General features: G+C 48.2%; 9 protein-coding genes and 2 long non-coding RNA genes across 69 annotated transcripts, besides 26 other annotated features; 6 read left to right on the plus strand and 5 right to left on the minus strand.

Annotated features, from left to right (window-relative positions):
• Positions 11,985–12,034: an enhancer, noted in NCBI's record as "active region_3850". NCBI's record gives its function as "activates an Ori minimal core promoter by ATAC-STARR-seq in GM12878 lymphoblastoid cells {active_cell/tissue: GM12878}" and the evidence as "EXISTENCE:reporter gene assay evidence [ECO:0000049][PMID:35858748]".
• LOC644215 (uncharacterized) lies at positions 12,134–19,444 on the minus strand. The gene is made up of 2 exons (NR_157582.1): positions 19,410–19,444; positions 12,134–12,882 (listed from the first exon to the last, which is right to left on the minus strand). It is a non-coding gene; the product is annotated as an uncharacterized LOC644215 (long non-coding RNA).
• Positions 16,279–16,573: a silencer, noted in NCBI's record as "tiled region #6385; HepG2 Repressive non-DNase unmatched - State 23:Low". NCBI's record gives its function as "represses a minimal TATA promoter and a strong SV40 promoter by Sharpr-MPRA in HepG2 cells {active_cell/tissue: HepG2}" and the evidence as "EXISTENCE:reporter gene assay evidence [ECO:0000049][PMID:27701403]".
• Positions 19,217–19,266: a silencer, noted in NCBI's record as "silent region_2677". NCBI's record gives its function as "represses an Ori minimal core promoter by ATAC-STARR-seq in GM12878 lymphoblastoid cells {active_cell/tissue: GM12878}" and the evidence as "EXISTENCE:reporter gene assay evidence [ECO:0000049][PMID:35858748]".
• A 133-nt stretch (positions 19,445–19,577) lies between the features above and the next one.
• On the plus strand, positions 19,578–26,831 carry PGAM1 (phosphoglycerate mutase 1). 2 transcript variants are annotated; one of them, NM_002629.4, is made up of 4 exons: positions 19,578–19,833; positions 23,766–24,040; positions 24,342–24,522; positions 25,742–26,831. In NM_002629.4, the coding sequence occupies exons 1-4, from the start codon at positions 19,695–19,697 to the stop codon at positions 25,909–25,911; spliced, it is 765 nt and encodes a 254-aa protein (NP_002620.1). In that variant the 5' UTR covers positions 19,578–19,694; the 3' UTR covers positions 25,912–26,831. The 2 variants fall into 2 exon arrangements, with proteins under 2 accessions (NP_002620.1, NP_001304008.1); NM_001317079.2 differs by lacking the exon at positions 19,578–19,833 and adding an exon at positions 21,205–21,315.
• Positions 20,529–20,751: a silencer, noted in NCBI's record as "fragment chr10:99186899-99187121 (GRCh37/hg19 assembly coordinates)". NCBI's record gives its function as "represses an EF-1alpha promoter that drives an FKBP-Casp9 reporter gene in an ReSE screen in phorbol 12-myristate 13-acetate-treated (for megakaryocytic differentiation) K562 erythroleukemia cells {active_cell/tissue: K562(+PMA)}" and the evidence as "EXISTENCE:reporter gene assay evidence [ECO:0000049][PMID:32094911]".
• Positions 26,832–29,295: 2,464 nt separating the features above from the next.
• On the minus strand, positions 29,296–39,393 carry EXOSC1 (exosome component 1). 9 transcript variants are annotated; one of them, NM_001318365.2, is made up of 9 exons: positions 39,342–39,393; positions 39,119–39,234; positions 38,840–38,993; positions 36,624–36,698; positions 34,558–34,646; positions 32,050–32,090; positions 31,087–31,137; positions 30,578–30,662; positions 29,296–29,938 (listed from the first exon to the last, which is right to left on the minus strand). In NM_001318365.2, exons 5-9 carry the CDS (start codon positions 34,601–34,603, stop codon positions 29,832–29,834), a joined length of 330 nt encoding a protein of 109 aa, NP_001305294.1. In that variant the 5' UTR covers positions 34,604–34,646; positions 36,624–36,698; positions 38,840–38,993; positions 39,119–39,234; positions 39,342–39,393; the 3' UTR covers positions 29,296–29,831. The 9 variants fall into 9 exon arrangements, 7 of the variants coding, with proteins under 7 accessions (NP_001305294.1, NP_057130.1, NP_001305295.1 ...); NM_016046.5 differs by lacking the exon at positions 38,840–38,993 and having other exon boundaries at positions 32,057–32,090; NM_001318366.2 differs by lacking the exon at positions 38,840–38,993.
• Positions 38,522–39,102: an enhancer, noted in NCBI's record as "H3K27ac hESC enhancer chr10:99204892-99205472 (GRCh37/hg19 assembly coordinates)". NCBI's record gives its function as "activates a minimal SCP1, AML or CMV promoter by ChIP-STARR-seq in primed H9 embryonic stem cells {active_cell/tissue: H9 hESC(primed)}" and the evidence as "EXISTENCE:reporter gene assay evidence [ECO:0000049][PMID:30033119]".
• Positions 39,103–39,682: an enhancer, noted in NCBI's record as "H3K27ac hESC enhancer chr10:99205473-99206052 (GRCh37/hg19 assembly coordinates)". NCBI's record gives its function as "activates a minimal SCP1, AML or CMV promoter by ChIP-STARR-seq in naive and primed H9 embryonic stem cells {active_cell/tissue: H9 hESC(naive and primed)}" and the evidence as "EXISTENCE:reporter gene assay evidence [ECO:0000049][PMID:30033119]".
• Positions 39,103–39,823: a biological region, named in NCBI's record as "H3K27ac hESC enhancer GRCh37_chr10:99205473-99206052".
• ZDHHC16 (zDHHC palmitoyltransferase 16) lies at positions 39,562–50,757 on the plus strand. 21 transcript variants are annotated; one of them, NM_198046.3, is made up of 12 exons: positions 39,562–39,740; positions 43,744–43,923; positions 45,058–45,305; positions 45,477–45,671; positions 45,802–45,890; positions 46,282–46,310; positions 46,917–47,050; positions 47,186–47,233; positions 48,101–48,186; positions 49,047–49,170; positions 49,361–49,431; positions 50,164–50,757. In NM_198046.3, the coding sequence occupies exons 3-12, from the start codon at positions 45,063–45,065 to the stop codon at positions 50,276–50,278; spliced, it is 1,134 nt and encodes a 377-aa protein (NP_932163.1). In that variant the 5' UTR covers positions 39,562–39,740; positions 43,744–43,923; positions 45,058–45,062; the 3' UTR covers positions 50,279–50,757. The 21 variants fall into 21 exon arrangements, 20 of the variants coding, with proteins under 20 accessions (NP_932163.1, NP_001274732.1, XP_016872255.1 ...); NM_001287803.2 differs by having other exon boundaries at positions 49,101–49,170; XM_017016766.2 differs by lacking the exon at positions 47,186–47,233.
• Positions 39,614–39,823: a silencer, noted in NCBI's record as "silent region_2678". NCBI's record gives its function as "represses an Ori minimal core promoter by ATAC-STARR-seq in GM12878 lymphoblastoid cells {active_cell/tissue: GM12878}" and the evidence as "EXISTENCE:reporter gene assay evidence [ECO:0000049][PMID:35858748]".
• Positions 50,758–51,710: 953 nt separating the features above from the next.
• Positions 51,711–92,181, minus strand: MMS19 (MMS19 cytosolic iron-sulfur assembly component). Of its 23 annotated transcripts, none has more exons than NM_001289405.2 (32): positions 92,083–92,181; positions 91,660–91,779; positions 77,490–77,538; positions 74,329–74,429; positions 71,691–71,776; positions 71,242–71,316; positions 70,734–70,803; positions 70,222–70,350; positions 70,070–70,131; positions 64,162–64,248; positions 63,516–63,590; positions 63,033–63,110; positions 62,353–62,491; positions 61,639–61,793; positions 60,892–60,970; positions 60,163–60,288; positions 59,891–59,972; positions 59,446–59,546; positions 59,192–59,341; positions 57,245–57,400; positions 55,970–56,069; positions 55,404–55,506; positions 55,215–55,283; positions 54,883–55,009; positions 54,294–54,394; positions 54,082–54,138; positions 53,433–53,619; positions 53,046–53,128; positions 52,749–52,913; positions 52,610–52,669; positions 52,187–52,287; positions 51,711–52,106 (listed from the first exon to the last, which is right to left on the minus strand). In NM_001289405.2, exons 2-32 carry the CDS (start codon positions 91,769–91,771, stop codon positions 52,079–52,081), a joined length of 3,093 nt encoding a protein of 1,030 aa, NP_001276334.1. In that variant the 5' UTR covers positions 91,772–91,779; positions 92,083–92,181; the 3' UTR covers positions 51,711–52,078. The 23 variants fall into 23 exon arrangements, with proteins under 23 accessions (NP_001276334.1, XP_016872005.1, NP_001338285.1 ...); XM_017016516.3 differs by lacking the exon at positions 92,083–92,181 and adding an exon at positions 73,628–73,744 and having other exon boundaries at positions 59,446–59,543; positions 91,660–91,809; NM_001351356.2 differs by lacking the exon at positions 92,083–92,181 and adding an exon at positions 73,628–73,744 and having other exon boundaries at positions 91,660–91,809.
• Positions 90,934–91,464: an enhancer, noted in NCBI's record as "NANOG-H3K27ac-H3K4me1 hESC enhancer chr10:99257304-99257834 (GRCh37/hg19 assembly coordinates)". NCBI's record gives its function as "activates a minimal SCP1, AML or CMV promoter by ChIP-STARR-seq in naive and primed H9 embryonic stem cells {active_cell/tissue: H9 hESC(naive and primed)}" and the evidence as "EXISTENCE:reporter gene assay evidence [ECO:0000049][PMID:30033119]".
• Positions 91,141–91,190: an enhancer, noted in NCBI's record as "active region_3851". NCBI's record gives its function as "activates an Ori minimal core promoter by ATAC-STARR-seq in GM12878 lymphoblastoid cells {active_cell/tissue: GM12878}" and the evidence as "EXISTENCE:reporter gene assay evidence [ECO:0000049][PMID:35858748]".
• Positions 91,551–91,720: an enhancer, noted in NCBI's record as "active region_3852". NCBI's record gives its function as "activates an Ori minimal core promoter by ATAC-STARR-seq in GM12878 lymphoblastoid cells {active_cell/tissue: GM12878}" and the evidence as "EXISTENCE:reporter gene assay evidence [ECO:0000049][PMID:35858748]".
• Positions 91,961–92,720: a silencer, noted in NCBI's record as "silent region_2679". NCBI's record gives its function as "represses an Ori minimal core promoter by ATAC-STARR-seq in GM12878 lymphoblastoid cells {active_cell/tissue: GM12878}" and the evidence as "EXISTENCE:reporter gene assay evidence [ECO:0000049][PMID:35858748]".
• Positions 92,311–164,593, plus strand: UBTD1 (ubiquitin domain containing 1). The gene is made up of 3 exons (NM_024954.5): positions 92,311–92,660; positions 161,301–161,528; positions 163,525–164,593. The coding sequence occupies exons 1-3, from the start codon at positions 92,591–92,593 to the stop codon at positions 163,908–163,910; spliced, it is 684 nt and encodes a 227-aa protein (NP_079230.1). The 5' UTR covers positions 92,311–92,590; the 3' UTR covers positions 163,911–164,593.
• Positions 92,731–92,930: a silencer, noted in NCBI's record as "silent region_2680". NCBI's record gives its function as "represses an Ori minimal core promoter by ATAC-STARR-seq in GM12878 lymphoblastoid cells {active_cell/tissue: GM12878}" and the evidence as "EXISTENCE:reporter gene assay evidence [ECO:0000049][PMID:35858748]".
• Positions 110,680–111,508: an enhancer, noted in NCBI's record as "H3K27ac-H3K4me1 hESC enhancer chr10:99277050-99277878 (GRCh37/hg19 assembly coordinates)". NCBI's record gives its function as "activates a minimal SCP1, AML or CMV promoter by ChIP-STARR-seq in primed H9 embryonic stem cells {active_cell/tissue: H9 hESC(primed)}" and the evidence as "EXISTENCE:reporter gene assay evidence [ECO:0000049][PMID:30033119]".
• Positions 135,025–135,637: an enhancer, noted in NCBI's record as "H3K27ac-H3K4me1 hESC enhancer chr10:99301395-99302007 (GRCh37/hg19 assembly coordinates)". NCBI's record gives its function as "activates a minimal SCP1, AML or CMV promoter by ChIP-STARR-seq in primed H9 embryonic stem cells {active_cell/tissue: H9 hESC(primed)}" and the evidence as "EXISTENCE:reporter gene assay evidence [ECO:0000049][PMID:30033119]".
• Positions 135,139–154,715, minus strand: LOC124902488 (uncharacterized). The gene is made up of 3 exons (XR_007062259.1): positions 154,448–154,715; positions 147,207–147,295; positions 135,139–137,077 (listed from the first exon to the last, which is right to left on the minus strand). It is a non-coding gene; the product is annotated as an uncharacterized LOC124902488 (long non-coding RNA).
• Positions 135,638–136,249: an enhancer, noted in NCBI's record as "H3K27ac-H3K4me1 hESC enhancer chr10:99302008-99302619 (GRCh37/hg19 assembly coordinates)". NCBI's record gives its function as "activates a minimal SCP1, AML or CMV promoter by ChIP-STARR-seq in naive H9 embryonic stem cells {active_cell/tissue: H9 hESC(naive)}" and the evidence as "EXISTENCE:reporter gene assay evidence [ECO:0000049][PMID:30033119]".
• Positions 144,769–145,269: an enhancer, noted in NCBI's record as "H3K27ac hESC enhancer chr10:99311139-99311639 (GRCh37/hg19 assembly coordinates)". NCBI's record gives its function as "activates a minimal SCP1, AML or CMV promoter by ChIP-STARR-seq in primed H9 embryonic stem cells {active_cell/tissue: H9 hESC(primed)}" and the evidence as "EXISTENCE:reporter gene assay evidence [ECO:0000049][PMID:30033119]".
• Positions 147,061–147,562: an enhancer, noted in NCBI's record as "NANOG hESC enhancer chr10:99313431-99313932 (GRCh37/hg19 assembly coordinates)". NCBI's record gives its function as "activates a minimal SCP1, AML or CMV promoter by ChIP-STARR-seq in primed H9 embryonic stem cells {active_cell/tissue: H9 hESC(primed)}" and the evidence as "EXISTENCE:reporter gene assay evidence [ECO:0000049][PMID:30033119]".
• Positions 147,112–147,191: a silencer, noted in NCBI's record as "silent region_2681". NCBI's record gives its function as "represses an Ori minimal core promoter by ATAC-STARR-seq in GM12878 lymphoblastoid cells {active_cell/tissue: GM12878}" and the evidence as "EXISTENCE:reporter gene assay evidence [ECO:0000049][PMID:35858748]".
• Positions 160,158–160,247: a silencer, noted in NCBI's record as "silent region_2682". NCBI's record gives its function as "represses an Ori minimal core promoter by ATAC-STARR-seq in GM12878 lymphoblastoid cells {active_cell/tissue: GM12878}" and the evidence as "EXISTENCE:reporter gene assay evidence [ECO:0000049][PMID:35858748]".
• Positions 165,828–177,271, plus strand: ANKRD2 (ankyrin repeat domain 2). 5 transcript variants are annotated; one of them, NM_001291218.2, is made up of 9 exons: positions 165,828–166,262; positions 171,187–171,288; positions 171,627–171,785; positions 171,885–171,992; positions 174,242–174,340; positions 174,703–174,801; positions 175,702–175,800; positions 175,991–176,089; positions 176,963–177,271. In NM_001291218.2, the coding sequence occupies exons 1-9, from the start codon at positions 165,837–165,839 to the stop codon at positions 177,110–177,112; spliced, it is 1,341 nt and encodes a 446-aa protein (NP_001278147.1). In that variant the 5' UTR covers positions 165,828–165,836; the 3' UTR covers positions 177,113–177,271. The 5 variants fall into 5 exon arrangements, with proteins under 5 accessions (NP_001278147.1, NP_065082.2, NP_001123453.1 ...); NM_020349.4 differs by having other exon boundaries at positions 165,890–166,262; NM_001346793.2 differs by having other exon boundaries at positions 166,166–166,262.
• Positions 168,119–168,413: a silencer, noted in NCBI's record as "tiled region #14301; K562 Repressive non-DNase unmatched - State 23:Low". NCBI's record gives its function as "represses a minimal TATA promoter and a strong SV40 promoter by Sharpr-MPRA in K562 cells {active_cell/tissue: K562}" and the evidence as "EXISTENCE:reporter gene assay evidence [ECO:0000049][PMID:27701403]".
• HOGA1 (4-hydroxy-2-oxoglutarate aldolase 1) lies at positions 177,776–206,189 on the plus strand. 2 transcript variants are annotated; one of them, NM_138413.4, is made up of 7 exons: positions 177,776–178,301; positions 192,162–192,290; positions 192,476–192,603; positions 193,067–193,201; positions 193,454–193,550; positions 195,244–195,377; positions 204,897–206,189. In NM_138413.4, exons 1-7 carry the CDS (start codon positions 178,091–178,093, stop codon positions 205,044–205,046), a joined length of 984 nt encoding a protein of 327 aa, NP_612422.2. In that variant the 5' UTR covers positions 177,776–178,090; the 3' UTR covers positions 205,047–206,189. The 2 variants fall into 2 exon arrangements, with proteins under 2 accessions (NP_612422.2, NP_001128142.1); NM_001134670.2 differs by lacking the exons at positions 192,162–192,290; positions 192,476–192,603; positions 193,067–193,201; positions 193,454–193,550.
• On the plus strand, positions 183,108–184,321 carry C10orf62 (chromosome 10 open reading frame 62). Its single transcript, NM_001009997.3, has one exon. The coding sequence runs from the start codon at positions 183,285–183,287 to the stop codon at positions 183,954–183,956; it is 672 nt and encodes a 223-aa protein (NP_001009997.2). The 5' UTR covers positions 183,108–183,284; the 3' UTR covers positions 183,957–184,321.
• Positions 189,659–189,953: an enhancer, noted in NCBI's record as "tiled region #10262; K562 Activating non-DNase unmatched - State 7:EnhWF". NCBI's record gives its function as "activates a minimal TATA promoter and a strong SV40 promoter by Sharpr-MPRA in K562 cells {active_cell/tissue: K562}" and the evidence as "EXISTENCE:reporter gene assay evidence [ECO:0000049][PMID:27701403]".
• Positions 200,179–200,680: an enhancer, noted in NCBI's record as "H3K4me1 hESC enhancer chr10:99366549-99367050 (GRCh37/hg19 assembly coordinates)". NCBI's record gives its function as "activates a minimal SCP1, AML or CMV promoter by ChIP-STARR-seq in primed H9 embryonic stem cells {active_cell/tissue: H9 hESC(primed)}" and the evidence as "EXISTENCE:reporter gene assay evidence [ECO:0000049][PMID:30033119]".
• Positions 200,681–201,180: an enhancer, noted in NCBI's record as "H3K4me1 hESC enhancer chr10:99367051-99367550 (GRCh37/hg19 assembly coordinates)". NCBI's record gives its function as "activates a minimal SCP1, AML or CMV promoter by ChIP-STARR-seq in primed H9 embryonic stem cells {active_cell/tissue: H9 hESC(primed)}" and the evidence as "EXISTENCE:reporter gene assay evidence [ECO:0000049][PMID:30033119]".
• Positions 205,713–205,932: an enhancer, noted in NCBI's record as "active region_3853". NCBI's record gives its function as "activates an Ori minimal core promoter by ATAC-STARR-seq in GM12878 lymphoblastoid cells {active_cell/tissue: GM12878}" and the evidence as "EXISTENCE:reporter gene assay evidence [ECO:0000049][PMID:35858748]".
• MORN4 (MORN repeat containing 4) lies at positions 207,942–227,543 on the minus strand. 3 transcript variants are annotated; one of them, NM_001098831.2, is made up of 5 exons: positions 227,392–227,543; positions 212,974–213,070; positions 210,595–210,709; positions 210,065–210,174; positions 207,942–209,798 (listed from the first exon to the last, which is right to left on the minus strand). In NM_001098831.2, exons 2-5 carry the CDS (start codon positions 213,038–213,040, stop codon positions 209,650–209,652), a joined length of 441 nt encoding a protein of 146 aa, NP_001092301.1. In that variant the 5' UTR covers positions 213,041–213,070; positions 227,392–227,543; the 3' UTR covers positions 207,942–209,649. The 3 variants fall into 3 exon arrangements, with proteins under 3 accessions (NP_001092301.1, XP_011537553.1, NP_849154.1); XM_011539251.4 differs by lacking the exon at positions 227,392–227,543 and adding an exon at positions 227,125–227,349; NM_178832.4 differs by lacking the exon at positions 227,392–227,543 and adding an exon at positions 226,734–226,887.
• Positions 227,151–227,240: an enhancer, noted in NCBI's record as "active region_3854". NCBI's record gives its function as "activates an Ori minimal core promoter by ATAC-STARR-seq in GM12878 lymphoblastoid cells {active_cell/tissue: GM12878}" and the evidence as "EXISTENCE:reporter gene assay evidence [ECO:0000049][PMID:35858748]".
• Positions 227,544–230,169: the final 2,626 nt, after the last annotated feature.

A 230,169-nucleotide genomic window follows, 5' to 3' on the forward strand; every position in this document is an offset into this window, starting at 1 on the left:
CGCGATCTTGACTCACTGCAACCTCCACCGCCTGGGTTCAAGCGATTCTCCTGCCTCAGGCTCCCAAGTAGCTGGGATTACAAGCATGTGCCACCACGCCCAGATGACTTTTTGTAATTTTAGTAGAGATGGGGTTTCATCATGTTGGCCAGGCTGTTCTCAAACTCCTGACCTCAAGTGATCCACCCACCTTGGCCTCCCAAAGTGCTGGGATTCCAGGTGTGAACCACTGTGCCTGGCTGAAAGTTGTGATAATAATTCTGAACCCACTGGGCTGCTGTGAGGATTCAGTATGAAACTGTGTATCTGTGGCTGGGCATGGTAGCTTACATCTGTAATCCCAGTACTTTGGGAGGCCGAGGCAGGTGGATCACCTGAGGTCAGGAGTTCGAGACCAGCCTGGCCAACATAGCGAAACCCCGTCTCTACTAAAAATACAAAAATTAACCAGGCGTTATGGTGCACGCCTGTAATCCCAGCTACTTGGGGGGCTGAGGCAGGAGAATCGTTTGAACCCGGGAGGCAGAGGTTGCAGTGAGCCAAAATCGTGCCACTGTACCCCAGCCTGGGCAACAGAGTGCGACTTCGTCTCAAAAATAAATAAATAAATAAATAAAAATAAAAGAAACTGTGTATCTGTGTCAAATTACGGACAACTCCAAAACATGTGTAGTATTGTGCTTTACAGAGGGGTCAGTGGTGCATCTTTGCCACCAGAGGGAGTGCTACCAACAACCTGTTAGGGCTAAAACCCTATAGAGAGCCTGCAATACCAACTAGTAGACTGGGATTTTGCAAATCAGATGCGGAGATGCAGAGGCCAAGGGTAGTGGCAGATGTCCCATCCTTTTCCTGGGCTACAGAAACCTGCTGGCCTCCAAACCGAGTCTGCGTCGTAACTGAATACAGCCCTGGCTAAATCGTCAGCCTGGTATGGGCATTGAGGGGCCCTAGGTCACCTGCTGGCCGTCCATCCTGAGGCATCTGCTCAGAGCCTCCTCCAGGAGGCGTGCTCTACCAGAAGAGAGGACGATAGGCATCCAAATGGCCTGAGCACAATCTCTTCCACCCGGTACCCCAGGGCTCACCTCTCCACCCCTGAATTCCAGCAGTAACTCCCACCCAGAGGCTCTAGCTGTATCCATGATCAGCCCCTCCACATATGGTTAATAAGGACCACCACATCTGTAGGATAGGTCCTGCAGTTAGACTCTCTGGGTTGGAATTCAAGTACCACCACTTGCTCTGTGACCTTGAACAACTCACCTTACTCTTCCCTGAGCCTCAGTTTTCCACATCTGTAAAATGGAGATGATAAGAATGCCTACCTGTCTGATTTATGGGAACTAAATAAGATAATGAATTTTAAGTGCTGAGCACGCTGCCTGGTACACAGTGAGCATGCAATAAATGTGAGCTATTATTATCATCTAAAAAAACTCTTCCTCAGTTCCAAAATACTTTTTCATTAATTCTCTAAGTGAGGAGGACAGAGCAGGTGTCCTCATTTCACAGATGGGGAAACATAGTTCTAAGGGGTTCAGTGACACCCCCAAGGTCACACAGTGAGCAGAAGCCAGGAGATCCAACGCTTAGCCCAGGATGAACCCCCTCCCCCCATAGCACTGCCCTTGTTTTTTTTGTTTTTTTCTGTTTTGAGACGGAGTTTCGCTCTTGTTGCCCAGGCTGGAGTACGATGGTGCAATCTCGGCTCACTGCAACCTCCACCTCCCGGGTTCAAGCGATTCTCCTGCCTCAGGCTTCCTGAGTAGTTGGGATTACAGGCATGTGCCACCAAGCCCGGCCAATTTTGTATTTTTAGTAGAGACAGAGTTTCTCCATGTTAGTCAGGCTGGTCTCGAACTCCCGACCTCAGGTGATCTGCCTGCCTTGGCCTCCCAAAGTGCTGAGATTATAGGCGTGAGCCATCGTGCCGGCCTGCACTGCTCTTAAAACTGTCTGCAAGGCTCCTGTGGAGGTAACAGAGCTGCCACACCCAAAGTTCTGTGGCCATGCGGAGCAGTAAAACCAGTTTTAGGTCAGCAAGTTGTAATCTGTTATGACACTGGGCAGGAAGAAAGGGAAATTGAGGCTTAGCCTCTTGCCTCAAACAAAGAGGAAGCAGAGGTCTGGGTGTTTAACCTAGAGCTCAAGGTCAGGGCATTTTGACCAACCCGTTGTTGTTGCAGCTGCTCCGGACGGTTTTCCTAACTGCTGGAGCTGTGTTGAAGCCCAGGCTTTGGACTTAGGAAGCCTGGGTTTGGAGCCACATCCCAGCTGCGTGAGCCGGGGCAGGCGGCTGAGCTCTGTGAGCCACAGTCTTCTCATCTGAAAATGGGGCTGCTGTTATGAGGCTAAAATGAGATAATGCATGTGAAATCCTTAGCCCAGTGCCTGGCACAGCACTGCTGCAGGGGTCAAGTGTCCCTCAGCTCCTGGGGCATTACAATTCCATTTGATGCTGGGTGTGGTGGCTCACGCCTGTAATCCCAACACTTTGGGAGGCCAAAGTGGGAGGATCGCTTGAGCCCAGAAGTTCAAGACCAGCCTGTGCATCATGGAGAAACCCCAACTCTACAAAAAACACAAAAATAGCCAGGCATGGTGATGTACGCCTACAGTCGCAGCTACTCGGGAGGCTGAGGTGCAGGAGGTCAAGTCCGCAGTGAGCCATGATTGTGCCACTGCACTCCAGCCTGGGTGACAGAGTGAGACCTTGTCTCAAAAAAAAAAAAAAAAAAAAAAAAAAAATCCAAAAGCCAAAAAGAGCTTGCTTTCTAGAATAACTCTTGGGGAAAGAGCCTGGTGTGCTGGAGAGGAAGCATGTCCCCTCCTAGGCTGAGGAAGACTGGAATCTGGGCATGGCAGGGGACTCTGCTCAATGGGGAGGACTGTTCTCTCTCCACTTACCCCAAAATTAAACCGTTCCCCATTTACCACTTCAAATTCTTCATTCTTCTCAGGGCCTCTATATCAGTAAGGAATTGTGTTCAGTTGCTATAAGAGACTGCTACAGTGGCTTAAACAGGCAAGGGTTAATTCTCTCACATTCAAGAAATGGAAATCAGGAGGTAATGGGCAGTCCAGGCTGCTATGGCAGTTCCACAGAATCTTCAGGATCCTGGGATCCCTCTCTTTTTCTGCTTCAACCTCCATAACGTATGACTTCCATTTTCACTGTCACCTTGTGCTCCACAGATGGGCTGCAGGAGCTCCAGCTGTCACACTCATGATCCAGGTGGAGGCCTAGTGTAGGAAGGAAAGGAGGAAGAGCCAAAAGGTGCACCTTCCAGCTAAGTCAGTTCCACTTGATTGACTAGAATTTAGTAATTTGGCCAAATTTAGCTGCAGAAGGGGCTGGGAAATTTAGTCTTTTAGTTGGGTAAGTTGCAGCTCACCCCCTGTGCCTATTGAGAGAAAGGAAGAATTGATATTGGGGAGGCAACTAGCAGCCTCTGGATCTCAGCTGGGTGTTAGGAGGACTGGTTCTAATTAATTTAACCCAGTTACATACTCAAAAGTTATTTCTTGATCACCTATTATGTGCAAGGTACTATGCTAAGCACACATATGAAAGTATTTAAAGAAGCTTATGGGCCGGGCACCTGACCAGCCTGACCAACATGGTGAAACCCCATCTCCACTAAAAATACAAAATAAGCTAGGCATAGTGGCATATGCCTGTAGTCCCAGCTACTTGGGAGGCTGAGGCAGGAGAATCACTTGAACCCGGGAGGCTGAGGTTGCAGTGAGTCGAGATCACGCCATTGCACTCCAGCCTGGGCAACAAGAGTGAAACTCCATCTAAAAAGACTCTTGGCCGGGTGCGGTGACTCATGCCTGTAATCCCAGCACTTTGGGAGGCTGAGGCGGGTGGATCACCTGAGGTCAGGAGTTCAAGACCAGCCTGGCCAACATGGTGAAACCCTGTATCTACTAAAAATACAAAAATTAGCTGGGCATGGTGGCGCACACCTGTAATCCCAGCTACACGGGAGGCTGAGGCAGGAGAATCATTTGAACCTGGGAGGCGGAGATGGTAATGAGCTGAGATTGTGCCACTGAACTTCGGCCTGGGCAACAGAGCAAAACTCCGTCTCAAAAAAAAAATAAATAAATAATAAAAGAAAAAGACTCTTGCTCTGCCTTAAGAAACCTACAGGGGATAGGGCTGGGCGCGGTGGCTCACACCTGTAATCCCAGCACTTTGGGAGGCTGAGGCGGGTGGATCACAAGGTCAGGAGATCAAGACCATCCTGACTAACATGGTGAAACTCTGTCTCTACTAAAAATACAAAAAATTAGCCTGGCGTGGTGGCGGGCACCTGTAGTCCCAGCTAGTCGGGAGGCTGAGGCAGGAGAATGGAGTGAACCTGGGAGGCGGAGCTTGCAGTGTGCCGAGATGGCACCACTGCACTCCAGCCTGGGCAACAGAGCGAGACTCCGTCAAAAAAAGAAAAAAAAAAAAGAAGCCTACAGGGGATAATTAGCCAGGCATGGTGGCACACGCCTGTAATCCCAGCTACTTGGGAGGCTGAGGCATGAGAATTGCTTGAACCTGGGAGGTGGAGGTTGCAGTGAGCCAAGATCGCGCCACTGCACTCCAGCCTGGGCAACAGCAAGATACTCTGTCTCAAAAAAAAAAAAAAAAAAAAAAAGAAAGTAACCTATGGGGGAATGGTGAAAAGACAAGCACAAAACTCTTCGGTTTTCTTATTTGTACATTGAAGATGTTGTACCCAGAGCTCTCTAAAGCCCCTGGTAACTTTATTGTTCACTGATGCTCAATTAATAGAATTGCATTTTGCTTCTCTGCCTCCCTCATCTGACCATCTGACTGTGAAACCCCTGATTACAGGAACCATGTCTGGTCTACTCTGGCGCCATCAGAGCCTACCACAGTGTGTGGCTCAATACATCTGCTTGCCAAGTGAACACATGACTTATGCAGAGCTCAGCAAGGGGCACAAGAGAGGTTCAGATAACGCTCTTAGGGTGTCTAAGAGGGGCTGTCCAAGGTATATCTTTTATGTCTGTCAACCAGACTGGAATGCAGTAGTCATGCAAGCTGGAATGCGATCACGGTTCACTGCAGCCTTGACCTCCTGAGCTCAAGCAATCCTCCCACTTTAGCCTCCCAAGTAGCTGGAACTACAGGCATATGCCACCATGCCCAGCTAATTTTTAAATTTTTTGCAGAGACAAGGTCTCCTTATGTTGCCCAGACTGGTCTCAATATTCTGGGCTCAAGCAATCCTCCTGCCTCAGCCTCCCAAAGTGTTGGGATTATAGGCGTGAGCTATCTTGCCTGGACAATAATTTTTGAAGGTTGCAATCAAGGAAAATAACAGAAATGTTGGTCCATCATTTATCCAACCACTATACCATCCTGCCAAGTAGATTGGGCATTGTGGCAGAGAAGAGGAGAGGAAAATAGCATTTAATGGATGTATCCTTTGTGTCAGGGGCTCTCTGTGGTAATAAGAACTATCATTTATTAGCCTCTATAGACCTGGCACTTCACATGTGTGATCCTACTGAGTCCTCGCAACCACTGTATAGGGTAGGTGCTATTATTATGCACATTTTATTTTATTATTATTATTTTTTATTTATTTTTGGGACTGAGTCTTGCTCTGTCGTCCAGGCTGGAGTGCAGTGGCATGATCTTGGCTCATTGCAACCTCCACCTCCCTGGTTCAAGCAATTCCCCTGCCTCAGCCTCCTGAGTAGCTGGGATCACAGGCACATGCCGCCACATCTGGCTAATTTTTTTGTATTTTTAGTAGAGATCGGGTTTCACCACGTTGGCCAGACTGGTCTCAAACTCCTGACCTCAGGCAATCTGCCTGCCTCGGTCTCCCAAAGTGCTAGGATTACAGGGGTGAGCCACCGCGCCTGGCCTATTATTATTTTTTCTTTTTTTCTTTTTTTAATTAGAGACAGGGTCTCACTATGTTATCCAGTCTGGTGTCTAACTCCTGGCCTCACATGATCCTCCTGCCTTCGCCTCCCAAAGTTCTGGGATTACAGTCACGGGCCACTGCACCTGGCCTATTATCCACATTTTAAAATGGGGAAACCAAAGCTAGGGAAAGATTCCCAATAGCATTAAGTGGGGAGTTATAATTGTAATTTACTCCTCTCCCAATTCCTGTTCTTTATAACCATTTGGTTACCAAGCAATGAAAGCAGCCTAGCTCTCACATCTAGAGTTCACAGGCTGGTTGGGGTGGCAGTAAACAATCCCTGTGGCAATCAGTGCCATCATCCAGGTATGGTCAGGAGCTATGGGAGTCCAGAGCCTGGCAGACTATAGTCATGTCTGAGAGGCGAGTCAGGGCCAATTTTCAGGTGAGGTGACGTTGGAGCTGAGTGCTACAGCATGAGCTAGAGTTGACCAGGAAGCTGAGGGTGGCTGTTCAGGCCAAGCAAGGCCACAGCAGCTACAAAGGCACAGGGGCAAGTAAGAACACGATGTGTTTGCTCTAGATGCAGGCAAGACCTGAGTCACTGATGTGTCGGAAACTGCTGCATCAGTACAGGAAAGAAACCATAAGGGTTGAAACTAAGAATGTGGCAGCGGGGGCAAAGAGGGAAGGACAGATTGGAGAAGGTATCGGGGAGGTAGAATGACACGTGAAGGCTAGCGGTTATGAGGGGTGAGCACGGTTGCCGTGTACAGTTGTGAAGTATGTGGACTGCTTAGTTTCCCAGATGAGGGGTCTGAAATCCAGTCTTCATTGGTGCCTTGTAGAGAAGAAGAGTTGGCCTTTTATTTTATTTTATTTTATTTTATTTATTTATTTTTTTTTAGGCGGAGTCTAGCTCTGTAGCCCAGGCTGGAGTGCAGTAGCACAGTTTCAACTCACTGCAGCCTCTGCCTCCCAGGCTCAAGCAATTCTCCTGCCTCAGCCTCCCAAGTAGCTGGGATTATAGGTGCCCGCCCCCACGCCCAGCTAATTTTAGTATTTTAGTAGAGACAGGGTTTCACTATGTTGGGCAGGCTGGTCTCCAACTCCTGACCTCAGGTGATCTGCCCACCTCGGCCTCTTAAAGTGCTGGGATTACAGGCGTGAGCCACCACGCCTGGAGTTGGCCTTTTTCTCATTCCCCAGTGACACCATAGAGGCATATGATGCGTACAGGTATACGAGGCTCAGAGGCATGGAGGCAATGACACCACAGAGGAAGTGAGAATCAATCGCTCCCAGGAAGGCAAGATTCCAGAATACGAGTGTGTCTAAAGAAAAGACCATCTCTCAACATCTGAACCAAAAAGCTGCATTTACTACAGTACTTACTTAAGGGAGGTGGAGCTGGGCCTGTTAGGTGCAATCCCTGTGAGTGGAGCAGGGCACTGATCTTATATAAGGTGCTAGGAGGTTGAAGATCAATGGTGGGCACATATCAAGGGAGGTAGTGTTTAGGGATTGGTTGGCCAACCAGTGTGGCTGTTACCGATTGGCTGGTGTCAGATGTCTGGTCACTGAGGAAAATTGTTCAGCTGAAGGGAGAGGAATTGTCTTTAAGTGGCTTAAAACTGGTTATGGTGGTGACTTGTTGCCATGGCAGCAGAACAGTCTTTCCTGTGGGTATGAGCTTTTTTTTCCCCCTCAAGTGACTGTAGCTCAAAACATTCACTCTCAGAGGTTGTTTTCTTTTATAAAGGACCATGTTGGCTCTGGGGAGGGAAGTTCACAGGCTGGCTAGGGTCAGAATACTTGCCTGGCCCAGGTATTCAAAGGTCCAGTTTGTCACCTCTCCAAGATCCTGTGGCTGAGGTGTTTCCAACACAGGGAATCAGGGAAGTTAGTTGCATTGTAAGGAACATACCTAATCAGAAATGGGACCTAGGGCTGGGTGCAGTGGCTCACACCTGTGATCCCAGCACTTTGGGAGGTCAAAGCAGGAGGATCCCCTGAACCTAGGAGCTTCAGACCAGCCTGGCCAACATAGTGAGACCCCATTTCTTAAAAAAATAAAAAAGCCCGGGCGCGGTGGCTCACGCCTGTAATCCAAGCACTTTGGGAGGCCGAGGCTGGTGGATCATCTGAGGTCAGGAGTTCGAGAGCAGCCTGACCAACATGGTGAAACCCTGTCTCTACTAAAAATACAAAAAATTAGCTGAGCATGATGGCGGGTGCCTATAATCCCAACTACTCGGGAGGCTGAGAAAGGAGAATCCTTTCAACCCGGGAGGCAGAGGTTGCAGTGAGCCGAGATCGTGCCACTGCACTCTAGCCTGGGTGTTACAGAGCAAGACTGTCTAAAAAAAAAAAAATTAGCGGGGTGTGATGGCACATGTTTGTAGTCTCAGCTACTTGGGAGACTGAGATGGGAGGATTGAGCTCAAGAGTTTGAGCTCAGGCTGCGGTGAGTCATGATCACACCACTGCACTCCCACCCACAAGACACAGTGAGACCTTATCTCAAAAAAAAAAAAAAAAAATCAGAAATGAGACCTAGGATCCCGGACTCCCAGTCACTTCTTCCGTAAAGGAGAAGATGAGGTGCTGGTGGGCAGTGTGGTGCAGCTGGCCAGACCTTACAGCCAGCTTTTGCCCCTGCCTTCTCCACAGAAGCCTCTCCTTGGTCTCTCCTTTATGTCTCTCCTTGGGCTTAGTGGGAACCACATGTGTTTGCCCAACCACAACCCTAAGAACCATCCCTGGAGCTGCCATGGGAGGTTCTGAGCTCTGTCAGGACTAGGGTAAAAGCAGACGGATGCTTTTCTGCAGCTCAGTGGCCACTTAGATCCACCAGAGCTACCCGCCCACTTCACTCCCATTGAGCAAAGGCTTCTGGTAGGTAGGCTCGGGTGGGTTTGTTTTTTAAAATAATTGTTTAAAACTTTTGGTCAGGTGCGGTGGCTCATGCCTATAATCCCAGTACTTTGAGAGGCCGAGGTGGGTGGATCAACTAAGGTCAGGAGTTCAAGACCAGCCTGGCCAACATGGTGAAACCCTGTCTCTACTAAAAATACAAAAATTAGCTAGGCATGGTGGCACAAATTTGTAATCCCAGCTACTCGGGAGGCTGAGGCAGGAGAATCACTTGAACCCAGGAGGTGGAGGTTGCAGTGAGCTGAGATCGTGACACCGTACTCCAGCCTGGGTGACAGAGTGAGACTCTGTCTCAATAAAATAAAATAAAAAATAAAGTGTACAATTCAGTGGTTTTTGGTATCTTCACAGATGTGTGCAACATCACCACAGTCAACTTTAAAACATTTTTTGGCACCTCAAAAAGAAACCCCACACCCTGTATTTATCACCCCCAACCCTGCCAGCCCCTGGCAATCACTAATCTACTTTCTGTCTCTATAGATTTGCCTATTCTGGACATTTCATATAAGTAAAATCATAAACCATGCAGTCTTTTGTAACTGGCTTCTTTGGCTCAGCATAATGTTTTCTTTTCTTTTTCTTTTTTTTTCTTTTTTGAGATGGAGTCTCGCACTCTCGCCCAGGCTGGAGTGCAGTGGCGTGATCTCGGCTCACTGCAAGCTCCGCCTCCCAGGTTCACGCCATTCTCCTGCCTCAGCCTCCCAAGTAGCTGGGACTACAGGCGCCCGCCACCACACCTGGCTAATTTTTGTATTTTTAGTAGAGAAAGGGTTTCACCATGTTAGCCAGGATGGACTCGATCTCCTGACCTTGTGATCCGCTCACCTCGGCCTCCCAAAGTGCTGGGATTACAGGCGTGAGCTACCGCGCCTGGCCTATCTTTTTCTTTTCTTTTTTTTTTTTTTTTAGAAACAGGGTCTCACTGTGTTGCCCAGACTGGTCTTGAACTCCTGGACTCAAGTGATCCACCTGCCTCAGCCTCCCAAAGTGCTAAGATTACAGGCATAAGCCACCATACCCAGGGAAGAGAGCTGATTGGCTGAGGGCCCCTCCTAGCATTCAGATGCTGTGCTGCCCATGGGCTGCATCCAGTCATGACTTAGCATCCCTGTATCAAGGATGTGAAGGCAGGCTGGTCCTGGGAGCCTGAGGACCCCTCTGAAGAAGGGTAACTTCGGCTGGAGTAGCCCCCAACAGGCTTGCTGAATTTTCCCCAGAATTGCATTTGCAATCTAAGACGACGCTGCCACCCACCAAACCTTCCTTCCTCCTTCCCTTACGCAGCATCACACCTGTGCTCCCAGCCCCATTTCCTGTCACAGACACTTCTAATATATTTCCTGCACATCCTGTCTTGGCAACTGCTTCTAGGAGATCCTGGACTGAAGGGGTGGGTTGCCTCTTCACACCTGTGGGTGTTTCTCGTTAGGTGGACTTGGAAAAGAAAGAGACACAGAGACAAAGTATAGAGAAAGAAATAAGGGGGCCCAGGGGACCAGCGTTCAGCATATGGAGGATCCCGCCGGCCTCTGAGTTCCCTTAGTATTTATTGATCATTCTTGGGTGTTTCTCGGAGAGGGGGACGTGGCAGGGTCATAGGATAATTGTGGAGAGGTCAGCAGACAAACACCTGAACAAAGGTCTCTGCATCATAGACAAGGTAAAGAATTAAGTGCTGTGGTTTAGATATGCATACACATAAACATCTCAATGCCTTAAAGAGCAGTATTGCTGCCCGCATGTCCCATCTCCAGCCCTAAGGCGGTTTCCCCCTAAGTAGATGGAACATACAATCAGGTTTTATACCGAGACATTCCATTGCCCAGGGACGGGAAGGAGACAGATGCCTTCCTCTTGTCTCAACTGCAAAGAGGCGTTCCTTCTTCTTACACTAATCCTCCTCAGCACAGACCCTTTACGGGTGTCGGGCTGGGGGACGGTCAGGTCTTTCCCTTCCCACGAGGCCATATTTCAGACTATCACATGGGGAGAAACCTTGGACAATACCTGGCTTTCCTAGGCAGAGGTCCCTGCAGCCTTCCGCAGTGTTTGTGTCCCTGGGTACTTGATTCATTTTTTTTTTTTTTTTTTGAGAGGGAGTTTTGCTCTGTCGCCCAGGCTGGAGTGCAATGACGTGATCTCTGCTCACTGCAAGCTCCGCCTCCCAGGTTCACGCCATTCTCCTGCCTCAGCCTCCCGAGTAGCTGGGACTACAGGCGTGCGCCACCTCGCCCGGCTAATTTTTTGTATTTTTAGTAGAGACGGGGTTTCACCGTGTTTGCCAGGATGGTCTTGATCTCCTGACCTCGTGATCTGCCTGCCTTGGCCTCCCAAAGTGCTGGGATTACAGGCGTGAGCCACCGTGCCTGGCCTGTCCCTGGGTACTTGAGATTAGGGAGTGGTGGTGACTCTTAACGAGCATGCTGCCTTCAAGCATCTGTTTAACAAAGCACATCTTGCACAGCCCTTAATCCATTTAACCCTGAGTTGACACAGCACATGTTTCAGAGAGCACGGGGTTGGGGGTAAGGTTACAGATTAACAGCATCTCAAGGCAGAAGAATTTTTCTTAGTACAAAACAAAATGGAGTCTCCTATGTCTACTTCTTTCTACACAGACACAGCAACAATCTGATCTCTCTTTCTTTTCCCCACACTGGACTAACACACTGCTAATCTCCCAACAATTCACTAAACTTGATGCAAATCAATCCCAAATAACTAAGTTTCTGCCAGCTTTTTTTTTTAAATTTTTTTAGAGACAGGGTCTCACTTTATTGCCCAGGCTGGAGTACAGTGGCTATTCACACGTGTGATCATAGCATATTGCAGCCTCAAACTCCTGGCCTCAAGCCATCCTCCTGCTTTAGCCTCCTGAGTAGCTGGGACTACAGGCACGTGCCTCCTGTGCCCAGGACGTCAGCTTGTTTTGAATGTACAATTTTGAGGTCAGGCTCAGTGGCTCACACAGTGCTTTGGAAGGCCAAGGCAGGAGGATCGCTTGAGGTCAGGAGTTTAAAACTGGCTTGTGCAACCCAGGGAGACCTTGTCTCAAAAAAAAAAATGTGATCCAAGATTAATATAGACTGAGAAATCAGTTTTATGTGAATGAAAGCAGAAGGGTCAAAATGTGCTTATTGCCCTGGTTTGAGCATTTTACCATTACAGTTTTCACACAGGGTCTAGTGGCAGAGGGCTTGACGCACACCAGGTGGTTTTGAGAGTGCCATAAATTTAAAAAAGAAAGAGGCTTGGACTAAAGCCTGGCCTTAGAAGTCTGACAATGCGGGCGGATCAGGGAAACCTGGGTGCTGTCAGGGAAGTTCTTTTTTTTTTTTTTTTTTGAGACGGAGTCTCGCTCTGTCACCCAGGCTGGAGTGCAGTGGCGCGATCTCGGCTCACTGCAAGCTCCGCCTCCTGGGTTCACGCCATTCTCCTGCCTCAGCCTCCTGAGTAGCTGGGACTACAGGCGCCCGCCACTACGCCTGGCTAATTTTTGTATTTTTAGTAGAGATGGGGTTTCACTGTGTTAGCCAGGATGGTCTCGATCTCCTGACCTCATGATCTGCCCGCCTCGGCCTCCCAAAGTGCTGGGATTACAGGCGTGAGCCACAGCGCCTGGCCTGGGAAGTCCTTGAGGAAGCCGCAGGCTGCCGGAGAGCCCTCCTCTTTCTTTTCCGGCAGCACCAGCTCCAGCTCTGTTTACCTGCAGATGGCGACTGCATTTCGGGCGGGGGCAGTCAAAGTCCCTGAAGCACTGCTTTCTCTCCTAGAACCTGAGTCTTGAGGCATCATCTGGGCTCATGCCCTCTCTGAAACATAAATCCTGTACTCCACAGACACCAGCTGAGCCGGGAGATCTGAACATCAGGCAATGAGTTTGCAAGATGGTTTAACAACTATGAACATGTGGTGTCCTCACAGGAATCCTGTGGGCTGAACAGCAGCCGCCCCTCCTTCCACCCAGCACAAAACTTGGTTTGCCCCGCTCACTCTAAATCTGGGCCTTCAATGAATGTTCAGTGGAGTTCTTCTGTGGAAAAAAATAAATGGGAAAGGAAGGCTGGAGAGGCCTTTATTAGCCTAAGGGGCAGTGGAGGGTAAAAGGGCTGTGACTCTTGGTTGGCTTCTTCTTTTTCTTTATTGTTTTTTGTTTTGTTTTGTTTTGTTTTTTCTGGTAGCTTCTTTATCTCAGTGTTTTTTCTTTTTCTTTTCTTTTTTTTTTGAGACAGGGTCTCACTCTGTCACCCAAACTGGAGTGCAGCAGTGCAATCATAACTTAGCGGGGCTCAAGCAATCCTCCCACCTCAGCCTCCCTAGTGGCTGGGACTACAGGTGTGCACCACCACACCCGGCTAATTTTTGTATCTTATTGTAGACACAGGTTTTCGCCACGTTGCCCAGGCTGGTCTCAAACTCCTGGGCTCAACTGATCCCCTTGCCAGGGCTTCTCAAAGTGCTGGGATCATAGGCATGAGCCGCCATGCCTAACCCTTATCTGAGTTTTTGTAACAGTTTGACCAACAAGCTTGTTGTTGGAAAGCTGTAAGAGTCCTGGAAATTTCCCTGGGGCCTGAGGAATCAAACACTGCTCTACAAGGGGAGGCTTTCTGTCCTGAGAGTTCAGGCTTTAGGGGCTGGCTGGAGGCCTCAGGCAGAGATGAAGGCCCAGTTATGATTTCCTTCACTGGAGTCCATCATTAATGAGCGCCTTGGCTGGGGGGATGCCTGCTAAGAGGGCATGGAGTACAGATCCTCCACTGACACCCCCACACTCCTAGCAGCAAGCAGGACTTAGTGGCCCCACTTACTCCCTACAGGGTAGGAAAAGACGGCAGTGCCCTGGTGAGGAGCTGTATAGGGGGTCCTTCAGGATGCTTGCTGGGAGGGGTGGGGAGGGCACAGGACGTGCTGGGACCCCACTGGGATCTAAGCCCCTCCCAGCTGATTTATTCTTAGGATCTGTAATGCTCGCCTGCATGTGCCCCGAACTTCAGAAGGCCCAAGAATCAACCCTGACAAATGTCTTTTTGTCCTGTATTCAGTAGAGATAAGATTAAAAAAAAAAATTAGTAGAGGGCAAAAAACAGTGGTTTACTCTCTTTACTGGCATTCAAGAAACTTCTTCGGTTTGATAGGCTTTAAGCTTCTTCCCAGATTCAAAATGCTGTGATTGGCACTAAATGGATCCCTATCTCTGCCCAGGAATTCCGGCTTCTGGCTGCAAAGCCTTTGGGGTCCTTGCAATGGGGCAGGTATAACTTCCCATATTCTCTTCCTCAATCTTCCTTTCCTGCCCCTCCCTCTCTATTTTTTTTTTTTTTTTTTTTTTTTTGAGACAAGGTCTCACACCGTAACCCAGGCTGAAGAGCAGTGGTGCAATCATGGCTCACTGCAGACTCAACCTCCTAGGCTCAAGCAATCCTCCCACCTCAGCCTCCCGAGTAGCTGGGACCACAGGCACATGCCACTACGTCCAGCTCATTTTTGTATTTGTTGCAGTGATGGGGATTTGCCATGTTGCCCAGGCTGGCCTTGAACTTCTGGGCTCAAGCCATCCTCTCACTTCAGCCTCTCAAAGTGCTGGGATTGTAGGCTTGAGCCACTGTGCCCTGCCTGCCTTTCTGTTCTGATGCAGGAAGCCCTGACTTTGGAGTCCTTCCCTGTGGATCACCTCTGATAAATCTAGTCTCTTGTTCATCTGCTCTTTTATTTATTAAAAAAACTTTTTAAAAAGACTAGTAAAGTGCAGTAGTGAGAAGGTGGGAAAGGGTAGAACAAGGAGCTCGATCTGTAACTGACTGTGAACAATCAGTTGAGATAACTCACTACCTTTGGACCAGCCTCATCTGCCCTTTTGAATGGTTCCTCTCAGTTTTTTCATCTGTAAAATGTGAATCGTGCGTGGCAGGAGGTGAGTGGGGATTTGTAGTGGAGAATTCTCAAGGTCTCTCCCAGCTCTGACACTTGGGGACTCAGGGAGTCTACCAAGGGCAAAGGCATCATCCTAAGTGCAGGTTCGTGTGTGGGGGTGTATGAAACAGTTAAGATGAAGTGCCCATCCTCAAGGAGTTTGCAGTTGAGTAGCTCAGTGGCATGCATAATAAATCTCAGGTAGGCCCGGTGTGGTGGCTCATGCCTGAAATCCCAGCACTTTGGGAGGCTGAGGTGGGTGGATCACGAGGTCAGGAGTTTGAGACCGGCCTGACCAACATGGTGAAACCCTGTTGCTACTAAAAATACAGAAATTAGCTGGGCGTGGTGTGGGCGCCTGTAATCCCAGCTACTTGGGAGGCAGAGGCAGAATGGTTTGAACCCAGGAGGCAGAGGTTGCAGTGAGCCGAGATCACGCCACTGCACTCCAGCCTGGGTGACAGGGCGAGACTCCATCTCAAAATAAATAAATAAATAAATAAATAAATAAATAAATAAATAAATAAATAAATCTCAGGTAGATATTCAGGAAGTGAGGCATTTCAGAGTTCATCAGAATTCCAAGGAGGTATAAGATTCCTTCTGGAGGCAGAGGGGTTTGGTGAAGGGAATAAAGTAGGGTTCCCAAGTTCCTTTCCAAGGCCAGTGGTGCAGATGCTTTTGGCTTCCCAACCAAAGAATCCCAGTTATTGCCCAACTCTGACCCCGGCAGGCAAGTCTTCCCCTACCAGGCAACCACACTCACACTTTCTGAATTGGTGCCTCATTAATTCTTTTTTTGCCTTCTTAATCACACTGCTAATAATACTTATTTTTATTTTTATTTTTATTTTGAGACTGAGTCTCACTGTTGTCGGCCCCGGCTGGAGGGCAATGGCGCAATCTTGGCTCACTGCAACCTCTGCCTCCCAGGTTCCAGCGATTCTCCTGCCTCAGCCTCGCAAGTAGCTGGGATTACAGGCGCCTGCCACCACGCCTGGCTAATTTTTGTATTTTTAGTAGAGACGGAGTTTCACCATGTTGGCCAGACTGGTCTCGAAATCCTGACCTCAGGTGATCCACTCACCTTGGCCTCCAAAAGTGCTGGGATTACAGGCATGAGCCACCATGCCCGGACAATAATATTTATTAATATAATATCACTAGCTGATAATACCACTGGCCAGGCGTAGTGGCTCACGCCTGTAATCCCTGTACTTTGGAAGGCCGAGGCGGGAGGATCACCTGAGCTCAGGAGTTCGAGACCAGCCTGGCCAACATGGTGAAACCCTGTCTCTACCAAAAATAGAAAGATTAGCCAGGCGTGGTGACAGGCACCTATAATCCCAGCTCCTCAGGAGGCTGTGGCAGGAGAATCGCTTGAACCCAGGAGGTGGAGGTTTCAGTGAGCTGAGATCATGCCATTGCCTTCCAGCCTGGGTGACAGAACAAGACTCCATCTCAAAAAAAAAAATATATATATATATATATATTATTATTAATAATATATTTAAAATTCATGACTAGTTGTTTCCATTCATCATCTCATCTATTTCTCATCTAAAGGCTTTGCTTAGGTGGGTATGAATATGATTACAGACAGGAAAACAGGATGAGAAGTTGAGTGACTCATGGCAGGCCCCAGAGCTAACCAGAAACAGGAATATTTGAACTTGAGTTTCCGAGAGCATCTTCTTCCTACTCACATTTCTTACTCATTGCAGAAATGAGAGAACCCAGTGAGGAGACGAGGTGACAAGGGCACAGAATCTTGAATGTCTTGAGAGCAGGAGGAGGAGAAGAAAACACGGTAGGAGTCAGGCTAGGAGTGTGGATTTGGGCCAAGGCAGGACAAAAAGCCAAGGTTAAGGCTGAAAAAGCTCTCCCTGGGAGTGCCTGAACAACAGATTAGGATGACTGGACAGCAGGAAAGATCAGAGGGAGAACCACCTATGAGACAGGCTCCTCAGCGAAACTCCCATGGGGTGACGCCTCTGGGGCTTGAACCACGAGCCCTTTGAGGGCATTCTAGCTTGGCAGCTCTGGGGTCCTGTGAGTTCTGGTGCAGCTTCTAGAGCTGCACCTCATCCCAGTCACCTCTCCAGTTACTAAATTCCATCTTCTCCCAGCTACAAAGGAGGGAAGCAGTGGAGTGCTGTGGTGACAGTGCAGACTAGGCCACTGGGTGGCCTGGGTTTGAGTCCCGGTTTCTCCTCCACTTCCTAGCCGTGACTTTGCACAACAATTCCTCTGGTCCCTGGTTTCCTCATCTGTGGAACGGAGCTATAATAGTTCTTACATAAGGATGGGCATGGTGGCTCACGCCTATAATCCCAGCACTTTGGGAGGCTGAGGCGGGCAGATCACCTAAGGTCCGGAGTTTGAGACCAGCCTGACCAACATGGAGAAACCCCGTGTCTACTAAAAATACAAAATTAGCCAGGCGTGGTGGCACATGCTTGTAATCCCAGCTCCTCGGGAGGCTGGGGCAGAAGAATTGCTTGAACCCAGGAGGCGGAGGTTGTGGTGAGCCAAGATTGCGCCATTGCTCTCCAGCCTGGGCAACCAGAGCGAAACTCCATCTCAAAAAAAAAAAAAAATTCTTACATAATATGAATTGCTGGGGTTGAAATTATACATTAAAAGGCTAGTTGCACTAAACCCTCACAAATAGGAGCTATTATGATTATGCAGCTGCAAACCTCTCGTGTTTTGGTTCACGTTGTTCCCAAAGTGCCTTTTCTCTGCCTCTCAAATCCTTCCCACACTTCAAAGTCAACAAATGCCAAAAATACAACAAAAATGTGGAGGCCATAGACAATAGTGGAGAAAGAGTATGGTCTTGGGAGCCAGCAGCCTGGGCTTGAATCCTGATTTCTGTCACCTTGGGCAAATTTCCTCATCTGCAAGTGGGAAAAGATAGAACCTGCCTCAGAGGGTCATTGTGGAGATACGAGGATTGAGTGAGTTAATATTTGCAAAGCACTCAGAACACTAACTGGCATGCAGTAGGTGCTTTACTGGTACATGATCGCCGCTCACTGCAACCTCTGCCTCTCAGGTTTAAGTGATTCTCCTGCCTCAGCCTCCTGATTACAGGCACACTCCACCATGCCCGGCTAATTTTTTTGTACTTTTAGTAGAGTGGAGGTTTCACCATGTTGGTCAGGCTGGTCTCGAACTCCTGACCTCAAATGATCCGCCAGTCTTGGCCTCCCAAAGTGCTGGGATTACAGGCGTGAGCCACCCAATGTTATTGTTGGCTACTAATACATGGGTCTTATTTGCCCTCTGCTTGCTTGAAGGACAGGAAACACATTCAACCCATCCTTGAGTCTAGTCCACTGCCTGGCTCATGTTTGGTGCTCATTAAAGTGTCTAGATTGAAATCAACCAGGAGATTGGCCTGCCACAGTGGCTCACACCTGTCATTCCAGTGTTGCTGTGAAGTTGCTGCAGGAGGACTGCTTGAGGCCAGGAGTTTGAGACCAGCCCGGTCAACATAGTGAGATCTGTCTCTACAGAAAAAAAAAAAAAAAAAAAAAAAATTAGCCAGGCCTGGTGGCATGCCTGTAGTCCCAGCTATTCAAGAGGCTGAAGCAGGAGGATCACTTGAGTCTAGGATTTCAAGGCTGCTGCAGTGAGCTATGATCATGCTACTGCACTCTGCTTTGGGAACAGGGGGAAACTCTGTTTAAAAAAGAAAAAGAAGGCCGGGCACTGTGGCTCACGCTGGTAATCCCAGCACTTTGGGAGGCCGAGGCCGGTGTATCACTTGTGGTCAGGAGTTCGATACCAGCCTGGACAACATGGTGAAACCCCGTCTCTACTAAAAGTACAAAAATCAGCCGGGCGTGGTGGCGGCTGCCTGTAATCCCAGCTACTCGGGAGGCTGAGGCAGCAGAATTGCTTAAACCCGGGAGGCGGAGGTTGCGGTGAGCCGAGATCGCACCACTGCACTCCAGTCTGGGAGATAGCTCCGTCTCAAAAAAAAAAAAAAAATTGTAATAATAAATTGCTGATTGGGGCTCGGAGAAGAACAGGCAGTGACTAGAACTCGCCCCTTCCTGAAATATTTGAAGGGTCCTAGCGTTTGCTTTCTTGTTGGAGGCCCAGAAAGCACTGACTTAACGTGTGTGAAAGATTGTAGACAGAGACGGGATAAAGAGCCCCGCGCTGGAAAAAGAGCAGGCTTTGGAACCAGCAGGGTCACGGGCAGTTTCCTTACGTGTAAACTAGGAGTAAAAAGATCAGTGTCCTGCTGAAATGAGAGAGTAATAGTAAAAACTACTATTTACCGAGCACTTCCAGGTACCCGGTATTTATGATCACATTTTACAGATGAGGCTGAGAGGTTTCCCGACCTGCCCAAAGACACAAAGCAAGTAGAATGTACGAGTGAAGACTCGAACACAGGTCCGTGAATCAATCTCTGCGTGGGGATGGGAGCGGTTCCAGTGATAAGGGCCACTTAATCTGGCCGAGCTGCTCCGGAGCAGCGCGGCAGCCAGCGAATTGGGGCCGCCCCCACAACCCGCCGCCCGCCGCCCGCCGCCCTCCGCCCTCCGCCCTCCGCCCTCCGCCCTCCGCCCTCCGCCCTCCGCCCTCCGCCCTCCGCCCTCCGCCCTCCGCCCTCCGCGTGCTTACGTGCGCTCCGTGACTGCGGCGACCGACGCGGGACTGGAGAGGGAGGACGCATGCGCTCTGCCGTGCCGAAGCGCGCCCCCTCCTGTCGGGGGCCGCAGCGCCAGGATGCAGCGCATGCGCACACCTGGAGGGCGGAGAGCGGTCCAGAGCGAGTGGAAAGATTTGGGCGAGAACTTGCGCGGGAGCCGGACTGAGCGGTGCGAGCGCGCAGGCGCGGCCGACGGGGCGGGCTGCTACTCCGGAATCTGCTAATCCCAGTCGGTGCCGCATCCCCAGCCCGCCGCCATGGCCGCCTACAAACTGGTGCTGATCCGGCACGGCGAGAGCGCATGGAACCTGGAGAACCGCTTCAGCGGCTGGTACGACGCCGACCTGAGCCCGGCGGGCCACGAGGAGGCGAAGCGCGGCGGGCAGGCGCTACGAGGTGCGGAGGGGCCGGGTGTGGGCTGCGAAGGGCCGGGTGTCCGGCCTCGGAGGCCGCCTGGCTGGCGTCTGCGCCCTCTCGGAGAGGGCCGGCACCTTGGGCAGCATCTCTCTTAACAGTTTAGTGTGTAGTTGAGAAGATGAGTGCAGAGGGTAGAGTCTACTTGTTCAAGGTCACGCCGTGGAGCATGAGGGGCTGTGCCAGGGGGAGGACCCAGGGCGGTCGCCCCGCAACCCTTTGCGCTCCCCACGACACCACTTCGCAGTTTTCCCTTTCTAGTCTGAACATTTAATATGTCGGGGACAGGCCGGGCGTGGTGGCTCACGCCTGTAATCCCAGCATGTGGGGAGGCCGAGGCGGGTGGATCACTTGCGGTCAGGATGTTCGAGACCAGCCTTATCAACGTGGTGAAACCCCGTCTCTATTGAAAATACAAAATTAGCCGGCCGTGGTGGCGCACGCCTGTAATCCCAGCTACTCGGGAGGCTGAAGCAGGAGAATCGCTTGAACCCGGGAGGCGGAGGTTGCAATGAGCCGAGATCGCGCCATTGCACTCCAGCCTGGGCAACAAGAGCGAAACTCTGTCCAGAAAAAAAAAATAATAATAATAAGTCGTGGACAGTTTGCCCTAATGGAACCATCTATGGCGGCCAGGTCTTTTTCAGGTTCCCTTAGCGCCAGAAGCGGTTGGTACAGTCTGGTGCTCCTGGAGGACGCCCTGTGCCTTAAAGCAGCTGTAACCAAGGCCTCTCAAGAGGCGGCTACGGATCCTAGCGGATCGACACGCCACACAGCCTCGTCCCCAGCAGTAGGTGGAGGCCCTGGGGGTGCCTAACAAGCCTCAGAACACCAAGAAATCCGCGTGGTTGTGCAGGTCTTTGCTGTTCAGTAGCATTCCACAAATAGTGTGTCCAAAACGCATCTGTAGATGTAACTTGAGTGAATGAATGAATGATTCGAGTTGCTCCTTCTACCCAATAAAGTAGATAAGATTTTATCTTTCTCATCTTTCCAAGGCCCCTTTATAGTTGGGAAAAGTGAGTATTTGGAAAGATGACTTGTCCAAGGTCATATCTGATTCCTAGTCCAGTGTCCTCGCCCTAGTCCTGGGTGAAGTAACAGGTAGGTGTGAGGAACTGGTAGGCTTTTGGCTAAGGACGCTGGGCAAAGGTGGAAGTGGCTGTGAGATAATGCTTGCCTATCCAGGCTTGCTCCCGCCCCAGTCTGCTCTTTGTGGTGTTGGAATGCTAATAAGGAAGCATTCCCTGCTGCCGGCACGGCCAAGAATCCCTGGACTGAAGAGGTGCTTCCGCTGATGATAGGGGCAGATCCTCCTTTGCTCCCTTCTAACCTCTGGACAAAGAAGCAGCCATTCACAAGGGTCATTGATGAGGCACAGGTATTTGGCCTCAGATTGCTCTCCTAGCTTCTTGCCTTCACTGTACCATCCTTCTCAAATGAAGCAAAACGCAGGACAGTCTGGTAAATGTAAACCTCTGCGGGGTGGGGTGGGCAGGGGAGTGATTGTTTGAGATGGCCTGGTGTGACCTCATCTTTTAGGAGAGGCTGGGAAATGGAAAGTGCTGGTAAAGGAGGCCATTTTCTTTAGCTCTGTGGCAGGAAGAACTGTATCAGTCCGTGGTAGTTTCCCAATGACTAGTCCACGTTAAACCATGTTGTCTCTGTTTGAGACTAATCAAATAGTTAAACTTGTAATCTCTGTAAAATAACAGATCCTATTTCAGTTTTAAAATAAATGTTAGCATTAAATTAAAAATTTAACAGTATAGAAAATTAAAAGATTTAACGGTTTAAAAGGTCGAATACATATATATAAATAATTCCTCAGTGCTTTAAGTGATAGGGTTTGTACAGCCTTGAATCTGATTTCTGGAGAAAGCTAGTGAGAACTGAGTTTCCCCATGCATCCTTACTGCTAAGAGAGGGATGGCCTGGGGGAGGATGGAGTCCACACCACACTGTCCACTCCTACCCCTGTGAGTGCCCCTGGCTATGTTTTAGTTTGATGGGCAAGTTAAAGGAAGAGGCTTTATTCTCTGATTCTTCAGGTTCTCTGTTAAGAATCCTAAGCGGAACTTCTTTTCTCCTTGAGGACCTATTTATGTGTCCAAAGTGAGCCGCCTCATTGCAAGTGGAAATAATTGCAGTGAAACAGCCTGAAGCTCCCCAGCTGAGGCTTGCACTGTGGGTATTCACTTCCGGGTGTCTCAGCCTTTTGTTGGGGAGCCATTCCTTTCCTTACAGTTAGGAAGGCGACAGTGAGTGAGTCTACTAGGACTTGTCTGGCGGCTCAGTGATGAGACCTGTTTTTTCTCTTGTGGGTGGTGTGAGTTTTCCTGGTGATTAGTTCTCCCCAGCCCTCACTCAGTAAGAATGAGTTCTTCTTGGCCTCATTCTCATTTGAATGACTGGCAGAAAAATTCACTTCATGTTTTATTAATTACTGTTGCTAACCCCAATATGAAGCAATATCCAGGCAAGTTTGTGCTGAATTTCTAAGAGGGCCTTCTAGCCTAATGGAGAAAAACAGGAATGTTTTCTTGGTCATCAAGGAAAGGGCTATCTCCCCATTATGGTGGGAGGGTGAATAATCTTTAATGAAACAAAATCAATAAGACTGATTCCTTTTTTTTTTTTTTTTTTTTTTTTTGCGTGCGACAGAGTCTCGCTCTATCGCCCAGACTGGAGTGCAGTGGCGCGATCTCAGCTCACTGCAAGCTCCGCCTCCCGGATTCACGCCATTCTCCTGCCTCAGCCTCCTGAGTAGCTGGGACTACAGGCGCCCGCCACCATGCCCGGCTAATTTTTTTGTATTTTTAGTAGAGACGGGGTTTCACCATGTTAGCCACGATGGTCTCAATCTCCTGACCTTGTGATCTGCCCACCTCGGCCTCCCAAAGTGCTGGGATTACAGACGTGAGCCACCGTGCCGGGCCAAGACTGATTTCTTGGAACCTATTCATTGGGCCAACATAACTCTTGCCACAATAACTACTGTGTATGGAAGACAGATTCATTGATGAATCAGATAGTGCACAGCACTGGGTCTTTCTTTAGTGAGTGGCTTCTCCTAAACTTGGTTTAACATTTAAGTAGGTATACTCTGAGGGTACTTGGTATTAGGCTGGAACTTTGTGACTACAGTAGAGAGAAACCATGGATTAGAGTTTGTGATGTGATTTCCATACTCCACAGTGAATACAATTTCATACAATGGACAAATACAATTGCAAACAAATACAAAAACAAAATAAAATTTCATACAACAAACTGAAGTTTTATCAGTACAGGAAGAGCTCTTCCTGTGTCCTGATTGGGATTTAAATCCTAATTTTCTTACTTCAGAGTTCTAGTAAAATATCTTTTATAAGTGACAATTCCCAGTCTGGGCAACATGGTGAAACCTTGTCTCTACTAAAAATACAAAAATTAGCTGGATATGGTGGCGTGCGCCTGTATCCTCAGCTTACTTGGGAGGCTGAGGAGAAGAATTGCTTGAACCCGGGAGGCGGAGGTTGCAGTGAGCCGAGACCACGCCACTGCACTCCAGCCTGGGTGACAGTGAGACTCCGTCTCAAAAAAAAAAAAAAAAAAAGAAAAGAAAAAGTGACAGTTCTAACTGAAATGCAAACATCAGGATCCTTGGGAATTAGGAAAATGGGGATAGCTAGAGATGGTGGTGAAAAGTTGGATTCTGGAGTCCCACAGCATGGGTTTTAATCTAGGTTTTAACCCACATAATAGCTGTGACCTTGGATAGAGTGCAAGGATAAACAAAACAGTTGGCCAAATATTTTCTTTTTTGGCCAAATATTGTCATTTGGACTACTTGTACAGGAGATTGATACTGAAGAACATTTTGGCTCAGAGTAGACCTGGTTAGCTTATCACTTTGAACTTCTGATTTCCAGATGCTGGCTATGAGTTTGACATCTGCTTCACCTCAGTGCAGAAGAGAGCGATCCGGACCCTCTGGACAGTGCTAGATGCCATTGATCAGATGTGGCTGCCAGTGGTGAGGACTTGGCGCCTCAATGAGCGGCACTATGGGGGTCTAACCGGTCTCAATAAAGCAGAAACTGCTGCAAAGCATGGTGAGGCCCAGGTGAAGATCTGGAGGCGCTCCTATGATGTCCCACCACCTCCGATGGAGCCCGACCATCCTTTCTACAGCAACATCAGTAAGGTATGGACAAACAGAGGTTTGGTCACTCCGCCCAGGATCAGGGGCTTTTAGTAGTGTCTGCCTAATCTCACTGAACTTACAATTCATGATAAAATAGTTAATTGTAATCCTTCCTTCTCCAGTGAATGACCTTCACTTACTAGAAGATATGGTTGATAGTTTACTATCTCCTTTTTTGTGTTTCCATAGTCAGATTTTATAAAACCCTGTGAATGTGAATGGGCCAAAATCGATACATCATGAAGTCTTTTAACAGATGTAACTCTTAATAAGTGGTGAACTTGGATTCTTTATTGCTTAGGATCGCAGGTATGCAGACCTCACAGAAGATCAGCTACCCTCCTGTGAGAGTCTGAAGGATACTATTGCCAGAGCTCTGCCCTTCTGGAATGAAGAAATAGTTCCCCAGATCAAGGAGGGGAAACGTGTACTGATTGCAGCCCATGGCAACAGCCTCCGGGGCATTGTCAAGCATCTGGAGGGTATGTATGTTTTTTCAGAGGCGCCCTCAAGGAAGGATAAAGCAGAACTGCCACAAATCAGGGACTTGGTAAAAAGGAGTCTAGGGAAGGGCTGGACATGTTAACAGCTTTAGAGATGGTCTAGATTGACTTCTAGTGAAAAAACACCCTCAACCCTTGTTTCTCAAAATGTGATCTGCAGAATAGTGACAGCTGGACCCCCTGGGAGCTTGTTATACATGCAGAACCTCAGGTCTCACTCCAGACCTGTTTCAGAATCGGCATCTATTCCCCAGGTGATTTGGATACACATTAAAGATTGAGAAGCTCACCTCTAGATTGGTATTGTCAAATGAAACTGCTAGTGAAAATCCTCCTTAGCTTGCCAAGCACAGTGGCTCATGCCTGTAATTGCAACATTTTGGGAGGCCAAGGCAGGAGGACCACTTGAGGCCAGGAGTTTGAGACAGCCTGGGCAACATAGTAAGACTGCATCTCTACAAAATTTTAAAAGGCCAAGCACAGTGGTTCATGCCTGTACTATCAGCACCTTGGGAGGCCAGGAGTTCAAAACCAGCCTGAGCAACAAAGCAAGACCTTGTCTGTACAAAAGAAAAATGAAAAATTAGCTTGATGTGGTGATGCTCATCTGTAGTCCCAGCTACTCAGGAGGCTGAGGCGGGAGATCGCTTGAGCCCAGCAGTTTGAGGTTATAGTGAGGTATGATTGTGCCACTACATTCTAGCCTGGGTGAGAGAGTAAGACCTTGTCTCTTAAAAAAAAAAAAAAGGAAAACAAATATATATAAAAGAAAAAATTCTCCTTAGTCACAACCAGGCACAACTTTACACATGAATCTCAATTTGCATCTTCATCCCCGAGGGCCTAGAGGCCCACGTGTGCTGATTTTTGGTTGGATGGGCTGTACAGGGTATTTGAGATGTGTAGTCTTGCTTCACTGTGGGCTTCTAGATCCCACTTTGGTAGAGATATCTGGCCATATACCTTGCTGTAGTTTGTTGGTGGTCTATCTTGTATACCTTTTCTTGCTTTTCAGTTTAATGGCTGAGAAATAAGTATGGTGGGGGCCATTCCCTGGGTTCAGAACTACTATAAAGATCAGAAAGGGTGTCTTATTTTAATTTCTGTCAAAGTCCTTTATCACCTGGAGGACAAAGTAAACCTGGAGGGGTGATGTGGATTTATGTCTTGTGTGGCTGATGATGGTGGATGTTTTCAGGTCTCTCTGAAGAGGCTATCATGGAGCTGAACCTGCCGACTGGTATTCCCATTGTCTATGAATTGGACAAGAACTTGAAGCCTATCAAGCCCATGCAGTTTCTGGGGGATGAAGAGACGGTGCGCAAAGCCATGGAAGCTGTGGCTGCCCAGGGCAAGGCCAAGAAGTGAAGGCCGGCGGGGAGGATACTGTCCCCAGGAGCACCCTCCCTGCCCGTCTTGTCCCTCTGCCCCTCCCACCTGCACATGTCACACTGACCACATCTGTAGACATCTTGAGTTGTAGCTGCAGACGGGGACCAGTGGCTCCCATTTTCATTTTAGCCATTTTGTCGCCTGCACCCACTCCCTTCATACAATCTAGTCAGAATAGCAGTTCTAGAGCACAGGTTCTCAGTCTAAGCTATGGAAAAGCTCCCCTTATCCAACAGAGTTTAAAAGTAGTGACTTGGGTTTTTGCGAGTGCTTTGTTTACTAAGGACTTTGGGGAGGAACCATGCTAAGCCATGACCAGTGAGGAGAAGCAACAGAGCCTGTCTGTCCCCATGAGCGGAGTCTGTCCTCTGCTCTTCTGCAGTCAGGTCACTGCCTACTGCCTGGGGGCTCTAGTCATTCCAGTGGAAGACGAATGTAACCTGCGTGGTGATGTGACAACTGTTTCCTCCCTGACCCCAGAGGATCTGGCTCTAGGTTGGGATCAATCCTGAATTTCGTTATGTGTTAATTTACTTTTATTAAAAAAGTATAGTATATATAATACAAAACAATAACCCTTCTGGGGTTTCTTGTGGCGGTTGAAATAGTCCCACATGTGGTCATCAGAAAATAAGCCATTCCTCATACCAATATAGGATCAGCTCCTTGACCTCTGAGGGGCAGGAGTGCTTCCTGGTGTGTGTATTAGAATCCCTTCCTGCCTTGTTTCATGGCAGTGAAATGCCTCTTGGTCCTGTCCAAGTGTATCTTTCACTGATTTCTGAATCATGTTCTAGTTGCTTGACCCTGCCACATGGGTCCAGTGTTCATCTGAGCATAACTGTACTAAATCCTTTTTCCATATCAGTATAATAAAGGAGTGATGTGCAATAGCTTCTTGTGTGATGTGGAAGACCTTATCTGAGGAAACTTTAGCATTTAACTTGAAATGTCTCTCACTGCCCTAGTCCTTGTGTGGCAGTTTGTTTTAGGACATCCAGTCACAACTTTACACGGTTGGTCAAAAAATGACGCATCTCCTTGGGGTTTTCACGTCAGCCTGGTGAGCTGAGGTGGTGGTGGGAGGCCCTCCTGGCCAAGCCCTCCATTCACGTTGCCCCCTGCAGCTCTTGCTTGGTGCTCCCCTGATTGGAAAGTCACATTCTGAACTCCATTATATCCTCTTTAGAGTAAGTAAAGTCTGCTTTTTGTTTTTTCTTTTTGAGACAGCCTCGCTCCGTCGCCCATGCTTGAGTGCAGTGGCATGATCTCAGCTCACTGCAGCCTCCCCCTCCTGTGTTCAAGCAAGCCTCCCACCTCAGCCTCCTGAGTAGCTGGGACCACAGGCATGTGCCACCATGCTTGCTTAATTTCTGTATTTTTAGTAGAGACGGGGTTTTGCCAAGTTGCCCAGGCTGGTCTCGAGCCAGTTTTGGCCTCCCAAAGTGCTGGGATTACAGGTGTGAGCCACCGTGCAGGCCTCAGAATTTTTTTTTTTAACTGTTTATTGTTACCAACTTGTAAGATGATCTCAAAAAGTGACTTAGTGCAGTGGAAAGGAGTATAATTACATTATAAACACAATTGCCTTCTCCTTTGAAAAGTTCACTGGACTACAAGAAATCCCATAAAGCTGGAGAAAGAACATTCCCTTTCCCTTCTGGTAGGAACAAGTAACACCCTCCATCTGTTGAGCTCCTAATGAAGCTCCTCTGTGCCACCCACTGGATGAGGGATATTACATATGTTAGCTCTCATCTTAACCCATGAAAGGGCTGGTAACTCCTGTTTACAGAAGAGGAAACAGTCCCAAAGAAACATGTAAAAAGCACCAAATATCACACCACTTGGTACTGGGGCTGGGATGGATATTGCTAGTGCAAACAAATGAAGGTTCTTACCCAAAGATTTAAATACTTTCAAGCATCTTGCTTTTCAAGTTTAGATTTTCATTTGACCTACACAATAACTTTGAGTAATTTCAGTCTCCAAGAGCCTGGTGGGATGTTATTTTCCTAACCTGTGCAGAATTCTAGATCAGAAGTTGGTAATTTTGGCCAGCACAGTGGTACACACCTGTAATCCCAGCACTTTGGGAAGCTGAGGAAGGAGGATCACTTGAGGCCAGGAATTCGAGACTGGCCTAGGCAACATAGCAAGACCTGGTCTCTACAAGAAAAATTAGCCAGGCATGGTGGTACATGCCTGTAGTCCCAGCTACTCAGGGGATTGATGGGGAATCACCTGAGCCCAGGAGTTTGAGGCTACAGTGAGCTATGACTGCACCACTGCACTCCATCCTGGGTGACATTTTGAGGCCCTGTCTCTTCAAAAATTGCATGTACAAAACAAAAAACCCAAGGCCAGGCATGGTGGCTGATGCCTATAAGCCCAGCACTTTGGGAGGCCAGCACTTTGGGAGGCCAAGGCAAGTGGATCACCTGAGGTCAGGAGTTCAAGACCAGCCTGGCCGACATGGTGAAACCTCATCTCTACCAAAGGTTAGCTGGGCGTGGTGGCGCATGCCTGTAGTCCCAGCTACTGGGAAGGTGTGGAGGCTGCAGTGAGTTGAGATCGCGCCACTGCACTCCAGCCTAGGTGACAGCGAGACTCTGTCTCAAAAAAAAACAAGAATAAAAACAAAAACCTGGATGTGGATCTACAATGATCTCAATCTCTAAAATTTTCAACTATAGAAACCCTAATATTCAAGGTTAGGAAGTAGAGGATAGAAACTAAGGTGGGCTGATTCTAAAGCTCACATTACGCACGGTCACTAAATACTGAAGACACAGGCTTCCTGAATAACATCTCAAGAAGTGACATCTCAGACTCATATTTCGTCGGCAACCTCTCCATGCTTAACTCTCATCCCTTCCTCATCCCCAAACTTACGCCTTCATTTCTGCTTCTGCATTTAGCCTGGGCTTGTCTCTCTGCCTTGAATATCTTCACTTACTTTTATGTTCTTTAATTTATTTTGATCTCACGTCACTAATCCTTTCCTGGCCACCTCATATGACAGTACTCTGTCCCACTTTTCAATTCAGATTTAACATTTCCTGGAGTACCCACTATATCAGTGATGTGTATCAAATACTTTTAGACATGTTATTTATTTATTTATTTTGAGACAGAGTCTCGCTCTGTTGTCCAGGCTGGAGTGCAGTGGTGCAATCTCGGTTCACTACAACCTCTGCCTCCAGGGTTCAAGCGATCTTCCTGCCTCAGCTTCCTGAGTAGTTGGGATTACAGGCATGTGCCACCACGCCCGGCTAATTTTTGTATTTTTAGTAGAGATGGGGTTTCACCATGTTGGCCAGGCTGGTCTCAAACTCCTGACTTCAACCCAACTCGGCCTCCCAAAGTGCTGGGATTTACAAACATGAGCCACCATGCCTGCCTCACATGCTATCTGTATCACCACGTGTCCTCAAATTTTCATTAAATCACAATGTACCTAAATGAAGGGGACGTATGTAAAGCACCTGACTCAGTGCCTAGCACAGTAAGTACTCAATAAGCAGAAGTACTGAAATGTCCTGACACCATTTAGATGTCTTTCTCTGCTTAAGACAACAGACTCTATAACATCCTTTTAGTAAAAAAGTTTTATCATAGCAAAAAATATGTATTTATAAGGACTGTCAGGAGGGATAGGCTATTTCCAATATCACAGTTTTGTTTGTTGGTGCCTTGAAAAGATAAGATTTATTACTCAAGAGAATGAAATCCACTGATAGGTTCACAGAAACATGTTCCATCTACAGCGTAAACTGGAAGATTTTTCTGGAAGTGGCTGTTGGCCGACGCCAGGTGTTTGAATAAAGACAGCAGCATCTTGGTGTTATACTCAGGAACAGCTTACCCCCTTCCATAGGGTAAAAAGTGGCTTCTTAGGTCTGCAAGAATTCGGGTTGTACTCGGGCTACTTTCCGGAATTCTTTAGTGTGGGTCTTAGGGCACTGCATCTCACACCAGCTGATGGGAACCATCTGGATACCTGGAAGGGAAAAGCTGGTGGTGGAGCCCAGACCCCAAAGATTTGCCTGCGACTCCTCTTTTATGCTGGGTATGAAGCTGAAGTGCCACCAAGCTTCCTACTGAACCTCAACTCATAAAGAAAAAACTTTGTTCATTCTACTGACTTATGAAGTGAGTCCCGTTTCCTTGGATTTATATAAGGAGAATCAGGCTGGGCGTGGTGGCTCACACCTGTAATCCCAGCACTTTGGGAGGCCAAGGCGGGCAGATCATTTGAGGCCAGGAGTTTGAGACCAGCCTGGCCAACATGGCGAAACCCTGTCTCTACTAAAAATACAAAAATTAGCTAGGTGTGGTGGCGTGTGTCTGTAATCCCAGCTACTTGGGTGACAAGAATTGCTTGAACCAAGGAGGTGGAGGCTGTGGTGAGTGGAGATGGCACCACTGCACTCCAGCCTCCTCGACAAAGTGAGACCCTGTCTCAAACAACCACCACCACCAGCACCAAGCAAAAAAGAAAAAAATAATCATTCTAATCTCAGAGGGAAATATCTATAGCCATACTGCTTCCCAGATAAGGGAAACCAGGAAAAACAATGGATTTATCCCAAACCATAGATCCAGGGAAAGTAAGGATGTGGAAACAAGGCCATCTCACCTGACTCACTGTGGGCTACCACCACTCCCAGCTCGTTCTCGGCGGTGGTTAGCAGGTAGTTGGACTGTGCATCACCTAAGGAGATCTAGTCACATAACACCGGTGAAGGAAAATGAGGAGTTAGAAGTCTTCCCCCACCTTAGCCACCTGAGTTGTTTTTCTACCTTTTTTTTTTTCTGAGATGGAGTCTTGCTCCGTTAACCAGGCTGGAGTGCGGTGGCGTGATATCAGTTCACAACCTCTGCCTCACAGGTTCAAGCGGTTCTCCTGCCTCAGCTTCCCGAATAGCTGGGATTACAGGCATGTGCCACCACGCCCAGCTAATTTTTGTATTTTTAGTAGAGACAGGGTTTCACCATGTTGTCCAGGCTGGTCTCGAACTCCTGACCTCAGGTGATCCACCCGCCCTGGCCTCCGAAAGTGCTGGGATTACAGGCATGAGCCACCACACCCGGCCTCCTTCTCTTCTTTTGACAAAGGACCAGAAGTCTGCTGGGAATAAAGGATACCACTTTGGCCAAGACAATGTCACCTGGGCGGAAACTCTTATAAATTTCAACCTGTAAAGAAAGAACAGGAATGTTAAGTGAAAGCTCTAGACTGGGTCTATATGAAACTGTGAACGCTTCTGGTAAAGCCAATCTACTTTCTAATCCTGGAGGGTAGAAATCATCATTACTCATGTCAAGTCAAGAACTTTTAATTGCTTCTACAGTATTATCATACAAATGAAAATTTTTTTTTTTTGAGATGGAGTCTCGCTCTGTCGCCCACACTGGAGTGCAGTGGTGCGATCTCGGCTCACTGCAACCTCTGCCTCCCGGGTTCAAGCGATTCTCCTGCCTCAGCCTCCTGAGTAGCTGGGATTATAGGTGCATGGCACGACACAGGCTAGTTTTTATATTTTTAGTAGAGACGGGGTTTCACCATGTTGGTCAGGCTGGTCTTGAACTCCTGACCTTGTGATCCGCCCACCTTGGCCTCCCAAAGAGCTGGGATTACAGGTGTGATCCACTGCACCCGGCCCTTTTTTCTTTTTTTTTAAGAGGTGGGATCCCACTGTGTCACCCAGGCTGGAGTGCAGTGATGCAATGGTAGCTCACTGCAGCCTTGGACTGCTGGACCAAGGGATCCTCCTGCCTCAGCCTCCCAAGTAGCTAGGACTACAGGTGCGTGCCACCACTTAACCTCAAACTCCTGGGCTCAAGCAATCCTCCAGCCACATCCTCTCAAGCAGCTGGGACTACAGGCATGAGCTACCATGCCTGGCCAATTTTTGAATTTTTAAAATTTTTGTAGAGACAGGGTCTCGCTATGTTGCCAGGGCTGGTCTTGAAGTCCTGGACTCAAGTGATCCTCCCGCCTCAGCCTCCCAAAGTACTGGGATTACGGGTGTGTGTGACCATGCCTGGCCTGAGATAATACTTTTAAGGGATTGAGATACGTAAAGCCATTAAAAAAAAAGAACCAACCAACAACCTTGTCTTTTTCAGTTGCTCGGACATCTTCCTTGCTATAAAAAAAGAATTAACAGAAAGATTAATTACCTGTGAGAAAGAATTTTTTTTTTTTTTTTTTTTGAGACAGAGTCTCCCTCTGTCACCCAGGCTGGAGTACAGTGGCGCAATTTTGCTCACTGCAACCTCCGCCTCCTGGGTTCAAGCAATTCTCGTGCCTCAGCCTCTCAAGCAGCTGGAATTACAGGCACGTCCGCCATGCCCAGCTAGTTTTTTGTATTTTTAGTAGAGATGGGGTTTCACCATGTTGGCCAGGCTGGTCTTGAACTCCTGACCTCAGGTGATCCACCCGCCTCAGCTTCCCAAAGTGCTGGGATTACAGGCATGAGTCACCTTGCCCAGCCTGTGAGAAAGAATTATTCTGTAGATTCCTAGTAAATAAAGAGCTACAAGAACAGACAGAACAAGTTGTAAATGGGACACAGCTGCTACCCAGAGGAGCAGGGTGGAGAAGCATCCTCAGACCACATGGAGAGGCAGTATCAATACCTCTGATTAGATAAAGGCAGATCGGATTTGGCAAGAAAGGATAAGGAATTTCGTTGCCTCAGGGCTTGAACAGAAGCACTATAGCAAGGGCCCCCAACTTCTGGTGGCCTGTGAGGAACCGGGCTGCATAGAAGGAAGTGAGTGGCAGGCAAGCTTCATCTGTATTTACAGCTGCTTCCCAATCGCATACATTACTGCCTGAGCTCCGCCTCCTGTCAGATCGAAGTGGGCATTAGATTCTCATAGAAGTATGAACCCTATTGTGAACTGCACATATGAGGGAGCTAGGCTGCCCACTCCTTATGAGAATCTAATGCCTGATGATCTGTCACTGTCTCCCATCACCCCCAGATGGGACCATCGAATTGCAGGGAAACAAACTCAGGGCTCCCGCTGATTCTATATTATGGTGAGCTGTATAATTATTTCATTATATATTACAGTGTAATAATAACAGAAATAAAGTGCACCATAAATGTAATGCACTTGAATCATTCTGCAACCACCCCCTCCATGGTCTGTGGAAAAACTGTCTTCCAAGAAACTGGTCCCTGGTGCCAAAAAGGTTGGGGACTGCTGCACTACAGAACCACATCAAATCCTGAGGCTGGAAAGGGCCTCAAAAGTTAGATTATCTGCCTGGCAAGAAATGTTTGTCCTTTCTCAAGGAAGCCACACGAAATCACCATCTCACCCACAAATCTTTTCAATGTTTTATAACCTCTGAGTTCAATCTATATTAAATTTTAAAGTGCTTCCTAAAATGCCTTCTACTTTTTTTTTTTTTTTTTTTGAGACGGAGTTTCACTCTTGTTGCCCAGGCTGGAGTACAATGGCACGATCTTGGCTCACCGCAAGCTCCGCCTCCCAGGTTCAAGTGATTCTCCTGCCTCAGCCTCCCTAGTAGCTGGGATTATAGGCATGTGCCACCACGCCTGGCTAATTTTGTATTTTTAGTAGAGACGGTGTTTCTCCATGTTGGTCAGGCTGGTCTCGAACTCCCGACCTCAGGTGATCCGCCCGCCTCGGCCTCCCAAAGTGCTGGGATTACAGGCATGAGCCACCACGCCCAGCCTGCCTTCTACTTTGGTTTGAGTCATCCTGACACTGCTAAACTTCAGCTTCACTCAATTCTTTTTGCTTTACCTTTTATTTATTTATTTGTTTTTTGAGACAGGGTCTCACTCTGTTGCCCAGGCTAGAGTGCAGTGGTGCAATCTCAGCTCACTGCAACCTCTGCCTCCTAGGCTCAAGTGATCTTCCTGCTTCAGCTCCACAAGTAGCTGGGAGTACAGGCACGCACCACCATGCCCAGCTAATTTTTTTTTTTTTTTTTTTTAAAGACAGAGTCTCGCTCTGTCCCCCAGGCTGGAGTGCAATGGCGCAATCTTGGCTCACTGCAACCTCTGCCTCCTGGGTTCAAGCGATTCTTTGGCTTCAGCCTCCTGAGCAGCTGGGATTACAGGCACACGCCAACATGTCCGGCTAGTTTTTGTATTTTTAGTAGAGACAGGGTTTCACCACACTGGCCAGGCTGGTCTCAAACCCCTGACTTTGTGATCCACCCACCTCAGCCTCCCAAAGTGATAGGATTACAGGTGTGAGCCACTGTGCCTGGCTAATTTTTGTATTTTTTACAGAGATGGGGTTTCACCATGTTGGCTAGGCTGGTCTCAAACTCCTGATCTCAAGAGATCCACCCGCCTCAGCTTCTCAAAGTGCTAGGATAACAGGCGTGAGCCACCGCGCCCAGCCTTTGCTTTACTTTTAAACCCTCTCGTTAATATTTTCCTTTTGTCCTAGATCATCCATGTATTTTTTGGATACTACTAGGGGAGAATCAAAGCACAAAGAAGAAAGAAAAACGGGCAAAAGAAAAATAGGAATTGTAACTGTTGCTCAAAATTCTGGTGTCCTAGTCTATCCTAATCTTATTCCAGTTGCTAAGGTATATGTGAAAAGGATACTTCTTACCGGATAGTTCCTCGAAAAGAGTTCTTAAGAGGCATGGACCCCACATACAGGATGTGTACTTTGGCAAAGCGTGAATTGATGCTAGAGACCTGCGGAATAGAGAAAAGATCAGCATCAGAGTATAAGCAGTTGTCAGCTCAAGGAGGCAGCAATAAACTGGGGATTACTAGGGCTTCAGTGCAAGCAACCCTACTAAGTAGAGAATTTAAGACAAATTAACTCCTACTTCTCTCTGCGTAAGTGACACATGTAAAGAGGAATAAGAGCCACTCTGGCCACCTGGTAGAGTTACTATGGGAAACAAAGGTGGTATGGGTTTTTTTTTTTTTTTTTTTTTGAGACGGAGTTTCACTCTTGTTGCCCAGGCTGGAGTGCAATGGCGCGATCTTGGCTCACCGCAACCTCCGCCTCCTGGGTTCAAATAATTCTCCTGCCTTAGCCTCCTGAATAGCTGGGATTACAGGCATGCACCACCATGCCCAGCTAATTTTGTATTTCTAGTAGAGACAGGGTTTCTCCATGTTGGTCAGGCTGGTCTCGAACTCCTGATCTCAGGTGATTCGCCTGCTTCAGCCTCCCAAAGTGCTGGGATTACAGGTGTAAGCCACTGCATCCGGCTGGGTTTTTTTTTTTTTTTTTAAATCTTTTCACAACTTGCCCTTCAGAGAGGTATAGACTTTTTAAAGTATAGATGGCTAACAATTAAAAAAAAAAAAAAAAAAGAGGCTGGACACAGTGGCTCATGCCTGTAATCCCAGCACTTTGGGAGGCTGAGGTGGGCGCATCACTTGAGGTCAGGAGTTCAGGACCAGCCTGGCCAACATGGTAAAACCCCACCTGTACTAAAAATACAAAAATTAGCCAGGCGTGGCAGCACATGCCTATAATCCCAGCTACTCGGGAGGCAGAGGCAGTAGAATTGCTTGAACCCAAGAGGCCAGAGGCTGCAGTGAGCCGAGATCGTGCCACTGCACTCCAGCCTGGGTGACAGAGCAAGGCCCTGTCTCAAAAAAAAAAAAACAGGAATGGCAAAAAATAAAGTCTTTTGCTTCTCTGCAGAAAAAGAACTCAGCTTCAGATGTTCAAAAATAGGCCTCCTAATCATCCTCTGGCATCCCTGTTTCCCAGACACAGGTAGAACTATGTATTCAGGGAATCAGCTCAGTGAAGGAACTATGCATGCCTGAACTTGGCTGCCTTGATTATTATCCTAGAAATCTGTAAGCCTGCACAGTCCAGTAAAACTTTCTGTGATGACAGAAAAGTCATGTGCTGACCAGTATAGCAACCACTAGCCACAAGTGGCTATTGAGTACTTGAAATGTGGCTAATGTGACTAAGGAAATCAATTTTATTTTTTTCTTGAGAGACAGAGTCTTGCCCTGTTACCCAAGCTGGAGTGATCATGGCTCACTGCAGCCTCAACCCCCTGGGCCCAAGCGATCTTCCTGCTTCAGCCTCCCAAGTAGTTGGGACCACAAGCATGTGCTACCATGCCTGGCTAATTTTTTATTCTTCTTCTTCTTTTTTTTTGAGACGGAGTCTCACTCTGTTGCCCAGGCTGGACTGCTGTGACGCAGGCTCACTGCAACCTCCACCTCCTGGGTTCAAGCACTTCTCCTGCCTCAGCCTCCCGAGTAGCTGGGATTACAGGCATGCACCACCACGCTAAGCTAATTTTTGTATTTTTGGTAGAGACAGGGTTTCACCATGTTGGCCATGATTGGCCAGGCTGGTCTTGAACTCCTGACCACAGGTGATCTGCCCACCTCGGCCTCCCAAAGTGCTGGGATTACAAGCATGAGCCACCATGCCCGGCAATTTTTGATTCTTTTTGTAGAGATGAGGTTTCACTATGTTTCCCAGGCTGGTCTTGAACTCTGGGCTGAAGCAATCCTCCTGCCTCGGCCTCTTAAAGTGCTAGAATTACCAGTGTGAGCCACTGTGCCCTGCCAGAAATAAATTTATGTAGCTTGTGGCTATCATACTGGACACTGCAGTTCTGGTATGGTCATGATTTCAGTATTGAATGGGCATTCTAAGCATGGAGGTCAGGACCAACTTACCTTACAGGTTACAATAGCTCCCACATCTGGCAGTAACTGGGACTCTGTTTCTCTCACTACAGACACCACTGGAAGCTACAGAGGGAACAACAAAAAACTGAAATGTCCTGACTAACCCTTGGGTCAAGGCATTTGTGGCTTGAGAGTAATATAGGAATGTCTTGGTATAAAGGTGAGAGTTGGAGTATGGATTCATTTATAGCCCAGAGCAGAAGGCCTTAGAAATTTTAGGAAATAGGAGGACCAGGAGGCTACAGAATGCTGCTAGAAGACATACATCTCTAAACTTCTTTTTTTGTTGTTGGAGACGGAGTCTTGCTCTGTCGCCTAGACTGGAGTGCAGTGGCACGATCTCGGCTCACTGCAAGGTCCACTTCCCGGGTTCACGCCATTCTCCTGCCTCAGCCTCCCGAGTAGCTGGGACTACAGGCACCCGCCACCATGCCCAGCTACTTTTTTTTGTAGTAAATCTCTAAACTTCTAATAAGTTTTTTGGTGATTCTCTCAGAATTTCTTGGTATACAACTATATTGCCTATAATCATTGACAATTTTACTTTTTTTGTTTTTTTTTGAAATGGAGTTTCACTCTTGTTGCCTAGGATGGAGTGCAAGGGTGCCATCTTGGTTCACTGCAACCTCCACCTCCTGGGTTCAAGTGATTCTCCTGCCTCAGCCTCCCGAGTAGCTGGGATTACAGAAGCCTGTCACCATGCTCGGGTAATTTTTTGTATTTTTAGTAGAGATGGGGTTTCACCATGTTGGCCAGGCTGGTCTCGAACTCCTGACCTCAGGTGATCCACCTGCCTTGGCTTCCCAAAGTGCTGGGATTACAGGTGTGAGCCACTGCGCCCTGCCGACAATTTACTCTTTCCTCCAAAGTTATACTGCTTCCTTCTGTTTCTTATTTTATTGCACAGGCTGAAATTTCCACAAAAATGTTACATAATAGCGGCTATGCTTGTTTTCTTCTATTTTAAGTGAATACTTGCAGAGTTTTCTCTTTGAGCATGGTATTGGCTGTTGGTATAAGACAGATATTTTGAGCCTCATCTTTTATCAATCTCTCCGTTGCTCACAATGCTTCAGCTCTCCTGGCCTTCTTTCAGTTTCCCCAACTTACTAAATTCTTCCCACTTTCAGATCTCTCTTCAACCTATTCTTTCTGCCAGAGCTGCACTCTCTCCACCCACCTGACTCTTACCTACTCTTTAGATGATTCAGCTTAAATGTCACTTCTGCTGACTAGGATGGGTTTGCCTGTTACATGTTCTCAAGGTGCCCTGTAATATTCTTTCAAAGCACCACCACATATGTAACCATATGCTCATTTGAGCATTTATTTGTTTACAATTTGTGTCTGTGTCCTTTGATAGCAGAAACCAAGTCAGCGCTGTGCCTGACACATGAAAATACTCAAGTGATATCTATGAAATGAACAAACTCAGGACTGTTAAGAACATTCCCAACAATGACTGAATAGAAAGCCCCTTGAATCAGACAGCTTAAGTTACTTACTCAAAGCAGAATCAAAGTCAAGTTAGCCAGAACGTAACTGTTCTAATTCTGAATCCTCTTTCTATTGTGCTCCTTCAAATATTGCTTATATGATCCTGAGCTAATCCTGGATCTATCTCTGAAACTAGAAAGGTAGGTATTACTCACACATTCAACATTTATTGAGGAGCTGCCTTGTGCTATATACGGATGGTATGGTGGTAGGGCCTGCTTTCACGGACTTAGATTTAAGCAGGGGAGAAGTCTAGTAGGAAACATATACCTGAGTGTCTCATCATATGCTGACATAGTGCTTGGAAGAAAAGGAACAGAGTTTTTTGTGAGTCTTTAACAAAACAAACAAAAACAAAACACCCCACAAAACTCCTTTCCTCAATTAGTGGGTCCAGAAGGACTTCTCTGAGGTGATAGTAGAGAAGCTATCTAAAGGAGGTAGGAATTAAATAGGCCTAGGAAGATAGAAGCGTTCCAGATAGATGGCATGTTACAAAGGCTCTGTAGCAGGAGAAAGCTTGGCGCATTACCGACACTGAAAGAAGCTAGTATGTTATAAAAAATTTTTAAAGGGCAAGCAGAGACTGTGATTATAACTTTTAAACACAGAAAAGACAGTATGACTAGATTGCGTCAGTGAGGTGGAGATAGTGGCGCTAGATAAAGTCGGAAAGGTAAGCAACATTCATACAGTATGCAACTCACTGCTGGGCTGAGCTGGGCTGGGATGGGATACTGAGTTCGCATCTGCTTTTGTCCCAACTTCCCTCCCCGAGGGTCAGCAGCACAACCAAGCGAGATCAACACAACTAGTGTGTGGTGGCTAAGTGCACCACAGCGGCGATACGGCTAGAAGAAACTAAGAGACCAACATTGTACCACTGAGGCACTAAAGACGCGTCCGCAGTGCCCATGCCTAAGGACTGGAACTCAAGGGCAGCCTAAGGGAAAAACAGAGGGGAGATGGCATGCCGCTTCCTTTACCGCGCCATTCTCGCTGCTCTTCATCAGACAGCCGGCAAGCGACGAAAAGATGTAGCCGTGGCGGGTGTAGGTGCCGCTGCCCGGGCTGCCCTCCTCCAAGTTACACAGACGTTCGCCTGCAGAAAAAATGCTGCATCGGTCACGGGCCCCCAGAAGCTGTAGGCCGTTTAGCCTTCTTGCTTCAGCCCCTATCCAGGACTCTGTACGGGAAGCGCTCACTTACCGGGGATGCAGTATCTCACAGGTGGCGCCATGATTGCCGCTGTCCCAAAACCAGGATGAAAACGAAGTCGATTTCTCATTGGCCAAACCCAGGCACAGTTCCGCAGTAAGACACGTGTCAATTGGTACTCTTTATCCTTGCGAGTAAACTCCATTTCCCAGGTTACCCCGGGACAAATCCGGGGGCGGAACTTCAGAGGTCCACGCTGGCGCCTGCGCGTGTGGTTGAGGATGGGCTGGCGGCGGGTCCGGGTCCGCTGCCTGGCGCTGCGGGCGGCGGGCCATGGTGGTTTGGATTGAGCCGGGCCCGGCCGGGGCGCCGAGTCGGAGGGGGTGGCAGTGAGCGGCGGCAGAGGCTACGGGGCTCGGTTTGGCTGACTGGGGAGTCGGCAGGCGGCAGGTAAGGGCGAAGCCTCGGCCCTTGCTCCCCATCCTAGTCCCTTTTTCTGGGTAGGGCACTGCCCTGGGGCCTTGTCTTGAGTGCGGGTTCCTGCTCTCTCCTCGCCCCGCCCTGCGGGGCCGTGCCCTCCTCAGCCCGAGCGCACCTTCCGAGCAATCGTTACGCTCAGAGCAGGAGGGAAGGAGGTCAAGCGACCCAACTCGTCTGTTTCACAGATATGGAACCTCAGATTCAGAGACAGGGTTTGACTTGTCCAAAATGATCAAGATAGTTAAGATAGAGCCCAAACTGGAACCCACGGTTTTTGACTTCCAGTCCATCGCAGTTTCACCTCGCGGCTGTCATTGAGAAATAAAACCTTTTCCCGGTTTTTTTGTTTTGTTTTTGAGGAGTCTCGCTCTGTCGCCAGGCTGGAGTGCAGTGGAGCGATCTCTGTTCACTGCAACCTCCGCCTCCCGGCATCAAGCGATTCTCCTGCCTCAGCCTCCCGCGCAGCTGGGACTTACAGGCGCGCGCCACCACGCCCAGCTAATTTTTGTAGTTTTAGTAGTGACGGGGTTTCACCATGTTAGCCAGGATGGTCTTGATCTCTTGATCCGCCCGCCTCGGCCTTCCAAAGTGCAGGGAGTACAGGCATGAGCCACTGCCTCCGGCCTTTTCCCGGTTTTTTAAACTGCAGCTTCCAGTCCTGCGGTCCGATCCTCTTCGCGGCCCCTCATCCCCACTTCAGTAAGCTTTCTCTGGTTGAAAAAGCCGAACTCTGGTTGTGTGGGCCCGTCATCAAAAGATAAGCAGCCCCAAAATAAAGTTGTTACTCTTTTTCTTCTCAGCGTGTTAGCCCAGAAGGGAGGTCTGCACATGAATAAAATGCTACTCTTTATTGATGTTGGGTATCTCCTACTTGAGATTGCAAACATCCTGAGAGCAGCGTCTTTGTCCAGATGACATTCGCCACGACTTTGATCTCAGTTCACCTGACTTCTGATGGCTTTGCCGTCTGTCCTTCCCTGTCCCCTCAGTCGACTTTCCCATTGGGAAACAGATGTGACTTAAAGCCATGGGAAGAGGGGAGTGTTGTGGCCAGCAATCTCCTCCAGTCTGGTGGCAGATGACCAGTATGGCCTGTGACTATTACTGAAGGATCAGAGTACTCGGGCTTGTGCTTGGGGTGGTAGTAAAGCTGCGCTTTGCTCTGTTTCCTCCCGTTCACTGAGATTAGCCCCTTCTCCCCTACACACATCTTTTTGAATTTTGCTTTACTTCTATTTCTTGAGATGAAAAGTCTGGGCCAGGTGCGGTGGCTCACGCCTGCAATCCCAGCACTTTGGGAGGCTGAGGCAAGCACATCACCTGAGGTCGGGAGTTTGAGACCAGCCTGACCAACATGGAGAAACCCGGTCTCTACTAAAAAAATACAAAATTAGCCAGGCGTGGTGGCACATGCCTGGAATCCCAGCCACTCAGGAGGCTGAGGCAGGAGAATTGCTTGAACCCAGGAGGCGGAGGTTGTGGTGAGCCCAGATTGTGCCATTGCACTCCAGCCTGGGCAACAAGAGTGAAACTCCATCTCAAAAAAAAAAAAAAAGAAAAGTCTGTGTGTTCAGTTGCGGCCCACTTACTACATATGTAATTTTCCTGGCATCCCATACCCCATTAGCTAATGGAGAGAGGCCCTAGCCTCAGACTTTGTTCACCCAAATCTGTATCTGTGCGTCTAGGAGCTTTCTGTTTACACGGTTGGGCTGATTTCTGGTTGGGCTTGTTTTCAAAAACGACTTCTAGCTCCTAAGTGCCATGATTTTAATAACAGTTTGTATTTCTCTCTTTATGAATCAGGAAGAATGATAACAGCAGACACTTATTTAGTGTTACCACATTGGCAGGAGTGTCCTTGCTGGTATTTGTAGGACAGATAGACATCTGGCCAGGCTTTCCACTTCTGCATCCCTCCAGGTCATTCATTCAACAAATATTTATTGAGTACTTCCATGAGCCGGGTATTGTGCTAAGTGCTTTATAAACATTTCATTTACACTTACCAAAGAAGTTTGCTCTTCATACCTGTGGGTTTCACATTGCTGATCCAATCCAACCATGGATTGGAAATATTTGGGGGCAGCTGGGCATGGTGGTTCGCTCACACCTGTAATCCCAGCACTTTGGGAGGCCAAGGCAGACAGATCACCTGAGGTCAGGAGTTCAAGACCAGCCTGGCCAACATTGCGAAACCCCGTCTCTACTAAAAATACAAACATTTGCTGGGCGAGGTGGCAGGTGCCTGTAATCCCAGCTACTTGGGAGGCTGAGGCAGGGAGAATTGCTTGAACCCAGAAGGCGGAGGTTGCAGTGAGCCGAGATCTTGCCACTGCACTACAGCCTGGGCAACAGAGCGAGACTTCATCTCAAAAACAAACAAAAAAAGTGTTTATGTGTAGCATTTACTTTGTATTAGGTATTATGAGTAATCTAGAAATGATTTAAAGTATATGGGAAGATACGTATAGGTTATATGCAAACACTATGCCATTTTATATCAGATTTGAGCATCCATGGATTTTGGTATCTGAAGGGAGGACTGGAACCAATCCCTCCGCAGATATGGGGGTTGACTGTATCTGTATAGTTACAGAATCATAAAAGGTTAGAGCTGGAAGGGACCTTAGCATTTAATCCTACTCCCTCACTGAATGTGAACACAAGGAGATTGAGTCCCAGTAGAGTTGAATGATTTGTCTGAGGTTACGGAACTGCTTAGGGACAGAATTGAACCCTAAAGAATTGGGTAAATCTGGTCTTTGAGGCAGACATTTCCTGCAGCGCTGAAGAATTTAGGACATGTTTAAGAATGATCTGAAAAGTGGAGAATAGAAGTTTTTTTTTTTTTTAAGACTAGAAGAGGTGTGAGGTAGTATATAATTCGAGTTTATTACAAACAAGGAGTGCATTGGATTTGCATGCCATTGCTACAAAAAGTATTTTGGCAAATAGGAAACTCTCCATGACCTATAGAAAGGGAATGAACAGCAGTGTGGACAGTCCAAAAGCCACCTAGATTTGTTGTGGGGTAATCTGTTTTGTCCCACTCTTACATTTGATTGTGGGTGTCTACTATTTTAAAAATTCATGCTACAAGCCAAATCATGCTTCCAAACAATAGGGGTGGAAGTTTGAGCGTGAGCTTTTAATTTTTTTTGAGGTGGAGTCTCACTCTGTCTCCCAGGCTGGAGTGCACTGGCGCGATCTTGGCTCACTGCAACCTCCACCTCCCGGGTTTCAGCGATTCTCCTGCCTCAGGCTCCCAAGTAGCAGGGATTACAGGCACGCGCCACCATGCCCAGCTATTTTTTTGCATTTCCAGTAGAGACAGTGTTTCACCACGTTGGCCAGGCTGGTCTCAAACTCCTGACCTCAAGTGATCCGCCTGCCTCGGCTTCCCAAAGTGTTGGGAGTACAGGCGTGAGCCACTGCGCCCGGCCTTTTTTTCTCTTTTCTACACTCCCCTTAATTCTTTTTTTTTTTTTTTTTTTTTGAGACGGAGTCTCGCTCTGTCGCCCAGGCCGGACTGCGGACTGCAGTGGCGCAATCTCGGCTCACTGCAAGCTCCGCTTCCCGGGTTCACGCCATTCTCCTGCCTCAGCCTCCCGAGTAGCTGGGACTACAGGCGCCCGCCACCGCGCCCGGCTAATTTTTTGTATTTTTAGTAGAGACGGGGTTTCACCTTGTTAGCCAGGATGGTCTCGATCTCCTGACCTCATGATCCACCCGCCTCGGCCTCCCAAAGTGCTGGGATTACAGGCGTGAGCCACCGTGCCCGGCCTCCCCTTAATTCTTTTAGCTTCCTAGGAGGTGGCAGGAATGGACAGTTTCTTTATCCTGGTGCTGAGCGTAGGTCCCTACTGAATTGTGCCTTCTCCTTCTCTGTGGACCTTGTCTGCTGAGTTTCTTTTCACCTTAGGGCTTACAGGGCTTGTGCAAGGAGGTAATTAAGTGTTTTCTTTGAAAGGTCTTTTGTGGGGATGAGCCAGGGTGCAAGGAGAGTACAATACTCCAGTTACCGAATTGAAACCATCCCTGCAGTGGAGCAGCCTCCTCCAGTTTCTGTTGGGTTTTGAGCTACCTGTTAAATAAGTCAGTGGGATTGTCAAGGACAAAGCCCTCCCTGGCTGCCTCAGGGCAAAATCAGGTAATTTTTTTTTCTGGTGAAAGTCTTTAATCTGCAGAACTGATGAAACTGTCATCGAAGGAATCTGTTAGCGCATCTGTGTCTTCTGTTCTGGTCATTGCCCAGGCAGCCGATCTCTTCCCATGGCTGTTGCATGAGGTAGAAACTGCATAGAGGAGATGGAGGCACTGGCAGAGGTGCCATAGAAGCAGTGAACTGGGAAGTCTGGTTGGGTATCTTGGGGCTAAGGCAGCAGCTGCAGAGAAGGTTCTTAAATGTCTAATTAGACTGGGGCAGTGGAGTCCATCAGAGAGGTCAGGACCCGAGGCCTTCATGAATCAACATGGAGGTCCCCTCCCATTGACTCCTTCCTGTGTTCTGCTCAGAATACCTGGAGTTGTCTTGGCTACCATTTCCTTGGGGTGGGGCTGGGAATGGAATTGGAGACAAAGCATTTTCTGTCATGCAAGGGGTAGCTGGCTGTCCTGACAGGAGACAGGGAATCTCCTGCTACCAGGTTGAGTTGGCTAGCCTGTGACATCAGCCCAGAGGGAGTAGGAAGAAGAGTATCTTTTGCCAAGACTTAAATAGCACCAGGAAATACCTCGGTACAGGATCCACATTCTGTGTACTCATTCTTCCATTGGCTGTTCTTTGGTGAGGAATAATCATCTGAAGGTAGGTTGATGCACTAGGGCAGTCAGGAAGCCCTGGCAATCTCTGCTACAGTGGCCATGCCCAGAGACACAGTGGACAGCTTTGTCCATGTTGGCCACACTCCACCCAAAAGTCTGTCTACACAGACAACTCCTAAGACTGCTTTGATTTGGAGTGGCCTTTCTCACCCCTTTCCTGTGGCCTGTTGCTTTAGGTGTGCATCACCTTGGATTTGCTATGCAACCATGTGGTGTAATTTAAGTACAATTTCTGCAGGCTCAGAACCATCAGTTTTACTCCCTTAATCTGGTTGGAACATTGGCACTGGTCAGTCCGTAGAAAAGTGAAGTAACCTTCCTACTTCTCACAGTTGGTGACTGGCCTAGCTGGGTCTTAGTCTTAGGTCTTTGCCCTCCAAGTGAGTACTCTAGGCCTTCCCACTAGCGGGGTAGGGAGGGAGGGCTCAGACTAGATCCTCACAATGGTGTGCTCTCGTAGGAACCATGCGAGGCCAGCGGAGCCTGCTGCTGGGCCCGGCCCGCCTCTGCCTCCGCCTCCTTCTGCTGCTGGGTTACAGGCGCCGCTGTCCACCTCTACTCCGGGGTCTAGTACAGCGCTGGCGCTACGGCAAGGTCTGCCTGCGCTCCCTGCTCTACAACTCCTTTGGGGGCAGTGACACCGCTGTTGATGCTGCCTTTGAGCCTGTCTACTGGCTGGTAGACAACGTGATCCGCTGGTTTGGAGTGGTGAGTGATGTCCAGGGAGCAGGAAAAGGGGTGTTGTGGGGAGCAGAGGGACATGTCTCTCACAGACCCAACCCAGGTTTTGGAGGCCGGCCCCCACCCCCAGGGAAACTCCGAGTCTCCTTTGGGCATAGCTCTTGCGCCATGTCTCCCTGACCTTGCTGGTGTTGGCAGGTGTTCGTGGTCCTGGTGATCGTGCTGACAGGCTCCATTGTAGCTATCGCCTACCTGTGTGTCCTGCCTCTCATCCTCCGAACCTACTCAGTGCCACGACTCTGCTGGCATTTCTTCTATAGCCACTGGAATCTGATCCTGATTGTCTTCCACTACTACCAGGCCATCACCACTCCGCCTGGGTACCCACCCCAGGTGGGTCCTCACAGGAGCACTGGGGGAAGTTGCTGGCTATGGGAGCTGGTCCCAGGAGTGGGGAGAGTATCTTGGTATAGTTTTGAGAGACAGAACTGGTGCTGCCACGTTATGCTCTCCCTTCACACAGGGCAGGAATGATATCGCCACCGTCTCCATCTGTAAGAAGTGCATTTACCCCAAGCCAGCCCGAACACACCACTGCAGCATCTGCAACAGGTGGGTCTTGGCTTTGCTCTCTGGGAATCCCAGCTGTGGTCCTTCTGTAGCCCTAGGGCAAAACCTAACCTTGAGTTTGCTAAGACATGGGTGAATCACCCATCGTGTCCCAGGTGATGTGCCCTCTTCTCCTGACACCTCATCCTTAGGATGGTCCTGTGAGTTAGGCATTATTACCACTTGTGAAAACCGAGGTTTGGAGAGATGAGTTACCTTGTCCAATATCTTATAGCCATTAAACTGCAGAGCTGGGTTTGAAGCAAGGCCTGGCTGTCTTCAAAGTCTGTGCCCTTTCCACCTCAGCAGGATGCTGGTCCTTGTAGGGAAGGATTGGCACTGACATCTCAAGAACTTTGGCCACCGTAACAGAGCCTGTGTCCCTTCCTCACAGGTGTGTGCTGAAGATGGATCACCACTGCCGTATCCTTTTGCTTTCTCTTCTGCCTGAGGCCTTCTTTAGCTCCAGAGCACTGTACAGGGTTAATGGCCACCATTTTAGCATCACCGTGCAGAGAACACTGGAGTTGAGGAGTTGTGGGGCCTGACCATCTCCTGGGAGAGCAGGAAGCTCACACTCTAGGACGGATCTTCTTGGAGCAGGGAATCTTTTAACACCTCTTTCTTTTCTAGACTCTCATGCTAACAGCTATTGGATGGAAAGAGATGTTTGGGCTTCTGTGGTTGTTTACTGTGTACGCCAGATAGAACCGTGGGTCTCCAGCTGCTGTTCCACACAGATGTTTGGCTAACTCCAGCTAGGCTGAAATATTGGCAGATTCATTTTACTGAAGGATTTCAGTTTCCGTGACTTCTTGGTGGGACCTGAATGCTCTGAAAAGCTTTGAGCATTTTCACCTCAACCTTGGGTGTGAACAGTCTTGTATTTTCTTGCCTTTGGAAAGTAGTTCTTAGTGACTGGAAGCCTGAGGCTTGGGTGATATTGTCAGGAACCAGGGATGAACCTGAGGGGCCTGGACACCGCCTGAAATTGTGTTTGATTCTAGTCCTTAATCATTTCCCAACCAGCCTGGCTAAACAATTGTGTGGGCCACTATAACCATCGGTACTTCTTCTCTTTCTGCTTTTTCATGACTCTGGGCTGTGTCTACTGCAGCTATGGAAGTTGGGACCTTTTCCGGGAGGCTTATGCTGCCATTGAGGTGAGCTCATCAGGAACAGGGCAGCTCAGTAGTGCAGAACTTCGGGATGTAGAACCTGTCCCTAAGGAATGGGGCTGGTAGCACCCCATCCTAGAGGCCTGAGAGTATAACCAGCACTGTTTTCCGTCCCCTTAGAAAATGAAACAGCTCGACAAGAACAAACTACAGGCGGTTGCCAACCAGGTGGGCTGTCCCCACCCCACTGCCTCCTGCTGCTCAGGCCTGGGGGTATAGAGTTGCTAAGGCATCTGGGGCCGACCTGCCCATGTAGTTGTAGAGGCTGCCGAGAGGCCACTCTAGACCAGATCAGGAGTGTTCAGGCAGGCTGGCTGTGGTGGGTAGACTAAGTGGCCTACAGGCAAGCTGGAAGTCCCTGGTATGTGACAGTTTTGGCTATCTATCCCGTCATCACCTCTCTTTGGGTCGAGCAAGCAATCTGCCTTGGTGATGGCCTGAGCAGCAAGGAGTCTATGTTAGTCTGTGTAATGGGGTTCCAGGGGACAGAGATCAGGCAGAGCCAGTCTGATCATCCCTTGCTCCTGGTCCATCTGCATCTGGATCATCCCTGCCCCCCCAGTACCTTTTAGGACTCCCTAATCTGCTGAGCCCATCTTGATTGTATTTCTGCTGCCCTTTCACAGTCCCTAGTGGAGCTCACAGTCCCTAGTGGTTTTCCCCACTCCAGTCAGTCCATTCTGGGTATGGTCTGGTCTCCTCTCTTGGGGATGCAGCTGTGCAGTGAAGGAGTTCTGGCTGGGGATTGGAGTGGCTTCCCCTGGAGCCCCATTTGTGTTGTCACTCTACAGGCCCAGGGTCAGCTTCTCCTGTGCTTCACCATCCTGTCCAGACCCTGCTCTGCTGCCCAGTGTTTGTCCATGTGGTGATGCCGCTGGGCTTGGTCCACCCATCTTGGCTGCTACCCTAACTCCTCTGTGGCTTTACCCTGTTTTCTCTGCCTGGATTTGGATCATTTCCTGCCTATAGGTGCTGGGGGCAGTTGCTGGAGACCCACAGAGCAAATGAGCCAGCTTTGCTGTTTTCTTTTTCTAGACTTATCACCAGACCCCACCACCCACCTTCTCCTTTCGAGAAAGGATGACTCACAAGAGTCTTGTCTACCTCTGGTTCCTGTGCAGGTATTTGTTTTTGATAGTTTTAAGGGAGGGGAAGCTTCAGAAAAAAAGTTTTTTAGGTGCCCACACGCAGGCAGAAACCCATTCCTAAGTGAACTGCCACTGCTCTAGTCTAACTTAGGTTGGCAGAGAGCCAGCACTTTCTTCAGCATTCAGGGCAGGGAGCACTGAGGATATTGGCATTGCTTATTACTAAGCACACAGATACAAGTATGTGCTTGATATGTAACCAAAGTAAGTTAAACTCCTTATTTAATCTTAGCACCTGTCTAAAGGCTGGGTGACTGTATTTATAGATGAGGAAAACTGAAAATTGGGGGCCAAGGGGCAGTGAAGTGAAGTGACTTGTTCTATGATACACAGCTAGTAGGAATATTAGCACTGGAATTTGAATTTCATGCCATCCCATTCCAACCCTGGGTGTTTACTACTTCCCACTATCTCCCAAGCATGGGTATTTTAGGAAATATAGAACATTTTCTCAGCAATACAGACTTATTTCTCTATTCTCCTTTCCACATACTCTCTTTTCCCTTAACAACAACAGAGATGGAGTCTTGCTATGTTGCCCAGGCTAGACTCAAATGATCTTCCTATCTCAGTCTCCTGAGTTGCTGGGACTACTAGGCATGAGCTACCATGCCTGGCTTCACATCATTTATTCTTAGGCCACTTTGATGCTTTTTCATTGATGCTCTTTATAGACATAGTGAAGTAAAAGTTTATCTAGGATATATGGTGGGAGGTGAGGAAGACTTAGGTAGAGAGGTTCCAAACCAGTTGTTACTGCTTAGCTCAATTTCAGACATACTTCCTCCAGCCCTCTCTAAACTACCCACCAGTCTTCGCCCCTCTTTTCTTAGTTCTGTGGCACTTGCCCTGGGTGCCCTAACTGTATGGCATGCTGTTCTCATCAGTCGAGGTGAGACTAGCATCGAAAGGCACATCAACAAGAAGGAGAGACGTCGGCTACAGGCCAAGGGCAGAGTGAGTAGGGTTGAAGGCTCGGGGTGGGTAGGTGGGTAACTGAACTTGCTCTCCTGTAAACAGAGGCCATGGGCAGGGCTGACTAGGGCAAGCATTGTAAAAGGCCAGAACTACTCTATCTGAGCTTTAGCTTAGCCAATTTAGTCTGAAAAATTAGAAGTTCAAAGAAACATGTTTTTCTTGGCTCCAGGTATTTAGGAATCCTTACAACTACGGCTGCTTGGACAACTGGAAGGTATTCCTGGGTGTGGATACAGGAAGGTAATGTAAGACACACAGACTAATGCTGTCCAACAGAACACTGTGATGAGAAAGATGTTCTATGCCTGTGAGCACTTGGAATATGGCTAGTGGCTACTGTGTTAGCACAGTTCTAGACTCTAGGAATAGAGATCATTGTCCATTTGAACCAGAAAGGCTTGAGGCCAATACTGTGTGGTTTTAAGTAACAGATGAGGCTTCAACGTGACTACAGTGGAATCCTAGGAAAGCTGTGCTCAGGAAGGGGCCTCTGGGTGTAGGATATGGTGGCCACCAGTCACCTCTCACTTGGAGAGCAGTGTCTAGAGTTCAAGCCAATAATTTGTGAGATTAAAATAATCTACTTGTCATAGAGGCCCTAAGACAGTAACTGGAGCTAGCTCTCTCAGCCCAAGACAAGGGGAAACAATTTTTCAAATGGCAGTTACTGAGGCGGTAACAATCAGATGAACAGACGTGCCTTCCCTCCTCCCTTTCCCATGTACATGACACTCCTATCACTGTGCTTACAGTGGACCTTTAGAAGTTTAGCTCGAAACCTTAAAAGGCCTTCAAAGGACCAAAAGGTACATTTGTTGGATAAAATTGGGTAGCAGAAATTAGAACTTTTGTTACTTTCATGATTGACACCGAGGTAGCTTCAGGATACCTTGATGTATGCTTGTTAAGGAATGATGATTGGGAAGGACCAAGAATTCTTGAACTCAGAGACATTTCTCTCTTCTCTTCTAGGCACTGGCTTACTCGGGTGCTCTTACCTTCTAGTCACTTGCCCCATGGGAATGGAATGAGCTGGGAGCCCCCTCCCTGGGTGACTGCTCACTCAGCCTCTGTGATGGCAGTGTGAGCTGGACTGTGTCAGCCACGACTCGAGCACTCATTCTGCTCCCTATGTTATTTCAAGGGCCTCCAAGGGCAGCTTTTCTCAGAATCCTTGATCAAAAAGAGCCAGTGGGCCTGCCTTAGGGTACCATGCAGGACAATTCAAGGACCAGCCTTTTTACCACTGCAGAAGAAAGACACAATGTGGAGAAATCTTAGGACTGACATCCCTTTACTCAGGCAAACAGAAGTTCCAACCCCAGACTAGGGGTCAGGCAGCTAGCTACCTACCTTGCCCAGTGCTGACCCGGACCTCCTCCAGGATACAGCACTGGAGTTGGCCACCACCTCTTCTACTTGCTGTCTGAAAAAACACCTGACTAGTACAGCTGAGATCTTGGCTTCTCAACAGGGCAAAGATACCAGGCCTGCTGCTGAGGTCACTGCCACTTCTCACATGCTGCTTAAGGGAGCACAAATAAAGGTATTCGATTTTTAAAGATATGTAGCTTCTCACTCTCTGCCTCACGATAGGGCAGGGAAGGGGAAAGTCAGGGTCAAGACCTAGTGAGTAGGTGTTCTGGTCATGCTTCCTACATTTTTTTTTTTTTTGGAGATGGAGTCTCACTCTGTCTCTCAGGCTGTAATGCAGTGGCGCGATCTTGACTCACTGCAACCTCCGCCTCCCAGTTTCAAGTGATTTTTTTTTTTTTTTTTTTTTGAGACGGAGTCTCGCTCTATATCACCCAGGCTGGAGTGCAGTGGTGTGATCTCGGCTCACTGCAAGCTCCGCCTCCCGGGTTCACGCCATTCTCCTGCCTCAGCCTCCCGAGTAGCTGGGACTACAGGCGCCCGCCACCACACCCGGCTAATTTTTGTATTTTTAGTAGAGACGGGGTTTCACTGTGTTAGCCAGGAGGTCTCGATGTCATGACCTTGTGATCCATCCGCCTCGGCCTCCCAAAGTGCTGGGATTACAAGCTTTACAGGCGTGAGCCACCGCGCCCGGCTCAAGTGATTCTTGTGTCTCAGCCTCCCAAGTAGCTGTGATTAAAGGCGTATGCCACCACACCTGGCTAATTTTTGTATTTTTAGTGGAGATGGGGTTTCACCATGTTGGCCAGTCTGGTCTTGAACTCCTGACCTCCACTGATCCATGCGCCTCGGCCTCCCAAAATGCTGGGATTACAGGCGTCAGCCACCATGCCCAGCTTAATTTTTTTTTTTTTTTAATTATTTGTAGAGATGGGTTCTTGCTATACTGCCAGGGCTAGTCTCAAACTCCTAGCCTCAAGTGATCCGCCTGCCTCAGCCTCCTGAAGTGTTGGGGTTACAGGCATGTGCTACTGTCCTGGTTACCCTGAAAAATTTTTGGCCAATCCCTGTCATTGTTATTCCAGTGATGCCTCTGGTTATATGAGGCATATGTGGGGTGGGGGAAATATCTGACAGCCCCATTACCAAAAGAAATCTTTATTCTTCAGCAGGTAGACAACATCTGCCAGCCCTGGTCCTCAGGGCCACACTCATATGCACTCACCCCTCAGCAGCATATCGCCCCTTTTCTGACATATAAATGCAAGAGACCCAGGACCCTAGATCTTTCTTCAAACGCAAGTGTCTCACACACACTTATTTTACAAATCCACTAGAAATATGGACTCTTATGTTCTTTGTACAGCCATGCAACAGAGGCCTAGCATTTGTGCTGTGTCTGTGGGAAAGGCAGTCAGAGACCAGTGGTTTCCCTGCTTTGGGGAAGATGGCTCAACAGTTAGTAATCCCAGGTTAGATTGTCAGAACAGTCTAGGCCAGGACTGAGGGCTCAGCTGCCAGGGCTCCCCAACAGAAACCTGTAGGCAAAAAGAAAGTTGGCAGCATTAGTGATGAGGCTCATCTTGGTCCCATCTCTCCCCACGACCTAGAAACTCACCACTCCCCTCTGGCTGACACTGCTTCCTTGCGCACCAGTCTCTTCTTGTCATCCAGGGGTTTGGCTAAGGCCCGAATCACCTGTGGTTTGTACGGCAGCAGCTGTGGAGTCAGAGGATATAATCAACCTTGCTCATCCAAGGCAACTGAAAGTACCGCTTTTTTGATTCTGTACAACTAATATTCTGAGGAAAGCAAAACATCTTTAGTGATTCCAAGGGATGTTAAGTGGCAGGATGGCCTTTCTGTTACCTTCTGGGCCCAAGGAAAAGAATCCTTGGGCCCAGAATTACAAGATCTGTACCTTGTAATTCAGATCTCAATTACACACCAGGGTGGCCAAGCCCACCTGACTAAGGCAAAAAGGTACTTATGTGTCTCTTGAGATGTTCCCAGGCCAGGGAAGGACACCTGAGGTACTTACCACAGGGGTGGGCAGGCGAGTGAGAGCATGCATGCACTGCAGTGCGGCGATCCGGACAGCCTGGAACACAACCACAAGGAGGTGAGAGCATGCCCAGGGAGAGATGCTGGTGCCTAAGAGTTGCTGGGGCTCAACGCACCATGGAAGGGCTAGAGCTGAGGTTCAGAAACTTGGTGACGAGGGTGTCCACGTGAAGACTCATGACTTGGGGTGCTTCCAGTAGAAGAGGCTGAAGGCAGCTGAGGGTGGAGAGCTGCACCACACAGTCAGGGCAGGACAGGGCCTCCAGCAGCAAGGAAAGAAGCTAAGGGGCAATGGGCAAGGTAGGGGATGGCCACATCATGAAGATCCTGGTTCTTGTTCCCTCCCCTTTCTAGCCCCATCTGGGGAAGAATAGCTTTGTCCTTTGCTTAGAAGCTCTGCCTGTGGGACTTACCGTGGGCAGCTCTGGCAAGAGTACAGGCTTGGGCAGCCTGTTAAGTACATGAGAAAGACCCTTCAAGTAGTTTGGCTTCACATCTGTAAAAAATGGAAAGGCTTAGGGGAGAAATTGGACTTAGATATATAGCTTGAGAAATCAATTCCAATCTGTGGTGAGGCTGAGACATCAGCCTACAAACGGGTGAAAGAGCCCTTCACGCTCAGAATAAGCAAGATACGCCCATGAAAGGAAGAAGTGGGACAAGAATCTAGAAGTTTAGTCTTCTAGGCACAGACCACAATATAGCTCTAAAGAAGCAAGCGGGCCCTAAATTATCTTAGGGAATGTGGCCAAGCAAAGGAGAGATGTGTATATGTGGGGACCTTCTTTCAGACTCCTCACCTTGGGGAGCAGCATGGAAGCCCTGGACCAAAGCAGGCACATTATCTGTGAAGAACCGCTGGCGGAACATGATCCGCACTTCGGCATGGCCAGCACGAGTCAGCACATCAGTGCAGTCAGACATGAGCAGAGAGAAGCCATCAGCTGCTGCTGGACCTAATTCTGGGTCACTCAGGAGGCCCATGAGCTGGAGAAAAAAGAGCCTTTGAGGTACATCAGGGAAGAAGAATCTTAAGTGCCAAAGATAAGGATGGGGCCGGGTGTGGTGGCTCATGCCTGTAATCCTAGCACTTTGGGAGGCCAAGGCAGGTGGACTGCTTGAGTCTAGGAGTCTGGGCAACATGGCCAAACCCAGTTCTTACAAAAAATACAAACATTAGTTGGGTGTGGTGGGGTGCCCCTGTAGTCCCAGCTACTTGCGAGGCTGAAGTGGGAGGATCACTTGAGCCTACGGAGGTTGAGGCTGGAGTGAGCTGTGATTGCACTACTGTACTCCAGCCTGGGTGACAGAGTAAGACCCTGTCTCCAAAAAGAAAAAAGAAAAGAAAACAAAAAACACACAGGGGAGGATGGAAGTCCTTGGGAGGAATAGGAGCAACCAGAAAGTTTGTTTAGGTCCTGGGTTCTTCTGTCTCCAGAAAGGACGTACCCGGGCTGTAAGGCAGGAGCTGAGAGGATGGTATCTGAGCACTAGGGCCTTTGTTACCTGTAATTGGAGACAGAGAGAGCAATTGGGGAATGACACTCAAACCCGAGAACCCTGAGACATAGATGTTTATGGTTTAGGGTCAAACAGGGACATTTTATTTAACCAGACATAATTGCCTCTCTGGCTAACCAGACTCCACTCCAACTCCTTACCCAGAGAAGAAGAGTGAAGGCCTGACTACGACAGGGCCCAGAGCCCAGGCCAGCCTCCACTTTGTCCACAGCTAGCTGTAGGAATTCATCCAGCTGCTGCCCTAAAAAGGAGAGAGGAAATGCTGACATAAAGGCTACACATTTTCCCTTTAGCAATGAAATGCAAATCACTTTAAGTGCAGAGCTCCCTGAGAAGCTGTTAGAAAGGGAAAATATCATTTTTGCCTGTGGACAAAATGATTGGACACCTGCATAAGAGCCTGGTATTCTCATAATACAGAGGTGCTGCCATTTGAAAAGAGAGGGTCATCTACTTCCAATAAAGAATTATCCACACTAGCCCCACTGTAGGGAGTAGGACGGCAGAACTAGACTCTTTGTGCTCCCTTCTCTTCTTAGGTACTATAAAGCTCTGCCCAACTGTGGTCTTGACGCTTTTCCCACGGGCAGTCCCAGGACAGTGCTTGAGCAGTTGAAGCCCTGTTAATGTTATTAGCAAGCTCCTTTTAAAAAGAGAATGAGTACTGAGCTATAAGATTTCATGGGTAGTTGATTCTGGGAGGCTCCTTACATAGTCTGATCTCAGTACCTGCAGGGTGCTTGTTGAGGAGTCCTGCAAAGCACTTGGCAGCAGCGGTGGAAGAAAAGGGGCAGCTGTGGCAGCAGCTCAGTTCCAAAAGCTCCCGCATGAGTTGGTTCAGCTGAGGGATTTCCACCTACAGAAAACCTGGCCATGTAATGGACCCAGAGAACACTTGAACTCCAAGAGAACCAGTACATAGTGGCAGCAGGGACCGGGACGGATGAGAACTAACTTCTCTGGTGGGGGAAGTAAAAGATCAGCTTAGCCTGTGGCAAATTTCAGCCCGGAGTCACCTTGTCAAGGTTAAATAACAGTACTTCCCAAATGTGCTCACTTACATTTCGAGGCAGGGAGCAGACAAAGGCCATAAGCAGTGCAATCAGCCGCCTCTGCCCTGAGGAGCCATCCTATAAAGGAAGGAGAGCCCGATCAAGCCTGCCAGCAATAAGCTTGTCTGCCCCTCTACCCATTCCAGATTAGCCCTAAAAAAAAACCAGCTTGAAGGATGTAAGTTCTAAGACTGTTACCTGGAATGGCTGGAATCTGCTCGGGAAGCTGTTTTCAGGCAGAAAGGACACGTTGCCATCCAAGAAGAGGGGCACAATGTGTGTCACACTCTGGGCAGCTAACCTGGGGGCAGAGTACTAGGTATGACCAAGGAGCTAGGATTCTAAAGCAGCCCTCTCCTCCACAGACGTGCTTTTCAACCTAGGGTTTGAATTAGGATCACCACGTCAATGGGACATGCCCTGATCATTCATGCATTGAACAAATATTAATTTGGCACATATGTGCCAGTAATCATTTCCATTCAGGTTCCCATCTGGGAAGTCAAGGTATATTTTAAAATGCTCTACAGGTAATTCTTAAGCACATCTGCGGCTAAGAACCACTGGCCCTGGCTTCCCACCCTCATAGTCCATGGTGCTAAGAGCCCCTTCCTTTTGTTTTGTCAACAAAACTTACAAGACGATTAACTGCACCACATTTACATATAGGTAAAAGGACAGCTGACAAGGCAGCTACCTGTTGCTTCTTCCTAAGAATGCTATCCTTCTCCCTGGGTTCAAGCCACATCCATGATTATACTTACTCAGGGCTCAGGTGGGTTGTAGCAGTGCCAATGACAGACACCATGGCAGCCAACACCTCATCCTCCAATAGTACTTTTCTCAGAACTGAGGGCTCCTTCTCTGCAAAACACACACACATGCACACAATCACAAGACCATGACGGGTTCAAGAAATGAATGATTGGGTTCTGTCAGCATCACTGACTCTGGGGCTTGACTCTAGCCACGACAGCAGTTCTTAATCTGGTCTCTGGTAGTGCTATAGTCCTGAGAATCAGGGCACCAGAAACAGGAGTGGTCTGACCTGGGGCCACAGAGCGCTCCTGAGAACTCTGCACAGTCTTTAGACTAGGCCAACAGTGGGAAAGAGGGATAGCTAAGATGAACATTCTTAACATAAGAAATAGAAATGTTGTCCCTGGTGTCCCTGGAGATGCAAGGAAAAAAAAATAGTAATGTTGGTCTCTGAAAAAATTAAAAACATAGATTTATCTTCATGGGTCCTTATTATTTATAGCAACTATCATACACTGAGTACTTCCTATGTGGCAGGTACTATACACTAACTTATTTAATCCTTACCAACTACCCTGTGAAACAGTTTTTTTTTTTTTTTTTTTTGAGACAGGAACAGGATCTCGCTCTGTCACCCAGGCTCGAGTGCAGAGGCACAATCATGCCTCACTGCAGCCTTGAACTCCTGGGCTCAGGTGATCCTCCCACCTCAGCCTCTTGAGCAGCTGGGACTATAGGTGTGCACCACTATGTCTGACTATTTGTAGAAACAGGGTCCCCTGTGTTGCCCAGGCTGGTCTCAAACTCCTGGACTCAAGTGATCCTCCCATCTTGGCCTCCTGAAGTGCTGGGATTACAGGTGTGAACCATGGCGCCAGCCTAGACGGTACTCTTTATCTCCATCTTACAAGTGAGGAAATTGAAGCGTGGAAAGGCTGAATATCTTCACCTAAGTTAGCAAGTGGTAGAGTTGAGGATAAAACCCAACCAGGTGGGCTTGACTCCAGAGTCCAATTCTAAGTAAACTAATCACATAGCACTTCATGGGGAAAAGGTGTGCATTCTTTTGAATGTTGCTAACACTAGTGGATTTTGGTTCCTGCCACTGGTCAGGGTGGCACCCTTTGCTATGAAGTGAAATCTCACTCTGAGGACAAAGGATTGAAAATAAACCTCTGATGGTACAAAATACAGTACCACCAATACCCAGAGGGTGGTGCTGTTCAACACCAGCAGAGGGCAAAGTTCCCAAAGGCCAGGAAGGAGAGGTGGAAAGTTACCTGGCATAGAGGCCTGCACAGCCAAGGCAAGCAGGCAAGGTATAGCTGTCTGGTGGAAATACCAGCAACTCTCAGGGTCCTGCTGACATTTTTCTGCCATCTGTCTGAGGCTCTGACAGACAGCAATAACGTCACTGGATTGTGCAACCATATTCCCTGTTGATGAGAAAGTGTTCTCTGTAAGGTTTGCTTAAAAGCACTTTCAGGTGTTTCCAATTACACAGCAGATGAGAGGAACAAAGAAGAGTGACTGAAGGGACCAAGAGTGCCTTATTAAAAAGCTGAGTCACTTTATTCTCCTGGCTGTTCTTTCTGATCTATTCAGACTTCATAGTTGAGACTTGCTCTGTCCCAGGCTCTGCAGCAGAAGCACTTGTATATATTCTCTCCTTATTTTTCATAACAACCTTAGAAGTATCATTTCCCTCACTCTATAGAGAAGGACATGGAGGCACAATGAAATACATGATCAGTGGCTTTTCCAGGGTCACAGGAAGTGCAAAGTCAGGAATCAAGCCCAAGTTATAATCCAAGTCTAGTATTCATTCTACTATGTAACAGCTGCTGGATCAACCACAGTGGGCCTGAATCTACCCACAGGGCAGGCTGCTGTCACTTTTGCATTGGAGCAGTGCTTCTCAAACTCAACAGTCTACGAGTTACCAGGGTACACTGTCAAAATGCAGATTCTGATCAGTGAGGGCCTGAGATTCTGCACTTCTAACAAGCTCCCAGATGTCACCCATGCTGCTGGTTAACAGACCATCTTTTGAGCACCACGGCCTTAGGGTGATGCCTCTCAATTCAGATCCCACATGAAAATTACCTAGGTAATTTTTTTTTTTTTTTTTGGAGACAGGGCTTCACTCCTGTTGCCCAGGTCAGGCTGGAGTGCAATGGAGCGATCTCGGCTTGCTCCAACCTCTGCCTCCCGGGCTCAAAGTGATTCTCCTGCCTTAGCCTCCCAAGTAGCTGGGACTACAGGTGCATGCCACTGCTCCTGGCTAATTTTTGTATTTTTTGTAGAGATGCGGTTTCGCCATGTTGCATCGGCTGGTTAGGTCTCAAACTCTTGAGCTCAAGTGATCCATCAGCCTTGGCCTCCCAAAGTGCTGGGATTACAGGCATGAGCCACCACACCCAGCCCGGCACTTTTTTTTTTCTTTTTTGAGATGGAGTTTCACCCTGTTTGCCCAGGTGTGAGTGCAATGGCATGATCTTGGCTCACTGCAACCTCCGCCTCCCAGGTTCAAACGATTATCCTGCCTCAGCCTCCTGAGTAGCTGGGATTACAGGCGCCTGCCACCATGACCAGATAATTTTTAGTAGAGACGGGATTGCACCATGTTGGTCAGGCTGGTCTCAAACTCCTGACCTTGTGATCCACCCGCCTCAGCCTCCCAAAGTGCTGGGATTATAGGCATGTGCCACTGCGCCCAACCCTTTTTTTCTTTTGAGATAGAGTTTCACTCTATTGCCCAGGCTGGCCAGGCTGGAGTACAGTGGCGCAATCTCAGCTCGCTGCAACCTCCGCCTTGTGGGTTCAAGAGATTCTCCTGCCTCAGCCTCCCCAGTAGCTGGGATTACAGGCGCATGCCACCATGCCCAGCTAATTTTTTGTATTTTTAGTAGAGACTGGGTTTCTCCATGTTGGCTAAGTTGGTCTCAAATTCCTGACCTCAAGTGATCTGCTGGCCTCGGCCTCCCAAAGTGCTGAGATTACAGGCAAGAGCAGCGGCCCTGGCCGGGTACTCTTAATAGTACTGTTGCCTAAGTCCCATCCCTCCTCAGAGACTGATTCAGTTGGACGCAGGCATCAGTATTTTTTTTTTCTTTTAAAAGAGTTGATTCTGTTACTCTTATGTATAGCTACAGCTAGAACCACTGCCTTAGAGACTACAGCTCCCTATTCAGCCCAGTCCGTTGGTGGTTATTCCTAGTAGTTACCTCTGTTCACTTGCCAGAGATGCTGCAGCAGCAGAGGCAGTGTCTCCTTGACGATGCTGGGATGTGTTGATACAGCTGACAAGGCTTGCAGACAGCACAGATGCCGGGAGCATTGGGTGGGCTCATCTCCGTTAGTCAAATTTGACTCCCCTGAAAGCAACCCATGAGACAAAGGTTTACTGTGTGATAGGAAGCACGAAGGCCCCAAAGCCTTGCTGGAAAGGGATGGGCCACAGAGGATTAGAGACACATACCTACACGCAGCTCCTCAGCGAGCTTGGGTACGAGGTGGCTGCTGAAGGCCACAGGGTAGAGAGCAGCCAGGGTTCCTGATGCTTCCAGTGCTGCCACCCTGCTGGAGGCGCAGAGCAGATAAGCATTGGCTGAGCCTGGGCTCACAGCTCTCTTGCCTACGTCTGATATTAGGCAGATTCAGGAGTGTGAGCTCCCAACGCCTCCTTGCTAAAGAGCAGAACTCAAGTACCTACACCACTGAGTTGGACAGGGCTTCTTAAAGCCTAAGAAGAGAGCAGTCCTACATCTCTCCAACTGGTTAGCAGCCAGAGTCTAACACAGAGCTCACCTCCCCTAAGGAGAGCCAAGGGTCAGAAGCACAGAGCCCTGGTCCTAGCTTGATCTTTTGCTGCCAATACAGAGGCAGGGAACAGCTTGCTCTATCTCATTGCTTTAAATTCTCACCAACTCTGGGAATCCTCCTTCAGGAAGCTCAGTCTGTACAGGTGACCCACTGCCAGCTCCAAGTCCTCATAAGATAGGAGATCTGTAGTTAGAAGGGAACATGAATCTCATCTTTCTTCCCCTGCAGCCATCACAACCCTTCTAAGCTCTTATTAGAAATCCCAAATCATCCAGAGTTGCAGTAAGAAGAGGATAGTAAGGCTGCTTTTCACCAAGGCAGTCTTACAAGAAAAGGACCAATATTTTCCTCTTCTCTTTCCCTTAAGATGTACCTGGCTGGGCACCCAAGACTGTCAGTGTACGGATGCCAACAAGCTGAAGCTGGGTGCTGGGGTCTGTTAGAGCCATGAATACCAGTGAGCACAGCTGGTCCTTGAAGCCATTCAGAGGCCTTTGATCTAGGGAAGAGACAGAGGCCAGGTTAGAAGGAAGCCACTGCATTCCATATCCCTGACTAAGCTGTGATACACAGCCAACCTGGGGTAGATTTTTTTTTTGAGACAAGGCCTCTGTTGCCCAGGCTGGAGTGCAGTGGCGTAATCTCGGATCACTGCAGCCTCTGCCTCCCAGGTTCAAGCCATTCTCCTGCCTCAGCCTCCCGAGTAGCTGGAATTACAGGCATGTGCCAACAGGCCTGGCTAATTTTTGTATTTTTAGTAGAGACAGGGTTTCACCATATTGGCCAGGCTGGTCTCGAACTCCTAACCTCAAGTTTTCCGCCTGCCTTAGCCTACCAAAGTGCTGGGATTATAGGTGTGAGCCACCATGCCCCGCCTCCTGGGGCAGATTTAAAGAGCTTAATCCATTGGGTATCCAGAAAGCACACTGAGAAAAATAAACAGATCTCATCCATCTCATCTGTTAAGTGTTCTCTTGTGCTACAACCTCAGAATAGGACCACTGTTCTAGACTACTTTTCCACAGCACTCTTTGCCCTGCTATCCTTTATAGGCTGAAGTGTTCAACAGTCCCCAGAGCACTGCAATGGAAGGCAACCTCACCTTTGTCTTCATAGCTCCATTTCTGCTGCAGCTTCAAGAAACCCAGGAGCATTTCAAGGATTGTCCGCCGCTGGCTGCTCTGTAACGTTTCAAGGGGTACTAGAGTCAAAGAATATTTTAAAGGATTTCAATCCTGCTACTCTGGATATAGGGAAAATTCTTTCTTTCTTCCAAGAGATGGGGGTTTTGCTATGCCACAGCCAGGCTGGAATACAGTAGCATGATTATAGCTCCCTGCAGCCCCGACCTCCTAGGTTCAAGTGATTCTCTCGCCTCAGCCTCTTGAGTAGCTGGGACTACAGATGCGTGCCACCTTATCCAGCTAATTTTTTTTTTTTTTTTTTGTAGAGATGTGGTCTTGTCTTGTTGCCCAAGCTGGTCTTTAAATCCTAGCCTCAAGTGATTGTCCTGCCTTGGTCTCCTAAAGTGCTGGGATTACAGGCATGAACCAGCATGTCCTGCTTGGCTAATTTAAAAAAAATTTTTTTTTTTTTAGAGATGGGATCTCACTTTGTTGCCCAGGCTGATCTTGAACTCCTGGCTTCAAGCTATCCTCCTGTCTTGGGAGAATGATCCTTTTATGTATGAGACAGGGAAAAAGTGAGTAAGGGAAGCAGCAGCAGCAGCTAATGGGAGCAAAACCCAAGGTCTACTATGTTGGCCCAAGCTAAAACTTAGCTCACTCTCTGAGAAAGGGAACCTAGCACACAGGTCCCATCATTTCCCCCAAAGATTCTGCTCCCTTACCTGACTGTGCTTGTGGAACTGTTCCAGCAGTAAAGGCAGTACATTGCTGGTGACAGAGTCACAGGCCCGGGCAGATGCACCTGCAGCTGCCTGCAACAGCTTGGCACTAGGCCACACCAGTTTCATGTCCGGTTCACACAGGTGGTGCCTGCAGTCTAGAGAAGCAGCACATCACAGAGCTGGGGAGGAGGCCAAATGGTGCCTGACTCCCCTACAGTCCACAGAGGTTGGAGACTGAGACCCATGACAGTTTGCAAGCAGTTAACACTCAAATTGTTTTCAATTCAAAGTAGGGCTATCGCCCCCAAATCACCAAATATGTTGGGACTAAACAATAAAGGTCACTGGCCCTTAAGGAATGTCATTTGTTTTTTTTTTAGAGATGGAGTTTTGCTCTCGTTGCCCAAGCTGGAGTGCAGTGGCGCAATCTCAGCTCACCGCAACCTCTGCCTTTTCAAGCGATTCTCCTGCCTCAGCCTCCCGAGTAGCTGGGATTACAGGCGTCCACCACCACGCCCGGCTAATTTTTGTATTTTTAGTAGAGACGAGGTTTCACCATGTTGGCCAGGCTGGTCTTTAACTCCTGACCTCAGGTGATCCACCCGCCTCGGCCTCCTAAAGTGCAGGGATTACAGGCGTGAGCCACCGCACCCAGGCAAGGAATGTCGTTTCTATTGTGCTCACTCCCCTTCCTGGCTGCCACGGCCCCATTACCCTGTAGAATGTTGCTAAGGAAGGAGTCAAGGAGGTCCTCAGCATCAGCCCTCAGCACAGAGCGAGACAAACACGCAGTCAGGGAGTGGAGGGCCGCCAGGCCCTCTGCCTCCACCCGCTCACTTGCCGTCTGGAACACCTGTCAGGGAGGGATCCCATGGCTACTGAGGTGAGCCTGCACCAGATGAGACCCCACCAATCCACTGCCTATTTCCTTGTTGGAGAGGGGAGTGAGAACCTCTAGGACACAGAAATGGAAATTAACACCCCAACTGAGTGTCTTCTCAATTGGTGTGTTCTTACCAAGTCCTTAGTCACACTCAGGACAGAGACACATACTTTCTGAGAAACAAAAAGCCAACTCTGAGCAGTGGCTCTGCTCACCTTTCTATTCACCATGGTGCCAAAGGCACCATGACCTGCACTCCTTGCCACAGAAGGACAAGAAGTGGGTAATGTGCAAAGGTGATCAGCTGCTCTTACCAAGCAGCTGACCGTCACATAGGGACTCTCTCTCTTGTCATTCAACTAGAATTATGTCCCCCTACTTGCCTCCTGAATAACCAGGCATTATATCTTGGCCCTGGGGATGACAGAGGGAAAAGGACAGGATGTATTATTTCCCCTCATGCCTGACAATTGAAAGTTAACAGTAGTGAGTTTATCTGAGTGACACTCACCTCTCTGCGGATAGAAGCCCAAAGGCTGGGGAGGAAGTCCTTCAGTTCCTTCTGTCCATACACAGCACAGCAAGCATTCTGCCAAGGAAACCGCTGCTATCAGTTATGTACACACTCAGACACCCTAGGATGTGCAGGTACCTCAGCATAATGGCACCTGAAGGAGCCCTGGTCTCAGCAGAAAAACCAGTTAAGATTTTTAACAGTCCTACTAAGGGAACAGAGAAGTAGGAGATAACCCTGGTTGATAAAATAGAAGCCTAAAGAGGGAGTCCTGGTCAGCCTTTCCTCAGTTACTATGGGATGGGGGATGGGACACGACGATATGCAGCTGGGGGCTTCAGGTCGACACAAAGGCCCAAATCCTGGGTATCCTCTTCTGAGGCCCATGAACTGTTCCTTGGCTATCCTAGAATCTATATCCTTTAGGACCCCTAACTTGTCAAAAGGTAGCTGGGTCCTGCAAGGAGAAAAATCACTCACCAGAGTCTGTAGAGAATCCAACTTGGCACTCAGAACCTCAGAATCCACTTTCTCAATCAACAGGGGCAGCAGAAACTGTGGGACAGAAGGAAGATCTTAAGCCTGAGATGGGTGGTGTGTCAGTCACATCAAGGTCAACCCTGTCCTTGCCATCAGTCCCTAAAAGCAGGTACTACATCAAGGAGCTGTACTCAAGTCAGGAGCTATGAATGTAAGCTAACCTTCCTGCCAAGCAGTGACCAGAGCCCCACTACCTCAAAAACAGGCAAGTTGACAAAGTTACAGGATTTTAAAAGACAGCACCATATAGGGATTGGGTTTATTTATTTTTTTGTGTAGCGGAGACGAGGTCTCCCTATGTTGCCCAGGCTGGATTTGAACTCCTGGGTTTAAGTGATCCTTTCCACTCAGACTCCTCCTGAGTAGCTGGAACTATAGGTGTGTGCCACTGAATCCAGCTCTGGATTATGAAGAGATGGTAAAGTTTTCTACATCGAAGGTCTGAAGATACCTGCCACACAAGACACTTGCAGGGTGTCATGCCCTAAAATGTATACCAGATATTTTTTTCTCCATGCTTTTACTGCTCTTTCTTCAGAGCCATCTATGGGCAGAGGCTATATACCCTAACCTTGGCTAGACCCACCTCAGCAAATCGTGGTGTAGAAGCCAGCACAGCGCGAAGACTCAGGATGAGGTCTTCTCTCTGGATACCATGGGGATCATTAGGTGGCTGGAAAAGGGAGAAGGGCTGTGGGTTTGTGTAACATTTCAGACCACCTTGAACACAGGCTCGAACCTGGTAACCCTGCAGAACAGGGTGATACTCATACCCAATCAGGGAAGATAGTAAGATAATGAGGCCCCAGCAAGAAGACTTGCTTGATCTTAGGTACTCCTTGGGAACTTTTGTCTTTAGGCATTTTAAAAAATCTGATTACACATTTTCTATCATTTCACCACTCAGAAATAAGCATGCTTAACTTTCTGGTGTATTCCTTTCTTCGCTGATATATATTGTTACTATGTGCTAGTATATACTGTTTCCATATAAAATATATATATACTTAAAAATCATTTTGTACATGTGGTTTTTAATTTTTTTCACTTAACATATTAAGAACATTTTTATGGTATTATTCTTTCATAGCATTAGTTTTAGTGGCTATGATTTCATTTTGTGGTTGTACCAGTTTATCTAGATAATTCCTTGTTGATGGACATTTCCATTTTTTTCACCCTTATAAAAAGCTGTAATTCTGAAAACAGAAAGCCTTGATGGTTTCTGTACCAAGACGACAGACTGAAAACATATATCAGGTTTTCCTTTTCCTCTTTGCAAACTCCACCAAAAACATAGTAAAAGAAGGGATTTACTATTATTATTATTATTTTTTTTTGAGACAGAGTCTCACTCTGTCACCCATGCTGGATTGCAGTGGCTTGATCCTAGCTCAGTGCAACCTCCACCTCCTAGGTTCAAGTGATTCTCATGTCTCAACCTCCCAAGTAGCTGGGGTTACAGGCGCACCAACACACCTGGCTAATTTTTATATATTTTTTGTAGACATGGGGTTTCATCATGTTGGCCAGGCTGGTCTGGAACTCCTGACCTCGAATGATCCACCCACCTCAGCCTCCCGAAGTGCTGGGATTACAGGCGTAAGCCACCGAACCTGGCCTGGTTTCTGTTTTCATGACTGGACTTTGATAGAAAAGATAAAACTGTGGAATTCTCTTATAAAGTAACAAAAAGACAGAGGTACAAAATAGAAAACAAAAGGTCAGAAAATCAGAGGTCCAACAGAAGATTAATGAGAGTTCCAAAATGAAGGAACAGAGAAAAGAGAGAGGAAGAAATCATCAATTAAAGAATTCAAGAAAAATTTACAGGACTAATGGACACGGGTTACCAGATTGACAGGGCCTACTAAGTACCCAACACAGTACATGAAATAGACCAATACTAAGGCACATCACTGTGAAGTTTCAATGTATCGGGGTGAACCAAACATCAGTTTATAGAGAGGAAGAAAAAAATGGTAAATACAAAAGTTTATGAAACAGAAGAAATTCAGACTTCTCCACAGCAAATGAAAACTAGATAACTAGGCTTATTTATTTATTTGAGATGGAGTTTTGCTCTTGTTACACAAGCTGGAGTGCAATGGCACGATCTTGGCTCACTGCAGCCTCTGCCTCCAGGATTCAAGCGATTCTCCTGCCTGTCTCCCGAGTGGCTGGGATTACAGGCTCACGCCACCATGCCCGGCTAATTTTTTTGTATTTTTAGTAGAAATGGGGTTTCACCATGTTAGCCAGGCTGGTCTTGAACTCCTGACCTCAGGTGATCCGCCTGCCTTGGCCTTTCGAAGTGTTGAGATTACAGGCATGAGCCACCACGCCCAGCCAATAACTAGATTTAAATGTAGCAATGCCTTCAAAATCTTAGGAGAAAATAATTTCCATTTTTTTTTTGTTTTTGTTTTTGGTTTTTTGGTGACTGAGTCTGGCTCTGTCTTCCAGGCTGGAGTGCAGAGGCATGATCTTGGCTCAATGCAACCTCTGCCTCCCCAGCCCAAGCCATCCTCCCACCTCCACCTCCCGAGTAGCAGGGGCTACAGACTCGACCACCACGCCCAGTTAATTTTTGTATTTCTTATAGACAAGGTTTTGCCATGGTGCCCGGGCTGGTCTTGAACTCCTGAGCTCAAGCAATCCACCTGCCTCAGCCTCCCAAAGTAGCGGGATTACAAGCGTCAGTTACTGCACCTGGCCTCTTTCTCAGGTGCAATCATAGTGCACTACAGCCTCAAACTCCTGGCCTCAAGTGATTGTTCTGCCTCAGCCTCACAAGTAGCTGGGACTGCAGACATGTGCAACTGCATCCAGCTAGAATTCTCTTTTTATTTATTTTTTTTTTTGAGATGGAGTTTTACTCTTGTTGCCTAAGCTGGAGTGCAATGGCGTGATCTCGGCTCACTGTAACCTCCGCCTCCCAGGTTCAAGCAATTCTCCTGCCTCAGCCTCCCAAGTAGCTGAGATTACAGGCGCCTGCTACCACGCCTAGCTAATTTTTGTATTTCTAGTAGAGACGGGATTCCACCATGTTGGTCAGGCTAGTCTCGAACTCCTGACCTCAAGTGATCCACCCGCCTCGGCCTCTTAAAGTGCTTAGATTACAGGTGTGAGCCACTGCGCCCGGCCTAGAATTTCTATTCTTGAATTACATGCCCATAATGTCAAAAATGAGAGACAAGATTGAAGGCATTTAAGGGTTACAAATCTAAAAAATTCTCACTTCTTCATACATTCTCTCAGGAAAATACTAAAGGAAGTACACCATCAAACTGAGGGGGTAAACCACAAAATGAGGAATATGTGAACTCAGGAAACAGGAGATCTGATCCAAGAAAAAGGATAAGGGAATCTAGGATGACGGTGAAGGAAGAACCAATATCTACTCTGCATTAGGAGTAAAAATCAACCTGTTGACATTGTTTGGCTAAGAATGGTTTTAACATTTTTAATGTTTGAAACAAACCAAAAGAATATCTTGTGACAAGTGAAAATTATATGAAATTCAAAGTTTAGTGTTGATAACAAAAGTTCTATTGGGATATAGCTACTGTAGCTGTTCCTGTGTCTAAGGCTGTTTTTGTGCAGTAACAGCAGAGTTGAGGAGACCATATGACCCACAAAGCTACTGTCTGGCCTTTTATAGAAAAAGTTGGCCAGGCATGGTGGCTTATGCCTGTAATCCCAACACTTTGGGAAGTCGAGGCAGGTGGATGGCTTGAGCCCAGGAATTCAAGACCAGCCTGGGCAACATGGCAAAATCCTGTCTCTATAGAAAAATACAACAATTAGTCGGGAGTAGTGTCATGTGCCTATGGTTCCAGCTACTCGGGAGGCAGGGGTGGGAGGATCACCAGAGTACCAGAGTCCAGAGAGGTGGAGGCTGCAGTGAGCTGTGATGGTGCCACTACACTCCAGCCTGCCTCAAAAAAAAAAAAAAAAAAGGGAAAGAAAAAGTTTGCCAACCTCTTCTTAGAGTGAGCATATAAGCATAGTGAAGAAACTGAACCTTAAGCTCATCAGATCCACTATGATGGCACACAATACTGATTTGTGGCTGGATATGTGGCTCACACGTGTAATCCCAGCACTTTGGGAGGCCGAGGCAGGTAGATCAGTTGAGGTGAGGAGTTCGAGACCAACCTGGACAACATGGCAAAACCCCATCTCTACTAAAAAATATAAAAAAAAAATTAGTCAGGCATGGTGGCACGTACTGTAATCCCAGCTATTCAGGTGGCTGAGGCACAACAATCACTCGAACCCCGGAGGCAGGGGTTGCAGTGAGCAAGGATTGTGTTACTGCACTCCAGCCTGGGCAACAGAGTGAGACCCTGTCTGAAAAACAAAACAAAACAGAACAGAACCAACAACAATAAAAACCCTGATTTGTAAGACAATAAAGAGTATTTGTAACTCAAATAGTTACACTAAAGCCAAGTGTCTCTGTTTTAATTAATATCTTGATAAGAGCTTTCTGCTTCTGATAGACTGCAGTGCAGAACAACATACAAAAATCTGCTTGAATGAGAGAAATCTTCCTAATATTATCTGTAAGTTTATTTTGCCTAGATTATCTCTGTGAAAATAAACAGCTGTGAACAGTGATTGTTTCTAATGGGAAAATGGACAGTAGCAGTAAAGGGGTATGAAAGAAGTTTAATTATCTACCCTTTAAATGCTGAATCATGCTCATTGTATAACCTTTCAAAAAAATGGATGAAATACTGTTCCTCTCCCCCAAATTATAAATGCACATATTCTTTGACCTAGCGATTTCTTTTAGGAATTTATTCTATCATTATATTCATATGTATGAAAGTTGTAGCACTGCTCATAACAGCAAAAGATTAGCAACAATCCACAGAGGACTAGTGAAATTATTCATTATTTCCGGCCAAAGGAATATTATGCAGCCATAAAGAATGAAAGAGCTAACTTATATACTGACGTGGAACACTCTCCAAGACATAGTGTTCAGTGAAAAAAGCAAAGTACAGGAGAAGTGTGTGTGTGTGTGTGTGTACATGCCCGCATGTGCACACATTGATTTTAGGGGGGTGGTGGTAAAAGCATTTGCTTACATATAGATGAAAAAGCTCTGTAAAGATACAAACATAACTGATAACTTGGTTGATTATGGAGAAAAAAAGATGGTAGGGAGATTTCTCACCCTTTTGGACTTTGAATCATGTGAATGAATTATCTTTTCAAAACCAACACAAAACACAAAATAAAACAAAGTAAAGGCTGGGCATGGTGGCCCACGCCTGTAATCCCAGCACTTTGGGAGGCCGAGGCAGTTGGATCACGAAGTCAGGGGTTCAATATCAGCCTGGTCAAGATGGTGAAACCCCATTTCTACTAAAAATACAAAAAAAATTAGCCGGGCATGGTGGCGGGCGCCTGTAATCCCAGCTACTTGGGAGGCCGAGGCAGAGAATTGCTTGAACCCAGGAGGCAGAGGTTGCAGTGAGTTGAGATCGCACCACTGCACTCCAGCCTGGGAGACAGAGCGAGACTCCATCTCAAAAAAGCAAAAACCAAACCAAAACAAACAAAAAAGAAACACACACACCAAAAAAACCAAAGTAAAAACAGAAGAATGTGGGAGCTAAACCAGGATCTTTCAAGATTTCAAGGGTATAGGGTTAGAATAAGAATTCTGATTATGAAAGAGATAAAAAGATTCATTTCAGGAGACAGGTGGTCCCCAGTAACATAATGTCAACTGAAATAAGCTGGTAAGAAATTCCCTACAGCAAAGATGGTGGTGTCATTATAAAGGCAGTGAGAGTCAATATGCTGTTTGGCATGCTGCAATAGAATGCCTTTTATTTCTTTCAAACCACTAATGCTTGCAGCACACACACCCACACGGTGATGAAACTCTTGAGTATTTGGCAGTAGAAGGGAACTCAACTGCAGAATGGGAGGAAGGCCCAAGAGGGTCAGAGCAAATACCTTCTGTACACTGTGCACAATTGTGCCTTCTTTGTTTTGTCACTTTGTTTCTATAGCCTGAGATGCCCTGTCCAACTCCAGAATCATATCTTCTGCATCCCTCACAAACCAGCTGAAATCCTATCTTAACTGTGAAGTCAGTTCCTGCCTACTCTAGCTCACACTGAACTTTTGTCTTCTCTGAACAGCTATAGTACTACTCATTTTCCTACCTAATCTCCTATTGTTACTTAAATGTTTCAGCCTTCAAGGGCAGGGACAGTGTTTTGCAATCCTGTAGCCTTCAGCACTAAATACAGTGTTAAGGAGCTTAAGAATTCCCCCCAATACATGCTGCTTTGAATCATTCCTCATATGTCAAATGCTTTTCCATTTCCTAGTTTATTAAAATATAAAATAATGAGGGCGGGGATGTCTATTTTGGTGACCTGTACCCTCAGTGCCCAGAACAGGGCTTGGCACATAGCAGACACTCAATAAATATATGATCAAACAATGAAGGTGCTACTTACAGGGGTAAAATCGATAGGGAAATAACAGGATGTCACTTCAAACAACTCCTCCACAAAGGGTCCTGTGGCAACAGAGAAAAAATGAGGTTGGTTTATCAGCTTCACTCATCTGATAAAGCTCCAATGAGCTAATCATGGCTACCACGATATACCCAGGCTATAGTCCCTGGAGATGAGGTCATGGACGATGCGGAAGGCCACCAGAAGATTACGGGGATCCTTTTCCCCATCCATCACCTGGATGAAGCCAAAGGTGAAGTCAGCTCCTAGGCTCTTTAGCTCTGGGAAGGAGAGAATAAGGTTACTATACTGTCCCACAGCACAGAAAGTGTGGGCTTTCTCCTAGCCTGTGTTCTCCCTCTGCTATCATTGCCTCCCCTTTCTCTTCAGGGCTGACCCTTTTTCCATTCCAAGAAAGTACTCAGTGAAGAGATGTGCAACAATATACACATTGCTGTGGAGGCAAGAATTTAAAACACTGGCTCAAACAAACTCTACCCTTTCTTTACTTCACTGGGAGGGAGCAGACCCCCTCTTTCCCTTTATCATTCTCTCTCAGGATACCAGCTCTTCTATATAACCCCAGGTAAAATGAGTCCTACTAATAGGGGAAAAAGTAGGATGTGCTTGCTTTTGACATTTCCCAGAAAGCTCTGTCTCTTACCTTCTTCCCGGGTTCGCATAAAATTGGTGATGATATTGTAGACTGTGTGTCGGTCCACCTGTGGCAGGGACTTGGGGGTGGGGGAGAAAGAAGTGAAGAAAATGCTCAAAGAATACCTCAGCTGACACAGCTAGTTCCTGCTTCATAATCTCTAAGTGAACAGTGCTCTTTATACCAGCATAAGATCAATCTAAGAGAAACTACAGAGAAAGGGTATGGATATTGACTCAGCAGCACAGCAGTGGTGCCAATAATTCAAACCTGCCTGACAGAGGGATGCCTTACTTTCTGTAGGTATAAGAGGACACAGGTCAGATCTAATGGCATGCACCCCTTTCCTTGTCCAATAACAAAGATGAGCATATAAACATACTGAAGAAGAGCATAAAAACATTCACAAGATCCAAAAGAATTCAGAACTTAGAAGGCAATAATTTTTGCTATTGAATCCCAGTTATGTCAAGGGGTAGAGACAGAGGAGAATACCAACATGACTGTTATCCCTCACCTGTACATGCACTTCCTGGAAGATGGCTTTAAGCACAGAAACAGCCAGCCCTGGGGGCAGGGCCACACACAGGCTCTGGGGGAGAGGAGAAGGTACGTGAATACCGAAGGAATTGCAGCATGGCCTCCAAGACACAACCCTACGACAGGCCTAATTAGCTACTGTAAGAATCACAGCATCCTGGTTGAGGAAGAAGCACTAATAGTGAGACTCTTTCTCAAGCTGATGAGTTCTCTGCAGCTCTTTCCAGATGGCTCTGGTTTCCAGTCCCCCAAAGTACACTTTTACTCTCTAGAGGGAAAACGGAAGTAGAGCTGGTAACACTAATTTAGTCCCACACTTGGGCACCTGCTCCTCAGCATGTGAACCATCACACCCAAAGCGCAAGGAGAGAACTAGACAAGGGCTCCCTTGAACAAAGTTATGTAATGAAATGAAGGAAAACTCACAAGTGCCTTCAAACCCTGCAGGACAGATGGGATCACAAGATGATGGTCCTTCAGCCGGTTCTCATAGAACAGTATCAGGTGTACCACTGCACAAACCAGATTCAGCCATTAGTTGACATAGGCACGAGAAGGGCCCAAGAGCTTTGTTCCTTCCCTAAGTCTATAACAGTTGTTTCTGTTTGGGTTCCACTACAAATTTTCTCTTTCACCAAGAGACATGTCCTGTGCCTTCCCATTTGAAGGTAGACACCTGATCAGTCGGGAAAATAGGGGAACATTTCTTAATATCCATTCTCATACAGGTCCACAGTAAAACCCATTCTCAGCCCAAAACTGCCTTTCTACAGAACTAGAGTTCACAAATTTTTTCCTAAAGGGTCAGACAGTAAATATAGGCTTACAGGGTATGGTCTCTATCCCAACTACTCAACTCTGCTGTTTTAACAAAAAAGTAGCATAGACAACAGGGAAATAAATGAGTGTAGCTATGTTCCAATAAAAGTTTATAAAAACAGGTGTATGATGTGTTTTTTTTAATGTGTGACATAAATTATTTTTTCTGTGTATCTATTTTTAAATTTATATAGATGATATTATACTAAACACAAATACCCACACACATATACCCCCAAACAGGCTGTAGGTTGGGCATGTGGTGCTTGCCTATAGGGAGGCTGAGGTGGGACGATCATTTAAGCCCAGAGGTTTAAGGCCACCCTGAGCAACACAGTGAGACCCTGTCTCCAAAAAACAAATAAAAGGGGTTCCCTCTCTTGGCTTTGGAGCCCTCCCTCCCTCTGCCTCTATACAGGGAAGATTCTTCCTTCTCCCTTCCTTCTTGCCCCTTCTTGCCTATTAAACTCTCCGCTACTTAAAACCACTTCATGTGTGTCGGTGTCGTTTTATCTAAACCAGCATGAGGACCAAGAACCCTGGTGTTCCTCCACTCATTGGAGCCGTATCATTTTGGTGTGTTGGCTGGGAAAGGAAATTCGTTCATCAGACTGAAGCAATCAAACTCCAAATGGTACTGTAAACTGAACCTCACATTGACACGCCATTCTTGTGAGGACCCTTAGATCAACCCCAGGAGGAGCCCTTGCTGCTGTTCCCCATTCGACGCCCCTTTTCAGTAGGAAGTAGCCAGGAGTCATCACCCCAAACCCCGTAACAGCAGTTAGTGTGGCATCTCTACAGGGGGGAATGTTGTAGGAGTTATTAAGAAATTATTACGTGCTGCATTTGCCCCTTGAGCCAGGTGGATGTTTACTGTGTGTTATATAACTTCCTGGCTCCTTCACTGAACATGCCTAGTCCAACATTTTTTCCCAATCAGTCACATCCTGGGATCCAGTGTATAAATCTAATATCATATGTCTTGTGCATAATTCTTCCAAAGGATCTTATTTTGTGAACTATATCAGTAGTGTACATTACCATATAATGTAAAAACATCTACATATAAACAATGCAACCAACTATCCAAGTGTTATACCAACTAAAACCCCCAATAAACCTTGAACAGTTAAGAAAAAAAAAAAAGAAAGAAATTATTTTAGGCAAATAGAGAGGAAAAGGGGTCCTTGGGAAGTTTTTGTTTTTAAAAGCATCTCCAGAAAAGTTTCCTGTAAAGCCCTGGCTCTTAGTGCCAGGCCGCAACCTTTGATATGCAAATGAAATCCATTAGAAACTGGGTCCACCCAAATATGGCGATTCCCATGGCGTTCCTGCCCTTTCCCCACCTTCCTGGCAACATGGCTGCCCCCATGTATCCCCACATGTGTAGAATATCATGGTGCCCTGCATTTGCATATTAAAAGGCTCGGGTAGGAGGGCCAGCTTTTTTGCCGGCTATGTGAATGACATGCCTAGTCAAACCAATCCCCCGAGCCCTATGCAAATCAGACACCGCCTCCTCCAGCTTCTGGATATATTACCTAGCTGGTATCTGTGGCAGGCGGAGTTCCCTCTCTTGGCTTTGGAGCCCCGCTCTGTCTCTGTACAGGGGAGCTTCTTCCTCCTCCCTTCCTTCTTGCCTATTAAACTCTCTGCTCCTTAAAACCAAAAAAACAAAAAAAACAAAACAAAAAAACCAGGCTATAGTTTGCCTACCCCTGCTATACAAGATAAATAAGTTGTTGTCCTTTTTCCCCCTCAGGACCTCAAAGCATGCCGATATTTCATTACTTTTCATCTTTACCTATGAAATACTGCTCTGTTCATTTTACGGAGTGGGAAAAATACACTGAAAAAACAGTCTAAGGCTACATTTGAAATCCATGTGTCTTTCTTTTTTGAGATGGAGTCCCGCTCTGTCATCCAGGCTGGAGTTCAGTGGCGTGATCTCGGCTCACTGCAACTTCCATCTCCTGGGTTCAAGCGATTCCTGCCTCAGCCACCCAAGTAGCTGCAGGCGCCCAACACCATGCCCAGCTAACGTTTTATATTGAAATCCATGTGTCTTGTGTCTCAATTCTAATCATCTCTGCCACATATACCAGTGAGGAATGAAGACCTTGAATTAGTAGTTCATAGATACTTTAAGCCCTCCCTCCCTGCCTGTAAAGTTGGCTTGAATAGACATGGGAGACCTGGGCTCAGCAATCCAGGAAGACATTCCTATTAGTGACACCAGTACCTTCCTTCTCCAGGAGCAAGGTGTGACAGTGGAGTAGCACCTGTGACAAAAGCTGGATTGCTCGTGCCCGAGTTCGGGGTTCTGGATTCTCTAGAGAGGACCTAGGGGAAAACAGGATAGAGAGAACCTGCAATTACCCAGTTCAAATGTTTGAAGAAATAAACATTTTACATTAGTCACACTCACCCCCTGGGCATGGAAGCAGAGCCAAGCCCTGTTAAGAGTAAAAACAGCCCAGGAAGGTGTTCCTGAGGTAACGGCATTACAGATACCAGTAAGGACAGAAGGCTTAAGAGCGATCCTCAGACTGAAGTGGCATCATTTAGAGGCACACGTGACACCAAGAGCCAACAGAGGTTTCTGCCTCCAGGTACCCCAGTTTGGCACCTAATAAGCACTGTGCTTACTCTTTCTCCCCAGTGGTATGATTGTGACATTCCTCTGAAATACAGCTTAGCAGCTACCCACAGGGTTTGAGAGATGATTGGCAGCTGCAGCTTCCACCAAAACAAGGAGAATACGTGTATTTCTGTAAATTAATGCTAAGGAAAAAAAATTGCTCAGAATCACCACCAAGTTCCTAGAGTAAAAGAAAACATGAAAAACCAAAACTTTATAACTGGAAGGTTACAAAGTAAGAGGGCCAGAATATAGCTTTAACTAGTTAACTAGGTAGGATTATTGATATAGGAGAAGCTGGACTGAAGCAACAAGGAAGTGACTTATCCTCAAAATTGCTCTACGGAGATTATACTGAAACATACTAGAAATAATCTAAGCAGCAACAAGCAGAAAGTGGAAGAGTTCTGGCCATGACAGTTGTATTGAACCTCAAGGGTAAGAGTGTATATAACTCAGAGTAAGGGGAAAAAAATAAGGTCACTCTTAACAGGATCCCCAGGATAAAAACCTGTAGAAAGGTTTCTACTCAGGAAGTAGAAAACTGTGCATTCAGGTTGGGTGTGGTGGCTCACACCTGTAATCCCAGAATTTTGGGAGACAGACGAGAGGATCACTTGAGCCCGGCAGTCGTGACCAGCCTGGGCAACATAGTGGGACCCTGTCTCTACAAAAAATACAAAAACTTAGCTGGGCATGGTGGCACAAGCCTGTAGTCCCAGCTACTTGGGAGGCTGAGGTGGGTGGATGGCTTGGGCCCAGGAGATCGAGGCTGCAGTGGGCCATGATCGCTCCACTGCACTCTAGCTCGATTAACAGAGTGAGACCCTGTCTCAAAGAAAAAGAAAAAAAGAAAATTATGCATTTGGAGCATTTAAAAATGGAACAAGGCACACAAATGCTCATAGCAGCATTATTAGGAATAGCCAAAAAGTGGAAACAATCCAGATGTCCGTCCACTGATAAATGATTAAATAATATGCATATCCATAAAACGGGAATATTATTCAGCAAGAAAAGAAATGCAGAACTGATGTGTGCTGCAACATGGATGAACCCCAAAAACATGCTAAGTGAAAGAAGCTGGCAACAAAGGTCACGTGTGTGATTCCATTTATATGACATTTCCAGAGTAGGCAAAGCCATAGAAGACAGAAAGTAGATTAGTGATTGCTGGGGGTTGGGAAGAAGAGGGAAGGGGAAATGACTGCTAATGGGCATGGGTTTCTTTCTGGAGTAATGAAAATGTCCTCAAAATGACTGTGCTGAGAATTGCACAAATCTGTAAATATACTTTTACAAGCCACAGAATTGTACATTTTAAAATGGTGAACTTTATGATATGTGAATCATACATCAATAAGGCTGTGTGTGTGTGTGTGTGTGTGTATATATATACACACACACACACACACACACACACACACATATATTTTTTGAGATGGACTCTCACTCTGTCACCCAGGCTGGAGTGCAGTGGCGTAATCTCAGCTCACTGCAAGCTCCGCCTCGCGGGTTCACCCCATCCTCCTACCTCAGCCTCCCAAGTAGCTGGAACTACAGGCGCCCGCCACCATGCCCGGCTAATTTTTTGTATTTTTAGTAGAGATGGGGTTTCACCGTGCTAGCCAGGATGGTCTCGATCTCCTGACCTCATGATCCGCCCACCTCGGCCTCCCAAACTGCTGGGATTACAGGCATGAGCCACCGCACCTGGCCTATATATATTTTTTGATGGGGGTCTCACTCTGTCACCTGGGTTGGAATGCAGTGGCATGACCTGTTTACCACAACCTCCACCTCCCAGACTCCAGTGATCCTCCCACCTCAGCCTTCCGGGTAGCTGGGACCACAGGCGCATGCCACCACGCCTAGCTAATTTTTTGTATTTTTGGTAGAGACAGGGTTTCACCTTGTTGCCCAGGCTGGTCTTAAACTCCTGAGCTCAGGCAATCCACCTTCTTCGGCCTCTCAAAGTGCTGGGATCACAGGTATGAGCCACTGCACCCAGCCAATACTGTATATATTTTTTTTAATGGACCAAGGCCACCACAATGTGAGCAGAAAGGTCAAATAGTCTGTTATGTGGGAGAAATGTGTAACAGTGACTTTGTTTTTTAATTTCCCCCAGTTTTCTAGTTTTCTGTTTTAGAAGACATGCTGTCACAATTAACAACTCTTACTAATAAGACTTGTCAATTTAAATGGTCTATACCAATTATGAAATACGAGGAAAGTAGGCATTAGACTACAAGCACGTACTTCCTCTAAGTGCTTAGAATCCCAAGCTGTAACACTGCTTTATCAGCTGTTTCCCAAAGCCTTTCCTCCTAGTAGGGATCTGCAGCAGGGTCAGCCTCCTGGGAACTCCCCACACAGGGCCCACAGCTTGTTCTGAGTCAGGTCTAGGCAGGCTAGCATCCCATGGAGGTAGGTGGGTCTACAGATGCACAAAGGAATCAACAACAGCTGATGGCCTTCAACCACGTACCTCATCCCAAAGCCATGGGCTGTGCCAGGAGTTGATGTGGCCTACAGGCTGTGTGCTCCCAAATACTAAAGAAGCCTCAGCCAGACAGCATGAAACTTTTTTCAGGAGAAACAATTCAAACATATAGGCTTAGACTGAGGTACTAATATGGAAGGGGGCTGCTGGGCTACAAGACAAATTCAGGCTCCAGGAAAGCAGCAATGCGCAAAAGTAACTTTTCAGAATACACAGTCAGGGTTGGAGAAGAACATTCTATAGCAGAGGCTCTTACCCAAGGGCTTCCACAACTTGTAACACTGTATAGTTGCCAGATTTCACATCTGCAGGAAATAAAATAAATAAATATGAAAAATAAAAAAAAAACCTACCAAAGGGTTGAATAACACTAATTATAATGTTTCCTGCCTGCCCTAGGCTTTGTACCTGGGGGCCCACTATATTTGCCAAGAGCCCTCCTAGATGAGAAGCAGCATTGCTGTAACACTTCAAATATGCAGCTTTGTATAAAAATTGAAAAGAAAATAAATATATCATTTGTGAATGACATGAGCGTATATCCTGAAAATCCAAGAGAAATAAAAAAATCACAAACAAAATAATTTGTTAAATTAGCTGGATACAAAATATTATGAAATTTAAAACCTTCATATATATACATATACACAATAGCCTGTAAAATGATATAAGGAAAAAGACCCTGTTTATAATAGCGAAAAAAGAAAAACCAAAAAAATACCTGGATATAAACTTTTTCACTCATTTTTAAAAATCATGGTAAAATACACTACATAAAAACTTTTGTTTTGGCCGGGTGTGGTGGCTCATGTCTGTAATCCCAGCACTTTGGGAGGCGAGGTGGGCAGATCACGAGGTCAGGAGATCGAGACCATCCTGGCTAACACGGTGAAACCCTGTCTCTATTAAAAATACAAAAAATTAGCCAGGCGTGGTGGCATGTGCCTGTGGTCCCAGCTACTCAGAAGGCTGAGGCAGGAGAATCACTTGAACCCTGGAGTGCAGTGGTATAATCACAGCCTCCCAGGCTCAGGTGATCCTCCCACCTCAGCCTCCCCAGTAGCTGGGACCAAAGGCATGTGCCACTACCCCTGGCTAAGTATTTTGTATTTCTTTGTAGAGATGGGTTTCACCATGTTGCTGGTCTTGAACTCATGGGCTCAAATGATCCTCCCATCTCAGTCTCCCAAAGTGCTGGGATTACAGATGTGAGCCACTGCGTGCGACCTAGACATAAACTTAATAAAAAATGTGAAAATCTGAATGATGAAAACTTTATTTTATTTATTTATTTATTTTTGAGATGGAGTTCGCCTTTGTCACCCAGGCTAGAGTGCAATGGTGTGATCTCGGCTTGCTGCAACCTCCACCTCCTGGGTTCAAGCGATTCTCCTGCCTCAGCCTCCCGAGTACCTGGAATTACAGGTGCCTGCCACCACGCCTGGCTAATTTTTGTATTTTCTTTTCTTTTTCTTCTTTTTTTGAGATGGAGTCTTGCTCTCGTTACCCAGGCTGGAGTGCAATGGTATGATCTTGGCTCACTGCAACCTCCGCCTCCCGGGTTCAAGCAATTCTTCTGCCTCAGTCTCCCAAGTAGCTGGGATTACAGGTGCCCACCACCACGCCTGGCTAATTTTTGTATTTTCAGTAGAGATGGGGTTTTGCCATGTTGGCCAGGCTGGTTTTGAACTCCTGACCTCGTGATCCGCCCGCCTTGGCCTCCCAAAGTGCTGGGATTACAGGCATGAGCCACTGCACCTGGCCCTAATTTTTGTATTTTTAGTAGAGATAGGGCTTTACAATGTTGGCCAGGCTGGTGTTGAACTCCTGACCTCAGGTGATCCACCCGCCTCTGCCTCCCAAATTGCTGGGATTACAGGCATAAGCCACCGCACCTAGACGATGAAAATTTTAAAGCACTAGTGAGATATCACTTCATACCTGCTAGGATGGCTATTATCAAAAAGACAAGAGATAACAAGTGCTGGTGAAGAGAGAGAGAAAAGGTAACCTTTGTACACTGTTGGTGGGAATGTAAATTAGTACAGCCATTATGGAAAACAGCATGGAGGTTTCTTAAAAAATTAAAAATAGAACTACTATATGACCCAACAATCCCACTACTAGGTACATATCCAAAGGAAATGAAATCAGTATCTGTAGAGATGTCTGTACTCCCATGTTCACTGCAGCATTATTCACAGTAGCCAAGATCTGGTAGCAACCTAAGTGTCAACAGATAAATCAATAAAGAAAATGTGACGTGTGTGTACACATATACAACAGAATACTATTCAGCTATAAGAAAGAAAGAAATCTTACCACTTGGTGTTTTTTGTTTGTTTGTTTTTTTCTGAGACAGGGTCTCTCTGTCACCCAGGCTGGAGTGCAGTGGTGTGATCCCAGCTCACTGCAACCTCCACTTCTCTGTTTCAAGCAATTCTCCTGTCTCAGCCACCCAAGTAGCTGGGATTACAGGCGCATGCCACCATGCCTGGCTAATTTTTATTTTTTAGTAGAGATGGGGTTTCGCCATGTTGGCCAGGCTGGTCTTGAACTACTGACCTCAGGTGATCCGCCCACTTCAACCTCTGAAAGTGCTGGGATTGCAGGCGTGAGCCACTGTGCCAGGCCAAAATCCTGCCACTTGGGACAACACAAATGAACCTGGGTGAACATCTTGCTAAGTGAAGTAAGCCAGAAGAGAAAGACAAATACAGTATCCTATGATCTCACTTATATGGAGAATCTAAAAAAGTTTAATTCACAAAAGCAGAGAGTAGAATGGTGGCTGCAAAGTACAGAAGAAAATGGGGAGAAATTGGTAAAAGCGTTTTTTAAAACAAGCACTAATGAAGATCTGAAAAGGAAACTTTATAGAAAGGCATCTCATATCTTTGAAAGACTCAAGATGACAAATTTCCCAAATCAATCTGTAATTTTAAGATAATCGCCATAAAAACACTAACAGAATACTTTTGGAAACTAGATAAGCTTATCCTGAAATTAAAGTGCCATATATATATATATATATATATATATATATATAAAATTAAGACAGGCAAGTTGTGAAAAGGAGTAATAGAAAATCAGGGAGAAGGTAGCCCTTCCAGATATTAAGAGATTATTATATGGTCACATTTTAAAAGTGTACACTTTCAACAAAAAAAAGAAAAATAAAAAGTATACACTTTTGAATATACTTGTAATTTTCCATAATAAAAATAAAAAACAACCAGTGCAGTTTCAATTCATATTCAAAGAAATCAGTGGTGCAAAAATAGAATGGAAAGTCCAGAGACACAAATACATATGAGAATATGATTTTTAAAATCCTATTTCAGTTAATGGGAAAAATAAAGACTATTCAATAGTGTTAGAATGATTGTCCTGGAACCAATTTGGAAAACAAACAAAAACATTGGCTTTAAATCTTTCACCAAAATATGTTTTTTAAATATGAGAAAATTTCTTTTTTTTTTTTTTTTTTGAGACAGAATCTCGCTCTTTCGCCCAGGCCAGAGTGCGGTGGCGCGATCTCGGCTCACTGCAAGCTCCGCCTCCCGGGTTCATGCCATTCTCCTGCCTCAGCCTCCTGAGTAGCTGGGACTACAGGCGCCCACCACCACACCCGGCTAATTTTTTTGTATTTTTAGTAGAGATGGGGTTTCACCGTGTTAGCCAGGATGGTCTCGATCTCCTGACCTCATGATCTGCTGGCCTTGGCCTCCCAAAGTGCTGGGATTACAGGCGTGAGCCACCGCGCCTGGCCTAAATATGAGAAAATTTCTAAGAACAAGATAACATTCAGAAGCCCTAAAAGATTGGTTTTAAAAAGTCAGATTTTCTACAAGGCAAAAATAATGATCATAGGACAAACTGGGAAAAAAAATTACAAGTCTTATAACAAAAGGCCAGTTTCCCGATATATAAAGAGTTCCCACAAATCAATGCAGAAAAGGGCAACAATTTAAAATGGGCAAAAACAGGCTGGGCACAGTGGCTCATGCCTGTAATCCCAACACTTTGGGAGGCCAAGGCAGGTAGATTGCTTGAGGCCAGGAGTTTGAGACCAGCCTAGCCAACATGGCAAAACATGTGTGTGGTGGCGCATGCCTGTAAATCCCAGCTACTCGGGAGGCTGAGGGACAAGAATCACTTGATTCCGGGAGGCAGAGGTTGCAGTGAGCCGAGATCGTGCCACTGCACTCCAGCCTGGGTGACAGAGTGACGATCTGTCTCAAAATAAATAAATAAATAAAATTAAAAAAACAAAATGGGCAAAAACAAAAAAATGAACAGGCATTCCACATAAAAGGAACTACAAGTATGTACGAAAAGGTGCTCAACCATATTTACAATAAAAGATGTAAATTAAACTACACAGAAACTTTTTAAGAAAATCTAACAGACTGGCAAAGACAAAAAACTTAGCAATATATTATGTTTGGTCATGATATTCAGAAACAGACATTCTTAAACATTGTAGGTAGGATTATAAACTGGTGCAACCCTATATTGAGGGCAATATAACATCTTTAGAATTCCAGGTACATATAGGCTTTAACCCAGGAAAGCTAGAAGTTTATCCTCTAGCTATCTAGTCATCTTTTGGTATATACATGAGAGACTGGCTCCAGGACCTCCTGAGGATACTAAAATCTGTGGATGCTCAAGACCCTTATATAAAATGGTAAGAGTATTTGCATACAAACTATGGACACTCTCCTGTATACTTTAAATCATCTCTAGATTACTCATAATACTTAATACAATCTAAGTGCTACGCAAATAGTTGTTACATTGTATTGTTTAGTGAATAATGACAGGAAAAAAGTCTATACATGTTTGGTACAGTTGCTATTTTTTCCCCCAAATACTTTTGACCTGCAGTTGCTTGAATCAAGGATGCAGAACACACAGATATGGAGGGCTAACTGTACTGTGAAAGTGCAAAATAATGCATGTATAACGTTATTCAATACAGCATTATTCGTAACAGTAAATGACTGCAAACAACACATGCCCATCAATAAGAAACCAGTTAAATGAATTATAGTACATCCATACAATGGAATTCTCTGTAGCTACTTTTATTTATTTTTTAATCTTTTTTATTTTTATTTTTTGAGACAGCATCCTGCTCTGTTGCCCAGGCTGGATTGTATTTTTAGTAGAGATGGGGCTTTTGCCATGTTGCCTATGGCTGGTCTCGAACTCCTGAGCTCAAGTGATCCGCCTGCCTTGGCCTCCCAAAGTGCTGAGATTACAGACATGAGCCAACACACCGGGCCTGTAGCTACTTTTAAAAAGACAAATGAAGAAAGACTGAAGCTACATATATACTGATAATGAGTCAAGATCTAAAATAACAGTGTGTATAAACAGTGTATATAATATGTGCGTAGCATTGTTTTTAAAGGGAGGGGGGATTGTTTTTATTTGCATTTATTTACATCTCTGGAAGATATAAAAGGAACTAATAACATTTGTTGCCTTCAGGGAGGGAAAATGCATAGTTAAGGGTTGAGAGGTAGACTATTGTTTTAAAAGAAATATTTCATTTTGGAATAATTTTACATTTATAGCAAAGTTGCAATGACAGTGCGGAGTTCCCGTATAGCCATCACTCGGTTTCTCTTAATGTTAACGTCTTACATGGCACACATCTGTGAAACTATGTACGAGTGTCAAAACTAAGAGATTAGGTTAGCACTGATACACACTATTAACTAAACTCTAGGCTTTATTCAGATTTCAATAGTTTCTCCACTAATGCCAAATTTCTGTTCCAGGATCCAATTAAGAATACCAAATTGCAGTTAGTCATCTTGAATTCTTAGTCTCTCCTGGTCTGTGAAAGTTTCTTAGTCTTTCCTTGTTTTTCATGACCTTGATAGTTTTAAAGAAGTACTTTATAGAAGGTTCCCCAATTTGCATTTGTTTGATGTTTCCCTCATGTTTAGACTGGGGTTATGGGTTTTAAAAAAGAATATCACAGAGGTGAAGTACCCTTCTCAACATATCATATCAGGGATATAAGATAGTAACATGGCTTCTCCATCACTGGCAATGTTAATGTTTATCACTTGGTTAAGGTATGTCTGCCAGGTCTCTGCACTATAGTTACTACTTTTCTCTTTCTGGTACTCTTTTATTTGTAAGGTATTCATTAAGTCCAGCTCACATTCAGTGGGGAGGGGAAGATTAAACTCCACCTCCTGGAGGGAGGAGTATCTACCTATATTATTTGGATTTTTTTTTTGAGGCAGGGTCTAGCTCTGTGCAGTAGTACAATCATGGCTCACTGCAGCCTCGACTTCCCAGGCTCAAGTGATCCTCTCACCTCAGCCTCCCGAGTAGCTGGGACTACAGGCATGCACCACCATGCCCGCCTAATTTTTGTATTTTTTTGTAGGGACAGGGTTTTGCCATGTTGCCCAGGCTGGTCTCAAATTCCTGGGCTCAAGTGATCCACCCACCTTGACCTCTCAAAGTGCTGGGACTACAGATGTGAGCCACTGCACCTGGCCTTTAAATGCAATTTTAGCAGCACAATAGTAACTCACATATATTGAAGAGAAGCATCTTAGAATGTATTTTCAAGGGAGAAACAGGGTAAAAGGCTAACAATCTTCATAAGGCTTTGGTTCACATTGAACACTTATAGCTAAATAAGGTGTGACAACCAGAGAATTACTTCCAGCAGCCTGTTCTGGGTTCCTAATCCACCTACCTCTAAATGCAGAACCTTAACTAGTCAGCTTGTGCCAATGCTGGAAAAAGTGAAAGAGAGGTCTGAAGAAATCCTAAACTTCCAGTTCTCCTAAAGTCTGTGGTCTCACAGCAACAGTTATGAGCTGACCTGGGCAGAGGCTCACTCTAGCACCACAGTAAGAAGTCGTCCAATGAGACTGAGGAAAATGAGAGCTCTAGTTAGGACTTATAGCTCGTGACTGGCACCAATTTAGACATCAGGCACTCTTAGCCCACTTGTGCCAGGATGTGGAAGGCCCAGCTGCTGCCCCAGCTCCTGAGAAAGAGCCAAGGGAAAAAATGAGCAGACTGTAAGGGTGGGGGAAGGGGTAGCAGCCAGACTAACAGGCCAAACAAACCAAGTTGGGTTCTATACCCAATTCCTTAATGGCAACACTTACATGAACTGAAACACCTATTTCTGGGTTACGAACCACAAAAGGGCATTGCAACATTTGGGAAGGTAGAAAAGGGTACTTTCTTGGAACAGCCTGGCTATAGTACAGAAAACTCTGCTGAAACAACCCATCTAAAAACTAATTTCAATAATGGGCACAGAAGGAGTTAATAATTGTACAGATGAAGCCATAGGGGACTAACAACTGTTAATAGCAAAGGATATCAATGAACTGAATCATTTTTCTTCAGCAATACCATCAAAACCCTCTGTGGATGTCAGGCTAGGGTCTATATTTGGAACGAAGGCTCTAAGACAAGAAGTGCCAAATAGGGCCCATTCAGTACCTTCTATTTTTTCATTTTTTTAAAAAAATTGAGGTAAAGGCCGGGCGTGGTGGCTCACGCCTATAATCCCAGCACTCTGGGAGGACGAGGTGGGTGGATCATGAGGTCAGGAGATCGAGACCAGTCTGGCCAATATGGTGAAACCCCATCTCTACCAAAAATTAAAAAATTAGCTGGGTGTAGTGGCATGCGCCTGTAGTCCCAGCTACTCAGGAGACTGAGGCAGAAGAATTGCTTGAACCTGGGAGGCAGAGGTTGCAGTGAGCCGAAATCACGCCTGGGCGATAGAGCGAGACTCCGTCTCAAAGAAAAAAAAAGAAAAATGCTTCTTTGGCATTCTGCATACATTAATATGAAAATGGCTGCTTTATAATTACAAATAAATAGCCATTTGCATGTGGTTCCTTGAATCCCAGTATGTGGGTGAACTCTCCTGGCAAAGCCCTTTAGTCTTCATATAGCTTTCACAAAATTCTTGAATTAATGCAGCACAAACATAAAAGTGACTATAAGGCCGGGCACGGTGGCTCATGCCAGTAATCCTAGTACTCTGGGAGGCCGAGGTGGGTGGATCACCTCAGGTCAGGAGTTTGAGACCAGTCTGGCCAACGTGGCAAAAACCTGTCTCTACTAACACAAAAACTAGCCGGGTGTGGTAGCGCATGCCTGTAATCCTAGCTACTCCGAAGGCTGAGGCAGGAGAATCACCTGAACCTGGGAGGCAGAGTTTGCAATGAGCTGAGATCATGCCATTGCACTCCAGCCTGGGCTACAGAGTGAAACTCAATCTAAAAAAAAAAAAAAAAAAAAGTATAAAAGTAGAAAAAATTAGAGAAAAATGAGGCCGGGCGCGGTGGTTCACGCCTGTAATCCCAGCACTTTGGGAGGCCGAGGCGGGCGGATCACGAGGTCAGGAGATTGAGACCATCCTGGTTAACACAGTGAAACCCTGTCTCTACTAAAAAAAAATACAAAAATATTAGCTGGGCGTGGTGGCGGGCGCCTGTAGTCCCAGCTACTTGGGAGGCTGAGGTAGGAGAATGGTGTGATCCCAGGAGGCAGAGCTTGCAGTGAGTGGAGACGGAGCCACTGCACTCCCACCTGGGCGACTGAGTGAGACTCTGTCTCAAAAAAAAAAGAAAAGAAAAGAAAGAAAAAATTAGAGAAAAATGAGATAATAAAGCTATTACAAGACCGTAAAAAAAAGTAAGGAAGATGGTGGCCAGGCATGGTGGCTCACACCTGTAATCCTTGCACTTTGGGAGGCCGAGGCAGGTGGATTACTTGAGGTTAGGAGTTTGAGACCAGCCTGGCCAACATGATGAAACCCTGTTTCTACTAAAAAAAAAAAAAAATAGAAAAATTAGCTGTCCATGATGGCATGGGCCTGTAATCCTAGCTGTTTCGGAGGCTGAGGCAGAAGAGTCATTTGAACCCAGGAGGCTAAAGTTGCAGTGAGCCAAGATCGCGCCACTGCACACCAGCCTGGGCAACAGAGCAAGACTTCATCTCCCAAAAAAAAAAAAAAAAAAGCCATATGTTCGTTTTCATTCAACATTTACTGAATATTATAAATAGGGTACCATGTTAGGGCTTAAGATAGAAATATGGGCAGGGAGTTTTGGGGAAGTCCATAGTCTGTTGGAGCAGAAAGACAAACATTCATTCATTTATTCATTTTTGAGACAGAGTCTTGCTCTGTCACCCAGGCTGGAGTGCAGTGGTGCCATCTTTGGCTCAATGTAACCTCTCCCTCCAGGGTTCAAGTGATTCTCCTACCTCAGCCTCCCAAGTGGCTGCGACTACAGGCACACCACCATGCTGGGCTGATTTTTAAAGATTTTTGTAGAGACAAGGTCTCACTATACTGTACAGGCTGGTTTCGAATTCTTGGGCCCAAGCAATCCTCCCACCTCAGCCTCCCAAAGTGCTGGGATTACAGGCATGAACCACCATGCCTAGCCCAGAAAGACATTTAAAACAATCACAGTAGGCTGAGGCTAGAGGATCGCTAGAGGTCAGGAGTTGGAGACCACCTTGGGCAACAAAACAAGGCCCTGTTCGCTACAAAAAAATTAGCCAGGTGTGGTGGCACGGGCCTGTAGTCTCAGCTACTCTGGAGGCTGAGGCCAGAGGATCACTTGAGCCCAGAAGTTCTTCGAGGTCACACTGCACTCCAGCTGGGGCAACAGAGTGGACCCTGCTTCTAAAATAAATAAATAAAACAATCACAGTGTAACAAGTTCTGTGTTACCACAGTGATATAAACAGAGATTGGGTTGGCATGAGAAAGAAGTAAAATTCCTGGGTTTATGGACCATGGGCCACTAACTTTAAGTGATTAATTCTTTTAATGGTGCAAATTATCCAAAATTAAAAATAACCAGGGTTGGCATGGTGGTTCACACCTGTAATCTCAGCACTTTGGGAGGCCAAGGCAGGCAGATCACCTGAGGTCGGAAGTTTAGAGACTTGCCTGACCAACATGGAGAAACCCCATCTCTACTAAAAATACAAAATTAGCCGTGTGTGGTGATGCATGCTTGTGATCCCAGCTACTCGGGAGGCTGAGGCAGGAGAATCACTTGAACCTGGGGGGCAGAGGTTACGGTCAGCAGAGATCGCACCATTGCACTCCAGCCTGGGCAACAGAGCAAAACTCCATCTCAAAAGCAAACAAACAAACAACAACAACAACACACCCGTAATACCTGGAAATACTATTAATTATGCACTTGGACTCCTGGGATGAAGAAAGCTAACAGAGAGTTAATTTTCCTAACGGTATTTTCGCTGGTATCAAGGAAAAAATCAGTGTAAGTTCATTTCCCTTTATAGGAGGGTCTAAGATTTTCCAACACGTTCAAGATTTGCTCTTAAAAATGGACCTACTAGCACCTCCTAACTACCCACACTTTCCTTAGCAAGGCACCAGTTTGTGTGGGGGCACTGAGAAGTCAAAGGAGTATTCATGTGATCATTGACACAGAATGCACAAACAGATCTCTGTCTGATGGAGTTGAAGCCTCTTGAGAATCTGGACTAGCAGCCAAAGGGAAGTGAGGGGAAGCGGGTAGGGTGGGAGGATGAGAAGGAGCAGGAGAGAGAAAAATCCCAATCAGGACTAAGTTCCAATCAAGCTCTCAAAATGCCCTTTCTGCTGATAATGCCTCAGATATTTCACTAAACTGTATTTTACTGTTCTTTAATACTTTGACTTAAGGAATAGAGGTATTCTTAGGGAATCACAAACATGGAAAAACACAATACAATAAAGACTGAAATGAAGGAAAATCCAAATAACTAAAAGGAAAAAAATTATATCCATCACCTGCAAATTCAACGTGTTCAAAAATCACATTCTCTGAAAATCAGCTCTCGTCCTAATTTTGGACAAAGTATTTCTTTTCCTCATCCTCTGGTTCAAAACCTTGGGGTCTTCTTAGAGTCCTCTATCTCCTTCAAGCCCTATAATAACTAGTTAGAACTCAAATTCCACAGATTCTTCCTTCAACATTTCTCATTGCATTCACTCAAGCAGTTTTTATTGTGTACCTACTGATGCCAATTTCAGGAGATTCTGGTGGTACAACTGGGAGGGTAGGATGTGGAGATGTATACAGCAACAGCTACTAAACTAGTCCACTAAATACATGAGTGGTTGAGAAATAAGTGCGTACTACAAAGATTCTGACGTATGAGATGCTGTCTGGCTGGGTTAATCAGGAAACCCTTGGGGAGGGGTAGGGAACTCAAGCTGGGCCTTGACTCTCAGGTCTAACTTCGATTACACAGAGCTAGTGAAGGGAATTGGGAAGGAAAGCACTCAGGGAACTACGAATAAAGGTGGCTGCCTGGAATTAAACGTCCAGGGAGCAGTGAGAAAAAAAGGCTGGGGCCAGGTAGTGGCAGGCTTTGAAGGCTTGCCCAAGAGGCCTTTAACCCTTAGGCTGCCAGGTTATTTCCCTCCCATCGCCTGCAGCTTCTTTACAGCTGACACTTTCACCAGGAACCCAGGTACAAAACAAAGGTGGCAGCAGCTGCTTTTGTGATCAAAGGGTGCTCCTTCTGCATTTAAATTTGCAGGCTGCTACTCTGAGTGACTGAACAGGAAGCTAGCTGGTCCCTTTAGCGCTAACAAAGCTTGATTTAGGCTGAAAGATTAGAAAGCACATCTTATTCTATAAACGCTTCAACACTCTGTTATCCTTCAACAACCCTAACTAGGGCTGTGATCTAAGATTGACAATATTAACTTAATCCTTGTCAAATTTGTTTTCATTTTATGGCTCCCTGGCTCAAGGATCTACAACAACTCTTAGTACAGATAACAGGTCATTCAAATTTCTCTGCCTGGAATCCAAAGTTATACACAATCCAACCCTACCAAACCTTTTCAACTTTTATCTGTTACTATTCCTTTGTACCAACTTTCTTTTCTTTTTGTTTTTTTGAGACGGAGTCTCGCTCTGTTGCCCAGGCTGGAGTGCAGGGGCGCGATCTCCGCTCACGGCAGCCTCTGCCTCCCAGGCTCAAGCGATTCTCCAGCCTCAGCCTCCTGAGTAGCTGGGATTACAGGCATGCACCACCATGCCTGGCTAATTTTTGTATTTTCAGTAGAGCGGGGTTTCACCATGTTGGCCAGGCTGGTCTCAAACTCCTGGGCTCAAGCAATCCGCCTACCTTGTTCTCTCAAAGTGTTGGCATTACAGGCGTGAGCCACTGTGCCCACCACCAACTTTCTTTTCTTAGGAGGGCTAAATTACAACAGGGCTAGTGTTACAGTCTTAAATCAGTTGAGTTGAATTCAAATTAAGCAACAGTTTAGACCATTTTTTTTCAGAAAGAAACAAAAATATAAATTTTGCAAAAACGTTTGTAAGAATTTAGCAGTCCCAGTGGCTCATGCCTGTAATCCCAGCACTTCGGGAAGCTGAGATGGGAGGATGGCTTCAGTCCTGGAGTTAGAGACCAACCTAGGCAACATGGTGAAACCTCGTCACTACAATACAAAAATTAGCCGAGCGCAGTGGCACACTCCCTGTTGTCCCAGCTACTTCGGGAGGCTTGAGGCAGGAGGATTGCTTGAGCATAGGTCGAGGCTACAGTGAGCCATGATTTCACCACTGCACTCCAGCCTGGCAGACAGAGAGGGACCTTGTCTCAAAAAAAAAAAAAAAAAAAGAGAAGAATTTGCAGTCCTTATTCAAGATAAGTCCTTATTCAAGATAAGACATTCAAGATGTCTTTTCAAAATATGTTCTGAATCAAAAAAAAATCCAAAATTATTGTTTTCGTATCGCATAAATGTGAAAGACTCATCACAAATGACACTGATATAGTAATGTTCTATATCTTCGTAGGGGGTTGGATTGTATAGGTGTATGCATTAGTCAAAATCAGTGAACGTACACTTAAAGGTTTATATATTCCATTTTACATCAAAATAAACCGTCAACAAACTCTAGTCAATGACATGCATGCCAAAGTATTTAAAGGAAAGTGTACAGGTATCTGCAATTTAAATGGATGGATAGCTATATGATAAAGCAAGTAATATTAAAATGTTAATGGTAGGATAGATCCTAAGTGATGTGCTCCTTATAAAATTCTTTATACTTGGCTGGATATTCGAAAATTTTCATAATAAAATATGAGGGAAAATGACATTGGTAAGACACTGTACTTGTAAATTGTAAACACTGATAACACACTACATTTCATAAAATTGTAAGATGTTAAGTTTGGTGGCAGCACCAGGTATTTGCTCCTTGATGCTTCCAAACTACGCTGCACACACCTCTTACAGAATGGTTGCCTCTCCCAGCATACTATAAGTTCCTGGTGGGCACAGATCTAACCTAATTTGTATTTATATTCCTATTGCTTTGCATCATGTTTGGGGAATAATATGTATTCAACAATAGTGGCATGATTGAATTAAAGTGGAATACTGCTAACGAACAAAGTATTATATTTCTAGCAGATTCACTATTCTTTTCTTACATATTCTAAAGGTTAATACGCTCAATATCCAAGAGAAATGTGTCCTTACTTCTCTCCAAGCATACGAAATTTCCAAAGTTTTTTTAAAAAAACTACTCATTAGATAATTTTATATTGTTACTTAAACCCAAGATCTGAAGGCCTCCTAACATTCAATAACTTTTTAGTAGTTTTTTTTTTTTCCTAGAAGAGCAAAGTCTCAGAACTCCACGGAAGCCTGGAAATCGTTTTATTCTAATTTTAGATAAGCTGTCTGAACTAAGAGATCTCTGAACTGGTCAAAAGCAGGAAAGTGGGGGTCTGGGAAGAAGACAAAAACAAACGCCACATAAAACGTCATGGAGCAAACTAATCAAGAACTTTAGCAAGAAACGGAGAGAAAGTCTTAAGGAGGACACCCAGAACATCTCCAGCTCCTCCTGGCCCGTCTCCTCAACTCCTCTTAATTCCAGCCAGTCAGAGCGCGGGGCCATCTGCCACTCCCAGGATGCCACGCGACGGGAGCGGACGCTGCGAGGATGCACCTCCACACGTCAACCTCCCACAAACAGCATGGCTTCGTGGCGTGAGCACCCGGTTCGGACCTGAACGCCTGGGTCCGAGTCCCACCTCCCCCTCCTGCCTGGTCTGCAGCCCTGCGCAAGTCCTCTTGCCCTCGCTGAGCCTCAGTTTCCTCATCTGTAAAATGTAATGATTCCCTATAATTGGCTACAGGGAGATGAGAAGTGTAAATGGTTTTAAGGAAGACACAGGCAACTCTCTAACTTGTTACGGCTCTGAACCTCGCGGTGCTCACTAACCAGCCTTGAGACCAATCTCTCAAAGTCACCCCGCTCCTCCCTTCCCGCCCGGCGCCTGTACTGAGGCCGCTCCCTCCTGTTGGCCCCCATGCGGAAGGCGCGCGGCGCCGTCTGCCGTACCTGCAGCCACCTGGTCAGCGGGGCCCTCTTGCTGACCCACGACGAAGTCGTGCACGAGGCCCCATAGGGCACCCATAGGCGCCGCCGCCTCCACAGCCGCGGCAGCGGCCATAACGCGAACTAGAGACCGTGGGAGGGGATATGGGCGGTGGCTCGAGACGGGCTCTCCGCGCATGCGCCTCCCGAGCCAATCTCCGGGGAAGCGCAAGGGGGCGGGGCGCCGGGGTCACGTGCCTGCCGGCTTCTGCCTAGGCAGTTCCAGGGAGGGGCGGGGCCTGAAATGGGGCGGTGGCACCGAGAGGGAAGGCGGCTGCTGGGCACGCAGCCGGAGGCGATTGAGGGCGAATAATTCCCAGCCCGGCTCCCCGGGAGACGGGCTGCGGGGCGGGCACCTGGCTGGGTGGGGAGAGGGGCGGTACGCACCACGGGGGAAGCCAATGAGAAAATCAGGCCCAGCCCTAGGGGGCGGTGCTGTCGGTCACATGCGCACCTGGGGCGGGTGGTGGCGGCGGCGCGGGCACCGCGAGCCGGCGGAAGGGAGAGGGGCCGGCCTGGGGCGGGGTTAGGCAGGTGAGTGACAGGCTCCAGGGGGCCGGCCCCTGCCTGGTGCCCCGAGCGAGCCGGGAGTAGCTGCGGCGGTGCCCGCCCCCTCTCTCCGCCCCTCCAGCGGAGCTGGTCTCCGGCCGGGCACCGTCGCGGGCCCCCCTGGCCCGGCCACCTGGGACCGTGCTGGGGAGTCTGCCACTTCCCTCTCTCCCCTGGCCCGCAAAGTTTTGGCGGAGCCATCGCTGGGGCTGAGCGCGCCCCCGGGGGGAGATCGGGGAGCGCCCGATGCCGGGCGGCCGGAGCCATTGACCCGGGACGCCGCCGTCCGCTGAGCAGCCGACCACCCCGCCGCCTCCGGTGCATGGGGACTGGCTGAGGAGCCAGCATGGGCAACTGCGTGGGGAGACAGCGCCGGGAGAGGCCGGCAGCCCCGGGACACCCCCGCAAGCGAGCAGGTAACGATGGGGAAGGGAGCAGGGCCTCGGGCATCCCGCCAGTTGTCCCCCTCCTCGCCCGAGTCCTGGGCTTACCGATGGACTCCCCACTGGTGCTGGCGCTTGGGTTTCCCCGATGGGCTGCTCCGCAGCCAGAGGGGGCCGCTCCCCAGCGCCGGGCGGCCGGGGGAGCTGAGTTGGGGCAACTGCGAGCACTGAGCCGGCTGCGCGACCAACTCTCTCCAACTGGGTAGCTCCTGGTGGGGGTGGGGGCAGGAAATGTTTGCAGACCGCAGCGGGGCCGACGGATCGGGAGGAGGCCGGGGGCGAGGGCGCCGCTGGCCTGGCAGCTCCGGCCGGGGTCGGACGCCGGCCCGTCGGGGCACGGCGCGGGCAGCCAGGCGTCCCCAGAACTCGGAGCGAGCGAGGCGAGAACAGTCGCTCCTTCCAAAGACTGTGTCATTATCGAGCTGCAGATCGTGTCTGCGGGAATCCGACTTGCAAAGCAGCGCAGGACTCTGGGAAAGAAATCTTTATTTTTCCCGCAGGGGTTTTTAGAGCCTCTCGGCCGTCTGGGAGTCTATAAAAGATGGGGTGCGGGGTGAGAGTCACCCTTGGGATTGTTGGGATCCTTCCCAGCTTTGGGAGTGAGATCGCTCGCTGGTGATCCTCCAGGCCCGCGCAACGCTTTCTCACTTTCATGGTACACCCCGCCTGCCCTGGCATTTCGCCCCGGGAAGAGGTCTGTCGGTCATTTTTCTGGGTCTTACACTCACTTCCTTCTTTGAGGGTGTTGCAAGGACCCGCTGGGAATAATATCGTAGACTTGAGAGCTCAAACTTGTCTGGATTCCAGATGGACCCATCTCCTACTCTGTGTCAAAGCCCAGATCCTGAGAGGTTGAACACCTTGTCCAAAGTCACACAGCTAGTTAGGAGCTCACCTGGGGCTAGAACTCAGCCTCCTCTCCCACCCCATTGCCACATATCCCCTTATGTAAGAGGAGCCACAGGCAGAGTTGTTAATGAAGTGGAAACTCTAGTTGGAGTTTCCTGTCTCCCTTGACACCGAAGGTGTGTTGCTTGGGTTGCGGAAACTGGGAAGGAAGATGGGGGAACCAGGGGAAGCAGGGAAGGATGTCTGCATGGTGGACAGGATGACTTGTGGAGGCAGAAATGTGTTTTTATGGGAAGGATGCAGTAAAACTTATTGAAATTCTCTTGTCTGAAGGTAACTCTGGCCATTCTTCTGGCTGAGGAGAGATGACTCTCAAAACCAAGGGCTGGCTTGCTTTCATTCATTCATTTGTTCAACAAATATGTGTTCAGGCCCCATAATTGATTTTGCAGCATTTTTTGCTGTTGACAACTCTCTCCTACGAGACATTCCCCCCCTTCCTTTCTTGGCATCAGACTGTCTTGGTTTTCCTTTCTGAACACCCCTTTCCACCATCACCTTCTAGCTTGGGGGCACGCTGGTGCTTAAGTTTGACATTCTGTTTTTTCTCTCATTACACTCTCTCCCAGAGAAATCTTGTTCAGTCCCACAACTCTTTGTCCATTGGGAATACCCCTATGCTTAAACTTCAGCTCTTCTCTCTTGAACCCCAGAACCCCATCTCTAGATGCCCACTGGACACTGTGATATAGATATTCCCAGATTTAACACCTCCAAAACCAGGCTCTGCATCGCTCCCTGTCCACCAGCTTTCCTTCTTTACTCTTATGTTCTTCCAGCTGCCTAACTTTAGGCTGTGAAGAGCTCTTTCTCTCATGACTTTCTCTGCTTCCTTGTCGCCTGCCTCTCAGCCAGTCATTGGGGTCTGCTGGGTCTTCCTTCCGCGGGACTTGCAAACCTGCCCCTTGCCACCCTACTTTGTACCCTTCTCACCTCAAGTCAACCCTTGTCTCAGGCTGAAGTGAGGTACCCCCCAAAGGCAACTTCATCTTCAGTCATCATTCAGTCCTACACACAGTTGTCCCCACAGAAGACATTTGTTAAATTAACTTCTTCCAGATTTTATAGTTCTGTGTTCAGAATGTTTCTGTACTTGGCCAGGCGTGGTGGCTCATGCCTGTAATCCCAGCACTTTGGGAGGCCAAGGCAGGTGGATCACCTGAGATCAGGAGTTCGAGACCAGCCTGGCCAACATGGCAAAACCCTGTCTCTACTAAAAATACAAAACTTAGCCAGGCATGGTGGTGGCAGGCGCCTGTAATCCCAGCTACTCAGGAGGCTGAGGCAGGGAGATTGCTTGAACTGGAAGTTTCGCAGAGGTTGTAGTGAGCTGAGATTGCGCCACTGCACTCCAGCCTGGGTGACAGAGCGAGACTCTGTCTCAAAAAAAAACAAAACAACAGCAACAACAACAACAAAACACCTTTCTGCATTTTCCCACTCCTACAAGTACTTTAACTTTCAAGGCTGTTCAAGTGTGGGCCAGTCCTTTCTTTTAAGTCCTGATTTCTTTCCCTTCTCTGACATTAAGACCACCAGTGTTTGCTCGTGCCATTTCCTTCTTATCGAGAGTCTTTCATCCTTTGGGTTCATTTCAAGTGCCGTGCCTTGTTTGAAGCACCTTGCCTGACAAGTCTGCCATTTCCCCCTCCCTCCGCACCCCACCACACACACCCCGTGGAAGTGATTGCTCCTTCTGAGAACTCCTGCAGACACATTATCTATGCCACTTACTTAACAATTATGTACTCTGTATTATTAATCATGTCTTTGATGTTTACAGTCTTTTATCAGCAACTACATTGCAAGCCTTGAAGACCTGGGTTCTGTCTTATCCTTGTAGTATATGTCTCTCTCACGCACACACACACATTCAGCACTTAACACAATGAGTTGTACAGAAGTAGCACTCAGTATTTGTTGATTTTAGAAAGCAAACTCAACTTCATCCTACCATCTGCATTTTTCATATATCTGCATTTTTTTTTTTACCTGCTAGTTTATCATTGCTTTAGTTCTGTGGGTCCTACTATGAATAGCTTTATTCATAAAGTCCAAAGCCGAGGGGAACTCTGTAGGATGACAAATTTGGTACAAGGGAAGGAATCCTTCTTAACTCCACAGTGCACCTGGCATTCCTGTAACATCTGTGGCTTTTCCTTTGACAAGGACATAGTTTTACGTTGTAAGACTAATGCCTAAAACTCCCCCAGCGCCACTGTAACTCTTACCTTCCTTTGGCACTAATGTAATGGGAAGAAAGCCTCAACAGGGAGCTAGGACCTGAGTTCTAGTCCTGGGCCTATAACTCAGTGACCCTGGGCAAGTCATCTAACCTTTCTGGGTCACACTTTCAATATTTCAGAAAGGGGGAGGGTTATACAAGATCATTAGAGCTGTTTTATCATCTTCACAAAGGCAGCTGTTTAAAGCGAGAAAGTTATTGAGGTGAAATCTTTATGGCTTGTAATGTCACCCTTTGTCCTTAGTTCTGCCTTCTTAGTCACTTGGTAGACAAAGCAGAGACACAATACTGTCTGGTCAGGGATTCTTGCATTAGGGAGAAGGGAGAGGTCCTCTCGTCTCATCAAGTTTTGTGATTGTCACTCATATGTGTGTGTGTGCGTATGTGTGTATACATATATACGTATATATACGTATATATGTATATATATACGTATATATATGTGTGTATATATGTATATATATATTTTTTTTTTTTTGAGAGAGAGGGTCTTGTTCTCTCGCTCAGGCTGGAGTATGGTGGTGCAGTTATAGCTCCCTGCAGCCTTTAACTCCTGAGCTCAAGTGATCCTCTCCCCTCAGTCTTCCCAGTAGCTAGGGCTAGAGGTGTGCACCACCACGCCCAGCTAACTTTTTATTTTTTGTAGAGATGGGGTCTTGCTATGTTGCCCAGGCTGGTCTGAAACTCCTGGCCTCAAGTAATCTTCTTATCTTGGCTTCCGAAAGTGCTGGGATTACTGGCGTGAGCCGCCACACCCAGCCTTAAAAATTTTTTTTGGATTGTTACTCTTAATGCATCCCCAGTAGGTCTGTGTTCTTCTCCTTCAGATGCTGGGTGGTTCTTGTATGCTTCGGAGAATACTTGGGGATTTACTCCTTTGGTGGGGGCTCTTGCCACCCCATACATGTACACTAGGTAGATAAATATCTCTGCCCATGAACTGGGTGAAGCAGCCTCTCCCCCAGCCACTCCAGGGAGAGGTAGAGGTGGTAGAACAGGCAAGTCTCTTGCCCAGCTCCACCCTTTGAGAATGTGGCAGGGCTGAAACCCAAATATCTGACTCTGTGATGTGCCAGGCATATCCACTTACGTTCTGGAATCTCAAGCTCGGGGTGGACAGACCCAGGGCCCTGTTTGGGGCTGGTTGGGCTTGGCACTGTGGTTGCAAGAGAGTCTGCTTCTTGTGTGGGCTGTGTGGCTATTCTTGAGGGAGTAATTGGGCAACTTCTCCATTTGCTCAGTAAGTATGTACTGAGTGCCAAGCACCCTGCTGGCTGTGAACAGACGTGGTCCTTGGCCACATGGAGCTTACAGTCTTGTAGGGGGCAGACAGTAAACACATAGTCATGCAAATTACACATGATCATACATAGAATTATGTAGTATTATATATGCTGGTGACTCCTCCCACATTTATAATTTCAGCCCATTCTCTGCAACTTCAGCCTTGGATATTCTGCTGCCTGCTCACCACACCTGCTGTCTAAAAGGCTTCCTAGTTTAACGTGTCCAAAACAGAATGAACCCCCATCCCATCCCTGTACCTCCCAAAGTCTTTCCCATCCCAGTTCATGATGATTTCATCCTTCCGCTTGCCAAGGCCCCTAAAATTCTCGTCGTCCCTGACTTCTCCCTTTCTCTCACACTTCACATCCATTTAATCAATAAATCCTGTTGGTTTTGCCTTAAATATGTCCCGAACCTGACTCTGACCATCTCCACCACTTTCACCCTGGTCTGAGCTACCACTGGCCTGTGAACTCACCTTCCTGCTTCCTCCCTTGTCTCCCGACAGACTATTTCCATCCCACTAGCCAGCGTGATACTCTAAACTGTAAGTCAGATTTCATTACTCCTTTGCTCAAGCCTCCTGTGACACTGCATCTCATTCAAGACTTCTTGTGTTGGTCTACAAGATATGATATGATTTTCACCTGCTCACCTTTCTTAAGCCATCTCATGCTCTCCATCACCTTGTTCAACCCCCCGATATCTGAATGGGTCCCTCTCTCTCCTTGTCCCAGTCTCCTATTTAAGGAATCAAACCCTCCCAGGCCATTTCATTTAAAATTATCCCCTTCCCTCTATCACCTGCTCTCGGCATTATGTACCTCCCTTTCCTGTTTTATTTTGTTCCATTGCTTATGTCATCCTCTGATATTGGTTGTCTCCCCTTGCTCCATGTTGTCAGAGATTTTTATTTGTTCACTCTGTGATACCAAGAGCAGTGCCTGGTAAATAGTTGTTGGATAAAACTAGAGTTGGTGAAGTCTATAGAAAAGCATAAGTGAACACGTCTGATTGATCTCCTACCTTAGATGGGTGTTAAGGCAGGTATCTTAATGAAGGGACTTAAACTGCAACCTCAGAGTGGTGTTCTATCTCTGGGACTGGCTTCTCTCTTGCCCCAGGCTTGCGTAAGTTCTTAGATACCTGGGATATATATGACTCCTGTGGTTTGGGTGCCTCTTGCTGGGAGATACCAGGGCTGAAGCAGGAGGGCAAAGTGAAGCTCACTATTGGGGTCCTAACCAGGCAGTAGCACCTTCTTGCCATTTTATGTGTGCACCTATGTCAGAGTGGACCCCCCTCTTCCAGGCACACGTGATGTTTGTAGTCCTTAACTCGCAGGGCAGGGATAGGGTGGCCTAATAGACTACAAGGGAGGAAGTTAGGTGATGTGGATTCCAGGCATCTCTTACCCATCAACTTGCTGGAGAATTTTTAGAATCATAGAATTTTAGAGCTGAAAAGGAACCTAAAGATTTCTATAACCTCTTTTTTCTTACCCAGCCATTAGAAAGAGAACAAAGGTATGTCTGTCCCCTGCCTAGTTCACAGAAACATGGTGCAACCTACATAAAAACTGCATGTGCTCCTTTAAGTTGTGAGTGTGTGGAGGTCAAGATATTATAGGGAAGTGGTTGAGGTCAAGTGTATTCAAAGGAGAGGAGGTCTAGTCTCTGCCACTTTCTTGAGTGGTAATCTTGGGCAGGTCATTTGTTTCTTCCTCAGTTGATCCCCCGTTTTAAAAAGATAATATTTCCAGTTTCCTTCACAGAGATGTTATGGAGATAAAATAAGCTAATGGTGGTTTAAAAATTACTTTCATGGCTACACAGTGTGCTCAGATATGAGGTCCCAACACAGAGTTTCATCTGGCATTGGTGGAAAATGAAGCCTGGGGTCTCTGCTCCTTCCTAGTTGTTTGTGTGACTTTGGACAAGCCTCTTGATCTCTTTGAGCCTCAGTTTCCCCATTTGTGCCATGAGGTGACTGCCACCCTGATCACCTTTCAGAGAGGTTGTAAGATTAAAGTGAGACCCTGGATGAAAAGAGATTTTGTGATCTTAGAAAGTTTCTATTATTCCAAGCTACCAGGATTTTTACACACAAAAGCCATAGCCAGTGATTTTTCCCACTAGATCATTGAAGCTTACTCTTTTTTAAGGAGCAAAACTATAAAAGAAATGTTTAAAAACTATTTTTGGATGGGAATCTTTCTGAAACGAATGATATGCTTCTGAGCAAAATATTAATATACAGCTCAGAAAGAACCTCTGGTTTGGGACTAGGGGTTGTTGAGTTCATACCGGTGTGTACAGAGCGCCTGCTTGGTGAGAGTGGGACCACAAAAGGTTCTTTCTCTCAAAAGTGTTACCTCCCAAAGAAGAGACCTGGGGTGGGGGAGGGACCTAGTGGTGGGCAGAGGGAAATTGCTGGGGGAGAGCCCACTCCGGGAGTGCCCTGCCTCAAGGTTCCAAGTAGCAACACTGGCACTGCAGGAAGGCTCTTAAATCCTGTTCAAGGCTCTGAGTGGGAAGAGCCAGTCCTACCCGGTCAGTTACTGTGCTTATAGTAGTGTGAGGCCACGGGGCTTGTGAGACTCTAGGGCAGTGGGCCCCAAACTACGTGGTTCCCAGCTGTTGGGCTTTGGGGGTTCATGTTTCCACCTACAATCATTGCTGTGTCTTCTGCCTGGTAGACAGTAGTCACTTCTCTTTTTTTTCTTTCCTTTTTCTTTTTTTTTAAGTGGTTACCTAGATATGACATAAAATTTACTTGTATGTAACAGCAAATTTTTCAGTCTATAGTTTTGTAGCATGAGTACATTCTTTGTATTTATTGTTGTACAACCATCCCAGTACCCATCTCCAGAACTTTTTCATTTTCCCCAACTGAAACTCTTTTACCCATTAAGCACTATCCATTTCTTCATCCCCCCAACCACTGGCAACTGATATTCTGCTTTCTCTTTTATGAGTTTGACTACTCTGGATACCTCATATGAGTGGAATCATGTAGTATTTCTCCTTTTGTGGCTGGCTTGTTTCACTTAGCATAATGTTGTCAAGGTTCCATGGTGTAGCATGTGTCAGAATGTCCTTCCTTTTTAAGGCTGAGTAATATTCCATTGTATGTATATACCACATTTTGCTTATTCATTCCTCCATTGATGGACCCCTGGGTTGCTTCCACCTTTTGGCTATTGTAAATAATACTGCTGTGAACATGGGTGTGCAAACCAGGAGCAAAAGGTGAATGCTCTCTGAGTCTCTGCTTTCAGTTATTTTGTGTATATACCCAGAGGTGGAATTTCTGGATCAAAAGGTAATTCTATTTTTACTTTTTTGAATAACCCCCCATAACACTTTCCTCAGCAGCTGCACCATTTTATATTCTCACCAACAGGGTGCAAGAGTTCCTGTTTCTCTACATCTTCACCAACAGTTGTTATTTTCTGCTTTTTGTTGATTAGGTTTGGATTGGTTTTATAATAGCCATCCTAATGAGTGTGAAGTGGTTTATCATGTAGTGATCATTTATGCTGGGCTCAAAGAGCAGTCCCTCCAAATCTCTGGGAAAACAGACATCTGAGTGTGTTAGAATTGTGCATAGAGGCTGGGCATGGTGGCCTACACCTATAATCCCAGCACTTTGGGAGACCAAGGCAGGAGGATTGCTTGAGGCCAGGAGTTCAAGAAAAACCCGGGCCACATAGTGAGACCTCGTCTCTATTAAAAAAAAAAAAAAATTGGCCTGGGCACGGTGGCTCATGCCTGTAATCCCAGCACTTTGGGAGGCTGAGCCGGGCAGATCACGAGGTCAGGAGTTTGAGACCAGCCTGATCAACATGGTGAAACCCCGTCTCTACTAAAAATACAAAAAAAATTAGCCGGGCATGGTGGCACGTGCCTGTAATCCCAGCTACTCAGGAGGCTGAGGCAGGAGAATCGCTTGAACCTGGGAGGCGGAGGTTGCAGTGAGCCAAGATTGCACCACTGCACTCAAGCCTAACGACAGAGCAAGACTCCGTCTCAAAAAAAAAAAAAAAAAAAAAAAAAAGAGAGGAACCTGGCAGGAAAGGGGCTGGAACACCTTCTGCAAGGTGTGGGGAGGGAGACTGAAGGGACAGGGATGACTCCTCGTTTGTATGTTTTTCCTCTGGAAGTCTTGGGACAAGGAGCAAAGGGTGAATGGTGCCTAGGCAGCCAGTCACTAACCAAGTAGCCTGAATCTTAGTTTCCAGCCTGCGCACTTGGAGTTTTGTTGTTTTTAAAGGCTCAGAGAGATGTAATTAGCAGCAGCTCACCTTTGCAGGGTGTTTGCCATGTACTAGGAGCATCACGTGCAGTATTTGGGTTAATTCTCACAACCACCCTATGGGTGGATTCTGTTATCACCTTTTCACAGATGAAGAAGCTGAGCCTTAGAAAGGTAATGTCTGCTGCCTAAGGTCACACAGCTTGTAAACTGCAGAGCTGGGACTGGAACCCAGGTGTCTGATCTCAGAGCCCACGCTTTGGGCCAGTGTGTAGTTTGTCCTCATGAGAATGGGAAGAAGAGAACGCTTTTTTGTTTTGTTTTGTTTTTTAATGAGTTTATTATTGAGCACCTTCAGGCACCACTTTGCTGGATCCCTTCACAAACATCATCTCATTTGATTCTCCCTATTTTACCTATGGGAACATGCCTACCTATTTTACATATGGGAAAGCTGATGGCCAGGAAAATGAATGGATTGCCAGTGGTTATGATGCTAAGAGACAGAGCTGGAACTCAGCCTGAGGATGTTGATTCATTCCAGTGCTCACAGCTCGTTCCATTGTGCTGTGAGCCCTGACCAGCTCCCACCCCACCCCCATGGAAAGAAGCTGGTAGGTCAGCTGTGAAGTCTGCAAAACTCCAAGGACTATAGCCACTGCTTTCCTTTCACATTGCTGTCCCTTCTTCCTTTAATTTCCCCACCCCCAGACCACCACCTCCACACCTAGAAGCCATGTGAGTCCATCATCTTGGATCAAAGTGCTTGGCACATAGTAGGTGCTCAATAAATATGCGTTGAATGTTGTTTGAGGGCTCGGTGTGCTAGAGGCAATAGAATCTCAGCCAAGATTGTGTTCCTAAAGAGAAACACAAGTAGAATGCAAATATTGTTGTTTCCTCCTCCTTCTCCCAGAGCAAACCTCCGCTTTCCAACACCCAGATGCCAGGGACTTGAAGAAAAGATTGTCCTTGCTCTGCAAACTTTGAATTATTCCCAAATTCCCAAAGGAAAAGAGGCACAGAGAGTCATGTTAGCAAAGTGCTTGCAGAATCAGGTGTCACTCTTCGTAATTAATAAGATTAACAATCTCTTTCTTCTCTCAGCATTTTGCGGTTTTCAAAATGCTTTCTCAAGTATTAGATATCATTTGATCTCCACAGCCATCCTGTTAGATAGGCAAGGCAGGACTCATTTTTCCCGTTTTATAGGTGAGGACACTGAGACTTGGTGAGGATGTTAAGATACTCAAGGTTATTGACTGAATAAGTGGCAGAAATCATAGAGAGGGCAGCGGTTCCACTACTTTCTTTGCAGAGCCTCAGTTTCTGCATCTGTAAAATGGGGTAAGCATACATCATTTAGAGTAGTGAAGCGTGAAATGTGATCATGTGTGTGTGATGTGATCAGCACAGTGCCCACACACAGCACGGCGCCCACACACAGCACAGCGGATGCTTAGATGGGGAACAACGCAAAGCTCATTGTTCCACTGATGACTTATATTGTACTGACCCTTGTTCCACCCCCACTTTTAGGGGGAGCATAGTATAGCCTCCCTAGTCCTCCCTGGTCACCTTCTGTTCTGGTCACCCTCTGGCTCATCCCTTGGAGTCAGAGTGCAATCACAAGGGCTGGCCATGAATTTCCTTTTTTTTCCCCCCACCCTGAGACGGAGTCCTGCTCTGTTGCTCAGGCTGGAGTGCAATGGCATGATCTCGGCTCACTGCAACTTCCGCCTCCTGGATTCAAGCGATTCTCCTACCTCAGCCTCCCGAGTAGCTGGGATTATAGGCGTACACCATCACACTCAGCTAATTTTTTTGTATTTTTAGGAGAGACGGGGTTTCACCATGTTGGCCATGCTGGTCTTGAACTCCTGACCTCGTGATCCACCCACCTCAGCCTCCCAAAGTGTTGGGATTACAGGCATGAGCCACCATGCCTGTGCCTGGCCTTTTTTTTTTTCTTTTTCTTTATTTTAGACAGAGCTCACTCTATTGCCCAGGCTGGAGTGCAATGGCACAATCTCAGCTCACTGCAATCTCTGCCTCCTGGGTTCAAGTGACTCTTGTGCCTCAGCCTCCTGAGTAGCTGGGATTACAGGTGTGTGCCACCATACCCAGCTCATTTTTTTGTATTTTTAGTAGAGATGGGGTTTCACTGTGTTGGCCAGGCTGATCTCGAACTCCTGGCCTCAAGTGGTCCACCCACCTCAGCCTCCCAAAGTGTTGGAATTACAGGCATGAGCCACCTTGCCCAGCCATGAATTTCCTTTGATTTGTAAAATCTGAGGTCTGTCAAAGAGAACATCTATAAGATAGTTTTCCTTTGGTGACAGGTCATTATGACAAATGTTTTATTCATTTAGTACAAATTTGCATTTTATTATCCCAGCTCCTCCAACTCATTAGCTATGTAACCTCGGGTAAGTTATTTTGAATTTTGAGGCCTCAGTTTTCTTATCTGTGAAATGGAGATAACAGTATCTACTCCATAGGGCTGTCATAAGAATTAGATGAATTACTGCACATCAGGTCTTGAGAATGGTGCCTGGGACATATTACCTACTCAGTAAGCATTAGTTATTATTTTTACTATTCTCGCCATGCTTGATGCTATATTATAGCCAGCTGCCCCCAGCCTTACAGTTCCCCCTACGTTGAGATATACGGCCAGTGAAGTTCATGTGCAAAACCTGACTTCTTCAGTGTGTCCTGGGTTATCTACTGTTCGACCCATTTATTCAGGAAGGCAAATCCGAAGCAAGTTGCAAGATAGTGTCATTATCATAGAGATAGCCTTGAATCCAGCTTGAATCAACTCTCATTAGTAGCAAATCACTTGCAACACACCCTACATACAATTCTTGCTGATCTCAGCAACAACCAGAGGCTACTTTTCTAGGCTATCTCCACATAGATGGAAACATTTCTTGCCAGTAGGTCAAGGCTGTGAGTGCCCTCTGTTTGTGGTGGCCCATCTTCAGCTTGGCAGAACACCTCCGAGTCCCCAGGGCTTCCTTCCTGGAGCTTTGTGTATTTCTCTGATACACATTGTCAGCCGCAGATACCTCCTCTGTGAACTTCCAAGGCACTGCTGATAAACTTCCACATCAGAGCCTCTTTCGCACTTGATGAGCATCCCCGCATACCTAGATTCAAAATTGCTGTTCGATTTCTTGTATACTGCTACTGATTGCACACTGATTGTGCAGTAGGCACTGTAGTAGGTACTTACACACATCTCATCTAATCCTCCTGATAGTCCACTGAGGTAGAGATTCTCCTTTAGGGGAGAGGTTCAGTGATGTTAACTGTGTGTCTTGAGGGGGTGGGGGTACACACAGTGAGAATGAAATATTTGGGTCATCAGTCTCAGGTTCCTTCCATGCAATACCCACCTGACTGTCAACTTCAACAAAGGACTCCCTGGGCCCTAAACAGGTATCTCTGGTTTACTGATGTCACTGCCACTCATGACTAGCAAATAGTCTACTTCTGCCAATTCTTGCACTATATATCCGAATGTGCCAGAAAGTGCACTTTGTGACAACCTTCATGGATTTGTCCCTCCTTCCACCTCTTCCTACCTCCCACGCAGTGTCTGGGACACAGACCACACTGTCCTCTGTTATATGGGATACTACACATGGCATTGATTTTTTTTTTTAACTTAGTGAAAGCGCTCTGTTCCCCCAAAATAGACTGTCACATGGATGAGCATTTCATTTCCTAAGCCTTCACAGCAGCTCCAGGAATTGCCATCACTGAAATCAGTATAATTTATTAATCTCCTACCATGTGTGTGGTAGGCACACCACAGTGATTCTTGACATCACTGTTTACAGTTTTCACATCTACCCTGTAAGGGCAGGCCTAATTTATGTCCATTTTACAGATGAGGAAACTGAGGCTGTGGGGGGAGTGTTGAGACACTTGCTCATGAGAGTGGAGGAGCTGCTGTTTGAATCCTGGGAGTTGTATCCTGGAGGCTTACACCTTAGCCAGTATGGGAAACTGCCTCTCAATATTTACTACATCGGCCTTATCCCAGCTACTGTGTTGGGGAGGGGAACACAGCATGGAGAGTCAGTTCATCTCCTCAAGGAGTTCAGAGTGACGGACTGAATAATACTGGAGTTTCTGTGGTTGGTTTTTATTTTTTCCAAATCTATTTCCACATGTCCCCATCCCTGGCCCCTGGCCCAGGCAGCAGATCCAAGAGTCCACACAGAGACACACAGAGAGCCAAGGGTCCAGGGGAGCTGAGGAGGCAGTTCCCGGGGGGACAGCAGCACTTTGTAATGTGTGTTTACACCCCAGGCTGACTCCTCCATTTCCTCTTTGCCCTTCTCCCCTATACTCTCATATCAGATCCACAGAGCCAAGAGCTCATTTAGGTCTGGCTCAGTGTGATAGTCCTGCTGTTGCCTGGTCCATGTCTGGCTACTGAGGAGACAGGAGGCCTTATTTGGCCATAACTTATTGCTTGTATGACTTTTTATAAGGCCCAAATGACATTTCTTAGAAACCCACATGCTGTATGCACTGTTATTTATGATGTCTTCCTAAGGACAGAATGGGCCAGTCTTCAGGGTCAGTAGGCAAAAGCAAAGCTACATTGGGCCCTTGAATCTGCAGCTAACCCCTCCTGTTTGCAGCTGAGCCTAGCTGTGTCCTGCTGTGACACATGTCCCATGGAAGATTCAGGGCCTAGATGTCTGATCCATCACTGAGCACCAAGCAGTTTTTCTGCAGCCCTGGACAGAAGTGTTCAGCCTGCTGCTTTTGACAGTACCATTCCTTGGGCATTTGTCTGTGATGGGGCCATAGCCCAGAGCAAGTGTGCAAGGAGAGACTTCCGCCCAAAGGCCCTGTCCTTCATGTGTCTGGCCCACCCTCTGGTGCTAGTTTGGGTAGGGATGGATGGGGACCCCTTTTGCAGGCTGCACCTGGGGCCTCAATTCTAGAGATTAAATGATCTCTTTTTCAAAACTTGTGAGGTTGGCAGGCTTGCACAGAATCCTTCCTTGCCTTTTAGGGGAAGGGAATTGGTATTGCTGGGGAATTCAGCTGGAAGAACTTGGGACTGGTTCAGAGGGGTCAAGCCACTGTCTGTGGTCTGCTCTGCACAGGGGTGGTGCTGGTATCCGATCCAGGAAATCTGACTCCCTTTCCTGTGCCTTTTCTAAAATTCCACCCTGCCTCATTCCTGCAAATGTGTGTGCACATATTATACATGTATATCTCATCATCCAGATGGCTTATGGTCTACTTGGGAGAGGAAGCAAAGACAAATAAAGGTGTAATACCACTTCAAACAAGACAGCATGTAGACAAGTGCTAAGTCATACAGTGTAGACAAGTTGAGACAAAGGCAACATGTAGACCCTTTTAACAAGAGTTGGGATGAGAGAGGTCCCTGGGAGCTCGAGTTACGGAGGGAAGATTTCTGAAGGTGGTGGGACTCAAGTTGCTCCTTGGGGGATTGGGATAGGACAGATATTGGAAGTAAGTGGGCATAGTTTGTAGAAGGGTTAGTGATTTGAGGAAGTGGTACAGGTTGGAGAGAAGCAAGCAGTACAGTCTTCTTTATTGTAAAAGTTATGTGTGCTCATGTAAAAAATGTGAACGATATGAGAAAGCTCAAAGAAGAAAATCTTTGTACTCTTACCCAGACAGAGTCTCCATTCTCATTTGGTATTTATCTGCCTGTTTCTTTTTATTTAGAGATAGGGTCTTATTCTGTTGCCCAGGTTGGAGTGCAGTGGAGCTATTATAGTTCACTGCAGCCTTGAACTCCTGCGTTCAAGTGATCCTCCCATCCCACCTCCTGAGTACCTAAGACTACAGGTGCGGGCTACCACACCCAGCTAATTTCTGTATTTTTTATAGAGATGGGGTCTCGCCGTGTTGCCCAGGCTGGTCTCAAACTCCTGGCCACAAGCACTTCTCCCACCTTGGCTTCCCAAAGTGCTGGGATTACAGGTGCCTCTTTTTCTTTTCTTTCTTTCTTTTTTTTTTTTTAAAGGCATTGAGATCAAATCTGTTGTGTCCACCAAGATTATGGAAGGTATCGAATAGTATATGGGGACGCTTAGGTCAAAGGGAGCCTCTGTTGCTTCTTGCTCAAGGGGTGCAGATGAATGTAGTTGTTTGAGAAGAGACACTCAACATCTGTGAGCAGGCAGGATGGGAGCCTGGGACGAAGCACTGGCTTTACCACCCCAGACTTGGGACTCTTTCATTACCCACTGCATGAGAGTCTCAGGTTTACCATTCTCCACTGCTGCCCCAGGGGCTCAGAGAAATAATTTCTCCTGAATTGTCTCAAAAGCTTGTTCCCCACCTGCCACCCTCATCCCTCCCCATCCCCCAAATTCCTCTCTTTTCCATTTACTGCCCAGTTTCTTAAGCATTTCTCCTCCCCTAGAGTTGTTGGGGACACAGCCGGTTTTGCCACACTGCAAACCTTTGCTGCTGCATGAGGTCATTTCAGGGGAGAAACTATATATAGCGGAGGACTAGCATCAGGACAGCTCCACGTTGTTCAGGCCGGTTAGCATCGCCCTTCCGCTGATGCAGGCAGGGTCACCTCGGATTCAGCACTCATCCAGTGGGAGTGTGGTCAGGAGCCCCGAGGAACCGGGGCAAGGTCGTCTTATCTTCATTGCCCTCTCTGTGTAAGCCCATGAATCTCTGGTTCCTCATCTGAGTGATGAAGGAGTTGGTCTGGGAGGGGAATTTTGCACCGTTTTTCAAAGCTACTTGAACCCTTTCTGGGGTAAGCTTACAATGTAGCTTGATATGTACAACCAACTGGGTACTGCACTGGTTGAAGCCGGAGAGAATGGCCCCCCAAAGGGTTCCACTTATGTCCTGGGGTCCTAGAGGGCACACAGTTTGAAAACCACTGAGCAAGCTGATCCTCTGAGGTTTCTTTCAGAGAGTCTGGCCTCGTGCATAGGATCTGGCATAAATAACGCATAAGCAGGGTTGCAAGCTCTGTGACCTTTGGAGACATTGATGATCATCTTGGGTAGCCTGGGGGTGTGGCATAGGGACAGATCTCAGGGCAGAGTCTTTTGGAGTTGGGGCAGCTAGGCCATAGCACAGTTTGCAGATGCAGTTGGACTTGCTGGCCTGCATGTTGAAGGGCTGTTTCTTTTTCTGCCTGCTCCTGCCTGCCTTTCTTTTTAGCACTGAGTTGCCCCAAAGAAGAGATGAAAATGAGGATTTAATGCATTTCAGGCAAGGAAAGAGCATTTAATTTAAGTTGTGTGTGGCTGAGTTACACATTTTATAGAGAGAGTATTTGTCGAGCACAGTGGTGCCTTTGGCAGATATAGGAAAGCCAGAACGTGGGGCCAGTTTTTCTTCATTCAGCAAGTATTTGTAGAGCGCCAGCTTTGTATTCCTGGAGAAGCAGAGAAGCGCAAGGGAGATCCCAGCTGTGTTAGAGCTCCTTGATTGCAAGTAACAGAAACCAACTGAATCCAGCTTAAGCAAAAAGGGTGATTTATGATAGGGCTTCATGGAGGACTCAGGACCCCACGGCAGGGTTGCTGCCTGGCCTTAAGCAGGGATTAGAAAAACCCTGTTAGATTCTCCCTCTCTCTCATCTCTGCTTCTCTTTGAGCTTCCTTCACTTCTCTGCAGCCTGGCTTTCCCCTCCTGAGCCCACACGGTCCCAAATGTTCCTGCTGCAGCTCCAGCCACACTCAGATGTACTGAGATCTCCCAGTCCAAAGTCCATATTCCCATGGGAGAAAGAGAGTCTGGTTGGCACAGCCTGGGTCACATCTCTACCCTCAGTCTACTCAGCTCCAGCCAAGGGATGGGGTCACACGTGATGAAACAGGTCTGGCAGGAGCCACTCCTGATACCATGCAGATCGGAGGCAGCTCCAAACAGGGGAACTTTGACAGCCACAAAGCCGGGTGCTCCTCGAGGCTTTGATCAGGAGCTCTGGTCCCAGGGAGGAAACTGGGTTTATGTGGAACATTTAATAGCCACATAAGGAGACAATGAAAGAAGTGACCCTCGGCAGAGCCCACCTGTTGCCAAATACATGGCTTTTCCAGTTGGGGCTGTCAGACCAGCGGGGGCCAGGGGCTCCCCAAGCCTGGTGTCAGCAGGAGCCCCTCCAGGTTCGCTCAGGGGAAAGGGGCTTTGTTGGAAGGATTTTGGCAAGGCAGCCTGGCCTCCTGGGAGCTGAGGCTGGAAGGCAGTCAGGAGTGGAGGTGGCCCTGTCTTTGGGGAGCTGTGTGGCCTCTCTGCTTTTGTCTGAGCATCTGCTCCTGGCCTCCCTCTTACAGAGGACCCAGGCTTCTCCTCTTACATGTCGGCGTGTTCCATGGTTGAACACACAGTGCCACCGTGGATGGCTTCTCTGGGTCACAGGCAGCCAGTGAGGGGGCTGGACCTCGTTGACTGGGAGGCTGCCCCTTTCAGGGCTTTGGGCAGGGCAGACATTAGAAATCCATCTCCTCGGCCGGGCACGGTGGCTCATGCCTGTAATCCCAGCACTTTGGGAGGCTGAGGCGGGTGGATCACTAGGTCAGGAGATCAAGACCATCCTGGCTAACGTGGTGAAACCCCGTCTCTACTAAAAATATAAAAAATTAGCCGGGCACGGTGGCAGGCGCCTGTAGTTCCAGCTACTCGGGAGGCTGAAGCAGGAGAATGGCCTGAACCCGGGAGGCAGAGGTTGCAGCCGAGATCGTGCCACTGCACTCCAGCCTGGGCAACAGAGTGAGACTCTGTCTCAAAAAAAAAAAAGAAACCCATCTCCTCGCATCTCCTACAGTCAGGGGATGCTGTGGACACTGGAGAGCAACGCCTTGACAGCTGGGGGGAGTGGGGACCAACCTGCACCAAAGCCAGGGTGCAGGGAGGGGAGGGCAGTAAGAGGTGGGGCCTGATGGCACCTCGGATGCTGACTGCGGGGCAGGGCCATGGAGGTGTGAGGAGCCACAGGGAGCCTGTGACCAGGGAGAGGCAGGGCACCTGGGAGGGCATTGCTGGACTCCAAGGATGACAGGGGTAGCTGGGAAAGGAGTAGGGCAGGATAGAAGACAGGGAGACCACCTGGGAGCCTGGTGGCACTCCAGGCAGCAAGGGAGGGTCAGGAGTGGAAGGGCAAGAGGTATGGAAGACGCTTTCAAGAAGGAGGTCCCGAACTTTGGCGACAGTCTGGCTGAAGCAGAGTGAGGGTCCAGTGGTAGGGGCTCTGGGGAGGGGCCTGGCACAACTGGGGCTTGAGGAAGGAGAGAGATGGGCAGCTAGAGGAGTGGAGCGCCACTGGAGAGCCTGGTGGTGGTGGCTGAGGGTGGAGAGATCTGGGGATGTTTACAGCAGGAAGGGAAGTCCCTGGGTAGAGGAGGAGCTGCTGGAGAATGGCTCCTGGGCCCACCAGCTCTGCCCCTCAGGAGCTGTGACAGTGGCCAAGTCGCCTCAGCTCCCTCATCTTCAACGTGGGGACAGTCTCTGCCCAGTCCCCTTGCCGAGGTGTGGGGAAGGGCTGAGGTTGTGCATGTCACAGGGCTCTGTGCACTGGGAAGTCTCGTGCGGATGCAGGCAGCCTTGTGACTGCAGTCACTCGTGGCATGGCACTGCCCGGTGGCCCTCTGCGGGATCAGGGAGGCTTCTTTTCTGGCCCTGGGATGTGACTGGACATGGGCTCCACTACAACCCATCTCCTGGGCATCTCAGGCCGGTGACCCTGCTGCCAACCGTGTTCCCGGTCCCTGGGGGTGAGTAGAGAACAGCAGGTGCCCAGGCCTCATGTCTGAGGGTCTAGGAATGACCAACTGCATAGGCCTAGGATCCCTTCACCCACACTGGCTTCTGAGATCCCTGGTGGTGCTGTGTGTGTGTGGAGACCAGCAGCAGGGCTGAGGCAGGAGGGAGGTGGCTGTGTTCTCCTTCCTGGGCAAGTGAAGAGGCCATAGGGGACGTGGTTGAGTGGGGGACAGACACACCCCATTTACTTCCTAGTGTGGAACTGGAGGGGCCGCTCCGAGAATGGTGTTGGCCTCCTTGGCCTGCTTCCCAGGGAGAAAATCTTGGAGCACTTGTTTCAAAGATGCCAGGAGAGTGGGGAATGCTGAAACCTGCATCCTGTTTTGCTGCTGGCCTAGGGAAGAGGACCCAGATGGGGACAGTAGATGGTGGCAGAGACTGGAATACTGGGTGCATCTTGGGGCCCACAGAGCTGGGGGAAGCAGATGGGGGTTGAGGCGAGGACCTGAGGTCAACAGGGGAGAACCTGCGGCTTCCTTCCTGTTTGATGCCGACCTCGCTCCATCCAGGACTGCCTGGCAGCCTGGTTCTTTCTCCCTAGCTGCCCCTCCCCGAGGACAAGGCCCTCTATCCTCTGCAGCCGACATCCCACTTTTCCTGTATGAGTCATGCCTACCGGCCCGAGGCTGCCTCCAGCTCACCTGCAGCTTCCTTTCTCCAGGAAGGCCTGGCTTCTATGTGTGTCTTCCTTGCCCTCCAGCCCGTTTGGCTATTTCTGTTCATTTTCCCTCCACGGAGCATCTGGCAGAGCTGCCTGCTCTCTCCCACCCCAAGCCAGATTTTGTCTTCTCCTGCCTGCTCGTTTCCAATCTCAGACCCCTTGGAGCATTATTTTTTCTAAAGTGCAGCAGCTGTGCATCTCCCTGGTCTGCCCAGCTGTTCTTGTCGTTGACTGGAGAGTTTATGTCACTTGTGACAATAAATAGGAAATGAGAATGAGAGGGTTGCCAGACTGCCCTTCCAGCTGCCTGAATTCCTCTCGGGAAACAAGGAGAGAAATAAGCACAATAAGGCTAACACTTAGAAGTACTTCCCATGTTCACTTAATGTTTTCCAGATGTAGTACCAAACCTTTTCCATGTATTATCTCATTTAATCTTTGTAGTAACTCAATGAAGTAAGTTGTATGATCATCCTCTCACAGCAGGGAACACAGAGGCCCAGAGAGGTTGTGTAATTTGCCCAACATCATCAATGAGTAAGTAGCAGAACCAGACCAGAACCTGTATCAGTCTGACTCCCAGGGCACTCTCCTAATCACTAGAGGAGGAGACGGCCATGGGCCAGGCATCTCCGGAGCCCACTTGAACTTCAAGTTTTCGTTTTCTCTAGTTGCCTGTTGCAAATAATAACGTGCTCAAAGGAGACCTCATAGTGTCATTCTCAGAGCCATCCTTTGTTCTCCTTTCTCTGTATCCCAAACAGCAAAAAGAACTTTTGGATGGTAGAGGTTGTAGTATTTCTCTTTGCTTGGAGTCCCCCTACCAGCATCCCATTTTATAGTCTTCCGTAAAGCTTTAAGAACTTCACGACATTATCCTTGCAAATAAGGGGCTACAGAGGAAGAAATAATAGCCTAATCTTGACTTTTCTCTGACGATCTTTCCACTTAAATCATGTTCCCTTCTCTCCTGAGCATGCTTGAAATGCCCCAAGATGCCTGTTCTACACATTCTGTATTGACAGGGAACATTTCTGCTCTTTGTGGTAAACCTTTTGTGTGCTATTATTGTCCGTGAGTGGTGATTGTCAACTGGGGAGAGAGAGGGAGAATGAATCACAGTCTCTGGGGATTGGGGCAAGTGTGAAATTTGAAAAGCATATTCAGGATCATAATCTCATTTTAGCTTTGGAAAAATATATTGTTTTTTAAATGTAGACAATTAAAGAAAGTGGACTTGGACAAAATCTTGCCTGATATTGCAGGAATTCTCAAGTGAGGCATAGCAGTTTTAGGTGGGGGTGTATATGGGAAGCCTGTATGTTGATTAAAAGGGGGTATGTGCTTTAAGAGGCTAAGAAGCTGTCTCCCAACAAGAGACTGTATGTGTCCTGTCATTCTGTCTCCCACAGCCCTGCAGGTGTTTACTGGAGGTCTCTGAGGATGGTGCATACTATATGGGGCATCAAAAAAGACCCAAGGGCTTGGGGCTTGGGGCAAGTGCACTAAACACCACTGGTTTACTAACTGGGACCTTGTAGCTTAGTGGTTAAGAGCACAGGTTCGGCTCAGACCATGGCAGAGCTTAAATCCAAGCTTTACTGCTTTGTGGTAGTATTCCTTAACCTCTAAATGTCTCAGTTCCTTCATCTGTTACATAGATGGTGGTAGTACCTACCCTATCATGTAACTGTGGTGATTATGTGGGATAATGCCTGGCACCTGGCTGGTAGTCAGTGATGGTGGATGCTGTTTCTTACCCATCCTACCTGCTTTGTCTCAGTTGGATCAAACCCTCATGGGGCTCTGGGTGGCTGACCCAATGGCTTTGTCGAAATGAAAGTGTTATGTGGTCCTTGAGGTCCTGGTTCAAGGCTAATCTGAAGCATCTGTCTGCATAAAGCCCAGATGAGCATTGAGTTTCTCCATGCCCAGTGCCGTGCTTGATCCTGGGTGTGCAGCTGAGCAAAATAGATACGGTCCTTCCCTCCCAGGTCCCACAGAATAACAGGGAAACACATGATACTCAGGTAATCAAAATGTAAGACATACTACAAAGGTAAGAATAAGGTACTGGGAGAGAATTATGGGGTAGGAGAAATGAATTATTTTGGAATGGAGGGTCAGGAAGCCTTCCCTGAAAAAGAGACACCTACGCTGACACCTGGAGACTGGGACTGAGGGAGCCGTGTTTGTCTCATGTGTCCCCACCCCTGGCCAGGGCTGCCTGCTGGTCCATGTACCACCTTTGGGTGAATTAGAGAAAGATGCCTCCTCTGGGCAGGGGCACAGCTGGAGAGAGAAAGGGAAATAAGCAAGTGGCCACCCCGGTTTCTGCCCTGTTGGGGTAAGGAGGTGTTTTCCCTTTCCAGGAGAAAGGAGAGAGAGGCCGTGTCCAGGACACTGTCCGGAGCTGCTAAACTGGCCAGCAAGTGCTCAGAGTCTGGTTTTCATGGGCTGCAGTTGGTGACTGTCTGCTGTGACCTTCTTCCCATAGCAGATATCTCTTCCACAATGTTCTATAAAGAGAGAGGACCACTAGGAGGGCAGGAGGGAGAGAGGAGGGAGATCTGCTGGGGAAGCCGGGCCACAGACTGAGGCCCTGGGCCTGCCAGCTCCCATCTCGCCTCCCCAGCACGAGTGCCTACTTCATGCTGAGTTCTGAGCTAACCTTGTTATTTAATCTGTAGTGTTTTGTTTTGTTTGCCTTCTCACCTGGGACCCGCCTTTCATTCCACAGGTAGGGGTGATGAACTCAATGCAAATGATGGTTGGTAAGGTGAGACTCTGCTGGGTGGGCAGCTCCCTGGCTGGTGGAGGGCACGCTTGAGGAAGTGGCATTTGAGTTCACTTCTAGGTGCTTGGATGCCTGGCACTCATGAGTGGAAGTTTCCAGGAGTTACTTTTCTGTTCCCCCTGAGGGAGATCTCCTTTCCCAAAGGAGAGTGGTCTGACGTGGGAACGGGCTGCCTCTGAGAGCCCAGCCTCCAGGGGTGGTGAGGGTCACTCCCAGGGATTCTTGCGTCAGCTGGGGCACACGCTGCAGAGCCTTCCACGACCTCTCTGACTCCAGTGGGATCTGGCTCTGCAAAAGTTAAGCCCTTCTGCCATAGCCTGGTAGAGGCTTTTTCTAAATCAAGCTGGGAGGGCCACCCTCAGGCAGGCAGGAGCAGCAGCCTCCAGACTAACCAGATCCTGGAGCTCTGTGTTCTGGGTCCCTGATCTCCCTGAAGCCCCAGCTACGGAGTTTGGTCCAGATTTCCCCCAGCAGCAGCTGGGCAGCAGTGTGTGCCTGGCCCCCTTTGGAGTGGGTCACACACCCACCTGGCCAGGCTCTGGCATGGAGGCTGGCACTAGAATGGGCTTCAGGGATAGCATGCACCTGTTTTGTGCTGCTGTTGTCAAGTAGCTGGCCTTGGGCTTCTTGGAACTACAGATGTTTGCGTCATTGGACTGATTGTCCTTTGACTTTTTCTTTGCCATACTGACTTTCTGTGGCCATATGGTTAGCTTTGGATACAGAGAGGTGTGAGGTGGTCCCACAGTGCCTGCCACAACATCAAGTTTCTATAGATGGGAGCCCTTCCGTAAACCTCAGAAGGTGGCAAGAGCATGTCTGACAGTGATTGGAATTGAGCTCTGCAAGACATAGACAAGATCACCTCTTCAACTCCAGAGTGTTGTGGCAGGGCACCAGAGCTGGAAAAGCCTGAAAGGTCATGTCCAGCTGCCCACGCAATGTGGGGTCGTTCCACTTAGCACCCTTGCCAGGCATTCAGCCAGACTTTCTTTGGGCGAGGCTAGCTTTTGAACGCACTGAATGCGTTGGCCTGTCTCTCTGTAGAGTGAGTGCCTGTGCCCTGTCTCATTGCCCACACCATGGCCTTGTGAGAGCAGCTCCCTCCGATCAGTGTGAACTTGGCTGAGCCCAAGTGTGCTTCCTTTGTGTCTCTCACTCACTGGTTCTGCCTGAGAAGTTTGTTTCCTTTAGGTAAAGTTTTCCTGTTATAGCTCTTGGGGTTTGAATTGGGTGACTTGTCTTACAGAGTGGTGAAGATCGGAGACAGGGTGTGTAACTTGCCCAGGTCATCTCAAATTTGTGGCCAGGCAGGAAACACAACCCCAGAGATGCTTGATCTTGTCATTTTGCTGCTCAGACACATTCTGCCTCCTTTCTGACCTCCAGCATGTTTTATGAGCAAGATTCTGAGAGCCCTCTCTAAACAGCAAGTCAGAGCTTTTAGCTTCCTTTCTCTTTAGATTGTACCTGGCTGGTGGGTGAAGGTGAGGGTGGGGATAGACATGTAGGAGCCATTTGGTGCCAGGAATAAGACAAAGCAGCTTGGAAGAGGGGTCTGGAGGGAGCCAGGGTGTGATGGCTGAGTGCCACAGAGGAGGGCCATAGCTGCAGGGCCAGGGCCACCCTGGCCACTCCTGCCTGCGTCTCCTTTAGAGGCTTTCATCTCCCTGACTCCTTTCTTTTTCCGCTGTCTCCTTTTCCTCTTCTGTTGAGGCATCCCTGAGCGTTCCTTCCCCTGCCTACCTGGAGATCTCCAGACCTTAAGATTTAGTGTCCTTGACACAGCGTATTTCTTTATAATGCCTTCCTCTTCGGGCTGTGCACCCATATCACTTCAGAGCCACTCCTGCCTGCACCTGGGAGCATTAACATCAGAGCCTTAACCAGATGCTCTGGATGCTGCCTGCCAGCCGCCCAGAACACTTAATTATCTTTTGCGGGAAGTGACATCTTACCCCACCGGGACATTTTATAGACAGTGTCTTCACCCTGAAGGTGGGAATTTCATGAATTGTGGCAGGTCAACAAGGTGGCCATCTGGGAGCAATAGAGGGAAATGGGCATTTGCGGAGTGTCTTCCATGCTCCAGGCACAGACTATTGTGTTCTCCCAGCACCTGGTGGTGTGGCATCATTCATCTCCATTTTACAGATTGGAGAACTAAAGCTTGCTAGGGTCACCGGGCCAGTTACTGGTTGGGGTCAGAATGAGAATCCTCTTCTGCTTGGCTCCAGAGCCCAACTCCTCCTGGTCTTTGCAGCCTGTCTGCAGGGCCTGTCTTCTCCACTGTTTCCTTGCTAGCACTGAGCCCAGCACCTGGCATCAACATGAAGCGATGGTTGTAGAAGGTGGGCTAGAGCTGGCAGGCAGGGACTTGAGCTTGGTAGAGCCAGGATAGTTGGGAAGATGATTTGGGCACCTGGGGGCTGGGGATGGGGGCGGTATTTTTCCTCTGTCTTTGTACCTTCTTTGGGTGTAACTTGGTGGACATCAGAGTTCAGAGTTGAGGTGGTGCAGGGTGTAGCAGACCCAGAATTAAGGCAGGACTGTTGGTCTCTGTGGCCTCGTGAGACTGCTGAAGACCCGACGTCCCTTGTTCCTGCTGCTTCTGTGGCAGCTGGAGCCAGTGAGATGATGCCCCTTCCCCATTTACTGTTTTCTGCAGTTCTGCCTCCGTGACAGCCAGCAGGATGAGTGTGGGGAGACCCGTAAGAGGGGCTAGAATGAATGTTTGTGTGCATTTGGTTTTGTGTTCCTCAGCCCTTCTTTAGCAGCAGGACTTGGCTTTTAAACCTGCCATGGGCTCCGAGGCTGCCCTCCCACCCTGATCACAGTGCCCCTGCTCCTTATGGGTTCCTCGCTCTGTCACCCAGGCTGGAGTGCAGTGGCGCGATTATGGTTCACTGCAGCCTCTACCTCCCAGGCTCAGGTGATCCTCCCACTTTAGCCTCTAGAGTAGCTGGGACCATAGGCATGCGCCACCATCCCTGGCTAATTTTTGTATGTTTTTGTAGGGATGCGGGGGGGTCTCACTATGTTGCCCAGACTAGTCTCGAACTCTTGGATTCAAGCAGTCCACCCACCTCAGCCTCCTAAAGTGCTGGGATTACAAGCATGAGCCACCAAGCCCGGTCCCCCATAGAGTTTTTACCCTGACTGGCACACCTCCTTCTTCTAGCCCCCTCTTCCTGATACTCCCAAATCGTAGGGGTTGGCTGGGAACAGGATTCACCATTCCTCCTGGAGGCACCAAGACAGGTTTTTGAGGACTACGATGACTTATGTCTCATTGATGCTCTGCTCACCCTATGAAGGCAGGTGCATTTCTTTGTGGAAAGCTGCCCTGCTGCGTTGAAGGGGTCTAATGATACAGTGGCTTAAAGAATGAGGAGTTTGTTTTTCTGTCTCATGTAATGGCCCTGATGTCCTCAACGTGAACAGACCAAGTGAGGGGGCAGCTCGGCTCCTTGTGGTCACCTGGGATCCTGTTTTTTTGAAGTTGCTGCCACATCATAGAACATTGTTGTTTGCATGGTTGAAGTTGGGTTGCAGCCATGTCTGGGCTCCAGCCAGTGGAGGGGGAAGAAAGGGTGGAGGAGGCCTGCCTACCTTCCCTAGGCCCTGGTCCTCCATGGCCCATGTGCAGCATAGTCACATGGCCTCCCTGGCTGCAAGCAAGGCTGAGAAATGTCTGCCTGGGCTGTTGTGTGGCCATGAAGAAGGGGAAAGTGGCTTTGGGTAGGTAACTAACAGCCTCACTACAGAAGATGGAGAGTATTTTCACTTGTGTGTGCTGAGAGAAGAATATGCCTCCCTGCTAGTCATGTGCCCACACTCTTTGGCAACTTGCACATGTGCCCCCTTCCTTGGGAAACATCTGTGTGCCAGACTATGCTGCACCAACTTAGGGGACCAGAAGCCAAAGAAGGCAATTTCTGCCTTTTAGCAACTCACAGTGTAGTCTGGAGAGGGTGTGTGTGGAACCCAGACAATCTGTAAATGCCAAAACAGAGAATCTCTTTTGTTGTATGCTGGGCACCGCAGATAGAGAGCTAAAAGACCACCTGGGGCCTCCATATGCTCGCAGTTGGGTGGACTGGAAAATGGAATGAAGTGCTGAGAGCAGTGTGGCTGAGGAATTAGGAGGGCTTCACAGAAGAGGTGACATTCTAGCTGGGCGCCGACATTTTCTATTTCAAAAGATGGGGTATCTTCGGGAGAGAAAACCAATAGCAAAGGCATGGAGACTTGGAAGCTCATGGAGGGCTAGTGGCTCAGGTGTGGTCTGAGCCTAGTGGAAGTGAGTGAGAGAACAGGTCCCAGCTGTCTATGCGGCTCACTTCTCCCTCCACTGGCCTCTGCACCCATCTCCATATTAGAGGCCTTCTCTGGTCCCCCATTCTCAATTCTAATCACTGTATTTTTCTGCTTAACTTGGGGATGACATATAAATACCTGACATACTCTAGATGGCCTTGTGCATTGTCTGTCTCTCCTGCTAGAATGTAAACTGCGGGAGAGCAAGGACTTTGTTTTGTATGGGTAAATACTGGGTCCTCAAATATTTGTTGAATGAATAAATGAATTTATGGGAATGTGGTAATGTGGACTGAAGATCATATTTTTGGAAAGACTTGATTTCCATGCTAAGGTGTTTGGCTTTTATTTTTAGGTAGTGGGGAGCCATAGAAAGTTTTTGAGCAGGGGAGTGACATAATCACTATTAACAAGGTTCCTGGCAGCAGCAAGGAAGATGGTCAGAGTGGGGAGAGAGTGCCACTTCCCTGGCCCTAGGTCAGCTCCAAAGCAACTTACCCTGCAGACTGATGTGCCATTTGTGTAGTCTGGAAGCCTATTCGCAGTCATTGTGTTTGGGGCGAAGCAGAGGATTCGATCTCTGGCAGGGCTTCATCCCTAAGGGTCTAACAAGCACTCTTGTGCACTGCTGGTGGAAGTGAAAATTGATAGTCTTTCTGGAAAGCAATTTGGCAAAAGGTAACAAGAACCTTAAAACTATCCCTGCTCTTTGACCTAGAAATTCCACAACAAGGACTTTATCATAGAGAATGAAGCCGAAGTGTGTGCAAAGCTTTATGCACTAAGACTTTGATTCTAGCGTGAAAAATGGAAAGTCTAAATGTGTGACTCAAGGACTTCTCAAATCCATCCTCTCATCTCCATCCCACTAAAACTCTGCCTACCATGATCGACACAATAAAATCTGAGTCCAGGCCCCTGTTTTTTCGCTCCTCTTCTAATGCAGCAGCCTCTTAACTGATCTTCCTGCCTTCATTCAAGACTCCTTAAACCCACTCTCCACATGGATTCCAGAGTGAACAATCAAAAATGCCTGCCTTACATATCATTTGGGGTCAGGAATTCAAGACCAGCCTGGCCAACATGGTGAAACCCCATCTCTACTAAAAATACAAAAGTCAGCCGGGCATGGTGGCATGCACCGGTAGTCCCAGCTACTTGGGAGGCTGAAGCAGGAGAATTGCTTGCTTGAACCTGGGAGGCAGAGGTTGCAGTGAGCCAAGATCACGCCACTGCACTCCAGCCTGGGTGACAGAGCAAGACTCCGTCTCAAAAAAAAAAAAAAAAAAAAGAAATGCCTCTCTTAGGCCGAGCGTGGTGGCTCACACCTGTAATCCCAGCACTTTGGGAGGCTGAGACGGGTGGATTACCTGAGCTCAAGAGTTCAAGACCAGCCTGGGCAACATAGGAAAACCCTGTCTCTACTAAAATATGAAAATTAACCAGGCGTGGTGACAGGCACCTGTAATACCAGCTACTCAGGAGGCTGAGGCATGAGAATTGCTTGAACCAGGAGGCGGAGGTTGGAGTGAGCCAAGATCGTGCCACTGCACTCCAGCCTAGGCAACAAAGCGAAACTCTTGTCTCCAAAAAAAAAAAAAAAAAAAAAAAGCCTGCCTTGGCAGGCTGCGGTGGCTTATGCCTATAATCCCATATGCGTTGGGAGGCCAACGCAGGAGGATCACTTGAGTCCAGGAGTTTGAGACCAGCCTGGGCAACCCTATCTATACAAAAAATTTCAAAAAGAAAAAGAGTGCCTATCCTTCCTTGGCTTTGCCCCTTCAGAGGCTCTCCCATCCCTTAGGGCATAATGTCCAAGTTGTGTCACTGGCCCAGAGGCCCTCACTGATCTGCCCTTCTTTTTTATTTATTTATTTATTTATTTATTTTTATTTTTATTTTATTTTTTTATTGATCATTCTTGGGTGTTTCTCGCAGAGGGGGATTTGGCAGGGTCATAGGACAATAGGAGGGAAGGTCAGCAGATAAACAAGTGAACAAAGGTCTCTGGTTTTCCAGGCAGAGTGTTTGTGTCCCTGGGTACTTGAGATTAGGGAGTGGTGATGACTCTTAACGAGCATGCTGCCTTCAAGCATCTGTTTAACAAAGCACATCTTGCACCACCCTTAATCCATTTAACCCTGAGTGGACACAGCACATGTTTCAGAGAGCACAGGGTTGGGGGTAAGGTCATAGATCAACAGGATCCCAAGGCAGAAGAATTTTTCTTAGTACAGAACAAAATGAAAAGTCTCCCATGTCTACTTCTTTCTACACAGACACAGCAACCATCCGATTTCTCAATCTTCCACCTTTCCCCCTTTTCTATTCCACAAAACCGCCATTGTCATCATGGCCCGTTCTCAATGAGCTGCTGGGTACACCTCCCAGACGGGGTGGTGGCCGGGCAGAGGGGCTCCTCACTTCCCAGTAGAGGCGGCCGGGCAGAGGCGCCCCTCACCTCCCGGACGGGGCGGCTGGCTGGGCGGGGGGCTGACTCCCCCACCTCCCTCCCGGACGGGGAGGCTGGCCGGGCGGGGGGCTGACCCCCCCACCTCCCTCCCGGACGGGGCGGCTGGCCGGGCGGGGGGCTGACTCCCCCACCTCCCTCCTGGACGGGGCGGCTGGCCGGGCAGAGGGGCTCCTCACTTCCCAGTAGGGGCGGCCGGGCAGAGGCGCCCCTCACCTCCCGGACGGGGCGGCTGGCCGGGCAGGGGGCTGACCCCCAACCTCCCTCCCGGACGGGGCGGCTCGCCTGGCGGGGGGCTGACCCCCCCACCTCCCTCCCGGACAGGGCGGCTGGCCGGGCGGGGGGCTGACTCCCCCACCTCCCTCCCGGACGGGGCGGCTGGCCGGGCAGAGGGGCTCCTCACTTCCCAGTAGGGGCGGCCGGGCAGAGGTGCCCCTCACCTCCCGGACGGGGCGGCTGGCCGGGCAGGGGGCTGACCCCCAACCTCCCTCCCGGACGGGGCGGCTCGCCTGGCGGGGGGCTCACCCCCCCACCTCCCTCCCGAACGGGGCGGCTGGCCGGGCGGGGGGCTGAACCCCCACCTCCCTCCCGGACGGGGCGGCTGGCCGGGCGGGGGGCTGACCCCCCCCACCTCCCTCCCGGACGGGGCGGCTGGCCGGGCGGGGGGCTGACCCCCCCCACCTCCCTCCCGGACGGGGCGGCTGGCCGGGCGGGGGGCTGACTCCCCCACCTCCCTCCCGGACGGGGCGGCTGGCCGGGCAGAGGGGCTCCTCACTTCCCAGTAGGGGCGGCCGGGCAGAGGCGCCCCTCACCTCCCGGATGGGGCGGCTGGCCGGGTGGGGGGCTGACCCCCCACCTCCCTCCTGGATGGGGCGGCTGGCCTGGCGGGGGCTGACCCCCACCTCCCTCCCGGACAGGGTGGCTGCCGGGCGGAGACGCTCCTCACTTCCCAGACGGGGTGGCAGCCGGGCGGAGGGTCTCCTCACTTCTCAGACAGGGTGGCCAGGCAGAGACGCTCCTCACCTCCCAGACAGGGTCGCGGCCGGCCGAGGCACTCCTCACATCCCAGACGGGGCAGCGGGGCAGAGGCGCTCCCCACATCTCAGACGATGGGCGGCCGGGCAGAGACGCTCCTCACTTCCTAGATGGGATGGCGGCCGGGAAGAGGCGCTCCTCACTTCCTAGGTGGGATGGCGGCCGGGCAGAGACGCTCCTCACTTTCCAGACTGGGCAGCCAGGCAAAGGGGCTCCTCACATCCCAGATGATGGGCGGCCAGGCAGAGACGCTCCTCACTTCCCAGACGGGGTAGCGGCTGGGCAGAGGCTGCAATCTCGGCACTTTGGGGGGCCAAGGCAGGCGGCTGGGAGGTGGAGGTTGTAGCGAGCCGAGATCACGCCGCTGCACTCCAGCCTGGGCACCATTGAGCACTGAGTTAACGAGACTCCGTCTGCAATCCCGGCACCTCGGGAGGCCGAGGCTGGCGGATCACTCGCGGTTAGGAGCTGGAGACCAGCCCGGCCATCACAGCGAAACCCCGTCTCCACCAAAAAAAAAACGAAAACCAGTCAGGCGTGCAGGCACTCGGCAGGCTGAGGCAGGAGAATCAGGCAGGGAGGTTGCAGTGAGCCGAGATGGCAGCAGCACAGTCCAGCTTCGGCTCGGCATGAGAGGGAGACCGTGGAAAGAGAGGGAGAGGGAGACCGTGGGGAGAGGGAGACCGTGGGGAGAGGGAGAGGGACTGGGACTGATCTGCCCTTCTTTGGCTTCATTCTGACCACCTCCTGCCTCGTGTGATCTACCTGGCAGCACTGCTTGCAGCTCCACAAACCTGAGCCCAGAGTAGGCTCACACTGCCTCCTCTGTCTGGCGAGCCCAGCCCCCTTGCCCTTTTGCCTGGCTAACTCCAGCTTGTTCTTTGGTACTTGGAGCAAACTTTAAGACCTTCCGCAGAGGGGGTGAGACCACATTCACGTGTCCCCCTGATTCCTGTGCATATCACTCCCCTTGCATGTGTGCATTAGTTTCTAACAATCTCCTGACATGTCTGTCTCCCTCACTAGCTCTGACCTTGAGAGCCTTAGTGACTTTGTGTCCGTGTTCCCCAGCACGGGGCCTGGTGCATACTAGAAGCTCAATACATGTTTCTTGAATGAATGAATGAATGAATGAATGGATGGATGAATCGATGAATGAATGAAGAATGATGCAAGCTCTTTATTATAAGAAATGCATCCTGAGCTGTGCATGGTGGCTTACACCTTTAATCCCAGTGACTCAGGAGGCTGAGGCAGGGGGAATGCTGGAGCCCAGGAGTTTGAGGCTGCAGTGAGTTACAGTCGCGCCACTGCACTCCAGCCTGGGCTACAGAGTGAGACCCCATCTCAAAAAAATTTTTACAAAAGCATACTTTATAGTGCTCAGCACATATTTGCTCAATAAATATTTATTAGATGATTCTGTGTGAAGTAAAAACAGGATTTTTTTGAAGTGTTATATTTATTCTATATTTTCTTTATGTCCTGAGTCGATTTCTAAGGATAGAACCTAGGGAAGAGGGGGCACAGGTAAATCCGGCAAGCAGCAGGGGTTGAGAACCACTGGTCCAGCAGCTGGTTTCAGATTAAAATAAAAACAGGATCGTGGACATCATAATGGTAGAAGCTTGTACATGCCATATGATCTCAGCAATATGAATGCTAATTGAGAGGAACAAAAGAAAATGTCTCAACATATTATTGCTGGTTATTTGGGGGTGATAGGATATAGGTTACTTATGTTTTTCCTTTTTATGTTTTTATTATATAATTTTTATTTTAAAAATTTTTTAAATTTTTAAATTTTTTACTTTTTTGAGACGGAGTCTGGCTCTGTTGCCCAGGCTGGAGTGCAGTGGCGCGATCTCGGCTCATTAAAAGCTCTGCCTCCTGGGTTCATGCCATTCTCCTGCCTCAGCCTCCGGAGTAGCTGGGACTACAGGTGCCCGCCACCACGCCCAACTAATTTTTTGTACTTTTAGTAGAGACGGGGTTTCACCTTGTTAGCCAGGATGGTCTCCATCTCCTGACCTCGTGATCCGCCCTCCTTGGCCTCCCAAAGTGCTGGGATTACAGGCATGAGCCACTGCGCCCAGCCTATTTTTTTTAAATTTAACATATGCCATCTTTTTTTTTTTTTTTGAGATGGAGTCTTGCCGTCACCCAGTCTGGAGTGCAGTGGCACAATCTCGGCTTGCTGCAACCTCCACCTCTTGGGCTCAAGTGATCCTCCTGCCTCAGCCTCCTGAGCAGCTGGGATTACAGGCGTGCACCACCACGCCTGGCTAATTTTTGTATTTTCGTAGAGGTGAGGTTTCCGCCCAGCTAATTTTTGTACTTTATGTAGAGACGAGGTTTCACCATGTTGGCCAGGCAGGTCTCAAACTCCTGACCTCAAGTGATCTGCCTGCCTCAGCCTCTCAAAGTGCTGGAATTCCAAGCGTGAGTCACCAAGCCCGGCCGACATATGTCATCTTTTAAATGTAAAAAATAAGAAAAGTGGTTGGACCAGAGACTCCTGACTGTGCTTGGGATCACTGGGTCATGGAGCCAGTCCCTGAGCTTCAGCCTTTGGTTAGTCCCCCAGGGGCGATTCTAGGTATCGGGTCCATTCCTGACCCTCTGGCCCTTTCTGAGCACCAGCATCCTGGTGCTCCGAGAAACTGTCTCGTGCCCTTGGAAACTGTGATAAACAGTTCCTAGGCCCACAACAGTCTCCCCTGTGGTTTCCAGGTCCCCAGGTGAGGGCGGAGCATGAGGAATGTGACAGGCCATGGTGTAATGGGATTTTGCTAAGAATTTACCACCAGGAGGTAGTCTCCAAATGGGTCCCAGAATAGAAAAACTGGCCTGTGGTGTGATGAGGAGTGGGACCACAGACCTGGGGGCCAAGACCAGCAGGAAGACTCAGCAACAAGGCATTGTGATCCTGGGGGCTGGGTAGTTGGCCATCCTGGCAGGCAGTTGGAGGTGGGCAGGGACAGCCAGGTGGGACACTGAGGGTTAGAAAGGTGAGAGAGTCAAGGAGTAGATAGTGGGGGGCTGACTGGGCCGGGAGAGCAGCCAGTGGAGGGAGCACCTTGGGTCAAGGCGCTCTCAGTCTGCCATCTCTTGGCCCTGGAGCAAACCAAGCAGTTGGAGTTGTCTGCAGGGAGATTTGTAAGTTCACTTGTTTGCTGTTTCATGCCATCTTCCTCCCAAAGCCTTTCCTGAGTCTCTTCCTGTATATGTTCCACAGTTAAGGCGAGCTCTTTTTCTCCTCGAAAGCTCTGTTGAGCTGGGCGCAGTGGCTCATGCCTGTAATCCCAGCACTTTGGGAGGCCGAGGCAGGCGGATCTCCCGAGGTCAGGAGTTCAAGACCAGCCTGACCAACATGGAGAAACCCCGTCTTTACTAAAAATACAAAAAAATTAGCCAGGCGAGGCTAGTGCGGTGGCTCACGCCTGTAATCCCAGCACTTTGGGAGGCCGAGGCGGGCGGATCACAAGGTCAAGAGATCGAGACCATCCTGGCCAACATGGTGAAACCCCGTCTCTATTAAAAGTATAAAAATTAGCTGGGCGTGGTGGCGGGCACCTGTAGTCCCAGCTACTTGGGAGGCTGAGGCAGGAGAATCGCTTGAGTCCGGGAGACGGAGGTCGCAGTGAGCCAAGTTCGTGCCACTGCTCTCCAGCCTGGGCAACAAGAGCGCAACTGCATCTCAAAAAAAAAAAGAAAGAAAGAAAGAAAGAAAGCCTTGTTGGTCTTTGGTCTTGCCTCTTATCACCTTCATCACTTTCTAATGTTGTGCTCTTATTTCCGGTGTGTCTCGGGCCCCTACCAAGGGCAGCCTGGAGTCTGGCGCATCTTCGCAGTCCATGTGGGTAGGACAGTGCCTGGCCCATGGTCAGGGTCCAGGGGAGGAGGAGTGCTTTGCATCCACTTTCCCAGCTGGAAAGCTCTGTTCCTGGCCTTGTGGCTGACTCCTGCATGGTGTTTCCCTGGGTCACCACGGCGACAAGATGCTCACTTGCAAGCAAATAGGATCCCCTGCCCAGGGCTGCCAGCCTCAGCAGTTCTTGACCTCCAGCTGAGCTGAAACTGAGAGGATGCCTTTTCCACCAGCTGGGAGCTGAGCCCATAGGGCTCCCTCCCTGACCCTTTGGTGACTGTGCTGAAAGCAGATACCTCCTGCTGCCCCGGGTTTGCTGCCTTCTCCTCCCCACCCACTGCTAGAGCCTGTCTGGCATCTATGAAGGGAGGACGTTTGGGCCAAAACAGGTGGTGGTCTCCTAGCACACAGCTACCAACTGCATCCTGTCTGCAAGGGAGACTTCTTCCCGGGGCTTTGCTTTCTCCTGGGTTTCAGCACCATGGAAGGCCGCCTATATTCTACGCCATAGCGGGTGGGAGAAGGGTACGAGGAGGCTGCTCTTGCCTGGCCTTGGGCTGGTGGAGCGTGTCTGAGGGAATGAGGCCTGATCTGTCTGCCCTCCCTCTTCGCAGCATCCCCCTTTGCCCCCCACCTCCACCAAGTCTGACTCAGCCCTTGCTTGACACAGATCTTAAGCTCTGGGCTGGGTGTGGTAGCTCACCCTGTAATCCCAGCACTTTGGGGGACTGAGGCGGGCAGATCACTTGAGGTCAGGAGTTTGAGACCAGCCTGGCCAACATGGTGAAACCCGTCTCTACTAAAAATACGAAAATTAGCTGGGTGTGGTGGTGCAGACCTGTAGTCCCAGCTTCTCAGGAGGTTGAGGCAGGGGAATCACTTGAACCTGGGAGGTCGAGGTTACAGTGAGCTGAGATCACGCCACTGCACTGAAGCCTGCGTGACAAAGCAAGACTCCATCTCAAAAAAAAAAAAAAAAAAATCTTAAGCCCTCATCAGACTCGCCTTGGGAGGGGCAGGTGATGTGGGCCACAGCCCATCTGCCCTAGGCCAGCGGGGCCCTGAAGCCTTCTACTGCCTGGAAACCTTGCAGGCAGGACCAGCTGCAACCTTTTCTGGCCAGCTTCTGCCGCCTTCCCCTAAGACAAAGGTCTGAGGACAGCTTGCCAAGGGTTCCACTGGTTTCTGCCTTTCCACAGGGCTCCTCTGTTGGGCCCTTTCCCACTTCACCCCCTTCCCAGGAAACCAGAGCTCTCACCACCTCCCATGTGGTCCACTCGCTGGTTCATTCTGTCAGCTTTTATTGAGCACCTATTGTGTGCGGATCATTGGCCTGAGCCCTGGGACTGAGATGGGGAGGGCCCAGCCCTGCCCTTACAGCTTGTTTGTGGTACAATTCGCACAAAGCGGCTTAAATGGGAGCTTTGTTTGATCCAAGGCAGCTAGAAACAGTCTTTCCTTCGAGGTACCTTGTAGAAGACACTCCAAGTCCTGGCTAAGCTTTCTCCACTTTGTCATGACAAGGATCTTTTACTGCGTTTCCCCCTAAGTCTCAAGATTTTCTACCACACCACATTCAAGCCAAAGCTTAAGGCACTAAGGAACACACACGCGCGCGCGCACACACACACACACACACACACACACACACACCACCCTTACTCCTAAAAAAGCTAATACATGCACAAATATATATCCTAGAATGTGAAAGGTCCACTACCCCACTTCTGGGGTAGAAAAGGTGGTGTGTGTTCCTCCAGATTTTTTCCCTTGCAGATGCTAACACTGTCTTTACAAACTTGGGCCCATTTGGGAGCTGCCAGTTTGCTTGGGAGGCACACAGCCTCCAAGGGCCACCATCTGACCCCTGGCAGAGACTCCAGCCCACACCTCTGCCCAGAGTAGAAATGATGTCAAGCTCTCAGTCCTCCTTGCCCGCCTCCCCACCAAGCGGCACTCAGCCAGCCTTTCTAAAGCCCTCTGTTGAAAGCCCTCATTGGCCAGGAGGGGGCGGCCTTTCTCCCTGCCACCCCCTTGAGGCCCACACTCCTCTTTGCCTGGAAGAAGAGGGTTTGTGTGGGCAGTGCAGAAATCTCACCTGGACTCTGGAGGCTGGGGGCTTCTGGGCTTTTCTGCCCATTCTTCCTCACTCTGGCCATATCTCTCACCTCCTCTGTCTCATGGCCCCAAGAAACCAAGTCACAGAGGCATCACCATCCAGGTTGGCCAAAGCCTCCTTTCTGGACTGGCCTGCTACCAGCTCCGTGTGAACGGCTAGTTCCCATATGCTGATAAGACATATCAACAGCTAGGTCTTAGCATTTCCATTAAACAACAGCTAGGTCTTAGCATTTCCATTAAAAAAAAATTACTTGGCCTGGTGTGGTGGCTCACGCCTGTAATCCCAGCACTTTGGGAGGCCAAGGCGGGCAGATCACGAGATCAGGAAATTGAGACCATCCTGGCTAACACAGTGAAACCCCATATCTACTGAAAATACAAAAAATTAGCTGGGCGTGGTGGCATGTGCCTGTAGTCCCAGCTACTCTGGAGGCTGAGGCAGGAGAATCGCTTGAACCCAGGAGGCGGAGGTTGCAGTGAGCAGACATTGAGCCACTGCACTCCAGCCTGGGCAACAGAGCAAGACTCTGTCTCAAAAAAGAAAAAGAAAAAGAAAAAAAAATTACTTGCAGCTGTAGTGGCTCATACCTATAATTCTGGCACCATGGGAGGATCACTTGAAGCCAGGAGTTTGAGATCAGCCTGGGCAACAAAGTGAGACCCCATCTCTACAAATTTTTTTTTTTAATTAGCTAGGTGCAGTGGTGCACTCCTGTAGTCCTAGCTACTCAGGAGGCTGAGGTAGAAGGATCGCTTGATGCCAAGTGTTCAAGGCTTCAGTGAGCCATGACCGCACTACTGCACTCTAATCTGGGTGACACAGCAAGATCTTGTCTCAAAAAAATAAAATAAAAAATTAATGTATCACCTACATGTAGTTGGAGAGAAATTATTATTATTATTATTATTATTATTATTATTATTATTTCGAGACAGAATTTTGCTCTAGTCACCCAGGCTGGAGTGCAGTGGTGCGATCTCAGCTCACTGTAACCTCCGCCTCCCGGATTCAAGCGATTCTCCTGCCTCAGCCTCCCAAGTAGCTGGGATTACAGGCTCCCGCCACCAAGCACAGCTAATTTTGTATTTTTAGTAGAGATGGGGTTTCACCATGTTGGTCAGGCTTGTCTCGAACTCCTGACCTCATGTGATCCATCCGCCTCCGCCTCCCAAAGTGCTGGGATTACAGGTGAGAGCCACCACACCCGGCCAGGAGAGAAATTCTTTAGAGACCTGAGTGAGGTGGTCATACAAGGTCTTCGTCATGACACAGTTGGGAGTTGTCCTTTAGTCCCCCAGTGGTGGCACGGCTGGTCAGAACAGGAGCCTGACAGCCAGGGTGAAGGAGACTAGAGAAGAAGAAAATGGGGCAATCTGTGGGTACCCCAGCTAGTGTTTGATTTTAAAATGACCCCTGCCCACCATACTGCAGACTTGTGTTCAGACATTTATGTAGACCTGACTTTGTCAATGCAGAATGAAGACCAGTGTCTCGTAGGAGGCCAGTGGGCCCAGGGGCAGGGTGCCCATCAGAACTTGAAGGGTCTGGGCCAACTCATGGGGCCTCAGCTTATCCTGCCGGCCTGCACACTCTACCCAGCCTGACTCCAGGCCGTAGATGCTTCTGTACCTTCTACTGGGAATGACTCCTACCTCACCCTCTTTCAAGGCCAGGATCACAATGTCATTCCTCCTCTAGGAAGTCTCCCCAAATTTGTTCCTTCCAAGCCTTCTGAATCTCCTTTATGCCACTTCCTGCTTGTCCAGTGGTGGAGTCATTCGGTCATACATTCATTCATTCATTCAGCTCACACAGGAGGAGGCACAGGGTGCAACTGTGAGGGAGAGACCAGGGCCCTCCCTTGGAGGGGCTGACCTTCGGAGAGGTACAGAGAAGTGAGGAAATGATGGCAGAATTGGAGTAGACGTGCATTCGGACAACAAGGGGTGTGGTGGGGACTGAGGGAGCCCACTTTAGTTAGGCCAGCAGGGCAGGCCTGTCTGAGGAGGTGCTCTTTAAACCTTGAGACACACTTTAAGGTAATTAGAATGTCTCCCTCATTTTCTCAGCCCCTTGAGTGCCCGGCAGGATCTTAAACACAGTGGGTACGCAGGAATTGTGTGTTGAAATGAATCTAGGCCATGACACTTTTGTCTGGGCCTGAGCACCCTGGTAATCATCACCCTTTCCTGCTGTAGGACCCCCCAGCCCCACCTCCAGCTGTCATTTGACCATGAAGAATTGGGTTACCTTGGGGGTCGGGTGGTAGGGGCTGCTCCCAGGCCAAGCCCATTAGCACCAGGGGTAGGATAGCTAGAGAGCAGGGGCCAGCGACCTGCACATAGCTTGGAGGATACATGTGACCTGTGCTCTTGCACCTGGATTCTTGATCAGAAATGCCTCACCTCCCCTGTCACCCTCATTATTGCAGAAGGAAACTGAGGCGCAAAGCTTGTATGCTGCCTCTCCCTCCAGCAGCAGCAGAGGCCAAAGCAGGGCAGGTCACTGTATGTGGAGAGGGTGAGTGAGGTAAGAGGTCTGAAAAGAGGGAGGAGGGTGAGGCTTGCTCCCACCTGGGCCCTCCCAGCCAGCCGGAGCCTATTTCCAGAGTCCTTGTCACACAGGGTCAGAGCTGGACATGACCTTAGAGATGAGCTAACCCAGCTCCCTCCATCCCCTGCAGTAGAAGCAGAAAGGAGGCCTGGTCTTTCAGGGTGTGTGCTTGTAACAGGCTTTCTCTTTTTTTTTTTTTTTTTTTTTTTGAGACAGGGTCTCTCTCTGTCATCCAGGCTGGAATGAAGTGGTATGATCTCACCCCACTGCAACCTCTACCTCCCAGGTTCAAGCGATTCTTGTGCCTCAGCCTCCCAAGTAGCTGGGACTACAGGTGTGTGCCACCACACCTGGCTAATTTTCATATTTTAAGTAGAGATGGGCTTTCACCATGTTGGCCAGGCTGGTCTTGAACTCCTGGCCTCAAGTAATCCTCCTGCCTTGGCCTCCCAAAATGCTTGGATTACAGGCACCAGCCACCATGCTCAGCCCCAACAGACTTTCCACATACCTCTACTCTAGCGCATACCAGTTTGCCTGCTTGTTTTGCTTTGTTTTTAAAATTTACATATATTGGCCAGGCACAGTGGCTCGCACCTGTAATCTCTGTACTTTGGGAGGCTGAGGTGAGAGGATCCCTTGAGGCTAGGGGTTTAAGACCAACCTGGGCAACACAGTGAGACCTCATCCCTATTTTATTTTTAAAAAAGTAAAAATAGAAATAAAATTTAAAAATTTACATATATTATTTATTATACATTTGTATGTTTTTAAAATGTACCACAGAGTAACAGATTACAAAGATTTCCTAAATTACACATTCAAATATATTCAAAATAGTGAGCATGAACAAAATGTCTGAGAAAACTAAGAGGGATCCTTGTGTGTATCATTTGTGTGATTCAGCTTCAGCCCAGACAGTGATATGAGCTCGTCTGGTCAGGGACTTGCCATGCTCGTCTGGACGTCCACCGTGCCTGGCACTGGTAGATGACAGTGAACATTTTATGAATGATTGTGGGAATGATCTGAGCAGTTTCTACTTTAACAGAGTCTCTGTGGGCTTATGAGAGTCTCTTCCTTCTGGATCTCAAAGCTTTTTTTGCACAGAATCTGGTAACCCTTCTGTGTGTATATGTGTGTGTGAGTGTGTTATTGCACATATGGTTTGCTTTGCAGTTTGGGGCAGAGGCTGGGGATTTTTGGAGGGCTAGGATCTTGCCTTAGCTGTCTTTGTGGTCCTCAGGAGCGCTGCACAGGTCTTTCCACAAAGTGGATGTGAGTTGAGTCTTAGAGCTGGAACGGGCCCTGGGAACCATGTTACAGATGAGTGGCTCCAGGGAGAAGACCTGCGCAGATCACATGGTGCATTAGGGCCATGCCTGGCAGTGCTTGTGTTGCCCTGGGCCTGAGGTGTCCCAGTTCAGGCAGCTGAGTTGGGTGCTGCCCAGGAGGTGAAGGCTGTCTAACAGCACAAGCGGGTTTCTCTTGAGAGGCCTGGGATGGGCAGTTGTCAGGTAGGAGCTGAAGCTCACATGTCCTCTGGAGCCTGGGGTTTCTGGAGGTGTCAGGAGGGATGGGCAGGGGAACAACAACCCCAACCCTGAACAGCTCCACTTTACCGGCCTCAGATAGGCTTCTTTCAAAGCCTTTCACTAACTTCGAAAAAAAGTTTTGGGCTGGGAGCAGTGGCTCACACCTGGAATCCCAGCCCTTTAGGAGGCTAAGGCGGGAGGATCAGTTGAGCTCAGGAGTTCAAGACCAGTGTGGGCAACAAAGGGAGAGACCCTGTCTCTACAAAAATTTAAAAATTAGCTGGGTGTGGTGATGCACACTTGTGGTCCCAGCTACTCGGGAGGCTAAGGTAGGAGGATCTCTTGAGCCCAGGAGGTGGAGGCTGCAGTGAGCTGTGATTGTGCCCGTGCACTCCAGCCTGGGTGACAGAGAGAGGCCCCATTTCAAAAAAAAAAAAAGAAGTTTTGCTGTTTTTTAAAAAAGTTCAAGACTGGTTGTTAACACCCAAAACAGGCCTCACCTGCCTACTCCCTCAAGCCTTTCTTGGGGGAGGGGACGGCCTGCATGGAGGGAAGTGGGGCTGTGTTTAGTTGGGGGTCCTGCTCTTGTGGCCTGGTGGGAGGCTGGGGATATGATGTGTGGGAGGACAAGAGGCCCTGTCTCTCCCTGCTCCCTGTGCAGACACCAGGGCCAACTCCTAGAGGCAGCTCTGTCACCGTTAGCTCCCTTCCTTCCAGATCCACCTCCTTAAGCATTGCCAAATCAAATAGCTGGGATGCCTGTGCAGCCCGAGGCCCTTCCAAACAACCACCCCCAGAGGGCTGGGTGCAGCCAAAGCCTCTGACCATTTCCGCCCCCTCTCCTGAGGGGCTGCCACCTCCCATCTGGAACCTTCTCTGAGGAAGGGGGAGGGGCATGGCACCACCAGGGTTGGGGTCATCGCCTCTCCTCCAGAAATCTGGATCCTGTTACCCTCCTATAGAGGGAGCAAGGAGGCTCTGTTCACTGAGGTCTTGTTTTTTCACATTTTTTTGTGGGTTTTTGCTTTATATTTCACAGGAACTTCAAATAACTCAGCTAGACTGTACACAGAATAGGACTTGTTAATAAGTGCTGGAAATGGAATTAGATGGAAAGAGGTTCATTCATTGATTCATCTTAGAACTGCTTCCTGAGCATCGGCTAGACTCCCACCTACGTTCTGAGCGCTTGTGACCTACCAGTCCCCTGACACTCAGGAGACGCAGTATCTTGTGGGGGTCAGGATGGGAGTTCCAGAGCCAGCCCACCACCCAGCTGTGTGGCCTTTGGATTAGATGATGTAATACATATGAAGTGTTTAGAAGACTGCCTGGCATATGATAAGCACTTAATAAATGTTAGCAGTTCTTGTTCATGTCATTCTTATTACCGTAGTGCTTGTGCTACTCCTGTAAGGTATAGTTATTAGCCCCATTTTCTAGATACGGAAACTGAGGTTCTCAGAGGTTGAATAACATGCCTAAGTCATGCACATAAGTGCAGAGCCAGGGTTCTCTCTCAGGTTTGGAATCTGAGCCTTTTGGCAACCTACTGGTACTGCTTATCTGGGTCCAGGCTAGGAGCTGGGTATCTAGACGTCAGCATGAAGGAGACCACCTGCTGCCTTGATGAGCTCACAGCCTGGCATGGAGGCAGACGTGGGCATTGCCGAGTCAATTTCTGGAGACACCATGTGGGTTAGACCCCAGCCAGGCTGTGTGGGCGGCAGGGTAGGACTGGCCAATGGTGTCAGCTGGGCCTTGTGTCCTGGGCTGGAGGCAGCGCTGCTTCTCTGCTTGTCAGCTGCGTGTGTGTCCACTAGGGGTTGGTCTTGCTGCCCTGGGGAGTTGGTAGGCATGACGGGGTCTGGAACAGGCAGCAGGCTGGGAGTGAGAGGACCTGAAACCACTCACTGGATTCCTGTCATTGCCTCAGTGTCCTCATCCGTAAAAGAAGAGTAGTCATATTTGTCACACAGGGTCGTTACAAGGATTAAGTGAAATGAAGCATGTAAAAAAATATCTTACCAGGCACGGTGGCTCATGCCTGTAATCCTAGCAATTCGGGAGGCTGAGGCAGGAGGATTGCTTGAGCCCAAGAATTTGAGACCAGCTTGGGCAACACAGGCAGATCTCATCTCTACAAAAAATCTAAAAATTGTCCAGGCGTGGTGGTATGTGCCTGTAGTCCCAGCTACTTTGGGAGGTTGAGACGGGAGGATTGCTTGAGCGCAGGAGGTCAAGGCTGCAGTGGGCTATGATCACACCACTGCACTCCAGCCTGGATGACAGAGCAAGACCCTGTCTCAAAAAAAAGACAAAAAACTCCTTATAATCATAAAACTGGTATTTCTACAACTAGTAAGTAATTGCTACCATTTTCAAGCTCCTACTGTGTGCTCCACACAGCACTGCAGTCCTCACTGCAGTCCCTCTAGGTGGATATTAGGATATTATTGCTCCCATTTTATGGATGTGGAAACTGTTCCAGAGGTTCAGCTGTTCCAGGTCACACCTGTGAGGGGGTGGAGTTGGGAGTTAGACCTAGGTCCTCTCTGATTTTTTTTTTTTTTTTTTTTTTTGAGATGCAATTTCACTCTTGTCATCCAGGCTGGAGTGCAGTAGTGCGATCTCGGCTCACTGCAACCTCCGCCTCCCTAGTTTAAGAAATTCTCCTGCCTCAGCCTCCCGAGTAGCTGGCATTACAGGCGCCTGCCACCACACCCAGTTGATTTTTTGTATTTTTAGTAGAGATGGAGTTTCACCATGTTTACCAGGCTGGTCTCGAACTCCTGACCTCAGGTGATCCACCTGCCTCGGCCTCCCAAAATGCTGGGATTACAGGCATGATCCACCACGCCCGGCCTCCTCTCTGATTCTTAAAGCCACCTCTCTGTGTTCCAAAGCCTCTGAGTTGTCTTCCCTCCCAGCTCCGCCCCTCGCTAATAAGTTCCTGAAGCAGCTGTGGCTGTTCCAGGGCGGGGGTCAGGCTGAGAGTGGTGCCCCAGCCAGGCCCACCACCCAGGCCCTGCATCTGGCGGTGGGCAGGATGCGTCCTCTACAGCCAGAGGGATGGAGGGATGGGCTTTACCTGCCCACAGCCCCGAGTTATGGTGGCAGCAGCAGGTTCCCCTCCCAACCAGTCTGGCAAGCCAGTTTTGTTGGCCTGTGAGTCACACCAGCACTGATGAGTCAGGTTTTTCCCTTCTTTGTGCCCAGAGCAGCTGGGGAGGGAGTGGGGGGTTTCTTAGGAAACAGGACCTCCCTCCCTCTGCTCTCCCACTCATCCCCTTGTCTTGGAGCTGCTCATTTTCTATCTGGAGGGCCCTGGCTCAGCCCTGGAAAAAGAGGCCTTCATGTTCCCACTAAAGAGAGTGTCCCATGGGCCACACTGGGCAGGAAAGACTGGGCCCCAGGCTGAGTTTAGTCAGGAGGCGGAGGGTGAAGGGGCCTTCCCTGTTGGGAAGGAGAGCAGGGCTGCAGTCCCAGGCTGTCTGACTCCGAAGCCTGTGCTCTTGGCCGGTCGGCTTGCCCTCTCCTGTCTATAAAGTGGGATTATCCTCTGGGCAGGGCAGCTGGGTTTCCCTAAGCAGAGGGTCCCCTGAGCCACCTGCTTCTTGCCTTTTGACCACCCTGGCTATAAGGGCTGTCCATATGGTCAGCCTCATGCAGGCATAGCACAGGCATAGAACCCTCGCAGAGGCCTCATTAAACCCAGCCAAAGCAGCCAGCCAGCTGGGCAGCCTGGTTCTAGATCAGCACTTCTCGGCCTTGGCCATATGTTGGAATCACCTAGAGAGCTTTTAAACCTCTCTGCTGCTCCCAAACTCCAGAGCAAGTAAGTCAGAATCCCAGGGAGCAGGCTCCAGGAACCATGTTTTTGGTGGACCACACTGGATTGCCTCTCAAGAGCCTGCCCTCCCAGAGGTGACAGTGAAGTTGCAAGCACAGCACAACACCCAGGGAACAGTCATGCTAGAGTGCAATGCGGACCCCGAGGGTCAGAAGAGACACTTGGGGAGAGCGGGGAGCGCCTGGTGGGAAGAGGGCTTCAGTCCTGCATCCTGACCAGGCATGGCTTGGGAAGGAAACCAGGGAGGATGCTGGTCTGACAGCTCTGGTGAGTCATGGGCCGAGGAGGAGGAAGAGGAAGGGATGAGTCAGGCACAGCTGCCTGCATGGCCCGAGCCTGGCTTGGGAGGAGAATGAATGTGCTTCTCTGTTGTTCCACAAACCCAGTGTTGTGGTCCTGAGCCATGCCACATGAAGGAGCGGGTGAGCCTTGAAAAGATGGGGTTCCCAGGACTCGGCATGTTAGGCATTTGTGTGTGCGCTTCACACTTCGTACAGAAATTCCCTGGAGTATTTTGGCATTTCTGTAAGGCAGACTGATGAGTGGCATTTGCATTTGGCAGATGTGCTTGGACAGATGAAGCCCCGTGCCCTGGATCACACAGCAGGTCCTGATGGAAATGGACCCAGGTCTTCTGACCCCAAGTTCACCCCACTGAAGACACAGACCTGAAAGACAGAAAGACAGTAACCTAGAGCCTGTTGCTGGGGTGTGGACTAAATGAACTATAAGGCTTGCAAGAATTAGGAACCACAACCAGGGTGAAAATTATGTAATTATGAAAATTACGGGGTCTTTTCTACCTCCAGCCCGAACAGTTGTGGGCAGATTTGCTGTGGTGTTTGCTGTGGAGCAGGGGGCTGGTGCTCAGATGGAGTATGCAGGAGCCCGGTGGGGCCTGGTGCTGGATGGGCCACATCTGGACTGTTAAGTTAGTTGAAACAAGGATGGGTGAGACGGTAAAGAATCTGGAGAAAGGCCAGGCACAATGGCTCATGTCTGTAATCCGAGCACTTTGAGAAGCCGAGGCAGGCAGATCACCTGAGGTCAGGAGTTCAAGACCAGCCTGGCCAACATGGTGAAACCCCGTCTCTACTAAAAAAATTTAAAAAAATACAAAAATAGCTGGGTGTAGTGGCCAGCACCTGTAATCCCAGCTACTCAGGAGGCTGAGGCAGGAGAATCTCTTGAACCTGGGAGGCAGAGGTTGCAGTGAGCCAAGTTCACGCCATTGCACTTCAACCTGGGTGACGAGAGAAACTCTGTCTCAAAAAAAAAAAAAGGAATCTGGAGAAACTGCAGGAGGGAATGGAGATCTTCAGCCTGGAGAGCAGAAAAGTGTCAGATAACTCCACTGAAGAGGCTGTGACTTGTTCTGTGTTATTCCAGAGAGCAGAGCTGATGGATTTCAGATCAAAATAATAATGTTAATAATAATGACAAAAGCGACTGCAGTTGGCCCTTGAACAACGCAGGGTTAGGAATGCTGACCCCCATGCTGTTGAAAATCCATGTCAAACTTTCTACTCCTCAAAAACTTAGCTACTAATAGCCTAGTTTTGACCAGAAGCCTTACTAATAACATGAACAGTTGATTAACACATATTTTGTATATTATGTGTATTACATACTGTATTCTTACAATAAAGTAAGCTAGAGAAAAAAAAATGTTATTAAGCAAATCATGGCCGGGGGCAGTGGCTCATGCGTGTAATCCCAACACTTTGGGAGACTGAGGCGGGAGGATCACTTGCACCTAGGAGTTTGAAGCCAGCCTGGGCAACATAGTGAGACCCTGTCTCCAAATAATAAATAAATAAAATCATAAGGAAGAGAAAATATATTTACTATTCATTAAGTTGAAGTGGATCATCATAAAAATCTTTGTCCTTGTCTTCATGTTGAGTAGGCTGAGGAGGAGGAAAGGGAGGGGTTGGTCTTGCTGTCTCAGTGGCAGAGGTGGAAGAAAACTCGAACCCATGTTGTTCAAGGGTCAACCGTATGATGACAGTAATAAGTACCTACTCTCCGGCCAAGCATGGTGGCTCACACCTGTAATTCTAGCACTTTGGGAGGCTGAGGTGGGTGGATCACGAGGTCAGGAGATCAAGACCATCCTGGCTAACGTGGTGAAACCCCATCTCTACTAAAAATACAAAAAAAAAAAAATTACCTGGGCATGGTGGTAGGCGCCTGTAGTCCCAGCTACTCAGGAGGCTGAGGCAGGAGAATGGCATGAACCCAGGAGGCAGAGCTTGCAGTGAGTTGAGATCCGCCACTGCACTCCAGCCTGGGCAACGAGCGAGACTCCGTCTCAAAAAAAAAAAAAAGACCTACTTTCTATTCTCTGGTAAGTATGGGGCTCGTGTGTGTGTGTGTGTGTGTGTGGGTGTGGGTGTGTGTGTGTGGGTGTGTGTGTGTGTGTGTCTTAAGCAAGAGCCTTGTGGGGCTTGGTGCTAGGACATCGCCTGGGCTGTTAGGTGATTTGTTCTGTGTAATAATATATAACACGTATGTGTTAGGTGATTTATTAGGATAATCTTCTTGACTATATTTGTGTGTATCTTTAATCCCCCTAATCTCCCTTAGATGTGTGGCTGGGAACACTCCCTGCCTCCTAGAAGAGACTAGAATGCTTAAGGCATTTGCCCAAGGTCACTTAGCGCTTTAGTTAATGATGAAGCTGATGTTCAAGCCCAAGTCTGCCTGAGGACAGAACCTGTGCCTTCAGCACCTGCGTGTCTCTGTTCTAGGCCTGCCAGGTAGCTCAGTAAAGGGTAACTATAATTACTATTAACTTCCTTTTCTTTTTTTGAGACAGAGTCTCACTGTTACCCAGTCTGGAGTGCAGTGGCGCAATCTCAGCTCACTGCAACCTTAGCCCCAAAAGTAGCTGGGACTACAGGCATGTGCCACCATGCCTGGCTAATTTTTGTATTTTTAGTAGAGATGGGGTTTCACCATGTTTGCCAGGCTGGTCTCAAACTCCTGATCTCAAGAGATCCACCCACCTTAGCCTCCCAAAGTGTTGGGATTACAGGCGTGAGCCACCACACCCAGCCACCATTAACTTTCTAACCATTAGCTTCATCCAACAGTGGAATAGGCTTCTTTGTGGCATGGTGAACACCTCAGTTCAGGAGGTGCACAGAGGCTGAATTGCCCCCCAGCTGGGGTGACTGTGGGGTAGTTGGTGAGTCTCCATCACTGAGCTCCAAGCCAGCCATGCTGAATTAGAGTCTTGAGCTGGTGCCTAGGTGTGTGTTTCTGTCAGGCCACAGGAGGGCCAGGCATGGTGGCTCACACCTGTAGTCCCAGCACTTTGGGAGGCTGAAGTGGGCGGATCACTTGAGCTCAGGAGTTCGAGACCAGCCTGGCCAACATAGTGCAACCTCATCTCTACTGAAAATCAAAAAAATTAGCCGAATGTCGTGGTGCACACCTGTAGTCCCAGCTACTGGGGAAGCTGAGGTGGGAGGATTATTTGAGTCCAGGAGATGGAGGCTGCAGTGAGCCTGATCACCCACTGCGCTCCAGCCTGGGTGACCGAGTGTGACCCTGTCTCAGAAAAAAAAAAAAAAAAAGCTGACAGAAGACCAGGGCACGCAGTCAGGTGTGGATAGCACTGGCCCAGCTGTCCTGGGAGGGCTCAGCTCTTAGATTCTGTTCCTCTCTAGTGGGCAATGGGAGGTTGGTAGCTCCTCCCGCCTTGCTCCTGCCGCGTGTTTTCCTTGCTGCTTTTCCCATTGGCATATTCTTCAGAGCTGTGCATTCAGCTCCTGATATTTTCATATTCTAGTTATAATTCAGCTTCCACTGGTGGTGGAGTAGTTTGGCAGAAAGAATTTACTGTGCCCCACTGCCACCTCACACACACACTCTCTCTCTCTCTCTCTGTCTGTCTCTGTCTCCGTCTCTCTCTCGGGAAACAGCTGTCGGGTCTGGGACAAGTCACATCACCTTTCAGCCTTGGTTTCCTTGTCTGTAAAATAAAGTGGCTAGGGCAGAAGACTTTAAGGTCGCTCCCAGCTTCAGGACTCTGCCATACTCGGGGGACATGCCCCCTTGGAGTGGTGCATGTCTGAGCGCTCGTGGCAGTTGACACCCAGTGGGACAGAGTCCCAGTGTCAGAAGTCAGGCTGTGCCGTTCGCTTCTAGGCACCTGGCTGCCGTGCCGGTGCCCGTTGGGTCCTCATCTTTACCAGCAGTGAGGGAGGTTGGACTGCTATGTCCAGCAGTAAAAAGCACAGTGGCTGAGAAAACCTACCTCCCCTTCCTGGAGTCCTGAGGTAGCAAAGGGAGCCAGCCAGATACAGGAGACCTTTCTAGCAACCTCTGGGGAGTTCCTGTTTTATTTATTAGCCACCATCCTCCCTCTTCTGCCCCAGGAAAAGTGCTGACCCTACGCTGTGCAACCAGCACAAGGAGGCAGACATCCATCAAGCCCACTCTCTGTCCCTGTTGAGCTTGACCTCATTTAACCCCTGCGTTCTGCTGCACCGCGAAATAAAGACCAAGACATCCCTATGGCAGGAGTTTTCTTTTCTTTTCTTTTTTTTTGAAACAGAGTCTTGCTCTGTTGCCCAGGCTGGAGTGCAGTGGCGTGATCTTGGCTCACTGCAACCTCCACCTCCTGGGTTCAAGCGATTCTCTTGCCTCAGCCTCCTGAGTAACTGGGACTACAGGCATATGCCACCACGCCTGGCTAATTTTTGTGTTTTTAGTGGAGATGGGGTTTCACCATGTTGGCCAGGCTGGTTTTGAACTCCTGACCTCAGTTGATCCACCTGCCTTGGCCTCCCAAGTGCTGGGATCACAGGCATGAGCCATCACGCCCAGCCTCGCAGTTTTCATTTTTCAAAATCACAGCAACTTTATGAAAAAAAAAAAAAGTAACCTTTAATTGTGTAATGGTTAAAGCATTACTGACTCGGCTTGGTTACCAATGACAATAGCTACTGTCTTTTCAGCACTGGGCAGAGTGGTCTCACTTAATCCTTACAGCAGTCCCATGAGGTGGGAGTTACATGCTCTTTTTACAGATGGAAACACCAAAGCTTAGGTTGGTGAGGTCATCCACCCGTGGTCACAAAGGTGGTTAGCAGCCAAAGAAAACCCCCACTGTCCATCTCTGAAGCCCACATGTGAGTAGCCAGATTGCAGAGAGAGGCTACAGTGTCTTTTTACACATACATAATTATCCATGATCCAGGTTGCCAGAAAGCACATGTAATCAGGGTTCCCTCCAGAGCTGCTAACGCTGGAACTGCTCGTATTCAAGCCAGGACTCTGGCTGCACTTGAGAGCAAACACATCAGTACGTGGCAAAGATGAGAGTGTGTTGACTGCAGGAAAGGGACATAGGTGCTTAAAACAAGGGAAGTGCGGTAATTCCCACCTATGTCTTACTCTGCTTGTGAAGTATAGTATTCTCTCCAAAGCAGCCTCAGAAAACATGTTAGTTGCATGGCAGGATAGAACCCTAGAGTCAGGCTGGGCGCAGTGGCTCACGCCTATAATCCCAGCACTTTGAAAGGCCAAGGCAGGCGGATCACTTGAGGCCAGGAGTTCAAGACCAGCCTGGCCCATCTCTACTAAAAATACAAAAACTAGCCATGGTGGCACACGCCTGTAATCCCAGCTACTTGGGAGGCTGGGGCAGGAAAATCACTTGAACCCAGGAGGTGGAGGTTGCAGTGAGCTGAGATTGCGTCACTGTACTCTGGTCTGGGCAACAGAGCAAGACTCCGTCTCAAAAAAAGACTAAACGAAAACCCTAGAGTTAGATCCTGAAGATTTGGGGGCTCTGTTTGTAATTGATATCAGATAGGCCAGTTTTCCTCTGGAAATGGGTCGGGGGATGGCTGGTCAGTGCCCAGCTCTGGGAGACCACCCTTCCCCGAGCCCGGCCAGATGTGGCCAGGGCCCCCAGGCTGGACTCACGGACCAGAGAGCAGAAAAAGGCCTGCTCTCCCTGAGCCCAGCCAGGCAGCCGACCCCGTGAATGTGTACGTTGTATGCAGCACCATGAAAGCACACCCTGTCTCACGCATGTGTGCCCCCTTGTCCGTATCTGTGGCTGCCCGCACACTGAGGCCTTGGGTAGGTCTGTTTCTCTTGGCTGCAATTTTGTCTCTCTCATGGCCACAGAGGATCCGGGCCTGCCTCCTCCAGCAGGTTTCCTCACTGTACACCTACCTCAGTGACTGGTTTTGTCCCTCCTGGACTCCCACCTCCACCCACTCCCTTTCTTTCTGCCTCTTCCTATTCAGTGAGGCTTGTTCACAAAACATAGTCCTCTGTTCCCCCTTTGCAGGGGTTTCTTGCAGACAGCTCTGTCTACTCTCCCATCTGATCTGTGCCTCCCCTCTCCAGCTCCTCCTTCTTTTCCTAAACTGCCTGCCCATTTCACTCGCCCGTGCAGCATGCCAGGCATTAACTCTGTCTGTAGGATCAAAAAGATGAACTGGAGGATGTCCCAGCCTCAGGCAGACAAACAAGATCATTGCAGAGAATTTCTGTTGCCATGGGCTGGGCATCATCCTAGAGCCGAGAAGGGGGCTCTCAGGGGTGCCACCCTGCCTTGATCCTTCAGCTCTGCTCAGGACCACCTGGGACCCACTGTACCTCTAGAGATGCCCGGTAAGAAGCCTGGCCCATCACTTAGCAACTGGCTCCACCCCTTTCCCTCCCTGAGCTGGGGCCCGAGAGGAGGAAAGGCCCACAGGCCTGTAAAGAGGCCACCAAATCCCAGAGCATGGGAGGCCCCAGCTGACCAGAGCTGGGCCAGCACTTTCCCTTCAAAAGTTACCTAGGCTCTGAGGGTCATCTCTGCTAAGTCTAACTATAAATATCGCGCTTCCTGAAGGGATTACCTGGGCACCACACCCCCTGGCTCCCCCCTCCCCGCCTGGGCTGATCCTTCTTCTGGGCCCTGTGTTCTTCCTGACCCCTTGTTCCCGCTGCCAGGTGGGACACTTCAGACTACCTGTGTTTCAGCTGTGACTGCTGGGGTGGGAGGAGAGAAACAAGAGATTCGAGTCTGTATCCTGGCCAGAGGGCCCTTGCCGGCCAGCTGTTGGGACAAGGAGGCTCTTGTTCCTGCCTTCTCCCGTCTGGTGTGAGAGCCGTGTCTCTCACACCAGCCAGAGCAAGCCCAGACTTGTCACATAATCGGTGCATCTGGGAAGGACACTGTTGGCCCCATCCCTGGAGTAAGGGCCTGGGGACAGAACTTGGTAACCGAGTGTGGAACAGCTTGGGGATTGCCGCAGGTATAAATAGGGCTGTTTCCTGGCTTGGGTGGCCTGACTGGGGAAATCTCTGCTCCCTTTGGCTGGTCTCAGATTTGGTGTCACATCCCAGTGGCTCACTTATTCCAGTCCCTGAAGTCACAAGAACCATCTCCTGGGGTCTGAGATCAAGAATTGAAGGAGGGGCCAGCCCGCTGCAGACCTCTCCCCTGCCTCCGCCTGCCTCCCTGCTGCTGCAGGAGCTGTAACTCCTCCACCCCTCCCCACCTGCTCACGGCGCCTCGGTCAGTTCCTTTCTCAATTCAGCAGGTACTTGCTGAGAACCGCGCTGGGCCAGGCACTGTGTGAGGCAGTGGGATCTATTCAGCTAGGGTCTGCCATCCTTCCTTGTGTTTTTGGAATCTCCTCTTCTGTGTAGCCATCCTGAGTTCAGCAGTGTGAATTGAGTGGTGGGAGTAAACACACACACACGCATACACACTCACACTCATAGATGCACACCAGCTCTGGGCAACTTGGAGAGGACCTTAAATGCTCTGTCTCCCACTCTCCTTTCGGTGCCCTCCCTTGGGGTGATATCACCAGACACCATTCATTATTGAGGCCAAACCACAGCATCCACCATCATTATCCTCCTCCAGCCCAGACGTAGTGCCCTCTTGCTCTCTTCCCTCCCAAATCAGCTCTCAGCAGCACCTCTGGAGACCATGTGTTGAACTGTTTGTTAAGATGTGGCTGGGCATGCCATTTCCACTCCTGTTTTGCTGTGTTTACAAATAGGTTCTTAAGTCAGATCAAGTACATACCCCAGCCCAGCCCCTGTAACTGGTTCCATGGGTGTGAGGTAGGCCCTGAGAATCTGTCTTTTGAACCAGCACCCCAGGAGATCCTAATACGGGAGGTTTCGACAACTCTTTGGGACCCTAGCCTTTGCCTCTATACACAGACATATACATTCTCTGCTCAATCACAAATGTTGGCCAGGCATGGTGGCTCACACCTGTAATCCTAGCACTTCGGGAGGCCGAGACAGGAGGATCCCTTGAGCCCAGGAGTTCGAGACCAGCCTGGGCAACATAGGGAGACCTCTCTATTAAAAAAAAAAAAAAAGTTTAAACAAAAAATGTCTTTTGGTGTCCTCTGCCCAGCACAATTGCGGAAACGCATGCTTTTTGTGGGTGTGTTGCTCTGCTGCCTCCCCGTGCAGGTTGTATGCCTTTGTCAGCTTCATTAAGGACAGGAACCATTTCTGTTACTCTGTCTTTGACCTGAAGCTTATCTAGGACAGGAGATGTAAGTAGAAGCTACTAAATGCTCCTGCTGCTGAAACCAGCAGAGCCTGCCTGGCCCTGGACAAAGCCTCCAGGAGCTGTCAGTAACTGATATCCTACAGGGTATGGGCTTAGCAAGTCAGCACCACCGTCGGCTCCCCAAACTCTTCCCACTTTTCCATGGCTGCACCCCAGAACTCCAAGTATCCTCTTTCCTTATTAACAACTTTTATGGTATTATTCTTATTATTAAAGTAATACATTCTTATTGTAGAAAACTTGGAAAATATAAACCAAGAAGAAATCATCGGTAACTGCCAATGAAATATAACCACTGTTTACATTTTGATATAAATTCTTCCAGCCTTTTTTCTCTTTTAAAGACCAGGTCTTACTCTGTCGCCCAGTCTGGAGTATAGTGGCGTAATCATAGCTCATCACTGCAGCCTTGACCTTCTGGGCTCAAGTTATCCTCCCGCCTCAGTCTCCCAAAGTGCGGGGGTTATAGGTGCGAGCCACTGTGCTCAGCCCTCCTGTCTTTTTAATATATATAATTATACAGCTGAGCACTTTGGGAGGCAGAAGAAGGAGGATCACTTGAAGACAGGAGGAGTTTGAGACCAGCCTGGGCAACATGGCGAGACCCCATCTCTAAAAAAAAAAAAAATTTTTTTTAAATTATCCAGTCATGGTGGTACATGCCTATAATCACAGCTCCTCAGGAGGCGGAGGTGGGAGCATCGCTTGAGCCCAGGAGGTTGAGGCTGCAGTGAGCTATGATCACATGGCCTGAGTGATAGAGCCAGACCCCGTCTAAAAACAAACAAAAAATAATAATTATACACCCTTTTTTTTTTTTTTTTTTTTGAAACACAGTCTCGTTCTGTGACCCAGGCTGGAGTGCAGTGGTGCAATCTTGGCTCACTGCAACCTCCGCCTCCTCAGTTCAAGCAATTCTCCTGCCTCAAGCTCCCAAGTAGTTGGGACTGCAGGCGCGCACCACCAAGCCTGGCTAATTTTTGTATCTTTGTATTTTTGTAGAGATGGGTTTTTACCATGTTGTCCCAGCTGGTCTTGAACTCCTCACCTCAAGTGATCTGCCTGCCTCAGCCTCCCAAAGTTCTGGGATTACAGGGGTGAACCACCACACCTGGCCAATACATACTTTTTTTGAATCAAAAGCTGGAGCACTGTGCGCTTGCTGTTTGAGACCTTTTTTCACTGTATGGTGGACGTTTTCCCGTGTTAGCATCCTACCTCACCATCACAGAGTGGCTGCCGCTGATGCCTCGAGTGGATGCCCATATTTTATGTAGCCTTTCTCCTGGCCATGTGCATTAGGTTGTTCCTAGCTTTAACCTGTTAAAAAGGTGCTGAGTTAAACAGCTTTGTAGATAAGTCTTCACCACACACTTGTGATTATTTTCTTCGAATAAATTATTAGAACCAAATAGGTGAGCCAAAGAGATGGACATTTTTAAGTTTCTCAGTACCTCGCAGAGGCGTGCACCAATTTGTGCAGCATATGAATGTTCACACTTTCCACTGCCCAACTTTTTTGACTCCATACAGTATCTTTTTGTTTTTGTTTTCCATTTTTCTGAGATGGAGTTTCACTCTTGTTGCCCAGGCTGGAGTGCAATGGCATGATCTCAGCTCACTGCAACCTCCATCTCCCGGGTTCAGGCAGTTCTCCTGCCTCAGCCTCCTGAGTAGCTGGGATTACAGGCATGTGCCACCATGCCCGGCTAATTTTTGTATTTTTAGTAGAGATGAGGTTTCACCATGTTGGTCAGGCTTTCTCGAACTCCTGACCTCAGGTGATCCACCTGCCTCAGCCTCCAAAAGTGCTGGGATTACAGGCGTGAGCCACCGCGGCCAGCCAATATCTTTTTAAGTAAATGAAATTAATATGTTCATCATCGACTTGTCTATATGCTTAGATGAAAAACTTCCTTTTCTGTGTTTGTCTGTATCAGTGGCTAAGATTGTAAGCACCCGTGTATAGGGCTGCAAATGTTTGGGCATGTCTCCTATACACACTTACCTCTGGGCCTGGAGAACTTGGTGAGTTGTTTTTGTACAGCGTTTGACCCACTGATGAAGAGAGCCAACACCAGCCCAGAGGTGCTGCGGCTGCCCTCTGCTGGCTCTGAGGTGCAGTGATGACTGAGAAGGCAACGGTTGGACTCCTGGGCTCAGCTTACATTAACCCTGCCTGCCCCCTCCCCCTCACCAGCCCATTGTAAGATTTTCAGCCACAGAGGCCCTACCTGGAGGGTGAGGAGTTTGTCACCGCTGTATCCTGGGTCACTGCATTAATTAGGCGCTGTTAATACTTGCAGAGGCTCACTCACAGTAACTGTCAGTGGGAGAGAAGCATAGAAGTGACTGCTAGCAAAGCTGGCTGCTGTTGTGTAGCGGGGAGGGGACCCTGAAGGCTACTCTGGGGGAGCTTGAGAGGTTTGCAAGCCAAGGCAGCATCCTTCAGGCACGTGTGTGGCCTCCTGAGGTGATGACTTTGAAAGGGGCCACCATGGAGCTGTGTTTATTTTAAAGGTCAGTTCTTTAGTCTTCTCAAGAGAAAATGAGATGCATGGACACAGTTACAGCTCAGGTGTCCTTGTAGTCACAGTCCAGCAACCTCACTTGTTGGGCATAGAGCCCAAAAGTGAACATTTTATTTTTTTGTTTGTTTTCGTTTTTTTTTTTTTTTCTGAGATGGAGTCTCACTCTTGTCACCCAGGCTGGAGTACAGTGACATGATCTCAGCTCACTGCTACCTCCGTCTCTGGGGTTCAAGTGATTCTCCTGCCTCACCTCCATAATAGCTGGGATTACAGGTGCCCACCACCACTCCCAGATAATTTTTGTATTTTTAGTAGATATGGTGTTTTTCCATGTTGACCAGGCTGGTCTCGAACTCCTGGACTCAAGCGATCCACCTGCCTCGGCCTCCCAAAGTTCTGGGATTACCTGCGTGAGCCACTGTGCCTGACCATTTATTTATTTATTTATTTATGAGACAGGGTCTCACTGTGTCACCCAGGCTGGGGTGCAGTGGTGCAGTCATAGTTCACTGCAGCCTTGACCTCCTGGGCTCAAGTGACCCTCCCATCTCAGCCTCCCGAGTAGCTGGGACTACAGGTGCATGCCACCACACCTGGCTAATTTTTTTTATTTTTTGTAGAGACGAGTGGTCTTGCTTTGTTGCCCAGGCTGATCGTGACCTCCTGGCCTTAAGTGATCCTTCCACCTCAGCTTCCCAAAGTGCTGGGATTATAGGTGTCAGCCACCATGCTGGCCAAACAGTGAACATTTTTAAATGTCACAAAGCCTGGTCTCTTTCTTCTGTGGGAAGCCTCTTTTGTAGACAGTGCTGACAGCTTGGTCGTGCCCTTTCTCAACCCTTGGTAGATTAGGAGTGGTCCATGAGCTGGGCCTGCCCTCTCCCCATGTTAGGAGCAGCAGACAGACGAGACCAGTAAGAAGTGCAATCTGGCAAAGAGGAAGGAGGCAGGGAAACTGTAGAATCAGCTCAAGAATTTAAAATGCCATTGAAGCTAAACAGCTGTTTAGGGAAGAGGCAGAAGTCCCATACCCAAGGATCCCTGAGGGAGTCACTGTATAATGATTGTGACTCCTGGTGGATCAAAGCTCTCATTAGGGGGTCATCCCTGCTAAATAATGAAAGAGAAAAGGAGTCCAGAAATCATGAAATGGAGCAACTTCCTTGGTCAAGGCATAAACACCTCCAGGCTAAACTTCATAAAAAATATCTAGATGAAATTGTAACCTTCAGTTTCTTCAGTGTCTCCTTTCTGTCCCTCATATTTAAGCCTTTGATTAACCTGGTTTTGATTTTTGTGGCTCACGTGAGGTGGGGATTGGAGTTCATGTTTCCATCATAGTCCCAGTGTAGCAGGACGAGCCACAGACAAAACCTCTCAGACACCGAGTTGTAGAAGGAAGGGCTTTATTCAGCTGGGAGCATCGGCAAGCTACTGCCTTAAAATCCGAGCTCCCCAAATGCACAATTTCTATCCCTTTTAAGGGCTCACAACACTAAAGATTTCACATGAAAGGGTTGTGATTGATTTGAGCAAGCAGGTGGTACGTGACGGGCTGCATGCACCGGTGGTCAGAGAGAAACAGAACAGGGCAGGGAGTTTCGCAGTGTTCTTCTATACAATGTCTGGAATCTATGAATGACATCGGTTTCTAAGTTATGAGTTGAGTTTTAACTGCTGGGTTTAGGCCAGGCAGGCCAGGCGTGGTTTCGGGCCTGGCGCTGGGCTGCCTGTCTTTGGTTTTACTTCCTTGTTGTTTTTTCTTAAAATGGGTACTGAGTATAAAACCATATAAAACAATATGAGAGGGTCTCTCTCTTCCCTCATTTCCCCCCTTTGAGACTCTCACTTTTTATTAGTGGGAGTTCTCACTCTTATTTTTGCTACTTATGTCTTTTTGTGCAATAGATTGATAGTGATTTATATAGTATGCTTGTGCTGAAGCATTTTGGTGAACTAAGGTAGTGACGAAGTTTTTTATCATTTGGAGAAATACAGGTATCAGACAAGGGAGCAGTAAGCAGGTTCCTATTACTATTATTACTCTTATTATAAGAGTTTTAAATTCTTCTATTGCTGGGAACCAATTTCCAAACATGGCTCCCAGATTGAGTCCATGCCACACTTGCATGGGGGCATGTGCCAGTTTTGTTATATCTTTAACTATATCCTCAACTACTTGCCTGTGATCATCTATGTGTAGACAACAATTAGTAAGGTTAAATTTTTCACAAACACCTTCTTCAGCTGCTAGCAAGTACTCAAGAGCTAGTCTATTTTGATAGATAGCATTTCTCATCAGAGTCTCTTGCCAGGCAAGAACAGTCAAGTCTTGACCGGTTTTATTAGTAATAATTTCTAAAACAGCTTGTAACTGTGTGATTCGGTTGAGCATGTAGATGGGGGTTCAATATCCCCATGAGCCATCTTGTGCCAAAGTGGCTGGTCCATAGTATTATATGATTTTTTCAGGGGGCCATTTATCATCTTTCCAATCACCTATGGCTATGCTTCGTTTTTCGCGGGAAGCATAGACTGGGAAGCCCAGAAGTTTACCTGTTTTTATGGGCAGTAAGAAGAAAGATGACTTAATGGTGCCAATTACACAGCTACCTGTCCACTGATCAGGCAGCTTAGCATAAGCTCTGTGTCCACATATCCAGTATAACCTGGCGGGGGCCGTCCAGTCCCAGTGGAATTCTGGGTGGGCCCAAACAGTCTGCAACTTTGGAAATTTACTGAATGGATTTCTTTCTGTGTAATTGGAACTCCACCATGTAACTGTTTTTGTGGTACCATTTTACAGCTTTTGCCCAAGACAACTAAGCCGCCCTACAGGATGAGTGAATCCTTTTCCTTCTCTAGCTATGCAATACTGTCCAATAATTGAGACTTTTAGAACCCAAAAATTGTCAGGGTGGTTCTTTGGGGCTAAGAATTCATCAGGAACTGGGTCTGTAGGAACTAAGTGTCGGACTTCCCATGGCCATTGATCTCCTGTTACGGTTCCAACACAAATATAACATGAGGTGACTTGTAGAGACTGGGCTACATGTTTGGCTAATTGCAAAAATAAATTTTTAGTTTTTCCTGGAATCTCAAGTACTGGCACATTTAGTTCATCATAGAAAGTCTGAAATACTGTTTCTGGAGAGCGTTTTTGAACCTCTCTTTTTATTAGGATGCTTACACTAGGATCTAGTCCTTTTCCATCAATGCCTAATGTTGCATGTTTTTTTTTTAATTCCACTTTGGGTCTGAGGGGTTTGTGATTATCAATTCTAAAAGGTTGCAGCTCCCACTCGTGCAGGAGGGGCTGACTTTTCCTTTTTGGAGCTAAACAGGATCTTTTTTATCTTCTTTTCAAGTAGCCCAAATGACACAAGACCAGTACTGACACATCTCACATAAATATGATTCTTGACAGATATACTTATTTTTTTTTACTGTGTAACTTTTTTTTCCAATTTAGAGAACCGCATCCTATTCTATGCTGCTTACTATCAATAGTGGCACAAGCATCAAATTTTAAGGTTACATTTTTGGGACCCCTCTTTCTTCTGTTCTAGCTGTTACCTTACTTGTGTCACCTAGAAAAGGACCAGTCCTTAATTTTATTTTAAAAACTGTGATCATGGGAGGCTTAAAATGGGTCATAACACACATCAGGTTGGTTATTTCCTGGGCTACATACCTTGGATAGAATAGCATTATACAAACAAGTTTCTTTTAGAGTCCTGGTACACTTATAATAATCATAAAATAATAGGACTGTGGCAATCTTTTGTCTTACCTCAGTGACTTGATATATATACTGGAAACAGTTCTCAGTCTGAGAAAGGTCAGTTGAAGTCCTTACTGTACAAGTCTAAATTTTAAGGAAAATGAGTCCTGTGATGAGTTTCCTCATGCTTCGGCCGTGCGTGGACCAGTCAGCTTCTGGGTGTGACTGGAGCAGGGCTTGTCGTCTTCTTCAGAGTCACTTTGCAGGGGTTGGCGAAGCTGCTCCCATCCACGTACAGCTCCCAGTCTACTGATGTTTAAGGGTGGTCTTGGTGGTTGGGCCTACTAGAATAAACTGAATCCAATACTTCTACACAGTTATGTTTAACTGGGCTCTCTGATACCAGGAGTAAGGTGGCGGGGTTAGGGTGTTGCAAACTTCAATGGTTATGCGGGGATCTTCACAGAGCAAGCTTTGGTATCTAGTTAGTCTAGCATTCGTTAGCTAATGATGTCCTTTGGTATTTATTAAAGTCACCACAGCCTGGGCATACTTTAGGTTTTGCTTAAGAGTTAGCTTATCTGCTTCTTGTGCTAACAGGGCCGTTGCTACCAGGGCCTTTGGACGTGGGGGCAGCCTTTGGAAACCCCATCTAGTTGTTTTGAGAGATAGACCACTGCCCTTGGCCAGGACCCTACAGTCTGGGTTAAAACTCCAACTGCCATTTTTTCTCTTTCTGACACATAGAGTGTAAAGAGTTTTGTCAAGTCAGGTAGCCTCAGGGCTGGGGCCGACATGAATTTTTTTTTTTTTTTAACTCATGAAAAGCTCTTGCTGTTGGGTGTAATAGATGTAGTTTATCTAATTTACATTTTTATTGACTGTCATTTACCAAAATACTGACTTAAATCTTTTAACTATTTGATTTTAAGCTTTAAATTGATCTGGTATTCCTTGCGGGGCTTCGATTGCATCTAAATAGATGTGAGAGTTGAAAGACCTATAAGGGGCTTCTCTCGTTTTACGATGTCTTATTATTTTTTTTCTTCCTCTGGTTGATGAAATGCCAGGGTGAAAGGGATAGCCAAATGGACTAAAGCACAAGTGCCACTCTAGTTATTCAGCAGAGTGCCCAGTAAAGGTCCACCACAATACCACCACGCATCCGCTCGGGGATGAACAAGGGCTGACTGATTGATAAGCTCTTGAAAATTCTTAAGCTTGCTGCATCCCTTCAGGTCTCCACGGAATGCTAAGTCTCCTCCCTGCCATGAGAGACACGAAGTGAACTTAGTGTTGGGAGACGGAAGCTGGATGGCCCTCGGGGGCTGACCCACAGGGACTTCGGGATATAGCAGAGAGAGCTTGGCATGACTTATTACTCCAGGCTGTAGAATTCTGGAAAAGAGCTACCATGCAGCCCACGCCTGGTCGACTGGAGGACCACCTTAGTGGAAGGGGGACAATCAGGGCCTCTGGCCTGCCATGTGCACAAGCATAACAATTGCATTTGTTTAAAGTGCAGATGGAATATTTGATCCATTTCAACCAGGCATTTGCATCTTGGTGTGCTGTCTTAATTGCCAAAGTTTGTTTTAAGTCTAACTTTTATGATCCTCTAGTAAAATGAATGTTTCCTTTAGCACCAATTTTTACTAGTTTTTAGACCAAAGAAAACTCAACACCATTTTATATTTAATAATATTTCTTGTATGATTTTTATACCAGAGAAGCTAAATTTTACCTTTATATTAGTGTGTTATTAATATTAAACTTAATTTTAATAAAACCTTGTAGACATATTTATCCAATTTTTCATGTTTGACCATAAGGTAAGATTTTATAGACTCTTTTTAACCTTTTATAATTTTTGTAAAAGAGCAGGTTGATGCTTAAAGAAAAACCTGTTGCATTTTTACTTTAATGTCCAGTTCACCGAAAAACTGGATGATACCTTTTTAACTTTAGCTAATATGTTTACACACAGAATTTTCTTTATAATTAACGTTTTAAAACTTGCTTAAACTTTTAAAACATTAATTTTTTTAATCTTTTAATGTAGATAAAAATCCACATTTTTATGCCCCTTTATAATCTTTTTACCAAAAGTATATTTTACTTTTCTCATACACCTTGCACATAAACTGTTTTTTTTAATAGTCTTCAGGAGGCCTTATTACTTTTAAATTATACAACATTTTTTGCATAAATTTTTTATAACATTTTTTCTTTCATGACTTTCACCAGCAATTCTTTAACATGTTTCAACTTTTTGACTTGTTACAAACATTTTTTTTTTCTTTAAACAACCACTTAATTTATTTCAGGACAAGAATTTACCATATAACACTCTTTACATAAATTCTGCCTCACCCTTTTTTTGAAGATAACCATTCCTTTTTTTAAAGCAAACTTTCTTTATGTCTTTGGACTAGACTGTCTAAGGCCACAAGATTAGAAGTTACCATAATACATGTTACACTGTTAACTTTTAGCAAACTTCAGTTTTGTTGAAAACCTTGTAAGTTTGGGATTTCAATCATCCTTTGCTATTAATAAGACCTTGTTTAGTCTAAATTAACTTAGAATTGGTATAGATGGCCTTTTTTTCTCTCTGCTGGTCTTTACTTGCCTCTGCCAGCTGCTTATGCTGCTGTTATTTTAACTACTGTGGAGGGGAAGGGGGTCTAAAACCAGCTGTAACTATGTATGGAAACTGGTCTGGGTGCCTTGGCTTACAGGTTACCTTGTGTCATACCTTTGAAACAAGGGACCTGTCCAGGCTTCCTTCTGATCGCCAACCCACCTCTAATGCTGGCCAGTCTATTTCACACAAAGTTCTAAGTTTTCCTGGTGTCACAGTAGCACTGTAATCTCCCTTAAATTCTTCCTTGAAATTTTTTTTTTAACATAGTTCCTAGTAGGGTGGGCTTATTTGTGCCTGGCCCATGCTTCTTTGAGACAAAACACCACGCTTACACCACACACACCCCACAAAACAAAAAACAGGTAAAAAGGGCACACACACACTTTTGCAGTTTACACCAAACCAAAATCAGAGTATCCAGAAATCCAAGCCAGGTCAAAACCAAAACCAAAGTATCACACAATCTAAGTCAAGTCAAAACCAGAACAAAAGTACCAATGCAGGCACGTCGTGGGTGATCAGGCCACACTTCCACTCAGATGGAGTGGGGCAAGTTCCAAAGACTAGTCTTACCAAGTTTCAGATGTCCGGACTCCAAGTACCGGTTCCTTCCTGGTGTTCAGCCACTGTGTTAATCCTCCGTGGGGGCCTGCTACGTGCTGCTCTGGTGAGGCGTTCCACCGGGTCAATTTCCTACCCGGGAGCGCTCTTTGGATTGCATCACTCAGGCTGGCCGGAGTTCCCCACAGGGATGCTCCACAGGGCAGGTCTAAGCCGTCTGAGGGGCTGCCTCAGCCGTCCGTGAGTTACCTCGTTTCCTGGTCAGGGAACCAAGAAATGTAGCAGGATGAGCCACAGACAAAACCTCTCAGACACCGAGTTGTAGAAGGAAGGGCTTTATTCAGCTGGGAGCATCTGCAAGCTACTGCCTTAAAATCCGAGCTCCCTGAATGCACAATTTCTGTCCCTTTTAAGGGCTCACAACACTAAAGATTTCACATGAAAGGGTCGTGATTGATTTGAGCAAGCAGGCGGTATGTGACAGGGGATGCATGCACCGGTGGTCAGAGAGAAAGAGAACAGGGCAGAGAGTTTCACGATGTTCTTCTATACAATGTCTGGAATCTATGAATAACATCAGTTTCTAAGTTATGAGTTGATTTTTAACTACTGGTTTTAGGCCAGGCAGGCCCAGGTCTGGTTTTGGGCCTGGCGCCGGGCTGCCTGTCTTTGGTTTTACTTCCTTGTTGTTTTTTCTTAAAATGGGTACTGAGTATAAAACCATATAAAACAATATGAGAGGGTCTCTCTCTTCCCTCACGAGCATCATTTGTCACACATAGTCATCTTCCCCTCCCACCTGCAAGAGGAATGTTCCTTCTCACCACGAGCAAGTTCCTGTACACACCTGGATCTCTTTCTGGACTCTCTGTTCTCATTTGTCTTGTATACCAAAAATAAAATTCTAAGTCCTCCAACCAGTTGAACGGACCCCTCTTCTCAGCCAAGGGGATTCCAAAGAAATCTGAAAAACGAGTTCAGGCCATGATGGGAGGGGGAGTCAGGCCTCATTATACTCTCCTCCCTTCGGACTGTGTCTTCAGGCACAGCTGACCAGCATTAACATTAAAACGGTCCAGGCGTGGTGGCTCACGTCTGTAATCCTAGCACTTTGGGAGGCTGAGGCGGGTGGATCACCTGAGGTCATGAGTTCGAGACCAACCTGGCAACATGGTGAAACCCCGTTTCTACTACAGATACAAAAATTAGCGAGGTGTGGTGTTACACATCTGTAATCCCAGCTACTCGGTGTCACGCGCATCCATGTGAAGAGACCACCAAACAGGCTTTGTGTGAGCAATAAAGCTTTTTAATCACCTGGGTGCAGGCGGCCTGGGTCTGAAAAGAGAGTCAGCAAAGGGTGGTGGCATTATCGTTAGTTCTTGTAGGTTTGGGATAGGTGGTGGAGTTAGGAGCAATTTTTTGTGGGCAGGGGGTGGATCTTACAAAGTACATTCTCAAGGGAGGGGAGAATATTACAAAGTACCTTCTTAAGGGCAGGGGAGGATATTACAAAATACCTTCTCAAGGGTGGGGAGGGTGTATCGTACAAAGTAATTCACAAGGGCGGGGGAATATCACAAAGTACATTATTGCAAGGGCGGGGAGGCTGTATTGTCACAAAGTCAATTGATCAGTTAGGGGCAGGAACAAATCACAATGGTGGAATGTCATCAGTTAAGGCAGGAACTGGGCTATTTTCACTTCTTTTGTAGATCTTCAGTTCCTTCAGGCCATCTGGATGTATATATGTAGGTCACAGGACATATGATGGCTTAGCTTGGGCTCAGAGGCCTGACATTCCTGTCTTCTTATATTAATAAGAAAAACAAAACAAAATGGTGGTGAAATGTTGGGGCAGCGAAAATTTTGGGGGGTGGTATGGAGAGATAATGGGCGATGTTTCTCATGGCTGCTTCGGGCGGGATTAGGGGCGGCGTGGGAACCTATAGTGGGAGAGATTAAACTGAAGAAAGATTTGGGGGTAAAGGGTAATATTGTGGGGTTGTTAGAAGGAGCATTTGTCGTATAGAATGATTAGTGATGGCCTGGATGTGGTTTTGTATGAATTGAGAAACTAAACGGAAGACACAAGGTCCAAATAAAAGAAGGAGAAAAACAGGTATTAAAGGACTAAGTATTGGGAGAACCCAGGACATCCAATTAGAGAGTGTCCAAGGGGGTTCAGCGTAATTATTTGCTTGGTTGGCGAGTTTTTGGGCTCTATCCTTGAGTTTTTTATGTTGTCATATACCAAGCCAGATTGATTTGGGTAAAAACACTCTTCATTTAAAAATATACAGAGTTCTCCTTTTTCAGCAATGAGTAAATCGAGGCCTCGTCAGTTTTGGAGGAAAGAGAAATGCAAAGCCAGTAATTGTTTGTTAAAGAAGGATTAGAAATGGCTAGGAGAGAGTGAGTAGATTGATAGTGTGGTGGAGATAGGTAGGGAGAGGTAGAGAGTGACTGGAGAATGGGGGCAAGTATAAGAGTGAGTAGAAAAGTGAAAAAAGGGACTTCATCAGAGTGAAAGTATTGGAGGGTACCCCGTCAGCAAAGATCATCTATCCACTCCAAGAGGGAGTCAAGAGTGGCGGATTAGGGGTAGTACTAGGAGATATCTGCTATGATAGTTTGGAGGAAAAGTGTAAACTGGCAGGGCATTTATGAGTAGTTAAAAATGGTGAATGGGGTATGACTAGACAGAAGATAGGAGGGATGACAAGTTTTCGGGGTGCAGTCCGAGTGGGTGGGGGGTGACTGAATAAAGCCTGTTGTAAAGATAGGGTAAGGAAGAATAGACCTAATAAAAATGAAAGGATGTATTAGGCTTATAAGGATTACTGTTATCCTTTAGGAATGCAGGTGAGTTTAAGGGAAGTAGGGTGAGTACTTGTGACTTCCAGGAGGAAGAGGAGAGATCAGGCTGGCTGTCCGACGGACACAGCTTTATTCTGGAACGGTGAACCCAATGGGGAGGGTCCTGCAGGCGGATGGCAGTTGGGGTACTATAGATGACTAAGTAGGGTCCGGTCCATCGAGGTTGTAGAGTTTGAGGGGTCAGATTCTTAACAAGAACTGATCGTCCAGCTAGGGTGTCTTCATATGGCTGGGAATCTGAAGTAGGCAAGAGAAGATTAGCAGCCTGGCGAGTTTCCTGTCTAGCCTGCTGGAGGACTGGAAGATAGTCGCCTAGAGGGCTGGTGTCTGGGACAAGGTTGGGGCCGAGCAAGAAAGTGCGTCCATATAAAAGTTCAAATGGACTGTACCTTCAAATGGACTGTGACATATTTCGAAATGGCCCTGCAAAACTGTCTCTTATGGGGGAAGTTTACATTTTCTTTACAGAATCCCGTTCCCTTTCCAGGTCTTTTTCTGATCCTGAAGAGATTAGCTAAAAATCTAGCACCTGTTAAAGGTCTGAATAGGAAACATTTGCCATCTATTGCCTCTAAGGGCAGCCACCTGTGAAATTTCATCTACATAATAAGAACCTTGGTCTCCACAACTCCTTATTATTATTTTTTTTTTGAAATGGAGTTTCACTCTTTGTTACCCAGGCTGGAGTGCAGTGGCACGATCTCAGCTCACTGCAACCTCAGCCTCCCAAGTTCAAGTGATTCTCCTGCCTCAGCCTCCTGAGTAGCTGGGATTACAGGTGCCTGCTGCCACGCCCAGCTAATTTTTGTATTTTTAGTAGAGATGGGATTTCACAGTGTTGGCCCAGCTGGTCTCGAACTCCTGACCTCAGGTGATCTGCCCACCTTGGCCTCCCAAAGTGTTGGGATTACAGGCATGAGCCACCACCCCCAGCCCACAACTCCTTATCTTAACCCAGACATTCCTTTCTGTTGATTCGAGGACTTAAGATAATAACTCTTTCAACCAATTGCCAACCAGAACATCTTTAAATCCACCTATGACCTTTAAGTCCCCGCCCCTTCAAGTTGTCGCTCCTTTCCACACAAACCAATGTATATCTCACATGTAATGATTGATGTCTTAAATCTCCCTAAAACATATAAAACCAAGCTGTAATCCAACTACCTTGGGCACATGTTCTCAGAACCTCTTGAGACTGCATCACAAGTCATGGCCCTCACATTTGGCTCAGAATAAATCTCTTCAAATATTTTACGGGGTTTGGCTTTTTTTGTCCAACAGTCTGTCCCTGTTCCAGTACTGTGCCAACTGTAGCTTTATAATTAATGCTGATCATGGCAGCACAACTTCTCCCACCTGATTCTTTTCTAGGAACATCTTTGTTCTTCTATATAAAATTTAGAATCAGTTTGCCAGGTTCCTTGGGAAAAAACTGACAGGAATTATATTGGAATTGTATTACATTTATAGATCAGTTTAGGGGGAGTGGACATCTCCATGATTTCTTTGAATGTTGCTTCCTTCCCATTTTCCCTATTGTATACTTCTGGAAATTCAGTTCAAAATTTTAGACCTAGCAGGGCATAGTGTCACCTATATAGTCCCAGCTGCTTGGGAGGCTGCTGGGGGAGAATACCTTGAGCCCAGGAGTTTGAGGCTGCAGTGAGCTATGATCACACCACCGCACTCCAGACTGGGCGACAGAGTGACCTTGTCTCTCAAACAGAAAAAAGACATCCGAATCTCAATTATATTGTATTTTTCTTTATTTTTATTTTCTTTTTATTTTTTTGAGACAGGGTCTCACTTTGTCACCCAGGCTGGATTTGGAGTGCAGTGGCATGATCATGGCTCACTGCAGCCTCAACCTTTCTGGGCTCAGGTGATCCTCCCACCTCAGCCTCCTAAATAACTGGGACTACAGCTGCATGCCACCATGCCCGACTAATTTTTTGTATTTTTTGTAGAGACAGGTTTTTGCCATATTGCCCAGGCTGATCTCGAATTCCTGGGCTCAAGTGATCCATCTGCCTTGACCTCCCAAAGTGCTGGGACTACAGGTGTGAGCCACTAGGCCTGGCCTGTATTTTTAATTTTTAGAAGTTCTATATGGTTCTTTTAAGATCTTCTTGGTTATACCTACTATGTACCCACAAAAATTAAACATTTTTAAAAAATCTCCTTGGTCATTCTTTATAATCTCTTATTCATATTTTTAAGGCCCTCATCCCTTAACTCAGTATTTCATAATCTATCCAAAGTCTTTGCAAATCTGATTCTTTTGTCTGCTGTTTTTGCCAGTAAAGCTCGTACTGCCTTGTTTCCTTGCATATTGAGATTTTTTTTTTTTTTTTTAAAACTATTACCTTATTTATTTTTCTTGGAACTTTATCTTGGGAATTCTTTGAGGCCTGGTTTGAAGTTGTTTTCCTCCAAAGAGGGTTTGCCTTTCCTTCTGCCACCTCACCACCCCAGGAACACTTTAAATTAAATATTTGGCTTTAGAGTTTTCTGCCCCTACAGGTAACTGTGAATTCAGATGGTGAACTACAGGATTTAGTCAGACCTGAGGTGGAACCCTCACTCACTTACTATGTGACCTGGGGCAAGTCATTTAATCTCTCTAAATCTGTCATATCACCTGTGAAATAGCAATAATAATACCTACTGCCTAAGGCTACTGCAAGAATGAAATGGGATCATGTATATAAATAAAGGCTTGCCTGGGGTTCTTTCTCAGCGGAGATCGCTGCCTGCAATTCTCTTCCTTGCTTCCTTTTGCCCCAGCCAGTGGGAGCAGCCTGGTGGTGGCCCCCAGCCTCAGTTCTTCCACTCACTGTAGGACCTGAGTTATAGTGGAAGCAGAGTGCTTCACATCTCACTCCTGTGGCTCACTCTGCCTTTAGTTTTGAGATGACTGAGCCTCCAAAAGCCTTTGAGAGATACCTCTGCCCTCAGTCTTGGCTGTGGTTTGGAGTTGTCTTGGAGGTCACTTGGAGCTGGGTAACAAGAAAAATGACATTTGACAGAATTGTTTTCTTTGTCAGATGCTGCAGGAATTTTTGGGGGAGTTTGTTGGTCATGATTGCTTAAAAAATCCTTTTTTTAAGTGGGACATTAGTAACAAGATGTTAAAATTGTTAATAATTTTTTTTTTGAGACATGGTTTCGCTGTGTTGCCCAGGATGGAGTGCAGTGGCATGACCACAGCTCACTGCAGCCTCAACCTCCCAGGCTCAAGTGATTCTCCCATCTCAGCCTCCCAAGTAGCTGGAACTAGAGGAGCGTGCCATCATGCCTGGCTAATTTTTAAAATTTTTTTGTAGAAACAGGGTTTTACCATGTTGCCCTGGGTGGTCTAGAACTGCCGGGCTCAAGCAATCCTACTGCCTCCCAAAGTGCTGGGATTACAGGCGTGAGCCACCGCGCCCTGCCCCACATCATGTGGGAAGGGTGCGGTGGCTCACGCCTGTAATCCCAGTACTTCGGGAGGCTGAGGCGGGTGGATCACGAGGTCAGGAGTTTGAGACCAGCCTGACTAACATGGTGAAACCCCATCTCTACTAAAAATACAAAAATTAATCAGGCGTGGTGGTGGGCGCCTGTAATCCCAGCTACTCGGGAGGCTGAGGCAGGAGAGTCGCTTGAACCCGGGAGGCGGAGGTTGCAGTGAGCCGAGGTCATGCCATTGCACTCCAGCCTGGGCAACAAGAGTGAAACTCCATCTCAAAAACAAAAAACAAAAAACAAAAACAATGGTAGCGTATGCTTTGCTGACACAATTATTTTATGTCCCTAGGTTGGTTATGTGAAGTTTTCTGACTCTTCCCTGCTATTTAGGAAGGGCTTCAAAGACCTGAATACTTAGTAGCCAGTGCAGCAGGGTTTCAGGGTCTGGCCTGGGGAGGGGAGGGGAGGGGGAGGGCAGGTTGCAGCTCAAGTGGCTTTAGAGATGCTGAGCCTCTCCTTCTGTCCTGCCCAGGACGCAATGAGCCCCTGAAGAAAGAGCGGCTTAAGTGGAAGAGCGACTACCCCATGACTGACGGGCAGCTGCGGAGCAAACGGGATGAGTTCTGGGACACAGCGCCTGCCTTCGAGGGCCGCAAGGAGATCTGGGATGCCCTCAAGGCTGCCGCCTATGCTGCTGAAGCCAACGACCACGAGCTGGCCCAGGCCATCCTGGATGGAGCCAGCATCACCCTGCCTCATGGTAAGTGGGCAGGGCCAGGGCTTTATCCCCGCTGGAGCTAGGGGGTCACCAGCACAGTTTGAGGGTGTTGAGGAGTGTGGAGCGGTGGGGCAGGTGGTTACTCACGTATTCATTCATTCAAGCACCCCTTACTGAGCATGGACCAGGAGTGGGTACACAAAGAAAAAGAGACACAGTCTATGCTTGCCTAATGACATGACAGAAAGACAACAAACCTGCAAAGCAGTGTCACAAATGCACTTTGGGACCCCAGAACATCCAAGGCACTGACCTTTTTATTTTATTTTTTTTTTTGAGATGGAGTCTTACTTGCTCTGTTGGCTAGGCTGAGGCTCAGTGGTGGGATCTCGGTTCACTGCATCCTTCACCTCCTGAGTTCAAGCAATTCTCCTGCCTCAGCCTCCTGAGTAGCTGGGATTACAGGCATGTGCCACCATGCCTGGCTAATTTTCGTATTTTTAGTAGAGACGGGGTTTCACCATGTTGGCCAGGCTGGTCTCAAACTCCTAAGCTCCAGTGATCCACTGGCCTCAGCCTCCCAAAGGCACTGACCTTTTATTGGGTTGTTATGTGCTGGACACCGAACTAGAAACTTCCACTGCATTAGCTCACGTAAGTTCATAGCAGTCTTATGGGGCCATGTAAAGCAGAGGGTGACAGTGGAGCCCTAGAATCACAGACTTGAGTTTCTTTTTTTTTGAGACGGAGTTTCCCTCTTGTTGCCCAGGCTGGAATGCAGTGGAGCGATCTCGGCTCACCGCAACCTGCGCCGCCTGGGTTCAAGTGATTCTCCTGTCTCAGCCTCCTGAGTAGCTGGGATTACAGGCATGCGCCATCACGCCCAGCTAATTTTGTATTTTTAGTAGAGACAGGGTTTCTCCATGTTGGTCAGGCTGGTCTCAAACTTCCAACTGCAGGTGATCCGCCCGCCTTGGCCTCCCGAAGTGCTGGGATTACAGGCGTGAGCCACTGCGCCTGGCCACAGACCTGGGTTTCAGTCTGAATGTTTCCCTTTCCTAACTGTCTTGGCTTTAGCAAGGAGCTTCTCGAATTTAGAGCCTGACTGCCTTACGACTGTAAAGGGGAGATGATTATTAGGATTCAGTAAGATACACATAACATCATTTAGTCCAGTCCCAGCACTTAGTAGGTGCTCAAGAGACAATAAACATATTTCTCCATGCATTACGTTTTGCCAGTAAGGACACTAAGGCCCATGGAGAGCAGAGCTGTGCTATTTCATTCATCCCTGTAACCCCAGCACCTGGCACATGTGAAGAAGTGAAAAATAATATGCCAGGATGAACAAGCCAGTACCTGGTGGAGCTGGGATGCCAGCTCAGGTCTTCCTGACTCCAGCCCTGTACACCTGGTCATCAGGCTGTCCTAGGGAGATCTGACTGTGGGGTGGCCATGGCAGGTGTATTAGTCTGCTCAGGCTCCTGTAACAAAATACCACATGCTGGGTGACTTAATCAAGAGACATTTATTTTCCACAGTTCTGGAGGCTGGGAAATCCGGCATCATGGTGCTGGCTGGTTCAGGTTTTGGTGAGGACTCTGTTGCTGGCTTGCAGGTGTCCGTCTTCTTGCTGTGTCCTCACATGGGGAGCGAGTGGAGAGTGAGATAGTGCTCTAGTGTCTCTACAAGAACTGTAAGCCAGGGCAGTGGAGCACACCTGTAGTCTCAGCTGCTCGGGAGGCTGAGGTGGGAGGATTGCATGAGCCCAGGAGTTCGAGACTAGCCTAGGCAACATAGGGAGATCTTGTCTCAAAAGAAAAAAAAAAAAAGGACCATTTTTCCCATCAAGGGGTCAGAAGGTCAGGGCCCCACGCTATGACCTCATTTAACTTTATTTATTTCTGTATAGGCCCCATGTCCAAATACAGTCACATTGGGGGTTAGAGTTTCACCATATGAATTTGGGGGGACCCAAACATTTAATCCATGATAGTGGATCCCCAAGCTGACTCTGACAGCCCTGCCTCTCCTACAGGCACCCTCTGTGAATGCTACGATGAGCTGGGCAATCGCTACCAGCTGCCCATCTACTGCCTGTCACCGCCGGTGAACCTGCTGCTGGAGCACACGGAGGAGGAGAGCCTGGAGCCCCCCGAGCCTCCACCCAGCGTGCGCCGTGAGTTCCCGCTGAAGGTGCGCCTGTCCACGGGCAAGGACGTGAGGCTCAGCGCCAGCCTGCCCGACACAGTGGGGCAGCTCAAGAGGCAGCTGCACGCCCAGGAGGGCATCGAGCCATCGTGGCAGCGGTGGTTCTTCTCCGGGAAGCTGCTCACAGACCGCACACGGCTCCAGGAGACCAAGATCCAGAAAGATTTTGTCATCCAGGTCATCATCAACCAGCCCCCACCACCCCAGGACTGATGGGCCCACGGACCCCTGGGAAGAGGCCCCGCCTGGAGCACTAGGCCCCCACCCTGCTGCTGCCTTCCAGTGCTGTCATTTTCTTCAGGGGCCCTCCCCTCGGTGTGGCTGGTGGGTGAGCCGTGAAGGGACCCTGCCTTTCAGGGCACTACGCGCCACCAGTTCCCGGTACCCAGGGAGCAGGCAGCCACACACGGGCCTTGCAACCTTGTCAGAGAAAAGGCGAACAGGGCCCTCACCCTGCCTGTCTCCCGAAGCAGGTTCGAGCCACAAGGGCCAACCAGGAGGCCCCTGGAGCCCAGATCTGTCATCTGGTGCTGCCAGCTGTGCTCACTCTGGTTTTCTGCTCAGGGTCTGAAGCAGCTGCTGTCTCCCTCCTCTGCCCCCATCCCCTGGCTCTCCCCTGGGCACAGTGCCACTCCCTTGGAAGGGAGGGAACCACCCGTGAGCCCCAGGGCTTGGGAAGCCTGAGGCGGGCCTCTGCCTCTCCCTGCCCCCAGCACAATTGGCAGAGATGAGGCGGGTGGTGGACAGCTGGGCTGTCGTGGCAGGGTCTGCACAGGGCCATGTCCTGGCTGTAACCCAGGCAGTGGGAGGTCTGCAGCCTGGTCATGGCCTCCACAGCAGGTCCCTGTGGACAGACATATCTGCATATTTATCAATAAAGCCTTTTGCTCCTTCTCGCTTGCCTGGCATTTGACTGAATTCTCCTGCAGCTCTGTGGGGCCCCTGGAGCTGTTCTGGTATGGGAACAGGTGGATGCCTGGCCTCCCCAGCTGCTCTGGGCATGCAATCTCCAGCAGAGTGAGCCTGGAACTGCCAGTCTTCTGGGCCCTGATCCCAGCTCCCCTGGTGTCCTCATGAGTCCTCAGGAAAAGCCACTCTTTGCTTTTCTTTAAAGCAGAGCCATGCTGCCTGCCCTGCCTCCTCCATCAGTTGCTGGGAGGATTAAGCAGGAAGACAGATGTGAAAGTGCTTGCAAGGCGAAGACAGCACCTCAGGAAGGTGGTCTGCTCCTGCAGCAAGAGGGGCTAACTTCCGGCCCTGGAGACGCTGTAGCCATCGTGATGTTAAAGCAAAATCTCTGACAGATTTAGATCGTGTGTCAGAGGTTTGTGTCAGCTTCCCAGCAAGGGAACCAGAAAGGAAAAGGAACCGGTTCCTCATGCTTCCTAGGGGAATGCATGCATATCTGAAGAGAAGGGAATCTTATATAAGGCTGTTTAGCTAAGGGCAGCCACCAGCCAGGTGAGCCTTACAGAAGCACAGGGCTGGGTGTCTGCAGTTCCCTAGCAGATTAACCTGGGTCACAGTGACTCAGAGCTCCAGCATGCGAGTTCCAGGTGTGGAACTGAGCAAGTACAGATCTGCTTTTGCTCCACTTGGGAGTATTTTTCCTTCTTAGTGAGCATGGGCAGCCTCCTGGCCAGGGAAGTCTGGCACTGTCTGGGCCTGACAGGGAAACCCTGGGAGGGTAGAAGGATCCAGAGTAGCTGCTGTTCCTCGCTAGCTGGGCTTAGTGCTTTCCGGAGACCCCTTTCTTGAAGCAAGACTCTGTAAGCCCTGCAGAGGTCCCCTGAGCACTTACCAAGAGAGGAGACAGATTGGATAAGGTTTGTTCATGACTAAAAGTCACCCAGCCAAATGCAGTGATGCTTAACGGGGAAGCATGTGGGACCCCGGAGAGCCGAAGGCCAGCGTGAGCTGTGATCAGAGAGGGAGACAGCTGCCCTTCCTGCTACCACGGCCCTGGCCTGGACAAGTAGAGTGTGACCCTCCTCACAGCCAGCAGGGCCTGTCTGCAGGACAGCCTGGGAGTACAGAACTGTCCTGGGTCCCCCGTTTGGTTTTCAGGCCCTCTTCCTGGAGCTGGCTGAGCAGGGTTTCCAGGCATCCAGCAGGTGGCACTGTCATCTGGGCTGGAGCATGCAGCCAGCAGTTCCCTTTTGCAACTCAGTTGCCTTGGCTAAGGCCCAACCAGTCCCAAGTGCTCAGGACAGAGGCTGGACGGGCTCCTTCCTGCACCCCTGCTCTTGGGACACAGTGCCCTCCGGCTCTAATAGGCCAGGAGTTGGGGGGGCAACTGGCTCTGCTCCCTGGCCCTGGCTCCCCCTGCTCCCTGGGGCTGCCCGAGGTGAAGGTGACAGGTGGGGGAGGCAGGTGGAGAATTGGGCCAGTGAGCTCATGGCAAAGGCGCCCAGCTGGGCAGGGGTGGGTGCTCTGGCCTATAAAGCCCCCGAGGCCCTGTGGCCTGCAGAGGCGGTTATGGACGGCACCATGGAGGACTCCGAGGCGGTGCAGAGGGCCACAGCGCTCATCGAGCAGCGGCTGGCACAGGAGGAGGAGAATGAGGTGCGAGCAGGGGTGGAGGTGCCCAAGGGGGTCTGAGGAGATCCAGTTCTGCTGTCAAGGGGAGGGAGATCCTGTCTGCTACACCTGTGGTGGGGAGGGGGGCAGATGTCCCCAGGGGCCCAGTTGGGCCTCATTCCTGTCCCAGGGTATTACTGGCAGGGGGTATTGCTGGCAGCAGAAGACTGAGGCTTCAGCCTTCAAAATTAAGTCAGTGAGATGGGGAGCTGGGCTGGGCTTCCTAAGACTGCTCACCCTCCTGGGCCTTGAGAGACAGTGGGCTGTACAAAGCAGACAGCTGGGTGCTGCCTGGGACTTTCAGGAATGTGTGGCCCTGTGATGCCCCAGTGACTGAGTGGGAGGCTGGGGCAGGGGAAACTCCAGTATTTGGCCAGTGAAGAAGAGAGTGAGGAAGGGATGCTGGGAAATGAAGCATGGATTTTGCCAGCCTGCTGGCCACCCTTGGGGAGTCCTTTGGCGTGTGGTGTTCTGGGCAATTGCATTTTCTCTGGGATAAGGAAGTGGAGCGGTGGCAGGGGGTGCTGGCTTGTCCTATTCTGCATTTTTTTTTTTGAGACGGGGTCTCCCTCTGTTGCCCAGGCTGGAGTGCAATGCATGATCTTGACTCACTGCAACCTCCGCCTCCTGGGTTCAAGCGATTCTCCTGCCTCAGCCTCCCGAGTAGCTGGGATTACAGGCATGCACCACCATGCCTGGCTAATTTTTGTATTTTTAGTAGAGATGGGGTTTCACTCTGTTGGTCAGGCTGGTCTCAAACTCCTGGCCTCAGATGATCCACCCACCTTGGCCTCCCAAAGTACTGGGATTACAGGTATGAGCCACCATGCCCGGCCCCTACTCTTCACTTTATTTAAACTAATACTTCATCTAGTGTTGGCTCTGCCAAGAGCCCAGAGCTGTAGAAATGGGTGGACCAATAAGGGTCAGACCCTGCCTTCTTTTTACCAACCCAGGATTCATTTTAGCCCATTTGTTGGTTTCATAGTCAACTAAGAAACAAGGCAAAGGGAAGAAATGACTAAATAGAGGTGTGAATCAGAAGTGGAGGAACACAAGGGGCTCATGAATTGTTCTGAGGGCCTTCAAGGACTCCTCTGTGGACAGGGCCAGGTGCAGTGGCTCAAGCCTGTAATCCCAGCATTTTGAGATCTGAGATCCGAGGTGGGCAGATCACTTGAAGTCAAGAGTTCGAGACTCACCTGGCCAACATGGTGAAATCCTGTCTCTACTAAAAATACAATTAGCCAGGAATGGTGTCAGGCACCTGTAATCCCAGCTACTCAGGAGGCTGAGGCAGGAGAATTGCTTGAACCTGGGAGGCGGAGGTTGCAGTAAGCCGAGATCGCACCACTGCACTTCAGCCTGGGTGACAGAGGGAGACTCCGTCTCAAAAAAAAAAAAAAGGGGACTCCTCTGTGGACAGGAGGATACCTGAGCTGGGCCTTCAAGGGGACTCAGTGGAGTCCAGGATGGTGGAGGGTATTCCAGCCTCAGGAAATGCAGGAGCTGAAGTTTCCATGAGTGAAAGCGTGGCTGTCTTGATAAAGTCTGGTAGTAGGGGCTAAGGCTGGAAAGACACAAGCCAGAGAGGGCCATGTAAAAGATATTTATTCTGTGGGCAGTGAGGAGCCACTAAATGTTATTGAGTGAGGGAGATTGGTGTCATCTGACCTATTTTAGGAAAGCAGCTCTGATGGCCCTGAGAAGGACTTGTTGGAAAAGGCTGGCCCTAGCAGGAATGGAGGGGAGGAGATAAATCAGGTTGGAGGTAGATGCCATTCAAAAAAAGGAGTGTGACTGAATGAGGGGTGAGGAGGAAGGAAGGGTCAAGACCCCAAGGGAAGAAGGGATGAGGTCAGGAAAGAGCTTGGAATGAGCCCTGGCTGGGGCAAGCATCCCTGGATCTCTAGGAATCCCACTTCTCCCTCCCCCAAGGGCATGTGCCTATGGTTGGCTGGTGCCAGGCAGGTGAGTCATGCTGCTATGCCAGTTCTGGAGTGCTGCCAATAGACACACAGACCTTCAGCAAGGGGACGCAGAGCAGTGTCTTCCGTTCATTCATCCAATAAATATAGCTACAGAGCTGTCAGGACACCAGTGCCAGGCCCTGTGCTAAGCATTTTACAGGCATTCTCCCATTTAATCTGCATAGCAATCTATGACGTAAAGTGGGAGCTTTGTGTGTTTCATGAACTCACATTCAATGCAGCAAACAGCTACTGAGCACCTACTGTGTGCCAGCCCACAAAGACAAACCTGAAATGAAGGGCTGTAGGGTCTGAGGAAGATGTGGGTGAGCATTAGAGTCCCCAGTTGTCTCTACCAGGCCCCAGCCTGGCAGGGTTCTTGGAGGAGAACCTCTGTCTAGCCTGTGCCCCATCCCCAGGGTGGGAGGGGAAAGAGGGCCCCAGAGGCCAGTGCAGGGGCTGGAGTTCCACTGTGGCGAGTTTACTGGGTTAGGTCATCACTGAGAACTTAAGGGTTAGCAGAGATGCTGAGTCTGCTTGCCATCATCCATTCGATCATTCATTCATTCACCAGTCACTAAGCACCTACTATGTGCTAGAGCCTGTCACAGATGCTGGGGACACCAAGATGATTAAGACACAAGCTCGGGAGCCACAGTGGCTCAGGCCTGTTGTCCTGGCGCATAAGGAGGCAAGGCTAGGCATTTGAGGCCAGCCTGGACAACATGGAAACCTCTCATCTATGTGACAACAACAACAAAATTTATAGCCGGGTGCAGTAGCTCACGCCTGTAATCCCAACACTTTGGGAGGCCAAGGTGGGCGGATTGCCTGAGCTCAGGAGTTTGGACCAGCCTGGGCAACATGGTGGAACCCTGTCTCTACTAAAATACAAAAATAATTAGCCAGGCGTGGCGGCATGCGCCTGTAGTCCCAGCTACTCAGGAGGCTGAGGCAGGAGAATTGCTTGAACCTAGGAAGTGGAGGTTACAGCAAGCCGAGATCACACCACCGCACTCCAGCCTGGGTGACAGAGTGGGACTCGGTCTCAAAAAAAAAAAAAAAATACACAAGCTGGCCCTCTGGATGCTCCCTGAGGAGCCCAGCCAGAGTCCCACATGCAGCAGTAGCTGCAGCCCCAGGTTATCTTTCATTCTTGGAAGAAGATGCAGTGTTTCTGATTAGGCCAGCACTGAGACCTCAAACCATGAAGCCCAACATGAAAGAGAGAAAGCAGTGGCTAACAGAACCTTCAGAATGAAGACCTGGGAAATCGGCTCTCAAAACCACCCTGAAGGAGCAAATGCGGGAGCTCAGGGAGGAATGGGAAAGGGGCCTGAGTGCTCTGTAAGGGTGGCCTCCTTCCCAGCTGCCACATTGACTCAGGACCCTCCAACCTGGGCAATTGTTCCTGGACTCATAGCCACACAAGCTGCCTGGTGGGGACTGCAGAGATGGGAGTGCCAGCACATCACAAAGAGAGAAGAAGCAGTCCAGGAAAATCAGAGGGCAAATGCAGAGAAGACCTGGCAGGCAGTTGGACCTGGATTACAGTGAAAAGAAGGTTAAGACTTAGAGCCCGTTTCAGGCTGAAGGCTGAGGAGCTGCTGCTCCCATCACCAAGTTCCCCTGAAAGCAATAGTTTCCAAGCTCTAGACTTCACAGATCAGTGAAATCTGAGAGAAAAAAAAAATAGTATCTAACAAAGAGCTGCCAAATTTTATATTGCTGAGTAAGAACATTTAAGAAGTAATCATCTCTCATCATAATCATTTCATCAAAGTGAATTATTTATTTTTAAAACTTATTTTATTTATTTATTTATTTATTTATTTATTTATTTATTTATTTTTTGAGACCGAGTCTTACTCTGCCGCCCAAGCTGGAGTATAGTGGCACGATCTTGGCTCACTGCAACCTCCACCTCCTGGGTTCAAGTGATTCTTGTGCTTCAGCCTCCCAAGTAGCTGGGACTACAGGTGCGTGCCAACACGCCTGGCTAATTTTTGTATTTTTAGTAGGGATGGGGTTTCACCATGTTGCCTATGGCTGGTCTCGAACTCCTGGGCTCAAGCAATCCACCTGCCTCGGCCTCCCAAAGTGCTTGGATTATAGGCGTGAGCCACTGTACCTGGCCTATTTATTTTTTGAGGCAGGGTCATTCTCTCTCTCTCTCACTGTCACTCAGGCTGGAGTGCAGTGGCATGACCTTGGCTCACTGCAACCTCCCCTTCCTGGGCTCAAGTAATCCTCCCACCTCAGTCTCCCAAGTAGCTGGCACTACAACAAAAGCCACTACGCTTGGCTAATTATTTAATTTTTTTGTAAAGATGGGGTCTCACTATATTGCCCAGGCTGATCTCAAACTTCTGGGCTCAAGAGATCCTCCCACCTCAGCCTCCCAAAGTGCTGGGATTATAGAGGTGAGCCACTGTGCCTGGCCTATTTATTTTTAGAGACACGATCTTGCTATGTCTCTGGAGCTGGTCTCGAACCCCTGGGATTGAGCAATACTTCTGTCTAAGCCTCCCCAGTAGCTGGGACTAAAGGCTGGCACTACCACACCCAGCCAAAGTGAATTTTTAATGCCAAAAAAGTAAAGAAAAAAATAATCTTGGTGCTTGAAAGAGTGAATATATTTAATCTCATGAAAAACTCAACTCTGGTGGCCTTTAATGTTGTTTTGCAGGGATCCAGGCCAGTTAGTGGGCAGGTGTCTGAGCTCAGGGTTGGGACTGGGGCTGAAGCTGAGGTGGGGAACTCACCCCTTTTGGGGGCCCCTCCAGGGGCCCTGCTCTTGCTGGGGGCTCCCCAGGATCAGCCAGAAGGGCTCTGAGACCACCCAGGAGGATGTCTCTGTGGGGTGTCCTTGGTGTGGTTGGGGGAGAGGCTGCCTGTCTCCTCGGGTCCTGGAGAAGGTGCCCTCTTTGGATCACCAGAAACTCCGAGGAGACGCACGCCAGAAGCTGCCCATGGACTTGCTGGTGCTGGAGGATGAGAAGCACCACGGGGCTCAGAGTGCAGCCCTGCAGAAGGTGAAGGTAAGCCTGGGAGGATCCAATGTCTGCACCCAGGGGACCAGCCAGGTAGCCATGGCCTGTCTGCACCTCTCCCCACGTGGCCCATGGACCAGCAGTTCAGCACCCCCGGTAGAGCTTGCTAGCCCTGCAGAATCTCCGCCCCGTCCCAGAACTACTGAGTCAGAATTCCCCCAATGTGAGAGCCATCTAGGCCTGGAAGGAGGGATAGACCTTGGTTCCTTCTTTCTTAAGAGGGTCTTCCTGCCCACCCCACCCTCCCCACCAGCTTAGCTCAGAGGTCTCCCAAGCCCCCCAAACTCTCTGCCCGGCCTGGGGGGTTGATGGGCCATCCCGCGCAGGGCCAAGAGCGCGTGCGCAAGACGTCCCTGGACCTGCGGCGGGAGATCATCGATGTGGGCGGGATCCAGAACCTCATCGAGCTGCGGAAGAAACGCAAGCAGAAGAAGCGGGACGCTCTGGCCGCCTCGCATGAGCCGCCCCCAGAGCCCGAGGAGATCGTAAGGGTCCTGGGGAGGACACCGCGAGGGGGCGGAGGGGGAGCCCGGGAGGCTTCGGATTGCTGGGACGGCCCGTGACTGCTGCGTCCACATCTGCAGACTGGCCCTGTGGATGAGGAGACCTTCCTGAAAGCTGCGGTGGAGGGGAAAATGAAGGTCATTGAGAAGTTCCTGGCTGACGGGGGGTCAGCCGACACGTGCGACCAGGTGATGCTCCTAGCCGCCCCTGACCAGCCTCCCTGTCAGTTGCCACCCCCACTCCGTTCGGCTCCTGGGTCAGCCCACTGTGAGCCTATTTGAGAGGAGGCACCGGTGTTCTTTGGATGGGTGGGTGGCTGGGGCGCTCAGAATGGGTGTCCCTTCCCCGTACAGGAATTGACCTAAATCCTTAAACCCTTTTCCAACTTGAATCACCTGCAGAGCAACAAATGTCACATGTTTGTTTAGGAAAGAAAGAAAAATAGAATCAAATAAAAACAGACCAGGACCAGAAGATGTGGGCTCAAATCCCATCTCTCTCACTCACGAGTTGTGGGACCTGTGGCTGGGTCGGTGCCCTCTCCATGCCTCAGTTTCCTCCTCTGTAAAATGGCCTACTTCCCTCACAACATGTTACGGTGATCAAATGGAATATTAGGCTGGGCACTGTGGCTCACGTCTGTAATCCCAGCACTTTAGGTCAAGGTGGGAGGAGCGCTTGAGCCTAGGAGTTCAAGACCAGCCTAAGCAACAGAGTGAGACCCTGTCTCTATACATATATAGATAAAGATATAGATTTTTTTTTTTTTTGGTAAAAGGAAAAAAGGAATATTAGCACCTCAGTAACTCAGTATTCACTGAATGAATGAAGAAACTATCAAGCATGTGTTAAGATATGATATTTTTGTTTCTCATGGTATAGTACTGTACTTTTTTTTTTTTTTTTTGAGACAGAGTCTCACTCTGTCACCCAGGCTGGAGTGCAGTGGCGCAATCTCAGCTCACTGCAACTTTCGCCTCTTGGGCTCAAGCAATCCTCCCACTTCAGCCTCCCAAAGTGTTGGGATTACAGGCTTGAACCACCACTCCTGGCCTATTTTTTTTTCATGGTAAAACATAACGTGAAATGTTCCACTTTAACCATTTTAAGTGTACAATTCAGTGGCATTAATTACATTCACAATGTTGTGCAGCCATATTTTCTTTTTTTTTCTTTTTCTTTTTTTTTGAGATGGAGTCTTGCTCTGTCCCCCAGGCTGGAGTGCAGCGGTGCGATCTCAGCTCACAGCAGCCTCCACCTCCCAGGTTCAAGTGATTCTCCTGCCTCAGCCTCCTGAGTAGCTGGGATTACAGGCGCCCGCCACCACACCCGGCTAATTTGTTTATTTTTAGTAGAGACAAGGTTTCAACATGTTGGCCCTTGACAACAAGCTGGTCTTGAACTCATGATCTCAGGTGATCCACCCACCTCGGCCTCCCAAAGTGCTGGGATTACAGGCATGAGCCACCGTGTCCGGCCCCTTACAGCCATATTTTCTAAATTTTTCATCACCCATCATACTTCTTTTTGTTTTGCCTGAAACTGCCTCTTTCACACTTCCCGGGGTGCTTTCTTGCTCTCGTATCCTGGAATTTGGCACATTAGTGGTTTTCCACCTTTGGTCTGCATTATTGTAGACTTGGACCACATGTCCTTTCTGTTCTTTAGACTCCAGAGTCTTCATCCTCTCAGTCTGTCCAACTACCTCCTACTTCCGAGCACCATGCTAGGTGCCAGAATACAAAAAAACAAAAAAAGCAAAACAAAACAAAAAAACAGACCAGGGTTGGTTCCTTGGGGAGACTGACATGTAACCAGATCATTAGAATAAGGAAAGATACTCACTGTGTGTGTCCTGTAACCAGATCATGAGAATATGGAAAGATATTGTGGCTTGAGCGTTTCAAAAGTCCAAGGCAGAAAGGAGAAGGGGAAAAGTTTATTCTTTCTTTGAATCAGTGATCAGTGTCACCTGTTCATGCTGGCCTTGTGCTAGGCACTTGGGGAGTCCAGCAAGACTTGACCTGCCCTCGAACACACTCTCACAGTTAAGGGTCATCTGGGCCCTAGGGAAGCCCTGGCCTAGAGGTTTCAAGGAAATGATGGCATTTGAGCTGCATCTTGAAGGAGTAGCAGATTTTATCAAGCACTCCCAGGAAGTGAGGGCAAAACAGGCATGCTTGGCAGAGGAAACCACCTGTAGAGAGGCATGGCTTGATGTGCCTGGGGGGCAGTGAGAAGGTCGGGTTCCCTGGGGCAGAGGGCTCCCAGGCTGGTCTGGATAGAGCATAAGGGAGCTGGCAGAACACAGAAAACATGGGGGCCAAGCACAGGGGTGAGAATCAAGCTGGGGGGAAGGCCTGGGCCTCAGCTTGGGTGGGAGATGGGCTCAGGCCTGGAGCCAGAGGCCAGGCCCTGACAGCCTCTCTGGGGACAGTTCCGTCGGACAGCACTGCACCGAGCTTCCCTGGAAGGCCACATGGAAATCCTGGAGAAGCTTCTAGATAATGGGGCCACTGTGGACTTCCAGGATCGGGTGAGTGAGAGGGCAGGTATTCAATGGGAGACAGGAGGTGGGTCCAGCACTGACAGACACCCTCTCCCTGCCACCTGTGCCAACCTGAAGCATAAACAGGTTGCTCAGGTGCCAGACTCCACCTCAGTGGCTTATGTGACCTTGAGTAAGCCCCTTCTCCTCCCTAAGCATCCTCTGTGAGTCTGGCTTGGACCAGATGGGCCCTGAGTGTTCTTCTGTTCCACTTGGTCCATTGCCCATGCCCAGGCCTGCTCCCTGTACCTTTCCCCTAGATATCCCTCTGCCTTCCTGGCTGGGGTACATTACCCCCGAATACTTTCTTCCCTGCAGCTCTGTAGTTAGACCCCCTCATTTCTTTCTAGCTGGACTGCACAGCCATGCATTGGGCCTGCCGCGGGGGCCACTTAGAGGTGGTGAAACTTCTGCAAAGCCATGGAGCAGACACCAATGTGAGGGATAAGGTGAGGCAAAAACACTCAGAAGCAACAGATATTGGGGTGGCTGTGGGGAGAAAGGCAGGGGTCCAAGGGCAGGAAAGCCTAGGGGGCAGGAAGGTAGTGAGCTAGTCTGGTTTCTGGCTGCAGAGCAGGGAAGCTAAAACAGTGTCCTACTGGGCCTCCCAGCCCAGGGATGGGTCCCTGCCATCCACACAGGCCCTTGAGGAACCACCATCTGAGGATAGGAGCAGGAAGAGCAGACAAGAAGGGAAGACAAGAGACTCACTGTGTTGGGGGCTTTGGGACCACTCAAAAGATGCAAGATTTGTTCATGTTATCTGTCATTATCCTTCTGTCTACCTATCTATTCATCTATCCGTCTATCCATCCATCCATTCCTCCATTTATTCATCCCCTCATTCATTTATTTATTTATGCACCATCCTTCTATTCATTCATTATTTCATGTACAACCTTGAACAAGTGACAGCCTCTGAGCTTCTGTTGCTCATCTGTGAAATGTCTTGCAGAGTTCTTGTGTAGCTTAGGTGGGAAAACATGTGTAAATGAATTATTTATTCAACATAAGGCAAATGTCTTGTAAGCTTTTGCCATGTCCATTACATAGTCATCTCTCAATAAATGACATATATTATGATTATTAAAAGAAGGGTAGAAGAGTGAGCAGCTGGGTGAGAGGAGAATCACAGAAGGCTTCCCAGAGGAAGTGGCATTTAAGGCTTTAGAGTTAGGCCATTGGATAGGATGGTAAGAAATTGTACCATTCTCTGCCCCTCCAAGGCTCAGGCCTTGGCACTAGGACTTGGAAGAGGGATTAAGCTGGAGTTAGGACAGCCCCCGCCTTCCCAGGGGTACCACAGTTCAGGCCCCGTCAACTAGCAGTTCCTGATTCCTCCCACCCAGCTGCTGAGCACCCCGCTGCACGTGGCAGTCCGGACAGGGCAGGTGGAGATTGTGGAGCACTTTCTATCCCTGGGCCTGGAAATCAATGCCAGAGACAGGGTGAGTGCTAGCCTGTCCGCTGCTCACCCGCCATGGGTGTGTGGGCAGCCTGCGGGCCCCTACAGGTGGTGTCCTTCCTCCTGGGGCCTTCAGGACTTGGCTCCTGAGCAGGGTCTCCAGCCCACCTCCCATCACCCTTGCCTCCTCCCACTGCCCACAAGGGCCATAGTGAGTGCCACACTGACTCTAGGAAGGGGATACTGCCCTGCATGACGCTGTGAGGCTCAACCGCTACAAAATCATCAAACTGCTGCTCCTGCATGGGGCTGACATGATGACCAAGAACCTGGTAAGCTCATTCCCTCCTTGATTCAGTCACTGGCGTGAGCACTCATACAGTGGAGGTGCTGTCCTGGTCCCTGGAGCAGCCCCCGCCTAGGGACATGTATCATTGGCTCTGGCCAGCACCATAGTACATAAACTTGTCCTCTTCCAGAGCACCATTCCAACTGTCCGCCCCATTCTCTATGTGTGTCTATGTCCAGAGTGCAAGTGCAGAGAGACAGCAGGAGGGGCAGCAAGAGGACTTCCCAAAGACCCCCAAGTAGGCCAGAGGGGGTCCTCAAGTACTGGCCCAAGGAGGCCAGAATCATGAAAGGCCAGAGCTGGAAGGGACCGAGCACTCAGCTGGCATGACAGTTCCTAGCACCCCATGTCAGCTCCTGTGGTCTTTGAGTTTTCTTAGGATCTAGGCAGGAAGTCCTTGGAAGGGGAAGGTGCCCAGGGAACACCTTGGACTAGGGAACACTTAGTCCAAGTTCTTCTTTGGGGCCCAGAGCATTCACAAAAGGAGGCCATGGGAGAGTCCCTCGGGCTCAAGAAAGGCTAAAGGGATAATGAGAAAAGCAGGAAAATATGGAGAAGGTATAAATGAGGGGTTTTCACCCTCAGCATTATTGACATTTAGGGCTGGGTGATTGTTTGTTGTAGGGGACCATCCTATGCCTTGTAGGATATTTAAGCAACATTCTTGGCCTCTGCCCACTAGATGCCAGTAGTACCCATCCCCTAGTGTGACAACCAAAAGTATCTTCACACAATGCCAGTTGCCCCCATTTGAGAAGCACTGGTGGTGTCAATGAGGGTACCTTCTGTGAAAGCCTTCAGGACAGTTAACAGATTTTCTCTTGCCAACCCCCACGCCCCGTCCCGCCCCCTCCAGGCAGGAAAGACCCCGACGGACCTGGTGCAGCTCTGGCAGGCTGATACCCGGCACGCCCTGGAGCATCCTGAGCCGGGGGCTGAGCATAACGGGCTGGAGGGGCCTAATGATAGTGGGCGAGAGACCCCTCAGCCTGTGCCAGCCCAGTGAATGCGTGCCCCAGCCCAGCCAGCTACCCAGCCCCTCTCTGTGTGCAGCCGGAGGGTCCTAAGAATGGCTCCCGGAGCTAACTGAGGGCCCAGCCTTTTTTCTGCATGATCCAGGAGCACATACCACAAACTACCACAATAAAAAAGCTGTTTTTGCTAATTGCGATGTTCATTTCCACTTGTGTCTGAAATCTTTGGGAATGAAGGAAGACTGGGGGCAAATGCTGGTTTGGGGAGGAGGGAAACTGGGAGCCGGTTGGCCCTCTGAGCCAGCCCTGCAGCTTCTTTACTGTGGTCTCTTTTCCTTTCCTCCCTGCCACTCAACTTTTCCTGCCCCTTCTCACATCTCCAGGGCCAGGCTTGGCCCCTGCATGGATTGACTTGGTAATACACTCATCCTGGCCCCCTTCCTGGTGCCTGCTGTCCTGTGGGGCTGTGAGTGGCTAGCACAGGCTTGTCACGTGGCTGCCTTGGCAGGAGGAGCCTGGTAAGGGAGCGGGGCAGGGGATGGACAGCCTGTCACAGGCAGCTTCTTGCCCAGCCTTGCCACACCTCCCACAGGGCAGGACCTGCTCAGCCAATCAGCTCCACCAACCTCAGAACTGCCCGTGGAAACCTGGCTGGGCTTCTGGCTTCAGAGCTGGGAATTGTGGGAGGAGGGCCCAGATCCCACTGGAGATACCGAAGGAGATACTCTTTAGTATTGGGATCCCAGAAACCAGTCCTATATCTGGCCAGAGGGACACTGGGTTGTGGCATCTCTCTAGCTGCTACCCAGAAGGAACAGGGCCCCCTGGGGCCTATAGGCCTTGCCCCTGACCCTGGGAACACCCAGCTCAGGCCTGCCCCAGTGGCCACAAGTCAGGGAGGCCGCAAATTTTTAACTAGAAACATTGATCATTAATAGGGGGTTAGAAAGAGTTCAAACTAAGTCTCACTCTGGGACATAGACCAATTGTGCTTCAGGCCTCCTGCAGAGATGCTGGGTCCCCAAGTCTGGTCTTCTGTGAGGCAGGGGCTAAGCAGGAGCTTGTCCAGGAATGTGGGGGTCTGGGCCTCAGGGGAGGGGAAGAAGGTGGACATTGCGGGTATCTACCCCCCTGTGACCACCCCCTTCACTGCCACTGCAGAGGTGGACTATGGGAAACTGGAGGAGAATCTGCACAAACTGGGCACCTTCCCCTTCCGAGGTAAGTGGGGCTGTCCTCTGTGGGACCTGGGGAGATGTGAGTGGCCCTTTAGCCAGAGACCAAGGGAGGGTACACAGGCTCTGTCAAGCTGTCCAGGGATAGTCTGGTACTCAGTGGGTCATTTTATTATGGGAGAGGAACAGGGGAGACTGGTCTGGAGTCAGGAGACAGGCAGGAAGCTCCACGCTGGCCTGTAACCTTAAGCTAAACCTCACCTGCTTCAGTTTACCCAGCTGTAAACTGTTAAAGTGCCTTTGTAGCTCCCAGAGTGATTCTGAGGTTGGACTGGATAATGGGCGTGAAAGTCCTTGTCAACCTTGTCACTTGGTGCAGATGTGAAGGCATGTGGCTGGGGTCACGTGGCAGCCCAGCCACAGTCCCAGTTCCCTCCAAAGTTTGTTTGTACATTCTCTTCTGGACAAAGCCTCCTTGCCAGAATTAGTTCTCCTGTGACCCCTTGGCTCCTGTGACTCCTGTTGTGGCTCCTGTGACCCCATCTCTCTTTACACATGGGTCTCCCCAACTCTGAGGTTAGGGACCAGATGATATTTGCAACAATCAACATGTAACAGAGTCCCAGGCACAATAAATGAAGGTAGAAGAAAATGTCAAATTCTGCCTGCCCTGCTCCGCCCATCCCCATTCCTTACTGCACAATCCCCTGAGGCAGTGCTCTCTGTAGGACCATCCCACAGATGGGAATCTGGGCCTCAGAGTGACATGGTCACTGCCCAAGGTCATTCGGCTAACACATAGCTGAGCTGAGGTTTGCACCTCGTCTGACTGCATGGCCCATGCTCCATTTTACTCCCTCGCTGACTCTCATTATAAACCCTTTGGAGCTGCTAGGCCACACTATTTCAACGGAGTGTCTGGTCAGCACTAGCTTTGTTGTGGCTGCTATTGAGGCAGTATCGTGTAGACTGTGGACTCTGGTTTCAAATCACAGCTCTGGAGTGAGCGCCTGTAATCCCAACACTTTGGGAGGCCGAGGCGGAGGGATCATGAGGTCAGGAGTTCAAGACCAGCCTGGCCAACATAGTGAAACCCCGTCTCTACTAAAAATGCAAAAATTAGCTGGGCGTGGTGGTGTGTGCCTGTAATCCCAGCTACTCGGGAGACTGAGGCAGGAGAATCGCTTGAACCCGGGAGGCAGAGATTGCAGTGAGCTGAGATCATACCATTGCACTCTAGCCCGGGCGACAGAGCAAGACTCCATCTCAAAAAAAAAAAAAAAAATCAAATCACATCTCTGGCACTGACTTAGTGTGGGATGATTGCTGTCCCTATCGGACACATGGGAGTGATAATGCTCATATTATGGGATGGTTGGACAAAAAAATCTGAGAGAATGCAAGTGAAATCGTGCTATAAATTGTGGAGTAATATACATTGGAAGGTACTGATTCCAATGGTAATAATGATTAAAATGACAGTGTGATTGGCATTGCAGCAAAGCTGCTTTGTGACTGTGACCCCTGGCCTGATGGACACGTTGATCATTCATAGCTCAGTACTGAGGGAATGTGCCCCTTCCTTGGGGACAATGAATGCCCTGTGGAGGGCCACGTTGAGCAGGGCACAACTGTTAGGTTTCTGCTGGTGCTTGGCTCGTGGGGCCTGGAGGTTTGGTGAGGTCCTGGTTCTCTTGAAGTGAGAAGCATTTTGAGCCTCTAAGTGAAGACCTTACTTCAGCTTCAAGGTTCAAGGATGCTCTAGTTCAGGGTGGGGAGGGTGGACTTTGCATCTGGTGTTTGCCTGACACCCAGAGAATCCACAGAGACCCCCAGACTCTTCTCTGGACCCTCCCTTCTGGGCCACCCACCCACTCTTGCAGAGGGCATGGGGTGCCCAGGAGCACAGGCTTCCGTGGATTTAGCAGGCTGTGGGCTGCACATACCCACTTGTCTGTCTCCCTCGCAACCTATGCAGGCTCCAGCTCCCATCTGATCACTCACCCACACACCAGAGAGCCAGCGGGGTGTGGTAGGAAGAGCCCAGCATCTTGAGTTAGAGGACCTGGGCAAGAATCCTGCCACTTCTGCCAGTTAACAGAGACCTTGGGGAAACCACTTAACCTTTCAAATCCAGTCCTCATTTTAGAATAGGAACTGAGCCTTCAGGCTTCTAGCCACAGGGTCAATATAATCCTCCCAAGGCACTGTCACAGAAAACACAGAGATAGAGGGTCCCTTCCCTGCTTCCAGGGTGCAGCCAAAATGCCCAGGAAGGAAGACACAAACAACTTTAGCTCTGAAATCTGTGTTTCTCTTGCCCTGTCCTGGCCCCTGAGGTAGACTTTGCAGCCCAACACTCAGGCTGAGGAGGGAACGTATCACATTGTAAGGGCCTCCTGCAGCCAGTTAAAGGTCCTCTGAAGAGGAGATGAGGGCCAGGCACAGTGGCTTACTCCTGTAATCCCAGCACTTTGGGAGGCCAAGGCAGGAGGATCTCTTGAGACCAGGAGTTGGAGACCAGCCTGGCCAACATAGTGAGACCCTGTCTCTATTAAAACAAATAAATAGGAGGTGGAAAGCTGCCCTGGATGAATCAGTGAAGAGTTAGAGATTCTTCTGGAAAGCACTCCCTGAAACTGTGTAGCTTTTTTTTTTGAGACAGAGTCTTGCTCTGTCGCTCAGGCTGGAGTGCAGTGGCATGATTTGCCTCACTGAAACCTCCGCTTCCTGGGTTCAAGCGATTCTCATGCCTCAGCCTCCTGAGTAGCTGGGATTACAGGTGCCTGCCACCACGCCTGGCTAATTTTTGTATTTTTAGTAGAGATGGGGTTTCACCATGTTGGCCAAGCTGGTCTTGAACTCCTGACCTCACGGTCCGCCGGCCTCGGCCTCCCAAAGTGCTGGGATTACAGGCGTGAGCCACCGCGCTGGGCCTCTTATTTATTTATTTATTTTTAAGATGGGGTCTCAGTCTGCCACCCAGGCTGGACTGCAGTGGCACGATCTCGGCTCACTGCAACCTCTGCCTCCTGGGACTAAAGCAATCTGCCCATCTCAGCCTCCCGAGTAGCTGGGACCAAAGGTGCACACCACTATACCCGGCTAATTTTTTGTATTTTTAGTAGAGATGGGATTTTGCCGTGTTGCCCAGGCTGATCTCGAATTCCTGAGCTCAAGTGATCTGCCTGCCTCTGCCTCCCAAAATGCTGGGATTACAGGCATGAGCCACCATGCCCGGCCCCGTGTAGCTCTTTTTAAAAAATCTTTTTAGCATTGCTAATTTGTACTGATTATTTGAATAGAGAGTATTCTTTTTGTTTTTTCTTTCTTTTTTTTTTTTTTTTGTGATGGAGTCTTGCTCTGTCTCCCAGGCTGCAGTGCAGTGGCACGATCTCGGCTTACTGCAAGCTCTGCCTTCCAGGTTCACGCCATTTTCCTGCCTCAGCCTCCTGAGTAGCTGGGACTACAGGCTCCCACCACCATGCACGGCTAATTTTTTGTGTGTGTGTGTGTATTTTTAGTAGAGATGGGGTTTCACCGTGTTAGCCAGGATGGTCTCAATCTCCTGACCTCGTGATCGTCCGCCTCGGCCTCCCAAAGTGTTGGGATTACAGGCGTGAGCCACAGCGCCCAGCCAAGAGTATTCTTTTTAAATAAAAATTATGACCAGAGACTAGAGGAAGGGGTCATTACAGAAGGGCTCTATGGCCCTGAACTCACACCCATAAACACCCTCAAAGATGGACTTTGAATTGTTATTTCCAAATGAGGTTAGCCAACCACAGAACTAGTCCAGCAGGACTGGGAAGATGAGGTTCTCCATAAAACACTTGTGTCCTATTCCTTCCATACATAGAGTGGACCATGCTTTCTTGCAAAGATATAATATTTTGTATATATTAAAACCATTACTCTGTTAAAGAAAATATTTTGTTTAAAGCATCACAATGTTTACAACCCCATTTTGGCATTTCTTATTTTTTTTTAAATGGGCTAGATGCTTTTGAGGGGAAAAAAAAATACAGTGGCCCAGGCCTGTTTATACCCTGAGAGGCCTTGGAGATTAATTAGGCTTTTAGTTGTCTGCACCTATGGAAAGCCTGGCCAGCCAGCCCACCTGCTCACAACCCGAACCATGCCTATTTATGGGGGGGCAAATTCTGGGTTTGTAGGTGCCTCACTAAGGCAAGAGGTAGCAGCTACCATCCCGGAGTGGCCCCAGGGATCTAGACCCGATGAAGTCTCCTGTCCACTCTGCCTTCTCAGCCCACTGCTTGCCTCTCCACCCTCAGCCCATTGTGACCTCATGTTAGTTACTCCAGAATGAGCTCCTTCCTGGGTTCTTTTCCCTCTGAACTCTGCCCTGTAGTGAGGCGAGGGGCTGCAAATGAGGATGGAATATGCCAGGCTGGCAGCAGACATGGGCACTGGATGGAGGTGCACTGGTCTCAGATGGCTAGGAATGGATACCAGCCCAGTCAAGGGGATCATTCTGTCATGGCCAGCCTGACCCAGCATACTTTGCCCCCTGGGGGCCACCAGATGGGGAGAGAGAGAAACCAAAGACTGGAAGATACAAAGGCCTAAGTTGTAGAATGGATTCCAAGCAGAAGGCAGAAGGACTCAGAATTGGAGAAGCAGCCCTTTCACTGAGCCTGGGGACAGCTGTCAGGGTAGGAGACAGGACCCAGGCCTCAGGCAATGCCTGCCAGGCTAGACATGAGGGATGCTGCGGCCTCTCCCCACCCCACTCTCCCCACCCCACCCGCAACTGCCTTCCTCACAATGGGGTTCATTGTTGAGGTGGTGGGGGGCACCTAGGGAGGGTGCAGCAGGGGGCCTGCCTGTCAGACATCCTTGGGGAGCCTGCCCTTTCAAGCATGAATCATACCACCAGAGATCACCCAGCGTGCTCTTAGCTCTGCCTGCCTGGTGTAGGGTCCTGGAGACCTTCTTGGAGCTCATCCAGCAGCCATCATGCAAGGTGGTGCTGGGGACTGCCCTCTTGCTAGGAGGTGGAGGTCTCATGCTGTGGGTTCAGAGAAAGAGGAGAAGAAAGGAAACCTCTGAGTGTCCATCAGACAAGGACAAGTCACCAGAATCCCATAAAGCAAAGAATGAAAGCTGGATTAAATCCCACTTTAGCCGCCTTTCCGAAGAGAAGCTGGCCCTCGACAACAATGCCAGCGCTAGTGGCAATGCTACCCAGACTGAGAGTGGGAGTGAAGAGGTCAGCTCCACGGTTCACATAGAGACCTTCACCACGAGGCACGGAGAAGTGGGCTCCGCTCTGCACCGGGAATCCTTCACCAGCAGGCAGAAGACATCTGGGCCCTCAGTGATCCAAGAGATCCACCAGGAGTCTGGAAAAGCCCCATCCACTGATGAGGCCACGTGGGCCGCTGTGGCTGCCTGCACCAAGGAGATTGACACCCAGGGGCGGCACCTGGCTCACTCCATGCTGCAGCGGGCCATAGCTTACCAGCACTCAGGTCACCTAGAGTCCAAGGACATCAACCAGGAGGAGCTGAGGGCCCTCGAGGAGGTAGAGATGAAGCTGCAAAAGAATTTCCTCACCCAGCGGGAAAACACCATAGCTGGTGCCAATCACACACACACCTTCTATGGCCACAGTCACCACAGTCACCATGGCCACCCAAGCCACCAGAGCCACAGCCTGCCTAATCGCAGACACTAGATCTGTGACTTCTTGGAAGCCACCTAACCATGGATGGAGACGCCCCTGCCCCCAGCAAGGCTGGCTCACACACACGTCTGTTTTCTCTCCTATGGGGCCATCTATGCAGGCCAGGGTGAGATGCTGTGCCCAAATCCCTACTTTCTTAGGCTCCTCACGGGGATTATGGGCTCTTTAAACTCCATGAGTGGGGTCTGCCACAGAAGATGGCCCCTGTTGGAGGGAGAGCTGGGAGGACACAGCGCAGGTGAGATAGACCCTGAGGCCCCTGAAGACCCACCAAGAGAAGACAGATGGGAGCAGGCAAGAGCCCCACACTGATGTCATTGCCTGGAACGGAGCCAATAAAGCTTTGTGTGCCTTCACTCTGAGTCCAGGGGCTCTGTGGGCAGCCTAAGGTCTGGCAGGGATGGAGGGAGGGGGCTCCCTCTCCAGCAGTCCTCTGGAGTGGAGTGGAGAAAAGGCCCCCGACCTGGGGCCTTTTCACTGGGCCTCATTTAAAGCTCCATAAAACAGCTACCCTGGTCTCAGGTTCTGGAAAAGGGGTACCTCTAGACGTCTCAACACCCCCAATCTGATGTTGCCAGGGAAGAGGGGAGCAGCCAGGTATTGGGCTTGGAGGAGAAACAGGCTTTCAGAGGAGAGTAACTAAGCCAGGTGGGAATGAGGGCCCCTGTCGTCTTGGTGCTATCTTTGCTCTCAAGTCATGTGGCATCCTACAAGGCAGTTCTCTCACCAGCCCCACCTGCTTCCTGGGGCCCCTTGGGATCCATGTTAGTACCTCCCCACCACCTAAGTCTACAGCTACTGAGTGAGCACAACACTTTCTTCTTGTTTGTTTAACTTAATTTAATTTAATTTAATTTAATTTAATTTTAAGTTCTGAGTTACATGGGCAGGATGTTCAGGTTTGTTACATAGGTAAACGTGTGCCATGGTGGTTTGCTGCACCTATCAACACGTCACCTAAGGTATTTATTTAGCCCTGCGTGCATTAGCTATTTAACCTGATCATCTTGGGTTCTTTTTTTTCTTTTCCCTTTTTTTCTTGTTTTTTATGTATGTATATTTTGAGACAGGGTTTCACTCCTGCTGCCTAGGCTGGAGTGCAGAGGCGTGATCACGGCTCACTGCAACCTCTGCCTCTTGGGTTCGAGCGATCCTCCCACCTCAGCTTCCCAAGTAGCTGGGACTGCAGGTGTGTGGAACCACACCTGGCTAATTTTTTTTTTTTCTTTTCTTTCATTTTGTGTGTGTGTGTGTGTGTGTGTGTGTGTGTGTGTGTGTGTGACAGAGTCTCGCTTCATTGCCCAGGCTGGAGTACAGTGGCGCGATCTTGGCTCACTGCAACCTCTGCCTCCCGGGTTCATGCGGTTCTCATGCCTCAGCCTCCCGAGTAGCTAAGGCCAAAGGCACACACCACCATGCCTGGCAAATTTTTTTTGTATTTTTAGTAGAGATGGGGTTTTGCCATGTTGCCCAGGCTGGATTACAGTGGTGATATCATAGTTCACTGCAGCCTCAGACTCAAACTGGCAAAATTCAAATAAAGTCCTTAGTTAATGACATTGTACCAGTGTTAATTCTTTGGTTCTGGTCATCATATTATAGCTAGGTAAGACATTATCATTGGTGGAGGCTGGGTGAAGGATGTATAGAAAATCCCTGTACTTTTTTTTTTTTTTTTTTGAGACGGAGTCTTGCTCTGTGGCCCAGGCTGGAGTGCAGTGGTGCGATCTCGGCTCATTGCAAGCTTCACCTCCCGGGTTCATGCCATTCTCCTGCCTCAGTCTCTCGAGTAGCTGGGACTACAGGCGCCCGCCACCACGCCTGGCTAATTTTTTCCATTTTTAGTAGAGACGGGGTTTCACTGTGTTAGCCAGGATGTTCTCCATCTCCTGACTTCGTGATCCGCCAGCCTCGGCCTCCCAAAGTGCTGAGATTACAGGTGGGAGCCACCGTGCCCAGCCAGAAAATCCCTGTACTATTTTTGAAACTTTTCTGTAAATCTAAAAGTAATTCAATATTTCAAGTTAAAAAAAAAGTTTTCAGACAATTTGATTATGAGTGTGTGTCAAAGTTTGATTATCGTTGTAATGCAAGCAAAATGACCTGTAAGCAGCTAACTCAAATATATACTCTTGGTAAGAATATTTTTATTAAAAAAAGAATGGTCAGGCTGGGCGTGGTGACTCCTGTCTGTAATCCCTGCACTTTGGGAGGCCGAGATGGGCAGATCACTTGAGGTCAGGAGTTTGTGAGACCAGCCTGGACAACCTCGTGAAACCTCGTCTCTACTAAATATGCAAAAATGAGCTGGGCATGGTGGTGCCCACCTTAATCCCAGCTGCTTGGGAGGCTGAGTTGGGAGGATTGCTTGAATCCAGGAGGCGGAGGTTGCAGTGAACAGTGATCGCTCCACTGCACTTTAGCCTGGGCGACAGAGTGAGACTCTGTCTCAAAAAAAAAAAAAAAAAAAAAAGAGAATGGTCAGATCACTCACTGTTAAGACTACGTAAAGACAAAGAAGAGTAGTTAACAGCTTCTAGGCTCTTGCCTGAGAGTTGGCTGGGAGGGTGGCTAATTTTCCAGATCAAGTCTTAATTCCATTAAAGTTCATTGGGGGCCGAACACGGCGGCTCACGCCTGTAATCCCAGCACTTTGGGAGGCTGAGGCAGGTGGGTCATCTGAGATCAGGAGTTTGAGACCAGCCTGGCCAACATGGTGAAATCCCATCTCTACTAAAAATACAAAAAATTAGCTGGGTGTGGTGGCAGGCACCTGTAATCTCAGCTACTCGGGAGGCTGAGACAGAAGAATTGCTTGAACCTGGGAGGTGGAGGTTGCAGTGAGCCGAGACCATGCCACTGCCCTCCAGCCTGGGTAACAGAGCCAGACTCTGTCTCAAAAAAAACATAAAAAAGAAAAAAATAAATAAAGTTCATCACAAAAATGCTTAAGCATTTCATCAGGAATGTAATTTCTTTCCAGAGGGAGGTTATGAATTATGTCATGCAAAAAACTTTGGCCGCAGACCAGGGCAGAAAAAAATAAAGAACTTCTTTTTCTTTTGCACAACAAATTGTCAACACACACCTCAACACCTATGCTAGGCACCACACAGGAGGCCAGAATGCATCCAGGCAAAGTAAGGCAAGCACTGGGCAAGGAAAACAGAATGCTGGGTAGCCGACTTGAGCTTGTTGGCCCGCATTTGGAAGGTGTTCCAGGCAGAAGGGAACAACACAAGCAAGGGTGCAGAGGGAGGGAAGTGCAGTGTCTGGGGAACCATGGCAGTCAACTTGTTTTTTTTTTGAGACCGAGTTTCACTCTTGTCACCCAGGCTTGAGTGCAGTGGCACGACCTCGGCTCACTGTAACCTCTGCCTCCCGGGTTCAAGCGATTCTCCTGCCTCAGCCTCCCGAATAGCTGGGATTACAAGCGTGCACCACCACGCCCAGCTAATTTTTGTATTTTTAGTAGAGATAGCGTTTCACCACGTTGGCCAGGCTGGTCTCGAACTCCTGACCTCAAGTGATTGGCCTGCCTTGGCCTCCCAAAGTGCTGGAATTACAGGCATGAGCCACTGCGCCTGGTCTTTTTTTTTTTTTTTTTTTTTTTTTGAGACAGAGTCTCACTCTGTCACCCAGGCTACCGATCAGTGGTGCGATCTGGGCTCACTGCAACCTCCACCTCCCAGGCTTAAGCAATTCTCCTGCTTCTGACTCCCGAGTAGCTGGGATTACAGGTGCGCGCCTCCATGCTTGGCTAATTTTTGATTTTTAATTTTTTTTATTTTTTTAAGACAGAGTCTTACACTGTCACCCAGGCTGCAGTGCAGTAGCCCAATCTTGGCTCACTGCAACCTCTGCCTCCTGGGTTCAAGCAATTCTCCTGCCTCGGCCTCCTGAGTAACTGGGATTACAGGTGCCTGCCACCATGCCCAGCTAATTTTTGTATTTTTAGTAGAGACGGGGTTTCACCATGTTGGCCAGGCTGGTCTTGAACTCCTGACCTTGTGGTTCGCCCGCCTCGGCGTCCCAAAGTGCTGGGATCACAAGTGTGAACCATTGTGCCTGGCCTAATTTTAATTTTTTTTTAGTAGAGACAGGGTTTCACCATGTTGGCCAGGCTGGTCTCGAACTCCTGGCCTCAAATAGTCCACCCGTCTTGGCCTCCCAAAGTGCTGGGATTACAGGTGTGAGCCACTGTGCCTGGCCCAATTTCTTATTTTATAGGAGAGGTCAGATTGAAAAATTGTGTCTAATCCCACACATGGGGGTGGGGGTGGAGGATTGAAGAGTTCTAGGGACCTTTGTAGATGGGTGCTGTCCATGGGGAAATATTATACAAGGAACAGGTAACGGAAATGCAGAGCAGGGAGGCCCAGTGGAGAGATCCCAGGAAGACTTCTCAGAGGAGGTGGCAATGATGATGGACTAAGAACGCATAATAATGTCTGGGGACACTCCTTATGTGATTCTTTTTAGCCACAGTAAGTCACCATGTTGCTTATGTGTCCCCAGCCCCAAACGCCCACTCCCCTCACTGCCACCCCAGCTCCCAGAGCAGCAAGTGTAATCATGGGGGCAGGGGAGAGTATCTTCCTTTGTCTTACAGCTGGAGGGGGCCTTGTACACCCACTCCTAATATCACAGTAGGTGTACAATGAGAGGTCATTGAGAGCAGCCTCCCCTTCAACACCAGCCACCCTCCTGATTTAAGGTTTGAGCACTTTCTCCTGACTCCATAAGAATGACAGCTAACACTTATTGAGCACCAGGTTCTATTCGAAGTACTTTATAAATAGTATCTCATTTAAACTTCAAAACAACTCTGAGAGGCTGGGTGTGATGGCTCATGCCCATAATCCCCAGCACTTTGGGAGGCCAAGGCAGGCGGATCACCTGAGGCCAGGAGTTCGAGACCAGCCTGGCCAACATGGTGAAACCCTGTCTCTACTAAAAATACAAAAATTAGCCGGCATGGTGTCAGGTGCCTGTAATCCCAGCTACTCAGGAGGCTGAGGCAGGATAATTGCTTGAGCCTGGGAGACAGAGGCTGCAGTGAGCCGAGGTCGCACCACTGCACTCCAGCCTGGGCAACAGAGTGAGACTCTGTCTCAAAACAAAACAAAACAAAACTCTGAGAAAGGCACTAATATCATCACTATTTTTTAATTGAGTTAGCCTGGGCTTCTCTGACTTCAGGGCCTGTGCATCTGACCCCTCTTCTGTGAGCCCTCTGCTTTTCTGCTTTTTCCCCAGTCCCTGCTTCATTGGAGATCCTGGCCTTTTCCTCTCCTCTGGCCCCCTCTCTACACTAACAGGGACACATCAGGCTCACACCTGGACATCTAACCAGGGTGAAGGAGGGGCTCTTTGGGGTACCCACTCACAGATTTCTGGGACATTTTCTTATCCTTTAAAACAGTCCTATAAGCTAGGATTGAAATGATTTCACTGTCATCCCATAGAAAAGGAAACAGACTCAAAGATGTGATGTGACTTGTTCAATATCCAGAGGTGACTCTTGAGTCTAGTGCTGCCCTGACTACGCCACACTCCCTCTTCTCCAGCCAGGCACTTCTTCCTTCTTGGGAGTCAGGCATGAGTCAGTTGCCCCCTTCAATGAGACAGAAGAGAGGGCTGTGTCATAGAAGCTTTGAGCACAGTGTCTGCTTCTGACTCCCAGAGTGCAAGCCTCAGCTGTCCTGCTGTTTAGACCAGCTCCACCTGTAGGGCCCCTGGAACTGACCAGCAGGATGAGAGGTGAAGGAAGAGGGTGATGGTGGCTGAATCAGTGGCCGCAGCAAGAACCTGCCCCAGCCCAGGACGGCAGGCAGGGTTGGGGAGGAAGATGACTTTGGTATTGGAACAGAGAGAGTGGCAAGAGTTTGATCTTTGACTCTTTAGTCAGAGGGTGCTGGTCCAATCGTAGCTAGATTGGAGTCCTCACCCAGGGCTGGCAGCTTTTACGGAGAGCACTGCAGCCCCATGTAGCAAGACACAGGGAGGCCCTTCCTTGGGCTGCTAGCCTGACACACAGGAATCAATCCCCCAGAAGCAATCCCACAGGAGCGAGAAGCTGTGTGCCTCCAGACGTTCCCTGCAATGTTACCAATGCAAAATAACTACCAAAAAAAAAAAAAAAAAAGCAGCTAAATATCCAATGAGAGATATCCTGATATCCTGGCAACTCACTCTGGAATCTGACGGTGTAGTGAACAGCATGGAAAAAGTTGGTGGAATGAAGTGGAGTCTACATCACACAGTGTCCCCTGAAGGATGACTCACAGGAACAATTTCTCTTGGTCCCAGTGCCAGGAAACTCTGTGTTTCTCCGGGGCAGTTGCTTTGCTTTTATCTTTTGGGTTCTACATGTCTGTTAGCTGACCATGTTTCCCTTTTAGCTCTGGCTATCAGGAAACTCCACATCGAATTTCTGGCTCATTTCTCACAACTATATGGCAGGAACTTTGTATACCAATACTGCTTGTGGCCTTATTTTCATTTCCTTCTCCCAAATAGCCTCCAATTTTTTTTTTTTTTTTGAGACAGGGTCTTGCTCTGTCACCCAGGCTGGAGTGCAGTGGCACAATCATAGTTCACTGCAGCTTCAAATGCACCTGGTTTATTTATTTTTTATTTTTTTGTAAAGTCAGGGTCTCACTTTGTTACCCAAGGTGGTCTCGAACTTCTGGCCTCAAGTGATCCCCCCATCTTAGCCTCCTGAAGTGCTGGGATTACAGGCCCAAATATCCTTCTATTAATTAAGAATCCTGTTGTATTGTACTCTGTGTTTGTAAACTACTGCCATTTTTTTTTTCTTTAATGGAGTGGGATAGAGAGGAGAAAGAAGAAGAAAGAGAAAGTTAAGCGGGCTGGGCACTGTGGCTCACCTGTAACTGGTACAGGTATACTGGTTAGACATATCCCAAGTAAGTGATTGATAAAAACAGGAAAACGCAAAATAAAGCAATGAGATTCACTTTTCACCCAGAAAGTTGGCAAAAATTTGTTCTGACAATACCATGATTTGGCATGTATGACATTCTATGCTGCTCCTGAGGTCTACACTGATTGATTAGAAATGTGGCGCACAGTCAGGCATGGGGGCTCATGACTGTAATCCCAGCACTTCTGGAGGCTAAGGTGGGAGGATCACCTGGGCCCAGGAATTCGAGCCAGCCTGGGCAAAATAGTGAAACTCCATCTCTACAAAAAAAACTACACAAATTAGTTGGGCATGGTAGCTCATGCCTGTAATCCTAGCTGGCTAAGACAGGAGGATCACTTGAACCTGGGGGGCTAAGGCTGCCGTGAGCCGTGATTGTGACACTGCACTCCAGCCTGGGTGACAGAGTGAGACCCTCAAAGAAAAAGTAAATACATAAAAAATGTGTCACAGATGAAGGTGCACATAGCTATGACTCAGCAATTAACACACCAAAGTATCTGAACTCTAGAGGAACTCTTAGACATATGCACAGAAGACTTTACAGAAAATGTTTGTTTCAGCATTGTTTGCAATAGCAAATAGAAGAAAACATTCTTTTCTTCTTTTTTCTTTTTTGGTAGAGACAGGTAGGCCATTTTTTGGTAGAGACAGGCAGCCATGCTGCCCTGCCTGGTTTTGAACTCCTGGGCTCAAGCGATCCACCCACCTTGGCCTCCTAAAGTGCTGAAATTATAGGTGTGAGCCACCAGGCCCAGCCAAAAGAAGGAAACATTCTAAATGCTCTCAACAAGAGAATGACAAATAAATTGTGTTCTAACCTTACAACAGAATACTATACAGCAATTAAAATGAATGAATCAGGGCTACGTGTGCTTTTATGAACAAAGCTCAAAAAATAGTATTAAACAAACAGCAAACTGCAGAAGGCTATTTAAGCTTAATTCCATTTCTACAAGGCTTAAAATTGTAATAACCTTATTACATAAGGATCACTTGAGCCCAGAAGGTCGAAACTGCAGCAAGCTATGGTTGAGCCACTGCATCCCAGCCTGGGCAACAGAGTGAGACCCTGTGTCTAAAAAAGAAAAATGATGTGAACAGTCATTGCAGCTGTGTGGGAACCTTCTGTCTGCAAAGATGGGAAGGAAATGTGTGAAAGATTATGGTGTCGTAAGGTAGGAACACCAATGTCCTAGTTGTTCGGTAGAGGATGGGAAGGAGTTAGTCAGCTGTGTCTCTTGCAGGCTTCGTGGTCCAGGGCTCCAATGGCGAGTTTCCTTTCCTGACCAGCAGTGAGCGCCTCGAGGTGGTGAGCCGTGTGCGCCAGGCCATGCCCAAGAACAGGCTCCTGCTAGCTGGCTCCGGATGCGAGTGTGAGCCAGAATGCCCTGGGCCCTGGGGGTGGGTGGATGTGCAGGATCCAGGCTCCTAGGCCCTAGCTTGGGTCCTGTCTCCTTGTTCTGCCTCTTCTGGGACATGCTGAGGCACCTTCGCTTGGCCCAGTGTCCTGGTCCAGGCCTCCTTCTGCCTGCTCTCACCTCTCTCCTTCCTCTGGCAGCCACTCAAGCCACAGTGGAGATGACCGTCAGCATGGCCCAGGTCGGGGCTGACGCGGCCATGGTGGTGACCCCTTGCTACTATCGTGGCCGCATGAGCAGTGCGGCCCTCATTCACCACTACACCAAGGTGTGTGTGAGGCCTGAGACCAAGAGGAGGCTCTGCCCAGGGAGAGGAGATAAGGGAAGCTGGGAATAGGGTGGTGCTTCACATGAACGGCAGCTATAGGAAACGGGTGGACTGCCACCATGGATCAGCTGCACGACATTGGGAGGCTTACCTGACCACTCTGTGTTACTGCTTTCTCCCCTCTAAAATTGGAGGAATGATGTCATCTGTCTCATAGGGTTGCAGTGAGCATTAAATGAGATCAGGAACATAAAGGCCTTAGAACTGTGCGTGGCATATGGAAAGCACTCCATAAATATGACCCACTGTGATTGCTTACACTCGGGGCACGTAGCATGGGAGGGAGGCCTGTCCAGGTGGCCCTGTAGTGAAGCAGGCTGGGACCTGTGGGTGGGCAAGTCTCTGGCTCTTGGGACCTGGGGCGGCTGCCCTCTCCTGCTTTTCTCTGCGCCCCCCTCCCCAGGTTGCTGATCTCTCTCCAATCCCTGTGGTGCTGTACAGTGTCCCAGCCAACACAGGGCTGGACCTGCCTGTGGATGCAGTGGTCACGCTTTCCCAGCACCCGAATATTGTGGGCATGAAGGACAGCGGTGGTGATGTGAGTGGCAGCAGCTCCGGGGCTGGGGTCCTCTCCTCCTTTTCTGGGTCCTAGCACTTTTGCTCCTGAGGGCAGCTCTGAGATCTGTTTCCAACCTTGGCTTCTGTGTGGATTCTCTCTGTCGTGCGGGCTCTCTGGGACTTTCTTGAGGGCATCTCTTTGAGCACTGGGCTTTCATTCCACCACACTTACCCGGCCCTCATCCAGGATGAGGCTCTGGGCACAGCTCTCACACCACATTTGCTGTTGCAGGTGACCAGGATTGGGCTGATTGTTCACAAGACCAGGAAGCAGGATTTTCAGGTGTTGGCTGGATCGGCTGGCTTTCTGATGGCCAGCTATGCCTTGGGTAGGCCGCCCACTGCTCTCAAATTGTCATGGGTGACCAAGAGATACCCAGGTACCTGGGTCTTCCGGGAGAGATCGTGAGGGCTGGGGCTGGGTCTGCAGATGGTAGTTTGCCAGCCTGCCCACTCTGAAAACTCAGAAACCTGGCCACGCCGCTTACCTGTCTGAATTCGGGATGCTGTGAGTAACCTTGTTGGCTGAAGGAGGATGGCCGTGTACAATCCCTGGCCTGTAGTAGGGATGCCTGCAGTTTGTTCTGAGTCCTGAGCTCCATGATTAGATGACAAACTTAGCTGCTCTAATCCCACCTTGTACATCATTCTCTGAGGGCAGAGGCCCTGGGGCCCTCCTCTGTAGTTCAGGAGTCCATTTTCCTCTCCCCTGTCCCAGACCAGAATGAATTGTCAGATCTACAGAGTTGAGCCAGGGATCTTCAGTTGCCTGATCAGATTCTGTTCCAATCCAGGATCCCTAGGAATGTCACTTAGATCAACTGCTCTTGTCTGTTTGGGGTCAGGGTCCTTGGGTTTGGATTAGATTTGAGCCCTGGAGGGAAGGGAGAAGAAGGGAAGCTGTTCCCTTCAGCTGAAGCCCCAGTGAGTAGAGATTTGAGGGACTTTTCCAGCACTGCAGGGGAGAATGCTTGTTCCTATTCCATCTGGTCCCTCCAGACTTTGGCTGGTTGTCTAGGCCTTTGTACATCTCCCCTGCCATGTCATGGCCTCTACGGTGAAGGGGAAGAAGAAGGGATCCATTTCTCCCTCATTCCTGGAAGTGGAGTAGATTAAAAATAAAAAAAAAAGCACAGGCTCTGGAGGCTGGGGGGAATCTCAGCTCTGCAGTTTATTCACTGAGTAATGCTGGGCAAAGCACTCACCTCTCTGGGCCTGAGTTTCTACTCTGTGTACAGAGGGATCATGAGGATTAGAGAGCATCAGGGCCATGCTGCTGTAGCGCGCCTGGGACACATAGTAGGTATTCCACAAACAACAGCTCTATTAGCTCATTCTGAATTGCCTACTCTCTCTACGGTTTTGAGGCCACTGTGCCTAGGGTTCCACTCCTATCTAGCCTTAGAAGCATACTTACAGGCTTGCAGAAGTGGCGGGGGTTTCTGAGATCACAGCCAAACCCATTTTCATTGCCCCGATGGGCACAAAGAGGACTAGAGAGGGTCTCATTCAGGTTTATGCAGTCAATGGGAAGACATGCCTGGTGACCTGACTCTGTCCAGAGTGCTTTCCATGCCCACTGCTGTCTCTGGTTGCATCCACTGGGGGGAATAAAATTTCAAAAGAGCAAAGGCTTCCCATCCGTCCTACCCTCTTACAGGACTGATGAGTCAGGGGGCTATTGGAGGAAGCTGGAGGTGTCAACTGTCAGATGGGATTTTATTCCGGGAGGGGTTCAGGGAAGGAACCGTCCTTGAGTTCACTTTCAGGCTCTGCTCCCTGCCCCTCACAGATCAGCCCTGAGCAGTGCTTGACCTGCGGGATTCTATTTTGAATATGCAGGCAGCTCTTCTCTCTGGAAATGTATACTCTGGACTCACAGAGCATGCCTTTGATGTAGCCAGCCAAGTGACATAGAAATCTGTATCTAATGTCCCCAGGCTGAAGAGGTGCTGGGACCAGGGCTTGGGATGCCTGGAGGGGAGAGGCTCTGGCTGATGTTCTGCGTCTTACTTCGTGCAGGAGCTGTGGGGGGCGTCTGCGCCCTGGCCAATGTCCTGGGGGCTCAGGTGTGCCAGCTGGAGCGACTGTGCTGCACGGGGCAATGGGAAGATGCCCAGAAACTGCAGCACCGCCTCATTGAGCCAAACGCTGCGGTGAGCCAGTGGCAGCGGGGGCGCGGCCTGGCGGGGGGTGGGCAGTCTGTGTCCTCATTGGAGCAGGACCCAGGGCTGGCACCAGGCCCCACTCAGTCTCTTCCTTTCAGAAAATCCTTTGAGAGAACATCCCAGTGTGGGAACTCCTTGTGACTCCCAGAAAATCCTGACTTCGGACAAAGTCGAGCACCACTGATTGTCAAACTTAAGTGTGCATTAAAATTTCCTTGGGGGCGAATTAAAGTTCCAACTTTTGGGCCCAAGAAGATGCATTGAAACAAACATCCTGTGTGATTGTGACAGAGTAACCCTAGGACCACACTTAGAGATGCCTGGAGAGAAAGAGTGTAAACCAGGGGCCTCTAAATCCGTGCTATCGGGGGCCAGGTCCTGAAAAAATAGGAATGACTGGGGCTGGCAAAGGAGTTAGAAGGCAGGAGAGTGTTGTCTTCAAATAATCGGTTCTGTGGTCAGACTGTATACCCCAATTCTTTGTTGGGCAAGCAAAGGAGAACTTCAGAGAGAACGCCCATCAAGTTCAGGGTCATTCTGAAGTCTGAGGCAACAGAAAAATATGTGCCCCTGTATTCAAGTTTTAATGTACATTTTATCCTTTCTTTCCTTCGTTCCTTTGTTCCTTCCTTCCTCCCTCCCTCCCTCCTTTCTGTCTTTCTTTCTCTTTCTCTCTTTCTTTCTTTCCTTCTTTCTTTTTTTAGACAGAGTCTTGCTCTTTTGCCCAGGCTGGAGTGCAGCAATCTCAGCTCAGTGCAACCTCTGCCTCCCAGGTTCAAGCAATTCTTGTGCCTCACACTCCTGAATAACAGAGATTACACGTGTGCACCACCATGCCCAGCTAATTTTTGTTTTTGTTTTCATTTTTCAGTAGAGATGGGGTTTCACCATATTGGCTATGCTGGTCTCAAATTCCTGGCCTCAAGTGATCTGCCCACCTCAGCCTCCCAAAGTGCTGGGATTACAGGCGTAAGCCACAGTGCCCGGCCTATTCTTTTTTCTTTTCTTTTCTTTTTTGAGACATAGTCTCACTCTGTTTCCCAGGCTGGAGTGCAGTGGCACAATCTTGGCCCACTGCAACCTCCGCCTCCCTGGTGCGAGCAATTCTCCTGTCTCAGCTTCCCTAGTAGCTGGGATTACAGGCACGTGCCACCATACCCGGATAATTTTTTTGTATTTTTAGTAGAGACGGGGTTTCACCATGTTGGCCAGGCTGGCCTCAAACTCCTAACCTCAAGTGATCCTCCTGCCTCGGCCTCCCAATCTTTTTTCTTTTATTTTTTTTATTTTCGAAACAGGGTCATTCTCTGTCACCCAGGCTAGAGTACAGTGGTGTGATGACAGCTCACTGCAACCTCAATGTCCTGGGCTTAAGCAATCTTTTTAATTTTTTATTTTTATTTTTGTAGAGATGGGGGTCTCACTATGTTGCCTAGGCTGGTCTTTATCTCCTGGGCTCAAGCAGTCCTCCCACCTCAGCCTCCCAAAATGCTGAGATTACAGGCATGAGCCACCATGACTGGCCTACTGTATATTTTATATTTAACTTTTTATTTTATTTTATTTTATTTATTTATTTTGAGATGGAGTTTCACTCTGTGCCCAGGCTGGAGTGCAGTGGCACAATATTGGCTCACTGCAACCTCTGCCCCCGGGTTCAAGCAATTCTCCTGCCTCAGCCTCCCAAGTAGCTGGGATTACAGATGCCTGCCACCACACCCGGCTAATTTTTGTGCTTTTAGTGAAGACGGGTTTCACCATGTTGGCCAGGCTGGCCTCGAACTCCTGACCTCATGATCCACCCGCCTCGACCTCCCAAAGTGCTGGGATTACAGGCATGAGCCACTGCGCCTGGCCAAACTTTTTATTTTTAGATAATTATAGATTCCCATGCAACTTTAAGAACTAATACAAAGGGATCCCATGTACCCATGAGCCAGTTTTCCCCAATGGCAACATCTTACAAAACTGTAGAATAATTTCATAGTCTGGATATTGACCTTGATACAGTCAAGACACAGAATATTTCTGTCCCTACAAGGATCCCTCATGTCATCCTCTTATAGCCATGCCTACTCACATTTGCCTTCACAGGCTCCTTAACCTCTAGCAACCACACATACATTCACCATTTTATAATTTTGTCAGTTCAAGAGTATACTATATGGAATCACATGGTATATAACTTTTGGGGATTGGCTTTTTTCCACTCAGCATAATTCTCTGGATATTCATCCAGGTTGTTTGTTGCATGTATCAATAGTTAATTCCTTTTTATTTCTGAGTAGGATACCATGGTATTGCCGTACCACAGCATGTTTATTTATTATTTATTTATTGAGACAGGGTCTTGCCCTGTCACCGGGGATGAGTGCAGTGGCAGGATCATTGCTCATTGCAGCCTCAACCTCCTGGCTCAAGCAATCCTCCCAGCTTATCCTCCCAAGTAGCTGGGACAACAGGTGCACACCAACACACCTGGCTAATTCTTTTTTATTTTTAGTAGAGACAAGGTCTCGCTATGTTGCCCAGGCTGGTCTCAAACTCCTGGTCTCAAGCCATCTTTCCTCAGCCTCCCAAAGTGCTGGGATTACAGGCATGAGCCACCACGGCTGGCCCCCCACAGTATGTTTAACCATTCACCTGTTGAAGAACAGCTGGGTTATCTTCAGTTTTTGGCTATTAAAAGCTGCCATGGGAAGGGAGCAGTGGCTCACACCTGTAATCCCAGCACTTTGGGAGGCCGAGGCGGGCAGATCACCTGAGGTCAGGAGTTTGAGACCAGCCTGGCCAACATGGTGAAACTCCGTCTCTACTAAAAATACAAAAATTAGCTGGGCATGGTGGTGCACATCTGTAATCCCAGCTGCTCGAGTGGCTGAGCAAGAGAATCGCTTGAATGCGGCAGGTGGAGGTTGCAGCGAGCCAAGATTGTGCCACTGCACTCCAGCCTGGGTGACAGAGTGAGACTCCGTCTCAATAAATAAATAAATAAAAGCTGCCATGAACATTCATGAACAGGTTTTCGTGTGTCCATAAGTTTTCATTTTTCTGGGATCGATACACAGCAGTACAAATGGTGGGTCATAGGGTAGTGGTATGTTTCATTTTCTGAGAAACTGCTGGCTGGGTGTGGTGGCTCACGCCTGTAACCCCATCATTTTGGGAGGCTGAGGGGGGTCGAATGCTTGAGCCCAGGAGTTCAAGACCAGCCTGCGCAACATGGGGAGACTGTCTCTACAAAAAATATAGAAAATTAGATAGATGCGGTGGCATGCACCTGTGGTCCCACGACTTGGGAGGCTGAGGCAGAAGGGAAGATCCCTTGAATCTGGGAGGTTGAGGCTGCAGTGAGCTGTGATTTTGCCACTGCACTCCAGCCTGGGCTACAGAGTGAGATCCTGTCTCAAAAAAAAAAAACAAAAAACCAAAACAAACAAAAAACAAACCCGAAACAAACAAACAAAAACCCAGAAACAAACCTGCTAAACCTTTCCAGAGCAGCTGTACTATTTTAAATTTACACTGATGTAAACGTATGAGTGATCTAGTTTTTCTGCAGCTTTGCCAGCATTTGTTGTGACTATTTTTTATTTTAGCCATTCTGATAGATGTATAGTACAGATGTATGGTACAAATTAAAACCGTCTCATTGTGGTTTTAATTTGCATTTCTCTGATGGCTAATGCTATTGAACGTTTTTTTCATGTATTTATTTGCTATCTGTATATCCTTTTCAGTCAACTATCTATATTTCTTACGCATTTTGAAATTGGATTGTTCTTTTGACTGTTGAATTTTAGTTCTTTATAGCTTCTAAATACTAGTCCTTTGTTAGACATGTGGCTTGTAAATATCTTTTCCCAGTCTACAGCTTGTCGTTTCATTACCTTAATAGGTCTTTTGCAGAGCAAGTTTTACATTTTGATGAAGTACAATTTATCAACATTTTCTTTTACGGATCATGCTTTTGGTGTCAAGTCTAATAACTCTTAAAGAGTTCTGGGCATGGTGGCTCACGCCTATAATCCCAGCACTTTGGGAGGCCGAGGTGGGTGGATCACGAGGTCAGGAGTTCAAGACCTGCCTGGTCGAGATGGTGAAACCCCGTCTCTACTAAAAATACAAAAAAAAAAAAAAAAAAAAAAATTAGCTGCGGGTAGTGGCAGGTGCCTGTAATCCCAGCTCCTCAGGAAGCTGAGGCAGGAGAATCGCTTGAACTCGGAGGGCAGAGGTTGCAGTGAGCCGAGATCATGCCATTGCACTCCAGCCTGGGAGACAGTGAGACTCCATCTCAGGGAAAAAAAAAAAAATCTTGAAGAGTTCTTAGAAGATCGTAAAGATTTTCTCTTATTTTTTTCTTTTAAGTTTTATAGCTTTATGTTTTATAAGTCTGTGACTCATTTTGAGTTAATTTTTATATAAAGTGTAAGACTTAGGTCAAGGTTTTGTGTTTTTTTTCCCTAATGGATATTCACTTGCTGTAGCATCTTTTGCTGAAAAGGCCATCTTTCCTCCATTGAACTGCTTGCGTGCCTTTGTCAAAAATCAGTGGGGCATATTTGTGTGGGTCTATTTCTGGGTTCTCTATTCTTTCCATTGATGTATATGTCTATCTCTCTGCAATACCACACAGACTTGACTACTGTAGCTAAGTCTTCAAATCAGGTAGACTGATTCCTCCCACTTTGTTCTTTTTTTATTCCTTCAAAATTGTTTTAGTCTAATTTCTTTAACTTTCCATATAAATTTTACAAGAATCTTGTTTATATCTACAATAAAATCTTGCTGGGCCTTTGATCGAAATTGCGTTAAGCCTGCATACCAATCTGGGGACAACTGACTTCTTTACTATATTGTCCTCCAGTCCTTGAACATGGTACATTTCTCTGTTTATTTAGATCTTCTTTGATTTATTTCTTCAGCATTTTGTAGTTTCCAGCCAACAAGTCCTGTACATATTTTTAAAAACTGACACCTAAGGATCTGGTGCAGAGTGGCTCACGCCTATAATCTTAGCATTTTTGGAGATAGAGACGGCAGTATTGCTTGAGGCCAGGAGTTTGAGACCCACCTGGGCAACATGGCCAGACCCCATCTCTTAAAAAAAAAAAAAAAAAAGACACCTCTGCACTAGGATCTGTACTAGGCATCTATGGACATCCTGCTGCCTGGAGGGTAGAAGAGCCCCCTGGCTGCTCCCTACACACTGCCTCCACTGCATTGCCTGTGTGTCTGGCAGCAGGTGGGGTGGGCTCTGGTGGCCTTTTGAAGATGAGCAGTGGTGCAAGTCCTGACTTCCCTCCCCCTGGCCTGCTCTGACACCACCCAGCTGGGAGCGGGGGTGGCAGTTCAGACTCCTTCACTCAGTCTTTGCTGGCCTGGCTGGTTTTCGGCTGGAGTAGAGCAGTTACTGTCTGAAAGCTTTCCATCTTGCTAGGCAACCCCTTTTCTGGTCCTCTGGCTAGAGAGAACTGGCTTCTGTTAGTGCGTGTATTGTCTGTACCCATTGGCACTGCGTGCTTGCTGACTTCTTCAGCTCCAAGTCTGGGCCAGGGTACGTAGCACTGTGTTACTTCTTGGGTCTCTAGGTCCCTTGTTGGTCTTCCTTCTCTCTGCCTTCCAGAGTCTTCTTATGTCTTTTATATAATGTCCAGATATATATATAATTTTTTATATAATGTCCAGATAATATTTTTATGTAACGTCCAGAGCTTTTAGTTGTACTTATTGGGAAGAATTGGGACAAGTACATCTACTCCATCTTCCTGAAAGTAAATGCTCTAAGTATTTTTCTAAATGGTGATTTTTTTCCCCCTAAGAACATTAAAGTGGGTGAAAAAATATTGAAAATTGAGAAGTAGGTATGTTAAAACTCACAGCACTATTTTAGGCTTAAATATTTCATATACCAAAAACATGATTTATTATAATTTTATTTTCCTGGCTTTAATGGAAGCAAACTCATCAAAACATATTTTTCCAAGTCTACTTCTAGAGAAAGAATAACCGCTAAAAAGACACCAGCAGGGCACAGTGGCTCACACCTGTAATCCCAGCAATTTGGGAGGCTGAGGCAGGAAGATCATTTGAGCTCAGGAGTTTGAGCCCAGCCTGGGCAATAGAGTGAGATTTTGTCTTTAGTAAAAATAAATGAAAATTAGCCAGGTATGAGGGTGTGCAACTCTAGCCCCAGCTACTCAGAGGCTGAGGCAGGGAGATTGCTTGAGCCCGTGAGGTCGAGGCTGCAGTGAGCTACGATCATGCCACTTCACTCCAGCCTGGACAAAAGAGCAAGACCCTGTCTCAAAAAAAGAAATTTAAAAAATACAATAAATAAAAATGAAAAAATACACCAAAAAATACATGGGGCACACATGATTACTTATGCATGAGCCTTCTATATGGTGGGGCACAGCTCTGTTGGATCCTGTCTTTATTTAAAGTTTCATTCATTGTGGATATTTTTTGCATTAATTTTGATTTTTAAAAAATATTGCATTGAAATATTACTTATTTTGGCTGGGCACGGTGGCTCACGCCTGTAATCCCAGCACTTTGGGAGGCCGAGGCAGGCAGATCGCCTGAGGTCAGGAGTTCGAGATCAGCCTGGCCAACATGGTGAAACCCTCTCTCTATTAAAAATACAAAAATTAGCCAGGCATGGTGTTGGTCACCTGTAATCCCAGCTACTCAGGAGACTGAGGCAGGAGAAATCACTCGAACTCAGGAGGCGGAAGTTGCAGTGAGCCGAGATCGTACCACTGCACTCCAGCCTGGGCGACAGAGTGGGACTGTTTCAAAAAAAAAAAATTGCATTGAAATATTACTTATTTTGATGATTGAGATTTTTGGCCTCCCCTTAAGTTTTGCATGCAAGGTAAGGGCCTCATGGGCCTGGCTGCAGTCCCAGGCTGAGCTAGGCACTCCACAATATTTTGTTTGGGTAAAGTGATGGGTGGGCTCTAGAGCTCCCTCACAGCTGTATCCTTACCTCAAAGGGGCAGATTAACTTAGATTTACAGAAACGACAGCTGAGGAGGTAAATCTGAGTCCCTCTGGAGGTGAAGGTGCTTCTGAGATGGGACCTTCTATAAATAGGTTATAAGAACTTGCAGAAACGAGGGCCCCGTTGGGCACAGGCCGTCCTGCACATACTGAACATTCCACTGGGGTGGGGCCTCTGCTCTCCCACTCCCAGTGCACCTCTGAAAACGAAGGTCCCAGAACCCGCATGCCACCGGGACAGGAAACGGAGCGGCTTCCAGGGCTCATGGGAACTGGTCTAATATTAGCAGTGTTTTTCTCATCTGGCCCTTGGGACGTCTCTATGGGGTAGGTGTTGTTATCACTCATTTCACAGATGAAGCAGCTTGGGCTGCCCCTGGGGAAGAGTGGATGCCTAGCTGTCATCCCAGATCTCTGCGTGTCATCCCGCCCTACCCCATCCTGCCTCACCCTTCATTCTGTGTCCTCTCCTGTGCCAGCTCTGGGCACATACCCAGGAATGCCTGGAACACCTTTCTGCTGCCTAGGCTGTAGGCTCAGACACCCCGAGAACAGCTTGATGTCACTCTATTGCCCATCCCTGGTCAAACACAATGTCCTTCCTCCACCTTCCCACCAGCCTGCCTCCTGCCCCTGGCTATATTTAGGACTTTCTACAGTCTTTGCCACCAACCCCTTCTTAGGGTTTGAAGAGGGGCCACATCAGATATCTTTGGAAACCCATGGCAGGAGTGAGCTTTTCTCTGGGCACCTCTTATTTCCATCCTGTATCCTGGGTCTTTCCCACCTACTCAGGCTTTGGGTAAAAAGGCCAGGCTATTAGAACATCATGGGGGTGGCGAGGCCTGCAGGAGGGTGGCTTACCACCCATTCCGAGAAAAAAAATCCATGCTTGATAAAGCCTCCGGGACTCTAGTGGTAAAGTTATTAGTCAATCTTTCATCAGTGGTTCCTGGCCTTTTTATCCCAAACAACCTTTTATTTTTATCCTCCTAAGGTTTTAGCTTCTCTCCAAATAAAACTTTCTTAAGGACTACTTTTGTAGTTTTTAGGTAGTGAAAGATTCATCTAATATTTCTGATCAGCATGAAATAACCAGTTGCTATACCAAAAGCAAGGAAATTTGATGCTTCATTTATTCTGTAATATTCCATACACGATTTTAAATTATAATAGGCCAGGCGCCGTGGCTCATGCCTGTAATCCCAGGACTTTGGGAGGCCAAGGTGGGCAGATCACTTGAGCTCAGGAGTTTGTGACTAGCCTGAGCAACATAGCAAGACCTCGTCTCTACAAAAAATGCAAAAATTAGCCAGGCATGCTGTCATGCACCTGAAGTCCAAGGTGCTGTGGAGGCTGAGGTGGGAGAATCGATTGAGCCCAGGAGGTCTAGGCTACAGTGAGCCATGATCATACCACTGCACTCTAGCCTGAGTGGCACAGTGAGACCCTGTCTCAAAAACATAAACATAAAATAAAAATAAATAAATTATTACGGGTGCAGTGGCTCATGCCTGTAATCCTAGCACTTTGGGAGGCCGAGGCGGGCAGATCACTTGAGGTCAGGAGTTTGAGACCAGCCTGGCCAACATGGCGAAGCCCTGTCTCTACTAAAAATACAAAAATAAAATAAAATAAAACGAGCTTGGTGTGGTGGCAGGTGCCTGTAATCTCAGCTACTCAGGAGGCTGAGGCAGGAGAATCACTTGAACCCAGGAGGCAGAGATTGCAATGAGCTGAGATCAGGACACTGCACTCCAGCCTGGGTGACAGAGCAAGACTGTCTCAAAAAAATAAATAAATAAAAATAAATGAATAAATTATAACAATAGCTTTAGGTCCCCCATTATCAGGGAAAAGCCTTTAGAGATCATGTTGTCCAGCCCCTTCCTTTTTTAGACAGGAGAACTTACTCAGAGATAATAAGTAAATGACATACAGTTTATACAACAAAACTTCCTTGGGAAATGATGCTTTGCTTTTCCTGGGAGACCATTTAGTGTTAGGGTCAGGAGGAGCTATGGGGAGGTGAGGGCAGCCAGATGCAAGGGGAGTAGAGGTCTGGGCTGTGCCTGAGACTCTCACAGATCCTTCCCCTTCCTGACTTCCCAGGTCTGGTGTGACCTGCGTCAGGTTTCAGGGAGCTGGGCTGCAGACTGCTGATGCTCTAGTGCCTAGACCTGCAGCCTTGCTGTCTTCTCCCACCCCAGCTTGAGGACCAAATACCACTCTCCTCTCTGTTGGAGTGGATTTTTCTCCTAAAACCAAAGGAGGCACTCTTCTTCCCCAATCTGAAGTTTTTGTATTTTGCTATTACAGACCTGCTCTCTGGTCTCTAAATCTGGATTCCCAATGTACCCTGGGTGCCATAGAGTTGGCAGTTACTTTCCTGGGGGAAGAGGGTAGGACTTCAATGTTCTGAAAGTGACAGATCTCCGAGTTCCAGATATGGGTGTTCAGCAAATTTCTCAGTCTCTTCTAACAGGCCCTGCTTTGCAGGTGACCCGGCGCTTTGGGATCCCAGGGCTGAAGAAAATCATGGACTGGTTTGGCTACTATGGAGGCCCCTGCCGCGCCCCCTTGCAGGAGCTGAGCCCCGCTGAGGAGGAGGCACTGCGCATGGATTTCACCAGCAACGGCTGGCTCTGAGGGCAGGCAGGGTCCATGGCTGGCCTGAGCCCATCTCAGCCTCCTGCCTTGCACTTGCAGCCTGAAGCGGAGAGCACAGGGGGATGAGGGTGGCAGGCAGCGGGGAGCCGATAGAGGCTCCTTTGCCTGCTGTGGTCCTCCAGGCAGCCTTTCACAGGCACGCCCATGCATATCTCCTATTCTAACGGCCCCTGACCTCTCCCTTTTGGATCCTAAACTGTGTCTCTGGTCTGAAGACTGGGAAGGAGCAATTTCTCAATTTATCTTTCTACTGTGGATGCTTTCCTACGCCCTGAGGCACATGAAGTCAGAAAGGAAGGGCAGAGGGGCAAGTAGGCACAGTAAGGGAATTTTCTTTTCTTTTTTTTTTTTTTTGAGACAGAGTTTCACTCTGTCACCCAGGCTGGAGTGCAATGGCATGATCTCGCCTCCTGGGTTCAAGCGATTCTCCTGCCTCAGCCTCCCGAGTAGCTGGGATTACAGGCGCCTGCCACCACGCCCAGCTAATTTTTGTATTTTTAGCAGAGATGGGGTTTCACCGTGTTGGCCAGGCTGGTCTTGAACTCCTGACCTCAGGTGATCCAACTGCCTCGGCCTCCCAAAGTGCTGGGATTACAGCTGTGAGCCACTGCACCCGGCCGGGAATTTATCAAAGGGGGGACTACTTAGATTTGGGGCTTCAAACCTGAGTCTAGCACAATGCAGCTGGAGGCCAGGGCTACTCCTACAAACCCAAGTTCTGACTCCTTCCAGGGAAGTATCAGCTTAAGAAACTTGATCAGGAAAGTGACACTGGTCTTTCAAAGAGCCCTCTTTACCCTCCCATCCCTGCCCTCCACACTGCAAGCTGCATTCCAGCCACAACGCCCTTTTCTAAATCTATTTTCATTCATCTCCTATTCTGGTCTGTAGCCTTGATTCCAACCATTGAATGCACGGAGACAGCCCAGTGGCTTGTCAGATTGGTAAATAATGACACCTGGTGGATAAATGTTACATTCTAGAAGACTATTCTGGTCAGCCTAGGTCTGAAACACTAAGGAGACTTGGCCTGAGATAGGGCCATCCACTTGCCTACAGGCACTCTGCTTTTATTATTAAAAATAGTCACTTTGTTACTATAATAAAATTTAACAGAAAAAATTAGTGTGGCTATATAAAGATGGACACTCTATTGCTATGCAGATCTTAGGTTTCCTGGCCAGATGTCAAGAACCTTTCTAAAGGCAAAAGAGCTCTGATGGTCTGCCTTCTCCCAGCTCGAAGAGTGTCCCCAGCAATACTGAGCCAACAGGCATTCACTTACTGGAGACCTGGGGAAGGGGTAAGAGGCAAAAGAGAGCAAGTGAGCTATTTAGAAACAAACACTTAGCACTTTTATTTTATTTTTTTGAGACAGAGTCTTGCTCTGTCATTCAGGCTGGTGTGCAGTGGCACGATCTCGGCTCACTACAACCTCTGCCTCCCAGATTCAAGTGACTCCCCTGCCTCACCCTCCCGAGTAGCTGGAATTACAGGTGTTCACCACCATGCCCGGCTAATTTTTGTATTTTTAGTAGAGACAGCGTTTCGCCATGTTGGTCAGGCTGGTCTCGAACTCCTGACCTCAGGTGATCTTCCTGCCTCGGCCTCCCAAAGTGCTGGGATTATAGGCGTGAGCCACTGCACCCCTTCAGCATCCTTTTTGATTAAAGTGCTAAGTGTTTAGGGCCAGGCAGCACTTTGGGAGGCGGAGGCAGGAGGATCACATGAGGTCAAGAGTTTGAGACCAGCCTGATCAACACGGCAAACCCCATGTCTACTAAAAATACAAAAATTAGCCGGGCGTGGTGGCACACGCCTGTAATCCCAGCTACTCAGGAGGCTGAGGCACAAGAATCGCTTGAACGTGGGAGGTGGAGGTTGCAATGGGCCGAGATCGTGTCATGGCACTCCAGCCTGTGCCACAAGAGCAAAACTCCATCTCAACAACAACAACAAAAAAGGATGCTTTCTCCAAAATATTTAACCTTTTTCAGTGGTAATATTTGACTAGTGGCAGAAAAATGGAGATACATTGTAAAAAAATTACTCCTTAAAAGAAAGTGTAAGGTTAAAAAGAGAGGTAAATAGATACTTGTTTAGGGCAGAGGCTAAAGGAGAGAAAATAAAAGATCTCAATCTTCAACCCAAAACCAGGCTCTGAATGGCACTACAGCTTGGGGCTTAGTGCCTGGGGTCCTCTCACAGGCAACTTCCAGAGGAGCAAGGCTCAGAGGAGAATCAAGTTTAGGACTTGGGGGAAAAGTTAGGGCTAGGCAGGCAGGGTAGTGCACTGGGTAAGAGCTCAGCCTCTGGGCTTAAACAGGTCTGGGTTTAAGTTCTGGGATCTGCCCCTTAGTGTCTATGGGACCTTGGAGAAACTGCTTAACTTCCCTGAGCCTCATCTGTAATACAGGGATAATAATAGTACCTTCCTCCAACAAGGACGTGCATGTAAAAGGGTTAGCGTGGGGGTCAATGTTCCACCACTCTCCTGTTGCAGAAAAAGGGAAACTCCGGCAGGAGTGGACCTGCCAGAGGTAACCCAGCAGGTGTGGCCATAACTAGTCTCAGGACTTAAGTACTCTGATGCTCAGGGTGAGAGAGGTCCAGTAAAGGGAGCTGGAATCAGAAAGGCTCGGTTACAAATCTCACCCAGCTGTGCTACCTACTAGTTGGGACAGCCTGAGATTGTCTGATTTAAATAAGAAAAAAAAGTTCATACGTCCTCCTCTGTAGAGGCTGAGAAAATTAGATGACTTGATAAAGTGTGCAGGGTCAGTTCCAAGGGCTAACCCGATTAACTTTTACAAACAGCAAATGGGTTGATATTCATGAAGACGCAGGGCCAGAAAGTCAGGAAAACTAGGTATAGGCAGTTCTGGTGATTTCTTTATTCTTTATAAACACCTTTTTCTACAGTACAATTCAGAGAATAAATAGAGGCACACGGCTATAACTTCCACCACAATCTGCTGTTGAAGAGACATTCAATGTGAGGCTAGGGAGCTAGAGGTGGGGGACGTATTTGGGTACCAGGGTAACGGGAGGCCTACGTAATAAACTGCAGAGATCCCATCAGTAAGGTCTGATTGCGGCCTGACGGTCAAGGCTCATGATAGAAGAGCTACAGTGAGCCAAATGCTCCTTTAGTTCCCCACAGTCCTAGAGTAGGTCCAATTCTACCAAAACCCCAGGGGTTCGGGTGAGTCTGATTTATTGGTCCACTGGGAAGAAACTGTGTCAGCCCAAGCCATCCGTATGAATTCAGTTCACTCCATGGTAGTGCCTGAAGTGGCCTAAATATTCTACCCTTTTCCCTGGAGTTAGTCACAAATACAAGTAATAAGATTACTGTTTACATGAGTTTTTTTCTTGATTGTCCCAAAAAGGGATCCTGTTCCCCATCTAAGGAAGGAGAGAGGCACACATGGGGATTATCTGCTCTAAGTTGATGAAAGAAGACAGCCTGTCTTCTAAAGGGAGGAGGAAATAGCACTCTTACCGAATCCTTCACGGGGACATAGGCAGGAATGAATACCAGTCTGATCAGACCAAGTGGAAGCCTGCAGCCATGATTCCAACCAGCATGAGGAGTAACATATGGAAAAGCTCTGCCAGCCAGGCACAGTGGCTCACACCTGCAATCCTAGCACTTTGGCAGGCCCAGGCAGGAGGATCACTTGAGCCCAGGATTTTGAGATGAGCCTGAGCCACATAGCAAGACCCTGGCTCAATTTTTTATAATAATAAAATTAAAGGCTGAGCGTGGTGGCTCACGCCTGTAATCCCAGCACTTTGGGAGACCAAGGCGGGTGGATCACGAGGTCAGGAGTTTGAGACCAGCCTGGCCAATATGGTGAAACCCCGTCTCTACTAAAAAAAAATACAAAAATTAGCTGGGTGTGGTGGCGCGCTCCTGTAGTCCCAGCTACTCAGGAAGCTGAGGCAGGGGAATTGCTTGAACCTGGGAGGCAGAAGTTGCAGTGAGCTGAGATCATGCCACTGCACTCTAGCCTGGGCGAGAGTAAAACTCCATCTCAAAAATAAAAAATAAAATAATAATAATAATAATAAAAAAATTAAAAAAGAAAAGCTCTGGCCTTGACTTTCACAGGGCTGCTGTACTGAGCCACCCCTATCTTTTCCCTATTTCTCCAGAGTGGCACAGAGCACTGGCCCTAAGCTGGGGCTAGGATCACCTGTCCCCAAAGCAGCAGAACGAAGGTTCTGTATCACTTGGCAGAAAATGAAGCAGAAGGGTCACAGCAGGCTACACTGGGTAACCTGAGGTCTTAGGAACAGAGTATCAACCAGTGAGAAGAGGTGGCTCCTCTGTCCTCCAGCACATAAGGGTTAGGGAAAGACAGAACCACCAATGACTGCTGCAGGGTCTGCTGGCCAGCATCCTCAGCACTTTTCTGTGGTCCAGTTCTGGAATGGCAGGTGACAGGGCACATACAAGGCCTCTGCTCCACTGTCATTGTCAACTCATCTCAGCTCTGATTCATTTGTTCACCTCGAATCAACAACAGGGGCACTGGCTTTACCCAATACTTATCAGCTGGTGCCCACTGCGCTGTCAGGCAGTGAGATTTCTGGCTGACTTGGAGGCGCTCTGGGCCCGCTGAACAATGGCAGAACACTTCTCACGTCGCAGCAGCTTGTTGTTCTCAAAGAGACCTTCATTGCGGGGGATTCCATGAGAACCATCAGGGAAAGTCAGCAGGCCTTTGAGGAGGGCAGAGAAAATATGGGAGTGACAATGGCATTAATGTCTCAAAGATGAGACATATCTTTGGCCTTGATATGTCCAGGCCAAAGAAGAGAAAAACTCCCAGCTCTACTCAGGAGTACTCTATTGATGAGTTCAATGGATAGGTGTCAGGGACGGCCACTATGGATTGCTGGACACCCGCAGGATTAAAACTAAACAGGTATATTTCCACCCATATTATGCCCACCTAAGTCAGCCATCCTGCTGGGCTGCAACTTACCAAAACCATCTACTCTGCCATTTTTAAATTCCCCCTCAAAGGTCATGTTGTCATATCGAATGAAGACTCCGACGCCATTAAACTTGCCCTGGGCAAACTCCCCCTCATACCTGCAGAAACACCAAGAAGTTAGCCTTCAGTGGAAAGTTAGCTGTCCAGATGAACGGAGTCGAGCAGCTGCTGATCTCTGTTATTTAATGATGCTAAGGAGCAAGCCGATTCTACCAGTCACATAGCTCCACCTACCCCACCTATTCCCAAGGAGCAGAGAGTATATATGACATGAAGCCCTGATCTCAAGGAAAGAAGATAGGATGTGAATGGGAGTGGGGTGGAAAGTCACTCACTTGGTTGACATTTCAAATTTTAGGTCCACTTAAAAAATAGCTAATAAAAGAACTACTTATTACTCATCTGTGTTCTGCAGGGAGTGAGACAAGGTCAGGATTGACCAGATATTTACCAGAGTCCCATTTTTCTGTCAGACCCTCCCTTATTTAAGGCTAAGAAAGGAATGACCTCATACCCACCTTGAACCATCTGAGAAGGTCAATACCCCAAAGCCATTAAAGAGCCCATTCTCAAAATGACCCAGGTAGGTGCCACCATCTGCAAACATCAGTTGACCAAAACCATGCCTGCGGCCTGAACAAAGAGAAGGATAGGTGTCAGGTTGGAAGGAGGCAGCTTCAGGGTCCCTTCTTACTCTTGTAGCATCCCTTACCTGCCATCACCCTACCCACAAAGAAAACAAGAGAAGCAGTGACATTAGCAGGGCAGAGGATTATTAGCCAGAGTCAGGCACTGGGAAAACCTGGCTCCTGGGGCCTTCCCATCTTATCACTACAGATTAAAGCAGGTCTACCCAAGTATGAATAAGAGAGCACTTAAAAATAACAACAGCTGACCAGGCGCGGTAGCTTACACCTGTAATCCCAGCATTTTGGGAGGCTGAGGGTGGATCACGAGGTCAAGAGATCGAGACCAGCCTGGCCAACATGGTGAAACCCCATCTCTACTAAAAATACAAAAATTAGCTGGGTGTAGTGGCGCCTGCCTGTGGTCCCAGCTACTCGGGAGGCTGAGGCAGGAGAATCACTTGAACCCGGGAGGCAGAGGTTTCAGTGAGCTGAGATCGCGCCACTGCACTCCAGCCTGTCGACAGAGTGAGACTCCGTCTCAAAAAACAAACAAACAAACAAAAAAACAACTGGCTGGGCGCAGTGACTCACGCCTGTAATCCCAGCACTTTGGGAGGCCGAGGAGGCGGGCAGATCACCTGAGGTCAAGAGTTCAAGATCAGCCTGGCTAACATGGTGAAACCCCGTTTCTACTAAAACTACAAAAAATTAGCCGGGCATGGTGGTGGCGCGCTCCTGTAACCCAGCTACTCAGGAGGCTGAGGCAGGAGAATCGCTTGAACCTGGGAGGTGGAGGTTGCAGTGGGCCGAGATCATGCCATTGCACTCCAGCTCGGGCAACAAGAGCAAAACTCCATCTCAAAATAAATAAATAAATAAATAAATAACAATTGCTAACATGTGTATTTATAGTGCCTTTACTATGTGCCAGCCTCTCTTCTTTTTTTTTTTTTTTTTTTTTTTTGAGACAGAGTCTCACTCTGTCGCCCAGGCTGGAGCACAGTGGTGCGATCTTGGCTCACTGTAACCTCCGCCTCCTGGTTTTAAATGATTCTCCTCCCTCAGCCTCCCCAGTAGCTGGGATTACAAAGTGTTGGGATTACAGGCATGAGCCACTGTGCCTGCCCTAAATTCTTGAGCCTTGAGAGAAATTGTACAGGTGTGATGTGACCTTGGCTCCTCCAATCCCAGGCATTTCTTCCTGGCTTTCAAATACCTGGTGTCCCCTTTAATGCGGACTGTTAGAGGAGAGACTTCCTGAGGCTCTGCTGGGTGGGCTGTATCCACCACAAGAACTCCCTTGAATTCTGTTTGAAAGGCATGATTACTCCTGCAACATCTTGCTCTGTTTTCTGGTCAGTTCAGAGAGTAAGCACAGCCCTGTTGTTATAATGAAGCTGAAACCAGTGCTGCTAATCAGGCTGTTAGATTTGCCCAGTAGCTTTAAGGTGCTAAATGGATACTGGTTGTTTTTTTTTTTTTTTTTCCTCAGAGAGGCAATGTAGTTAGATTTTGAGGACACCGAGTCAGGCTGCCTGCTGTGTTTGCCTTCTTGTTCTACCACTTAGAGTTCTGTGATCTTGAGTAAGTTACTTAGCTTCTCCTTGCCTCAATTTCCCCATCTGTTAAATGGGAATAATAATAGTATGTGCCTACCTCATAAGGTTGTCATGAGGATTAAATAAGATGATAAATACAAAATGCTTAGAAGAGAGGCTGGCATGGGCCGGGCATGGTGGCTGATGCCTGTAATCCCAGCACTTGGGGAGGCCGAGGTGGGCAGATCACCTGAGGTCAGGAGTTCGAGACCAGCCTGGCCAACATGGTGAAACCCCGTCTCTACTAAAAATACAAAAATTAGCCAGATGTGGTGGCAGGCGCCTGTAATCCCAGCTACTTGGGAGGCTGAGGCACGAGAATCGCTTGAACCCAGGGGGCAGAGGTTGCAGTGAGCTGAGATTGCACCACTGCACTCCAGCCTAGGCAACATAGTGAGCGAGACCTCATCTCAAAAAACAAAACAAAACAAAACAAAAACAGAAGCAAAAAAAAGAAAGATATAACTCATTCCTGGAGGTTGAATTAACAATAGCATTTTCAAATTCCTTTATTTAATCCTAAAATGGAATAAAGGAATGGCAGGCACTATATGGAATTAAATCCTGGAGTTGAAAATGAAGATCCATAAAGTTGGCTATATATCCTGATGTATTTGTCCTCCAGCAAATGAAGTGTTCATCATGGATACTCCCCAGGGGTCCTTCTCACCCTCCTTCCACTCGCCACGATATTCCTCCCCACTGGAGTAGGTGAAGGAACCTTTTGTCAGGGTCATGGTGACAGATTACAGGATAAAAGGATGAAACTGTAGGAAATAAGCAAAGGAGAACCAGTGTCATGGAATGGCGGGAGGAAAGGACTGCAAGGCAATTTTATAGATACATTCTAAAGGCCACCAGCCTGGTAAGTGTACACTGCCTTAGGTGCATTTAACCAAAATACCCCTATCTCCAACCACCACCAGCACCATCATCTCCACCTCTGCCCAAGTGCTCTTATCCTCCTGCTTATCTTAAAAGTTTTCAGCCAGTTCCTATTTTCTATGACCTGGGATGGAAATCTACAAATATTAATCTACAAATATTTATTTGATACCTACTATGTGCTCAGTCGATGTATAAAATACAGTATCTTCCCTTGACGAGTTTATAATCTAGTTAATAAGACTAACAATTTAAACACTGAATTATGCCAGAGATAATGTGATTAAGTGCCAACTTGGATGGCAGAGATTAACAAAGACATGAGATGGCCAGAATTTAAAACAAGCAGACAAGCAGTGGAGAAGGCAAAGAGCAATTCCAGAATCAGAAAACATAGGGAACAGGCCAGGGGCAGTGGCTCACGCCTGTAATCCCAACACTTTGGGAGGCCGAGGTGGGTGGGATGACCTGAGGTCAGTTGTTTGAGACCAGCCTGGCCAACATGGTGAGACCCCGTCTCTACTAAAAATACAAAAATTAGCTGGGCGTGGTGGCAGGAGCCTGTAATCCTAGCTACTTGGGAGGCTGAGGCGGGAGAATCACTTAAACCCGGGAGGCGGAGGTTGTAGTGAGCTGAGATCACACCACTGTTACTCCAGCCTGGGTGACGGAGCAAGACTCTGTCTCAAAAAAAAAAAAAAAAAAAGAAAAAAAAAAGAAAATATGGGGAACCAACACTCAAAGGGCAAGGAACACTCTAAGGGCAATGTGAACACGAGATGTTCCATGGCAAAATAAGAAGCCTGGTCTCATTACAGTTGAGGGTTTATTTGGGGAGTATTAGGAAATAAGCCTGTGTAGGTACATGTAGCCACAATCTTAAATTTGAAGAGAGGCCTGGTGCAGTGACTCACACCTGTAATCCCAGCACTTTGGGAGGCCGAGGTGGGAGGATCACTTGAGCCCAGGAGTTCAAGACCAGCCTGGGCAACATAGCAAGACCTCATGTCAAAAATGTAAAATTAAAAAACAAAAAATAGGCCGGGCGTGGTAGCTCATGCCTGTAATCCCAGAACTTTGTGAGGCCGAGGTGGGCGGATCACGAGGTCAGGAGTTCGAGACCAGCTTGGCCAACATGGTAAAACCCCATCTCTACTAAAAATACAAAAATTAGCCGGGTGTGGTGGCGGGCACCTGTAATCCCAGCTACTCAGGAGGCTGAGGCAGGAGAATTGCTTGAACCCAGGAGGCAGAGGTTGCAGTGAGCTGAGATCACACCACTGCACTCCAGCCTGGGTGACAGAGCAAGACTCTGTCTCGAGAAATAAATAAATAAATAAATAAATAAATAAATCTGAAAAGAATCTCATGGATTTAGCCCAACCTCTCATTTTATAGGAGAAATAGAAGCCCAGAGAGGTAATAAAGTTTGTTGACAGCCTCCCCTGACTATGCTAGTCCTTTTTTCCTGTACAGCACAGCCTCTGCTTTTAGCTCAGGCTAACTTAAAGAGACCTTTGAAAGCTGGGCATAAGAGTTTACAGCATATGAGGGAGGAAAAGAGGCGACCTCTGCGGGTTTGTGAACCAGGATGTAATATGAAGGCAGTGTGTAAGGAAAATGAATGTGGTAGCACGAAGTGGGATGAATTGGAGCAGCAAGTCCATAGTCAGAAAAGCTTGCAAGGAAGGGAAATATGATAATGAAGCAAATTGTAAAAATGGGCAGAGTTATTCTCCCTCCGTTCATGACCCTACAATGTGACAAGGCAGATCCTCCCATTAAGAGGCAGAGTTGGCCGGGTGCGGTGGCTCACGCCTGTAATCCCAGCACTCTGGGAGGCGGAGTGGGTGGATCACCTGAACCAGAATGGCCAGCATGGAGAAATCCTGTCTCTACTAAAGATACAAAACATTAGCAGGGCGTGGTGGCGGGTGCCTGTAATCCCAGCTACTCGGGAGACTGATGCAGAAGAACTGCTTGAACTCGGGAGGCAGAGGTTGCAGTAAGCCAAGATCGCACCACTGCATTCCAGCCTGGGCGACAGAGTGAGGCTCTGTCTAAAAAAAAAAAGAGGCAGAGTTTATTTATTCCTCCACCTGCTGGACCTGGGTTGGCTGTGTGACTTGTTCTAGATAATGGAATGTTCGCAAAGGTGATCTAGCAGAGGTCTGCAAAGCACCTGTGCACTGGGCTTGCCCTCTTGCTACACTTGGACCTGTTCTGCCCCCATGTAAATGAGTCCAATCTAGTCTACTGGATGGTGAGACCCTGTCCCAGCTGGCCACAGATGAACAAATTGCTCAGGCAAGACTAGAAGAACTGCCCTTCTGAGCCCGGCCCCAAACTAGCGACCACAGACTCACAGGATAAATAAATGGTTATTGTTTCAAGCCACTGTGTTTTCTGGTGGTGTGTTATTACCCAGAAAAAGCTAACTGATACGTTCAGGCATGAGTCTGGGAGATCACAGTATAATGGGAGCAGAAGGAACAACTGGGGGGATACATCATAGGAAAACAATCAGTAACATTTGGGGACTGGCTAGATATGGCTTCACATTAGTGGTGAAAGGATGTATTGAAGGATATTCTATAAGAAGGGAACTGCACGGTGGCTCAAACCTACAATCCCAGCACTTTGGGAGGCTGAGGCTTGCGGACCACTTGAGCTCAGGAGTTTGAGACCAGCCTGGGCAATATGGTGAAACCCCATCTGTACCAAAATTACAAAAAATCCAAAAATTAGCCGGGTGTGGTGGTGCGTTCCTGTAGTCCCAGCTACTTGGGAGGCTGAGGTGGAAGGATCGCTTGAACCCAGGAGGCAGAAGTGCAGTGAGCCAAGATCACGCCACGACACTCCAGCCTGGGCGACAGAGGGAGACCCTGTCTCAAAAAAAAAAAAAAAAACGGAAGAAGAAGAAGAGGGAATTAAGATACCCCCCAAAATCATTAAATATAAACAGAGGCAAATAGTACGTCATTTGATAGACTAAAAAATACAAGCCCTATTTCTTTTTTAATTCCCTAGGTCTCTTCATTCATCCCTTCATCTTTCATTTATTTATTTATTTATTTATTTATTTATTTATTTATTTTTTAGAGACAGGGTCTTGCTCTGTCACCCAGGCTAGAGCACGGTGGCACGATCATAGCTCACTGTAACCTCAAACTCCTGGATTCAAGGCATCCCGTCACCTCAGTCTCCTGAGTAGCTGGGACTACAGGCGCACACTACCACATCTAGCTACCTCCTCATCTTTTCCAGATCTAAGCAATACAATGTTTTCTCCAGTAATTTTGACAATGCAGATTCCTAGGCCCAAACTCAGACTTACTGAATCAGATTCTGTAGTCAGAGCCTGGGAACCTGCAGTTTTAATAAGCACATCATTAGATCCTTACTTCAAAGCTTGTGGCCTACTGCTACAATAAATGGAAATACTGTGTGTGAAAAGTTCTCTGAACTATAAATCACTATTGAAAAGTCCTCTATCAACCAAGCATGGTGGCTCATGCCTGTAATTCCAGCACTTTGGGAGGCTGAGCAGGGACAATTGCTTGAGCCCAGGAGTCTGAGGCTGCAGTAAGTCATGACAGTGCCACTACAGCCTGGGTGACAGAGCGAGACCCTGTCCCCCTCCAAAAAAAAAGTCCCCTCTGATTAATAAGTAACCTAGAGTCTGACCCTCAGGCATCTGACTGAGTTCCAACAGGACAAGGACACATTCTCCTCAGAGTACTGGGGCCAGACCTGGTGGAGAAACAGGAAAGAATTCTTTTTTCTTTTAGAGACAGGGTCTCATTATGTTACCCAGGCTGGACTTGAACTCCTAGGTTCAAGAGATCCTCCAATCCCCTCTTAGACTTCTGAGTAGCTGGAACTACAGGTGCATGCCACTGCTCCCAGCTCAAAACAAGACGGGATTCTTTTTTTTTTTTTTTCTTTTTTTGAGACAGAGTCTCACTCTGTTGCCCAGGCTGGAGTGCAGTGGCATGATCTCGGCTGACTGCAAGCTCTGCCTCCCGGGTTCATGCCATTCTCCTGCCTCAGCCTCCCGAGTAGCTGGGACTACAGGTGCCCACCACGACGCCCCACTAACTTTTTGTATTTTTTAGTAGAGATGGAGTTTCACCGTGTTAGCCAGGATGGTCTCAATCTCCTGACCTCGTGATCCGCCCGCCTTGGCCTCCCAAAGTGCTGGGATTACAGGCATGAGCCACCGTGCCTGGCCGCAAGATGGGATTCTTAAATCTCGGGGGCCTGGCGCCAACAGCTAGCTTCCTTTTCCTTCAAGTCCCAGGGAAGCCAAAACCTCATCCAGTCAAGATGGAGTTCCAAAGAGTGGGTTCCATAGTTTCATAGCACAAAAGGGGTCTGGTATATTTTATGCAAAAGTGATGCTTTAAATGTTCAACTAAAACAACCCATATGTTAAATTTGCTTTCTCCACATTGTCATGGTGGACAGTGCTAGATTATTTATATTTCAATTCAGGTGGCACAACCCTCTCTAATAATCAATTGCACTAACCCCAGAGAAGCTGTCTGAAATACCTTTATAACAGAAGCTAACATTTACTGACCTCTTACTGTGTTCCATCAGTGTTGTTTATTTGTTTTGTTTTAAGAGATGGGGTCTCACTCAGTTACCCAGCCTGGAATGCAGTAGTGTGATTGTGATTAGAGCTCACTGCAGTCTCAAACTTCTGGGCTAAAGTGATCCTCCCGCTTCATCCTCTCCAGTAGCTGGGACTAGAGGTGTGTGCCAACACACCCAGCTACTTTTCAAATTTTTTGTTGAGATGGGTATCGCTATGGTGCCTAGACTGGTCCCGAACTCCTGGCCTCAAGTGATTCTTCCTCATCAGCTTCCCAAGTAGCTGGGATTACTGGTGTGAGCATCAGTGTTTTTTGTTTTGTTTTGTTTTTGAGACGGAGTTTCACTGTTATTCTTCCCCAGGCTGGAGTGCAATGGCGCGATCTTTGCTCACTCCAACCTCCGCCTCAGCCTCCCAAGTAGCTGGGATTACAGGCATGCGCCACCACGCCTGGCTAATTTTGTATTTTCAGTAGAGATGGGGTTTCACCATGTTGGTCAGGTGACCTCAGGTGATCCTGACCTCAGGTGATCCACCTGCCGCGGCCTCCCAAAGTGCTAAGAATACAGGCGTGAGTCACCGCACACGGCATGAGCATCAGTGTTTTTAAAATATATTATCTAATTTCATCTCACAACAACTTTTTGGGGTGGGTATTATTATTATTTCCACTTTAGGGATGAGGAAACTAAGGTGCAGAGAGGATAAGTAAATTAACTAAGGTCATACATGTGGAAACTAACACGTGAAAGTTAGAATCAGAGCTCTGACAGCTGGCCTTGCTGGCACAAGTTCTTACAGTAACTTGCTAACTTATACCATACTATCCTATCTGGCCTCCCAGGATAATATGGTGGTGTTGTAGACTCTGAGCACAGGAGGACTTGAGTTCAAATATGAGTTCACTGTATAATTATGGGCAAGGTATTTAAGTATCTCTAAATCTCAGTCTCCTCATCTGTAAAGTGGAGATAAGATATGTATTTCACATAGTTGGCAGGTGGATTAAATTAAATATCTGAGAGTCAGTGGGTGACAGAAAAGAAAAATAAAAGAAAGAAAATGACACACACGTAAGTACCTAGAACACTGCTAGGGCCTGTCCACTAAATGTTAGTTTCTTTCCTCTTTCAAAGTTTTACACTTAAACTCACACATATACTTACTGTAATGAAAACTTCTCTAGGTCTTTCCTCAGTAAAAACTGCTACCAATGTAATTCAAACAACACTTTGAAAAAGAAAATCTCAGCAATTTTGACTAAAGAGCTGAATACTAAGTAGAGGAAAAACAAACTATAGTTGCCACCCATCCACTCTTTATCAACATCCTACAGGATATTTTTATTTTGGCCTCATGTCATAACGATTTTTTGTTTTTTAAGGAGACAGTGTGTCGCTCTGTTGCCCATGCTGGTGTGCAATCGCTTGATCATAACTCACTGCAACCCTGAACTTGTGGGCTCAAGCAACCCTTCTGCCCCAGCCTCCCAAGTAGCTAGGACTATAGGCACACACCACCATGCCCAACTAACTTTTTTGTAGAGACCGTGTCCCACTATGTTGCCCAGGCTAATCTCAAACTCCTAGCCTCAAGCAATCTCTGGCCTTGGCCTCCGAAAGTGCTAGGATTATAAGCATGAGCCACCACACCCAGCCTCATGCCTTTTTTTTTTTTTTTTTTAAAGAGAACAAGCGGGCTGGGCACAGTGGCTCACGCCTGTAATCCCAGCACTTTGGGAGGCTAAGATGGATCACCTGAGGTCAGGAGTTCGAGACCAGCCTGGCCAACATGGTGAAGCCCTGTCTTTACTAAAAACACAAAAATTAGCCAGGCGTGGTGGCACATGCCTGTAGTCCCAGCTACTTGAGAGGCTGAGACAGGAGAATCACTTGAATCTGGGAGGTGGAGGTTGCAGTGAGCCAAGATCATGCCACTGGTCTCCAGCCTGGGTGACAGAGCGAGACTCTGACTCAAAAATAATAATAATAATAATCATAATCATAATCATAATCATAATCATAATCATAATATGTTCTGATGCTTGTTCTCTCTCTTTTTTTTTTTTTCTTGAAACGGAGTCTTGCTCTGTGGCCCAGACTGGAGTGCAGTGGTGCAATGTCGGCTCACTGCAACCTCCACCTCCCGAGTTCAAGTAATTCTCCTGCCTCAGCCTCTCGAATAGCTGGGATTTCAGGTGACCGTCACCATGGCTGGCTAATTTTTGTATTTTTAGTAGAGACAGGGCTTCACCATGTTGGTCAGGCTGGTCTCGAACTCCTGACCTCAGGTGAGCCACCCATCTCAGCCTTCCAAAGTGCTGGGATTACAGGCATGAGCCACTGTGCCCAGATTTTTTTTTTTTTTTTTTTTTAGACAGAGTTTCATTCCTGTGGCCCAGGCTGGAGTGCAATGGTGCAGTCTCAGCTCACTGTAACCTCTGCCTCCCAGGTTCAAGCGATTCTCTTGCCCCAGCCTCCCAAGTAGCTGGGATTACAGGCCCCTGCCACCACGCCCAGCTAATTTTGTATTTTCAGTAGAGACAGGGTTTTACCATGTTGGCCAGGCTGGTCTTGAACTCCTGACCTCAGGTGATCCTCCCGCCTTGGCCTCCCAAAGTGCTGGGATTACAGGCATGAGTCACTGTGCCCGGCCTGATTTTTGTTTGTTTGTTTGTTTAATGGAGACTGGTGCTGGTGACTTTGCTGAGTAGCTTCAGCAGAGGGACCTGAACACCTTTTTTTTTTTGTTTTTTGTTTTTTGAGACACTCTCACTCTGTCACCCAGGTGGAAGTGCAGTGGCTCGATCTCAGCTCACTGCAACCTTCGTCTCCTGGGTTCAAGCAATTCTCGTGCTTCAGCCTCCTGAGTAGCTGGCATTACAGGTGTGTGCCACCACGCCTAGCTACTTTTTGTATTTTTAGCAGAGACAGGGTTTCACCATGTTGGCCAGGCTGGTCTTGAACTCCTGGCCTCATGTGATCTGCCCACCTCGGCCTCCCAAAGTGCTAGATTACAGGCGTGAGCTACCGCGCCCAGCCAGAACATAATGATTTTTGATACAGACACCAAAAGCCCAGAAATGGTCTAATGTGAAAACAGCTAGGCCTGACCAGAGCAGGGTTCAATGACATCTTCTACGCCCTGGCTCTGTCCCAGCCATGAGGACAGACGAGTTATAAGAATCCCTGTGCTCTCACCCAAATAAGAGAAAAGATTCATTTCTCGCCTAAATGAAGGGCAACCTTGTGGAGACTCTTCTAGAGATATTTGGGGGCCACTCCCATAGGACTTTCTCCCTTCTTCAGTTATCAGTCAAGCATTCCATTTCCAGTATCTCTCACACAGAAGATATCCGAGGCAAGGACCATTATCTTCTTGTAGTAAACTCCCTCCAAACCTCTGGGAGCTATTTTCTGAGACGTGATGCTGGTACTTGCCATGTCATCTCTGTCCTATCAATGTCCCACAAGGTCAGCATCCAATTTCAGGCTCACAAGCCTCTTATCACCAGCCCAGCATCAGAGTGTGCTGGGGTAGAGGCCAACATGACTCCATTGCAAATATAACATTAATGAGAGCATGAGAAGTAGTTTTCCATCAGAATAGCAGAAGAAAACGCTTTCCAGTACAGACGGGCATTTTGATCAGGCAATCCTCAGCTCTTCCCAGAACTAAGTTACAGCACTAAAAGTCAGCTTATGGTTGAAGTTTCATTCCTTCAAAACACATCAGTTAGAATCTGAAGGGCTGTATCTTCCACTAAATCTTATAATTAAACAACCATTCCAAAACCTAAACACAAAATCACTATTTATACAAAAAGATTATAAGAGCATTTCCTTTAGATGTCTGGCAGCAGTTAACCAACTTGTTTTCACTCAAAATTTGGAAGGAGTTATTGCAGTGGGATTTGAGGAGTCATATTGACTACACAGGGACTCAGGGAAAGTACTGCCTTGTATTTATTTACTTTTTCTCAAGGCTACGTGAAACTTCCAAAGAGTGGCATTCTACCTTGTTCCAGAAGGAACAGTATAAGATTGCTGAAAGAAGGGAACATTTCTCCAGTTTGAGGGTTATTTACGGACAAAGTACTAGTTTTCAAGTGGTACACCTAACCACTTTTTTTCTTTCTTTTTTTTTTTTTGAGACACAGTCTCACTGTGTCACACAGGCTGAAGTCTAATGGCATGATCTTGGCTCACTGCAACCTCCGCCTCCCAGGCTCAAGAGATTCTCGTGCCTCAGCCTCCTGAGTAGCTGGGATTACAGGCGTGCCAGCACGGCCAGCTAATTTTCATATTTTTAGTAGAGATGGGGTTTCACTATGTTGGCCAGGCTGGTCTCAAACTTCTGGCCTCATGTGATCTGCCTGCCTTGGACTCCCAAAGTGCTGGGATTATAGGCATGAGCCACCACGCCCAGCCCCTAACCACTTTTTTAGTATGCTGTTAGCTCTTGGGGATTATACCCTAAATATTTTAAGGAAGCCAATGAAACTGAAAAGGTTACCTTCTTATTACCAAATGTGGCGGACTGTATTTCCAAGATGTTTGCAACAGTATCTTCTGTCTTACATGTTTGTCTACAATTTGATCTGGCCATTGATCCATTAAAAGGTGAAATCTACCTCCCCTCCCTTGAATCTGAGTAGGCTTGTGACTGCTTGGACCAAAAGAACACAATGAAAATGATGGTGTGGGCCGGGCGTGGTGGCTCATGCCTGTAATCCTAGCATTTTGGGAGGCCGAGGCGGACGGATCACCTGAGGTCGGAAGTTCAAGACCAGCCTGACCAACATGGAGAAACCCCATCTCTACTAAAAATACAAAATTAGCTGGGTGTGGTGGCCCATGCCTGTAATCCCAGCTACTTGGGAGGCTGAGGCAGGAGAATTGCTTAACCCAGGAGGCGGAGGTTGAAGTGAGCCAAGATCGCGCCATTGCACTCCAGCCTGGGCAACAAGAGTGAAACTCTGTCTCAAAAGAAAATGGTGGTGTGTTCTGAGGTTAGATCATAAAAGGTGATGCAACTTCCATCTTGTCACTGATACACTCACACTTGGAGACCCGAGCCACCACATAAAAAGCCTGACTACACAGAGGCTAACACTGAAAGCCAAGCCACACAGAAAAGCCATATATTGGTGTTCCAGTTGGCTGCCCTTACCTTTGAATCATCCTATCCCACGTACCAGGCATCAGTGAAGGAGCCTTCAGATGATTCCAGCCCTCAGCCATTGAGCCTGCATTCCATCCCATATCAGGGAGCAGAGAGAGGCCTCCCCATGGTGCCAGGTCCAAATTCCCTCACCCACAGAATCCATGAGCATCATATGGGTGTTTTTTTTTTGTTTGTTTGTTTTGTTTTTTGAGACAGAGTCTCGCTTTGTCACGCTGGGTGGAGTACAGTGGTGTGATCTCGGCTCACTGCAAGCTCCGCCTCCCGGGTTCAAGCAATTCTCCTGCCTTAGCTTCCTGAGTAGCTGGGACTACAGGTGCTCGCCACCACGCCCAGCTAATTTTTTTTTTTTTTTTTTTGAGACGGAGTCTTGCTGTCTCCCAGGCTGGAGTTCAGTGGCACGATCTCAGCTTACTGCAAGCTCTGCCTCCCAGGTTCTCGCCATTCTCCTGCCTCAGCCTCCCCAGTAGCTGGGACTACAGGCGCCCGCCACCATGCCCAGCTAATTTTTTTTTGTATTTTTAGTGGAGACGGGGTTTCACCATGTTAGCCAGGATGGTCTCGATCTCCTGACCTTGTGATCCGCCTGCCTCAGCCTCCCGAAGTGCTGGGATTACAGGCATGAGCCACTGTGCCCGGCCCCGGCTAATTTTTTGTATTTTTAGTAGAGATGAGGTTTCACTGTGTTAGCCAGGATGGTCTTGATCTCCTGATCTCATGATCCGCCCTCCTCAACCTCCCAAAGTGCTGGGATTACAGGCATGAGCCACCGCGCCTGGCCACAGTATGGGTGTTTTAAGCTGCTAAATTCTGGGGTACTTTGTTATACAGCAATAATAACTGGAATACCATGTTTCAACCTAACCCTCCCACCATCCTCTCCCATTGGTTTTCAACAGTACATACTACAAACTTCCATTCCATTTTGACTTAGGCACATATAGCAAATTCCCTTCAGCAAATGCTTGCCAAAATGATGTCCATTGCCAAGACCACAGTCAGAAGTGCTAATGAAAGGGAATGTGTGTAGAATCCATGAGTCTCAGGCCATGGTTGAATACATTTGGCTAGAAACTGTCACATGTGCCCAAATAGTTGATATTGTCACTATTTGGGACAGTGTCTGGATTTTATGACTTTTATAATTAACCATGCTAATGAATAGCTTTACAGCTACTGACCTAAAAAGGAATTTCACCAGTAACCATGGTCATTGAGACAAACCTAGTTTAACAAAGTATAGTCAGTGCCGATGAAGACTGAAAGCCCAATACTTTTTTTTTTTTGAGGCAGTCTGGCTCTGTCATCCAAGCTGGAGTGCAGTGGCGTCATCTCAGCCACTGCAACCTCTGCCTCCTGGGCCCAAGCCATCCTCCCACCTTAGCCTCCTGAGTAGCTGGGACTACAGGAGCATGCCACGACACCCAGCTAATTTTTGCATTTTTTGGTAGAGACAGGGTTTTACCACGTTGCCCATGCTGGTCTTGAACTCCTGGGATCAAGTGATCTGCCTGCTTCAGCCTTCCAAAGTGCTAGGATTACAGGTGGGAGCCACCATGTCTGGCCCAATACTTTAATAAGGGATGCAAATCAGTATTTCTATCAGTTATCCAAATCATATTTTTAAAGAGAATATATGGCTCAGGAGTTTAGGCTACAGATACACCCATGGAATCCAGTCACAAACCAAGATGATTCACACTTCTAAACAGACACTCACCCTTTCTGCACTCCTGATAGATGGGTTGCAAAGGATCAGTCCAAACATTTACATAAAAGAAAATTACTATTCTGTCCCTGTAAACCAACACACTATTAGTCTGCACTATATACCATATTCCTGGTATCTTCATTTTCTTTTGTCCCAGACATTTCTTTTTAATTATTATTATTTTCTTATTTCCAAACAGAACTCTGAGGCAATAACGAGAATTTTTGTTTCCGTTCTTTTTATCGTTTTCTAATTTTAAGAAATCAACGTATTAAACAACATTTTTGTATTCACAGTAAACTGTGTCCAATTTAAGAGGATTAAAAAAAAAAAAACTGACATAAAGAGGAAAAAGGGCCAGGCATGATGGCTCACTCCTGTAATCCCAGCACGTTGGGAGGCTGAAGCAAGAGGATCGCTTGAGCCCAGGAGTTCAATACCAAGCTGGGAAACGTAGTGAGACCTCATCTCTACAAAACAATACAAAAATTTGCTGGGTGTGGTGGTGCATGCCTGTAGTCCCAGCTACTCAGGAGGCTGAGGTAGGAGGATTGCTTGAGCCCACAATTTGAGGCTGCCGGGGTGAGCAGTGACTGCACCACACCTGTACTCCAGCCTGGGCAACAGAGCCAGACCTTGTCTCAAAAAAAAGAAAAGAAAAGCAAAACAAAACAAAAGGTTGGGGCGGTGGGGGAGATCCAGTTAGAGAATACTGGGTGGAGGCAGCCACCCTAACTACCCACATGTCCCCCCAGAACCACCCTTCCCAGGGTACAATAGTCTTGTCAAATTATTTCAGTAATAAAGAAAGCAGTTCATAAGCTTTTAGAATCCTAAAGAGAAGAAAATGAAGGCTTTGATGAACAAAGATTAGCCTTGTTAGGAACCTAGAACAAAAAGTCAAATAATACTCCCCTTTTTTTTTTTTTTTTTTTTTTTTGAGACGGAGTCTTGCTCTGTCCCCCATGCTGGAGTGCAGTGGCAGGATCTTGGCTCACTGCAACCGCCGCCTCCCAGGTTCAAGCAATTCTCCTGCCTCAGCCTCCTGGGTAGTTGGGATTACAGGCACGTGCCACCATGCTTGGCTAATTTTTGTATTTTTAGTAGAGACGAGGTTTCACCATCTTGGCCAAGCTAGTTTTGAACTCCTGACTTCGTGATCCACCCGCCTCGGCCTCCCAAAGTGTTGGGATTACAGGCGTGAGCCACCGCGCCCGGCCTAAATATTTTTTTTTAAGTGTTTTAAAAGGAGCTCGAAATAACTGTTTTTCATTATAAGTCTAACCTCCTCTTTCCTCATGTGAAAAGTAAAGAAATGTATCGTTGCTATATGAAGGGTTCGTTTAGGGAAGACTGTGGGATGGTTAGATTGAAGAAAGTGGGAAGAAAATACTGGCGCCAAAAAGATTTTTTTTTTTTTTTATTTAAAGGCGATGATGACCTGGGGGTGATTGGGACTAGGGAGTAATACTGCCAGAATACTATCCTATTTCACGGGAAAGGGAATGCCAGGGCTGGACTCCGATATAGCAGTTATTCCTGCTGGTACCTAAGCAGTTCAGAGATGCTAGAATGCAGGGATACCACCCATCAACTAAATGAAGCATCCCATTCCCCAGGCTTCCATATGTGGGAGTTCTCTCCACCAGTGAGATAAAGGCGGGCTCAGGGAAAACAAAGCCCTAGACCACAACAAGGCAACACCTTCTCGCACCCCATTTTCACCTTCCAGGCGCGTTCCTTCCTGCTATCCGGGCCCGCTCTCCCGCCCGGCAGGGTCTAACGCTCACACAGGTCTGCCAATTCCCCTGATGCAACCCTCCACCCTCTGCTCGCTAACCCCAGTCCAGTCAGCTCTCCCGGGCCTCGACCCCCGCGGTGGAGACTAAAGGGTTCAGGTTTGGGTCCCCCACAGGCAACCGCCCTCAGGTCAGCGTATCCGAGGTGGAGCCGCGCCCCCGAGCCGGGTCATCTCGTGCTCCGTTCCTCAGTGCCCACCTGACCGATCACACTCTTTCCCGGCCCCCTCCCTCCTGCGCCTCCAGCCAACCTGGGGCCGGCCTTTCGGGATGACCGTCACGCCTGGACGCAGGGTTCCAGCGCCTCGGACTTTTCCTCTGATGGGCTCCCGGCTGCCACCTTGCTCTCCGCCACCTCCACCAGCGATTGCCCCACTTGACGCCGCCATCCTGGGCGACCGCACTGGGTACAATTCCCGCTGCCCATTGGCTGTTACCTAGGCAACCGGGAGCAACGCCACTCCGCATTGGCCCAGCCCGGCTCCACGCCATCTTTGTGCGGGGCCGAGTGTTTGCGAACCCGGGCTGACTATGTGAAAGAGGGGTGGTCCCACCTCTGCAACGCAGATAAAGACAGAGGATCCAGATCTGGCCTACCCAGAGGCCGTCTAGTTGAAATGGCAACCCCAAAGAAAACCAAACCTGCGCCCGAAGCAACAGTGACCATCAACGCGAGCGGCTCTGATCTTGCTCCAGTCCCCACTGCTGTCAAGGGCCCCGCCGCGGAGTTTAAGGCAGATCCTAAATCCAGCTTCAGAGAGGCAGCTTTGTAAATTGTAACGCGCTAGGCAGGATAGCCTCCAATAACTCTGTGCTAGACATTGTGATATCAAGACACTTTTGCATTCATTATAGGAATTTGTGCTGTCCTTGTCATTATCTAGATCCTTTTTGTTTAAAATATAGTACCTGGCCAGGCGCAGTGGCTCACATCTGTAATCCCAGCACTTCGGGAGGCCGCGGCTTGAGCTCAGGAGTGCGGGAGGCTTGAGCCCAAGAGTTCTAGATCAGCCTGGGCAACGCAGGGAGACTCCGTATCTACAGAAGAAAAAAATTACCCAGCCTAGTGGTGGGTGCCTGTAGTCACAGCTACTCAGGAGGCTGAGGTGGGAGGATCCCTTGAGCCCAGGAGGTTGAGGCTGCAATAAGCCATGATTCTGCCACTGTACCCCAGCCTGGGCGACCTAGCAAGACCCTGTCTCAAATAAATAAATTGCAAACCAAAAAGTATCTGAGACAGGTCTCAATCAATTTAGGAGTTTATTTTGCCAATGTTAAGGACATGCCCGTGACACAGCCTTAGAAGGTCCTAAGAATGTGTGTCCAAAATAGTCGGGACACCACTTGATTTTATACATTTTAGGGAGACGTAAGACATCAATCAATACATGTAAAATATACATTGGCTTGGTCCCGAAAGTGGGGGTGGGGGTGGCAAGTTCCAGGATGTAGGTGGATTCAAAGATGTCCTGATTGACAATTGGTTGAAAGAGTTTAAAGACCTGGAACCCACAGAAGGGAATGTCTGGGTTAAGTTAAGGAATTGTTACTAAGATATGCACGCACACACACACACACACACACACACACACACACACAAGGAATTGTGGAAATCAAGGTTTTTATTATGCAGAGAAGGCTACAGGTAGCAGGCTCCAGAGAGCATAGATTGTAAATGTTTCTTTATTTTTTTTTTTGTTTTGAGACAGGGTCTCCCTCTGTCACCCAGTCTGGAGTGCAGTAGCTGGATCACGGCTTACTGCAGCCTTGACCTCCCAGGCTCAAGTTATCCTCCCACCTCAGCCTCCTAAGTAGCTGAGACTACTGGTTCATTCCACTATGCCTGGCTTATTTTTGTATTTTTTGTAGAGATGGTGTTTTGTCATGTTGCCCAGGCTGGTATTGAACTCCTGGGCTCAAGTGATCCTCCCATCTCTGCCTCCCAAAGTGCTAGGATTACACGTGTGAGCCACCAAGGCTGGCCAGTGTTTATTATCAGATTTAGAAAGGTATCAGACTCTTAGTTAGTTCTCCCCTGGATCAGGAAAAAGACCTGGAAAGGGAAGGGGATTTTCTACAGAATGTAGATTTTCACCATAAAAGACACCTTTGCCTGCTATCATGACAGATGGGGCCTGCTATCTGTCAATGTTGGTATCATTGCTACAAAGAGTCTGCTGTGTCAACCTTAAGATCTCTGCTTTAATGTTAAATGCTGGTCCTGAATTCCAAAAGCAGGAGAAAATAATGAGGCATGTCTGACTCCCACTTCTCATCATGGCCTCAAATAGTTTTTCAGGTTAATTTAGGAATGCCCTTGGCCCAGAAGAGGAGGCCATTCATTTGATTGGGGGGCTTATAATTTTATTTCTGGTTCACTAGATAAATAAATAAATAAATAAAATATAGTGCCAAGATTGGAGCAAATCTTCCCAAATACCACTCACATCAATCTGTGTATCCATATGTTTATTTCTTAAACAATGTGAGTACAGCATGATGCTAGGTTCTGTCAGGCTTGAAAAGCCATGATTGTTACTCTTATGGCCTTTATAATTAGCTGAGTGTGGTGACAAGTGCCTGTGGTGCCAGCACTCGGGAGGTTAAGGCAAGAGAACTGCTTGAGCCTGGTTAACAGAGACCCTGTCTCAAAACATAAATAAATAAATAAATAAATAAATAAATAAATAAATAAATAAATAAAATGTAGTTTCTTGGCCAGGGGAATGACACACTACAAGCAGTATTTTATGAAAATTAATCTGACAGTGACACTCAGAGATGACCAGTGAGAGATTGGAAGCAAAGTAACAAACTCAGAAGTTATTGTAATAATGCAACTAACACATCCTGGAAGTTTCATGTAGCATCAGTGGAGATGAAAGAAAGGGGGTAAATATGAGACATATTTCATAGGGATATTTAATAAGAATCAACATAGTGTTAAGAGCATGGAAACAGTCTGCCTGGATTTGGATCCGGCTCTGCCATTTACCAGCTGAATGACCATGGGCACATTACCTTTACCTCCCTGGGTCTGGGTTTCCAACATCACAGGATACTATAAAGCTGGTTCCATGAGTTAATCCATGTAATGCATTTAAAACAATGTCTAGGCCGGGTGTGGTGGCTCATGCCTGTAATCCCAGCACTTTGGGAGGCCGAGGTGGGCGGATCATGAGGTCAACAGATCGAGACCATCCTGGCCAACATGGTGAAACCCCGTCTCTACTGAAAAATACAAAAATTAGCCGGATGTGGTGGCCCGCGCCTGTAGTCCCAGCTACTCAGGAGGCTGAGGCAGGAGAATCGCTTGAACCCGGGAGGCGGAGGTTGCGGTGAGCTGAGATTGCACAACTGCACTCCAGCCTGAGTGACAGAGCCGGCTAATTTTTGTATTTTTAGTAGAGACAGGGTTTCACCATCTTGACCAGGCTGGTCTCGAACTCCTGACCTCGTGATCCACCCGCTTCGGCCTCCCAAAGTGCTGGGATTACAGGCGTGAGCCACTGTGCCTGGCCAAAAAATTTTTTTAGATAAAATAAAAGACTCTGAGGGGTTTCTGTGGAGAAAAAACTCAGAATTCCAGGGAGAACTCTAAATCTGGGACCTTTCCTTTACCATAATTTGAAGCTTATGGGCTAAATGAGATGAATGATACCAAAAGATTATCTATGTGGCTACAGA

Source organism: Homo sapiens, chromosome 10 (genome assembly GCF_000001405.40).
Source record: "Homo sapiens chromosome 10, GRCh38.p14 Primary Assembly".
Taxonomy (NCBI): domain Eukaryota; kingdom Metazoa; phylum Chordata; class Mammalia; order Primates; family Hominidae; genus Homo; species Homo sapiens.

Coding starts and splice junctions, on each gene's coding strand:
- PGAM1 (NM_002629.4), top strand. CDS start 19,695: ATGGCCGCCTACAAACTGGTGCTGATCCGGCACGGCGAGAGCGCATGG. Junction 19,834..23,765: donor CGGCGGGCAGGCGCTACGAG/GTGCGGAGGGGC, acceptor TCTGATTTCCAG/ATGCTGGCTATGAGTTTGAC. Junction 24,523..25,741: donor CATTGTCAAGCATCTGGAGG/GTATGTATGTTT, acceptor GGATGTTTTCAG/GTCTCTCTGAAGAGGCTATC.
- EXOSC1 (NM_016046.5), bottom strand. CDS start 39,372: ATGGCGCCACCTGTGAGATACTGCATCCCCG. Junction 39,235..39,341: donor TGTGAGATACTGCATCCCCG/GTAAGTGAGCGC, acceptor TTTTTTCTGCAG/GCGAACGTCTGTGTAACTTG. Junction 36,699..39,118: donor AGAGCAGCGAGAATGGCGCG/GTAAAGGAAGCG, acceptor TTCCCTCTGTAG/CTTCCAGTGGTGTCTGTAGT.
- ZDHHC16 (NM_198046.3), top strand. CDS start 45,063: ATGCGAGGCCAGCGGAGCCTGCTGCTGGGCCCGGCCCGCCTCTGCCTC. Junction 45,306..45,476: donor TGATCCGCTGGTTTGGAGTG/GTGAGTGATGTC, acceptor TGGTGTTGGCAG/GTGTTCGTGGTCCTGGTGAT. Junction 48,187..49,046: donor TACCTCTGGTTCCTGTGCAG/GTATTTGTTTTT, acceptor CTCTTTTCTTAG/TTCTGTGGCACTTGCCCTGG.
- MMS19 (NM_001351356.2), bottom strand. CDS start 91,771: ATGGCCGCTGCCGCGGCTGTGGAGGCGGCGGCGCCTATGGGTGCCCTA. Junction 63,591..64,161: donor CTACACCACGATTTGCTGAG/GTGGGTCTAGCC, acceptor TCTGTCCCACAG/TTTCTGCTGCCCCTGTTGAT. Junction 52,914..53,045: donor TCTTGCCAGAGCTGCCCACG/GTAAGTCCCACA, acceptor ATTGCCCCTTAG/CTTCTTTCCTTGCTGCTGGA.
- UBTD1 (NM_024954.5), top strand. CDS start 92,591: ATGGGCAACTGCGTGGGGAGACAGCGCCGGGAGAGGCCGGCAGCCCCG. Junction 92,661..161,300: donor ACACCCCCGCAAGCGAGCAG/GTAACGATGGGG, acceptor TGTCCTGCCCAG/GACGCAATGAGCCCCTGAAG. Junction 161,529..163,524: donor CAGCATCACCCTGCCTCATG/GTAAGTGGGCAG, acceptor CCTCTCCTACAG/GCACCCTCTGTGAATGCTAC.
- ANKRD2 (NM_001291218.2), top strand. CDS start 165,837: ATGCAGCCAGCAGTTCCCTTTTGCAACTCAGTTGCCTTGGCTAAGGCC. Junction 171,289..171,626: donor CAGCCCTGCAGAAGGTGAAG/GTAAGCCTGGGA, acceptor CATCCCGCGCAG/GGCCAAGAGCGCGTGCGCAA. Junction 174,802..175,701: donor ACACCAATGTGAGGGATAAG/GTGAGGCAAAAA, acceptor CCTCCCACCCAG/CTGCTGAGCACCCCGCTGCA.
- HOGA1 (NM_138413.4), top strand. CDS start 178,091: ATGCTGGGTCCCCAAGTCTGGTCTTCTGTGAGGCAGGGGCTAAGCAGG. Junction 192,291..192,475: donor AGCTGGCTCCGGATGCGAGT/GTGAGCCAGAAT, acceptor TTCCTCTGGCAG/CCACTCAAGCCACAGTGGAG. Junction 195,378..204,896: donor TCATTGAGCCAAACGCTGCG/GTGAGCCAGTGG, acceptor CCTGCTTTGCAG/GTGACCCGGCGCTTTGGGAT.
- C10orf62 (NM_001009997.3), top strand. CDS start 183,285: ATGCTGTGGGTTCAGAGAAAGAGGAGAAGAAAGGAAACCTCTGAGTGT.
- MORN4 (NM_001098831.2), bottom strand. CDS start 213,040: ATGACCCTGACAAAAGGTTCCTTCACCTACTCCAGTGGGGAGGAATAT. Junction 210,175..210,594: donor ACCTTCTCAGATGGTTCAAG/GTGGGTATGAGG, acceptor GTGTTTCTGCAG/GTATGAGGGGGAGTTTGCCC. Junction 209,799..210,064: donor TGGCAGAGTAGATGGTTTTG/GTAAGTTGCAGC, acceptor CCCTCCTCAAAG/GCCTGCTGACTTTCCCTGAT.